Here is a 255610-nt window from a genome sequence, read left to right as displayed (position 1 = left end):
TGTGAAGAACAAAATGAACTACCGTAGAACCCAAGCAGACCACCTGATCTGTTAAACATGGTGGTGGGGGTGTTATGGCTTGGGCATGCATGGTTGCCACAGGTCCTGGCACACTTCTCTTCACTGATGATGGAACTGCTGTCTACAGTTGCACAATAAATTCTGAGGTGTATTGAAACATCTGATCTTTTCAGGTTCCAGTAAATGTCTCCAAAATCATTAAAAGGTGCTTCATCCTACAACAAAATAATGATCCAAGCATACTGATGAGGCAACACTGAAATCTGTGAAGTTAAAAAATTGAAAATTCTTAAATGGCCAAGCCAGTCACCCAATTTCAATCCAACTGAGCATGGCTTCTATATGCTGAAGAGGGAAACTTAAGGGGACAAGCCTCTGAAACAAGTAGGAGCTGAAGATGGCAGCATGAGAGTCTTGGAAGAACATCACTAGAGAAAATCCTCAGCACCTGCTGATGTCTGTGAATGGCAGACTTCAAGTCATTGCATTCAACAAAAGTCCTAAATATGACGGCTTTAATAGACCTGCCATTCCTGTGTCTCAAACATTATGGTGCCTTGAATTGGGGGCCCCATGTATAAAAAGTGTTATCATTTCTACATGCTGTCAATGAAATATATGCAAATTCCCTTAAATGAAAGTCTGTGATGAGCACTTTAATTAAGTTTGAATTGTTTGATTTATTTTAACTGTGGAGCAGAGGAATACATCAGGGAAAAATGAGACGTTCTCCCGAATATATGGTGGGCACTGTATATAGCGGGGGACATGTAGCTTTATTTTGCTTTCGTGAGGTCCGCCTCTGCCCAGCAGAAAAATGTTCGCCAAGTATCTTGATGATGCTTACAGTTTAATAAGATGGAGCATGAACTAAAAATGACTTGTGAGGAGGTCCAGTCTATATCTCCTACTGCAGACATTTGGCCTGCGCACAATAAAACATTTTTTGGGGGTCATTACTGCCCATTGGATGAATTCTAAACTACAGTGCAAAACAAAAGCTGCCATTGCTTGCATGCAAATTTGGGACCACCACACCTATTGCTCCTGAACTCAATGAGGTGCTTGCTTCATAACCTTGGATTCTTTGAGAACTGTAACCTCGGAAGACTGTTTAGTCATAGAAGTCTTGGGCTCACATCGTTTTTCAGATATTCATTTTGAGATGTAATAAAGACTTCATATTTCAAAGAATAAATACAGTATAAACTCACAGGTCCCAGGTATTTTGACAAACTTGAAGTAGGGTTTTGCTTCATTTTCGCTTTTCGTATCTAAGTTAAACTTCATTTCATCACAAAATGTAGAAAACCTGTCTTATAAATTTCAAATTAAAAGTAAATTTTTACAATAATGTGCAATTATAACAGGGTCAGTTTTGTTTAATACAAAAAAATGAGGACAACTTTCTGTGCCAGAGCTCAGCAGTGCATATTTAATGTAAGCCCAATAGCTTTTATTTATATACAGTCTTGTTGTGATGATATTGAATGTACCCATAACTGCTCTTGTGTGGCTCGTATTTGAGTGCACATTCAGTTCCAGACATGTTCACAAATGTACTGTAATATTTTAAAAGATACGTTTACAGAAAATGTTGGGGAAGTTTCATAACTTATTTGTGAAGAAACAAAGGTTTATATGTAATATAAATTCACGATTTAATAAAGTGATATTTATGAATACCTTGTATTATTGTTTTTTAAGTAATAATATTTAATGTATTGCTGTTTAAAATTGCCTTACCCAACACTGTAATCTGAGCTGCTAAAGTCCAATGGCCTGGGTGTGTGGCTGCCAGGGAGTCCCCTTAAGGATCGTGGCCTGAATCCCACTATATATCTCTGCAGCCCGGAGCCTCCACCCTGGTATGGAGGAGTTCACTCCAATGAGTGCCAACAGAGTCTAGCTGCAGACCTCTAGAGCTCCACCTGGTTACACTGTGGTTAAGATTGGGGGAGGGCTATCTGACTCAACCAATGATGACCTTCGACTAAATCAGTTCCACACACTTGGAGTTCTAGGATGGAGGCTTCGGGCTGCAGAGATACCTCCTCATGGAATTCAGGCTTGAATGAGTTCACAGAGTTGGGCAAAGTGAGTGTAGACAGCACCTCTGACCCCAAGTGATGGGTGTGAGGCATATGAGAGCATATGACATCTCATGGAAGGAAGACTGGAGGGATGCCAAGAAAGAGGATGGTGGTTTCAACAGCAGATTAACCAACTGCCCTTTTCATAATCACCTCTATCCTTGTGAACCAGACTCTGTAGCACCTGCAGGTATGTCTGGCTCTATCATATAGGTGAACAAGACAGTCTCCTAGGGAAGCAAAGTTTTCGGGGGTGAACATTTTGTCAGCTATAACAGATGTTAACTGTTGGTGTCAAAAGAGGGTGGCCTCGGGTCATCTTTGGTGTGCCCCCAACACTTCCCCCTACTTTTCGATCTGACCTCCATATACAATTCACATGAAACTCAAAAGTGACCCCAAACACCCCCCCCCCAACACTCATTGATCTGACATCCATTTATGACTCTTGTGGCTCTCCATGGCCACGCTTTCCCAATTTGACATGTATGGGCAGCTTGAAGAAAACCCCAAATCGGGACCCAAATTCCACTGCTCTTCATTATGCAATAACATGCAATGCAATTGCCTTCAAGACTTCTTGGATTTGGCACGACATTATCAATTTTGCTTAGGGCAACAATATACCTATAGCTGGATATGCCTGCAGAGAATGTGCCACCCTTTTTACCTGAGATAAGGAGGTGTTAGTTCTCCAGAGTGAACCATTCATGTGGCACTGCTGATCACAGACTGATGAGATCAAAACAACAGCATCATCTACAAAGTGTAGGACGGCGACTCTCTGGTCCTCAACCTCTATACCCTCCAAACCTTGGCAGTTCCTTGACATTCTGCCCATGGCAATTATAACTTCTATAACTTAATTTATATTCTTAAATGGCTAAATCTCGAGAGATTTGTTTCCCTGAATATAACATAAAGTGATGCAGAAGCAGAAATATATTTACTAATCAACAAAGGCATATTGGGTAGGACAGAACATCAATTACTGCACTCAGTTATTCAGGTCTTCACAATATTTTCAGCACATATTTTATAAAATATTAAGTGTATCAACTTATTTTTATATTGTACAGGAAATGATCCTCCAGTTGAATATTTATTTAATTTGTGTGTGTGTAAAATATGCTTGCACTTGTTGAAATCGCAGTTATAATCTCTGTATTATAATAAAAAAATCCTGGGATGAGATGAGACTTTTCCAGAGAGATTCTTTCAAGTCACATGAGACGAGACTTTTAACCAGGCCCAGGGCTGGAAATAAAAGACAAAGAGTAGATGACAAAGTAGAATGTCCTAAAGAATTCAAAAACGTTGGCGTGATACACATGCAGAGCAGGTTAGAGATAATGGAAGTACGAAAATTCGAAAGTCTCAAAAAAAAAGGATAGTAAAGATCACATTACTGCAAACAAACAGAAATTATTACTTGGTGAAATAATGCAACAGTGAAAAGAGATCGAATGTATTGTTCGGATTTAAACTTTAAGTCGGAGAGACTTGTAGATCGTTTAATTCATGTTGCCGTCAGGGAGAAGTAGTGTTTCTTCCCAATGAAGAGGCGTATTTGTGAGAATTAAAAGACTGGATGTGTGGTGACAGTGAAATCCACATATGCGAGCAGCAGAGAACTGAAGTTTGGGTTGATGTCGAGCGACGCCCCCTAGTTGAACATAAAAAACACTCTCATTAACGGCCACAGAACAGACTAGACAAAATAGTTCAATTTAGTTTAGATTTGTAATGTGCCTTGCTTTATAGTAAGCAATGAAAATAATTTGAAGATTGTGAGCCTCTGAATCAAGATGTCACTATCCATATTACTAACCGAGAATGCTAAACCGGATGGACGCAGGGACATCCGGCCATGGGCCATAGCCGCAAAAAGACGTACTGCGCAGGCGCAAAAAGAGTCAGCGAGAGGCGGATGAGGAGCCGCGAGAGGGGGACAAAAGAGGCCGCGAGAGGCGGATGAGGGGCTGCGAGAGGCGGACAAGACCACAGAAAAAAGGAGTGAGCACAGAAAAAAGAGAAAAAAGGAGAAATGAGGCGCAACGAGCACCGAAAAAAGGAAAAGGCACATAAAAAAGTAGTCAAACGCAGGCAAAGCACAAAACACATTGCACACGAAACTAGACCCAAAAAAAAAAAAAAAAAAAAAGAGGCTCGCGCACAACAGCAAGCTTCTAATTAACGATGTACCTAAAAGTAACAACTTTATGAACTGCATTAGATCCTACAATAGTTCATTTGCTTTTGCATCTACCGGAGTAAATATCAGGCCACCAAAAGGCAATGGCCCATACTGCTTTCGCATATGTGCACAAATACTGCATCGCATTGGAACAGTGCACCCTGAAACAAATCAACAACGCAAATATGCACAAATCTACATCCTAGATCCACATGACGCAATCTATCAATCAAAGTGTTGCATCGCAACAGGCACGGATTAAAAACGAAACACCTCCCATCTCAGACATACGTTAATGGCAGCGAAGGCTACAACGGGCTTCTCACACAGCACAGGCAAATCGATTACAGCTCCAAAACAACACGTCCCAAATACTACACATGCAACAACGCGCCTCTCAAACGGCACAAGGAAAACATACACCAGGAAAATTCATTCGGATTAATGAATGTCATTTGCAATCATTGTCATTCAGTTCACTTCCCTGAAGAAACAACTGGCAATACAAGTAATACATTTACACGTTGTTGTCAAAAGGGTCAAATTAGACTGCCTTCTTTACATTCATATACTGAATATCTACAGAAGCTTCTAACTGACGATGTACCTGAAAGTGAAATCTTTATCAACTGCATTAGATCCTACAAATCGGTATCCACTATGAACATTAACGGTGGCACTGCACGTGACATCCGTCTTGAAAAAATGTTAATTATTGATGAATGTACAATGGCATGAAGTCACTTACTCAACACCATTCATAAACTTCTACAAACGTTTATGAATAATAATATTTGATTTGGAGGAAAGGTACTTTTATGAGGAGGAGATTTTAGACAGTGATTAGCTATTCTTCCAGATGCCATGCACTCAGCTATTGTTCAGCGCACCTTAAAATACGCAGACAATTGGCATTGCTTTCAAAAGATACAGTTAGTAAAAAAGATACGATGTCCAGAACCAGATCATAGCAATTGCTTATTACAACTGAGAGATGGTACACTCACCAATACAGATGGACTTCAGCCACATATTATTACAATTCCTCAAGCCTTTATCTGCAACGACTTAGTTACAGAGAGATTTGGAACAGCAATCTCATTAGACCAAATGCCCCTTTTAACACAACGCACTATATTATGTCCAAAAAATATTAATGTGGAAAACATAAATACCCAAGTCATTCCATTACTTCCTGGAGAGACACAACTCTTTCTAAGCTCTGACAAACTTGACTCTGATCACGACAATAACCATCTTAAATGACCTTACAAGTTCTGAGCTGGAATTACCTTTTACACTTAAACGGCGTGTACAAAGAAATTTTCAAATAAACCTTTACACTGTGCCACACACTTTATTCTTTGCTTTCTATTTGCATCATCTACACCATCACACTATTCTATATCTCATTCATACATCACGCTCTTTGTCATTCCCAACACCAGGGGTTGGCGAGCGAAGCGAGCAGGGGGCGGAGCGCCCTAGTATTTAATAATCAGACTACCCAATGATACACATTTATATTTACTGGATTAAATATTTGGCTGGTGGCGCAGTGGGTAGCACTGCTGCCTCACAGTTAGGAGACCCGGGTTTGCTTCCCGGGTCATCCCTGCGTGGAGTTTGCATGTTCTCCCCATGTCTGCGTGGGTTTCCTCCAGGTGCTCCGGTTTCCTCCCACAGTCCAAAGACATGCAGGTTAGGTGCATTGGCAATTCTAAATTGTCCCTAGTGTATGCTCTGTGGTGGGCTGACGCCCTGCCCAGGGTTTGTTTCCTGCCTTGTGCCCTGTGTTGGCTGGGATTGGCTCCAGCAGACCCCCGTGACCCTGTAGTTAAGATATAGCGAGTTGAATAATAGATGAATGGATGGAATATTTGGCTAAACTGTATTTCAGATTTTGAGGACTTAGGGCAGTCATATTAAGTACTAACCCTTACAATGTCCTGTGGGACAGGGGTCATAAGATGCCCCGGTTGCCAAGGTTAATGAACCACCATTTAAGATTACAATTCCCCTACTTTAATAAATGAATCCCAGGAAAATAATATTCCTGGGCCATTGACTTTAAAGGAAGATTTTCAGGAATAACAGTAAGTGGATAAGGAATCTTTCAAATTTCTATGTTTCTCTCTAGTTCTCACTTCATTCAGGCTGGCCTTATCATTAATGGGACCACTTTTGGTTTTCACTCTCAAAGATTGTTCTAGAGGCCACGCGCCCCATGATGCTTTGCAAAGTCAGCGTGCCTTCCTGAGCTTTCGCTGCCATGTGGCTGAATTTTCTCTCAAACTTTCTGTTACTTATTTGCCGATTTGGCAATTTACTGGGTCACGAATTAAATGTGAAGGAATTACCTTTTGTTCTTTCCTGCATTAGTTTAAAAAATAAATAGTATTTTAATTCAAGGGGTAAAGCAGCTGACCATAATGAAAATATTACGAGCACTGCCTTCGTATATATTGCGCTGAACGTAGTGCGCTGTGCACGCCAATTAGCGACGTGCTCAGCTGCCATTTCCAAAACGAGTCTTAAATGAATCTTCCCGTTCTCCCCTTCCACTCATCAGAAAACACAGGACACGCTGAGATACAATAAAAACAAACATAGTGACTCTTTACAAGGTGTTTCCTTAAAGTGGGAAGCATCTGCACAGATACATGCGGAACAAAAAGACGCTGCTGCTGCGCATGGAGCAATGGAACGAGTCATTCCCAAACTGCCGCTTCGTGGCACGGCCAAGATGCGCTCCAGCACTGGAACACAAGTTCAGGTAAGCTCCATGATTTGTATTTGATTTACTTATTGCTAGTTTTAGTTTTGTTTTTAGTACTCGTTCTGTCTTTTGTTGTGTGGTGCAGTGGTTAGCACAGCACCCTCATGGCTCTGATCACATTTTTGGCAACCCTTATCGATCCTGCATAGTTGGCATACTTTTCCCTTACACTTAAAAGACCACCACACCATTACAATCCTTTCATAGCTAGTTTAGTTTAACTAGTTGCCCCTTCCTCTTTGAATTCAATCCATTTCGAGGAGTTTGGCGAAGTATACATTTCTGTGATTTCTCCGACCTCGGGACGAAGCGAACTCCGCGGGTTTAACAACAAGACAGTTTCAGTGAGATTATACCCAAACTTTATTTCAGTCTAAACTTATGCTGATTTGCATAAAAATGGCATATGCCACATGTTAGATAAAATGTATGAAGAACATTCACCCTGCGTGACTCAAATCAAAGTCCATACAGCAGATGGCTCTTTTAGAAGGCCACATAACTGATGATCATTACAGTTTGTGTCTTCCTCGGCAAACCATGATGCTTGTGAACGCTGGGGTGTTTGTGATGTTATCGGAGGGTCTATACTGATGTTTCTAATGTTTCTCTGTCTTTTCTTCTTGTGATGTCTCTGAAAATGCTTCCAAATCCTTTCCTTTAAAGAATGCCTTGTTGGATGAACATACAAGATTTAGCAATAGTTGCATTAGCGTTTGTCAGATGGGAAATGTTAACGGTCTTTTGATGCCACATGTAGCTAAATACAACAACATTGAAAGTCCCAAGCACATGCTTCATATCTTCTTACAACCATACACACACTGGTTAGTTTATCGGAACTGAAATTTTACACAATCTGCTAACTAGTACACTTAGTAAATTGCTTTTCATTTGCACGTCTCCCAATATTCTTCCGTTTATTTGCATACACCCCAAGTTGTTCTTACTGTCACTGAATGATTGCCGTGTGCTTGCTGACCAAACCTTCTGTCCCAGAAGGCAGATGTCTGTCAAACGCTTGTTTAAATACACACAATTAAAAATATTAATAACAATAATGCTAGGTTTTCCTTATGATCTTTACAAAACAGCGTTGTTTACAGTTTTATTCACTTAAAAGTTGCGTTTTATCTAAATAATCCTAAAATGGTCTCACAAATTATTAGTCTTATTTAACAAACTGCACCTAATGCATATCTTGTACAGGTTGATACAAGCAAGGAGGCTTTAAAATATTTGTTTTAATTATTGTTGATGTAAGTAATGTATCATTAATGTACCAGTTTGTACCATTCTGTTATTCTTTGTTTGTTTAAATAATTCCTTTTTATAAACTTTGGCCAGACCCCGTGACCCTGTAGTTAGGATATAGTGGGTTGGATAATGGATGGATGGATGGCTTGCTTGCTTGTTCATTGGGTGCTCAACAGCACCCACTACAGGCTAGAATATGTTTTACTGTTTGACTGAAAGGTTAATTTGATGTTTAATTTTTGGTATTAAATTTCATCCATCCATCTTCCAACCCGCTCAATCCGAACACAGGGTCACGGGGGTCTGCTGGAGCCAATCCCAGCCAACACAGGGCACAAGGCAGGAGTCAATCCTGGGCAGGGTGCAGGACACACACCAAGCACACACTAGGGCCATTTTAGAATCACCAATCCACCTAACCTGCATGTCTTTGGACTGTGGGAGGAAACCGGAGCAAACCCACGCAGACACGGGGAGAACATGTAAACTCCACGCAGGGATGACCCGGGAAGCGAAGCCGGGTCTCCTGACTGCGAGGCAGCTACCACTGCGCCACCGTGGCGCCCATATTAAATTTCATTTAATGCATATTAATTATGTGGTCATGTAGTCAGTTATCAAGTTTTTCAAATGGCAGGTGACCTGTCCAAAAATGTAAGCCATACCATGAAGTGTATGAAGGAGTTTTCAAACTGATTGACTTTGATGGGCGATTATTTATTTATTTATTTATTTATAAATTTGTGTGTTTCTTCTACACCCAGAGGGGTTTCTGAAAGTTCATCCCTGAATGTTTTTTCATGCGGTAAGTAGATGATTTTTGAATACTGCAGAACCCTGGCTGATTTATTTTAGGAATAAAGTTATTTTGTATTTTTGTGTTATGAAAAGAGCAATGATGTTATGTTCTGCAGGTTTAGGGGTATCGCTATTCAAAAGTAATGGGCAGATGCCCGGTGTCTGCCTGCTTGTCATGGCTTCCTCATTTCAGACCCCCACACTTTTCTCTGCATGACATGTAGCTCCAGCCTCACAGGCAGCACACAGCCTGTGTGCAAATTCACAGATTTTTTTTTAATCATTTCTAGCTGTATTCCGTTTAGGGTATATGTACATTTTCACAGTTTTCATAAAATCAGACAAAATTAAAAGTCATCAAGATGTCAGAAATGTCAAATCAGCGATGGAAGATACCAGTTAATAATGATATGCGGACGAAGCTCCATGAAGCTTCTGAAATTTATTTCTGATTTTGAAGGAAAAAAGATCCGCGAAGCTTCGGAAATGGTGACATCTGGTGAGCTGCAGAAATCATAGCAGCCATGAGCTTCAGCTATTCCTCGCCCCTGTTGATCGCATCATTCCGATCGGACAGGCGCACTAAAACACCAAAAATCTAATGGAACGATCTGGGGGAGCGGGAGACTGAAGAATGACATTAGCTTCTTACCGCCGATTACTGGACCGTTGGGATCACCAGCGCGGCCAGCTGTGTGTCCCTTTGTCCATTCATGCACGCCGCCCAGCTCCTTCTCACCTGGGGTCAGAGGCAACCCGTATCCCTCGACTCTCTACAAGCGGATTCAAGTCCAGGGTCCAATCCGAGGCTCTACAGAGGTTACACTTGACTAGTACATACATATTTGAGAACATTTTTGCTTTATGTAAACAAAATTTTGTGTATAACTATTACATTACACACATTACTAAAGTCTGTTGCAACTTTTGACCCACTTCCGCTTACTAAAAGTGGTAATTTACCTGAATTGCTCGCCAAAATGAAATTATCATGGCAAATGTTTTATTCGTGCTGCTGCAGAATACGATTTATTCAACTTTACTTTTATAATAATTGCTCAATATATTATTAATCTGATTTGTTGTGGATTGTTTTTTAATGTAAATAATATAAAAATATAAAATAATCAGTGTTGCAGTTTATTCCTCAAATATCCATCCCCATATCTGAGTACAGTGATCCCTCGCTATATCGCGCTTCGCCTTTCGCGGCTTCACTCCATCGCGGATTTTATATGTAAGCATATTTAAATATATATCGCAGATTTTTTGCTGGTTCGCTGATTTCTGCGGACAGTGGGTCTTTTAATTTCTGGTACATGCTTCCTCAGTTGGTTTGCCCAGTTGATTTCATACAAGGGATGCTATTGGCAGATGGCTGAGAAGCTACCCAACTTACTTTTCTTTCTCTCTCTCTTGCGCTGACTATCTGTGATCCTGACGTAGGGGGTGTGAGCAGGGGGGCTGTTCGCACACCTAGACGATACGGACGCTCGTCTAAAAATGCTGAAAGATTATCTTCACGTTGCTACCTTCTGTGTGCAGCTTTTAAGTATGCTGCACGGTGCTTTGCATACTTAAAAGCTCAAAGGGCACATATTGATTTTTGACTTTGTTTTTCTCTGTATCTCTCTCTCTCTCTGCTCCTGACGGAGGGGGTGTGAGCTGCCGCCTTCAACAGCTTTGTACCGCCGGTGCTTCGCATACTTAAGAGCCAAACAGCCCTATTGATTTGTTTGCTTTCCTCTCTGTTTCCTTTGAAGAGGAAGATATGTTTGCATTCTTTTAATTGTGAGACAGAACTGTCATCTCTGTCTTGTCATGGAGCACAGTTTAAACTTTTGAAAAAGAGACAAATGTTTGTTTGCAGTGTTTGAATAACGTTCCTGTCTCTCTACAACCTCCTGTGTTTCTGCGCAAATCTGTGACCCAAGCATGACAATATAAAAATAACCATATAAACATATGGTTTCTACTTCACGGATTTTCTTATTTCGTGGGTGGCTCTGGAACGCAACCCCCGCGATGGAGGAGGGATTACTGTATACGAGAAAGTCTAGGGGTAACCACTCCAGATTTTTTAGGTATCTCTTTATCCTCAGAAGGACTGCTTGCTGCTGCCGCACTAGTTTTAATTATTTTAAGGGTTAGAGAGAAGCACCTATCGGGACACACGTCTCACATTTCAGGGTGCAGCAAGCATGACAGCACATAGTATTATGTGATGTAAGTTGAGAGAAAGAGGTGCATATAGTATAGTAGGGAAGTATATAGTAATTTGTAACAATTGAGAGTCCATATTATCCTGAATCAATAAAAAATGTAAGTTTAAGGCCCAGAAGTAAGGTCATTTGTATTTAACTTGCATTTCCTGTTTGTTATACAGTTAAAATGTACCATTTGGGACTTTACGTATTAAGAATGTTTGCAGCAGTGTTATTTACATACAGTAATATTGATTTTAATAATATTTTCAGGTTATTGCATTACAGTAATACTTTAAGTTTTTGATACTGTTTGTTGCTTTAAATTTCATTCTGCCCACAAGTTAGTACGTAGACTAATTGGAGAGTAATACTGACATCTAGTGGACTTTTGTGTAATTTACTAATGAGTTTTCTGTATTCTTTCTTTATTGTAGGCCATACACACACCTATTCAAATGCATGTATGCTTTTATTTATATATCCTCAAATAAATCAGCCATAATTTCTGAGCTGCTGTGTGGAATACTCTGAATCCTCTATCAGTGTTCTGACCGACACTCTGGAGAGAAGACTACATGTCCTGAACTCCTTACAGATATACTGTCCTCCTTTGCTGTACTAAGACATTGGTAAGCTTACCATTTTTCTAGGCTCCCCTGCACTGCAGCTGGCTCTAAAGATGTTTATTTGTATGATGGAAGCTCAACTAATACTGCCAGCGACTCATGCCTAGGCTGATGGGACCCATCAGAGCCTTTACTGTAGTGATGTAAACAACAAACACCCATCGAAGCCGCCACTGATTAGTAATTATATGACAACTTTTGCACATCAGGGGTATTTTTGCTTTGAGGCAATATGAAAGATTCATATTTTTCCATCAGTGTTTGGTTTATAATTGTCCTAAGGGGCAAAGAGAATCATAAGAGGGTTTAAGGAATGTGCTTGTGGAACTGGGCAAACATTAGAGAGTTCAGAATGTGCCTGCAGTAGACTAGAGTAAAAATGACATGTTATAAGTTCCAGTCCAGAAGGACAGAAGAACATAGTATTTACTTTATTGTGGTTCCACACTTCTGGACTCCATTTTAAATTCAGTATCTTCTGCATATAAGATCCTAGCGATAGTATCCAAGCCTTTAATGACTTCATAGGCACAGCCGTCAGCAGTGTGTCTTTCTGTGGAGAGAGTGTCGACCTCATTGAGAGGTTTACTTATCTTGGCAGTGACATTCATGTCTCTGGTGACTCTTCCTATGAAATCAGTAGATGGATTAGCAGGGCGGGGGGGGGGGGTATTGAGGGGGGGTTGGGGGGTCATGAGGTCGCTGGAAAGGGGTGTGTGGCACTCCTGATATCTATGCAAAAGGATGCAGGTCCAAGGCTTTAAAGTCCTGGTGCTTCCTGTCGTGCTATATGGTGGTGAGACATGGACACTATTCAGTGACCTGAGACGAAGGCTGGACTCCTTCAGCACTGTCTCTCCTCAGAGAATCCTTGGTTTCCGCTGATTTGATCTTGTGTTGAATTAGTGGTTGCTCATCCCAAATGAGGCACATTATCTGCATTGTGAGGGAGCGTCAGTTACGGCACTATGGCCATGTGGTGCGATTCCCTGAGGGTGATCCAGCTCGTAAGATCCTCATTGTTGAGGGCCAAAGGGATGCCCACGTATCACCTGGCTGGGGCACATAGATGGTCATTTCTGGGGAGTGGGACTGGACTGTATGTCTGTTTGGGGGGTTGTCAACCGGGATCCTGAGCTGTTTCGTCATGTGGTGGGTGTGCTGTAGAAGTGCTTGCTCCCTAACATGACCTAAACTGACATGTTTGAATTTTTTGTATCCTCAGTTCTCACTTCAAGTCCTACTGTTACATGTCACTGTGAAGCAGACAGCAGCTCTTTATCTGTACCCTTCAGCTCCTCAGATAAATCAAAGAAATTAAACATAAAAGTAGCTGAACAGTAACATAACAGTAGCTGAAATCCAACCTGATACAAACCTAAAGTTTTTGAACAATTATGAGGACACACATTAAACACCCAAAGGAGTGCCTGGGAAAACCTGTTTGTCTCTCATGTGGGGATCAAGGGATTCCAAAACAAAAATGTGGTATTGCTAAAAATGATTTTATTGTGCCATGAAACAAGACAAAAATCAAAACTCAGTTCACAGGGCACTTCATATGAGGAGTGTTCTATAAATACTGTCCATTAAAAGAACAATAAATAATGAAAAATCAGTTTCTTCTTTCTTTCCTTGTGACATTAGTTCTCAAGTTTGAGTCTTGTGCCCTCCCCAAAAAAAACAGCGTAACATTGTCTGCCTGCACACACAGCAGATGCCAGTACTTTCTAAAAAATGCAGAAGCTCAATAAATAATTAGAATTCTGGTAAATGCAAGAAAGAGAGCATTTCTCTTCTTGAACCTACAGTATCTGTTGTTGGCCTGTGTGACGGATGGCCAAGGAGTCCATGCCTGGCTGGGATGCACCTTCACCACATCTGCCAGGGGTACAAGGGTGGGAACCCCAGTATCTCCCCCTGGACACTAGATGGCAGCCTCCCTGGGTTGCAGTGGTGCTTCGAGGGGGTTGGAGTTCTGTGCAGGTCTGTGGGGTTCGCAGGCGCCGCCAGGGGGTGCTGCAGCAGGAGCTGCTGGCCCCTTTTGGGCACTGGTTTTGCCTTACCAGGAAGTGCAGCCGGATGTTGCCAATCAATCACCTGGAGCACTTCTGGGTACCCAATAAAAGGGAGCTAGCGACCACCACTTAGCGGCTGGAGTCAGGTGGAGGTGGACAAAGCTTGCTGAGGAGGAGTGGTGGAGGAAAAGAAGAGTGCTTGGTGTACTGTACTGTGTTGGGGACTGTGTTGCGGCTGGAGGGATTACAGGTAAGACATGCCCTCCAGCTGAAGAAAAATAAATAGTTTGTTTTATTTTACCCATGCCTCCGTGTCAATCTGTGTTGGGTCAGGTGCTATATAGCATCTTGTTACACCTGCTAGTATACTTAAAGCTCAGAGGGAAAAACACTTTTTAAAAATGTATATGTAGTGAAATACTGCTTCACATTCAGGACTTTTTGCTTTGTTTTTGACTACGATTTTTGAATCTTTTTATTAATTTGACATTTACATATTTTCTGACTGGCTTCTGCCTGCCTACCTACTACTTTGCTGCCTGCTCCTTATTGATAGATAGATCATTATTTGTTTGAGGAATTATGGCTTTTTAGCCAAGATTTTTAAATAAATACATACATAGACCGTGAGTGTGAGGGATGGCCAAGAGCCTTACCCAGCTGGGATGCACACAACCTGGAAAAGACAGGGGGAGGCAGCTTGCGCAGGGTTTTGTTCACTCTGGGTCGCTACATAGGAGCCCCCTGGGGTATCGCATAGCCACAGATTCCCACAGGGCATCTTGGGAAATGGAATTCATAGTCTCAGCCCTGTTGGGCTCTGTGGGTCTTGCTAAAGGGTGCTGACGGGTTTAGTGAGCCCTACTTTATCGGGCTCCAACTTCTGCCAGAAGTGCTCCCAGGTGTTACAAAAAAGGAGCTGCCTGTCTGAACTCCAGGAGCCAGAGTCAGGAAGAGGAAGATGAAGCTTGTTGTTAGGAGCAGAGAAGGAAGAGAAAAAGAGATGACAAAAAGATGACAGTCATGCAGTGACTTATAACAGTGACTGTGACTGTTGTTGGGGTTGTGGTGTGGGAAACTCTTCCCATAAGCTTTTCACACAGATAAAAAGCGTTTGTATTTGGGAACTTTTGTCTGAGCCTTTTGTGTCAGGTGTTTGGGGAGATTCAGTGGCCCCTGGTGACCACAGTAGATAAGTATGTAAGTAAATCAATAAAAAATAAAAACACACACACACACTGGAATTACTATAAAACAGGAATATTAAAAAGAAAGAAAACCTCTGACTTGGTTGTCCCAGTTTTTTGTTTTGAATATTTATTTATTTACTTTGCATTTTTCCCTTCATTCCCCTGTTTGATCTTAGTTTATGCTTATTCTATTTTCTGTAATTTTACCTCTTTCTTTATAAATTTAGGGCTTTCAGAAGTTACATCTGTTAACTGGCTGTACAACCACCTAATCAATTTGCATTTCATTGCTTCAATTGCAAAGTCTCATCACCCATCAAATAATATAAAAAATGTAAATGTTGATTTCCTGTTTTAATGTTATATATAATAACATATTCAATCTGAATTTGACTGTCCTTGTGTGACTGCCATGCCTTTACATAAATCACACATAGCAAATCTGTCCCTGAGATATTTTGAGCAGTTATATAAAGTAATTTATAATGTAACTGAAGACATTAATAAATGTAATTTAAATTTCATTTGCTCTTCATTATGCAGTGTTTTGTGCATATTCTGTTATTCTATTTGAGTTCATTTCACAATTCTCTGATTATTCCTCATATGTACTGTGAAGAACAAGCACCTGTGTGGGCATCCAAGCTAGGATGGGGTAAGGTTACCTACCTGAATGGGAGGCTGGCCCATTGGAAGCTCAAGAAGAAAGACGGGGTGTTTCCTACCTTAGCCAGGGAGATTGTAGTAGATGCCAATTTGGAGCTGAGTATGCTGGGACCTTGGCAAGGTCAAATCAAGAAATAATACCCTTCTGGGACGCCAGTGTCATAGAAGGACCAGAAGAGACAACTGGTCAGGGCGACATGCTCCCCGATACATTAGGTGGCAGCATCCCTGGGCTGTGCTACCTGTATGGACACCAAAAGGGTATGTTAAGAGCTATAGTCCTATGGTACAGCCTCGTTGGGTTCTGGGGTGCTGCCAGAAGGTACCATGAGGGTTTGTGATCCCTACTTTCAGGGGCTTCCACTCGAGACCAGAATGCTTCCATCGGGCCATGCCCTAGCACTAGAAGTACTCCTCGATCTAAGATAAAAGAAACTGCACAACCTCATCCATGTAAGTTGGAGGAGCAGCTGGAAAACACTCACCTCGGAGGAGTGGAGAAATAAGAGAGAAAGAAAGACAAGGAGAAGAGAATATTTGTGTAGACCCAACATATAAGAACCTTGTTGCAAGGTACACTGGTTAATAAACCTGTTTTATTTGAACCTGGAACTTGTGTTTGGGACACAGAACTTGGTTCCAAATGTATATTTTGCACCTTTTTTTCTACTTTATAGGTGAATCAAGATAATTTCATAATTGTTATTCTCATTAGATAGATATTATTGCATCCTGCTTGTTTTCCTTACGTTAGTTAATAATAATCTTAATACATAATTCGCCGGCCTACTCACTCACTCACTCACTCACTCACTCACTCACTCACTCACTCACTCACTCACTCACGTCCGTCCGAAGCTGAATGCGCAGTTGCCTTCTGCGCCGCTGCCTGAAAAACCTTACGAGATCGAAATCCAACCCCAACATCGTGGCAGGCTGCGGATTTAGCCTATGCATTATACAACTGTCTTCAACAGGTACATTCATGACTTAAACATTTCAAAGTTCGTCTCACTTCCAACTTATACAAATGCCTCTAAAGAGAAAATATGCTTCATCGCGGCAGGCGGTGGATTTAGCCTACGCATTTCGGGATTATAATTCTGAAATCCCAAATCCTTCCGCCCAGGCGTAGGATATTATCTCCGATCACAGCCAATCCTCACACTCAAAATAATACGTAAGAACATATTATTAAGTACTTTCAGCGGGCGAGTGATGTGAAGGTGCAAGTTAAAGATGGGCCACATCAAGGGAAATTACTACCAAACAGTGAGAGTGTCTTCACAAAAAATGTAGTCTACAGAGAGATTTTACAACTTTAGTTGCATACTGACAGGCATCCAGTATACAAAGAAAAAATGTTGTCATAGATAGCATGTCTTTTTTAAGTGTACAGTATTTTTTGCAGTGATAAAGTCATACATATCCCAAACCTCTTAGTTAATTATCATTACTTACATCACTTTCTTATTTATTTCTTACTTATCATTTGTTCTTCATACACTACTGACACAAACTCGTGCCAGTTTCATCTTATGTTGTCGAAACAGGCTTTTTGTCTAGTAATAATAATAATAATGACTTCCTGAAACTTCCCTTGTATTCTGATTTAAAGCAAAAAAGTTGGTGAATGTTTTAGAGTTTTAAGAATACAAATTAAGTTACACAAAATATTTTAGATGTGCTTAATTCCTGCTACAGTCACATGAATGCCAGTGCCTATATAGAGAAGGAGCGTGATGTCAATCTATAATATCTGGCCCATTACAGGTGTACCTATAGATGACTTGGCTTTTGAGATATTCAGTTTAGCCAATTTTCGCCTGATTTCTCAATTGCCATTTCTGGCTAAAATATTAGAAAGAATGATTTATAATTAATTGGTTGATCACCTTAACTCCAATATTTTATTTGAGATCTACCAATCTGGCTTTAGGCGTTATCATGGTGTTGAGACGGCCCTCCTGAAAGTATTCAATTACATCTCTATTATTACTGACTCAGGTGGCGCTGCAGTCCTTGTCCTCCTTGACCTGTCCGCTGCCTTTGACACTATTGACCATGAAATATTGCTGTTGCAGCTTGAACACCTTTTTAGGCTTAAAGGGACTGCTCTTAACTGGTTCAGGTCATATCTAACTGGTAGACACTTTTCAGTGACTTTAGATTCCTCTTTTTCATCTACTGCTCCTCTTAAATGTGGTGTTCCTCAGGGATCCATTTTGGGTCCTATTTTATTCTCTATATACCTTCACCCTATTGGAGCGATTTTTAGGAAATGCAACATTTCTTTTCACTGCTTTGCTGATAATGTACAGGTTTATATTCCCATCTGCAACTCTGTAATGAATCAACTGCACAACAAGATCCTGGATGGCTAATAATTTTCTTGATCTGAATCAAAATAAAACGGAGGTGCTTATAGTGGGTCCATCAGCTAAAGCCCAAATTGGTCTTGGACTTCTCTGCTCTTTCTCTGTCTTTTGCAAGTCCGCAATCTTGGTGTTATCTTTGACAGTAACCTCTCTTTTGAGAAACTGATTAATTCTGTAGTCAAGAGTTGCTTTTTCCAGTTTCATCTTTTAGGTAAGATCAAGCCTTTTTTTATCTTCTAGGGATCTTGAGGAAGCTACTCATGCTTTTATTTTTTCTCGCCTTGATTACTGCAACTCGCTGTATTCTGGGATTAGCAAATCCCTGATACGCAGGTTACAGTTGGTCCAGAATGCTGCCGCTTGCTTTCTGGTTTAAAATCTTGTTGCTAGTTTTTAAATCTTTACACAGGCTTGCTCCTGCCTATTTATCTGAATTGTGCGTTTTACATCAGCCATCTAGGGTACTTAGATCTTCTGGTCAGTTGTCTCTTGTTGTCCCTCATACCAAGTGTAAAACTAAGGGGGACAGGGCCTTTACAGCTGCTGCTCCTTGCCTGTGGAACTCTTTACCTCATTACATAAAGGAGTCGTCTACCATTGAACTGTTCAAAACAAGACTAAAAACTCATTTCTATTCACTTGCTTTCCATGACCTTCAGTAATAGTGATGGTTTCCTCATTGTGATTATGTAATCTTACTTCTATTTATTATTTACTAGCAAAATACCCGCGCTTCGCAGCGGAGAGGTAGTGTGTTAAAGAGGTTATGTAAACATATATATATACATATACATATATACATATATATACATATCTACATATACACATATCTACATATACATATATACAGTACATCCACATATATATACATATATATATACACATATCAACATATATATACACATACATATACACACATACATACACACACACGTATACATATATACATATACACATATCTACATATACATACATATACACATCCACATATATATACATACACATATCAACATATATATACACATACATATACACACATACATACACATATATACATATACACATACATACATAGTACGTTGTAACACGGGCTGTGATTGTTACGTGGGAGGGAGACGACAAATCACAGCTTCCCGCTTTCTAATTGGGCCTGTGATTGGTGCTTTGACTGATGCCCAGATCCCACAGTATCTCCCCTTAGGAGAGGCGTTAGGTAAGTGTAATTGAATAGCAGTGCTGCAAGTTTAGCTTTACACCTGTTTTTAAGGCTTATTGACTGAAAGGGGCTTTCATGAAAAAAGTTAGGGCTTTGCTACAGGATACACCCTCCACAAGTTAAGGAAGTAAAAATAAAGGTATATATTTCTGTTTTATTTAAACCTTTTAAGTTTGTATGCGGGCGGTATGGTGGCGCAGTGAAAGGTGCCAGTTAGGAGACCTGGGTTCGCTTCCCTGGGTGGAGTTTGAATGTTCTCACCGTGTCTGTCTGGGTTTCCTCCGGGTACTCCGGTTTCCTCCCACAGTCCAAAGACATGCAGGTTAGGTGCATTGGTGATTCTAAATTGTCCCTGGTGTGTGGGTGTGTGCGCCATGCGGTGGGCTGGCACCTTGCCCGGGGTTTGTTTCCTGCCTTGTGCCCTGTGTTGGCAGGGATTGGCTCCTGTATTTAGGATATAGCAGGTTGGATAATGGATGGATGGACCTTTGTATGCATAGCCCCATTTGCCCGTTTTCGTTTTTTTTCTTTCTTCAGTAATATTTCAGCAAACCCGGAGCGTGTCAGTTCAAATCCTGGTACTGACACCACTGTGTGACCCTGAGGAAGTTACTTCACCTGCCTGTGCTGCAAAAAACAAAAGTAATGTAACAAATTGTACCTCAGATGTTGCAAGTTGCTGGAATAAAGGCATAAGTCAAATAGATAAATATGTATTATACACATAGGAACTATTCATTTATTTTCAGTTAAGTCATCTGCAGCAAACCTTTATAAATGAGGGTTTCTCCTTTTTAGATAGTGCAAACTGTTTCTTCTTCATTGAGGTTTTCTCTTGGAGAGCTTTTTTCATTTCATTGAAAATTAAAGCAGCAGCTGCCAAAATATGTAGCTTTCTTATTAATTTTTCAACATTCTGTAAAATAACTTTATAAAGTAACAAAAGGTTTAAATACTGGTTATCCTTTTACACTAAAATATTACTAAAGAGATACAAAAAAAGTAAAATGCATATGTTCTTTTTCTTTAAGGAGATTAAATATTACTGAAGAAAGAAAAAAAAAAACTAAAACAGCCAAATGGGGCTATGCATACAAACTTAAAAGGTTTAAATAAAACAGAAATATATATTTTATTTTTACTTCCTTAACTTGTGGAGGGTGTATCCTGTAGCAAAGCCCTAACTTTTTTTGTGAAAGCCCGTTTCAGTCAATAAGTCTTAAAAACAGGTGTAAAGATATTGACAATAAGCTACGCAAACCCACCAAGACATGGAATCGTTTAAATCAAGTATCATTACATCTTCCTTTCTTAAAGAGAAGTAAGGCAGTACTTATAAGCTTAGTAAAGTTATACATTTCAAATGCTACTTCGATAAACTTTATCACTTCAAATAACTGAACTATCCAGAACATTTCAGGCATACATCCAACATCCATGTATAAAAAGCACAACTGTTAAAGGAATTCAGCATTTCTTAATTGAAAATGTTCCTTTAATCCTCAACATGTCTCAATGAGTCGTTCTGGTGGTTTTACTTGACGTTTTGATCTTCTGGTTAATTGTGTTTGCAGCTGAGATGTTCTTTCCTGATTTATACTTGTTTTCTCGTTAATATTTGTTTCGCTGGTGTTAGTGTTCTGATTAGAGGTTATTGGTCCTTTGATGTCTCGACGGTTTCTTCTTAGAACAGCTCCTATTATGCAATTCCGTCACATACTGGTCTATTGTTTCTCCGCTTTTCTGGAAACATGTAAAAAACTTGTGCCGCTCAAACGTCACATTGCGCTTTGGGTTGCAATACGCTTCGAATTTTTTAACTATTTTGTTCAATTTCATATTGTCTCCATCTTCTTCAAACTGAAAATTGTTATACACCTCTAGCGCCTCTTCGCCAATTACATGTAGAAGCATAGACGCTTTCATTTTTTCACTTTTCCTATCTGCTTCAATCGCAGCAAGATACAACTCGAATCTCTGTTTAAATCTTTTCCAATTTTCAGCTGCATTTCCCTTTAACTGGAGATTTGGTGGGGGCTGTAATCCTTCCATATTTTTTTTTCTCTTTTGCTAGAATGTCTTAGCGCTTTCTGACCACGTTTTTGGGTTACTCACAGACACGAGACTCGTTCAAAAGCTGAACCTCTTCTTCACATTCCTCTTCCAATCCGCCACTTCTGACACCATATAGTGATCTTGTTAGGTTCGTAGTTTAATCAATACACAGGATTGAAAGATATAATAACTTTTTAATAGACAGACTTTAGAGACATTTACTGTACATGTTACTACTCATTCTTTAGTTCACGCCCATTCTCCTACTTGCATCCGCATTCACAGGCATTACTAATCATTCTGTAAGTATCCCTTAATAGACCTTACTAATCAACTATCATTACAAAATCCAACGTGGTTTGTGCCCTTCAGAATGAAAACAGTTTGCATTTACTTTTTTAATAAAAGGCGAGCTTTTAAGCCTGAGAAATCACCCCGTAAATGCACACGTTTAATTGCACATGTGTTAATATGTATGTTTACACAGTATTAAACCCACCAAAACATGGAATCATTTAAATCAAGGCGCTGCGCTACCTTCTTCCAGATCGGCCCCAAGGCATTCATATTTTTCCAAAGCAGTTGTGGTCTCCATCGGCATCTGTAGCTGAGTCGAAAAACACCATCCCATACTATTAGTTAACGATTAACACATTTCTATATGTATTGTAAGCATACAATACAACTGATATGTTGCGCTTATTTATCTGGTGTACCAACATTTTTGCGCGTTTAACGGCTGAAATCCAACGTGGTTTGTGCCCTTCAGAATGAAAACAGTTTGCATTTACCTTTTTAATAAAAGGCGAGCATTTAAGCCTGAGAAATCACGCCGTAAATGCACACGTTTATTTGCACATGTGTTAATATGTATGCTTACACAGTATTAAAAGACACTCAAGGCAGGGGGAGTGTGGGGGTTGACGGAGAATGTTTTCTTCAGCACTCTTTGGGGCTCTTCCTTGTTTTCAGTTCACGTGATTACGTAGGAGGCGTGATGACGCAATACGCGACTCCGTCTCCTCCATTACAGTATATGGACAAAAAAGAGATTCCAGTTATTACCATTGCGCTTTGAATTTCGAAATGAAACCTGCCTAACTTTTGTAAGTAAGCTGTAAGGAATGAGCCTGCCAAATTTCAGCCTTCCACCTACACGGGAAGTTGGAGAATTAGTGATGAGTGAGTGAGTGAGTGAGTGAGTGAGTGAGGGCTTTGCCTTTTATTAGTATAGATTTTATTTATGTTCATTCATTTTATTTCTATTTATGTTAATTGTATGTTTTTTTCTTCTTTTATTGTAAAGCACTTTAGCCACAGCATTCCTATTTTGTTTTAAATGTGCTATATAAATAAATTGACATTGACAGTTTAGAGAACCACCAATTTGTGACCCTTATACTTTGGAAGAACAAGAGGACACAATAAGAAGGGTTAGTGGTCCTGTGGACAAACCCCATATAATTGAATTTTCAAAAAATAAACAAAATATGATTTAAAAGTATAAATGGTAAAGTCTCTTCAGATGCAAGTCTGGTTCTGATTGATGGTTTCTGGCAGGCAAGGCGGACCCAGGCGGATGGACACTGGAAGTGACGCAGGTGGTGAAAAAAACGTCAATTTTCCGGTCTGCAGAGGGAGAAATTAAGAAGGTGTTATGACACAGCGCCAACCCTTGGAGCATAGGAGAAATATCATCACCGCCAGAGCCTTAAAATGTCTCCTAAGTGTACATGCCGCAGCCTGTATGAGAAACGGACAGGTTGAGAGTAATGCTATGTACAGCATCTTTAATCTTAAATGTCTCACTTCTGTTCCTATTAGAGTAGGGGTCTCTAGACTACAGCCCACCGTCTGATGCTGACACAATATTAGCATTGAAGGTATTTAAATGAGGAGACAGTCTATCTTAGTTGTTCCTAATGGTTAAGATGGGACATGGTTGAGTTACTGTTGCTGACACAGTGATGTCCATCGATCTTAAATGTTGGACTCCAGTTCCTATTAGATATATTCTGATCAGAATAATGCAGAAGAAGGAGCATGTTGGGATTAGTGTTGGTGATGCAGCAAAGTAAATCTTAACCATAGTTTTATGCTGCCACAATTTAAAATATTCAGATGTAAAAGTTCTATGCTTTAACTTCTGCCCATGAGGACAGCAGACATGTTGTTGTTAATGTTGTTGATACATTGATTTACATGTCTGACATGAATGTAGTTTAAAAGCTACGCTTATGCTGCTTCACTGCCTACTTTATGAGATATTCAAATTGGAAAAGTGATGTTTGCGCCTATGCTTGAGTACAAAACACCCAAAGTAAGGTCAGTGCTGCTGACTCCGTGATGCGCATTATTTATGCCTGACACCTTTGTCCATTAGACATTTTGTTGACTATAATTTATGACATTTGATATTATATTAAGAAAATGTAAATGTATATTATCTTATTATGAAAGAAAGAAAGAAAGAAAGAAAGAAAGAAAGAAAGAAAGAAAGAAAGAAAGAAAGAAAAAGAAAATCCGCGCTTTTAAAATATTTTTGTTAATTGATTGGGTGTGTACTGGCGACGTTAAAGGTACCTTTATTCTGAAACATTTCGTTGCGTTCTGGACCGGATGTTGTCCTTTTCAGGTGCCTGTGAGTTTCACGTCATACATCGCGTTTCTACTCAGCGACCACTCGAGGGGTGATGGTGCTGCGTCGGTCGATTCGTAGGGTGCATTTGGAGAAGCACGTCACAGAAAGAGAAAAGGTGTGTTTTTTTAATAAAACATTTGTATCAGAAAAAAAAAAACACAATGCGAAAAGAAATGACACAACAGCTCGATTGCAGTCACAGACAGGAATCGCAGTCACCATGGGACGCGTGAAGGCTCCTCCTGTCCTGTGGGGTCTGCTTACATATAGACTGAGTAGCGGTGTACATGTGTTGGTTGAAGCGCGCACACCGGCGAAGAGACAGAGTATGTCTTTCTCAGGGGTCTTGTTTTTATACCAGATCTGCCTGGCAGAGCATGCCAGACGATCCCCAGTTTTCTTTCTGTCCAGGGCTCACCTGACTTTTTACGCTTTATATCAAGTCCCGGTTTTATTTTTAATTCGTCCTGGTAGCAGCCGCAACTCTTCATTGGGGGGGGGCGTGTCCAATGCTGGTATTTTTCATAAACACAGTTATGAGACTTTTAAGTGTAATATGCATTATTGGGTTTTGCGGATTAAATTTGATTCACTGCTAGTTCAAACCATTAACATGATAGATCAGCCTTGAAATTAGATGTAATTGCTACTCTCTTTGGACCCCAAATATGCTGAGTGCAGTGAGTAAATATATTTAATGGCGATGTAAGTTAAACATATTTAAATAATAATAATAATAATGAGTAAATAGTATAGCTCTGTTCTTTATACAATATGAGACTTGCAGAGTGGAGGTTTGGGAAGTAAACTCGTGAGCCATTTTAATAGCATGAAGGACATTTGTCTGCAGAGCCCGTTCTAAGATTTTTTCCTGTCCAAGCGAAATTGTAAATGGTGCCAACGCACCCCCTTTGCTTTGAGAGAAATCATCACTGGCAGACCTGGAGACAAGACTGGGGGCAGCAAAGTATTTAGGACCTCGAGTTCACAATTTGAGAATCTAAGACATATACGCTCTTGAGGGGTGCCATTTCAGAAAATAAGTATGCATTAGTAGTCTTTATTGTTGCTTTTAACGTTTCTCAAAGTTAACTTTAAAAATACACACATTTTTGCTAAAACTACGGTTGAGTTTCTTATCTATTTTAACTACCAGCTAAACGTGTGCCTTTTGACGATGGCAACAAACTGACATTACAATAAAATGATTATCTTTAAATTAGAAACTTTACCCATAATTCCTATTTACTGTATGCTCGTGTATGCAAATAAATCAATTTACCTGTCCAAGAAAATGCACAGCCCCTTTGGCGTGCGCAAAGCGAATCTCACAATTGGTGGTGAGCAACAGAGGACGATATCGGCTGTGGTTTAACACAAGTTTTGATGTGTGTCTATTTGGGAGACGATCATAGTTTGGGTTAAATCAGCTTTTAGCAGTTCACTCAAGAGCTACTGTCCTGATGCCTTTTTGACCGTTTAATTTTATTTCGCTATGTCTGTCTCTTCTATTCCACAGTTTGAGGATTATTATTATTGGCATCATCATCATTGTTGTTGTTGGTCATCAGACGTTAAGACCGAACGTCTATGCGAAAATAATATAAAACAATATAATTGTACATTCGCTTTGAGTTCGAGTATTCGTAGGTCTGTATTGTTTAAAAAATGTTGCATCTCCCAAAGCCATTTCTGGGCAACAGATTATGATAATAATAATAATTCTTTGCATTTATATAGTGCTTTTCTCACTACTCAAAGCGCTCAGCAATTGCAGGATAAGTGCCTTGCTCAAGGGCCCAACAGAGCAGAGTCCCTATTGGAATTTACAGGATTCAAACCGGCAACCTTCCTATTGCCAGTGCAGATCCCTAGCCTCAGAGCCACCACTCCGCCAATGGTGTGCTGTACATAGTGCAGGTGTTGCTGAGGTGCAGACCATAAACATTTCGTTGTGCTCCACAAATGTTAAATATTTTTATAAATAATGAGAAAGAATCAAACAGAGTGTGCAGAAGCCATTAAAAAGCCGAGCAGGATACCGAGCTGTATAGAAGTCTCAATTGGTAAAGTAAAAGTCCAGATCAGTTGTGTGTAAACTTCACAGCACGTTGGCTTGTAGCACCATACCATGACTGGTTTATGCTGTTTTAGTCAATGCTGAGAATTTTTGAGAATTGTAGCTTGACAGTAAGCTCCAGAGGCAGATTAAAAGGGCTGACTTTAGTGTGTTCAGTGGTTTTTAGTCCCGAGTACATTCTATTCTGTTTTGTCGACAGAGAAAAAAAGTGAGTCTGCAATTCCTAGTACCAGATGTACAAAATGGAGGAGATGTGGCCGACTGTGCAGGAGGCACTTCAGAGAGGTTATCGATATGAAGAGGTGGTTTCAAAAACAATGGGTATTGACGGGAAAGGGGAAAATCCCTCACTACATAAGAGCCTCTTCTTCATGAATGTCATGGATGAAGAAAGTGTGGATATTAAGGAAAAAGACTGGGAATGGCGATCAGTTGACCATCAGCTGGTGAGTCTTGGCATTAAGAAGGAGGTTTGTGAATGGGAATCTGAGCACTCTGGTGTTAAAGAAGAAGATTTTAATTCAGGGGCAGTAAATGTTAAAGAAGACTCTGAGCCCATATTTCATACCTCTGATTTACACAAAAATGAAATTGTAAATGGAGTTAAGGAAGACGATGTTAAATCGGAGCCGGGCTCTCCATATCTGTGTCCATGTGAAGATGTGCCTGTGTCAGGCCTCACACTGAGTGGGCACCATTCCCTAGAGATTTATTCTGTCCGTGTGAAGTCTGAATCTTTGGAGTCTTGCCTGAAGAGGCCTGAGGTGGCATCCTGTTCAAGTCGGGCAGAAGAAGGTAGGTGTGAGAATCAAAAAATGTGGACGTGTGCATCAGTAGGCTTTGTGCCCTAGGAACCAAGTTACCCAAACTACTCTGTAACATTTCAGCAATTATTTACCACTCTGATGATGGTCTTTATGATCATAAAATAGGTCATTACGATAGCAATTGATGAGAAGAATTCATAATTAATTAGAGAATTACATTATTTGAAGGTTCCTCTAGAGCACAGGTGTCGGAACTCCAGTCCTGGAGGGCCGCAGTGGCTGCAGGTTTTCATTCTAATCATCCTCTTCATTAGTGACCAGTATTTTGCTGCTAATTAACTTCTTTTGCCTTAATTTTAATTAACGTGACTCAGCCCCTTTGTTGTTTCTTTTTCCTTAATTAGCAGCAAAACAATAATGAGACACAAAACGAGCTGCCCAAGACACTATCCACAATATCTGAAAATAAAGAAAGGTGAAGGTATCAGTAAGACTGATCTCTCAGATCACCAAAACATTTTGATGGCGTTCTTAGAAAAAACAGAAAATCAACAATTTTGGAAATGTCTGCTTTGGCAGAATGAGAGCAGCAACAAGCCATGGAATTAAAGAAAGAGTTTAATTAACAGCAAGAATTTGCTTCTCATTAAGAAACTGGTTGGAGTGAAATTGGTTGGAGTTTGAAGACCCAATTTAGCTGGTCATCTGTTGGGTCGTTTCACATCTCATTTCTGTTTGGCTGCCATTTAATGAAGAAATGAATCAAGTCAGAGTACTGAATCCTTAATAACCGAGCTATTAAAACAAAGGGCAAATGACGTAATTAGCAGTGAAAACTGGTCACTGATTAGGAAAAGGGTTAGAATGAAAACCTGCTGCCACTGCGGCCCTCCAGGCCCGGAGTTCGACACCTCTGCTCTAGAGTGCTGCCTCTTTCTCTTGCACAATTTGGCTCTAAAACTAATCAGCATATCATTATCTCATAACAGGCTTAAGTTTCGAGTTTGGTATTTTTCATATTCCAGCTGTTTTAGCTCTAGACCGCCCTCAAGAAACTGTGACACAGACACCCATCATCAAGATATCAATGTTTTCAGTATCAGGAGACCCTAAAACATCGAGATGCGTTGAAAGCTGGAGATCGAAATTTTTGACAAATCTAAGGTTATGGTGGGAGAGGGAGCAAAGCAAAAATGAAATAACATAAACCTAATAAAATCATCATCAGATGTTTAGAAATGAGCAGGTAGTTTATCTCTTCATAATCTACTAATTTAATATTCTTTCCTGAAAATGTGTAACACTGACTGCAATATGAGAATATTAAGAGGACCCAGAAGAGGTTGTTCCTTACTGCTGTGACCCATTGTCTCCTCATTCGGAGCTGAAAGACTGCAACCACAGACTTATTCTGTCAACACCTTAACATTTTTTATACAACTTGGACTTTCATTTCTAGCATTGGTGTAAATTGTAGCTTTCTCGAGTAAGACAGGGTTTGCCATGATTTATGCATTTCTTGGTTCCATTTGCACTGCTGATCTAAAACAAGAAATATTGGTCCCTGAATGGCTTTATTCATGACAAAACATTTAGATTCATGCATAAAAACTAACAAAATGTTTTCTATGTCAGAAATAAAACTAACAAGTCAAACAGATACTGTAAAAAAAATCAAACACTCACCCCTACAGTTTTCTGAAATGTGGGGTTCTCAAGTGTCAGAGTGTGGTAAAGCTTTTTATAACTTTTTTTTTTTAATCATTTTTTTCAAAATGTAGAGCATAACAATGGAATGCTACTCAATCCAACAAATAATATATAGAAACAACTGTTTTCCCTGTTTTGATTTTAAAGTAAACAAAGGAAAAGTAGAAAGACAAAGGAAAAATATTAAAACAGCTCTTCACTCTTATCAAAAATTCAGTCTATTCCTGAATAGTGCTATTTCTGTTCTTAAGTATAATTTTAGATGTACATTTATTTGCTTAGCTGTCACTTTTATCCAAAACGACGTACTCAACATACTCAATTAAACCTCATATCTGGAGGACTGTTTGTGAGCAAGTGTTACATGACAAAGGTACAAAATTGAACATCACAAGTGAAGAGCTCTGAACAAAAAAGGTTACAAAAGCTAAAAGCAAATATCAATTAGACTGAAATTCACCAAAAAAGAGTCTTCAAATGCTTTTTAAACCTGTTGAGAGGCTCAGAATTTCTAATGGAGGTGGGTAGCTCATTCCACCACTCAGGAGCTGCACATGAAAGGAGTATGGACTGAGATTTGATACCACGCAGAGGTGGCATCACCAGACACCATTAAACAGTAAACCTGAATGTTCAAGGAGCATAGGAGCTTTCAAATGTCTCCATGTACATAGGGGCTGACCAACGGACTATGTAAGCAAGCTTCAAGGATTTGAACTTAATATGTGCCACTACAGGAAGCCAGTATAGACATCTGGAGAGAGGAATTACGTGTGCCATCATTTGATTTGTTATGAAATCTGATTAATCCACTTCCAGTTTGGTGTTAGGTTCTGTCCCCTATCACAACAGCATCAGGTGCAAGACAGGAAGCAGGCCTGCATGTGTGAGTATGCCTTGAATGAATCTGTCACATTCACTCACATTACAAACCCACACTTCTGTGGCAGCAGTTAATATAAACTCCACATCTTTGAAATATCAGACGAAAACCCATGCATATGTGAGGAAAACTTCTCATACGTAGTGACTGGGCAAGGAATCCACCCAAGAGCTCTGTACAGGCGTACTAACCACTACACCACCCATTGTACAGCCATTTATTGAATATTTTTCAGTGACATGTTCATCTTTTGTCTTTTTCGGCCTCATTGAATCAGTGTTTCAATACTACTCAACTGAGTGTGTTCCTGGGTAAAAAGTAAATCTGTCACCAAAACAATGAATGTACCAGGTTGGTTTGTTAAGAGCTGGGTTTAGCTGAACCAGAGTAAAGCATTCTGTACTAGTGAATTGCTTCTTGTGAGATGTCTTTCTAAAATTCTTATATATACATAAAATTGGGCATGTTTGTATTTCTGCAGGTAACCAAGAGAGTGCCAATCTTTCCATGTCTTCATTTATTCAGTACCCACCTCAGCAGATACAACCAAATGAAAATATGAAGATACTGACATCTGGCTCAGAATATTTGACCCCGGCCACTTTACAGCACAATTATCAGACTGTTATGAAGCTAGCAAGAACAAACCCAATCAACACTCAACCACAGGAAAATACAACTTCAATAGGTTTGTATATCAGCTTAGATGGGGCGATGTCTTTTAAATGCACAGAGAAGTGGAGTGATATGAATCAGAAACCATATTTCTGTTCTGAATGTGGAAAACATTTCTCCAACAAAACCCATCTTCGTACCCATGAAAGAGTTCACACTGGAGAAAAGCCATATTGCTGTCCTGAATGTGGAAAACGTTTCTCTCAAATTAGCAATCTTCATACCCATAAAAGAGTTCACACTGGAGAGAAGCCATATTGCTGTTCCCAATGTGGCAAACACTTCTCACAAGTAAGCCACCTCTACACACACAGAAGAATTCACACTAATGAGAAGCCATATAGCTGTTCTGACTGTGGAAAACAGTTCTCCAAAAATAGCGACCTAAAAATCCACAGAAGGATTCACGCTGGAGAAAAGCCATATTGCTGTTCCCAGTGTGGCAAACGGTTCTCACAACGAAGTCATCTTCGTGCACACATAAGAATTCACACTAGAGAGAAGCCTTATCGCTGTTGTGACTGTGGCAAACAATTTTCACAAGTAGGCCATCTCCAGACGCATACAAGATTTCACACTCGAGAGAAGTTGTGTTGCTCTTCTGACTGTGGCAATCAATGTTCTTACAACAGACATCATACTAGAGAGAAGCCATTTTGTTGTTTCAATTGTAATAAGCGATTTTCAACCACTGACCTGCTTCGAATCCACTCAAGAATTCACACAGGGGAGAAGCCATATTGCTGTTCTGAATGTGGAAAACGTTTCTTTCAAAACAGCAACCTTCATGTCCACAAAAGAGTCCACACTCGGGAGAAACCATATTGCTGCATGGAATGCGGCAAACAGTTCTCACAAATAGGCAATCTTCAGAAACACATGAAAATTCACAAGGGGCAGAAGCAGTGAAAAATATCTGAGAAACTCTTACTGGCTACTCAATTCTTCTTTATTAAATTTGAATGGTGGGCTCCCTTTTTGATAAAATCGCTATCAAATATCATCCAGGCAAAAATGCTTTCACAGTTTGACATCAGTGCATAAAGGAGATTCACAGTGGCCTGCGTGTCTTCCAAAACAAAAAAGGTGCACACCTTTTAGGAGGGTAATGGTGGTGACACTAGTGAAACTTCACTGTGTGAAGAATCAATCTGCCAATGGAGTGCCCAGCCAGATCAAGTGAGTTGCTATTCCAACCACAATAGAAAATCAAAACTCCTTAAATATACAAAATATACATATAAAGATACAGTCTAGAAGTCTGATGAGGATAAAATCTTGAATTACCACTTCAGGACAACAACTCCTGAGTTTCCAGCTAAAGACTCTGTCAGGAAGGGTTGTACAAAATCCAAATGAGTAATCATCACATTAAAAACTAAATAAATAAAGAGTGCAAATAGAAGGCATTTGATTGGAGATTTTTTTTTTAAAAAGCAGAAATTAGAAAATTTAAAAATTAGGAAGGAAAAGACAAAGCTGTGAGACTTGAAAGAGAAAAGATCTGATGTGAGAAAATGAGGATGGGATGAAATATGATGTAGCTTTTATTTCAGTGCCAAAAAGATTAACAGACATAGGATTTTCAAATAATGATACACTTTAACTAATCAAAAATTATTTTTGTGATGCAATCCTTTTGCTTCTGTTGCCTCCATTTTAGGATACTTTTGTTGCGGGTTGGTGTGCCATTACTAGACAAAACAACCATCAACAAAATGGTAGGAGAAAAAGAGGATGCCACAAGAGAAAGTAATTTCCACATGGAAGCAAACAATGAAAGTAACCAGTAGATTCCTTGGCTTCCAAAACCATGTACCTTACTGAACTCATTTTTAGAGACGAAGGAACATGTGAACTGTAAAATCATAAGTCAGGAAATTACAATTTTCACCTCATAGTCTTTTACTCCTTATGTCTGTTGTACTTCCATTATTTGACAAAATAGAATCTTGGTCAGCAAAAATAGGTCCAGAGACATTCTTGTAAGGATATTAGGTATAGGTAAGGGGAAAGAAAAGAACTAAAGAATCCAATAAGGGAAATTATGTTCTTACTATGACAGATTGTTGGTGGGCTAAATGCAGTTTCTCAGTGATTAGATTGTGCCCGTCCAGCTATATTAATGCATGGGAACTGAAAACACTGCATGGTGACCCAAAGAGAAGTGGGGTTTTCGTTAACTGGTATAGTTTTCTATTTGTAGCCCAATACCTACCCATCTGACAGGGTGTGCATTGCTTTTCTGATTATCTCAACTTGACGATAAACCTCTTGACTTGGCATTCACAATGCATGGTGCAAATCATTCCTGCTGTTTTTGATAGATGCACTCAAAAGGTCATTCAGCAAGATATTTGATGTGCCTGTTTATTCCAAGGTGGCAGTGAGTTGCCTAGCTGAATTTAATAAAAGAACAAAGTCAATGGGAGAATACTTATTTACAAATTAACTAACTACTTAGTTAACTTCAAATGCTAGCTGCAGAGGTTGGGGTGAGGGGAAGCCACGTTGATTTCTTTATTTAAAAAAGGCTTAGCGCCCAAAATAAAGGATGAGCTGGCCAGTCATCATGGGGGTAACACTTCAGATGGTATTATAGCGCTGGTGCTAAAAAGTGTTTACTTGTCTAGCAGAATGGAAAATAGAGAAATTACAGAAATAACGATGTTTTATTCACACTCGCCTAGACAGGAAAAACAATGTAGAGCCCATGGAAGTGGGAAAAACACAGGGCTGTGGAGTCGGAGTCGAGGAGTCGGGGTAGGAGTCGGCAAAACTGGACAGACTCCGACTCCTAAAAATACAGCAAGTTCAGATGTCCCATTTCACAAACAATAGTCATAATTAAGTACTTCTCTGATGTAAGAATAAAGCCCAGTGCATAGTTGTGTTACTACTAGTGTGAAGTTCAGCTGAGCTATTATACAACCTGACATTCACATATTGTAATCTGGATTATGGTACACTACAAAAAGTGTTTTCATTTTATTTCAGATATAATGTGTCTAACAAGTTCATTTGAGTGTAAACAAGTGTAATGATGTAGGTGGAGGTGTGTGCTATGGCCTGATGTGTGTTCAGGGGTTCTTGTCTTTTGTTTAACTGGCCAATACGGTAGACAGTCAGCTTCCTAGCCAGTAGTTCTGTGGTTAAATGACGTGTACGTTGCCTTCCTTCAATCAACATGGAAAATACATTAGCATATTAAACACAGAGGAGTTGGAGTCAGAAATACCAGAAAGTAAGAAGTCGAAGTCGAAGGATTTATCTACCGACTCCACAGCCCTGGAAAAAATAGCTTCAGTTTAAAAGAACCACAACACCGTGTTAGTGAAAAATGATGCTTTTATTGAGGCATCTTGGACATTTGGCAGCAGAGTGCCCAAAGCAGCTGAGCAAAGTTGCGGAAAATACTAAATAAAAAAGAGTCTTGAGCCTTCATTATATTACTGAAAATCAAAAATGGCCATTGGTTATTGGCACCTATAGGTGAAGCTCCCATGTGCTTTCTTCAAAGCATCATGGCAGACTAAAGAAATCTAACAGACAGCTTCCTTTAATCAGTTTGGCTAATCTACATAACACATTTCAATATATTTTAATGTTCACCAACCAGCTTTAGATAAATGGTATACTCTAGAAACACACCTCTGAATTAAGCATTATATGAAGCCCCGATTTAGCTAAACATTTTAAAAGTCCTAAGTACAGCACATGAAATAAAGACTTCTCATATGTAAACTGTTATCACGGAACAAAGCACATAGTTACATAATAATAATAATAATAATACATTTTATTTATATAGCGCCTTTCCCATGCTCAAGGCACTTACAGAATAAATAAAGAACGGCAGAATATACAGTATATAGCATTGTACAAACCAGATAAATAAACAAAGAAGATTAAGACAGTAAATTCTGAAAAAAAAAAAAAACAGACAACATAATTGATGGTCTCGCACACACACACAGGTTACATGAGCATCTTGACAGAGAAGTAAACTGAGAGAAAGGTAATAAAGTCAAGTAGAGCTAAAAGCCTTCCTGAACAGATGAGTTTTGAGTTGTTTTTTAAAAGAATTCATGGAGTCAGCTGACCTGATTAATTTTGGTAGGTCATTCCAGAGTCTGGGCGCTATACAGCTGAAGGCCCTGTCACCCATGGAGTGTAGATTAGTGACGGGCACAACAAGATTACCAGAATCAGAGGACCTTAGTGGGCGGGCAGGCACATAGTGATGGAGAAGGTCACTGATGTAGTTTGGCGCGAGGTTATTTAAAGCTTTGTAGGTTATTAGTAGGATTTTATATTCGATTCTGTAGGACACAGGGAGCCAGTGAAGGCGGAGCAGGATGGGTGTGATGTGCTCGCTGCTGCTGGTTCGAGTAAGGACTCTTGCAGCTGAGTTTTGAATAAGCTGGAGCTGTGATATAAGATTAGAAGGGGCACCTGCCAGTAGGGAATTACAATAATCGATGCAGGATGTGATAAAAGCATGGACAAGTTTCTCAGCATTAGAGAAGGAGAGGAAGGAGCGAACACGGGATATGTTACGGAGGTGAAAGTAAGAAAGTTTCTTAATGTGATTTATGTGGGCGGAATAAGTGAGGGAGGAGTCAAAAATGACACCAAGATTTTTTACAGTAGAGGCAGGTCTGATGAGATCACTGCCAAGATGGACTGGGAAGGAGCTCATTTTATTAAGTTGCATGACATATATGATCTCATTTTCTAATCTACAATGTGCTTGTACAAATAAAGTCAGGACGTCCTCGTTTAACAGGCAGGCATTTTCAAGCAGTTCAGGGTTGGTAGGGTGGGCACATGTAGTCAAGCCCTCTTTGAAATCTCATTAATGGTACAGTTATCATTTATAATAAAGACTCATGAGAATGGTCAATTCAAGAGCTGCAGGGAATTTTACTGGTAACTCTCTGCTACAAAAACATCACATGTTCCCCTAAATTCTAGCAAAACGTTCTCTCAATTGATGGCAAACCAATTGGGTGAGGACATTTAGAATATTTAATTTCTGCTACTACTTTACACATCGGTATACTACATCAGGAAAGACTTAAATTCTCAAGGATACATTCACTGACAGTTTATTTTAGGTTTTCCATGGTTCCAGTGTCATAATGCAACAATTAATTAGGCAATGAATTGTCCTTTATTACAACACATTTCACATTCCTCCTGATCATTCAAAAACTACAAGGAAATGTTTAATAAAATATTTTTACGACTGCCACCTGTTTATGCATGTCATTGTCCCATCAAATTATTATTGGGTGCCCCACTTCCTTTAGAAAAGGTGTACATGCTCTCCAAACCAGAGAGTGAAGTCACGGCAAAGTATATCCAATTCTTCTTCTTCTCTGTCTTTCGGCTGCTCCCATTAGGGGTCGCCACAGCGGATCAAAATTTCCATATTTTCCTGTCCTCTGCATCTTGCTCTAAAACTTACAAAATACCTCAAGTAAACCATCAAGTAGTCATGTAGAGGCAGGGTTGTTTTTTTCAAAAAGATAGAGGGTTTGTCACTGCATCCAAAAATGTCAATAACATCCACAACATGCCCCAATGTGGTAATCTGAAACAGAATAAGGCATGGTGGAAATGGGTGCTGCGGTCTGTAAAGTCAACTTTTCAGATTTTTCATGGAAGCAATGGATATTGCGTTCTCTCTGCAAAGGAAGAAATAAACCATCCTATTTCTCATGCATAATACTAGCTGAACTTAGGCAGGGGTAAGTGGTGTTTGGTTTTCTAACATATTCCGGACCCTTGTGATTGTATCTATCACATGAGCATGTCTGTTTTTAACACAATGCATTGCAATCCAGAGGGTAGAAGAGCACAGACATTCACAATTGGTTTTTGTACGAACAGAGATATCTCTGGATTCCTGGTAGCTGTTATTCATTTTATACACTCTTGAGGGTGAAAGTCTTTACTTTCCAGCAACTGAGCTCAGAGAAATGCTGTTCCTGAACTGCAGGTTTATATGATCATGCACTTTTTCACAACATGGTGACATGGTGATTCCAGGGCTACAGGGGTTGAATTATGAGGAAAGATTAAAAGAGCTGAGCCTTTACAGTTTAAGCAAAAGAAGATTAAGAGGAGACCTGATTGAAGTAATTAAAATTATGAAGGGAATTAGTCCAGTGGATTGAGACTGTTATTTTAAAATGAGTTCATCAAGAACACAGGGACACAGTTGGAAACTTGTTAAGGGTAAATTTCGCACAAACATTAGGAAGTTTTTCTTTACACAAAGAATGATAGACACATGGAATAAAACTACCAAGTAGTGTGGTGGACAGTAGGACTTTAGGGACTTTCAAAACTACACTTGTTTTTGGAAGAAATAAGTGATAGGACTGGCGAGCTTTGTTGGGCTGAATGGCCTGTCCTCGTCTGGATTGTTCTAATGTTCTAAAGAAGATAATGATCCCAAATATATTAATGTTCTAATGCAACCTCTCCTTGATCACCAACAACAGCCTTTCATGGATGTTGCTTTAATACACAAGCATTTTTTGGAATGAGATGTGTGCACCAAATTTGGAAATAAGCGTGTATTTTAAAACATCTACTATATAATAAAATGCTACTGTCTGTATGTGTGTGTGTGTCCAGTTCATCTGAGCAATCTGATTGGCCCATTTTGCTTTGATTGCGCTGCTCAAGGGAGGAAGTGCTGGGTGATAGAGGATGAGGTACACTAGGGTACCAAGGAAAGGCATCAGAGGAACGCTGAAAGTCACCTTCAACGATGGGATGTGTTTGTAAGAAGATGAATGATATTTTCACACTGGGTAAGGCAAGCCCATCTACCATTGGCAGTAGTCAAAAATGGGGACAAGAGGTGAGCAACACGCTTTGAAATGACAGTCTGAGAAGCACCTAAACAGCCTGAGATGCAGGAGGTGCGCTGAAGGTACATGTAAGGCAAGAGATATCAAATATGAAATATCATTACATTTATTCTATTGCCTGTCAGGTAATGAAGCTGGTAAATAAATAACGTTGCAATGGGGAATACGTTAAATTCTTCTCATTTTACTGTTTTGATTTAATTCAGGTCAAAGCAGATTTAAAAATCACAGCTTTATGTTTTTATTGGTATTTTATAATCTGTCCTAACTTTGCTGAAATTGAGACTTATGCTTAGTTGCTCATCACAGTAGCTTTACATATTTTGACTTCTGCCTTCCCGAACCCTTCCTCTGTATTGCCCTTTAAATCTACTGGTTTCATTATTCACAGTAATCTCGGCACAAACTCATAACCAGGGCCGGATTTTCCTATAGGCTAACTAGGCTTCAGCCTAGGGCCTCAAGATCAAGAGGGCCCTACATTCAAATTGTTAGCAAAATTTTATTATATCTCATGTAATTTACAAACTTAAAAATGGAAGGTGAAAGGGCCTCATAAGTGGAATAGCCTAGGGCCTCTTTTCATATAAATCCGGCCCTGCTCATAACATTTAGAATACATTACTGACGTACTCATTTTTCGAATGAATTGGACACATTCACAATGAGAAATGTTGCAAAGACTCAGAGAGAGAGAGAGCGAGAGAGAGGTTGGGAACATGCACAAATAGCTTGTTACTGCTCCTACCACACTGCGAATCCCCTGGATTGGGACTCGAGTACAGCGGGTGACATCTCAGCAACACACTGCAACAGTGTGAGGTTTTTTTTACGGTAGCTGGAGTGCCAATCCTGCCACCAACCCCCAAGTTTTCCCTGTACGCTTGGAGGACCTGCTTGCAGGACTGGACGCATATTAACGTCATTCCCAGGATGAAGCAACTACAGGTTAAGGGCTTTGCTCAAGGGCCCAACAGAGTAGCGTCACTTCTGGTGTTTACAGGATTCAAACCGGCAACCTTCCAAATACCAACACAGATCCCTAGCCACAGAGCCACCACTCTGCCCTAATGGCTCAGAGAATATAATTTATTCATAAAACAGAATTGTGAATTCCATAAAGCTGAGGTTATGTTTCTAGGTTATGAAATCACAAGGGATTATCAGTGGATCAGGTAAAGACCGAGGATAACTAAAATAAAAATGAATAAAAAAGAAAATGTTGAAAAACTATAATAATATGAAAATGGGCTAAAAATGAAAATAGAGTTCGCAATTTTCATTTTCACAATATTTGCATACTGTGCATTAGAGGACGCATAGTTGCCAGTATTTTCATTAAAACTCTGCCGCCATAATTTTAGCTTAGACAAGAACATGCTATGTTTGAACTGCCTTCTATCTGAGTCCCCTATGTCAGTAAAACTGACATCAAATCACTGATCCCACCCTGGCATCACCATCTAGGAAAATACAGTAATAAAAATGTAAGCGTTAAAGCAAATTACAGACATATGAAAAAGTTTGGGAACCCCTCTTAATTCTTTAGATTTTTGTGTATCATTGGCTGAGCTTTCAAAGTAGCAACTTCCTTTTAATATATGACATGCCTTATGGAAACAGTAGTATTTTAGCAGTGACATTAAGTTTATTGGATTAACAGAAAATATGCAATATGCAGCATAACAAAATTAGACAGGTGCATAAATTGGGGCACCCCAACAGAGATATTACATCAATACTTAGTTGAGCCTCCTTTTGTAAATATAACAGCCTCTAGACGCCTCCTATAGCCTTTGGTGAGTGTCTGGATTCTGGATGGAGGTATTTCTGACCATTCTTCCATACAAAATCTCTCCAGTTCAGCTCAATTTGATGACTGCCAAGCATGGACAGCCTGCTTCAAATCATCCCATAGATTTTCAATGATATTCAAGTCAGGGTATTGTGACGGCCATTCCAGAACATTGTACTTCTCCCTCTGCATTAATGCCTTTGTAGACTTTGAACTATGTTTTGGGTCATTGTCTTGTTGGAATATCCAACCCCTGCGTAACTTCAACTTTGTGACTGATGCTTGAACATTATCCTGAAGAATTTGTTGATATTGGTTTGAATTCATTCGACCTTCGACTTTAGCAAGGGTCCCAGTCCCTGAACTAGCCACACAGCCCCACAGCATGATGGAACCCCCACCAAATTTGACAGTAGGTAGCAGGTGTTTTTCTTGGAATGCGGTATTCTTTATCCACCATGCAAAGTTCTTTTTGTTATGACCAAATAACTCAATTTTTGTCTCATCAGTCCAAAGCACTTTGTTCCAAAATGAATCTGGCTTGTCTAAATGAGCATTTGTATACAACAAGTGACTCTATTTGTGGTGTGAGTGCAGAAAGGGCTTCTTTCTCATCACATAAAGATGTTCTTTGTGCACACTGTGCTGAATTGTAGAATGATGTACAGATACATCATCTGCGGCAAGATGTTCTTGCAGGTCTTTGGAGGTGATCTGTGGGTTGTCTGTAACCATTCTCACAATCCTTCGCATATGCCGCTCCAGTATTTTTTTTGGCCTGCCAGACCTGCTGGGTTTAACAGCAACTGTGCCTGTGGCCTTCCATTTCCTGATTCCATTCCTTACAGTTGAAACTGACAGTTTAAACCTCTGACATAGCTTTTTGTAGCCTTCCCCTAAACCAGGAGACTGAACAATCTTTGTGTTCAGATCTTTTGAGAGTTGCTTTGAGGATCCCATGCTGTGACTCTTCAGAGGAGAGTCAAAGGGAAGCACAACTTGCAATTGACCACCTTAAATACCTTTTCTCATGATTGGACACACCTGTCTGTGAAGTTCAAGGCTTAATGAGCTAATCCAACCAATTTGGTGTTACAAGTAATCAGTATTGAGTAGTTACATGCATTCAAATCAGCAAAATTACAAGGGGACCCACACTTTTGCACAGCCAGTTTTTCACATTTGATTTAATTTCATACAACTAAATACTGCTTCACTAAACATCTTTGTTCGGAAAACACCCCAGTACTCAGATGTTCAGGAAATGAAAGCCACTTTACCACTGTTATCTTTTTTGTTGAAAGTAAATTATTATGCAGGCTCAGGGTTCCCAAACTTTTCCATATGACTGTATGTAGCTACCAATGCCCATGAAAATGTATTCACTATGAGCTGCCTAAATTGAAACAGAAACACATCCAGTTTTAAAATACAGGGTTTCCTGGTGACAAAAGACAAGACACACACAGAGGTTTACTCCATTACTTGTTCTTAAGGAAATTTCTGGAAAACTTATACTTTTCAGAGTAGTTTTTGGCAACGATGTTTTTCTTTTATATTTTAACTCAAGCACATTTGAACACTAGGGGCCTCATGTATAAACGGTGTGCACGCACACATCACCCCCGCGCCTCGTAGGAGCGACACCGATGATGACCTCGGTGTATTTCAGCTATGCAGGCGGGGGTTCAAGGCCAGAACACCTCCATCGGCACAGGCAAGCATCGTAACCCAGAACCGGTTTGACCCTCTAAGCGTCCCCAGTTCGCCTTCAGCTCCTGGTGATGTAATTGTGGTAGGTGATTCTATTGTTAGGAACCTCAATATCACTTGCCCTAATAGAAAATCTTTTGTTTCTTGTTTTCCCGGTGCTCGCGTCCGAGATGTGACGAGACGTGCACCGGCGATCTACAAGAACAGGGCAGTTGGAGCCATTGTTATACATGCTGGCGTAAACGACATAAGGCACCGACAGTCGGAGATCCTCAAGGCAGACTTCACTGCATTAATTAAAGACACAAAGGAGAGGACCCCATCGGCAAAGATATTCATCTCGGGTCCACTCCCTCTCGTCAGACGATCAAACGAGTATTACAGTCGTCTGCTTGGTTTAAACAACTGGCTGCAGGGCTTCTGCAAGAATCAAGACATCGGGTTCATTAACAACTGGGACCTCTTTTGGGAAAGACCGCGTTTCTTCAAGCGAGATGGCCTGCATCCGAACAGCTTCGGCGCCCGGGTCCTCTCCGAAAACATATCGAAGGTAATTCGTTTATCTTGACTATCTATCTCTGCTTTTAACCCCTTCCGAAATGCCACTCCTGTGTTTGGTCATGATAATTGTTTAAAAAAATCTTCCATAAAAGTGCGCAACATAAATACTGTAATAACCAATCTTAATGCACATAGAAAATCTAGGCAATACGGCATAAACGCCAATAATTTAATTAAAGTTACTACTTTAGATGAACAATGTATTAAAACTGTAAAAACAGATCATAGATTAAATAAAAAATACACACAGAGCGGCACTAATAAAAATAACTTAATTCCTGTTCCCTATATCAATAACGCACATAGTATTCATCTCTGCTCTTCCGAAACATTGAATATGGCACTATTAAATATTAGAGCTTTAACTAACAAGACGTTTTTTATCAACGACATTATTAGTGAAAAAAAAATAGATTTTATTGCACTAAGTGAAACGTGGCTTAGCTCAGATGGCGCAGCTGTTTTAATCGAATCTGCGCCTCCGGATTACAGTTTTACTCGTGCTGATCGCCAAGGAAAGAGAGGTGGAGGGCTAGCAAACATTTACTCTAGCAGGTTAAAATGTAAAAATATCAGTTTTGGTAAGTTCAAGTCTTTTGAGTATCTCGCCATTGTTATTCAGGGAGTTTCTCACGTTCTAGTATTATCCGTGTATAGACCTCCTAAATTCAACGCGTCTTTCTTTGAGGAATTCTCTGACTTGATGTCAATCTTAATTACGAACTATGACGCACTCTTAATAGTCGGCGACTTTAATTTTCATGTAGATAATCAATGTGACCAAAAAGTAAAAGAATTTATGAACCTCCTGGACTCTTTTGATTTGAGACAGCTCGTTAATCAGCCTACACATAAAGCAGGTCATACGTTAGACTTAGTGATTACTAAAGGACTAAAAGTTGATATAAAGCAGGTCATTGATACGGGTCTTTCAGACCATTTTCTTCTACTTTTTAATATAGAAATAATGATAGAAAACACTCATGAGAAGCATATTGTTAAAAAACGCTTCTTTGACTCATCAGCAACTTTAAAACTTACAAACATTCTAACCAATCAGTCCGTTTATAGTGCCAACTATAATAGCGAGGAGAATGTAAATAGTAAGGTGGAAAGATTTAATACTAAAGTGAGGGCTGCTGTTGACATAGTTGCACCTGAAAAGACAGTTAAAAAATCTTCTAGCATTGTTATACCTTGGAAGACCCAAAGAGTGTCTGATTTAAAGAGAACATGCCGTAGAGCTGAGCGTAAATGGAGGAAGACTAAACTAACTATTGACTATGAGATATTAAAAGTTAAAATAACAGAATACAATAACACAGTCCGTCTTGAGAGGCGCTGCTATTTCTCTAAGCTTATAAATAACAATGCTAGTAATCCCAGAGTCTTATTTTCGACAATTGATCATCTGTTAAACCCAGGTAACTCAAAGGAATGCCTCCTAAGTACTTCCAGTAAAACCTGTGAGGCTATCGCTGTATTTTTCAATCAAAAAATTAATGATATTAGAAATAACATAGTATATCTCCCCAACACTAAGGATCCCCCGAAACCCCAGTACTCCATAATAAATAAATTAAAGTCTTTCACTAGGATAGATTTACCTGATTTGCATAAAATAATTTCTCAAATGAAACCATCCACCTGTGCCCTTGACCCAATACCAACAGATTTTTTCAAAGAAGTATCGGGTGTGCTTATTGATAATGTTCTTGACATAGTAAATTCGTCATTAGATACGGGGGTCTTCCCAGACTGTCTTAAGACTGCAGTAGTTAAACCCCTACTTAAGAAAAATAATCTCGACCCCTCTTCTCTTGAAAATTATAGACCCATCTCTAACCTGCCTTTCTTAAGTAAAATTCTAGAGAAGGCAGTCATTATGCAGTTAAATGAGCACCTCAATAAACATGCTATTCTTGATAAATTTCAGTCAGGTTTTAGAACAAATCACAGCACAGAAACTGCACTCGTTAAAGTAGTAAATGACTTGCGGGTAAATGCAGACAGAGGCCATTTATCTGTTCTCATCCTCTTAGATTTGAGTGCCGCATTTGACACTATTGATCATAATATTCTTAAGAATCGCCTTAGTCAATGGGTGGGCCTCTCTGGCAGTGTCTTAAACTGGTTTGAATCCTACCTGGCAGGGAGAAAATTCTTTGTTAGTTGTGGTAATTATAACTCAAAGACACATGATATTCTATATGGTGTTCCACAAGGCTCTATCCTGGGTCCGCTGCTCTTCTCAATCTACATGCTTCCATTAGGTCAGATTATCTCGGGACATAACGTGAGCTACCACAGCTATGCTGATGACACACAGCTGTATGTATCAATAGCACCTGATGACCCTAAATCTCTTGATTCGCTAACACAATGTCTAACCTGTATCTCAGAATGGATGAATAGTAACTTTCTCAAATTAAATAAAGAAAAAACCGAAATCTTAGTGATTGGCAATAATGGATACAGTGAGGCTATTAGAAATAAACTGGATGCATTAGGATTAAAAGTCAAATCCGAAGTAAAAAGCTTAGGGGTAACCGTTGATTGTAATCTGAATTTTAAATCGCATATTAATAAAATCACTAGGACAGCATTTTTTCACCTAAGGAACATAGCAAAAGTTAGACCTCTTATATCATCGAAAGATGCAGAGAAATTAGTTCATGCGTTTGTCTTTAGTCGACTAGATTACTGTAATGCACTCCTCTCAGGACTACCCAAAAAAGACATCAATCGTTTGCAGTTAGTGCAGAATGCAGCTGCTAGAATCCTTACCAGGAAAAGAAAATCCGAACACATTTCTCCAGTTTTGATGTCACTACACTGGTTACCTGTGTCATTCAGAATTGACTTTAAAATTCTGCTTATGGTTTATAAAGCTTTAAATAATCTCGCCCCGTCTTATATATCGGAATGTCTGACACCTTATATTCCAAATCGCAACCTCAGATCCTCAACTGAGTGTCTCCTTAGAATTCCAAGAGCAAAACTTAAAAGAAGTGGTGAGGCGGCCTTCTGTTGTTATGCACCTAAAATCTGGAATAGCCTGCCAGTAGGAATTCGCCAGGCTAATACAGTGGAGCACTTTAAAAAACTACTGAAAACACATTACTTTAACATGGCCTTCTCATAACTTCACTGTAATTTAATCCTGACACTCTGTATATCCAATTCATTATAATAACTATTCATTCAAAATTTGTACTAACCCCTACTCTCTCTTCTGTTTCCTTTTCCGGTGTCCTATTGGTGGTGGCTTGTGCCACCACCATCTACCCAAAGCACCATGATGTTCCAACAATGATGGATGGATTAAAAGCCAGAAGTCTGTATAACCATCAGCATCAAGTGACTCCGTGAGAACCCTAACTACAAAGAGGACTATTTCATTTATGTTAGGTAGAATGCCCAAAGGGGACTGGGCGGTCTCGTGGCCTGGAACCCCTACAGATTTTATTTTTTTCTCCAGCCTTCTGGAGTTTTTTTTTGTTTTTTCTGTCCACCCTTGCCATCGGACCTTACTCCTTTTTATGTTAACTAAGGTTGTCTTATTTTAATTTCTTATTTGTCTTTTATTCTTCTTTTCTTCACTATGTAAGGCACTTTGAGCTACTTTTTGTATGAAAATGTGCTATATAAATAAATGTTGTTGTTGTTGTTGTATAAAAACTAAACTTGCTGTAAAGCCATGCACATTTTCACGCCAGCTCAGTCCCTGTGCGTACGCCAAGTTCTCTGCTTGGTTTTGCAAACCAGTGGCACCCAGCGTCAAAGCAGTGCTATTGTTCCTGTGTGGTTTCCCTTTATTTTTTAGATTCACATCCCTGACGCGGCTTTATCAAATACACTGCAATTAACTGCATATCATTTATAAATTTAAGGTATCTGATTGTAATCAACCTGTAACAATATAGTGGTCCACAAAATTGCCAAACTATTCTAAATACCATAGCTTCTTTAGTGTTGTTACTCTCAATGCACCACTCAGAGGATTTTAACCCACTGTATCTGAGTGTGGAATCACAGCTCTACAGCAGCTGATCAGAAAACTATACGGCATATTGTGTCGAGAGTGAAGAGGATTATCAGGATACAGCTTATAATACATGCTGCCTCTGCCATGTGCACAGTCTATTTGAACTTCTCCCATTTGGCAAACGCTTCAGAGCCCTTCCTGCATGAACCTCGTGGTGCAGAAACAGCTTCATCCCAGGAGCTATAAATGCACTCAATCAGTCCATCAAGTGCTCCCAGTAGAACCTCACTGTAAACTTGCATTGCAGTTGTAATATTGCACAACCTGAGCCACTTTATGAACTATTTGCACTATCTGCACAATAACACAGGTTCCTTCTTTGGGGCCATTCGCCCTCTATGTGAGCTGAGTACCCTGGTAAAGGAATTAGTGGGTGAGTTGTTACAGCAAACAGAGGATGAGGGCATGGAAAGAACACCAGAGCTGTGAAACCCATCTGGCTACTAGAGACTACAAAATTAAAAAAAAAAAAAGAATGTACTGGATCAGGCTGGTACTGTCAAGGGTGCAAGGCCACAAGCAGTCACAACAAGGAGCTCTTGTATGGATTCTCTTTAACAACAGCAGGACAACCTTGGATGTGAAAGGCAGCCTGCAATCAGGAGAAGAGTTTAAGGTGAAGGTTCATTGGCTGATGGAAGAGACACTGGTGATGAAAGAAAGAAAGAAAGAAAGAAAGAAAGAAAGAAAGAAAGAAAGAAAATGGAAGAAACATGAGATAGGACTTTGAGACATGTTTAAGGAGACTCAGGCAGACAGCCTCTCTTCCTCCAGCTCTTGGTTTGCCATTTACTTTATACTCCTTGGTTCTACTGCACTTTGATTTATACTTGAGTATTTATCTTAAAAAAGTGTCATTTTGTTTCCTTTTGACTTCCCTGGAGTTATTCTTGGTGTGGCAGTCTGCCACTAGGACTCCTCAAAATGTGTGCTTCTTAGGTTCTACGTTTTTTGTTTTTGCTAACCTAGGCATTAAATTTAAACTCCTGGTGGTTTACTGCTTATCTTTACAACATTTTAGGTCATTCATTTCATTTCAACTGATTAAATATGAAGTAAAACTGTCAAAACTGAGATGTTCTAAGACTTTTGACTGGTAGTGCATCCCCATAGTCTTATTGAAACCAGCTCTATTTTAGAACCCAATTTCTGCCACAGAAGCAAATTTAAGGATCCAAATATGAAATATTCTGTATCAGCCTCTACATACTTATGGAACATATTATTTCTCATATCATTACAAGACGTAGACCTTTCTAATATCCAAAAGAAAAATAGAAGTCCCATTAGAAGCGGAGCATTTAGCTATAGGACACCCAAACCTGAGAATAACTTCCATGTCAAAATCAGAGACGGTCTTGCTAGAGGTGCTGTGGAGGCTTTCTGTACCATCTTTGTGACTGGCAGCTTGTTAATTCGTCTTTCTCATTTTCTTTCCCTTCTTGGTGCATTTGATCAGCCTATGTCTTCTAGTGTAGAAACAGGACCATGCTCTAGACCTGTTATTAGCAATGCTGAATTCAGAATTGTGTAGATTTACATGTTCATTACCTGAAAGGATGACAGTGAGAAGTGGGGTAACCAGTGCAGCCAAGGAAAGATGGAATCTGGGGGAGGAGGAGCTTTATTTTCCTTTTCTTTGTCAGTTGGTCTTAGCCCAATCATACTCCCCTATTTACCTATTACATTTTTGACACTTTAATTAGCTAATTTAAAATGTTTTTGTGTATATTCCACTATAGTTTTAAATATTAGAAAATTAAAACAATTTTGATTAGAACAGATCATTCAGCTCCACAAGGCTTGAAAACAGTATTCAATTAATTTCTTCAAAATAACCTCAGCTCGAGTTTTGAAGGCCCATAAAGTTCTACTCTCTACTACTCTACCTGGTTATTTATTACATGTGTTTATAGGTCTCTTTCTATCAATTGTGTAAAGTCTGCCTTTAACACATTTACAAACTTTTATAATAACAGACAATATTCAACCAATGAATCCCTTTCATAATTTTAAACACTTCTATCATGTCTCCTCTTAATCTTCTTTTGCATAAACTGTAAAGGATCAGCTCTTTTAATCTTTCCTCATAATTCAACCCCTGTAGCCCTGGAATCAGCCTAGTTGCTCTTCTCTTAACGTTTTCTAGTGCTGCTATGTACTTTCTGTAGCCAGGAGAACAAAACTGCACACAGGACTCTAGCTGAGGCCTTGATGACCTTCAATATGTATTCAAACCTAACATTTTTATTTCCTATGTGTTAAACGTTACATTTACTTACATTAAAAGCCGTCTGCCAACAAATCAAAACAAATGTTTTGTTATTAGACTTCTGTGCTTGTCACGGATTGTCCATAACGAACACCATGTTCAAGCATAGGGGTGTTCATATGTGCACTTGGCACCAGGACACCCTAGGCCTCAGTTCGATGATCGACTTTGTGGTCGTGTCTTCGGACTTGCGGCCACATGTCTTGGACACTCGGGTGAAGAGAGGGGCGGAGCTGTCAACTGATCACCACCTGGTGGTGAGTTGGCTTCAATGGTGGGGGAGGATGCTGGTCAGGCCTGGTAGGCCCAAACGTGTGGTGGCAGGGCCCTAGGGGTGGATGAGATACGCCCGGAGTTCCTCAAGGCTCTGGATGTTGTAGGGCTGTCTTGGTTGACACGTCTCTGCAACATCGCATGGACATCAGGGACAGTGCCTCTGGATTGGCAGACCGGGGTGGTGGTCCCCCTCTTTAAGAAAGAGGGATCACACTCCTCAGCCTCCCTGGAAAATTCTATTCGGGGGTTCTGGAGAGGAGGGTCCGTCAGATAGTTGAACCTCGGATTCAGGAGGAACAGTGTGGTTTTCGTCCTGGTCGCGGAACAGTGGACCAGCTCTACACCCTTAGAAGAATCCTGGAGGGTGCATGGGAGTTCGCCCAACCAGTCTACATGTGTTTTGTGGACTTGGAAAAGGCGTTCGACCGTGTCCCTCAGGGAATCCTGTGGGGGGTGCTCCGGGAGTATGGGGTACCGGACCCCCTGATAAGGGCTGTTCAGTCCCTGTACGATCAGTGCCAGAGCTTGGTCTGCATTGCCGGCAGTATGTCAAACCCGTTTCCAGGTGAGAGTTGGACTCTGCCACGGCTGCCCTTTGTCACAGATTCTGTTCATAACTTTTATGGACAGAATTTCTAGGCACAGCCAGGGTGTTGAGGGTGTCCGGTTTGGTGGACTCAGGATTGGGTCACTGCTTTTTGCAGATGATGTTGTCCTGTTAGCTTCATCAGGCCGTGATCTTCAGCTCTCTCTGGATCGGTTCGCAGCTGAGTGTGAAGTGGCTGGGATGGGAATCAGCACCTCCAAATCCGAGACCATGGTCCTCAGCCGGAAAAGGGTGGAGTGCCCTCTCAGGGTTGGGAGCGAGATCCTGCCCCAAGTGGAGGAGTTCAAGTATCTCGGGGTGTTGTTCACGAGTGAGGGAAGAATGGAGCGTGAGATCGACAGGCGGATCGGTGCAGCGTCCGCAGTGATGTGGGCTCTGCATCGGTCTGTCGTGGTGAAAAAGGAGCTGAGCCGTAAGGCAAAGCTCTCAATTTACCAGTCGATCTATGTTCCTACCCTCACCTATGGTCATGAGCTATGGGTAGTGACCGAAAGAACGAGATCGCGAATACAAGCGGCTGAAATGAGTTTCCTCTGCAGGGTGTCTGGGCTCTTCCTTAAAGATAGGGTGAGAAGCTCAGTCATCCGGGAGGGGCTCAGAGTAGAGCCGCTGCTCCTCCGCATCGACAGGAGTCAGATGAGGTGGCTCGGGCATCTGATCAGGATGCCTCCTAGACGCCTCCCTGGTGAGGTGTTCCGGGCACGTCCAACTGGGAGGAGGCCCCGGGGAAGACCCAGGACAAGCTGGAGGGACTACGTCTCCCGGCTGGCCTTGGAATGCTTTGGGATTCTCCCGGAAGAGCTAGAAGAAGTGGCCGGGAAGAGGGAAGTCTGGGCATCTCTGCTCAAGCTGCTGCCCCCGCGACCCGACCTCGGATAAGCGGAAGAGGATGGATGGATGGATGGATGGATAAATGCCATCTGCCAACAAATCTGTCCAAGCCTGTATGCTGTCCAAGTCCTTCTGTAATGATTCAACTAGATTCGAAATTATCTGCTAATCCACCTATCGTGGTATCATCTGCAAACTTAACCAGCTTGTTACTTGTAATTCTATCCAAATCATTTATATATTGTTAGATTTTTAAGACTCTGGCAAAACGGGTGCTCAACAACCCCCGCTTCAACTGTGCTGTGTGCTGAAACAAGCAAGGTGGTTCAACTGCAAGTTCGCAGACTCGCCGCGTAACATGTCTGTCGCCCAACAGTTGACGTGGGGAACATTTAAAATCGTCCACTGACCTGGCCGTATTCTCATTTTCTGTCTTCTCTCCGAGGAAGGCTATCTATTCTTTTAATCAGAGGATGGGAAGAAATGCACGATGACTGACAACATCCCTGCTTACTTGCTGTATTTGTGTACTGATGTGACAACTCCCATTTGAATAAAATGCATGAGACTGTTCCCTTCTTCACAACAATAAAGCTGATTTTCTCAGGAACCTGGACTCACCTCCTTCTTTCTTGTGCAAACCTCAGACCCACACATCACAATATATTAAAAATAGCAGCGGCCCTAGCACTGACCCCTGTGGGACACCACTCTTAACGTCAACCAATTCTGATGAGGTTCCTCACACCATCACTCTCTGTTTCTTGTGTCTGAGCCAATTCTGCAACCATCTACACACATCACCCTGAACTCCCACTTCTTTTACTTTGATGCCCAACCTCTCATGTGGCACCTTATCAAATGTTTTCTGAAAGTTCAGATAAATAATATCATCTGCTCCACTTTGATCATATCCTTTTGTTGCTTCCTCCTAGAATTCCATATTAGTGAAGCACGACCTCCCTATTCTGAACCCATGCTGAATGCTCATTGATACATCTGTTCCTGACATATGCTGCTCAATCCTTTCCTTAATAATTACCGCAAAAACAAAATTAAACAGTGACGCAAGCCATGCTTAAAGAACTATGATTACTTGGATCTACCAAATCACCATTTTAATTTTTATGTAATAGCGCAATACATTCTATGGGCCAGTCCTTAGGAATTTCCTAAGTGTGCAGAGATTTTCTCAAAGTGTATGCAAAAGTCTCATATACTGCACTAGCCATCCTCCGCAGCTCCGCCGGCTTATTAGTGAAACAGGACAGTGAGGAGGACCCTGCCTGACATCACTCTTCCCCCTCCCCTCAGCCCACAGCCTCTGTTTTGGATTAGCATGAAAATATTGCTCCTGAAAGTGAACTATGATTCTCAGCACGATGAGAGAAGTCACAAAATCAATCGGAATGTTCAAGAAAATTACTGAAAAAAACCCGATCTAAATCCATTAAGTAATTCTCTCGTTCACTCACTAAGTGGAGGTAAGGTGCTCGCCTCGGCAGACGCGTGAGTGAGGAGGGCCCCGTCCCCTCCCCTCGGCCACCTGTGTGTGTCTCGGATTCATGCAAATAAATCAGTACTGCAAGCGAACTTTGATACATAGCGCGATGAGAGGAGTTGCAAAATCAACTGGAATGTTCAAGCAAAGTCTAGTAATTTCGTTAAGTAGTTCTCTTACATACAGACATTGGATTTTATATATATATAGAAAGATGTACTCCCAAACCTGTAACCTGGTCCTGGTGAAAAATTTGATTTCAGACTTCCTAATCCAAACTGCACAGCTCTCTCTATAATTTCCATATCACTAAGTATCTCTTTTTTATTCTCTGTAACAGCTGGGAGATTATCAACTTCTTCATACGTGTAAACCACAGAAAAAAAACAAGTTTAGTGCATTTGCTGTTTCACTTTCTGTATACTGTTGCTCAACTTTACCCTTTTTAATACTCTGCACCCTCTCCTTAACAGTTCTTATACGATTAAAACGCTGAAAGAATCTCCATGGGTTATCTTTCTTTTCCTCAACTGTTTCTGCATTTAAAAGCTTATTCCAGCTTATGCTTTTTAGACTTTGCTGCACCTATTCAAAGTATGCTCTATTAAGTTTAAACCTTATAATAGTTTTAGTATTTGCATAAGTTCTTTGCCCGAAACATTCTGAAATACATTTACAAATGGGCTGGCAGAGTGGTTTTTACTTATTCCTCACACATTTAGGAAACCAGGGTCAAATTCAAACCCATCTACCGTCTGTTATCTTCATATCCATGTGGCCTTTTTGGCGATTACATTCTTTTCCCCACATCCCAATATAAAGAGAATCAGGTCGACTGACAACTCTAAACTGGACAAAAATATCTTGAAAGTGCTTGACCATAATCTAAAAGAGACTGGCAGCACTTTGGAAAATTTAAGAAACATCAGAGATGCACAAGGATAAACCATTGAAAATGAGAAGGAAATAACAAAAGAACTAAATACATATTTAAGAGAAATATTCATAAAGAAAGAAAGATATGGAAGGCTTCAGGTAGAAGCAAAAAACAGCTCCGAGTTCCAAGATTTTAAAATAGTAAAGTCAGATATGCTTCAGGTCCTCAATACTTTGCAGATCAATAAAACCTCCAGACCTTATGGGGTTTTACCAGTTGTACTGAAAGTAAAGAAAGACTTCACTTATAAACCCTTAAGTAAATCTGAGTAGTCACTTCAGAAAGGAGACGTACCAGAGGACTGGAAAGTTACAAATGTGACGGAAGACAAAATGGATCCTAGTAATTACAGACCAATAAGTCTTACTTCTGTGCCATATAAAATTATAGAAACTATAATAAGAAATAAATTAGAAAAGTATCTATATGAAAATAACATACTAAATAACAGCCAGCTTAGGTTTATAAGAGCAAGATCTTGACAAACCAGTTTGAACAAGCAATAGTTGACAAAAGCAAAGTATACAACATAATTTCAAAAAGCATTCGATACAGTCATCCTACATCAAAGATTAATTTTGAAACTAGAAGTCCTGGACACCAGAGGTAATCCACAAAACTGGATCTCAAATCGATTAACCATCAGGAGACAAAGAGTACAGATAAAAGGACAACAGAGTGAGGTCATCAATTGTATCCTTCAGGAGTCTATCCTACTATTAATGACGTTGATTCTGGTGTAGTCAGTAAACTTGTCAGATCTACATGACACTACAATTGGTGGAATGGCAGACACTGAGATGATGGCAGAAAAAACATAAAAAAGACCTAGATAACCTTCAGAACTGGACGAACACCTGGAATATGAAGGTTCAAGTAGAAAAGTGCAAACTGCTACATGTATGCAAAAGGAACATCAGTTATAAATACAAGACCCTGAGCTTTGCAATTTCGTCTATCTGTATACTTGTATATGGTTGAGATGACAATAAAGTTCACTTTGACTTTAAAGATGGGAGACACTGACCTACAGGAAGCAACCTCTGAAAAGGATTTTTTGGTTTATATTGACTCAACATTTTCATCATCTTAGCAATGTGCAGAAATAATTAAAACGGAAAATAAAATATTAGGTTATATCATAAAAACTGTTGAATATAAACCAAGGAACGTGATGCTTAGGCTATGTAATGAACTAGTGACACTACATGTAGAGTATTGTGTGCAGTTCTAGTTACCACCCCACAAAAAAGACACTTGAAGCTGTGCAGTGGAAAGCAACCAAGTGTATCCCAGGATTTAAGGACATGTCGTACCATGATGGACTGAAAGAATTAAACTTGTTTAGTCTGGAGCAGAGGAGATTGTGTCGTGACCTTTTCCAGGTCATCAAGATTATCAAAGACATTGATAAAGTAGATAAGAGTAAAATTCTTTTGATTAAATGGCAAAGAGCATACTTAAGGAGAGCAGTGGAAATTAAAGGTAAGTGCATTTATGGCTAAAGCCAAGATGCACAAGATTATAGCAATTTGTAACATAGAATTGAGTCGTGTAGTTGAGGCAGAAACCTTGACAACCTTTTAAGAGTGTCTGGATGAGATATTGGGCCAGCTTAGTTATTAGCTAAACAAACAAGCCTGATGTTCGGAATGGTCTCCTCTTGTTCGCCAGATTTCTTTTAGAACAATTTTGATGACAACAGGCCATTCAGTCCAACAAGCTCGCTAATTCTATTCACTTGGATTCTTCAAGATAACATTGAGATGAGATCTGAGGACTACTAAAGTCCTACTCTCTACCACACTACTTATGTCCAGGGTTGGTTTCAGCTGGGGCAGCCCCCAGCTTACTGTGACAGTAAAAATAAATCAGATGAAGTGGTTCAATAAATTAATGGATTTTGAAATATGTGCAGTGCTTAGGACTTGCAAAAGGAAGTGTGCTGTACATGGAAAAAATGAACCTGAATGTAAAAATGTGCATGAAAAAACTTTACAAAAAATGAAAACCTTATGGGACAAAGTTTGTCATCTATCTAAAAGGTAATTCTACAAAAGAACTGGGGTACAGTACTCTTGTATGTTAGATATCAATTTATGAACTACTAGCTGTGAGATCCATCTGAGACGACTTGAAATCTAAGTAATCAACATAGACCTCAGCATTAACGTTTGCAGTGCACGTGTCTCTGTTATAGGCTACTTGGTAAGGAATTTGTAAAAGCATTCTTAATGTTTGAGATGTGCCATCTATTAGAATGACAAATGCAATGCCTTATATTACAATAAATATTTGTGGTGCGCCATTAGTTGGAATGACAGAGACATATCAATGTGACAGATGTACACTTTTATTAAGGTGGATTTGCCTCTCTTTTACTTGTGTTGCTGCTCTAAACTGACTTGAAAGCTTCATTTGACTGAAGATAATTAAAGCTAACAGTTTTCTTTAGTTTTTAAAACCTGAAATATAACTAAGAAGGCCCGAATATACATTACATGCAAGATTTTATTCACAAAGGCAGCAAAGAAAAAAAAACATACAAGAAACTTTAAAATAGTGTCTGGTCTAATGCATCACTTTAAACTGAAGAAGACGTCTCAATACTACTATCCAATGAGTCTCATGACAGAAGGCAGCACATTTATTGGTACTGCTTCTAAAACCTATCGGGTCTTGGGTTCACAACCTGGCCTGATCACTTTCAACTCTACTTGTTGTCCTCTTCCTTCTTCTAGCTTACTCCTTTTGGGTATTGCGTTGTAAGTGAATTCTGATATGTTTCTGAAGATGACTTCCCCCCGGAGAATTGTTTGGCTCCCTCAGAACAGTGATATGGATTTTCTCCAGCGTGAAATCTGGCGTGGATCTGAGACTTCTCATTATTGAGAATGTTTTTGTCATATTCAAGGTAGCAATATGGCCGGCTTGTCTAATGGGGTTAATTTCTCTAAACCAGTGTGAATTCTCCTGTGTATCTTAAGACTTTGTGGCTAGTGATTCTGTAGGAATCAATCTAAACAGAAATACAGTTCCTCTTGAATATTAACTTCTCCAAAATGGTTTGGCACAGTCAGTCTCAAAACGGGAGTGAATATCATTCAACAGTTATAACATGTTGTTGCTTTACCTTTACAGTTGTTCTCAAAAATTTTCGGCAAAGGCTCATTCAAATAGCTGTATTGTTTGCAGTAAACCCATATGAACAACTCTATAATAAAATAAACTGAATTGAGCTGAATTGATGCCCCCTTTTGTGGTCTGTAGTGGATGATCATAACTGGCATGATGTTAAGATGGTCCTTTCTTTACATTATTCTTGTGGATCCCAACACCGCTAACACAATTTTAAGGGTTTTGTTCCATTTGCTGCATACCTCTGACTGCACTTCACTCCACTCTCATAATGAAATAGCCACTTTGAACTGAAAAATCTATTATCCACACTTTGTCCAGCTATTTAATTTTTTTTTGTTTAATAACTCGGTTTTCTGTCCATTGTGTTTGGTGTGTTCCAAATGACTTACACCTCCTCATTTCCTATTATGAGGTCTGGCATGTGGCTCCAGTGTATCTCTTGAGCTTGTATTTTTGCATGTATTCCAGTGTGTGAATCTGGTAGCTTTCTTGTGTCCTTGGATATATAAACCTTCAGGCATCAAGACCTCATAAACATCAACCACATGCGTGACTGTTACTACATCTGCCTGGCAAAACAAAGACTTCTCTGTTTTTCCTTCGTCCTCCTAATGCCTTAAACCACATTGTGTGCAGACCTCTATCCTGTGCAGCCATAATTAGGTGTTCATCTCTTGGAATTAGTTCACCCCTTATAAGCCATCCATGAATAAGTTCTTGATCTATAAAGGATGGAGCAAGAGGGCTGCATATTTCCCACTGTCTGGACACGTTTCACACATGTAGGAATGTTTCTGTCATGCCTTCGCATTTAGCAAATAGCTGATTAAGCTTTATAATGAAGGTTGTTTTAGGCTTTTTGCTTAATGGTTGAATACTTCCTATACATGTTGGTATTTAGAGTACATGAGGTAATCGTGAAGTCCAATATTTTTGGCATCGATTTCAATCAGGCCGATGCCTCTTGCAGATCCCAGGATGTAAAGCCTTGCAATGCATTGACTCTTATGTATCAGTTGATGTGTGTGCTGTGTTTTACTGTTTAATGGTCCAATTATTGGAGATCATTTTGTGGCCAGTCTACGATTCCATGGAATTATTATTTGCTTTATTGCTTGGATTCTCAGTTCAAATTTCTGATGACACAATCATAATTGTGGTTGAGATTTTCTGTGGATGTTAATTATCAAAAATGAATATTGCATTTTCACACTAATCAAGCCTGGTTGTTACTTGGATATCATTTGACTAATTGTTTTATCAAGTGTAACTGCTCTTCAAGGCGTTGGTTTCTGGAGCTGTGTCATTTCAGGTCAACTACAAAGAAGAGGTGAGTGATTTTGAGCATGTTAAATTCATGACAGACGTTATCAAGGAGGGTGCTTTGTGGGTTTAATCCCAGCCAGAATAAGAGGGGTGACAGAGATTCCCCCCTGGAATATTCCTCTTATTATTTTTACATTTAGCTATCAGTCCTGTATGATTTATTAAAAGAGGGTGGATTTCTTTTCCTCATTGTGAATTCTTGCATGCCTTCGAAGATGGCTACTCGTGGAGAAGTGTTTGCCACAATCAAGACAGCAATATGGTTTTTCTCCAGTGTGAATTGCCGAATGCCTCTGCAGATGGCTAGTGGTGTAGAAACTTTTACCACATTCAAAGCAGCAATATGGTTTCTCTCCAGTATGAATTCTCGTGTGTCTCTGAAGATGGCTACTGGTGGAGAATCGTTTGCCACATTCAAGGCAACAATGTGGTTTCTCTCCAGTATGAGTTCTTGTATGCCTCTGAAGTTGGCTACTACAGAAGAATTGTTTTCCACATTCGAAGCAGCAATATGGCTTCTCTCCATCATGAATTCTTGTGTGCACCCGAAGCCTGCGTTTCTCAGAGAATTGTTTACCACATACAGCACAGCAATATGGCTTTTCGCCAGTGTGAATTCTTGTGTGTTTCTGTAGAGCACTACTGCAGAAGAATCGTTTATCACATTCGGAGCAGCAGTATGGCTTCTCTCCAGTGTGAATTCTTAAGTGATTCTGAAGATCGGTGCTAGTAGTGAATCGCTTAACACACTGGGTACAGCAATATGGCTTCTCTCCAGTGTGAATTCTTTTGTGTGTCTGAAAATTGCTACTGGTTGAGAATTCTTTTCCACATTCAGAACAACAATAAGGCTTTTCCCCAGCGTGAATCCTTTTGTGAGTCTGAAGATGGCCCCTTTGTGAAAATTGTTTCCCACATTCTGCACAGCAAAATGGTCTTTCTCCAGTGTGAATTCTTGTGTGTAACTGAAGACTGCGGCTGTGAGAGAATTCTTTTCCACAGTCAGAACAGCAATATGGTTTCTCTCCAGTGTGAATTCTTTTGTGTATTTTAAGACTGCTGTTGAAAGCGAATCGCTTGCCACAGTCAGAACAGCAATATGGTTTCTCTTCTTTGTGAGTTCTTAAGTGATTCTGAAGGTCTGTACTAGTGGTGAATCTTTTACCGCATTCAGAACAGCAATGTGTTTTCCATTTTAAACAACTGTTTGTTTCTTTGTATTCAGAATTGCATTGTAAAGCTTTCCTCGAATCTTCACAGACATCTAATGATTCTGAATGTGAGCTTTGCACCTCTTGATGAATATTTGTTGTGTTAGTCCTTGTTGGCTTTTCAACAGGTTGACAACTACCCTGTAAAGGATTTGGTATTAAAATCTCTGATGCTGAGTTTGGAATCTTCTTTTTCCCATCATGCAGTGCCTGCTGTGGTTTATGCTGAAGAGAAGGTTGAATAAATGATGGTGGAGAGACAAAGCCACTCAGGTGTAAATCTGCAGAAATACATAAATGCACAATTTTAGGTAAATATCAGATGTGCAGAAAACCTGACAAGAAACAATCGACTAGTGCAGAAATTCTTCTTCTTTTTTTTTTAATTTACAAATTTACAGATTCTCTTCTCTCTGCAACACACACTGGTTTGATTTTAATTCTGAGTGACTGACCCACACAAATGTAATTGTGCTGCACAACTCTCTCCAGTATTTTGTTTCAGTCAAAATGTATAATAGAGTGACTAGTAAGAATGCAAGTAAGAAATTCATTGCACTCTGTACTTGACAATGACAACCCTATAAATTTATAATAAATGCTTGTTCAAAGAACATGAGCTATCCATAAGAAGCAAAATCAAACGCTACAAAAACATGCTTGTGAAAAGTCAGTGAGATTGTCAAGTTGGCTTTCTATAACAAAAACTCACATTTTGATGAGAACCAATCATGTGCTTTTACAGAAGAAATATTAATAAGAGTTGGTAATGGATTATGAACAACACAATTTATATTGATCCCAGTTTGTTACATATCAAACAGTCTGACGTCGATCATGTCACTGAAGTTTACTTTCATTATAGCTCTCAAAAAGTATTAGTTGCAAAAGTCAAACCATGCTATGATGGTACAGTGCTTTGTCAAAAGAACAGACCACCCTGGCCCACCAGTGAAAGCTCAGGCTTAGATCCAGATCAGGTCAGAAATGGACTGGAGGAACTCATACACCAAAAGATTGAAACTGTCGTGACTGCTAGCCTGGGAAATTTGAAAACACAAGATTAAAGACATCAGTTAAAACCATAAAGACAAGTCCACTTTTAAGTGCTGCACAAAATAATTGAAATTTGTAACTTTTACTAAGTATGAAACTGACAAAAGGGAATTAAAATATAATTTGAAATAAGGAAGTATTACTTATGCTGAGAAATGCAAAGTTAATCCAAATGTTTTAATGATTATCAGACATAAAAGGAAACTATCTTAAGAAGGAGGAGTTTCTTTTTGACTCTTTTGAGCAGAAATTCTAAATAAAAATATAATGAGATTTGAAAGATATGTATATATTGTTGAAGATTGGGTGTGGGGGGGGGGGGGGGGGGGCTGAATCTGCTTTATCAGTGCTGAATATTATTTTCTTTACTACTTAGGCTCTAACTGTATTATACAGGCTACTAGTTAAAACAGGCAGCAAGCAAAAGTATTATTTCAGATATAATTTGCATTTAAAATTTAATCTTTGAGTTTTAATATACAAGATAAACTTTTTTACATTTATTTGGCCTAGATTATTACATTTTTCTCGTCTCAGAGGTTCAGGTAGAGTGTGGTCAGGGGTTTAACTGAAGGGTTAAACAGGGTTAGAAGTGTTAAATACAGGTCTGTGACACAATGGCCTTCAAGAGGTAAACTAAACTGGATAAAGCCCCATCAGAAGTACCAGAACTACAGTGTAAACCTTATAACTGTATATCTCTCATCCATTAGCCTGGGAAAGAGAGATGGATAACTTAGGTAACTATGAGAATAAAAGGAGAATATCAGGAATGCTTTTCCACAGCACTGTCTATTCAAATGGCTTCTTCGGTCACCAAAACAAACAAAAAGGTGAAGTGAGGTAGGGTTGTGTATCCAGCAGGGGGCGTTAGCTCCCTTGTTGGAATTAGTGCTTTTTTAATTGCGACGTGTTACATAACCCAAAACTATATAGATATAATATAAAAAGGTGATATCCCTCCCTTAGTGATACGGCGGTAAAAAATCACATAGGAGAAATAACTTCACTTTTTTTAATGACGGTTTACGCTGCATTAACAGACGAAGGAAGCCATGACAAGACCTTTAGGAGTGGGGGCCCGATGTGTAGAGTCTGCCATTTTTGCCGTTGCATTGGAAAGATTTTCCGGATCGGATGACATTATCTCCCATCCGTCCGTCAGCTTCAAAGGTGTGCTGGGCAATGTTCCAAAGCTTTATACTCTTTCTCCATGTGAAGGCCCCCACTTAAGTATATAATGCCCATTTCGCAGTTGCCCCTGTCTTGTCTTCTATTGCTTGACTAGCAGTTCTAAATGATGAGCCCTTGTGCTAAATCTGGCTTTGTGTTAGCTGTACATGTGGGTAGAAAGGAAAAGTAGATTTATAAAATATTTGTACAGAGCACAGTGACATATTAAACATATACACTTATTACAGGTTGAAAAAGAACAAAATGGTATACCAAAAAAAAATCAATACAGACAAAACCTTGTAGCCCACCAGCTTATATAGTGCAAGCCACTATTGGAGTTTCTTTGTTTAAAAATATGTCTTATCAATGTATATTTTTGGGGTAAATGAACGTATTCCACAAAAGTGAAAACATGCTGCTTTCAAAACTGTAATGCTTGTCTTATAATGTGTATGAAGGCAGAGAAAGGTTGCAACAGACTGTGATGTTCGGCCAGAGTGGCCCCCCATTCCATCAGATTAAGATCACTAACCTATCACTGTGAAGTAGATGCTGTTTTGGATCTTCATGTTAACACATTTCAAATGTATTGTCCTGTCCATTCTGTCAAGTCCTGCTGTGATGGGCTAACAGTGAACAGGAAAGAACTTTAAATCTGGAGATAAGGGGCATATACTAACTAGAAGGTTTGCTTCTGTTGTAAAGAGAAAAATGAAGGGTCTTAAAAGTGATGCATAAATATACACTGTTATCTCCTTGTATCCTGTCTGCTCCTCTGTGTTGTTGAAACTACAGAAAACAAACTGATGACACTTACTGCATGGGACATCTGGGTAATTGCACTTGTGACTATTTCAAATGAACCACTGTCATTACCCCTAGTTCTACTCAAATTTTGATGTGGTATAGACTGGCTTCTTCAAAGAAGTTCATCCTGTTGAATGATTTCAATGTGTGATGTAGCAACACTGGCAAGGAAGATATGGACAAGACCAATTCCAAAAGCATCCTCTCTTTTGAGAACTGCATGGAGCCACAACTGTCCTTAGAAAGATGACTCAGTTCTCTCATGCCACATGCACACACAGCAGAAAACACAATTTCAGTCCTGCATGGGGAATTGCACAACTCAAACAAACTGCAAAGCATCAACAAATTAGTACTAAACACAAATAAACATAACCAATCTCCAACTAACAAAACCAAATATAATCCTATCTAACCTCGAGTCCACTATTAAATAAACTGGATTCTCTGTAGCTGTCTTGCTGGATTCCCAGCCAACTGTGACTTCATTAAGCTTCAGTATCTGGCCAGTAAACATGGAATAATATGCGCAAGACCTGTGGCTGAAACTAACAGCAGAAACTTACAGCTTACAGGATCCTCATTGCTGAGGACTTGAATAGCTGGACAAGGCTAAGGGGACGCCAATGTAACACCAGGCTGCGGCATATAGATGGTCATTTCCGGACAATGTGACTGGACCGCATGTCTGCCTGAGGGTTTGCCAAACCAGGATCCCGAGTTGTTTCGATGTGTAGTGGGTGCGACAACACGCTGTACTAGTGCATGCTCCCCAACCTGACCAGACCTGATTGCTGGCTAACTAACAGAACATTGGTTTACCTATCAATGCTTCACTTCTGAATTTTACAAACAGGGCTGAATTAGAAATGGATCAATCCATGTCAAATTAACCAATGGCTCACGCACTTTGGATTCAAACAATTCTGCAAAAATTACCAGGTGTACCCATGTTAGTCAAGAGACACCCTGTAAAAATTTTTTGATGTAAGATCAATACTTTCCCATTTACAATTTACTGAATGTGTGTGTGGGGGTGGGGGGTTATCTAGCCTCATTTTATTATCAAATGCACAAGTCCATAGCTCAAGAACTAAACCACTGATCAGGCTCAGACTGCACGCTGGTACATTAATTGGTATAGTATGTGACGAAATTAAAACATTTAGTCCAGTTGACCCTGCATGGTCAAAGCAGCCCCTTCAAATTGACCAAAATTGTATTTGAGTTTTTTGCTTAGCTATGTTCAGGCAGCTCAGACATTTGATTTTTTTTTTTCTTATTCAGGTACCTATATGGACTTTCTGAAAATGCAATAAACAGAAAAATAACTGTATCAGGGTTTGAACAGCCAATCACTCAAATCCAAAAAAATCATTTTGGATTTCATTTTCAGAGCATCCTTATAGCATGTGCAGATCATTTTAAAAATATTTTTCATTCATTCTGCATCGTCCCATTGTTCTTTCATTTTCAAAACTCACATCTTACTTTTCTTTTCCAAATCTTTCATATTTACTGTCCATCCTAAACATAGGCTGAATGTGCGATGTGTCAATAATGGTTCTCATTGAGTTTTCAATCAGTAAACTGTCAAAAATGTCAAACTTTTTTTCTTTTCAAATGATAGTATCCTATCTCAAGTTGCTGAACCGAGAATGTGATTCTCCATGGCCAAAAGAGTACCTGGTACTGGAGAACACCACCTACAGAAAATGGCAAACTCAAAGTCAGCCGGGTGTCTGGTGAAAAAAGTCAATTGATTGTCTGAATATTCAGCACTGAAGCAGCAGCTAAGATCCTGTCCTCTCGCCATCACACTCCTGACGGATCAAATGCATCCCTCACATTAGACCAGTGTCCTACTGGAGGCTATGCTGGGTGCATCTATGATAAAAAATGTTGGGATTGATGTAATTCGTGATGTGAGGAGTGAAGTGGAATCAGACATCCTGATATGTTTCATGCATCCAAACTGTCCTGCACAGTCGTTCAATTGGCCACCTACAGACGATATTTGTTGGGTGCCAGTACAGTGTGTCATTGAACTGCTTAGTGCACCTACAACAGTTAGTGGGAAGCTACAGTACCATCAAAGACACTCTGCACTTCGACTGAAACAGAAATGAAATGATTCACATTCCTGCTGTTGCAATACCAAGATGTTAACATCTTTCGATATAATACGCTACCGTGGCTATTCGTTTGTCTGTCCAGGATTTCAAATCACACTGTAGCTCGCAAACCGTTTGAACTATTGACTTGAAATTTGGTTGACATATACTACTTGACGTCTATTATCTGCTTTTGGGGTAATGATTGATGATTCCTCTTTTTATTGTTTTTTTACAGTTGAATCAACTCTTGGAAGTGGCCAACAGGGCAGCTGTGTGGCGCGTGCGTATGGGCGCCGTTCTCATCTTTACCACCTTCGCCGTCACGTCCCCTACTTCTTGACGCAGATTGAAAACTTAAGTGCTAGCATAAGTGAAAAATGAAAGAAAACGTACTAAGTAACTGCAACACAAACATTGACTTAATCAGTTTTAACATGAAAAGATGCTGACGAAAGAAGAGAAGAAGCGGGCCACTAGGGTGGAGAAAAGAAGAGCTGCTAAGGAAAGAGGATGAGAATTATGAATGCTCAAATCAAGTGTGTTCACTGAACGTTATCATGCAGTGTGCCGTTACTGGTTTCATTATAACTTGTGTTGTATTTAATGAGAAATCAAGCACCTGTTGTTCATGTGTTTTGCTTAATGTGCCTTTGGTAATTTATTGTTTCCATTAATCCTATGCCCAAGTCAGTGATGGAGAACCTGATGATTATCATCACTGATAATTGGAGAATTTAAACCATGTTTAGAATGGAAAATAAAAAAAAAGATTCACATAAGAAAAGTAAGACTTGTTTTTTTGAGAAAGAAAGGAAGATGTAGGATACAGGAAAATAATTTTTAAAATTATGGAAAATTAGACCTAAAATGATTTTTCTCATTTGAGAGGTCTGCTAGTCAAACCCTGATACAGTTTCTTGTTTATTTAAAACCCCTTGAAAAGCCCTGTGTAGATTTTTAAATTGAAAAAAAAAACCCAAAGATATCACCAAGTTTTATCAGTTAGTTAGTTTATCATTTTTTACAAAAATAAGGTCGAAAACAGATCAAAGAGAGAAAGAGAGCTAAGCCAGTAGAGTAAAACTTAAAACTAGTAAAAATAAGTACATAGATGAATTAATAAGTGAATAAAGATAAATGGAGAAGAAAAAGGGTGAGAATCTGTTTCCTCAGTGCTTTAAAAGCTTATTCTAAAATGTTATTGATTAGATCCTGCCAGGTTTTGAAAAAGTTCTGAACAGATCCTCTGAGTGAGAATTAGATTTTTTCCACTTTCAAATAGTATATAACATCAGTGACCCACTGACTTAAAACAGGAGAGTTAGGATTCTTCCAGTTGAGCAACATAAGTCTGCGTGCCAGTAGTGTAGTAAAGGCAATCACAATTTGTTTGTCCTTCCCCACTTTAATCCCATCTGGAAGAACACCAAACACAGCTGTTAATGGGTATGGGGGGATTGTGACACCAAGGCCGTCTGATAGGAATTTAAAGATTTTGGTCCAGAATGATGTTAATTTGGTGCAGGCCCAAAACATGTGGCCCAGTGAGGCTGGAACTTGATTGCAGCGTTTGCAGGTTGGATCTTGCCCTTGAAACATTTTGGACAATTTTAAGTGAGACAAATGTGCTCGATATATCATTTTGAGTTGAATAATTGCATGCTTTGCGCATATGGAGCTCGAGTGAATTCTCTGCATTGCTACTTTCCACTCCTTTTCTGATATGTTGAGTAAGAGATCCTTTTCCCATTGTCCTCTTGGATCTTTGAAAGGGAGGGACTGTAAAATGGTTTTATATATTACGGAGATGCTCTCTGAGTCCTCAAGACTGATCAATATTTTTTCCAGCATCGAGGTAGGTGGGAGGTGAGGAAAATTGGGCAGGTTCTGTTTAACAAAGTTTCTGATTTGAAGGTAGTGCAAGAAATGTGTTGCTAGAAAGTTAAATTTGGAATGTATTTACTCATAGGATGCAAAGACGTTGTCTATTTACAGATCTCTAAGTGATTTAATCCCAAATGTTTTCCAGACATTAAAAACTGCATATGTTTGAGAGGGTGGAAAAAGGTGGTTCTTGTGCAGAGGTGCCACAGATAAAAGCTTCTTTATCTTAAAATACTTCCTACATTGGTTCCAAATTCTGAGTCAGTGAAGCACAATTGGGTTGTTAGTATATTGGCAATAACTTGTATTTATTGAGGTACAAAGCAAAGAATATAAAGAAGTACTGCAGGATTTTATTTCTATTGTGAACCAAGCCTGTGTATGTTCATCTATTTGTGTCCATGTACAGGTTTTTATAGCTTGTATATTTGGTGCCCAGTAATAAAACTGAAAGTTAGGTAGAGCCATGCCACCTTCCCCCTTAGGTCTTTGTAGGGTCGCTCTTTGGATACGTGGATGTTTTGAATTCCAAATAAATGAGGTTATGGTTGAATCTAATTTCTTAAAAAATGATTTAATGATGTATATTGGAATGTTTTGAAATAAAAAGAGAAGCTTAGGAAGGATATTCATCTTAACAACGTTAATTCTTCCTGCTAAAGTGAGGTGGAGGGTTGACCTTCTATGCAAGTCTTGCTTAATTTTTTCCATACAGACAGCAACATTTTGTTGATAAAGAGCTTTATGTATACTGGTGATGTTTACCCCTAGGCATGGGTGTGGAAATCCAACGCCGACTCGTCCGACATGGGTAAATTGACCGTCGGACAAGCGTGTTTTTCTGGTTTCAGTTGTCCGTGGACAAGTGCAATTTTCTGGAGAAAAAAGAATTATATGTGCTGTGCAGGGCACATTTTTGCCACTACTTTCAAATTTTAAACATTTGGGTACATACTTTGTGCGTAAACAGTCTACTTAGGCATATTCTTCATGTCTTCAATATTGTTTACAAAATGACGGCTGATTTTTCAAAGTGGAAGCACTCTTACGGTCTTACACAAGTATTTTACCCTACTATTTACACGCTTGGAGATGTGGTCATTTTTTTTCATGCCGACATTACGATGTAATCTGATGATTTTTCATTATAATCGATAACTTTTATATATGATTGATAAAATTCATTGTTTCTACATAAAAATGCGGTCATTTTACTTACAATGCAAATGTTTTCACCACATAACAAAGCTTGTTAGGCAGTTAATCTTTCCTGAAATTTGCGATTTCGCGTAGGTTGTGATATATTGAGGACTTAAGAAATTTATTGCGTGACAACATCAATTTTAATTAGCTGTCTATAGATCATTTTTGATTAGAGAATTTTTCATATAAACTAGTTGGTTTCGCGCTGTCAGTTTATTAAAAATAAAACATGTCAGCTTCTTTTCAGTCATGAGTGACTCAAGCACTGACTCATCAGTAATAGACCAAGAAGGTATACTACTGAGGTACGTTCATCCAGAAATGTTTGATACTTACACAGCCATGGCTAGCATTGAGAATTTAGAAAATGCCAGAGCAGATGGTGTTGTTGCTGCCATAACAAATGGTTTGTCAAAATGTGGCACTGATATTGAAAAAATTGGAGACAATGACCCAAAGCTTGTGTGCATTAATCTTGATGGTGCAACAGTTAATCTTGGAGCTAAAAATGGTGTTGCCAGAAAGTTCAGTGATTGTGTAAGTAACAAAGTTCTTGTTACACACTGTGTGGCACATAAACTGGAGTTAGGTGTACTTGATGCTGTAAAAGACGTAGGCTATCTGAAAAAGTTTGAAGACACCATTAAGCGCATCTGCAAGTTTTATTCTTTTTCACCAAAGAGACGAAGTGAGCTGCAAAATCTTGTGTCAGTTTTGAATGAAACCTTGCTTATGCATTCAGAAACAAAAGCCATCAGATGGGTATCATCAAAATCCAGAGCACTGAAAGCTGTTGGCCAGGATTTACATGTAACTGTTACCCACATGGAAGACATACTTTCCACATCAAACAAGGCAGATGAACTGGGGCAGGCTAAAGCCATCCTACATGACCTCAAGCAAGTAAAATTTATTAAGTACCTATATCTGATGATGGATGTATTTTATGCTATTACAGCCACCTCAACTCTTTTCCAGAGCAAAAACTTGCTGATATTTGAAGTTAAAGGGCTATTGACACCTTGTACACCAGATTGCATGCCATGACAAAGGAGCCAGGAGAAAGGTTTTATAACCTGTTTGACAAGGAGTCTAGTACATTTGATGGATACTTAAAGCTGTCTGGTGGTTTCAAAGATTTTTGTGAAGACAGAGATGTTCATGATCTCCTGGAAAGCATGGTTCAGTTCATACTTACCAGATTTTCTGACCTTGATAAGCCTTCTGTGTTAGATATGAGGGTGTTTGATTTCAGAATCTGGTCACACACTCTGTCTGAACTGAGCACTTATGGAAACTATGAAATCAAGAATTTGTGTCAGCAGTATAGTGATTTGTTGACTGAGGAGGAAGTTAAACATGCACCATCTGAATGGCAAGCACTTAAAGTGCAGATATCAATGCAAAGGCAGTACCATCCACTTGCTGTCTATACCTCAGTTCTGTAGAGGAAGGAAGAGTCTCTGAAGAATGTTAGTGTGCTGATCTCACTGTTTCTTACAGTTTCTCCTTCCACTGCTTCTTGTGAGAGATTATTCTCCAATATGAATTTAGTAAAGAGTTCTCAAAGAACCTGCCTGACTCAGAAAAACCTTCAAAACCAGATGCGCATTGTTGTTGATGGCAAACCTTTAGAAGAGTTTGACCCACTACCAGCTGTGGAATTCTGGCTGTCATCTGGCAACAGGTACATCACTCATAAAAAACCTGAAAAGTCTTCAGCATCCACTTCTGCAGGACCATCAGTCCAGGAACCATGCAGTTCAGCTCAAGCAGAAATGAACAGCATTCAGCCCATGCTGTCTGAGATGGTAAAGATTCTTGGGGGAGAAGATGTTGCAAGACAAAAGCTGAAGAACATGGCAGAAAATGAATCAGGACAGTGTCCTGTTATGTAACTGTAATATGTGAAACAGAACTAGTGTAGCTATAATGAAGGCATTGTTTATTAGTGAGTTAAAATGATAAGGGAAACTTTTATATAATGTTTTAGAGCAAGATGGCAAAATACTACTCAATGAAAAGAACTTTTTTCAGTTTTAAAATGGAAGGCAGTTTTGGTATCAATAAAAGAGATCAGAAAAAATAAACTATTTTTCACTTTTGTTATTTGTTTATGGGCAAGTGAATTTAACTGGCAGACAAGTGGATTTTCTAAGGTTACTTGTCCATGGACAAGTAGAAAAAAATTTGATTTCCACACCCCTGCCCCTAGGTATTCAAACTGATCTGCTATGATAAAAGGGAAGGTGTCCAATCTAATATTGTATGCTTGAGAATTCACTTGAAAGAGCACACTTTTATTTAAATTAATTCTGAGACCAGAAATCTTTCGAAATTCTATTAGTGCTGTTAGGACTGCAGGCACAGTATTTTGTGGGTCTGATATATACAGTACCATATCATCTGCGTATAGAGACATTTTCTGTTTAAGTCCTTCTCTAGATAATCCCCTTTATCTCATAAGCATTTAGACCAAACATTTTGATTTTGTTGCGTACTATAAAAGTACCAGTAAGCAAAATTTGAGCCTGCTAGGTGGTTTAGTTCTTGAGATATGGTCTTGTGAAACTGATGAAAAAATAAAACTGTGTTAAATTTGACACCCCTCTCCACTCACAAAATTGACTGTATCTTGGAAATTATTGATCTTACATCAAAATCATTTTTATAGGATTTCTACTGGATAACGTGTGCACACTTGCTATTTTTTCAGAAGTTTTTGAAACCAAAGTTCGTGGGATTTCTGGAAAATTGGTTGATTTAATATAGAATGACGCAAATTAATTTTTGTCGTGAATAGGATTACTTAAGGGACTAAGGAATCTGTGAGCAGGCATACTACTTATTATAACAGAAGAAAAAGCTGTGAGTTGCATTGTCACTAAAAATAATGTTGTCTAGGTTGTCAGGTAGGTTTGTATTTCTGACACTTTGGGCTTTAACTTGCAACCTTCCCCACTGCTCTTCTAAAAGTCCTTAAAGTGTCCATCATGGGTAACATCTGTAACAAACCTCATCTATACTTAATATCTGCACACTTCCATTTAAACAGCACTTAGGCTTGCAATTTTCTTTAATTTAATGTTGGTAAACTGTGACAATGCAGTTAAAGGTACCATTTTAGGAGACTAACAAGGAATACATTAGTCTGGGTTGAATTACTTTTCAATTCAAGTCTATGCCATTATGTTACTAAGTTTTAAAAAGAATCTTTTCAGAACAAAATGTAAAAAGTGAATTCCTCAACTTCTTTAAAAAGGAAGATAGAGAGGCCTCATTACATCAGTCTACTCCAGACATCACAATGAGCTTTTATTTTACACGTACCTTCCCCAGAAGAACTTGACCATGATGAGTTTTCAGTTTTATTTATGTCAGTATTAAAAGAGTCAGAGTCCCCGTCAACAGAATGATTCTGCATGGAGCGGAATCCACATGGCGAGATGCCTACTGCAGTAACCTCCTCATCTGGACACACATCCTGAGCGACTGACTCTGATTTAATGAATTCTTCCTTGATACTGTCTACATCTTCATTTTTTGCCAGGTCATTATTTTCAGGATTTGACACAGACTCTTCTTTAACACCTTCTGCCTCCCATCCACAATCCTCCTTTTTAATGACAGGGCTCTCTTCCTGAAGGTGCAGGTATTCCCATTCACAGTCCTCTTCCTTAATAGCCACACTTTTTTTATCCCATGTATTCATGACATGGAGACCCCTGTGTAGTTTGTGATTCCTCACTTCCTCATCATTGTTCGCCTCTTCTGAGTATGCAATTTCACATTTATATTCCATTTTCAGAGGCTGCTGGGCAAATGGACTTTTCTCCTCCATAATGTTGCCATTCATCTACTACTGAAATGGATTTTTTTCTTTTTTTTCTCTGTAAACAAATTAGAGAACAACATATTTAAAAACAGCCAAAAGGCACGGAACACATTTAACTCAGTTTCTTCAGTCTTAACTTGTAGCTCATTATCTGTTGTCTCTGACCATTAATTCTTTAATGGACTTTCTTTATCACTTTTATGTGCTTCTTACAATATGGCAATAAACCATATCTATATCAGACCTCAGAAATATGCTGATTAGTTTAAACATAACCTCTTCCATTACACACGGGGGTCGGGGCTATATAACACAACATGCTGTTAAACGTGTTCATTGCTTCTGAACACTATCTGGTTGTTGACACTGGTCAATTCATTAAGACTTCCTCAAATGATAAACTGTATGTCTTCATATCCTTCATTGTGTGATAATAAACAATATTTTTGCTTTGTATGTGTAATAATTTGAATTTCATTTCATGGACCACATATCAAATGTAACTCTTGACTGCAGTTTACCTGCCTAACCACCTGATTTAGTGCTGTCTGCAAATGTTATTAAGGTGCCAGAAACATACACGGGACAACACACTAGTCTACAAAATGGTGCACTTTTCATCTCTACCAATTCATTATACCATAAAGTGTTCAAGCTAATTTTGCACTGATCTGTCCACCGTGACCCTGATGTCTGCCACTTGTGATGTGCCACCTAAAATGCTTTTTGTCAATTAAGCTAAATTACTTGTATTCACCTCCATAATCTAATCATTTTCTTGCTATCCCAAAAAACTCCAACTAATTCGTGAACAACTACTTTTGGCCATTTAAATCCATGCTGGTGGTCTGCTAACAGCCTACAATGGTCAGATGGTCCTCTATCTTATCTTACTGTAATTCTGAATCGTGAAACAACTGAAGCTATGCTTATTGGATTCAAAGCCACTCTTTCAAGGCTTAATGACTTCTGTCTTAATTGAGATGGAATCAGTGTTCCCCCTCTAGTGCAGTCCATAACCTTGGTATTACTTTTGATCCTACGCTTTCTTTTTAATCACGCATCTCTTTCCTTGACTACAGTAGCATTTTGTCACTTACATAACATTTACTATTTTTGATCTTCTCTTAGCTTTCGTGATACAGAAATTTTTGTTCGTGCTCTCATCGCTTCTAGTGCAGATTACTGTAATTCACAGTTTTCAGGTCTGCCTGCAAATGTAGTTACAAAGTGAAATAAATGTAAAATTCTTCATTCTCCTCACACTAGGAAATCTGCACATATCGTGTCTATTCTATTTCAGTTGCACTGGTTTCCTATAGCGGCGCCTATAGAGTGTAACTCACTTGTCCTTACATTTAAAGCTCTAACTGGCTTCTCTCCTTTTTACATTTCTGAACCTACACACCAGTTCACTTACTCAGATCCTCAGGACCTGGTCCAATTTCTATTCTTGTTACATGCCTGTCTACTATGGGAGACAGATCTTCCAATGTAGCTGCTCCCATAATCTGAAACAATCTGCCACAGCATCTCTGTAACTGTACAAATTTTTCCTCATTTAAGTCCAATCTTAAAATAAATATTTCTGTTCAACATTATCATTCCTTTATTTAAATCTGACAGCGTTTACTCATCAGTTCATTTTTACAATAATAAAAAATATTATGCTATATATTCTAACATGTTCTATAATACTCTGTGTTTTGTTAAAATTTTAATGCTTGTATTGTACAATTCTGATTTTTCTTTTAAAGTGACCTTGAGTTTATGATAATGTGCTATACCAGGGGTGGGCAAATTCATTCCTGGAGGGCCGCAGCGGCTGCAGGTTTTTGTTCCAACCCAATTGCTTAATAAGAAGCTCTTATTGCTCTAGTAACACTTCTGCTTCATTTTAGTTATCTCTCTCATTAAGATTTTGAACCCTTATTGCTTATTTAAGTCTTAAACAGCTGCATTCTTGGTTTTTAATTGCTCCTTATTAGCAATAAGATACAAATGACAAAAGAAACCAGCAGTTATCCATTTTGCTTGCTACCCTTTACACCTGTGTGTATTTATCGTGCACTATTTGGTTTAATTAAATACTTGGAAGGAAAGAGAAGAGAAAAAAGTGAAGGACTGAGAATTACCCATCCGTTTACACTTCAAAGTATTTGGATGATATCCTTAGAATGGAAAAAAAAAATCTAGGATATGAGAATGACCTGAAATAGCAGAGTTAAAGCACTAACAAGCTATGAAATGTAATTATTGGCAAGGATTGTTTTCTAATTAAGCAACTGGGTTGGAACAAAAACCCGCAGCCACTGCGGCCCTCCAGGAATGACTTTGCCCACCCCTGTGCTATACAAATAAAACTCCTTTTATTATTATTATATAATTCTTTTCATTTATTTACACCTGCAGCACATTAACAGCACCAGTCTAGAGTTATCGGCATCAGCGTGATGATGTTTTTTTACATAACTGGGTGATGTTTTCTCTCTTCAGTTATTAGAAATTTTCCTGATTTAGGAAAATTAGTTTACACAATATAGTGCTTTTCGAACATATTCAGACCCTTTGAGAACTTTCAGATATTGCTAGATTGCAAAGGGGATGTACACAACTATCTTGCTTTGTATTTTTACTATAAACTTACAAGCTCAGCATTAATAAAGAGTTGTTCACAAATAAAAACTTCAGAAAAACACTAATTGAGATCATGTGTTATTCCCTCTTCTGTGTATTTAATTTTCATTTTATTATTCATAATAAACATCACCATCTCCTTTATATTTTCTTACATTAAAAGTATATTGATGATTATTATTAGCATTAAGAAGTTCTGCAGAATCAATGTCAGTTATTTCTTCTTAAGACGTTATAATGCAATCTTGTTTTAAACAATTTCTGTCGCTTTACTCATCCACTGACAAAGGTTAATTATTTTCTACAACACTGTGGCATCCTCTTTAATAAAATCCCTGTGTATGGCCATGTGTCCGTGTCCGTGTGTCGTCTGGTGAAGTGCGCATGCGCGGAGCACTCTTTAATAAAGGACATCATTGCTGGGGAGAGTGCTGATTGGGTACTTGTGGCCGTGCACATAAAATCCGTTGCTGGGGAGACGCCACACATACTGTACAATAATCAGCTGCACGCCAGCACAAATTAAAATACTTGCTGGGGAACTGCACAGTATTTGCTGGAGTGATGCCACAGCAAGCTAAAATAAAGAGTGGCAGGATAGGAGATCTTCAAACAGACACAACACATCAATCAACAGCCACAGAGGAGAGGATAAATGTAATATTAATTATACTTACTGTATTGTCATATACGTTTCTATTTTATTTTTATTACAGAAACAGAATGAGGTCAAGGTCCCTTGCCATTTAATATAGACTGTTCCTACTAATGTTTATGCACTACTGTTCTAGCACCCGTTATTGTAACGGGCTTAATGTCTAGTTTGAATATAAACTTATCTGGAACTGTATAAAGTGCACATTTGAATAAAACTTTTTTTTAAATTAAATTGATATGCAACAAAGTTTACATCACTCACCCACTAGACCCTGAACCGAAACTATGCCTGTTTGAAAATGGACAGATGAAATGAAATGTAATAGTTTTAGATTTTTTTTTAAACAAGTATGTTAAAGCATCAGTCACTGATTGCCACTTTGAACTCATGCACCTGTGCTACTGTAGCTGGTGGGTTTTCCCACTTTAGTCTATATCTCTGTACTACAACTATACTATATCCCAGTCAATACTATAACATTCTAACATTCCCAAAAGTAAAACCAGTTAATGTAATTCATGGTCAAGCCGATCAAGGTAGAAAACAGCCACTGACAGGATGTCATTCCATCAATGAACACATACAGTGCATCCAGAAAGTATTCACAGCGCATCACTTTTTCCACATTTTGTTATGTTACAGCCTCATTCCAAAATGGATTAAATTCATTTTTTTCCTCAGGATTCTACACACAACACCCCATAATGACAACGTGAAAAAAGTTTACTTGAGGTTTTTGCAAATTTATTAAAAATAAAAAAAACGGAGAAATCCCATGTACATAAATATTCACAGCCTTTGCTCAATACTTTGTCAATGCACCTTTGGCAGCAATTACAGACTCAAGTCTTTTTGAATATGATGCCACAAGCTTGGCACCCCTATCCTTGGCCAGTTTCGCCCATTCATCTTTGCAGCACCTCTCAAGCTCCATCAGGTTGGATGGGAAGCATCGGTGCACAGTCATTTTAAGATCTCTCCAGAGATGTTCAATTGGATTCAAGTCTGGGCACTGGCTGGGCCACTCAAGGATACTCACAGAGTTGTCCTGAAGCCACTCCTTTGATATCTTGGCTGTGTGCTTAGGGTCGTTGACCTGCTGAAAGATGAACCGTAGTCCCAGTCTGAGGTCAAGAGCGCTCTGGAACAGGTTTTCATCCAAGATGTCTCTGTACATTGCTGCAGTCATCTTTCCCTTTATCCTGACTAGTCTCCCAGTCCCTGCCGCTGAAAAACATCCCCACAGCATGATGCTGCCACCACCATGCTTCACTGTAGGGATAGTATTGGCCTGGTGATGAGCAGTGCCTGGTTTCCTTCAAACGTGACGCCTAGCATTCACCCCAAAGAGTTCAATCTTTGTCTCATCAGACCAGAGAATTTTCTTTCTCATGGTCTGAGAGTCCTTCAGGTGCCTTTTGGCAAACTCCAGGCGGGGTGCCATGTGCCTTTTACTAAGGAGTTTCTTCTGTCTGGCCACTCTACCATACAGGCCTGATTGGTGGATTGCTGCAGAGATGGTTGTCCTTCTGGATGGTTCTCCTCTCTCCACAGAGGACCTCTGGAGCTCTGACAGAGTGACCATTGGGTTCTTGGTCACCTCCCTGACTAAGGCCCTTCTCCCCCGATCGCTCAGTTTAGATGGCCGGCCAGCTCTAGGAAGAGTCCTGGTGGTTTTGAACTTCTTCCATTTACAGATGATGGAGGCCACTGTGCTCATTGGGACCTTCAAAGCAGCAGAAATTTTTCTGTAACCTTCCCCAGATTTGTGCCTCGAGACAATCCTGTCTCAGAGGTCTACAGACAATTCCTTTGACTTCATGCTTGGTTTGTGCTCTGACGTGAACTGCCAACTGTGGGACCTTATATAGACAGGTGTGTGCCTTTCCAAATCATGTCCAGTAAACTGAATTTACCACAGGTGGACTCCAATTAAGCTGCAGAAACATCTCAAGGATGATCAGGGGAAACAGGATGCACCTGAGCTCAATTTTGAGCTTCATGGCAAAGGCTGTGAATACTTATGTACATGTGCTTTTTCAATTTTTTTTATTTCTAATACATTTGCAAAAATCTCAAGTAAACTTTTTTCATGTTGTCATTATGGGGTGTTGTGTGTAGAATTCTGAGGAAAAAAATGAATTTAATCCATTTTGGAATAAGGCTGTAACATAACAAAATGTGGAAAAAGTGATGCGCTGTGAATACTTTCCGGATGCACTGTATGTGTACACACATACAAGAACAGTTTCCAGTCGCCAATTAGCCTAACGTGTCTTTGTGCAAGTCAACACTAAAATATATGTATAAAATGCAAATCATGAGAAAACTGATAACAACAGAGCATGACATTCACCGCTAGTATGCTGAATCCCTGAAGCAGCAGTGATAGCCATTGAACAAACTGGCTTGTTCTAAAGATACTTTTTAACATTTTAACAAATTGTTTACTGCCACTACGTGAGACAGACAGATAGATAGATAGATAGATAGATAGATAGATAGATAGATAGATAGATAGATAGATAGATAGATAGATAGATAGATAGATAGATAGATAGATAGATAGATATTTTTACAGAAGCTCAAGAAATATTATAACAAACAACAGGGGTCTATAAAGTTTTCCCTGTGTCACTGGCTCATCCTTGTAGCTTTTCAAATCATATATTATTCAGGAGTCTTTCATTAAAAATGTGGATCTCACAGTTCAAGAGCAGAACACTAAGCAGGCTCATGACTAAAAACTGTGTCTCAATTCTCAGAACACATATAATTAGAGAATTCAGTGGTGGAGAACAGCTTACCAATTCAAACTTCATCAGCCAGTTAAGGCAGACATATGGCACTACTGGATATGTGAAGAAAAGCTTACTTGACTCAGTTAAACATTTCCATTGAGGATGGTGCACACTTTCAGAAATGTACCAACCAAACCAGCCATCTATTTTCCAAACCAAACTACATAAACTCCTAGTTCATCACTCTAGTTCCTCTGATTTTGTTAAAAATACCTGAACTTGGTTCTTTCTTTAAAGAAGCAGGAGAAACTGCTAGGACTGCAATTAAATTCAGATTTTGGGGACTACCTAGCTGTCCAATTAGACTGGTGAAAAGTTGTGCCTTTAACGGAAATCTGCATTTACCATTACATTTATCATGGCTGAGTTAACTCAGTGTTTAAAAAGAGAGCAGTCACCTTGTCAAAAACAAATCACAGACCTTAACAAATAAAATACATTATATAGATTTCAAAAATGTAGGTGTTGATACTAACACCTGCAGCAGGAGTGGGCAGGAGGAGGAGTATAGGAACCTAAGCAAGGACTTTGTTAAATGGTGCAACTCAAACCACCTACACCTGAACACCAGCAAAACCAAGGAGCTGGTGGTGGATTTTAGGAGGCCCGGGCCCCTCCTGGACAATGTGATCATCAGAGGTGACTGTGTGCAGATGGTGCAGACCTATAAATACCTGGGAGTGAAGCTGGATGATAAATTGGACTGGACTGCCAATACTGATGCTCTGTGCAAGAGAGGACAGAGCCGGCTGTACTTCCTTAGAAGGCTGGCGTCCTTCAACAAATGCAATAAGATGCTGCAGATGTTCTATCAGACAGTTGTGGCGAGTACCCTCTTCTACGCAATGGTGTGCTGGGGAAGCAGCACAAAGAAGAAGGACGCCTCATGACTGGACAAACTGGTGAGGAAGGCAGGCTCTATTGTAGGCATGGAGGTGGACAGTTTGACATCTGTGGCAGAGCGACGGGCACTCAGCAGGCTCCCATCAATCATGGAGAATCCACTGCATCCACTAAACAGTATCATCTCCAGACAGAGGAGCAGCTTCAGCGACAGACTGCTGTCAATATCCTGCTCCACTGACAGACTGAGGAAATCGTTCCTCCCCCACACTATGCGACTCTTCAATTCCACTCGGGGGGTAAACATTAACATTATACAAAGTTACTGTCTGTTATACCTGCATTTTTATTACTCTTTAATTTAATATTGTTTTTTATCAGTATGCTGCTGCTGGAGTATGTGAATTTCCCCTTGGGATTAATAAAGCATCTATTTATCTATCTCTATCTATCTAACACTGAATTCTCATTACATAGAACATATGAATGCCCCACTAACAAACTTCACATAAATACAGTTCCAAGTGATGAGTACAAGTGAGATTTCTAAGATCTTTGTTGCCTGCTTTTGTCAAGTTGTGACAAAAACACACCATGCACATCATTGTATGAAGTGAAATGTACAACAAACAAATGATTGAGATAGATAGATAGATAGATAGATAGATAGATAGATAGAAAGACTTAGCTGAAAATGCATTTTGTAGTCACACTGTATTTATGTAGCGGAGTGGTGGCTCTGAGGCTAGGGATCTGCACTGGAAATCGGAAAGGTTGCCGGTTCGAATCCCATAAATGCCAAAAGAAACTCTGCTCTGTTGGATCCTTGAGCAAGGCCCTTAACCTGCAATTGCTGAGCGCTTTGAGTAGTGAGAAAAGCACTATATAAATGCAAAGAATTATTATTATTATTTAAAGAAATGCAATATGTAGCAAGTATGTTGCTTCTGATAATTTCCTTGAAAAAACTGAGAACATCTTTAATTGATGTTTTGGATAAACTCAGCAGTAAATCATCAAAGACTTTCACGTTCCTCCTTAAACTGTAAAAAGAAATGCATGTGCATAGAACAGAGTGAGAAGCTTTGATGGCAAAGATGAAAATTTCTATTACAAGTTGTTTCCAAACAATTTAGTGATTCCAGAAATTAATAAATGCAACTGTCAAGTCATCTGCCCTTTAAAAATCATAAAATGAAGACTTGCTTCATTTTACATGCAAGTCTATGAACTGCACACCTTATCAAGTGGCCCCCCAGCAGGTGATCAGCATGAAAACCTTACCATTCCTACTGCTGCATTCATAAACTGAACAGTTTACCGAATTTACCAAGTCTACAATGACAGTATAAAATTAAAGCTCAATGCTTTATCAAATTCTGGGCCGATTTAGCAGAACCATAGACTGTTAAGTAGTGTGCTGGGGCCCCTGTTTTGATTGCATAACAGAAACATACATATACATCAGAAACATTGTGGGCCCCTATGCTCCTGGGGCCCCCAGCCAGTGCCCATTATGCCCATACATCAAGACGGCCCTGTATGTCATTATTTCCGAAAAACCACATTTATTATATTCTGGAAAACAATCCTGCCTATATATGAGCTTTTATTAATTCTCCTTTACTTGTATCACTATGATGAGCCCCGTACATTGCGCATTTGATTTTACAGTGTTGTAACATCCAGCCCCTAATCCAATTTTCATTTGCTTGGTTGGGATTGAACATTAATCAGAATACAATTTCCAAAACTGTCATAGATAAGACACCAAGTATTAAGCTGAGAAGCACCATAAATCAATGCAGTGTTTTTATGAAGAATATCCATCCATTCACCCAACCTCGGAGAGCTCAATGCGTGCAGCATCCCGTAATTGCGCTAAGTGAAAGCGGCTGTGAGCCACGGCGATTTAAAAAGAAATTCAGAAGATTAAAATAAATTAATGACTGCAATACGAGATTGAAACCGCTACACGCAACTACGCAGACATGTGTCCACAACCCTTTATGACAAGAGAGAAAGACGGTTTGATTTCTTTCTTTTGCCCCACTTTCATACATCTTATAAATAACGCACCTTTTCCCGACCTCGCCTGATGATGATGTCAATCAAGCGACGGAAACGGAAGCGGAATGACACCGGGGACGCCATAGCGCGAGTTTCGACTCGTAAATCGCAAGGGCTGTGTAGCAGAAGCAGAAAGACAACATGTGTGCGGGAATGAGAAAAAATAGCAACGGCACCGTAATTCATTGCCAAAGGCGTTAGTCACATTGCGGTAAGTTTAGAGTGTTTTGGACTTTGGTCGCGTTCCTATTAGGGCGACGTGGGTATCGCCAAGTGGTTCGAACACACATAATAAAGATACAATTGTATACGTTTCGAGTTGGAGCACAGGCAGGTGTAAGTAATTTGCTCATGGGCACACAGTGTCAGTACCTCATGGTTTGAAGTGCAAAGCCTTAATTAATCACTGCACCTCACTTTCCCATTCTCTGTGCGCGTATCGCCTCCGTTGGTCCATTGGCGTCCTTCTTGGATCACAGAACATTCTGAGTATGAGAAGTGACGACCTTTCTGGATATCTGTTTTTCTCATTTTTTTCCGGCGGCTTCTTGTGTAGAGCGACTGAGGCACTCGGAAGGGTCGGGTATGCACTCGCCTGTGCTTGCTTTTCTTTGCTTAACTGCCCGGGTGTGTTTCTCTGGAGTCTCGTCCCCGGCCCACTCCTTAATCAATATGACTACAACTCATTTCCTCCTCAAAGTTCAATCCGAGTTCCATTTAAAAGCGTCAGGACACAGCCGTCTTTCCTCTTTAATGCTCATTCTCACACGTAGTCCGTGTCGGTTTGTGATCGTGCACCATGAGCTTGTCGTGCACGAATATTTTTAAAAACCGTGCATTAGTTTCTGGACTCTCATTTAATACACGGACGTTTTATTACGTCTGTTTAGCTTTTGGTCCAAACCATTTAGGTATTGGAGTTAGTGCTGTTCTAACTCATCTCTGCTCTCTGTGTTCATTTGATGTATTTCTTGATGATACATAAGTTAAATATATTTTAAACAGTACTGTTTTCAGATATATAGACTGGTGGGGGAACTCGGGTGTCCATGCATATTTTAATGACACAAATCCGTTTTCTTTTAATTTATAAAACGTTGTCCGGTAGTCGGAGCACAACACTTCAATCTTACACATGTAAAATGAGGTGAAGTTCTATTTCATTCTGTTTTTTTAAATATACATTATTAACATGTGCGCATATGTTAATCGTCTTGAGCCTGAGTGTGAAAACCATATCTCCTGCCTTATTCTGATTTACACATTTCAGCTTCCCCAAACAGAGTAGATGACATTTGTTGGATTTTAACTCCAAACAATAATATTTTTGTATTTAAATTTTGCAATTTAGTTGCGATTTGTTTAGTTTGTATGGTACTGCTGAATGTGAGCCTGAGCTCTGCTTCTGAATCTTAAGTGATAATAACATCCTAGTAAATGCTAAAGAATTGCTGAGTAAAGTGCATTTTATTTATTAACGTACGTCATTAATGTTGTGCTGCTGATACTTTATTCGTCCCCTGGGAGAAACTAAAATTTAATGCTAATATGTATTCTATTGTGTATTATAAGATTTTGATTAGCATATGTGTGTGCTTGCTTTACTGACAACAAGTACAAGTGAGAGATGTGTTCTCCTTACCACATGATAAACAAAACAATAACCTGAACTAATGTGGTAAGGGCAATGAATTGGGACTGTTCCAAAATGTCCGATGTTTATGCAACCTTCTCATCAAACCAATGAAACTTGGAATGTCTGAAAGTTCATTTCCAGTGGAGCATTTCTGCGTAAACTGTAAATTGCTGTGCAGTCATTTTTTTCTCTTAGAAATGGAAAACAAGTGGGGTGAACTTTTCACATTTGTTTTTCAATTCATCTACTCGGACACAATAATCCATAAAAGTGAAACTTAAGACACTACACAGCAGAACAATTATAAATTAGACATTCCAGATGCTGTCAACAACCTCCTACTTTCTGTATTTCTTTATTACTAATATAGTTTAACATTGTATAGCAAACTAATTTATTGGGCACCGTTATTTGTTTTAGTTATATTGCATCAGATTTTCAGATTAGACATACAGTAATCCCTCCTCCATCGCGGGGGTTGCGTTCCAGAGCCACCCGCGAAATAGGAAAATCCGCGAAGTAGAAACCATATGTTTATATGGTTATTTTTAGAATGTCATGCTTGGGTCACAGATTTGCGCAGAAACACAGGAGGTTGTAGAGAGACAGGAACGTTATTCAAACACTGCAAACAAACATTTGTCTCTTTTTCAAAAGTTTAAACTGTGCTCCATGACAAGACAGAGATGACAGTTCTGTCTCACAATTAAAAGAATGCAAACCTATCTTCCTTTTCAAAGGAGTGCAAAGCAAGCAGTCAAAAAAAAAAAATCAGTAGGGCTTTTTGGCTTTTAAGTATGCGAAGCACCGTCGGTACAAAGCTGTTGAAGGCGGCAGCTCACACCCCCTCTGTCAGGAGCAGGAAGAGAGATAGAGAGAGAGACAGATAAAAAAAATCAATACGTGCCCTTTGAGCTTTTAAGTATGCGAAGCTCCGTGCAGCATGTCCTTCAGGAAGCAGCTGCACACAGCCCCCCTGCTCACACCCCCCTACGTCAGCGCAAGAGAGTGAAAGAGAGAGAGAGAGAGAGAGAGAGAAAGTAAGCTGGATAGCTTCTCAGCCATCTGCCAATAGCGTCCCTTGTATGAAATCAACTGGGCAAACCAACTGAGGAAGCATGTACCAGAAATTAAAAGACTTATTGTCCGCAGAAACCCGCGAAGCAGCGAAAAATCCGCGATATATATTTAAATATGCTTACATATAAAATCCGCGATGGAGTGAAGCTGCGAAAGGCGAAGCGCGATATAGCGAGGGATCACTGTATATAAATGAAAGGCCTTTTGGTGTGGGTGTGTGTAGCAGTCCACAGCTTTGGGAGTTGGTGTGAATTCCACTGAAGATGTAGAAGCTTATAGAAGTGTGACATACATTTATGCATGCAAGCACAGTTAAATTTTTTCGGCGCTTGCATGCAGTTCACTTCTCATTCAACTCAAGCAGACAAACTCAGCTTTGCACACTGTACGCTCACACAATGAGCTACCATACGTTTTCCTGAGACAGGTTCCAGCCTGTCCCGCACAATTTGTGCCACATCTGCACTCGACTACACGTCCGTCTCTGAAAAGATACATCCTTTCCCAACCCACTTAGTTGATGCCTCTGCAAGTTCACCAATATAGTAAAACTGCTAGTGAGTCTTCAGCTGTTTTTGTCCCAAAGATCACAGGCAGCTAGTAATTTCATAATTATGTAATTCATGCCAAGCATTTTCCGTGTATTTTTGACAAATGCTTTGAAATGGAAGTGCATCTTTTGTATCATTGCAGTTGCCACTGTGAACAGTTTTGTGTTGTACTGTGTTTTATTATAACTATATATTGCATGGTGTCTGTGTGTGTGTGTGTGTGTGTGTGTATACATATATAGAGAGATACATAGAGATTATATATAACTCTTGTGGTTGGTCTGCAAGTCGGCAAACATCCGCCACGGTGCCCTTCAGTTGTGAGAAGCAGATCATAGAATGTTGTATTAGTTTACTGTCAAATAAAGCAAGGAGTATGCGACACATGTTTCACCCTAATTCTGGGCTCATCTGGCGTACACACTCACTGCACCCTGTCTCGGGGATCGAACCTTGGACGTCAGCGTCAGAGGTGAAACCTCTTTATGTTGCATCACAACGTGTGGTTAGTTTGACAGCATGTAGATCGGGGTAATTACATTCATGACATTCGTAGTCTGAATCACAATCTGATTGTATGGGTGGTTACCTACCAGGTAATGCTTGTGGTTGGTCTGCAAGTTGGCAAACATCCGCCACGGTGCCCTCTCCGTTGCGAGAAGCAGATCATAGAATGTTGCATTATTTTACTGTCAAATAATGCAAAGAGTACGCGACACGTGTTTCGCCCTAATTCTGGTAGGTAACCACCCATACAATCGGATTGTGATTCAGACTAATATATAATGTGTGTGTGTATGTATGTATGTATATGTATAGTGATGGGCAGACACAACCATTAACCAACTGGGACACGGTTGGGTTTCCATGGGGGTCACTAGAGGGAGCTGCAGAGATGGCAGAACCCTGCTATATTGGGTTTCCATCACACCTGGGAGTAATTCCAATTAACCCTGATGAGCCATCTGGAGTAAACACAGGTGTAACATTAAAGGAGCCACCCCATGCCATTCGGGGAGCCAGAGTTGGGAGGAAGAGGAACGAAGGTTGCCAGTTGAGGCAGAAAGAAGAGAAAGAAAAGGAACTGTGTATTGGTATGCTAAGTGCTTTGTACAGTGCTGCTGTAGGGTGCAAGGTAAAAGTGCTTCCCCGCATGTAAATGAAATGTGTGCTGTAACTGATTTATCGGGATGGTGATAGATATAGAAAGTGACACTTGCTTAGTTTGACTGCAGTTAAGCTGTGCTTGAGGCTGTTGTCCTGTGTGGTGCCCATCACAAGATGTTGACGCTCAGAAACTTGTCTTCTGATTCTATTATGGGTTTGGGTATGCCGGACGTGTTTCTGTCAGAGTCTCCTCCAGTTTCCAAGTTCCTCACAGACAACTTGGCTTTCTTTGCAGTTTCTCTAACAGAAAGACCTCAACATTTAAAGGTTATAATGGTCTGTCTGACTTCATTCATCAGTTGTCTCTTTCTTTCCATTATGACAGCAATATACAGTGCAGTGTTGTCCTAATAATGCTCCAGAAGGTGCAGCACACATGTCACACAGTCTGTTCCAACGCTATTCTATAGACAAGACACAGGGTTTGTAAGTAGTCAACACAAGTTGGGACACGTGTTTGAATTGTTTGCATGAACATTCAAAGCTTAATTAACTTCCATTGCTGCAGAAAAGTTGTAAGTTGTTAACCATTTACTTGCTACTATGAAAATTACATTTTTCAGTTTTTAGTAACAAACTCCCCAATGGCAGTTTACTACTTACCTTTGTACCATTTCAGTTCATACACTTACTTGAACTTCTTAAATTTCTGTGCACATATCTTGCCATTTTATATGCTGTATTATTTTCACATCTCTATTTAAAAAACAATGATGTATGTCCAGTTATAAGAGAGCAGAATAAAAATGTGTAATTCTAATGTGTATAATGCTTCCTTTATGCAAATATGGTGAAAATGTTTGAATACAGTACTTCCAAAATGGATTTTTTTTTTTAAAGTACAATACATAGACTGTATCATGTATAGCATGTTGCTTTGTGCAATGGTACATATTTGATGTAAAAAATTACTTCTTATAGCTAGTATTTTAAAATACTCTTTCTGCCTTACAGTGTTAGTTTTAAAAATGCAACATTATAATTTATTTCTTTAAAAATAAAAAGGCTTTGCCTAAATATCTAAGGTAACTTAGTTCATATACCCAAAGTATTATTTTTTTAATAAACAATAGACTTAGTATTTTAAACTTGCTAACAAGCTTACATGGATTAAGATGATTTAAACCCAGGTAAAAAATATGATCCAACTGACACTTTGTCTTTAATACTTAAATATATATTTAGCAAAAATGTAAATTTGTCAGTTGTATACACTATGTACTTAAATGACTTTATTTTACATGAAAGCTATAGTAGGAAAATGTCATGGGTAATATGAAACTATCAAAATCTACCACCTCATCTAACTGCACTAACCACCCATTGTTTATTTCAGATGATTATGAGTTTCATATGTTTATATACATTGAACAGACTTGAAACTCTAAGTAGAAAAATGTGACAAATTTGACACATTTAATCTGTCACTGTTGCCATAATTACTTAAATCATAGTTCACAGATATTATTTTGAAATGGCTCTTAACAGTATTAATTCCAAACATGCATTTCCAAATGTTCAAAATTATCTATTCCTTATTTTTCAATTCTTAATTCTGGTCCAGTGCTTTTTTACATTTCTGTCGGCAAACACCACATCTGATAGGAAGCATGACCTGCCAACTATGTCTATCACATTTTACTTACCTTGCTTTTGACATCCACAGCAGAAAAATGTAATAAGCACTGTGTCAGAGCAAAAAGCAGAGCTAGCTGCTGCACTTACACATTGCTGTCAGGCAGGAAAGAGTTTGGTTGGTATGGTGCAGGTTTGAAATCAAAACTGTGAGCAAAAAGAGAACATGAACAAGCATGACTTAATATGCCTTCACTAAATCAAGAGGGTTACTGACTTCCACTGGATACTGGTACTGGAGCTGAAGAACCACGTCCTTAGTGCTTCTGTGTTGTTGCAGCTCAAGCTTGGTCTTTTGTTGCTTTACACAGCACATATCTCTGCAGGTGAAAAATGAAGCAGCTGGTTGCATAGAACTAGTGAGTTCTGAATTTCAGTCAGAGGACCTGTTTTAGTTTGGGAAAATGGTTCAAAGGTTTTAACAGAAAATAAGCAGGCAAGAATCAGAGAGGAAAGGTCCAATACTTCAATTGTTTACTTGTTCAAATATAATATCAGTTACATACAATATAATAGCAATATACATGCAGATATAGGAATTATACTATTGACTTACAGTAATATATATATAAAGATATGATTTATACTATTGACTTACAGTAATATCAAAAGACCCAGAGCCATCATCCTAGACCAGTAGACTGAGGGAGCCCGCGTGTCAGTCTCGTCAGAGGATCAACTCGTGAGCCTGGTCCAATACCGGGCGGTGTGCACGTTCCCCACGGTTGAGCTTCCGAAGAAACTGAGGGCGGAACCTTCCCTTATATACTAATTGAGTGTCCTTACCCAAAATGGCTTACGTGTAAGCAGTGTATACAGAAGTGATCAGTTTCAGCACACACCCTTCCACGGGACGCAGTATTGTTTTTCTTCTACTTGGCCCTCACTGAGATGGTGCCTAGTATCAGAAGACACACAATAACAAGCGTTGTTTGCAATGAAGCCCCTCGAAGTGAAAAACAAGTACATAGCGTTGACTGTATTCCCATAACATTCTGAAACTCTTTATGAGAAGCAAGTTTTTGCACATTCTTTCGCTATCATCCCAAACATTCCAATCTTTGTAGCTGGTTTTGCACTGAAGCGACCAACCCCCCCTCTTCTTACTCCTTTATTTCATCCCTTCTCCTGTTACAGAGAAAACTTTTTTTATTACAGGACCACACCCCACGTGATGAAAACATAAAGAGAAATGACGCAGATGAAGCACCAGAAAGGCAAGTGAAGACTCCTCTTACTAACCCTCAACTGAGTAGCACTGTGGGCCGAGTTATTCAAATATCATTTCTATGGCTCATTGAACATAGCTGAGTCCCATTGTAATTTGCATTATCATCATTTATAGAGATTCACTCCTCTGTTCATATTCCCTTAGAGCTTGTGAAAGGCACATCAAGGCTGGTTGTTCCTTTATTGTGAGTGTCTCTATAGGTCTACAAGTCCGCCATTCTCTCTCATCTGTGTCTACAGTTTCCTTTCTTTTGTTGTGTAGTTCCAGTTCTTTTTTTTAAAGCTCCCAGATGCACAGACACCATCTCTTACTAATGGTTAGTTTTCTTGTCAGTCTGAGATTGTGTGCACAGTGAGCTTGCCACAGGAATGTTTTTCATATTAACAGTACAGTAAGTTCAGGGCTTTTCTGTTTATAATTTGCCATTTTGTCCTTGGCGGATTTAGAGAATATCATAGGTTATATAAATTGCTTTATCATTCTCATGCTCGCTGTGTGTTTGCACCTATGCCACCAATATCGCATTCTATCTTAGTGCACTTGTTGATGAAATTCTCTCCACTGGATATTTGGTCTTTGCAGCCACATTGCTTTTTAAACATCAGTAACTTAGAAATGTGTGTCACAAAGTGGATGTATGATGCAGTGAATAATACGCACAAGCCAGGTAAAAATGTCTTGCTACTTCTTTCAAGATATTGCTTAACATAACTGACATGCATGTGAGGCATGCAATATGTAATATTAATAATTAAGGAATTTGGTTAAAAAAAATTTTTTCTGTTAATTTTTTATTGTAACCATTCCATACAAATAGATCAATTTATAACCAAACAAAATTGAAGACAAAGCAAACCCCACCCCTGAGAAGGAGAGCTAAGCCATAGGAGAATTGCTTAGGGCTTTTTAATAAGGCAACAATAAATAAAACAAAGGGAGATGTAAATATATAGGTAAATAAGAGATGGAGAAGGGAATTAAATGCGGTAATAGTTATTTCTCTTATTCTAAAATAATATTGATTAGATCCTGCCAGGTTTTGAAAAAAATTTGTACAGATCCTCTAACTGAGAATTTGATTTTTTCCAATTTCAAATAATATAAAACATTGGTTTCCCCTGACTTCAGAGAATTAGGATTCTTCCAATTTAACAGAATAAGTCTGTGTGCCAAAAGTGTAGTGAATGCAATCACCATTTGCTTGTCCTTCTTCACTTCAAGTCCGTCTGGAAGAACACCGAACACAGCTGTTAATGGGTTAGGAGAAATTGTGATACCAAGGCTGTCTGAAAGGCACTTAAAAATTTTGGTCCAAAATTGTTAGTTTGGTGCAGGCCCAGAACATGTGACCCAGTGAGGCAGGAGCTTGGTTGCAGTGTTCGCAGGTTGGATCTTGCCCTGGAAACATTTTGGACAGTTTTAAGTGTGAGAGATGGGCCGATTTGGTTAAAATTTGCCAGTAGATATAATGAACAATGCTCGAGGTAAGTACATTTTTGTCTTTATGCAAAGAGTTCTAGGGAATCTGGAACAAACTAACTAAACCGATGAGCCTGATGGAATGATTGATCTCTTCTCGTTTGTGTAAAAATTCTTACAGTATGTTCTTATCTGAGTCCTTTGTAGGTATACAGTGTATAAAGTCCTACTTGATGTAGGACAATGTAGTAGATAAAAAGTGGCCAAATTTGAAATTTGAAACTCTGGGAATCATAAGTGTTAACTGTACAAAATGTTATGGTTTTACAAATTTCAAATTATGTTCAGAATCAATGCTGTTTTGAGATCAGCGCCTGCATAGCATTTCTCGGATGCAGTCTGAGGGCGTTTTGGTTTCAGTTAAGCACCGTTGGATTCACTTGTTAAATGACAGGAATCTTCCACCTTTCCATAATGTAGTAAATCCTGTCTAGAAGACTTCCCTGTCAAGTGTTTGTTAAAAAAAAAAAAAGTTTTTTTTTCTACATTTTACAGTCATTTTAAGTAACTCCCATGTTTCAAATATAATCAGTAAAGAATATGGATTTATATGTATTGATTATGCAGTACATTCTTTAGTTCTTTAAGATGTTTCAACTCAATTTCTAATATTTAAATGGGCTGAATTTAGTCAAGAGAGCAGGAATGGTGAGAATCATTTGTCCAGTTTTAATACATTTGTTGATAGGTGGGACAGTCAAACATGCTGAAGAAGAAGAACAGAGACTTCTGAGGATGTGTGGAAATGGAACACAGAATGCACCAAGGGATAGAGCCATGTAAGGAGCTGTAGGTCAAGACACAAGGTATTTCTTATACATTTCTTTTGGGTCAAATTGACCCAGTTTTGTTTTCCATCCATCCATTATCCAACCTGCTATATCCTAATTACAGGGTCACAGGGGTCTGCTGTAGCCAATCCCAGCCAACACAGGGCGCAAAGCAGGAAACAAACTCTGGGCAGGGCGCACACACACACACACACCCACCCACTCACTCACCAAGCACACACTAGGGACAATTTAGAATCGCCAATGTACCTAACCTGCATGTCTCTGAACTGTGGGAGGAAACTGGCGCACCCAGAGGAAACCCACGCAGACACGGGGAGAACATGCAAACTCCACACAGGGAGGACCCGGGAAACAAACCTGGGTCTCCTAACTGCAAGGCAGCAGCGCTACCCACTGCGCCACCATGCCACCCAGTTTTGTTTTTGAAATTAGTATAAGCACCCTAAATTTGATCTGTTTAGGATGAAACCTTATGGGTTTATTTCTAGCATTTTCTCCAATCGGTTAACCAAAAAAGTTAAACATCCTTTAATTTGTGGAGCTTTTAAGAAAGTTTTACATTGCCATGTCTTTCAGGTCAATTTTGACCCAACGTTTATTTTAGTGGAATTGTACTTTCCATTTAAGGTAGTTTGTTCATAACCCATTTGATATAGAGAGAGTCACCCTTTCATCTCAGAAATATGCAGGCTTTTAATAAAGTGCCCTGACTTAACTTGAAAGTGTTTTGCTTTTTGTAATCACATTTCTGTACAGACGTCGCACATTTTGAACACTGCTATATCCTTGAGGTCAGTTTTGACCAACAATGTACTTATAGTTTGTGTATACTTTTATGGTAGTTTGTTAGCCCATAAAAAAATCCTAAATATCATCTGTTATTAAATTTAAGATCATTGGTATTATAAGTTAGGGTGATCAATTTAAAATTGGTTTCGGGTGAAAGATTTAATGTCCAGAACACCTAAAATGGGTTGTCGGGATCGGGTCAAGAAAGACCCCAAATACATAACATTGGGTCAGGATCTGAAGACGCTGTAAGTGTTCAAATGGATTTTTGTTATAAGTGGAGGCCAGTAGAAAGAGAGAAGGAGATGAATAGTATGGGTGAAGTAGCTGCAATTTGGAGGATCATCAGAGGTCTCATTGTGGTTGTTGAGATATCCCCTCAGAGAGATGCAATATTTCAGGCAAGAAAGAGCTAGAATCTTTATAAAGGGTGATATACTATGTAATTAAGGGTGGAATCTTGTGAATGTTATGAAGAAAAAACATGACAGAACTGGGTGATAAATGAGACGTATGAGGTGAGGCACAGACTGGGCTGGGGGCTTTCCTGGAAAATCGGCCGGACGTGAATCCTAGAACTACTGTATATCCCCTCCTACACGTCCTCTCGAACCGCCATCTGGCTAGGTATATTCTGTGAAGAACCCATTCGGTGTTTGCACAACAATCGCTACACCAGTTGTTGTGATAATGTCAGGTGAAATAATTGAACAGTGAATCAACATCATAATTTCTTGCGAATTTTCTTTTTCCATAAAGCAGTTTTTGACTGACAAAAACATTCCTGTCCTCGATCATCCTCCCTATTCACCTGATTTTAGCTCCTTGTGATTTTTACTTGTTCCTGAAAATCAAAAATGACCTGAAGGGAACACATTTTTCTTCAATGGATAAAGTGAAGACACAAACGGCAAGCCTGTTGAAGAGCCTCAAGCAAGAAGACTTCCAGCACTGTTTCAATCAATAGAAGATATGTATGGAGCGGTGGAGAGATCAGGAGGGAAAGTATATAGAAGGTGACAATGTTTAGAATGCTGTAAGTCATTAATAAATATATATATTTTTTTACCAATCCGGTTATTTTTGTCTTACCTCGTATTTGAATAATGAGCATCTGGTGTGTCAAAAGGATTTTTTGACAGTGTCCGATAGTGAAAAGGGTGACTTATTCAGGACGATGCTTAGTTAATGATCTGTAGATGGGGGAACCAGGTAGAAAGTACAAGATAACCCATTTGGTGACACTGTGTTTAAGATTATGTTCAATCATTGGTGAGGAGATTTGGGCTAATACCTCTGAGGTTAAAAGATAGAAATTTAACAAAGGTCTTACAGATTTAACATACAGAGAGAAAAGACTCCAGCACTGATTGTGAAACAGTTGTGGAATGTTTAGGGCAAGAAAGGGTTTAAAGAAACAGTTTTACATTTTCCAAACCTGTAAAACAAATAACCAGGCAAAGAGGCCTAAAAATGTACTGTGTCCAGTTATTTCAGCAAAGCTTGCAAAGAAAAAAGAGAGAGTCTAAAACACTAGGATAGGATGTGACTGTCGTGTCATCACGTCTCCAATGACTTGTAGGATTAAAGGCAACAGCACAGTGAAGCCTGTTGAGTGCTGGGTTTAAAACCTCGCCTGAGCACTGGGGTGCGTGCACATCTTTTTCTCCTTTTTGGAATTTCAGTGTATGTCTGTAGGCTGGGATCACCTTCACAACAGCCGCAGAGCTTGTCTCCAAGTGTGCCTTCTTGAGGGGATCTGGGGTGAGTTTCCCAAAAACAATGAATCTTGCAAGATTAATAAGCAACATTATGATCTATGCCTGACATAGACGTGCTACATTTTTATGGGTTACCTAACATTTCTTCTATATTAACCTCACTCTGTTTATAATGAAAGTATTGTTAGTCAATTTCTAAAGTGTAATTGGTTTCTTTAGTGGGATAAAATTTGACAATGGATCTACTATATAATTGCAGTCAACTCCACTTAAGTGCGCGTTGGTTAAGCGCACGCTCCGCTTAGCTGCACATGACTTGCACAGTTCCTATTCGTATAAAGTCAGGTAAACGGGCAATAACTTCAGATAAGCACACAATCCACTTAAGCGCACATACATTACTTATCCCATTGCTATCCTCTCCAGCCAAATTCACTCCGGTTAACTGCACGCTCTCTTCATATCCACTAGTGAAACTACGCTATTGAGTGACATGCTCAAATGACGTAATCAGCGTGCGACGATGTAAGTAACCCGGCTCTTGTGACCGGCTGAAGGCAGATCATTCAGGTGCTGATGTCCAATCCCAGACGAGGATACTGCTGCTGCCAGCGCGATAAATGAACAACCTGCAGAAACGGTTTCTTTCATGGACATGCTGAAGTCCCTGCGCACGCTGCGTTGTTCTCTGGAGATACAGTAAATGACTGTCAGGACTATGGACAGTTTTACAGCCTCAGTAATCAGATACACAGCTTGAATTGTGCAAACAGCGTGCAGAAAACAATGACTGATATTTTTGTAAAATATAGGCCCGATTGACACTTGGACATGTGCAACTACATGTATTATGAATTGCCTGTACAGTACAGTTATATCTGAACAGTTAATGTGTGTATGTATTATACATTTCTTCACTATATTCTTCACTGTAGTCTATTTTAATTATTTCATTTTTATGTTTTATTGCATTTGACTAGGCTAGTAGGTGGGGTAACTGGATAGTCAACTTTCAGGACTGACATGTTGCACTCCAATTAAGCGCACGTGGCGATCTCGTCCGGAGGCCGTGCACTTAAACGGAGTTGACTGTACATGCTAAAGTCTGTTTGGGGGGTCCAGTCCTTCAGATCAATCTGATCAAGCAGTGTGGCTTTGTTGACACGATCAAAAGAAAAAGTGTTAGTGTGAGACCCCTGAGGAGGAGAAAAGGTAGAGCAGGCACACCGAGAGAGGCGCCTTCAAGGACACAAAGTATAAAACCAGACAGGAGGTGAGGAAGGCGCATCAGCAATAATAAGAGTCTGAGAAGCAGGCTTTAAGGGAACACACCTAGGAATAGAGGAAAAGAGCTGAAAGTACATGTAGGGCAAGAGCTGAGAACTTCTAAATTACTTCATGATCTGTCTTTCACGGGTTGTGAGTCTAAGGTATTTACTAAGCCACATGACTGCAATCTAACAGCAAGAATTAAAAAAAAAAAAAAGAAAAAAAAAAGTGGAATGAAACAAGAAAGAGAACAGTATGGATCAGTTGCTGATGTTTAGCCATTACAGTTTAAAGATAGAAACCCCCACTACAACCCAGTGATTTAGCTTCAATAATATATTACTGTAAGATGGCAAGTTGAGTAGTGAAGACTCCCAAACTTTGCCACCCAACTTGATGCCATTTTTGAAAAAAATTAGATGAAAAGGATTGACTAACTTTGTCTGGATGAATGGTCTGATCTTATAAAACTTACTCTAATGGTTTGCTGGACACAATGCCATCTAGTTAAGTAAACATCTTCGCATTCTACACTTCCAGAGAATGATGTGAATTTAATGTACTCCGTCTGGTGCCTGCTCTTGGCCCAAAAGGTAGCCTGTGTAAGTAGCACTTTGCAATTAACAAAGTGGGTCAGGAAGCACGTAGATGGCAACGGATTTTATGTGCTACCTGAGTTAGGATGGACTTTGGAAAACGCTCATAAATTGAGAGGGAGATTGCAGTGTTCTTAGCACTATAATCCCTTTGGGAAATTCATTCCTGAAGAGTAGTGCTCCTAGAGAATCACTTGCCATGTGCATAACAGCAATATGGCTTCTTAGTGTTTTAATTTCTGTAGAAGGGTTAGTTTTGGACACAGGGAAACTCAATTGCTAGTGTTACTGTACTGCCATACTCTTAAATTTGTGGCAAGGGCTTGTTCTTTGCTTTACTAGTAACGTCTCCTATTATAGGTCAGATGACAGTGACTGTAAATGGTAGGGTACCTAGATGGGCATGGAAACGTCTGTCTTAGTGCAGGCACCACTGGCACAATTTCACTGGCTCGATCCCACAACTGGCATATGTCCATTTCATTTTTATTGCCTCTATTCTCAGAAAAGAGTACTCACTTAGGACTGAAGCGTCTGTTATCCAGGTTTTTCCCATCTGTTTTATTTAGCAAGTATGCCCGCTATTCTGGATCACTATTCTGTCATATATTCAGACTGGTCTTTTGACATAGAAGTCTTCACCCAACAGAACCATGGAATTAAATAATTTAATTTCTCTAGATCTGTCTGGAAAAATTGGCACTTATCTGGTTTTCAATTTTTTTCTATTGGAAACCATTATTTCTGTTGAGTACTTTTTAACCTCTTCCAAAATTATACATGATTATAATTTATTACTAATATACATTATCATATTCAATTGTATTATTATATTACTACATTAATACTATTATTGTTTTGTTTGTTTTGCAGCTGATCCAGTTTTTCTGTAACCTCCTGCTGCTGCCTACCAAGCTGTACCGCCTCTATCTGTGCATAAGGTAAGAGATTTTGTATAAAACAGTTGTCCAAACTTCATAATGGGGGTTGATTTTTTTCCCCTTTTTAGCATGAATTTTTCTGTGTATTTGATAGCCACTCCTTCCAGAGAATCGTTTGCCACATTCAGAACAGCCATATGGCTTTTCTCCAGTGTGAACTCTGTTGTGGGCCTGAAGATTGGCATTGTAAGTGAATTGTTTACCACATTTAGAACCACCATATGGCTTCTCTTCTGCATGAATTTTTTTGTGGATCCGAAGACGGCTACAGCTGAAGAATCGTTTGCCACAATCAGAACTGTAGTATGGCTTCTCTCCAGAGTGAATTCTTTTGTGCACATAAAGATTGCTGCTAGTGGAGAATAGTTTGCTACATTCAGAACAACTATAAGGTTTCTCTCCAGTGTGAGTTCTTGTATGGACTTTAAGATGTCTATTCTTAAAAAATCGTTTACCACATTCAGAACAGAAAAAAAGGGCTTCTCTCCAGTGTGAATTCTTCTGTGACTCTGAAGACTGCTATTTATGGTGAATAGTTTGCCACATTCAGAACAGCAATACAGTTTCTCTCCTGTGTGAATTCTTGTGTGGATCTTAAGATTGCTTTGCTTAGAGAATCGTTTGCCACATTCAGAACAGCAAAATGGCTTCTCTTTAGTGTGAATTCTTGTGTGGGACTGTAGACTATTAGTGGTAAATTGTTTCCCACATTCACAACAGCAATATGGTTTCTCCCCAGTGTGAATTCTTTTATGGTTCTGAAGATTGCGTTTGTCAGAGAATCGCTTTCCACATTCAGGGCAGCAATATGGTTTTTCTTCAGTGTGCACACTTATGTGGGCCTGAAGACTATTATTGGAAATAAATCGTTTCCCATATGTAGAACAGCAATATGGTTTCTCTCCAGAATGAATTCTTTTTGTTGTGCATCTTAAGATTGCTACTGCTGGAGAATTGTTTACCACATTCAGAACAGCAATATGGCTTCTCCCCAGTGTGAATTCTTTTGTGCATCTGAACCTTGCCATTACTTGAGAATCGCTTGCCACATTCAGAACAGCAATATGGGTTTTCACCTTTGTGAATTCTTGTGTACCTGAAGAGTACTGTTCTTGGGGAACCGTTTGCCACATTCAGAACAGCAATATGGCTTTTCACCATTGTGAACTCTTATGTGGGTCTGAAGACTGCTTTTCTTGGAGAATTGATTGCCACATACCGAACAGCAGTATGGGTACACACCATTGTGAATTCTTTTGTGTATCTGAAGAATGTTATTCCTGGAGAAGTGTTTGCCACATTCAGAGCAGCAATACGGCTTTTCTCCAGTGTGGATTCTTTTGTGGGTCTGAAGATGGCTATTCACAGAGAATTGTTTTCCACATTCAGAACAGCAATATGACTTCTCTCCCGTGTGAATTCTTTTGTGGACCTGAAGACTGCCATTGGATACAAGTGTGTATCAAGCAAATAAATGTAAATGATATTCAGAATGAAAAAAAAGGGAAACCCCACTTGCCATTCCTTGCCCTCTTTTAACTTACATAGTGGATAGGCAGAAATACAAAGAAAAAATGTGTCAGCCTTTGATGTCTGCACAGAAAATGAAGTTTTGTTTGTCCTGATCTGGTGTTTGTTTGTAAATTGTTTGAAGCAAATCCTTGGATACAAAAAAATTTTTACTTTAGCACTGGGGGTTTTGGGGACCAGGGAATTGATTGGTGACACCATTTGCATAGCTTTTTAACATTGTTATAAATAACTAACTTTATTGCGTGAGGCCATCTTGTTTTTATTGTGGAACTCACAAATGAGTCCTCATCATCATGGATGTGTTGTTCGGTTGCTGGGGGACATGTTTTCAGGCGTGACCCTTTAAAAGTCAGTGGTTCAATAGCGTCCTTGTCCAAGTTTATGGAAACTACTTAAGACTTAGCATTTAATGAAGTTAGCATACAAACTCTCTTCCACTTCTGATCACATTTTACATCTTTTGTTCTGGCTTAGTTATGTGAATGATTTGTGCTTCCAGTCTTCTGCTCCATTCACCGACTACTATTTGTGTCTCACATCCGTGGCTTTACCAGTTATGGCTTACCTTACTTTTCACTAACTTTTCTCAATCTCCAGACTCCAATTTGAAATTTAACTGCTGCTATTTTTCAAGGTCACTATGCTGTCGATCAAGCTTTATAATGGCATAAGGAGACATGAACAGCTGCTGGCAGAAAAGGAATCTGTGTGTGTCTGCATGTTTACTTTTACATTTATTTATTCAGCTGACACTTTTATCAAAATTGACTTACAACATTTGAGACACAATTGGTTCCATTTCTTTTGTTGGAGCACAGGCAGGTCATGTGACTTCCTCACAGTCACACAGTGTCAGCGGTGGGATTTGAACCCATAGCCTCAGGGTTTGAAGTTCAAAGCTTTAACCACTGCGTCACTGCCTGCCAATTTGATTTGCCACAACGTGTCAGTCTGATTTTTATGCATGAAAAAACATTTCTTTTAGCTAAAACACATTAAGCAAGTGACCCATTTTCATTGCCAACAGAAATACAAGTAAAACTAAGAAATCTGCAAATGAATGCACCACTACCGTTACCTGACAGAGCAATACCATTCCTAGAAATGGTGGACTCCACGACTCCAGCCTGTTCAAGAGAGATAATACATCTCAGGTTGGGGTTTCTGACTGCTCAGCCGTAACTGTACCCACCAGCTTCTCCCATTGCTACTTCAAGCCACCAGATACTCCAATACTTCACCTAAAGGATTATGGGTAAAGATATGTCCTTGCAAATCATTAAGGAGATTGTGGATGCAAGTGTTCTTAAATATCCGCTTCCAAACACTCCACACTCATGTCTGGCTTAATACTGGTAAAGAGGTGAGCTGCAAGAACTGTTAGCATTTCAGGGGAATAAAAATCTAATCAAACTTAATTTAAAACCTGGCATTGTCTTATTATCTGATTTTCAAAGATTAGACTTTTCACAATAGAATTCATAGACCAAAACGCCCGAATTTACAAGACACCTCTGCATGAGAACCACCTTTTTCCACCCTCTCAAATGTATGCAGTTTTTAATGTCTGAAAAACATTTGGGATTAAATCACTTAGAGATCTGTGCATAGACAACGTCTTTGCATCCTATGAATAATTACACTCTAAATTTAACTTCCCAGCAACACATTTCTTTCACTATCTTCAAATTAGAAACTTTGTTAAACAGAACCTGCCCAATTTTCCTCAACTCCCACCTCCCTCTATGCTGGAAAAAATATTAAGCACTCTTGAGGACTCGGAGAACATTTCTATAATATATAAAACTGTTTAACAGTCCCTTCCTTTCAAAGATCCCAGAGTACAGTGGGAAAAGGATCTCTCACTCCACATCTCAGAAAAGGAGTGGAAGGTAGCAATGCAGAGAATTCACTTGAGCTCTATATGTGCAAAGCATAGAATTATTCAACTTAAAATTTTATATCGAGCACATCTGTCTCACTTAAAATTGTCCAAAATGTTTCCAGGGCAAGATCCAACCTGCGAATGCTGCAATCAGGTTCCAGCCTCACTGGGTCACATGTTTTGGGCCTGCACCAAATTAACATCATTCTGGACCAAAATCTTTAAATGCCTATCAGACAGCCTTGGTGTTACAATCCCTCCGTAATCCACTAAGAGCTGTGTCTGGTGGGCTCACAGAGGGGCTTACAGTGGAGAAGGACAAACAAACTGTGATTGCCTTTACTTCACTATTGGCACGCAGACTTATTTTGCTAAACTGTAAGAATCCTAACTCTCCTAAGTCAGTGAGTAACTGATGTTATACGGTATACTGTTTGAAACTGGAAAAAATCAAATTCGCACTTAGAGGATCTGTACAAATCTTTAAAACCAGGCAGGATCTAATCAATAACATTTTAGAATAAGCATTTAAATGGAGAATGCAGATTCTCTACCCTTTTTTTATTCTATTTATATTTATTCCTGCTATTAAAGTTGTACTCAGTTGGCCTAGCTCTCTTTCTCGTGGGTGGGGGCAGATTTGATATAAACTTAGTTTTGTAAAACTTGACTTGCTTGTAAGGAATGTTTTTTTTTTATTTTAAATAAATTCAATAAGATGTAATTTTTTTTTATATACAAGTTCACTGAAAAGGCAACGGAGCCATCTTCTTGTGCACCTCATCCACCTGAAGCTGAAGCTTCCTAGCACTGAGTTTGCATGTTGCACTTACCTTCTCCAGAAAGAGCTGAACAGGATTCTGTCGTAGTCCTCTTCACATCAGACTCCAACCACTCAGATTTCACATGGGCAGGGTGCTGCCTTAGAGAGCAGTGACTGCTGGGAGTGAAGCCTAATCCAGTCGGCTCTGGACACACATACTGGGAGACACCCTCCAGTTTAAGGTCTTCTTCTTTCACAATGTTTACAATCTCATTTTTATGCAGGTCTGTGCTGTCAAATGTTGCCACAGAGGTATAATCCTCCTCCTCAATGTTACAACTCTCATGAGGAAGGTACACAGAATTCCATTCACAGTCCTCTTCCTTAATGTCCACATTTCTTTTCCCCAAGGTATTCACAAAATGAATATCCATCGGTAGTGGGTGACATTCCCTTTCCTCCACCTTCCTCTCCTCTTCTGTGCCTGCCTCTTCCCACTTGTATCTCATTCTAAGAGGCTCCTGTGGAAGTGGAATCATCTCTGCCATATTGGATGTCAGCTAAGGGGAAAGGATGCCTCCTTTTTCATCCTCTGTAAATGGAGCAGAGCAGACTACATTCAGCTCTAAATGAAGAAACAATGAAGACATCTGAACCAGCTCCTGCACTCATTTCTCATACCTCCTCATCCTCTGCCATTACATCAGCTTTTCCTAGTTGTTCAGTGTGCTCCTTGTAATGTGGGGGCTCTATGTAGTTTAAGCTGACGGCCCATAGACCACGACACAGCACACGTTTTTCATTGTCCCTCTATGGACAGCAGTGACTCCTCCAATAATGTTTCATAATATGAACTTTAAAGCAGAAAATATTTTTTGGTGTGTAATTAAATATATTTAATAAAGTGCTCCATTATGCAAGCTTTTTAAATTAATCTTTATTTGCCACATATCATCTCAGATCCAAATCCTGTCCAGAATGCATCTGTGGGAAATTTAATGACTGTAGGGTGTCTTCTACTCATCCTAACATAGTGTTAACTAGAAATGTAACTTTATTCAAATCATACAAGAAAATCAGGACACACATCCTCATGGTATCACTCTTCTTATCTCAAGCAATCACAAAATTAAGTCCCTGGACTAGAAAATGTTCTTTTCTGTGCTACGACCCATTCTGTCTTACTGTGCTCTGAATCTGTCCATCTAATTCAGCAACTTGCCTCTTCACGACATTCCGGGTGAGAAGCATCTTAAACTTTGAGCTAAACAACACTCTGTGATCCTCTATGACCAAATACTTTAAAGACTCTGAACACCCCCAGCTAATTCAACACCATTCAACCTCTGCTCCTTAGGGACAAGCTGACAGAGATGGGAGTAGATTCATACCTGGTGGCATAGATCGTGGACTATCTTACAAACAGACCTCAGTATGTGCGTCTCGGGAATTGCAGATCTGACATTGTGGTCAGCAACACAGGAGCGCCGCAGGGGACTGTACTTTCTCCGGTCCTGTTCAGCCTATATACATCAGACTTCCAATATAACTCGGAGTCCTGCCACGTGCAAAAGTTTGCTGACGACACTGCTATCGTGGGCTGCATCAGGAATGGGCAGGAGGAGGAGTATAGGGACCTCATCAAGGACTTTGTTAAATGGTGCGACTTAAACCACCTACAACTGAACACCAGCAAAACCAAGGAACTGGTGGTGGATTTTAGGAGACCCAGGCCCCTCATGGGCAGGCTCTATTGTTGGCATAGAGCTGGACGGTTTGACATCCGTAGCAGAGCAACGGGCACTCAGCAGGCTCCTATCAATTATGGAGAATCCACTACATCCATTAAACAGTGTCATCTCCAGACAGAGGAGCAGTTTCAGTGACAGACTGCTGTCACTGTCCTGCTCCACTGACAGACTGAGAAGATCATTCCTCCCCCAAACTATGCGACTCTTCAATTCCACCAGAGGGGGTAAACGTTGAACATTATTCAAGTTATTGTCTGGTTTTTTTTTACCTGCATTTTTTATTACTCTCTAATATTTTTTGCTGCTGGAATATGTGAATTTCCCCCTGGGATTAATAAAGTATCTATCTATCTATCTATCTATCTATCTATCTATCTATCTATCTATCTATCTATCTATCTATCTATCTATCTAATTAGTAAAGCACAATCTCGTCTTGCTAAATGCAAGAGCATTATTTGTTAAAACACCTGTAATGAACAGATGCCTCTCTGTCGCATCTTTATAACTACAAGACAAATTAACCTACCTGACCCCTACCTAGACAGTTTGGCTTGATCAATGGATTATGGTTGTTGTCCATTATTCATTACAAAATTTTCCCACTCTCACATATTGCTTTGCGCTCTGCAACACCATAACCTATCATCTATGGAGGAGGAGCGAGAGCTTTGGACTCATCATAAAGTTTGATCTCCAGTTTTTGACAGATCTTGGTGTTTTAGGGTCCCCTGATACCAAAAACATCAATATCTCGATGATGGGTGTGTGTCTGTGTGTGTGTATCACCGTTTTTTGAGGATGGTCTAGAGCAGGGGTGTCGAACTCTAAGCCTGGGGGGCTGCAGTGGCTGCAGGTTTTCATTCTGACCCTTTTCCTAATCAGTGCCCAGTTTTCATTGCTAAATTAAATTCCTTTTCCCTTCATTTTAATAGCCCTGTTTTTAAGGATTCAGTCCTCTGAATGGATTCTTTTCTCCATTAAATGGCAGCCAAACAGAAATGAGACATGAAATGAGCTGACAGATGACCAGCTAAACTGAGGTGTCAAACTCCAACCAATTTCACTCCAACCAGTTTCTTAATTAGAAGCCAATTCTTGCTGTTAATTAAGCCCGTTATTTAATTCAATGGCTTGTTGCTGTTCTCATTCTGCCATAGCAGACATTTCCAAAACGTTTTTCTAAGAAAACCGTTAAAATGTTTTGATGACCTGAGGGATCAACCTCACCGAGACCTTCACCTTTCTTTATTTTCTGATACTGTGGTTAGCTGGTCACACGGTGGCTTGTTCTGCGTCTCATTATCGTTTAGACTGCTAATTAAGAGAAAAGAAACAACTAGGAGGTCCAAGTCAAGTTATTTAAAATTAAGGCAAAAGAAGTTAATTAGCAGCAAAAACAGGGCACTCATTAAGAAAAGGGTCAGAATGAAAACCTGCAGCCACTGGGGCCCTCCAGGACTGGAGTTGGTGACCCCTGGTTTAGAGGAACCCCCAGATACAGTCATTCTGCAATTCATTATGAATTCTTCTCATCAACTGCTATTGTAATGACATATTTTATGGTCAAAGATCAGAGTGGTAAATAATTACCGAAATGTTAGAGAATAGCTCAGGTAACTTGGTTCGTAGGGTGCAAAACCTACTGACACATCCAAAAATTATTTTCTTTTTTGAACATGCACATTAAGTGCCTTGCAAATTCAGTCCCTATGGCCTTTTTCAGTGTTACCACATTAGAACAATTTTAACATGAACAGGTCATTCAGCTCAATAAAGCTCTCCAAATCTACTGCCACATTTCTCCAACATAACATCAAGTGGAGTTTTGAGGGTCTTACAGTCTACCACACTACTTATGTGTCTAGGATCCTCAGTCTGTGATGACATTTTTATCTGCATTTTTAATGCAAATCAAATGCCCAATAATAGCATGTTAGGAGTCTCTACACTGGTGAAAACTTCACATTGCTTTTTGTGTATTTTACTTCTCCTTCATTTTTTTAATGGACAGCTTTTTTGCCTGGACAGCTCCGGAACTGTGGTCCACAGCACGTCTGCCACACCCAGAAGTGCTGCCAGAAGAGGAGCTCAACTCGCTTGCAGCACTCCTGCCGGGTGCTGTATAAAAAAGGCCGCCTCACTCCATTTGACAGCCGGAGTTGGGTTGAAGTGGACAGAGCTTGGAAGACAGGAGTTGGAGGCGGCTGAAGAGAGAGAAGGAGGTCTAAAGGACTGTTTTAGTGGTGATTACTGCACTGTTTGTGGTGTTGGGAAAAGGGGTGGTAAATAAACGTGTGTGATTTGAGACATTCTGTGTCTGCCTGTCTGTGTCTGGGTCCAAGATCTCCACAATATATATATATATATATATATATATATATATATATATACATACACACACATACCCATACACACTAGGGGGGGTCAAGCCCCCCAGCACCTTTGGCGCCCACCCCCAGTTGTGGCCAGAATATTAGTAAAATCTGTAAATGTACAAAAGAAAAATTATTTTGGAGTCACAATCACGAAATTTTATAAATGTGTAAAAAAGAAAAATTAATTTAACGGAGTAAAAATCATGAAATTAAAATAAAATATTTAGTCTTAACAATTGGAGTGTTCTCATTAAACTGAGGTCCACTACGCTCGATGAGTATTTATAAGAGACTAAATAAACGATCCATTCATTTTAACTGACAAAAACCATAATTTTCTTGATATTTTATTTATTTATTTTTTTTTATATTTTTATTTTATTAATTTTCATTGTAATCATTCCATACAAACAGATCAATTTATAACCCAACAAATTTGAAGACAAATCAAACCCCACCCCTGAGAAGGAGAGCTTAGCTAAAGGAAAATTGCTTTAAGCTTTTTAATAAGGCAACAATAAACAAAAGAAAGGGAGAAGTAAATATCTATATAAATAAGAGATGGAGAAGGGAGTTAAATGCAATAATAGTTAATTCTCTTATTCTAAAATAATATTGATTAAATCCTGCCAAGTTTTGAAAAAATTTTGTACAGATCCTCTAACTGAAAATTTGATTTTTTCCAATTTCAAATAATATAAAACATCGGTTTCCCACTGACTTATAAGAGGAGAATTAGGATTCTTCCAATTTAACAAAATAAGTCTGCGTGCCAAGAGTGTAGTGAATGCAATCACCGTTTGTTTGTCCTTCTCCAATTCAAGTCCATCTGGAAGGACACCAAACACAGCTGTTAGTGGGTTAGGAGGGATTGTGATACTAAGGCTGTCTGAGAGGCACTTAAAAATTTTTGTCCAAAATGATGTTAGTTTGGTGCAGGCCCAGAACATGTGACCCAGTGAGGCAGGAGCTTGGTTGCAGCGTTCGCAGGTTGGATCCTGGCCTGGAAACATTTTGGACAGTTTTAAGCGAGACAGATGAGCTCGATATATAATTTTTAGTTGAATAATTCTATGCTTTGCGCATATAGAACTTGAGTGAATTCTCTGCTTTGCTACCTTCCACTCCTTTTCTGATATATTGATTAAGAGATCTTCTTCCCAATGTCCTCTTGGATCTTTGAAAGGTAGGGACTCTAATAAGATTTTATATATTGCGGAAATAGTGTTTGTTTCCTCGGAATTGAGCAGTATTTTTTCCAGCATTGTGGAGGGTGCAAGGTGGGGGAAATCGGGCAATTTCTGTTTAACAAAATTTCTAATTTGAAGATAGTAAAAGAAATGTGTAGCTGGGAGGTTAAATTTTGAATGTAATTGTTCAAAAGATGTAAATATGTTGTCTATATAAAGATCTCTGAGCATTTTAATCCCAAAACTTTTCCAGGTATTAAAAACTGGATATACTTGCGAAGGTTGAAAGAGGTGGTTCCCTTGCAGAGGTGCCACTGATAAAAGATTTTCCATCTTAAAATGCTTCCTAATTTGGTTCCATATTCTGAGTGAGTAAAGCACAATTGGGTTATTAGTATATTTGCGATAACTTTCATTTATTGGAGAGCAGAGCAGGGAATATAAAGAAGTACTACAGGATTTTACTTCTATTGCGGACCAAGCCTGTGTATGTTCATTTATTTGTGTCCAGGTTTTTATGGCTTGTATGTTTGCTGCCCAGTAATAAAACTGAAAATTAGGTAAAGCCATGCCACCTTCTGCCTGAGGTCTTTGTAGGGTCGCTCTTCGGATACGTGGGTGTTTTGAGTTCCAAATGAATGAGGTTATTATTGAATCTAACTGTTTAAAAAACGATTTATTGATATATATTGAAATGTTTTGAAATAAAAAGAGAAGTTTAGGAAGGATATTCATCTTAACGATGTTAATTCTTCCGGCTAGAGTGAGATGAAGGGTTGACCATCTATGCAAGTCTTGCTTAATTTTTTCCATACAGACGGCAAAATTTTGTTGATAAAGAGCTTTATGTTTACTTGTGATATTTACCCCTAGGTATTTAAACTGATCTGCTATGGTAAAAGGTAGGGTGTCTAATTTATTATTATATGCTTGTGAGTTCACTGGAAAGAGTATACTTTTATTCAGATTAATTCTAAGACCAGATATCTTTTGAAATTCTGTTAGTGCTGTTAAAACAGCAGGGACAGTGTTTTCTGGGTCCGATATATATAAGACCATATCATCTGCATATAAAGAAATTTTCTGTTCCAGTCCTTCTCTGACAATCCCCTTTATCTGATGAGAATTTCGGCAGTGAACCGCCAGTGGTTCAATAGCGATTGCAAACAACAGTGGCGACAAGGGACATCCTTGTCTGGTACCACGTTCTAGTTTAAAGTAGTCTGAGCAAATTTTATTAATACAAACTGAAGCTTCTGGACTGGTATACAGTAGTTTAATCCAAGCACAAATATTCGGGCCAAACCCAAATTTCTCCAATGCAGTGAAAAGGTAATTCCATTCGATCATGTCAAATGCCTTTTCTGCGTCTAATGATAGTAATATCTCTGGGGTGTTTGATTTTGCTGGTGAATATATAACATTAAACAAGCGTCGGAGATTTGAAGATAGATGTCGGCCTTTAATAAATCCAGTTTGATCTTGTGATATTACCGAGGGCAGCACTTTCTCCATCCTTCTAGCTAGGATTTTTGAGAGTATCTTTAACATCATTATTCAGGAGTGAAATTGGTCTATATGATGCACATTGTAACAAGTCCTTATTTTGTTTAGGAAAGACGGTGATTAATGCTTGTCGAAATGTTTGAGGTAGTATTTGGTGGTCTTTAGCTTCTGTAAATGTTACCAATAAGAGTGGAGCTAGCTGAGTGGAGAATTTCTTATAAAACTCTACGGGGTAACCATCAGGGCCTGATGATTTCCCGCTTTGTAGTGACTTTATAGCGTCTAGTAATTCTGTTAGCGTTAGAGGTTTATCTAGTTCCTCAGCACTTAAAGCATCTATTTGTGGTATTTGTGAATTATCCAGAAATGCATTAGATTGCGTGTTGTCTTCTTTGGGCACAGTGGAATATAAAGACTTATAGTAATCTCTAAATGTGTGCATTATTTTATTATGGTCGATGATTTCTTCTCCATTCTTGTTGGTGATTACTGGTATTGCATTGTGAACTTCTTGTTTATGAATTTGTTGAGCTAAAAGCTTATTAGCTTTTTCTCCGTGTTCATAGTAATGCTGTCTAGACTTATAAATAAGTTGTTCAGTTTCTTTAGTTGTTAAGATGTTAAGTTCTGTATGCAGGGCCTGCCTTTTCCTGTGAAGAGCTTCACTTGGACGCCTGGCTTGTTCTTCATCTATTCTAGTAATTTCATTTCTTAGCTCTGACACTTTCTTGGTTTCTAATTTATTTCTATGGGAAAGATATGAAATAATCTGGCCTCTTAGGAAGGCCTTTAGAGTTTCCCAGAGTGTTCCTGCAGAAACCTCTGTAGACGTGTTTGTCTCTAGGAAGAAGCTGATTTGTTTGGATATAAATTCTGTGCAGTTCTCGTCTGCCAATAAAAGAGGGTTAAGACGCCATCTGCGAGGTGAGTACGAGGGGCTTATTGATTTTAGCTCCAAGACTAGAGGGGCATGGTCAGAGATAACAATTGTGTCATATTTGCATGATTTAATTGTAGGCAGGAAATTATCTATAAAAAAATAATCAATTCTTGAGTAGCTATAATGCACTGGTGAGTAGAACGAATATGTTCTTGAGTTTGGGTTAAGAAACCTCCAGGGGTCTGATAAGTTGTGATCATTTAAAAACTGTGTAATTATCTTTGCAGTATTAGATGTCGTCCCCCCTGTCACGGGAGTCCTATCTAAGAGTGGATTTAAAACACAATTAAAGTCCCCAACCATTATAATTTTATGAGTGTTCACATTGGGAATGGATGCAAATAGATTTTGCATGAATTCCTTATCATCAACATTGGGTGCATAAACATTTATCAAAATCATTTTACTGTTATATAAGTTGCCCATGACCATCACATATCTCCCTTCAGGGTCCGACACTACCTCTGATGCTACAAATGGAACTGTTCTATGTATGAGAATTCCCACCCCTCTAGTTTTCTTTATAAAGCTAGAATGGAACATTTGGCCAGTCCAGTCTTTTTGTAATCTGAACTGATCCTTGGTTAGTAAGTGGGTCTCCTGTAAAAATACTATTTTAGCGTTTAAGCCTGTTAGGTGAGAGCATACTTTCTTTCTCTTTAATTCGTGATTCAGGCCTTTAACATTCCAGCTCACAAAGTTAACTGTCCCATCATGGAGACATTGATTCTGAGTTTTTAATGTCATTTTATAGTTTTAATTGGTAATATGGCAGTTTTAATCTTAGTTTCAAGATTCCCCAGGAGTTGTTGCATGTTAGCCTGTTGCTGCATTGATATTTATAATTATAAGGATTATAAGAATAGATTAAATATAACCTGCTCTCCTTCTCTCCCCCCTTTATCCCCCCACCCCCCCATTTTGCCTCCCCACATGAGGCTAGACCCCACTTCGCGATGTTCCAGTCCTCTGACATACGAAGAGACAGAGCACGTCCAAAACAAAACAAACCCCACCCTGCAGCGGCGTTACAGAATTAAAACAGAGATATCTTTTACAGTTAAATCCTTAATACTATCTGCCGAAAATGTTCTCATTAACAATATTTAAGCTTGAAATAATCTTCAGCGCTTTTAAGTTAAGATATTAAGATTAAAAAAAACAAAAAAAAAACCCTGGGAGTGATTTTAAAAACTAGTCTAGGATAAACCTGGTAATTCATACTGTAATAGTATAATGGTAATTGTATAAATAGTAGAACAAGCATTAAACCAAGGGTATGAAGTTAAAAAGTCTACTTTAAGGTATAGTAAAATAAAAAAAAAAAAATAAAAAAAAAAAAAAAAAAGGAATAAAAAAATAAATAAATAAAACGAATCCTACTTTAATCACTTCCACATTTTCACACTCACGTCTATAACTCTATAACTCTGATTAAAACATAAACATATAACATATAAAGTCCAGCTAAAAACAAAAAAAAAAAAAAAAAAAAAGAAAATAAGATGTATAATTATAATACCAGTCTCTTTAAACATGGATCCAGTGATCAGATCATAGGTCTTTCCCGTGCCTTGATAGAATACGGCTCTTTAATTTTAATTAACTTTCAAAAAAGTGTCGGAAACAGCTTCTTTAATTCTTTTTCAGCTTCTTCTTTGCTGAAGAAGATATAATGTCCATCTTGAACTTCCACTTTCAGTTTGGCAGGATACAAGAGGCTGTATTTGATATCGGCTTCCCGTAGCATCCTTTTAATGTCGTTGTAGGATCTGCGTTTTGCAGCTGTTGATGGTGAGAAGTCGGGAAAAATACGAATAAGATTATTTTCGAATATAATCTCTTGCTTATGTCTGAGAAGTGCCATCACATCAAGCTTACATCTTAGTCGTTCGAAGCGGACAATAAAAGACCTAGATTTAAAGGCGCTTGGTATCTTTGTGCGATAAGCCGTGGCTATCTCATTGTTGAGTTTAAAGTCATCTCCAATTATTTTAGACAGTAATTCTACTGCAAATTTCACTGGGCTTGAGCTTTCTCGTTTCTCAGGTATACCCTCAATTCTTATATTATTTCTTCTGCACCCATCCTCCAGGGCTGCAAGTCTGTCTCCAAGTTTTTTGTATTCCGAGTTCGCAGCTGTGGCTTTTTCATCGGCGTTAGATGCCATTTGTTCCGCTGTTTCCACTCGAGCCGTAAGTCCCTGCTTAACGTCTTCCAGCTGATCTGAAACGTCATTAATATGATCATCAAGCCTTTTCAGTTTGGAGTTAGTTTCTTCAATGTGTTCCACTAATTTCTCCAACATGCCTTTAAAGTTCACGTCGAAACGTTCAAATAGACGCGTTTCCTTATCTTTGTTATCCTTCTTGAGCTCAGTGGCCACCTTCTTAAGATCATTTGTGTTATCTTTCTTAAGCTCCTTCATGGCCGTAACTATGGCAGTGGACTGTGTAGCGATCATCTCTTTCTGTGTAGCGATCATCTCTTTCAGTTCGGACAGTTCGCTTCTGCTTTCGTGCTCCGCAAGTGAAAATGCAGCTCCTGTTACAGGCTCGCGATGAGTAGATAAGAGCACATCCTGCAGAGCCCTTTCTAGTCTCGAATGATCCTCAGAAATCGGCGATCCCTCACGACCTGTATCACTTGCGCCTTCGCTCCCATTCTCACTCTCGACTGGAGACGATACAATGGAGCGGGGTCCCAGGAATTCTGCTCACTCTTCTGCCTGTTCTAGGTCAGTCTCCGTGATGCCATACCTTACACTTGCACTCAGGCCGGAAGTCTGTCCGGACTTCGATGCAGCTTTAAGTTTCTTTTCCGGTTCTTTCTGACTTTTCTTCTTGTTACTCATGCTTGTATATTGTAGTGGAAGTTCCTTGGTCGGGTTAAATACAGGATACCTCTAAATAATATGAAATACGTGGGAAAATAAAGCCGCTGCTAGCGGAGCTCTGCTTCAGACGTCCATCTCCTATAAACGGACGAAACCAACTTGATATTTTAGATTAGAATTTAAAAACGGCATAAGAATCTGAAAATCTAACAACATCACATTAAAGTTCGACAAATTCTGAAAAAAATTATACCAAACATATATACAGTGCATCCAGAAAGTATTCACAGCGCATCACTTTTTCCACATTTTGTTATGTCACAGCCTTATTCCAAAATGGATTAAATTCATTTTTTTCCTCAGAATTCTACACACAACACCCCATAATGACAACATGAAAAACGTTTACTTGGGATTTTTGCAAATTTATTAAAAATAAAAAAATTGAGAAAGCACTTGTACATAAGTATTCACAGCCTTTGCCATGAAGCTCAAAATTGAGCTCAGGGGCATCCTGTTTCCCCTGATCATCCTTGAGATGTTTCTGCAGCTTCATTGGAGTCCACCTGTGGTAAATTCAGTTGATTGGACATGATTTGGAAAGGCACACACCTGTCTATATAAGGTCCCACAGTTGACAGTTCATGTCAGAGCACAAACCAAACATGAAGTCAAAGGAATTGTCTGTAGACCTCCGGGACAGGATTGTCTCGAGGCACAAATCTGGGGAAGGTTACAGAAACTTTTTTGCTGCTTTGAAGGTCCCAGTGAGCACAGTGGCCTCCATCATCCGTAAGTGGAAGAAGTTCGAAACCACCAGGACTCTTCCTAGAGCTGGCCGGCCATCTAAACTGAGCGATCGGGGGAGAAGGGCCTTAGTCAGGGAGGTGACCAAGAACCCGATGGTCACTCTGTCAGAGCTCCAGAGGTCCTCTGTGGAGAGTGGAGAACTTTCCAGAAGGACAACCATCTCTGCAGCAATCCACCAATCAGGCCTGTATGGTAGAGTGGCCAGACGGAAGCCACTCCTTAGTAAAAGGCACATGGCACCCCGCCTGGAGTTTGCCAAAAGGCACCTGAGGGACTCTCAGACCATGAGAAAGAAAATTCTCTGGTCTGATGAGACAAAGATTGAACTCTTTGTTGTGAATGCCAGGTGTCATGTTTGGAGGAAACCAGGCACCGCTCATCACCAGGCCAATACCATCCCTACAATGAAGCATGGTGGTGGCAGCATCATGCTGTGGGGATGTTTTTCAGCGACAGGGACTGGGAGACTAATCAGGATAAAGGGAAAGATGACTGCAGCAATGTACAGAGACATCCTGGATGAAAACCTGCTCCAGAGCGCTCTTGACCTCAGACTGGGGCGACGGTTCATCTATCAGCAGGCCAACGACCCTAAGCACACAGCCAAGATATCAAAGGAGTGGCTTCAGGACAACTTTGTGAATGTCCTTGAGTGGCCCAGCCAGAGCCCAGACTTGAATCCGATTGAACATCTCTGGAGAGATCTTAAAATGACTGTGCACCGACGCTTCCCATCCAACCTGATGGAGCTTGAGAGGTGCTGCAGAGAGGAATGGGTGAAACTGGCCAAGGATAGGTGTGCCAAGCTTGTGGCATCATATTCAAAAAGACTTGAGGCTGTAATTGCTGCCAAAGGTGCATCGACAAAGTATTGAGCAAAGGCTGTGAATACTTATGTACATGTGATTTCTCAGTTTTTTTTATTTTTAATAAATTTTCAAAAATCTCAAGTAAACTTTTTTCACGTTGCCATTATGGGGTGTTGTGTGTAAAATTCTGAGGAAAAAAATATGAATTTAATCCATTTTGGAATAAGGCTGTAACATAACAAAATGTGGAAAAAGTGATGCGCTGTGAATACTTTCCGGATGCACTGTATGTAGGTTTTGAAATAAGCCCGATTTTAAAGCGTGACAAAAAATATGACACAAAATCGTTGCACTTTTAGGCTTAGGATTTTATATATATAAGAGAGATATATATGAATAGTGTATATATATATATATATATATATAATATATATATATACACACACATCCATTATCCAACCCACTATATCCTAACACATATATATATGTGTGTATATATATATAAATATATATATATATATATATAAAATATATGCACAGTATATATTTTATACATACAGGCAGTCCCTGCGTTACGTACAAGATAGGGACTGTAGGTTTGTACTTAAGATGAATTTGTATGTAAGTCGGTACAGGTACATTATTTTAATAAATGCTATTGTTGACTGACTGTAACCAAGTGCTTTGCCAATGAATGATGGAGTTTCACCTCTCTCTGACCTTTTTATTATTTCTACCTTATTTTCAATGGTGATGGTTTTTCTCTTCTTTACTTTACTGTATCACCAGCACTTGCATCAGATTTGTGTTTCAGAGACATTCTTGAAGGGTGAAGACAAAAGGTTAAGATGAGCTCTTCTGCACAGCGCTGTACGGCTGTCACAGCAGGCAGGCATCCCTCGTCAGCACGTCTGGCGTACTGACAAGAGACAACTTCCTGCTATGTACGTAACAGTACAAGCAAGCAGGCAGTCGCCTCCACTACAGTATACTCCCTGCAGCGTCCGCCCACCGAGAACGAACACGGTGCGGCCAAAGGCGTGTAGTGAATCGCCCACCACCACCCCATTCAACAGGCAGCCACCCGAAGCACACTACAATGCTACTCCCCACCGCCCCATTCACCCTCAATGGCCTCCGTTCAGCCACAACTGGGTCACCGCTTGCAGCATTACCAGCCGCCCACCGAGAGCGAACGGGGCAGCCGTGTGTAGTGGGCGGGCAGTGAAACGCCCACCCCCCCCCCCCCCCCCTCCACTCCATCCAGCTTGCATCCAGTCAGGAGCAGTAGCTGCTGCGGCGGCAAAGTGGGCGACAGCGAACCGCCCCATCAAGCCTCCGTCCTGCACACGAGCGATAGCTGAGGCCCCGGTGACTATGGATCACGGGTCACCACTTGCCGGTGGGAGCCGCCTGAGGGACACTACACTGCGCGAGCAGCGAAATCGCCCCCTCCAGCCACTGCTTGCAGGGTCCCCAGGCCAAAGATGGCAGAGTGGCAGTTAATGAGGCGCCTGTGTCACAGCGGTGGCCACGTTCGTAAGTTGTAGGTCGGATGTCCGTAACCTGGGGACTACCTGTGTGTGTGTGTAATATATAATACAGTATTTATATATATTAAGGCTGCAACTAATGATTATGTTGGTAGTTGACTAATTGTTCAGTTTTTTTTCTCGATTAGTCACGATTCTTTCATGCCTGACTATTTTGAAGCCTGCGACCTGTGGTTGCACATCCTGTTCTGGGCTCCAGTGCATGTCTTACCTCAGCTGCTCATGTCTGTCCACCTGTGAATGTCACCCTGATGTCTCTGCATTAAGACGATTAAAATTAATAATAATCAAATTAAAATAACAACCAGTGAAACATATGAATTTGAAAATAACCAGATGTTTTTATATTAGTGTGACCATCACAATAAAAAAGAAATACATTAAACAATACAAACTAAAGTGCACGTAGTCTTTAAACAAAAAAGTGCATTTAACTTAACCAAAAAATACATTGTTAAAACAGAAACATTTTTCATATTTTATTAATAAATGACAAAATGTAGACATAAACTATATAATGTGTAAAGCCTGAAGTGCAAAGATCAAATAAACACTTTCACAAAAGGTTCAAGGATGATACAATAGCTTCCATGGCGCAGCGGTAGGAATTGCTGACTTATAATCAAGAGTCTCCTGGTTCGATCCTGACTGCTTCGTATATTTACCGTAGTGAGTTGCTCTTATTGTTAATACTATACAATAAACACATACATTTGGTTTGCGTCTGTAACAGCCACTGTAAATGTATAGGACTTGTAAAAGTTACCTTTTTTTCACTTTTATTCTCTCTGTCACGATCATGATACATGCTTACCGTCTCTGTCTCAATTTTTTTCCATCTCCTTCCCCCTTCTCTATCCGACTCGCCATTGCAACCACGTTTATTTTCCTCTACATTCTTCTTCTCCTCTGACGTTCGTTCGTTCTTCGTTGGTAGGACTGTGTGCAGTCTTGACAGACAGTAACAAATTACACTGCCCCCAGACGTTCATGTAGTGCATTGCAGTTACAAAAACCAACGTGGTTCTGTGTGACTGGAGCCTCTACTGTATTGAAGGTTCTGTTTATGACGCGTCGACAATAAAAAAAAATCCGCGTCAACGATTTTTTTGTAGTCGCCGTCGTCAATTACGTTGACTAACCATTGCAGCCTTAATATATATGCACAGTATATTTTACTTTTATGGTATTTTCTGCAATGCTTCATTTTGTGTTGGGTATACAGTATATTTTTTTTACTGTATGATTATGAATGAATATTCTGTACTTACAGTAGACCACAGATGGGAATAAAGTCCATTGACATATACTGCTGCATGGTTTGTTCATTCCTGAACATTTTATAGAATAAAAACTTGTTCTGCTTTGTAATACAATGTTTGCGACAAATAATGTCACTTACTTTACAGACAATACTTTCATGACTATCCATGACCATTTACATTTTAGGTAATGCCGTCTGTTGTAGGCCTTTTGTTTTGTGTATGATGCAGTGTTCTTCCAGAAGGACAGAAAGTGCTACTGTTTTGGTGGCCGTAGTGCATTTTGGCGGAGGGCTTAACTGTTTGGTCAGGGTGTGTGTTGGCACTGCAGACTGTATGAAGAGTTTTGAGAAAGCGACTTCAGCATTGCAGAATCTGTCTTAGCAACTGAAAAAAACTGCAAAGGAAATGTTTGGTGTTTTTCAAGTTGAAATTATTTCTTCATAAATTACATATTAGTTTGCCACATGACATTACATTCTAAAGTGAAGTGTATTTCATTCATTTTTAAAAATAGCGAGCTTGCTCTTGAGTTTTATAATGGAGTTTTTGGATACTGGGGCTTCCATTATTAAAAGAAAGCCTTAAAAACTTACCAAATACAGTAATCCCTCCTCCATCGCGGGGGTTGCGTTCCAGAGCCACCCACGAAATAAGAAAATCCGCGAAGTAGAAACCATATGTTTATATGGTTATTTTTAGATTGTCATGCTTGGGTCACAGATTTGCGCAGAAACACAGGAGGTTGTAGAGAGACAGGAACTTTATTCAAACACTGCAAACAAACATTTGTCTCTTTTTCAAAAGTTTAAACTGTGCTCCATGACAAGACAGAGGTGACAGTTCTGTCTCACAATTAAAAGAATGCAAACATATCTTCCTCTTCAAAGGAGTGTGCGTCAGGAGCAGAGCATGTCACAGAGATAGAGAAAACAATCTCTAGCAAACAAATCAATAGGGCTGTTTGCTTTTAAGTATGCGAAGCACCGCGGCACAAAGCTGTTGAAGGCGGCAGCTCACACCCCCTCCGTCAGGAGCAGGGAGAGAGAGAGAGAGAGAGACAGAGTTTGTTTTTCAGTCAAAAATCAATACGTGCCCTTCGAGCTTTTAAGTATGCGAAGCACCGTGCAGCTGCACAAAAGATACCAACGAGAAGATAATCCGTCCGTATCGTCTAGGTGTGCGAACAGCCCCCCTGCTCAATCCCCCTACGTCAGGATCACAGATAGTCAGCGCAAGAGAGAGATAGAGAAAAGTAAGCAATCTAGCTTCTCAGCCATCTGCCAATAGCGTCCCTTGTATGAAATCAACTGGGCAAACCAACTGAGGAAGCATGTACCAGAAATTAAAAGACCTATTGTCCGCAGAAATCCGCGAACCAGCAAAAAATCCGTGATATATATTTAAATATGCTTACATATAAAATCCGCGATGGAGTGAAGCCGCGAAAGGCAAAGCGCGATATAGCGAGGGATCACTGTACATCAATTTCTCAAGCCAAAAATGTTCTTGATCTGCATCTTAAAATTACACACAAATTGCAAAATAGTGTATTCATGTTGTTTTAAGAAAATAAAAAAGCCAACCTTTGTTGTGAGGTTCAGTCATTTTAAAAGGAGGCTGGCTGTATGCTTCACTTCACAACGTTCATCTTGCTCTGCAGCATCCTTTCAGTCCTGGGGTGTGGATTCACGTAAAAAAAGTCATTGTAAAATGCCATTACTGACATTGAAGGTGGACGTGCACAAGTGAATTGTTATCTTTGTTCTGTAGGCTACCAGACAATAATAACTCAAAAAAAGGCTTACGATAGCTTACAATAATGTATAAGCACATGCACATAACATGCAATCAAGTGAGAAAGCCTGAATGGACGTTACAGGCATCCATCCACCTGTCTTCCTAACCTGCTTATCCAGGGCAGAGTCATAAGGCAATAGACGTCTATCCCAGCAGGCACCATCAGTCCATCACAGGGTGAACGCGCACACACAGGCCACTTTAGCCATGCCAGTTCACCTAACTTGGACTAAGAGGAAACCGGAGCAACCAAGGAGAGCAGTTCCACACCGAAGCAAACCCTGTCCTCCTTCAATGCAAGACAGCAGTGCTACCACAGCGCCACCTTGCTGCTCAATATTAGAATATTAATAACTAGTCATTTAGCCCATTACAATAACGGGCGCTAGAACAGTAGTGCATAAACATTAGTAAGAACAGTCTATATTAAATGGCAAGGGACCTTGGTCTCATTCTGTTTGTTGGTCGGATTTTTCTTTCTTTCAGCCTTTCTTTTGTTGATGTTTACTTGCTGAGCTGACCGTTCTTCGTGGGCTGCCGCCGTGTATTGTGTGTCTTTAATTTTCTGTGACAGTAATACTGTCTTGTACGTCCGTAATATACCTTTAATTTTCTCTGGCGGTAATACAGGTGTGCGCGTTGGTAATATGCCTTTAATTTTCTCAGTCAGTAATACTGGCTTGTATGTGGCTGTAATATGCGTCACTGTATTGTGTACCTTTAATTTCCTCTCGCAGTAATACTGGTTTGTATTTCCGTAAAACGCCTCTAACTTTCTCTGACAGTAATATCGCGAGTCGCACCGTGCCCCGCGCATGCGCACACACGGACACCTGGACACACACAGGGATTTTATTAAAGAGGGTAGCAATTATCCATCTTCCTAATCTTCTTATCCAGGGCACAGTTGTCGGGCAGCTGGAGCTCAGACCACCAAGCATCAGGCAAGGCAAGGCAGGACCACCACCTGGAGAGGGTGCCACTTCATCACCGGGCGATCACACACTAGGGTCACGTCACAATTCTCAGTACACTTACGGTTAATCAGGTTGAAGTTTAGTAAATTCAGCACAGGTATTTTAACATTGGCAGTCGAATAGTGCAGGGCAGTCATTCCTGCCTCACAGTGCCAGGTTCTAATAAGGAGCCTGCATGTGCTCTCCGTGTATTTTGGTGTCACTGAAGTTCGGCATTGGGTTGTCATAACATATCCTGAGCTCAAGAAGCTAGCACCAAGAATCAGGGATAAAATAACTTTTTAAATTTCCTTTCGTTATCACAAAAATGCCTTATGAACAAGGAAGGCGTTCGGTTTTTCTTAAACCAAAACCTTTGCTGCTTAAAAGTGGAAGTGTTAGGTATGTTTTGAGGCTTTTTCTTCCACCTTTGAAACCCGGGCCCCTACAGCCCCATTGTAAACTGCAGGAACAGACAAACGATTTTTAAAATGTATTTAAAAAAAAAAAAAAAGTTTCACTTTAGAATACAATTTCAATTGACAAAGTAATACAGTATATTCAATGATTGTGAAGAAAACGTAGGGTAAAAAACCTTACAATCACCACAATGGTATTCAGTAAATATGTGGGTGTCCATCTGAACAGTAGACTGGACTGTGGGAAACACCGGCATGCCGAACAAAAAAGAACAGGGCCTGCCTTTCTTTTTGAGGAGCCTCTGGACTTTTACTACCAGAGTTATTAATTTATTAAAGACCATCAGACTGTGCAATGCCCCATCCCTTCCCGTGTGCAGTCTTGTAATTGATAGCAGGCACAGAAGCGCATGGTTGATGGACAATACACATCTTTGTTTCAAATGACATAAAAACCAAAGAAAGATCCAGTGTTAGTTTTTCCACCAAAAGGAAATCTTGGAATGACACTATACAGGTACATCTGAACATTTTTAAATACGACATGTGTGAAATACACTGTACTTCAAAGATCTGTTCTGTTACCTAAGAAAGGCATCGTTATTTGTATGCCTCTTAGCCATTTGTTTTCAACTATCTGTAGCATGTAGAATCATTGAAAACATATTTGCTATCTCTTGCCCAATGTATACCTTCAGCGCCTTTCCTTGGTATCCAAGTGTACCTGAACCTCTCAAGTCGAGCACAGTCCTGTAAAGCCTGCTTCTCAGTGTCGGTCATTATTTTCATTATTGCCTTGCTTGCTTTCTGTCCATTTGTATACAGCCCGTCTTTGAAGGCGATAGATAGAAAGGTTGGAAAGTCACTATAAGATGGATAGATGTTGCTGTGAAAGCAGGAGAATTTCCCCTTCTGCATCAATTTACAGCAGTATTAACCCCCAGTTCCAGTCCCCAAAAATGACCTTTGTGGTTTACACTTCTAATTTTTCAAAACTGTTCTGTGCACAATGTACATATAAATTATGGAGAGGGTGGTCGCGGTTCAAAAACAGGCACACGCGTCTGAAACTGAGGAGACCATGTGGTGTTATGGGTCCACAGCTCTTGCAGCAAAGGCCGTTTTATTTAAATAAATAATCGCCGCGCTCACGGCTTAGCGAGGGGGCGTGGTGGCTGTAGCAAGCCGCAGGGCGATCTGCGGTGTGGGCGGTTTTCACCTAAGTGCACAGGTGGGAAACTGCCCACATCCATGATTGTTCCTGTGGCTAATGGGCTGCAGCTGCTATGTCCTCTCCGCATTTATAGAGAAGCGCGAGCGGGTTAAAAAAAAAAAAAGGATAGAGAGAGAGAGAGAGAGAGAGAGAAAAAAGAAGTAAGAAAGAGAAACGGAGGTTGCAGGCAGCAGGAGCAGGAGGAGGAGAAAGTCGGTGCGGGAGAACGAGTGAGGGCAGGTTCACGGGCAGCTGTACTGGTAGCTTGGGTGTATTGCCGACACCCGAAGTGTAGCAGCAGTGGTCGCTCCCGCAGAGTTGTTTCTGCAGGGCGGGAGTGACCAGAAGATGGATGACTCTCCGCGGAAGGCAGCGGGAGTTGGACTTGGGGCGAGTATTCCACAGCATGAGCGCCCTGGTTGCTGTGGAACACAAGTCGCTGGCTGGAAGAGCCTACCGGAGCCAGGGATCGGTGAGGCAATCCAAATAGCGGAAGCAGGCAGAGAGAAAGTCCGCTGCAAGGCGGGCGATTCTCCTGTAGAGCGCCCATACGGGTATCGCAGGGGAGTTGCCAGAGAACAGAAGACACTGGGCTTTTTGATTTTAACATTATTTCCTGTACTGTTTTTACCTCGTGGTTTTTAGAAGAGTTTATTGATTTTAAACTCCACTTTTCATTTAATGGATTATTTATTTATTGAAGGAACTGCACAGCACTTTGGATTTGTTTTAATAAAAGCACTACTGCACTTTTTATACACCATTCCTTTGCTCAATTGTTTATTGCCCCACTGTGTAGCTCATCGGTGACATTACCGACGGTGTTGGGTTCAAGGGCTCCCTAACAGCTGATGGGAGCGTGGAGCCGAACCCGCATCGTCACAGACCAAAACTGAGGTACTCATTTGAAATTGATGAGCTATTATTAACGAAAGACGGCGGCCTTTTGTCTGGGCGGCGTACATCAGAATTAGGTCTGAAAAATGACCGTTTGGTGAGGCGCAGATGCGGACCCGGGCCAGCAGTGGTCACGGGGCGCTTACAGAGGCCCTTGGCGGCCACTCGTACAGCGCTCGTGCGACAGGAGAGAACTACACGAGCGGCTGGACGGCTCGTGTATTCACAGGCAGATGTCTAAAAACTTCAAACCCCGTGTCTGCTCACTTGTACCCTTTAACGAGCGTCCGGGCACCGCGTGCCTGACCAATCCCGTCCTGAACAAATCTGAATAGCGGACTGAAAGACAGAAGGTAACGCCGCCGAGGCTCGAGCAGGGCCAGTACGACAGAGCTCGAGACGCGTGGGAGTCTCCACCACCGTCTTGTACCAGCCATCCATATTTCTGTCTGCAGTAGATTCAGTGCTGTGGCAGGGTCTTTTTCACTCTTTTCTCGTACTATTAGATATTTAAGTACGTACCTTTACACCAACAAACGGCTATGAGACCTGCCAGCTTAACGAAGCTCTTCCGTCGCTGTGGTGACGTCATCGTCATTTTTCTTTTTACCAAAAATCAAAACCAATTCGACGAAGCAGTGGAGATCGTTAATAAAGTAGATTGTGTTGTCACATTCGTTATGGTATTGCAACGACCCCAGAGAAGGGTTCATACCCCGGGACCTCCCTGCATGGAATTTGCATGTTCTCCCACTGTCCAAACAGGTTTCCTCCTGCATCTCCAGTCCAGAGCCATGCAAGTTAGGTGATATGACGATGCTAAAATAACCCGTGTGTGTGTGTGTCTACACCCTACGACGGACCGACGTCTGTAGGCATTGCTCCCACCTTAATACTTGTTAGGGACAGCTGATCCACAACCCTGCTCAAGATAAAGCGAGTTTAGAAACACGAATGGATAAACTACAAAATTACTTAGTACATCAGTGCTAGCCTACGGTTTGAAGAAAGCAGTGGTCCTTCAAGAGCCAGCTGGCACAAGCTCTGCGCAGAGTGACAAGTCCATTCCTTAGCGAGGCAACAGCGCCGCTACTTCTTTTTAAATTAACTAGTTGACCAAAAGCAAAGATGTGTACTGTCCACTACAAAAAAGCAAATTACAGTAATATCTTGTACACACACATATCTAGAAATTGACAAATATGCTTAAAAGATGTGGCTACAAAAGCAGTACTGTATTCATTTATGAAAGCTGGACAGCTTGACAATATGTTTTAACACATTAGCTAAACATTAACAAAAGTAAGCTTCCCTGCGATCCCCCTCTGTATGAGTGGGTTTAGAAAATGGATGGATATTTTGGAAAAGGTATGATTGGGCATATAATTCCACTAAAGTGTAGGATTATACAGAAATTCTGGATTCCAAAGCATTTTGAATATACGGTGTAATATAGCAAGTATGATTAACCATTAAACAAAATACGCTCGTGCAGAGTGCATCAAAGGGGGGTTCTTGGGGGGACTACAGAAATTTTCTATCATCGGATTTACCAGGGACCAACCCACAGGGTTGCCACAGGGGATACACAAACCAGTGTGTTTTTTCACGCCGGTCCCAAGCCTGGATAAATGGGGAAGGTTACGTCAGGAAGGGATCCCGTGTAAAATTTTACCAGATCAATATGCGGACAATGATACAGATTTCCATACTGGATCAGTCCAGTCTCTAGTTAACAACAACCCCACTAGTACTGTTAGCCAACAGGGTGCTGCCGGAAATTGGGCAACTGTTGGCCATAGAAGGAGAAGAGGGGGGGAGACATGGCCGGAGGACAGGAGGAAGGTAAAGAGAGTGGAACTGAGGGTAGGAATTTGAATTTTGGCAGTGTGACTGGTAAGGGGAGATAGATAGCTGATTTGATAGAGAGAAGGAAGGTTAATATATTGTATGTGCAAGAGACTAAATGGAAGAGGAGTAAGGCCAGGTGGATAATTCAAATTGTTCTATCATGCGGTGGATGGGAGGAGAAATAGAGTAGGGGTTATTATGAAGAAACAGCATGTCAAGAGTGTTCTGGAGGTGAAAAGAGTGTCAGACTGAGTAAGGATTATGAATCTGGAAACTGAAGGTGTGATGATGAATATTGCTAGTGCATATGCCCCTCAAGTTGGGTGTGCAATGGGCGAGAAAGAAGATTTCTGGAGTGAGTTGTATGAAACACTGTATGAACAGTGTTCCCAAGGGAGAGAAAGTGGTGATTGGAGCGGATTTCAATGGACATGCTGATGAAGGGAACAAGTGGAGACGAGGAGGTGATGGGTAGGTATGGTGTCAAGGAGAGGAATGAAGAAGGTCAGAGAATAGTGGATTTTGCCAAAAGGATGAACATGGCTGTCGTGAATACGTATTTTAAGAAAGTGGGGAATATACGGTTACGTACAAGAGTGAAGGAAGATGCACACAGGTAGATTACATCCTATGCAGAAGAGTCAATCTGAAGGAGATTGAAGACTGCAAAGTGGTGGCAGGGGAAAGTGTAGTTAGGCAGCATAGGATGGTGGTCTGTAAGATGATGTTGGAGATCAAGAAGAGGAAGAGAGTGAGGGCAGAGCCAAGGATCAAATGGTGGAAATTGAAAAAGGAAGACTGCAAGGTTGAGTTTAGGGAGGAAGTGAGACAGGCACTGGGTGGTAGTGAAGAACTACCAGACAGTTGGGAAACTACAGCAGATGTAGTAAGGGTGACAGCAAAAAGGGTGCTTGGCATGATATCTGGACAGAGGAAAAGGAAACCTGGTGGTGGAATGAGGAAATACAGGAAAGTATACAGAGGAAGAGGATGGTAAATAAGAAGTGGGATAGTCAGAGAGATGCAGAAAGTAGACAAGAGTACAAAGAGATAAGGCAGAGGTGAAGAGAGAGGTGGCGAAGGCTAAGGAAAAAGGCATATGATGAGTTATATGAGAGGTTGGACACTAAGGAGGGAGAAAAGGACCGGTGGGCTAGATAGAGGGACTGAGCTGGGAAAGATGTGCAGCAGGTTAGGATAATAAAGATGGAAATTGAGTGAGTAGGGTCCGTTCAGAAGATGGAAAGAGTACTTTGAGAAGCTGAAGAATGAAGAGAACGAGAGAGAGAGAGAGAGAAGAGGTTGGATGATGTGGAGATAGTGAATCAGGAAGTGCAATGGATTAGCAAGGAGGAAGTAAGGACAGTTATGAAGAGGATGAAGAATGGAAAAGCTGTTGGTCGAGATGACATACCTGTGGAAGCATGGAGGTGTTTAGGAGAAATGGCAGTGGAGTTTTTAACCAGCTTGTTTAATGGAATCTTGGGAAGTGACAGGATTCCTATGAATGCATGAAGTTATGGGAAAGAGCAGTGGAAGCTAGGTTAAGAAGGGAGGTGATTAGTGAGCAGCAGTATGGTTTCATGCCAAGAAAGAGCACCATAGATGCAATGTTTACTCTGAGGATATTGATGGAGAAGTTTAGAGAAGGCCAGAAAGAGTAGCAGAGAAGTACATAGGAGTTGTACAAAATATGTACGAGGGAAGTGGGACCGTGGTGAGGTCTGCGTTAGGAGTGATGGATGCAAACAAGTTGGAGGCGGGATTACATCAGGAATCAGCTCTAAGCCTTTTGTTATTTGCAATGGTGATGGACAGTTTGACAGACGAGATTAGACAGGAGTCCCCGTGGGCTATGATGTTTGCTGATGACATTGTGATCTGTAGCGATAGTAGGGAGCAGGTTGAGGAGACCCTGGAGAGGTGGAGATATGCTCTAGAGAGGAGAGGAATGAAGGTCAGTAGGAACAAGACAGAATACATGTGTGTAAATGAGAGGGAGGGCAAAAGAATAGTGAGGATGCAGGGAGTAGAGTTGGTGAAGGTGGAGGAGTTTAAATACGTGGGATCAACAGTACAGAGTAATGGGGATTGTGGAAGAGAGGTGAAAAAGAGAGTGCAGGCAGAGTGGAATGGGTATCGGCAAGAGTGAATGGGAAGGTCTAAAGGATGGTAGTGAGACCAGCTATGTTATATGGGTTGGAGATGATGGCACCGACCAGAAAGCAGGAGACCGAGCTGGAGGTGCTAAAGTTAAAGATGCTAAGATTTGCATTGGGTGTGACGAGGATGGACAGGATTAGAAAGTACATTAGAGGGTCAGCTCAAGTTGGGAGACAAAGTCAAAGAGGTGAGATTGCGTTGGTTTGGACATGTGCAGAGGAGAGATGCCGAATATATTGGGAGAAGGATGTTAAGGACAGAGCTGCCAGGCAAGAGAAAAAGAGGGATGCCTAAGAGGAGGTTTATGGATGTGGTAAGAGAGGACATGCAGGTGATGGGTGTAACAGAACAAGATGCAAAGGACAGAAAGATATGGAAGAAGATGATCTGGTGTGGTGACCCCTAATGCGAGCAGCTGAAAGAATAATTTACCAGGGACCCATATGGTGCAAAACTGCAAATGGTGCGGAACTCCCACATTAAATGAAAAAATACATATATACAGTATATATAATATAAATAATAATAGAGGTTGATAATATATATTAATCTTAGGAATACAATAAAATTAGAATCTGGTAACCACCAGACAGTCCAGCGGGGCTCACATGATCATTCTTGTCTCGTTCATGTCAGTTGTACTGTTCAGTCGCCCACTGCAAGTAAGTGCCACTCTATATTATATTTAATACACATATGGGCACCAAAATCATTTAAGTGGTATAGGTTCTTATTCAGGCCCCGAGAATTACACACTTGAATTCATTAAGACGTATTTTTTGAACCTAATAAATTCCACTGTTATTTACAGAATTATGACTTAATCAATGCTTCCACTTTGTAAGGCGTTTCGTTTTTCTTGTGGAGGTACAGAACACAGTTATTAGATAGTACATAAAGTTATATTTATAGAATGCTAATTACATTGCCAAACACAGCATTTGATAGGAACAACCTGATACAAAAGGTAAAGCATTGGGGTGGAACTGCTATATCCCAAATATTATGGAGCGCAAATCCACCGTTTCCTAAACAAAAACTACATAAGGCATTACTTTTAACCGGCAGCTTCAAAAGGTAGGTCTGACATATCTCTTCCTGCATCAGCGAGAAAGTGCTGACCACATACTGTATGTCACAGACCCACCCACCAAAAAAGATATAACAAAAGTGATGCTGTGGTTTCTAAATTGGTTTGCGCCTGGCAATTTCTTTATATTGTCCAGCTTGGGTCGCCCATGTGACTGGAAGGCGAGACAACGTTTCCAAGAGAAAATAAATTTATTGTTGAACAGTTCCAGAGCTTTCTTCAAAACAGCAGCTTTTACTTCAGCCCACAAGTTACAAGCAGCAGCGAAGGCATTCGTCCTGCTTTAGCTCCCTTCTTCATATTTAAAACAAACAAACAAAAAAAATCTTCCTCCAGTGGCTGGGAAAAGACGCAGTCTAGAGAAGAAAGTAAAGGAAGGAGCAAAGGGGAAGGTGAAAGATTGGCTTTTAAGGAAAGGAAGGAGCAGATGGGCAAGTGACAGCACAGCTTTAAATGTTCTAAGCACGTTATTCGGTAAGCATGCAGCGGATCCTGCTTCTTTTCACATTTTGCAAGTTAGAACCTTGTAATTCCAATGATGGTAATTAAATAAAAAAAAGTTCTCGTTTGGAATATTTCAAGCGCTCTTGGGGGCCCTCTGGTGGCCCTAAGCAGTCTTATACTTCACTTATGCCTCGGGCCGGCTCTGGCAGAAGCGTTGCCTGAGTCAGGCTCTTTGTCCATTGTTATCCCAATTACCCAAGGATAAATTCCAAAACGTATTTGTAACAATCTATTTAAGATTCTAAAAGAAAGACCTAAAAAGGTTAGTCAGTAAAGATACAGAATTTAAAACCTATAGCAGTCAGTTAAAAATAGAGAAAAGACAGAAAATAGTGTCATCCCAACAACAATTGGATATAAAAATACACTTCAACACTAAATTGGTGTATATCAACACCCAAACAGACAGAACAGGAACACTAATCAGACGGAGACACTGGTGTTCAGGTATCTGCACGTATCAAATTCACAATGACCCATTTTAATAATGAAATACCAGCACATTTGTGACTTTATTACAACCTTAAACTGACTGACATCTCCTATGTCTGCTACATCCATGGCAGATCACTGCTGTGACTTTTCATAGCAGATCTGAATGACCACTTGCCAGCTGTCCCATCCACGTCACCTAAATGCCAAAAGGTTGAAATTGCTTAGTGGCAGAAAATTTACTGCAAATATTAAAGTAATTCCTACACAAAAATTGAAGTGGCAATATCATTTATGACACTTTAAAGTGCTTGTAAACGTGACACCTGACAAAATGCAACAATCACCAGCAATAAAGCGGCTGCCACAGTCAGTCGACAGGATTTTTGGGCATTTTCAGCTTCAATTAAAACCTTACTGAGGCACCTCAGATGTGCCAGGACTCTGGAGTTAAACTGAATATTGGTGGAATTCCTGTCAGGACCGCATCATCACATGTCACAAATACATTTCTGTGAACATCTGCAAAATGTTTCTCAAGTGCACAAGATGGATGATTCTTACAATTAGATAGTGTATTTGAGTTTTTACAAGGTTTGTATCCAGAATAGCAGTTCAGATGGTGAACTAACGAATATACTGTTCCATGGAGCCTTCTACACATGTAACACCTATACAGTAAATCCTTCAAGAACTTAGATTTTCCTTCCAAGTGAAGATGCAAACAGAAGTAGAAACAGATGTAGTAGCCATGTTACAATACTAGTAGGGGCCAACAGAAATTCAGACTTGCCAACTCCACCTTATCCTTGAGGATGGTCAAGCTGGTCCATGGCTTTACATCCATTAATTTTTGTTTTCTTATATCCAGCAGGATGTGGTGACGAGATGTGTAGTAGGAGAAGAACTGAGGACAGATCATAATCATTATTGTCGAGTCAGATGGTAATTAGTCAAAAATATTCAAGATTCAATAACTGGTTGATTTTTATTGACCCGGGAACTCATGCATTAATGGTGCATATTCACAAAAACGTTTCCATACGGCCTTTGAGATGTATACAAACTAAATTTGGCCTAAAACCACACACATTTTTACAGCAGGGTTCCCCTTTGCATCTTTTTGCCCGGTCTGGCAAACTGGCGGCCCCCAGCGTCAAAGCAGTGCTACTGTTTCCGTGGCCAGCTTTTCTTTTTTAGATTCGCATCTATGATGCGGAGTTTATCAAATTACCAAAAATTGCATATCATTTACAAAAGTAATTCACTTGGTTGTACTCATTCTGCAATATAATGGTGCACTGAATGGCCAAACCATTTCAACTGCCTTGACAGCATTAGCGTTGTTAAAAGACATCTCAAAAGAATTAGAAGAGCACGTATTTATAGATGATGATGATGACTGGCTTCTAAGTTGATTTCGATTTCCAAAAGCTCTAGTTTTTGTAATATTGTTTTAATCAGAATAAAACGGATGGCGGGCTGCGACTCGCCTTTTTCCGTCCATTGTGATATGACTACTTATTTTATTTTGGGTACTCTGCAATTTTCTGAACTTGAACTTTCAAACGTCTCCTCCACCCTTTTGTTGCTTGTACCACTGCGTAAGCCAACAAATAGTATGTTTTTCCTTACCGCCGCTTTGCATTCGCTGTTTCAGGTGCCTTCCCCGTTGTCTTGTAACCATACATTAAATGGAAAGACATATTTAAAATTGATTTGCATATTAAAATATGCAAAATTCTGGGAGGATTTGGGATGCTGCACGTGCGTTAAATTTCACGCTCATTAGGAAGTGCGTGGAAAATTGCATATGCACAGATATTTATGCATGTAGACTTTTTAGTATGCATGCACATTTTTCACTTTTGTCCATACATCATGTTTTAGGGTGAATTCTACACACGGGCGTCCCAGGCCTTCCCCGTACATCAATCATTACCTACTGTCCCCTGGAACAGTTCAAGGTGCTTGACTTTAAGTTGGAGTTGTCCACATCTGATTCCTTGATGACCTTTGGGTTTTAAATGTGGGCCACTTCTCCAATAGCTTAGTAGCCATTTCAGGAATAAACAATTCAGAGAAACCCTGCAATATTGGAAGCAAAGATTTTAAGAAAAATGCTTTAAGGTTGCAGGCGATAGTCAATCTGTTTCATTCATTTTGTGTGGCTTTTGGAGGTGGCTGTCCAGATTGTAAATATACATTATACTGTATATTTCCAGTTTGAGGAGCAATCTTAACCTCTCAAAGAGAGAAGCCTTAGCAGACTGCTTGCCCCACACATCAGCATCTACTTGGACTAATATCCCTTTCCTGAGATGATTTTGATTGGCAACTATTTTTAGAATGCACTCCTCTAACTGCATACTAGTTAGTTAAAGAACAACACCATTTAGGCTCCAATTCTTCTACAATTAAAATAAAATGAAGTGATGTTGAACTGCATATAGCTAAAGAAACGAGATTTAAAGTTCTAGCACTAAATCACAGTTTGCAGAATTAAAAGGCCACCTAAAAATGAACACTGTGACCCCTCCACATTCATGATTGCAGACATCTGCGAGTTGGGAGTCAAATGGGAACATTTTTGGGCACTTGCCAGATTGCAGACGACAAGTGAGCCAAAACTATAAATACTGAAAGCCCTTTGAGTCACTCAAAATTAGTGTGGTTAGTGTAAGTGCATCTCTTTGTTAGTAGACATAATTGAAGCAGTGCAGCATAGATTTTAAAACACGAGCTTGTAATCTGCCAATTACAAGTGAGCAAGTAAACGTCCTCCTGTGGCATAGTACACACTGGTTTCTCAGCAGTTTTTCATTCACCAAAAAGATATCAAAACACCAATCCACGTCTGGATCTCCGCTTAGCCTCTCCCTTCATGGCTGTCCTAACACACCTCTAATCTACCTTGTCCTTTGGCTGCACAGTTTTACCATCAGCCCTGCTTCACTCAGCTTATCTGGTGTCAGTGGCAATTTTGCCACACTTTCCCAGCTCCAGGAATCAAAACGCTGCCAGCATCTGCTAATCTCAGATGGAGAAATGGAGCTGCAGACTTAAGGCTCTCAGCTGCCTTCTGCACCCCATAAACTGCAAGTGCAACTAAAGATCCAAGATCTCTGCCCCACCACGCCCCAGAACCAAAAAAAAGATGCTTTATTATAGGACTCCCTGGCACTCTACACTTTGCCATGTGGAAGGGTCTTCTCTTCCTCCTGCTCTTGATACCAAGGTATTGCCTGTATCAGAATGGATTCTGCTGTTTGCATGGCTTAAGAATACACAGACTCCTTTAATTTAAAAAAAACACCCACCTTTATATAAATTAAAAACACTCATACAACGGGTGACAGAATACCAGCTCATGGAGGGACGATATTAACATCTGTGCAATAAAATTTAAACAGTGTTAAAGCTGGACTTGTTTAAAATGGGTCCACGTAACTAAACTGTTTTAGGGGAGCTAAAGTCTTGCAACTTTTCTCATCTGTGAAGGTCTTAAACCTGCACATCTGAAGGGTTACTATACAGAAGTGGAAAAGGCACATGTATTTCCTTTTAGTAGACCTTCCAGTGCCACAGATAATTGGTCACCCAAGCCTAAAAATGTAAGTTCATCCAAAGGCTGGAATAATAAAAAAAAAAAAGTCTGTCCAAATGAGTGCCACAACACAGAACACTTTCTGCCTTGACAGATGTTACAAGAAATTAACAAAACAAAAATGGTTGTAAAACAGTGACATCACAACCTAGTGTATTAAACTTGTATATTCTATATTAGAAGTTTGCAGAGTTTCCTCAGGAAACATCGTAAAATTTTAGTATTACTAGGAAGCCAAACCCATTTCTGAAGGAATTAATAAGGTGCCACATGAAGTTGGGCATCAAACTAAAAGTGGGAGTGCAGGGTGTTTGTTGAATAGTGCAAACATGGCTCAGAAACAGGATGCAGAGGGTTATGGGGCACATGACCCTATCACAACTGGCCAATGTAAACAGCGGTCTTCCACAGGTGTCCGTGCTAGGGCTGTTGCTATTCAATACAAATATTCCTTTTCACATTTGTGAATGTGATGGTACCAAGCAAGGCAGACTAAGGTTTCGGTGTATTTGAGATTCTGTCAAAAAGGGAGTTGGACAGCACACAAGGCTTGAGCAGAGTTGCGGCATATGAAGTTTAATGTCTGTAAAAGCATTACACAGTGGAAGTAAAAATGGTAGGTTTAAATACACAATGGGAGGTCTGAAAATCAAAGATGCAGCTATTGAGAATTTAGGAGTTGTACTGGAGCCAACACTAACTTCCAGACAGTGTTCAGAAGCCATTAAGAAGGGTAAAAAATCTTAGGTCATACAACACCTTGATTGTTGGAGTACAAGTCCAAGGAGGTTCTGCTCAAGCTTTACAACACACTGTAAAGGCCTCATTTGAAGTACTGTGTGCAGTTCTGTTCACCAGGCTGCCAAAAAAAGACCTAGCAGCACGAGAGGCATAAGAGCAGCAACTAGGCAGAGATCAGGGGATAAGATTAAAAGAGCACAGCCTTTTTAGTTTAGGCAAAAGGAGATGAAGAGAAGACCTGACTGAAGTGTTTAAAATTGTAAATGGAATTACAGGGGATTGAGGCTTACTTTAAAATCAGTTCATCAAGAACACAGAGTTTGAAACTTGGATAAATTTTACTCATAATGGCCCTCTCTGTAAAGAAACAACAAAATAAAACCTCCCAGAGTAATGTGGTATCCAGTGTACCTTTAGAAATCCCTGAAGTCTTACATTAATTTTAGAATTATTGCTAAAAAGGATAGGACTAGCAAGCTTTGATTGGCTAAAGGCTGGCTCCGATTTAATGTTCATACCAAGGAAAATATGTTAACTAGACCCTCCAAACTATACACTGGATTTTTTCAGTATTAAACTATTCTGCATTTCACCTTGAAACTCAAGGTTAGTCTGTACTGTAGATTTCTTCCAGTAGGAATGCAGCAATTAAACTAATTCCAAAATTGAAGTCCATGGTCAAAATCAGTGGTTAAGGTTGTTACTCTAGGCAACTGTTGTAGACTTCACGGTTTATATTTTATCCTTCTAGGGCACTGTAAAATGCCTTATATATATATATATATATATATATATATATATATATATATATATATATATATATATATATATATATATATATATATATATGAGTATGGGGGTGAACTGGAAAGACCAGTACTGGAGTAGGAAGGGCCAAAGTCTAAAAATGGGAGTACTTAAAATGAAAGTTTGCCCAGTCTTCAAAAAAGAATGCTGTATGCCTTTTATAATTTTGAGTGACTTATTTGCACACTTTGTTACACATGCTTTGGAAGTGCATTAACATTAAAATCACCTACTGTAGATGCCATGTTGATCTATTTATTGAAATACAGCACACAGGCAAAAAAAAAAAAACAAAAGTTCAACTAGATACTGGCTTAGCATAAGCAAACAGCTGTCCCAGTAAGCAAAATTGCTAAGCATATGCAGAGTTACTACAGTTGTCCATAGACTTAGCCCCTGGGAAGGAGTGCAAAAAACACCTGTCAGAACAGAAACACCTCTTACACTACGGGTGTGGGAGAGAGGAGAAGAACCACATGCTTGCGTTTCAAGAATAAAACCTACAAAACTTGTAAACAAAAACGGCAACCTCACTGTAACTTGGTGGCAATGGTATGCACAGAGTGAACACTCAGTTTTATAGTAAAAGTAACCTCATCTGCAGATCATGCTTCAATACTTCTGAAAACAGGATTTTTCAGCAAAGAACCACAGTCATCTACTATATTAAGGCCAGACAAAGCCAACATCTAGCCTATAAGTTTCACATTTGACCATTTAGAGCAATAGATTGAAAAACCAACCAAGTGTAGTTTAATGTCATTTGACCAGACATTCCACAAACTGATCAACTGATGCAAAATCTCATCACTCCAGGTAGTTAAATAGGATTCAACCAATTAAGCTACCACAAGCAAATTTGGAAATTAACTAAGTGACTTTGTAAAATAAACCCATTTTTATGCCCTCTAATACATGTAATTGATAGAGAATTGGTCTATTAAACATCCACCAACAATGATAAATGCTCTACAGTCGGGGCAGGTGTTCCTTGGTGAAATGAGTACATCTGTAAAAGCAAGATCCCCTTGGGATCAAATAAAGTAACAGACCGCAAACTCACTTAGGACCCACTACAGTAGCCAACTAAGGCAACTCACAAAACTAACCACCCACAACCCAAAAGTGGATCAAGAAAACACTGGAGGTAGTCTACTCCAGGAAACCCTCACATTATACCAGGTAATCTTGCAGGTCTTTAGGATTGAGGAAGACAAGCACAGACATTTAGGGAGGGAGAAAGAGGGGATAGAAAAACAAAAACATTATGGAAGCACAGGAAACGGATTGCACACAACTTACTTGTTCCAAGGTTTCTAGGTTGCCAAGATTTAAGAGTGGCGAGGAGGAGGAAGGGGGGAAAAAAAAAAAGCACCTAGATATATATTTTTTTTATTTCTGCCAAATAAAGCCGTGGTACATTAAAATGAATACAAAAATTGTGAAATTTCATGTAAATAGTGGCATAATCGTTGTGATGGACATGGGGAAAGTTGCTATATATTGTGGTCTGTTAAAGTGAAAGGAACATGTAAAAAAACCACCCACATTAGTTGCCAGTCCTTCTGCCTGCTGTGAAACAGACAGTCAAACATCTAGTTCATGGTAGAAAACTCAAATCAAGAGCAGAGAGCTGGTTTGGTTGTTCTGCAAAGAATGGGAATTCTACAGTACACGAGCCATATTTCCTGTTCTGAATGTGGCAAACAATTCTCTACCAGTCACTGCATTCTTAATTTTTTGTGGTCACCCTGCCCCCCCACCCCCCAAAAACAATTCATATAAGCCATATCCTTAGAGTATAGCAAGAAATTGAAGAGTCACTCAGGTACAAGAGAATTCACACTGGAGAGAAGGCTTACTGCAGGCCAAGCATGGAAGTGCATTCTGGAGACAAGTTCTAAACCTGAAAAGAAAAGAGATCCCATATTAAAAAAAAAAAAAAAAAAAAAACCCACTACATGCAAAGTGCTTACAGTCTAACTAAAAAGGTCAGAATGATCACAAGCCAAACTGGCATTTCCAACACATTGACCTGTAAGAACACCTCAGGGTCCTTGAAGCAAGGAATGTCTGCACATTAGTGATGGTGGGGGGCTGGGGGAAGAAAAGTTAACTTTACACAAGGATGGCCAAACTCCAGGCCTGGAAGGCCACAGTGGCAGCTGGTTTTCATTCAAATCCTTTTCCTAATCAATGACCAGTTCTCACTACTGATTAACTTTCCCCTTCATTTTAAAATGCCCTGTTTAAGGATTCTGTCCACTGAATAGATTATTTTCTTCATGAAAAGGCAGCCAAACAAATGACATGTGAAATGAGCCGACAGATTACCAGCTATATTGGGGCTTCAAATTCCAACCAGTTTTAGATCTTGCCTGAAGGCGCACACCCCACCCCGAGTTGCCTCGAAAGCTTGCATATTGTAATCCTTTTCAGTTAGCCAATAAGGTGTCATTTTGCTTGGCTTTTCTTTACATTTATAATGGCTAATACGGTACAACACCCTAGTACTACAACCAGTTTCTTAGAAGTGGATTCTCTGTTAATTTCATGGCGTGTTGGTGCACTCATTCTGCCATAGCAGACATTTCCAAAACAGATTTTTTCTAAGAACAGCATCAAAATGTTTGACCTAAGATCGACCTTTGAGACTGTCACTTTTTATATTCAGATAGTGTGATGGGCACAAGTAAGCTGGTCATGTGGAGGCTCATTGCTTTGCAGAGTCAAGTTAAAGCTAAGGCAAAAATTAAGCAGGAAAAACTGGTCACTAATGAAAACCTGCAGCCACTGTGGCCCTCTAGGACTAGAGTTAGACACCCCTGCTCTATACCAAACTGTCCCAGTACTGGGGCGTTTTTAAAGTGTTTATATAGTTCAGCGGAACACATCGGTAGTCTGATATTATAGCCTAGTAGCTGGAATGGACAGCAAATTTACAGGGTGGGCAATCCATTCCATGCACTAGAAGCACAGGTCATGACAATGCACAGCACTAGCTACAGACTGTCCACATGTTTGAAAATACTGCCACGGCATGACCGATAATTGATGTGATTTTTCCAGGATTAGCAAGCATGTATTTCTCAAAGGCTAAAGCCAAGCAAAATGACACCTTTTATTGGCTAACTAGAAAGATTACAATATGCAAGCTTTCGAGGCAACTCAGGCCCCTTCTTCATGATTACATCTTGCCTGAAGGGGCCTGAGTTGCCTCGAAAGCTTGCATATTGTAATCTTTCTAGTTAGCCAATAAAAGGTGTCATTTTGCTTGGCTTTTCTCTACATTCATAATGGCTAACACGGTACAACACCCTAGTACTTCAAAGGCTAAATGAATTGAGCAACAACAACAAAAAAAAAAAAAAAAAAAAAAAAAAAAAAAAAAAGTACCTCAAGTGTATAAATGCCCTTACACCCCCATTTTAGGTATTAACCAACTGAGGAATATTAACCTTTGTTAAAATCCTTGTCACATCATGTTCATAACTTACTGAAACAACCCACTTAAGACTGGGAAATGATAAAAACTCAATTAGAAGGCTTAAATTCTAACCCCAGTCCTTTAAACAAACCATACTTCTACTCAAAAAGCAGAGACTGCTGCCTCCAGAATCACTCCACCACATCAGTTCAAACCCAGCACATCTGCATTTATGGGCTTGCATTCATATCCATGAAATTCATACAGATTAACACTGAAGGTTAATTTCATACCATAACCAAGATGAACTCCATATTCTGGATCAGAAGTGGTTTGTACTCATGGTGCTTCCAAAGGTCAACAGCTGGCTCCAAATCTGAGAGACTGCCAATGTAAAAAAATTACACACACAAGTCAGTTTCCTTACAATGCAGTTCTGCCATAACTCTGGACTGGTTACATCAATTTACAACTTTAAAAACTGTGGTAGTATCTGCCATTGGATACTTAAGCAGCAACAAAATTTGAAGTACAGGTTTCCAGTCATTTCACTTGACAAAACTGGCAAAAGACATTTCTAAGGAAGTATACAAGGTCAATCTTGGATCATGCCACTGGCTGGAAAATTTGGCAAAACAATTTTAAAGGCTCACAACAGGTAAGCTGGGGCACTCAGACTATTTTAATAAAGAATCTTGGTTTCAGTTAGCTAGGCCAGTGTCAAAACAAGACACCGATTGGGAAAGGGATGAAGTGCAGATATACAGATAGCAAGGTATCCTAGGCAAGAACACCCCTATAGAAACTGCCATCTCATCGAGGTGTTCCTTAGGAAGGATAGTGTGCAGAGTCAAAGTACGATACTCCAGAGCAGAGTTTTTTTTTTTTTTTTAAATTCAGACAGACACCAGTACATGGCCAAAGGTGCATCCTGTCAGAGGACATTGACATTTTCACCTATTCAATGACCCCTCAGAGCTGGACTGGGGTTCCGATAACCAAGGAGATTGGTAGAGAGGATGATACAACAGGTTGTCTCAAATTATTCCCCAGAAAAATGTAGTGGACCCTGGAGGACTGAGATGCAGGTTTGTTCCAAAGACAGACTTGCATGGTGGGCTGCCATCTGGCTACTCCGGTAGAAGACCTTCCTGGAAGGGTGGAACCCATTTATTTGCAGGTTAGGGCAAAACCGGATAAAAAGGACAGGTTCTCAGCAATCCAAATTTAGTTTTTGGTGCCAAGAGGGGATGCAGAACAAATAAGGTGGGATTCTTCTAAGGTTATGCCTCTACAATTTCATGCAAGGCTGAGATAAGAGTTAGTACAACTGAAATTTTGGTGTAGGATATAGGGTTATTGGTATATGGTGTATGGGGATCTGTTCTACAACAGGTTAAACTTGAAACAAAGGGGTACCAGTGTATTATGGAGGTATGAAGTGCAGACTGGGAGAATGTTGGTAAAAAAGCTATACTGGACAGGCTTAGATCTTTCACATATTGTACAGTTAGTGAAAATACAAGTACTTTAGGTTTCTAGCCTAATGTTAGGCCACAGAATACATTAAAGACTGTATACCTCAGTTCTAGGAGCATTCATATATTCCTATTCAAAATAGTTACAAACCTGTTTAACACCCATCCCGTCCCAAGTACCTTGTTACCAATGCCTAAAGGTAATCCAGCAAAGGGCCCCCAAGTTTCTTCTATCATCAAATGTACATAAACTAAAAAATTGATCCACTCCCATTTATACATTTTCCTAGTAATAACTACACCAACTTTCATATTTACTTACATTTGTTCCCATTTGAAACCGAACATGCACAATTCTGGGATGCCAAGACAATACAAATGAACATACAATGAATAAAAACTTGACAAGTTTGTGGTTATCCTTACTCGTACTAAATCTTAAGCTTTTTTTTTTTTTTTTTAAATATCCATTATCAGATGCCACCATTACACTTCAATTAACCCACAAATGCATTCTGCAAGTCCTAAAACGTGGGGTGTAGAGGATATGGGCCTAAACACCCATGAGCACCAACAACTCCACACATTGCAGGGCCATCGAGGATGCTTGGGATTATTGTGGGCATTTTAAAAAACCTTCACTCAACTGAGCACAAAGAAACATTGCCTCTGTCAGGGCAAAATGAAATCATCCCTGCACACGGCTGTTGGAAATAATGCAGAGGCTGAGCAGGTTTGCCAATTGCAACTCCCATCTGGGATGGTGTGCACACCTCACTGGTGAGGTACCAGACACCTGTATTCAGGGAACAGGATAACGGTCCCAGAACACTGGCATTTTAGATACACACGATACTTCAATAAGTTAAACTGCCGCTAACTAACACACTGCTTTGACACTTTATTCACTTCAAGTTCAGTTTTAAGTTCAGTTATTTGTTAAATCACTTCAATACTGCTAAATGATATTGCCAAAGTCTACTATCTCCTTTGCTTTTTAGGAGTGTGAGCTATACTCTTTCCAGGAACCTACATTCCCAAGCCCCCACCCTTCATAGCAAGCATTTGGATGCAGCTGCTCCACTGACCAATACATTTGTATTTTAGATGGCATAAATCTGCACTCTTGCTAGCTTCAAGTCAACTATAGGGCACATGTCTGTTGAAAGGAGACCAATTGCATCAACCCTAATGTTAATGGGCTGCATCATAATATTTAGATATTTGAATTAGACTTGCATTCCTTAGAAAGAGGAACAGCTGAATGGGTAGAGTTGTCACCATGTACATGAAACAGTTTAAACCACATGCCTTCAACTCACTGTAAACAGTTGTGAGGATATTCAGACTAGACAGCATTAGGGATTGAGGCCTTATTGGAAGCATTAGACCCTCTAATGCAAACAATAGTCTGAAATTGTATTTCAATATTACAAGGATTAAAAATTTAAATGGGATATTCATTGGTTATAAGTACCCAATTAACTGATAACCTTTCAAAACAGAGCACAATGCATGCAATTCATGACTTAATAGCAGGTTAAAGCAAAAACAAGGGTAGAGGATGTCTATACTTTATATTCTGTAATCAGGAAACAGTTGGAGATAAGCAGTCCAATCCAAGAAAATGGAGCAAGACACCTGCATTGCAAGCAAGTTAATGAAAGCAGCTCTACACATTTAGAATCCTTAGATTTATACTTTATCACTTTCATGATAAAATGAAAAAGCAAACTGAATTGTAACATGCTCTATTTAAATAAACGGTTACACATGCGGGGCATCACAGAAGTGGAGCTGTGGCACGAATACCTCACAGGGAATCCCATCCCTTGTGTTCCCGCACTGAAATTTGTGGAAACCCACCAGCAAAACCTGCAGTGTCCTCTGGCTTCCTTCCAAGGACATGCAAGTTTTGGGATGCTAAAAAGGAGACTAGTGTGCACTTTTATTCATTGTGCAATGAGTAGATGCTCCTTCCAGGGATTTTCTGCCTCACATGAGATGCTTGCTGGAATGGGCATGCTCCTGTATTGACAGATTAGATATCCATCCTTTCCAGAGATAGTGGCAAGGAGCCCTGGGAATTTAATCAATGTTCCTGGCAATTCACAACACAGCAAAGCCAAATGTTTTCACCCTGATATCTAGCACTGCCATGCTGTGGAATCCTCCAGATTTACATAAGCTACAAGTATAAACCACACACTGTCTGCGTAGCATTCACAGGCACACATCACGTGAAACAAAATCAGCCCAAGAGGAGGTTTGGTCATGCAAGATCCACATGGTGGTATAAGACTAGATGGATTCCAGGGCTGAGGTATGAGCTGTGAGGAGATTGAGTTGAGCCATTTCAATTTAGGCCAGGGGTGGGCAAAGTCATTCCTGGAGGGCTGCAGGTTTTTGTTCTAACCCAATTGCTTAATAAGCACTTATTGCTCTAGAAACACTTCTGCTTCATTTTAGTTCTCATTAAGATTTTGAACCCTTATTGCTTATTTAAGTCTTAAACAGCTGCATTCTCAGTTTTTAATTGCTCCTTATTAGCAATAAGATGCAAATGACAAAAGAAACCAGCAGTTATCCATTTTGCTTGTTACCCTTTACACCTGTGTGTATTTATTGTGCACTATTTGGTTTAAATACTTGGGAGAGAAAAAAGTGAAGGACTGAGAATTACCCATCCGTTTACACTTCAAAGTATTTGGATGATATACTTAGAATGGAAAAAAAAAAATCTAGGATATGAGTGACTTGACATAGCAGAGTTAAAAGGACCAATAAGCCATGAAATGTAATTATTGGCAAGGATTGTTTTCTAATTAAGCAACTGGGTTGGAACAAAAACCCGCAGCCACTGCGGTCCTCCAGGAATTACTTTGCCCACCCCCGATTTAGACAAATGGATTAAGAGGGGGACATAGCTGAAATGTTTAAAAATGAAACAAGTTACAGTATATCCAAGTTGGAAGTTCTGGACACAGTTGACCTTTCAGATATCTGTTCTAGCACAAGGGTCCTCTTTATGAAATACTTCACACTGGAAAGAAGCTGGATTTTTGTAATATTTGAAATAGTACCCTACAGAAATTAAAAGGCAAACCATACCTTTATGGAAGTTTAGTTAAGTGCTCCTCGTGAACAAAAGAATTCACACTGGAGAGAAGTCATATTGCTGGCCAGGCAAAGATGTAGTTACTGGAGACAAGTTAAAAAAAAATCTGGAAGATACAAAAACCACACATTTATGCCAAAACGTTTTCCCATGGGCTGCCCTGCTAAATCAAAAGCATGTTAGTATAATCTTTGCATGCTACTACATTATGTTCAGACAAGGGAACCTCCTTAATGATAGAAGGCAAAAACAGGAATTGTGTAGGATACTGTGAGCAAGAGAATCCAGTCAGTACACCAGATCCTTGAGGCAAGTAAGGCCAGAAATTTGTACACAATGAACAAATTACAACATTACTAAACAATAACAAGAACTTACCAGTACTGGAAAAACAACTCAACACCCCCAAAGTTAACACAAGCACATATGCATATATGGGGGTGGGGTTGGGTTTGACAGTAAAGGCACATCGTTGAGGGGTCTGGTGCAACACCATGAACCATTGATAGTTTTGACTGCTAGCACTTACAAAGGACAGGGGGCAGCACATCTACAACTTTTGCTTAGCTTTTATCCAGAAAAGTACTGAAACAATGCACAGCACTAGGTAGAGAGTCCTACCATGGCATAGCGTAGGAACCCGAATACTGACAAACATTATCCAAGTCTCAACTTCCCCTCCCCAGATGTACAACTAGCAGGAGATCCTATCCGAGTTGTAAAGTAGTCCCACAAACCAAGTCAGGTTACCATTCTTACTTCGGTAATGTACAGGACTACAGGAACCTGAACCTTGTATCAGATTTCTAGTGTGACCGCCGGCAACATCCAACTATGTTAACATTTACTTTAGTGCAATTAACAAAGGCCCAAATGTGAGAAGCATCTCAAAAGAGATGGCTCGTTTCAGGAGTTTACGTCGCCCGATACTTTAGTTTAAACCAAGGCAGGCCACTCCCCGTACAAAACTGTGCCAGCACACATCACAAAAGCGGTATGTTGGACGCCGTACTAAAATCATGAAAAATAAACCACCTCCCATTTCAATAAACGCCACCAAAAGCACACATTGCATTATATACATTTATTTTATATATAAAAATGCAAGTTACTCAATTTGTTACCTATGTCAGCTAAAGCGCCTGAATACATTTATAAAAAAAAAAAAATTCTAAAGGATTTGAACATCTACCGACATCTAAAACAGTCCCTGTCGCAAAAATGGCGGATGCATTGCTAGCTGCGAAGGTCAGTAAGCTTTTCTACTATACAGTATTAGCATTTTTTTTTTTCAAAAGCATATTCTAACCTACTACTTCGCGTTCACGTCGGCCTGCTTTACACGCGAATGGCAATACAGAACTTGCACAAAAGCAACACGATTGTAAACGAAGGTAAATATTCGCGTAATGGCGTCCGAAGTATACTTGGCGTTCTTTTTTGCCGGAGAACAGACGCCAAAGGAAAGAACTCTAACCTCGCTCTATTTTGTATGAAACACGGAGGCTACACAATTTGTTATTCTCCAAGTTAATTATATCGGATGAATTTATTAAAAAAACAAAACAACAAGTACTTGGACGCCCTTCTAGCAGCCGTCACAACTTTCTAAAGAAACAAAAGTTTAAAAAAAATTAAAAAATGTTCTAAAGAGTCTCAGCACGCACGCACCGTCCAACGTAAAACATTTACGTTTAAATATGTATGCAACTATTCAATTAATATGCTACACTACAATAGGCCAAAAATAAACCCCCTCACCTTTCAGTGGCCATCACAGAACTGAGAGCGCGCCCATCTCATCAGCTTTTACATTCGTTTGGAAAGCCCCACCCACACGACAGGGGTGTTAACGCGAACCGCCTCTTAGCTCTGTTATGGCACCGTTTCCCCCGCCAAAATAATAAAGGGCAAGTTAAAGAAATATCCCTGGGTTATTACACTCTAATAATCATGCATTAAAATCTTTTCCTATTGAACGAACATAAATCAAATAGTATTTAACCTCCGTTACAACAAGCAAAAGAGAAAAAAACGCCATTACCACGCCTGTGAGTAGCATCCAATTGCAGAGCCACAACACCATACCTCACCGTAGTTGTAGACCCGGAAGTGGCGTCACCTTCGTTTCAGGACTGACTTCGTAAAATTACTTGTGGTGCGTTGTTGTTTGTTTGGTTTTTTTTTTGTTACTTTTTTGTTAATATAAATAGGATTTCCTGAAAAAGACTGTCCACGCGCTCCAACAATGACACACAGTTTCGTAAACCTCTTACAGCCTTCTTTTAATGATGAACAGCGTTAACCCCGTTCAGGTGCGTTTGCGTGAGCAATTTTCGTAAGGTGGAGACACTAACACCAATCAGTGAATCCTAAAACGATCAATTGGCACTATTCAGACGAAGTTATAATTGGCAAGATAGTGAAAAGGTACATCGTTCTTCTGAATATCGACAGCACACTTCAAGCCTGATTAATCCAATTCAGGGAGTGAGGCAGGAATCGATACTTGTGTACTAAACGGGCGGCAGTTCCTACCCATTTTAGTGTTGGGCTCCGTGGGGGAGGCGCCCCGGTTGCTTAATTTTTGGAGTTTAAATTATTAGACTGACCTACCCCAACCACACCTTCTAACCTTAAAGTTAGTGGGAAATTTAAGACACTTGTATGAGGAGTTTGACACTTTACTTGCTCATAAGGTTATCCAGGCTAGAAGGTTGCTCCTTAAGAAAAAGAGAGCTACAGTAAAAGCAGGGCATATTGTTTGGTTGTTTAGTGGCATAATCAAGAGAGCTATGCTTTAAATTGTGTCACGATGACGCCTGCATGTTCATCAGTGCTGGTGATAGGAAGTTCTTAAGTAGAGATTCCTGTACAATACTGTGTGATGCACTTAAGCATTACCACTGTCTGTTTAAGGATATCTATGTATGGATGTGAACGGGTTCTAAGTAGAATATTGTGGGGTGACTGACAATTAGGTTTTCACCTGATACTTTGTCTATAGGATTCATTATGTGTATTTGTATGTGTGTTAATCTTAAGGTGCAAGAGTAAACCAACCTAGTAACGAACTTGATAAGTAGTATTGAACTTATTAAGTCTCACAGAAACCTGCAATTATACATCAAAGCCAAGATCAGATGAAGGTTAGTTCAGATAAACTTTAATAATCCCATGGGGAAATTCAGATGCAAATAGCAGAAGAAACATGAAAAATAAGGATAAAGACTCACAGGGCAGATAATACAGCCAATCAATCAATAAATAAGTAAATACTGTAAAATTAATTAATGAGGTATGGGCCTACTTGCAATTAACTATGCTTACTTAGTGCTTGAAGTGTAAACAAATAAATGGCACTGCTTTCTGTTTTTGTCTGCTTCTTAGTCTTCCCAGTGATGCCGTTCACATTCAACACAAGTTTGTAATGAAGCTTTCCCTATCTCAGGTTTAACCACATCATTATTTGTTTATGAAATTGTTGGGGGGGGGGGGGGGGGGGGCTGTTCTGTTTGGAGTTTTGTAAAGATGTTCTAAATATATTGTATATATTTGCAGGACTAGTGCACAAAATAATTTCAAAACTCAACAAAACAAGAATTCAACCCCCACTTGAGAGAAAAAGAGGAAAGCCAAGAGCACAGGGAATTAAATCAATAAATACTAAGAACAAAAAAGGGAAAACATCCTTTACCCCATAAAAGAATGCTTATTTTAATTTTTTTGTTAAATCGTGCCATGTTTTAAAAAAAACTTTTGGACAGATACTCTAAGCAAGAATTAGATTTTTTTCCACATGTAATGTGGGGGCACTAGAATTACTCACAGTTTCAACATAAAAGGAACTGCTTTACATCTCCCGGGGAGTTTGAGTCGGGAGACTTGCCTGGGAAGTGATGTAAGAGAAGGGAAGGGATTATCTTCTATTGTAGCGTTTCTCAACCTTTAAGTATTTGCAACCCGAGTTTTCATAACAGTTTTAATCGTGCCCCCCCTAAGGTTTTTTTGAAAGGAGCCCACTAATACCAATTTGTTCTTTTTTAATTAATGATATATCATAGATGCATATTTTATTATACCTGCTTAACTTTTATCGACATTTATCTATCTCTATATTTATTTTTCTAGTATCAGAATGTAGTTTAAGTTAATTTGTTTTGATTTCAATAGATGTATTTTTCATATTTTCGATTCTTGTTTTCTTTTTTCACATCTTCGCGCCCCCCCCTTTTGTTACTTCGTGCCCCCCTAGGGGGGCCCTCACCACAGTTTGAGACCCACTGTTCTATTGTATGGTGCTTTGTGGTGCTCTGTGAAGTAAAAATAAGCCAGTTGAGGTACTCTTACAAATAAAAGTAACCTTTATTTGAATCTATTATTGGGGGTGCTGTAATTCTGTCTGGGGTTGGGGATTGAGTGACACCCCCTGCAGGCCTCAAAACCCACAAAAGAATTCATACTAGAGAGAACACGTATTGCTGCCCTGGATGTGGCAAACAATTCTGTAGCAGCAGCAACATTCAAACACATAAGAATTCATGCCAGATGTCCCCACCTGCACAGACAGAAGCAGAGTAGTTACTGTATGTAGAAATCAAAAACAGGAATTTAAAGTAATTGCAGGACATGCTGTCATCCAGCCAGAACATCCATCTGTCCTCTGTGCCATTCACAGCAAAAATAAGGGAAAAAAAAGATACAGATTATCACAGGGCTGGGTTGTCATGATTATCATGATAACTATTCATGTGGATAATATTTGTACTCTTAGAAAATGCTTTATGCTATTATAAACATCAAGTTAGGGGTACAGCCCCAGTGCCGGCTCATGCCTTTATTTCTGAAAGTGTGCCAATACCAGAATATATTTAACACTACAATTTCCTTTTTCCAGAAAAGAAAATCTGAGCACATCTCACCAGCTTTATCGTCATTACATTGGTTACCTGTGTCCTTTAGATTTATGTTTATAATACCATTAATGGTATGTAAACCTTAGATAATCTTGCTCCTTCCTATGTTTTGGAGTTCCTGTCCCCCTACATTCCAAGTTGTAACCTTTCATCTTCTAATAGCGGCCTGCTTATTATTCCAAGAGCCAAGCGTAAAAAAAGAGGTGAGGCAGCCTTTTGCTGTTATACATTAAAAATCTGGAATACACTACCAATAAAGATACTCCAGACTAACATTGTGGATCATTAAAAAAAAAAAAACTCCTATAAACCCACTTCTTTAATTTGGCTTTGTCATAGATTTTATCTTAGTTCTATCCTTAATAAATTAGACATGCATAGAATTATCATACCCTTCAAGGAATCTGCAATCATTATTAATCTTTACTTTTCTCTGTTTTCTTTTCTCATTCTTCCATGATGGCATTCTGTGCCATCACCACCACCACCTTATCAAAGTCCTGTGCAAGCCAGCCTGTGATGTGTAAATGAAAGTGGATACTTCAAGTTGCCACATAACATGCTGCGTCAAATCCTCTAAGACGAAGCAAAAAAAAAACCAAAACAAAACACACACATACACACATACACACACTGTATATAAAGCGCTATATAAATGTAATGAATTATTATTATTATATATTATACTCTCTATATATAAAATCCTAAGCCTAAAAGTGCAACAATTTTGTGCAATGATTTTATGTGATGTTTTAATATCATGTTTTTTGTCATGCTTTAAATCAGGCTTATTTTAAAACCTACATATATATGTTTGGTATCATTCTTTTCAGAATTTATCAGACTTTAATGTGATGTTGTTAGATTTTCAGATTTGTATTCCATTTTTAAATTATAAACTAAAATATCAAAAACTCACGTCCCGCGAGACGAGACTTTGTGCCAAGAGATTTAATCACTCCCGGGGCCGGAAATAAAAGACAAAGAGTAGGACAGCTGCTATACAGGCTTTTAAATGTTTGAAGTGCAATGCGAGATGCAGATCATGTGGCACAGCAGCAGCTGCAACAAGCCAACAGCTGATCGAGCAAGAGGAGGTAAAAAAAAAACTGTATTTGTTTCCCATTGTATCACCATTTCAGAGGGGGTTTCAGAGGAGCAACCAAGTCTCCTTGGGGTGCGTTCAGCCCCCCTCCTCAAAATGTGAGCAGCAGAGACGTGAAATGGCTGGCGCGTAGTGCAGGCCGGAGGGGTTGGCGAGTGAAACGAGCAGGAGGCAAACCCCCAGTATATATAGCTTGCTACGCTTGCCAGCAACATATAACTGCCAGTGAGTGAATTTCGTTTCTTTCTCTGACTTTTAAACTGACTTTTCCTAATGTTTGGGTCTGAGATTTGTTAATTTTCTTTGCAAAAGCTATTCTAACAGGGAACTGTTAACGTTTTAATACGAATGGCATATCAAGATCTCCTTTGTTGTCTAATGTGATCCGTGGCAGATGAACTACATTACCTTTCTTGGATACATTCTTCTTTCAACAGTAATTCGGGCAGTGGCAGACCGGATGGTGTTAACGGTTGTAGATATTCTTTGGAATATTGTAAGTTGATGTTTGCATCTTCCACACAATCACCACCATCTGTTTCAGCATAGTCTATTGATACGCATTTAACCAATTTGCCGTATAACCAATCAACAATTTTCATGTTAACTCGTTTGACTTCATCATTTCTCGGTGCTAGGATTGCCCGTGTAGTTATTTCTTCAGTTGATAACCCTTCAGGATGAAATTCTTCAATAAGATTTGGACATAATGAGTCTTCTTTATTTGGGATCTTAAATTGAGGAAAGCATAAAAAATTTCTAAGAGCAGAGAGAGCAGGAACTGTGTCTGTCAAAAGCATTCACATGAATGAGAGGGGAGAGGACTGTGGGTGTGGTTGAATATGGTTGAGAGGAGGGCGGGACTTGAAAAAAACTCATGCCAAAGTCTTGTCTCTCAGGACTTGAAAAAATCTCTTGGAAATAGTGTTGTCTCATCTTGTCTCAGGATTTTCTTTTATAATATATATTTATTATTTTTATATATATATATACTCAAAAAAATTAAAGGAAAACTTTTTAATCAGAGTATTGCATCTGGTCAGTTAAGTAGCAGAGGGGGTTGTTAATCAGTTTCAGCTGCTTTGGTGTTAATGAAATTAACAACAGGTGCACTGGAGGCCATTGACATTTTTCCCCTCCTCGTCTGTTTTTTCACTAGTTTTGCATTGGGCTACAGTCAGTGTCACTACTGGTAGCATGAGGCGATACCTGGACCCTACAGTTGTACAGGTAATCCAACTTCTCCAGGATGGCAGGCACATCAATATGTGCCATTGCCAGAAGGTTTGCTGGAGATTCCAGGAGAATGTTTCTCAGCATTTCCTTTGCGATGATACACTTTCATGGTGTGAATGATGCACATATTCAGTGGCTGAAGCACTGCCATGCAATTGGGTGGGAGGAACTCAACTCGAATATTACCTAAATGTAGAAGCATGCGGTGAGCAGCAGAGTTATCAATCAGAAGCAGAATCTTCCTTTTCTTCTTCTTCATATTTTGAGGTTTCTGAACTCTTTTGAAACCCGGGATCCCCACTTGCCAACGGGATGACTCGCCGAAGTGCGCCCCGAAGCATGATTGCTGCATCTGTGGAAGATTGCTTGTCACAGTGCTGCAGCGAAGCGCCGCAGAAGCAAATCTGAGCCGATCACAGTCATGCTTTAAGTGCCTGTTGTTGATGGGTGATGAAAGGAACATTATAAATTCAGGGAACAGTATTACTTGGCCAATAATCTGGCCATGACCCTGCCTGACTGCTGTGTCTGAGTATAGGAGAGTGGCAGATCATGCTACAATTAAATAACTGGGCTGTTCCTGTTTAAAGCTGAATAAAGCTGGTTTTGCTAAAGTACTGAGACTCAGCCTTGTGTTTTGGGGTGCAAGACAGGGACTCATGCGTCAAAATATCCCTGTCAAATTGTTGCAGCTAGTTTCCCAAAATGTCTTGAGTCATCCAAGCTTGCTGGTTTGCTTTATACTCACAGGGAAGGAGTTTAATGCATTTAAAACACCAAGGACTGGTCGACTTGTCAATGGTGAGAGGAATAACTGCTTTTTTGATGTCTTCAAATGCAGCAGTTTGCATACATTTGCGCTGATGCCCAAGGTTTGCAACCCGAGACTTTTCTGCTATTTTTGCTCGGTCTTTCAAGAAAGTTGATAATGTTGGTGGAGAAATTCCAAATTCACTGGCAATGCCTTTTGTGTTTTTGCCAGAATTGAGAGCTGCAAAAATATCTTTTTTTTTTCTAACTAGGGAGCTTTGCGCCCTGCTCATTTCGCTCATCAATGGTCTGCGCTATGCGCCAGCCGTATTACACCTCTGCCACTTGCGTTGTGAAGAGGAGAGCTGAACGATCTCCAAGGAAACGTGGATGCTCATCCGAAACCCCCTCCTAAACAATGATACAATGGGAAACAAATAGTTTTTTTTACTTCTCTTTTGTGAGACCAGGGTTTGCTTCCCGGGTCCTCTCTGCGTGGAGTTTGCATGTTCTCCCCGTGTCTGTGTGGGTTTTCCTCTGGGTGCTCCGGTTTCCTCCCACGGTCTAACATGCAGGTTAGGTGCATTGGCAAACATAAATTGTCCCTAGTGTGTGGGTGTGTGTGTGTGTGTGTGTGCGTTTGATCTGCAGTGGGCTGGCGTCCTGCCCGGGATTTGTTCCTGCCTTGCACCCTGTGCTGGCTGGGATTGGCTCCAGCAGACCCCCGTGACCCTTTGTTAGGATATAGAGGGTTGGATACTAACTGACTGACTGACTTCTCCTTTGCTTGATCAGCTGCTGCTGCCGTGCCGCATGATCTGCATCTTGTGCAGCGCTTCGAACATTTAAAAGCCTGTACAGCAACTGTCCATTTGTCTCACTGCCTTGTCTCTCTTCTCCCCTAGATATCCTCTGCTCCTGTTGGGGGTCTCACTCCCAAGGTGTGCCCCTATGAAGAGGAAGATTTTCTATTCTTTTAATTGAGAGACGGAACTGTCCCCTCCGACTACACATGGAGCTCAATTCACTCCTGAAAGAGAGTTATGTTTGTCTCTAAAATCTCCTGTGTATCTGTGCAACTCTGTGACCCAAGCGTGGCAGCATATGTGGATTTCACTTTCACCAAACAACAAATCTTTTAATTCTCGCAGATACGCCTCTTCATTGGAAAGAAACACTACTTTTCCCTGATGGGAAGTTTAAATCCGAACAATATATTTGATCTCTTTTCACTGTTCTATTATTTCACAGAGTAATAATTTTCATTTGTTTGCGCTAATACGATCTTTACTATCATTTTTTGAGACTTTCAAATTTTACTACTTTCATTATCTCTAACCTGCTCTGCATGTGAATCGCGCCAACGTTTTTGAATTCTTTACGATGTTCTACTTTGTCATCTACTCTTTGTTTTTTATTTCTGGCCACGAGCGTTGGCACAAAGTCTCATCTCGTGGGACGTGAAAGTATTTCTCTGAAAAAGTCACGCCTCGTCCCAGGATTTTTTTTATTATAAAAGTGAGACTAGGGGGCTTCACTCGCCAACCTCCCTGCCTGCACTATGCGCCAGCAACTTCATGTGTCTGCCGCTCTGCCAGACCTGGGCGTGGTTAACTCTCTTGGCACAAAGTCTTGTCTCGTGGGATGTGAAAGTGTCTCTCTGAGAAAGTCACGTCTTGTCTCTCTTCCCAAGATTTTTTTATTATAATAGAGAGATGTGAACTGTTGTCATTTTTTCGCGTCTGTCATTTCTATAGGAGGGTGACAACGAGTTAAATTCCAATAGATGTTTTTCAAATGTTGACAAGCAATAAGCAAAAGGTATCACTAAAAATCTCAGAAAACAAAAACAGCAAAAAAACAGTATGAGGAAATTTCGAAGAAAGAGAAAAAATTACAGTGTTTCTGTTCAGGAATCGTTGTGCACAACTCAGCTGCAACCACAGAACTAACTGTTCAGTGGATAATTAATTCCCTTAACTGCTCTGCAGATTCATTCAGGCATTTCAAAGTCTTTTGGGCACTTCATTATAAAAAAAGTATCTGTTGAATGTATTACGTAGTAACGAGATTTCCCCATAGACTCTGTCGGGACTGAAAAATACTTCGTTGTAATGAAAATTTCGTTGTAAAGATATTCGTTGTAACGGAATTTGACCTGCATTTTATACAGGCATATGTGAGTGCTGCGCTGTAGACATACTGTACATACTTTGCTAAAACTGGAGAATTAAATATGAATATACAGCCATGTCTTGCAATTATAACAAAAAAAATCTTGTGAAAATCGACTAAGTAATACAAGTTTCAGTTTATTTTAAAATGAAGACATAAGTCAATATATATGTATGTGTTTCCAAGCAGATCTTGTCCACTCCAGTATATAGATTCGTAGACACGCTGTCAATACGAATAGTGACTTACCAGTCCATTAGTGTCAAGCTCGTTTTGGGATTGCGTAACATCGACGTATGACATCATCAGCGCGACGGAAACCGCGGTGTCAGTACGACACGTGTCTATACTGCGCGAACATTCAATTGGCAAATGGAAAGTTCGTGAGACGTTGTTGCCATAGAGCAGCTCTGTGGATAGAAAAGGTGCGTGTTTACATAAAGAACATATGACCGGAATTAGAACCATTAGAAATGCCAGAGTTCACTGCAGGCAGAGATACAGATTGTAGATAGCGAGAGGCATGGGAAAGCTTCTCCTCGTGTCTATTGCTTCGTACGAGCAAAGTTGGAATTTCGGTGGAGTTAATTTTTTGGTTAACTGGTCTACACCAGTTATTTCTACGTACTCACTTAAAATAGCGTAGTCCCGTATTTGCTTTAAAGAACACAGAGACGTTGTCGATGCCCCTAGTATTAATTCAGCTGTTCGGATTGCTGCGGAATCTTCCTCAGATTTTTGATATTATATAGCTAGCGACTGCCTTATAAACTGCTATTGATTTCTGTGCACCGATGTGCCAAACTATCTTGCTGACCGGCACATAGTAGACGTTTACTCCGCCCCTAGATCTGCCAATGAGGGTTCCAGTCTGCAGCTTGCTTTCTCGGGGAAACAGACGGTAAAGCAGGCACGTCGAGTGACCAATTTGTGTTGTGGTTGTAAGTCAGTGAACGGTACGTACTTAAAATATATGTAAGTGAGAAAAGACTCTGAAAAAACAGTACCAGAGCAGGAGCCTACTGTAGAGTGTCGTCACCGAGTGGCACGCGGAGGCTCCACCTCGACTCGTATCTTCTCGGCTTCAGTCCGCTGTGATTTGTTCGGGGCGAGTATAATGCGTTGTCCGCATTCTGGGCACAAATGATTGGACACCGGTATGACTTTTTAGTCTTCTCTATTTGTACGTGAGCCTTCCTGTCTCGCCCCTTTTGCTTTTATCCTACGAAAGCTGCAGGAGTAGCAACCGAGTGTCGACGTAGGCACCATGTGTCTGCTGTTACTACTGTGTCAACGCCGAACTGCACGTTCATTTATCCTCCCAATTTCATGAAATTCAACTATATAATCTTTAGGAGTAATTATGAAAGTATATTAATTCGTTCTTAAGTTCAGTATATGGGACCAAATGTCTGTCATCGGTAGAAAATTAACAAACTAATAATATACCTTTGTCAAATCAACTTATTAAAAACAATGCTATACAAGTTCCCCACCAATGCGATTGATCTACGGGGCTCCAAGGCATGCTGGAAGTCGTTCACCACCATCATCACCATCATAATGTTAATTTACATGTAGTTGGCACCATGCATCATGCTAGAATGTTGTCAGCCACATTTCTGCACCAGGCAATTATAAGATTGAATAAAATGAAATGCGTTATTAGATTTAATACTCTTTGCTAATCAAGAGACCATGTTGTGATCTAACACCCATCAAATATTGTATTAATGTAGGGTGAATGTGGAAAATGTGGCCAGTGCTCTGATGACCAGTAGTCCAATTCAGGGTTGTGATAATGGAGCCAGTAATGTCAGCCCTGAATACCCGACAGGAAACATCCTTATGAAAATGAAACTGATAAATTTTTAATTCCATACATCCATCCCTTTTTCAGTTTGGCATAGTCTAGTTCAGGATCGCACGGGGTCAAAAACCTATGAAACTAATTTCAAGAACTGAAGATGGCAAAAGATTTTTGTAAATCCTTAATACCAAAAACTTAGATTAATTTTTTTGTTGAAATGGTTGAAGAGCAATGACATAGATTTAAAAGTATTCTGTGCTGCTTGAATTGTAGGATTTTTCCAAATTTTAGACAACAGTGATAAAATAGAATAGAATGCCTTTTATTGTCACTATACACATGTACAATGAGATTAAAAGCAGCTACTTCAGTGCAGACATATATGTAAAACACAACAAGTAAATAAACAAATGGTGCAAAAAGTTGCAAAGAAGTTGTAAAAAAGTTCTGCAACGCTATATACATATGGAAAGAATAATAACTGTTGCAATATTGGGTTATTGCACATTATTTAAATACTGGAAAGAATAAATAATTATTGCACTATTGTTTTATTGCACATAATTTAAATATTGCACAATAATGATGATCATGTGCAGTGAGTAGCAGATGTTGGACCCTGAGAGTAATGATATTGTACAATATACAGATATTGCACAGTTATCAGTACCATTTAGATATTGGATATTGCACAGTTGATGGATAGAAGGAAGTCCAGGGGTTGGGGGGTTAGACTGTGTAGTCAGTGCATGTGTGAGTTTAGAATGGTTATGGCTTTGGGAAAAAACTGTTCTTGAGTCTGTTTGTCCTTGTTGTGATGCACCTGTAGCGCCTCCCTGAAGGCAACAGGTCAAACAGATCAGAGCTAGGGTGAGAGCTGTCCTTGATGATGTTTTTTGCTCAGCTGAGGCAGTGGGAGATGTAAATGTCCATCAGGGAGGGGAGAGGTCAGCTGATGATCTTCTGTGCTGACTTTACTACTCTCTGAAGCCTCTCCCTGTCTGCCATGGTGCAGCTGCCGTACCATACTGTGATACAGTACGTCAGCAGGCTCTCAATGGACGAGCGGTAGAAAGTCAGTAGCAGGTTGGAGTCCAGGTTGTGCTTTCTGAGGGCCCTCAGGAAGTGTAACTGCTGCTGAGCCTTCTTGATGACTGCTGTGATGTTGTTAGTCCAGGAGATGTAAGTGGAGATAAGGACGCAGAGAAACCGGAAGGTATGGACCCTCTCCACACACTCGCCGTTGATGTAAAGGGGGGCTAATTCGGTGTTGTACCTCCTGAAGTCGACAATGATCTCCTTGGTTTTCCTGGTGTTCAGAGCCAGATTGTTCTTTGAACACCAGGCTGCCAACTTCAGGAATTCCTCTCTGTAAGCTGCCTCGTCTCCCTTTGAGATGAGTCCGACCACTGTGGTGTTGTCAGCAGACTTGACGATGAGGTTGTTGTTGTGGGCCAGACTGCAGTCATGGGTGTAGAGACAGTACAGAAGGGGGCTCAGCACACAGCCTTGTGGGGTGCTGGTGTTCAGTGTGCAAATGGAGGAGTGGTGGGGGCCGAGTCTCACAGTCTGGAGCCGGTTGGTAAGAAAGTCTTTTATCCAGACACATGTGAGAGGGGGGAGGCCAAGAGTGACCAGTTTGGTGATGAGAATGTCAGGAATGATTGCATTAAAAGCTAAGCTGTAATCCACAAAGAGCATCCGGACATAGCTCTGCTGCTGCTCTAGATGGCTCAGCACAGAGTGGAGAGCTATGGCGATGATGTCTTCTATGGATCTGTTCGTGCGATATGTGAATTGGTAGGGATCAAAGTCATGGGGGAGATAGTCCTTGATGTGCTGGAGAACCAGTCTCTCGAAGCACTTCATGATTACTGGAGTGAGGCCTCAGGGCGATAATCATTTAGGCTGGTGATGGGAGACTTCTTCGGCACTGGAATGACTGTGGCTGATTTTAGGCAGGACGGAATGACTGCCTGGGCTAGGGAGAGGTTGATGATTTTGGTGAAGATAAGGATGAGCTGGTGGGCACACGCTCTGAGCACCCTACCAGGCACTCCATCTCGGCCGGCAGCCTTCTTGGGGTTTACTGCCAGGAGCACCCGTCTGACATTGTGCCCCTTTACAGTGAGTGGAGTGGTGCAGGAACCCGGTGAGGGTGGGAGCAGGTGAGTGCTGCTGTTATGATGATTCAAAGCGAGCAAAGAAGCAGTTTAGCTCCTCTGCTAGCGGCACAATCAGATCTCCTGTTGTTGCATCACAGCCTCTGTAGTTTGTGATGTTCCCTGCCACACCTCCCGTGTATTGTGGCTGGACAGGTGGGACTCTATGCTCCTCTTATGGTCCGTCTTGGCTTTTTTAATTCCACTTTTCAGAGCGGCTTGGGCAGCCCTGTACAGAGCTCTGTCACTTGACCTGAAGGCAGCGTCATGGGCTCTGAGAAGTGTACGGACCTGGCTGGTCATCCAGGGTTTCTGGTTTGGGAAAACCCAAATGTTTTTGTCCACAACCACATTTCCGATGCAGAACCTGATATAGTCCAGTACCGTTCCTGTGAATGTTTCCAGCTCTTGGTGTTCAAATATGACCAAGTCCGTCTGTTTGAAGGAGTCTTGTAGTTTGGAGAGTGCATTTTCAGGCCAGGTTGTAACAGTCTTTATGGTGGGCCTGGCACTGCGTCTGAGGGGGGAGTAGGCTGGGGAGTGCAGGAGAGAAAGATGGTCTGACTGTCCCAGTTTGGGGCGGGTTATAGCTCTGTACGCATGCTAGTAGAACACTTAACATGTTGATAAAATTTCGGGAGTACAGTCTTCAAGTTGGCCTTGTTAAAGTATCCTGCAATTATATGAGCACCGTCAGGGTGGGCTCGCTACTGTTCGTTAATGGTATTCAGCAGGAGAGAGAGCACAATGTTTACATTGGCGTTGGGTGGAATGCACACAGCCATGACAATCACTACTGTTAGCTCTCTCGGTAGAAAAAAAAGGCAGACATCTTACAGACATGTACCCGAGGTCAGGGGAACAGTGTTTGTCTATAATTGTCCCATTGTTGCACCAGTTCTCATGCACGTAAATGCAGAGCCCCCCTCCCCTGCTCTTACCGGATTCCTTTGTCCTGTCCCAGTGGAGCAGAGTGCGACCTGCTAGCTGCATGCTAGCATCGGGTATCCCCGGGTGAAGCAAGGTTTCAGTGATAATCAAAACACAGACGTCACGAACATAGTGATTTCCAGCGAGTTGTAATTCCAAGTCATCCGTTTTATGCACCAGGGATCTGGCATTGGCGAGATACAGGCTCAGTAGAGGTGGCTTGTGTGGTTGTTTCTTTAGCCTTAGCATAACGCCAGACCTGCGGCCCCGCTTCTGCTTCCTTTCCCTCCTCCATCTGCGCCGTCTCCTAGACCCGACAACAATCCACGGAGAGCCCACTGGTTTCGCTATGTTGTCTGGGATGTTGTGTGTGTGATGAAAAACACTCGAAACAGATGTCTGGCACTGGACATCGATGTCTATAAGGTTCTGACGGGTGTAGCAGATGTTCGCCGAACCGATCGTGCACAAACAAGCAAGAAAAAAGCACAAAAACAACAAAAAAGAGCACTGAAAAGGACAGCTGTGAGCCGTGATACATCACAGGCCTACTCATTGAATGCATGGCAAGATAAAATGGAAGGAAACTAGAGTACCCGGAGGAGATACATGTAATCTCCCGTGGTTTTCTTATTGCAAGGCAGCAGCACGTCCACTGCGCCGCCATGCCACCCTTTGACAGAAAGTATAATTTTTAATCAAACAACACTGAACAGATTATCTGTTCATTGCAGGTGTTTTAAGGACAGATGAACATGGATTTAAATGCGGGAGAGTGTGCTTCATTGTTCTGGTTGAGGTGTCATGAGTCTGAAAAGTATTATTATCATAGAGGATCACCAATTGTTCTTTAGCTCAACTTTTTGAGTTCTTTTCATGTTGCAATTTATGAGAGCCTAGCTGGTGGGGAGTTGAGGGCTGTAGCACAGAAAGCAACACTTTATTGTAGAAGGATTTTTTTTAATTGAAAGGAAGAGTGGTAATTTGAATAAATCTATAACTAACAAATCAGATAATATTACATTTATTTGGTTAGCATTTATGCTATAGTCAGTAAGGTCCCTAAAGATGCATTCTGGAGAGAGATCAGATTCGAGCTGATATGTGACTACATAGAGTACTGTGTTCAATTTTGGGCTTGTAATTGAGCCATGATGGGAAAAAACTGAAGAAGTTGTCTGAAATGTGCTTAATGAATTTTGGTGTACTTCTGAATATATTCTACTTTGCTCTCTCTACAGAGGAAGAAAAAGAACCCTCTATTTGTAGTAGCTAATGCATGAAATGGAGGAGATAGGACAAGCTACCCTGAAGCCTCTTAGGCTGAACTGTATACAAGAAGAGGGGAGTAATGAGGAGGAAAGGGAGAGTCACACACTACTCATGGGCCTTGCTTTCACAAATGCCTTTGAAAAAAGAAGTGTGGACATTAAGGAAGAGGATTGTGAAAGGGAATCTGCACAGCTTCCTCAGGAGAGCCTTAACATTAAGGAGGAGGACTGTGAATCCGAGCTTACTGGCATTACAGAAGTCTCTGAGCTGGCACCTCATAGCCTTGGCATGCAGAAAAATACATTTGTGAGCGCTGTGAAAGAGGAAGACCTCAAACTGGAAAGTGTCTCCCAGTATATGTGGCCAGAGGCAAATGGATTAGGCTTCACTCCAAGCAGTCCTTGCTCCCTACAGCACCATTCTGTCTGTGTGAAGTCTGAATGTTTGGAGTCTGACATGAAGTTCACTGAGAAAGAATTAGCTTCATGTCCTTCTGGAGAAGGTAGGTGTCAGACATGAACTCTGTTAGGCTTCGGGCTGATATTAAACAGAGCAACATGGCACTGCTGTCTTTTCCCAGAACTTGGAATTTCAGGGTTTTTGGTCTATGAATTCTGTAGTAAAAAGGTAAATATATTTTTTAATCAGTTTATAACATAAAGGCAAGTTTTAAATTCAGCAAATCATTTATACCAGCTTAATTTATTACTTTTATTTTTTTTTATTGTTCCCCTTTAATCCCTAATGATTGCTGCGACAGCATTTACCAACATTAAGCCAAGTAAAATGCTATCAGGAATGTGGCATAATTGGGAGTGTACAGATAAAAAAGGCACACAAGTGATTTGATTGTGTGATATTTATGGAATATCTGTACCCATTATCTTCCAAGCATAGTATTGGACACTAGGGTTGAGTAGTAAACCGGTGTTATCGTGATATTCCCTCTACTTACCCTTTACCTAGGGGTAAGTGTACTCACCAGGTTCATAATCGGGTCGGTATACTGTTGCAACTTAAGATTAACACACACATACATAGATATACGCATACACACAGAAACTCAACAGTGCCCTATGAATGACACATACACAGCTGGTTAATGTCTAGCACTTTAAACCACACAAGTGCCTTATGCATAACACAACTTGTCACTCTCTTAGCACTTCATGAGACTTTCTTATTATTGGTATAAACAACATGCAATATGTAAAATATATCACAGACCTAAATATTACTTTTGGCCTCCAAGAAAATATTCAAACATACAAAGGCTCAACATCCTTGGCTATAAGCCATTTATCAACCCAGCCTGGATTCCCTTATTTCTAGCGACTGTATAATTTTGTCAGATAATAATGGTGATGCGTTCATTCACATATTGCCTAGTTTCATTTGGATTCCTGTTAACAAAAGAGAAATCAGTAGTTGATTGTGTTTAGTCATGGACAAAGGAAATGTTTTAATGCACTCATAAAAGCAATAAATGAAGAACAAGAAACTAAAACAATCAAACAGATGAGCATTTAAATTTTGCTTAAAGATTCTTTTTCCAGAAACAGTTGTAAATTTTCAGTTTTGGCAAAGGTAAAAATGATCAACAGTACTTATCTTTCTGCTCAAGCATCAAAGGCTATTGTATTTGTAATTTGTGTTTCTGCCTATTTACACTAGTATGAAAGTGGTTGTAGTTAAGTGAAGGCAAGGAATTTTTGGAAATTAAAAGGGATGATAGTGGAAGTTTTAATTTTATTTGAGCCCATTGACTGTCACACAATGGGAAGAGGATGATGGTCTGACCATGGGGGTCTCAGACTCGGGTCGTGGGAGTCCAGCATGTTCTCATCATACAGTAGCTGTTAATGGAATTTGTTACTTATTTACACAGTGTTGAATGAAATGAATCTACCCTCCTCTTCCTCCGCTTTTTCTTCTGTAGCTATTCTCATTTTTGTATGGGAGTAGCTTATTTTTTGACTAGACTTCTCCAACAGAGGTTTTCTGTCATTCATTATTTCCTATTTTTGTTTCATATATATTTTTCTTTTTTTAAGTTGTAGTATCAGGTTGTCTGTTGCCTCAAGTAACATATGGTATATGATTATCAACAGCAGTGCAAGTACTTGTAATGTGCTATCTGTAATGAATAATATAGTACATCTTATTACCACATGCATTACAAAATACTTTAGAACACTTGATGATTCACACACCAAATACTGTGTAACTGCTGAAGGACAGAAATAGGCCTTATATAGTAATTATACTGTTGTGATACTCATGCTTAAAAATGGTGAAATGGGCCTCATGTATAAATGGTGCATAAGTACAAAAATGTTGCACATGCCTTTTTCCATGCTCGCTTTGAGATGTATAAAAACTAAACTTTGCGTAAAGCCACGCACATTTTCACGGCAGTCTCACACCGTGCGTACGCACGTTTCTGCTTGGTTTTGCAAGCGGGCGGCACCCAGTGTCGAAGCAGTGCTACTATTTCTGTGTGGTTTTCTTTTCTTTTTTAGATTCGCATCCACTGGCTTTATGAAATACACTGAAATTACTTGCATATTGTTCACAAATTTAATTCACTTGATTGTAGTACTAGGGTGTTGTTAGCCATTATGAATGTAGTGAGAAGTCAAGCAAAATGACACTTTTTATTGGCTAACTAAAAAGATTACAATACGCAAGCTTTCAAGGCAACTCAGGCCCCTTCTTCAGGCAAGATGTAATTCAGTTGATTGTAATACTTCTGTAACAATATAATGGTGCACAGAATGGCCAAACTATTCCAATTTTTCTTGCATTGTACGTATTTATTGCTGGTGGCCTGTCTGTCGTAATGGCTGTAACATGTGATATCGGAGACGTTCGATCTCTTTAAAATAATATTTAGGTTTTACTGTATATAAACAGTGTGTTTACATACATAATTTCAATGAATCTTACATAATATCTAAGAGAATACAAAGGGTTTATGCTGTATAATTGTGTGGGAAATGTTTATAATAGTGTGGGAGAGTTAATAAGGGCTTAAAATATATAAAAATAACCAAATGAACATATGGTTTTTACTTTGTGGATTTTCACCTTTCGCGGGGGGTTCTGGAATGCAACCCCTGCGATCGAGGAGGGATTACTGTGTATCAAAAATGCTTTGACTGAACTATTGATGTTATAGAAAAAAGAAAATTCGCTGACACTTTTTTTTGATAACTTATTTTTATTTGCCAATATTTATTAATAATATTTTAGCTTACAAAAGAATGCACTTTTCTGTAAAATATTGCTTTGCAATGACCATCAACAAAAGCCATATCACTAGGAAAAGCAAGAATTGATCTAATACAGGAATGTTTTACTCGTGTATAATTGTGTACAGCATGTTCAAGAGTGAGCAGCTCCAATGACCTAATAACATTATTATTACTTAATAATTGACTGACATCATTATCCAATGTGACTTACAACATTTATGATACAATTGGTTACATTTCTTTTGCTTTTCCAATTGGAGCACAGGCAGGTGAAGGGACTTGCTCACGATCAAACAGTGTCAGTAACAGGGTTTGAGTCCACAACCTCAGGGTTTGAAGTCCACAGACATAACCATAACACCACACTGGCTGTCAATCATATTAGCCTTTGATAAAAACCGTACACATTTTTTATACAGAAAGGTGCTTAGTTATTTACATACTTCTTCTGAAATACCTGATTAATGAACGGCGCTCTAACTGAAGCCCATTGTCTTATGAAATTTCCCGGGAAAAGCAGGGTAACACAGGTAATGTATATGGATCTCGATGAATCTCGCTGAGAACAGGCCATTCAGCCCAACAAAGCTCGCCAGTCCTATCCACTTAATTCTTCTCAAAAAGCATCAAGTCGAGTTTTGAAAGTCCCTAAAGTCTTACTGTCTACCACACTACTTGGTAGCTTATTCCAAATGTCTGTGGTTCTCTGTGTAAAGAATAACTTCCTAATGTTTGTGCCAAATGTACCCTTAACAAGTTTCCAACTGTGTCCCGTGTTCTTGATAAACTCATTTTAAAATAACAGTCTTGATCCACTGGACTAATTCTCTTCATAATTTTAAACACTTCAGTCGTGTCACCTCTTAATTTTCTTTTGCTTAAACTGTAAAGGCTCAGCTCTTTTAATCTTTCCTCATAATTCATCCGGCCCAATTGGGTCCTTCCCTGGCTCGAGATGGACATTCCTTGGTCCCGCCTTCATCCAATCATCGGCGGGCACGCAAGACACACCGTCCAATCTCTTGTCTGTCTCGGGGTGGGACTTCCGGTCCGCGGCCATCTTGTCTCCCCTCTTCCTGGTGCGGTGACAAGCCTCTGGGCAGCTCTGCAGCTGCCACGGCCTTTCAAGCTGCAGCGTGTCCTCCTCGGCAGCTGTCCCTGCTGCTGCTGCGTCAACGAAGCGCTATGGATCGGCACGCGTCTGCCACCGACGCGGATCCGGGCAGCCCCTGCTTGCAACACACAAAACACGTCCGGCTGCTGGTGGGCAGGGTACTTTCCTCCCGGGTCCCTTCTATCCAAGGAAATGTCCTCGGCGTGGCCTCGCTAGATGCAATGCTGTCCCAGGCGCCTTTAGTGGCGGCGCACCCGTAGGAGCCCATTGCACTCTGGTTGTGCCCATCGTTCTGTGGACTGGTGGCGGTTCCTTGGGTGAATCACTCCCACTGGTTTGTGTGTGTGCTGCTACCGCAGCGCTTTGTGGGCTTACCTGCTGTACTGGACTGTCTATACCGGTGTGGCGGAAGTACCAGCTGTGCACCCGGAAGCACACTGGGTGTCCCTGGTCTTCTTCCCCCCCACCACTTCCGGGTGTGGCGGAAGTGCTGAGGGCCAGGGCTCCGTAGGAATTGGGACACCCCCTGGCGGTGACCACGGACCCCTATAAGGTTGAGCTTCCAAGCACAGTTCCCGTGGTCCCCAAAGCAACCAGGGCGGTTGCCCCCTCGTGATGTGGAGGAGGCATGAGCCCTCCTCTGGTCCTCTTGGGCGTCCCAGCTGGGTACCACCCCTAGCCGCATGCCACAATATATATAGATATATATATATAAATCGGTAGTCTCAAACTCCAGTCCTTGAGGGTCGCATTGGCTGCAGGTTTTCATCCTAACCCTTTTCTTAATTAGTGACCTGTTTTTGTTGCCAATTAACTCCTTTTCCTTTCATTTTATTTGACTTGTTTTTTTAAGATTTCTTCTTCTGAATTTCTTCACTGTTCCATTGAATTGCTTCATTTCTTTCCTTAATTGGCACCCAAACAGAAATGAAATGTGAAGTGAGTGAGCCAACAGAAGGCCAACTCAGAGCCCCAAACTCCAACCAATTTCACTCCAACCAGTGGCTTAATCAGGCGCCAAGTCTTGTCGGTAATTAAACACGTTCTTTAATTCCATGGCTTGTTCCTGCTCTGATTGTGCGATAGCAGACATTTCCGAAATTGTTCATTTTTCTTTTCTAAGAGCTCTGTTAAATTGTTTTGGGGACCTGAGCAGAGCAACATTCCTGAGACCTTCATCAATTCTTTATTTTCAGATATTGTATGATGGATGCAGTTTTCTGGTCATATTTTGGCTCATTTTGAATTGTGTTATTGTTTGTCTACTAATTAAAGAAAAAGAAACGTTTAAGGGGGCTGAGTCTTCAAGAGCAAATCAACTAAAATTAATTCAAAAGAGGTTAAGTAGCAGAAAAAACAGGACAGTAACTAAGGAAAAGGTCAGAATGAAAACCTCCAGAAACTGTGGGCCTCCAGAACTGGAGTTTGAGATCACTGAGATATAGATAGTATCTTTATAAATTTAATATATACCAATTAGCCACAACATTAAAACCACTTGCCTAATGTTGTTTAGGTCCCCCTCATGTCACCAGAACAGCCCTGACCCATTGAAGCATGGAGTTCACAAGACCTCTGAAGGTGTCCTGTGGTATCTGGCACCAAGATGTCAGCAGCAGATGCTTTAACTCCTGTAAGTTGTGAGGTGGGTCCTCTATGGATTGGACTTGTTTTTCTACCACACCCCACAGATGCGTGATCAGATTGAGATCTGGGGAATTTGTAGGCCAAGTCAACACCTTAAAGTCACTATCATGATCCTCAAACCACTCCCAAACAATTTTTGCAATGTGGCAGGGTGCATTATCCTGCTTAAAGAGGCCACTGCCATCAGGGAATACCGTATACCATGTGTATATGGTGTGCAACAATCTTTAGGTAGCTGGTATTTGTCAAAGTGACATCCACATAAATTCCAGAACCCAAGGTTCCCCAGCAGAACATTTCCCAGAGCATCATACTGCCTGCATCGACTTGCTTTCTTCCCGTAGTGCATCCTGCTGCCATCTCTTTCCCCAGGTAAATGATGCACTCAACTGTCCAATAGATCTAAAAGAAAATTAGATTTATCAGACCTGGCCACCTTCTTCCATTGCTCCATGGCCCAGTTTTGATGCTCGTCTGCCCATTGTAGGTGTTTTCAGCAGTGGACAGGGGTCAGCATGAACACTCTGACTGGTCTACAGCAATGCAGCACCACATGTATTGTTCTGACACATTTCTCTCATGGGCTACATTACATTTTTCAGCACTTTGTACTACAGTGGCTTTTTTGTGGGATTAGACCGGACGGGCTAGCCTTCGTTTCCCATGTGCATCAGTGAGCCATGAGCACCCTTGACTCTGTCACTGGTTAACTTGGTGTCCTTCCTTTGACCACTTTTGGTAGGTACTAACCACTGCATACCAGAAACACCCCACAAGACCTGCCGTTTTAGATATGTGGTGACCCAGTTATCTAGCCATCCCAATCTGGCCCTTGTCAAAGTTGCTCAGATCCTTACGCTTGCCCATTTTTGTTGCTTCCAACACAACACCTTCAAGAACTGTTTACTTGATGCCTAATATACCCTCCCTTGACAGGTGCCATTGTAATGAAATAATCATTGTTATTCACTTCACCTGTCAGTGGTTATAATGTTGTGACTGATTGATATATATATTTATTAAGGAATTAAAAAAGATGCATACAACACAAGGCAGGAACAAAAGTAGCAGAAAATAGGTTTTGAGTCAAATATAGAATATTTATGTAAATACAAAGACAAAATCAAAAGCAGAGTTATTAACAGAATATAATCCATAATATAGCCTTCCACTTATACATTTTTACTTTACAGTCTTTAGTGATTCAGTATGTTTTCAATACATTTTCTCTATGTTTTGGGTGAACTTAGGATATCAATTAAATCAGTGATGTCTAATAGAGAAAAATAAAATTTGTCACCAATAAAAAAAAAGTATTAGGGTGGGAGGTTTGTTTTGGGTTGACTTTATGTCAATAGAACTAAACTATTGTACACTGAATGGTTGCCTCCAATCTGATCACCTTCTAAACTTGTTGCATTTAGCTAAAACTGTGCTTTGATGTATCTTTGTAGATGTACAAGAGAGTGCCTGTGTCTCTCTACCATCATTTATTGAGACCTCCCTTCAGTGCAGACCACAGCAGACAACACATGATGGAAATAAGAAGATGCTGAAGTCTGGATCAGAGATTTTAATACCAGCCACTTTACAGAGTAGTTCTCAACCCCATGTGAAAGTATCAAAAAGTGACACAAAAAAACATTCAGCAACAGGTACAAAGTTCAAATTCAGCAGCTTTGAATATCTGTGACAATTTGAGGAAAACTGTTGGGTGCAAATATGATAACATAGACAATCAAAGGATCTACATAAGTCATGAGCTGTATTGCTGTTCTGAATGTGGAAAACGATTGAGAACCAAAAGCAGTCTTCAGATTCACTCAAGAATTCACACTGGAGAGAAGCCATATTGCTGTTCTGATTGCAGAAAACAATTTACCACCAGCAGTAATCTTCAGATCCACAAAAGAATTCACACAAGGGAGAAGCCTTATTCCTGTTCTGAATGTGGCAAACAATTCTCCAAGAAAGGAAATCTTCAGACCCACAAAAGAATCCATACTGGAGAGAAGCCATATGACTGTCCTGAATGTGGAAAACAATTTTCCTCCAGTAATGAGCTTCATAAACACTTGAATATTCACACAGGAGAGAAGGCGTATTGTTGTTCTGAATGTGGCAAACGATTTTCCACTAGTAGCAGTGTTCAGATGCACAAAAGAATTCACACTGGAGAGAAGCCATATTGCTGCCCTGATTGTGGCAAACAATTCTCCAGATATAGCAGCCTTCAAATACACAAAAAAGTTCATAGTGCAGAGAACCCGTATTGCTGTTCTCAATGTGGTAAGAAATTCTGCAGCAGTAGCAGTCTTAAGAGCCACATAATTATTCACACAGGAGATAAACCATATAGCTGTTCTGAATGTGGAAAAAGATTCTTTACAAGCAGCCATCTTCAGATCCATAGAAGAATTCATACAGGAGAGAAGCCATATTCTTGTTCTGATTGTGGCAAACAATTCTCCCACAGTAGCAATTTTAAGATCCACAAAAGTATACATACTGGAGAAAAGCCATATAGCTGTTCTGAATGTGGCAAAAGGTTCTTTACAAGTAGCCATCTCCAGGTCCATACAAGAATCCATACAGGAGAGAAGCCATATTCGTGTTCTAATTGTAGCAAACAGTTCTCCAGTAGTAGCAATCTTAAGATCCACACAAGGATTCACACTGGAGAGAAGCCATATCGTTGTTCTGAATGTGGCAAACAATTCCCCAGAAAGCGCAGTCTTCAGATACATGCAAACGTTCACACTGATAAAGGTCCTTCTTCCTGTTCTGAGTGTGGCAAACAGTTCTCCAATAGTAGCAGTCTTAAGAGGCACAGAAGAAGTCACACTGGAGGAAATTTTCTGGAACCCAGAAAAAAACCTGTTAATATCTAGATGTAAACCTTGGTGTGGACATAAACCACAAGTAATTACAGTAGAAAATGAGCAAAGAGTACATCCACCGAACAAAGATGATCCTCGGGTGTTTAAAGTACGGAATTAAATTCAGGCTGTAAACTGGTTAGCCATTCCTCTCTGATCATAAACCTTCGGTGTCATTGCCAGGCTACAGAACAACTTACATAAACTGAACACAAAAATATCAAAACTGCTTTATGCACACCAATTAATTGTAAAAGAATTGGTGTATCCCAAGACTGTCCATGCCAAGATCTGAAGGAGGAATGGGTCTGATCTAAATTGACTATACTGTATATACAGATTGATGATCATTGGACTACAGACAAAACTAATGTATTCAACAGTGCACCATGTACAGAAAGTATTTCAATATTAAGCTGAAAAAAAAACATGGTCAGTTATAAAGTTCAACCAAACATTCCAAAGAAACAATTGTATGACAAGGTTGACCTCACCTTGTGCACAGACAAGAGCAGTATACAATCAACTTGACAGACAGAACAGGAGTTTAAAAAGATGAAATAAGACAAAAGAAAGAAGTAGAAAGTTCACAAATGCATTGGAAAATATTTGGAACACCAGTTCCAGTCTCATGTAAAAGTGCATCTTGCTAGTGCAGGAGAGTCCAACTCAAATAATGTAAAAATGGCCTGTGTGTTAGTAGTGGAGTTCTGTGACTAATTGTTCAGTTTTCTTAAACCAGTATCCAGTAATTACCAAATAGAAAATAACTATTAATACAAAATGAACAATACCAGCATAATATAAATATCAATATTACCCAATAATAGTACAAAAGCACCTGAAATAAATTCCCTGTCTAGCTTTTAATATCAGTTAAAGCACAGTTATTAATTAAAACTTTATAAATAACTAAGAAATTGGAAAGGAATTGATTTGTACAGTAATCCCTCCTCGATCGCGGGGGTTGCGTTCCAGAAAATCCGCGAAGTAGAAACCATATGTTTATATGGTTATTTTTATATTGTCATGCTTGGGTCACAGATCCATATTACTAACCGAGAATGCTAAACCGGATGATGGACGCAGGCACATCCGGCAATGGGCCGTAGCTGCAAAAAGACGTACTGCGCAGGCGCAAAAAGAGTCCGCGAGAGTCGGCTGAGGAGCCGAGAAAGGCGGACAAAAGAGGGCGAGAGAGGCGGATGAGGGGCCGCGAGAGGCGGACAAGACCACAGAAAAAAGGAGTGAGCACAGGAAAAATGGAGAAATGAGGCGCAACGAAAAAAGGAAAAAGCACATAAAAAAGTATTCAAACGCAAGCAAAGCACGAAACACATTGCACACGAAACTAGACCCAAAAAAAAAAAAAAAAAAAAAAGAGGCTCGCGCACAACAGCAAGGCACCCCCCCCCCCCCGACAAAAAAAGGCACCGGACGGAACACACACCAAGAGGGGGATTCAACAAGCCCATGGAACACAAAAAAAAAGAACACAAAACCACCCCACAGACCCTACAAGCAACGGACGGGACACACACAAAGAGGGGGATTCAAACAAGACACAGGAACACAAAAAGAAAGAAGACGCTCGCGCAACAACAATCCTCACCCCCCCCCCCCCCCCCACACACACACATCCATAAGAAGTGACACCCAAAGCCACATATTCTAAAGTGAACGTCAACACCTTCACACTAGACAGCATAGGTGTCAGCATAGGTGGATCTCCTTACAATAAAGCACTATTAACCGTTCAACTGCAGAAAAGGAAACATATTAACAGTGACTGCGATCCTTCTTATTACTTATCCATATTTCGCATGCTGAGAAAGAAACAAGTCATGAATACACGGTCACAGGTACAAAACGAAAAGGAAAGGATAACAGGAACAAACACACGAACACGAAAGAAACAACAAAATAGATGGCTATGCAGCATAGGTGGATCTCATTACAATAAGGCACTATTAACCGTTCAACCGCAGAAAAGGCTCCATATTAACAGTGAGTGCAATACTCCTTATTACTTATCCATATTTCGAAAAGAAAAAATGTCTCGACTCCAAAAACGCAAAGCTCAACTAAAGCTTCTAACTAACGATGTACCTAAAAGTAAAAACTTTATGAACTGCATTAGATCCTACAATAGTTCATTTGCTTTTGCATCTACCGGAGTAAATATCAGGCCACCAAAAGGCAATGGACCATACTGCTTTCGCATATGTACACAAATACTGCATCGCATTGGAACAGTGCACCCTGAAACAAATCAACAACGCAAATATGCACAAATCTACATCCTAGATCCACATGACGCAAACTATCAATCAAAGTGCTGCATCGCAACAGGCACGGATTCAAAACGAAACACCTCCCGTCTCAGACATACGTTAACGGCAGCGAAGGCTACAACGGGCTTCTCACACAGCACAGGCAAATTGATTACAGCTCCAAAACAACACGTCCCAAATACTACACATGCAACAACGCGCCTCTCAAACGGCACAAGCAAAACATACACCAGGAAAATTCATTCGGATTAATGAATGTCATTTGCAATCATTGTCATTCAGTTCACTTCCCTGAAGAAACAACTGGCAATACAAGTTATACATTTACACGTTGTTGTCAAAAGGGTCAAATTAGACTGCCTTCTTTACATTCATATACTGAATATCTACAGAAGCTTATAACTGACGATGTACCTGAAAGTTAAATCTTTATCAACTGCATTAGATCCTACAAATCGGTATCCACTATGAACATTAACGGTGGCACTGCACGTGACATCCGTCTTGAAAAAATGTTGTTTATTGATGAATGTACAATGGCATGAAGTCACTTACTCAACACCATTCATAAACTTCTACAAACGTTTATGAATAATAATATTCGATTTGGAGGAAAGGTACTTTTATGAGGAGGAGATTTTAGACAGTGATTAGCTATTCTTCCAGATGCCATGCACTCAGCTATTGTTCAGTGCACCTTAAAATACGCAGACGCATTGCTTTCAAAAGATACAGTTAGTAAAAAAGATACGATGTCCAGAACCAGATCATAACGATTGCTTATTACAACTGAGAGATGGTACACTCACCAATACAGATGGACTTCAGCCACATATTATTACAATTCCTCAAGCCTTTATCTGCGACGACTTAGTTACAGAGACATTTGGAACAGCAATCTCATTAGACCAAACGCCCCTTTTAACACAACGCACTATATTATGTTCAAAAAATATTAATGTGGAAAACATAAATACCCAAGTCATTCCATTACTTCCTGGAGAGACACAACTCTTTCTAAGCTCTGACAAACTTGACTCTGATCACAACAATAACCATCTTAAATGACCTTACAAGTTCTGACTTGGAATTACCTTTTACACTTAAACGGCGTGTACAAAGACATTTTCAAATAAACCTTTACACTTTGCCACACACTTTATTGTTTGATTTCTATTTGCATCATCTACACCGTCACACTATTCTATATCTCATTCATACATCACGCTCTTTGTCATTCCCAACACCAGGGGTTGGCGAGCGAAGCGAGCAGGGGGAGGAGCCCCCTAGTTTGCACAGAAACAGAGGAGGTTGTAGAGAGACAGGAACTTTATTCAAACACTGCAAACAAACATTTGTCTCTTTTTCAAAAGTTTAAACGTGCTCCATGACAAGACAGAGATGAAAGTTCCGTCTCACAATTAAAAGAATGCAAACATATCTTCCTCTTCAAAGAAGTGCGCGTCAGGAGCAGAGAATGTCAGAGAGAGAGAGAGACAGAGAGAGAAAAGCAAACAATTAAAAATCAATAGGCGCCGTTCGAGCTTTTAAGTATGCGAAGCACCGTGCGGGAAGCATGTCGCTTGACAAAGCAGCTGCAAGGAAGCCCAGCAAGGAAAGGAGCAATGTGAAGGTAGTCTTTCAGCATTTTTTAGACAAGCGTCCGTATCCTCTAGGGTATGAAACAGCCCTCCTGCTCATTCCCCTCCGTCAGGAGCAGAGAATGTCAGAGCGAGAGAGAGAGAAAAGCAAACAATCAAAAATCAATAGGTGCTGTTTGATCTTTTAAGTATGCGAAGCACCGTGCGGGAAGCATATCACTTGACAAAGCAGCCACAAGTAAGCCCTGCAAGGATGGGAGCAATGTGAAGGCAATCTTTCAGCGTTTTTTGAGGAGCGGCCGTATCCTCTAGAGGTGTGAACAGCCCCCGTGCTCACAATATATTTGAGGAGTTTTATTTAATACGTAATACGTGCTCTGATTAGGCAGCTTCTCAGCCATCTGCCAATAGCGTCTCTTGTATGAAATCAACTGGGCAAACCAACTGAGGAAGCATATACCAGAAATTAAAAGACCCATTGTCCACTGAAACCCACGAACCAGCGAAAAATCCGCAATATATATTTAAATATGCTTACATATAAAATCCGTGATGGAGTGAAGCTGCGAAAGTCGAAGCGCAATATAGCGAGGGATTACTGTATATAGAGGAATACCAAAGGCAACAATTATCTTAAAAATTTAAATTTCAGTCTGAAGATACATGGGATGAAAAGTCTTTGGACACAAATAAACCATAACCCCAACTCAGTCTGTTGTATGTTTTACCACTAAGTGACTCTTTCAACGTGGTGCAGGCTGTAGTTCTGCTCCGTCCTTGCTATTTGCATCACAGTCAGCCACTTTGTGCACCCTAGAAACTGTACACCACAGTGTGGTTCTTTTTGCATGCCCAGCGGCTGTGATCTGCTGTCTGCAAAACAACTGCAGTTCCCTTTCTAAACCCCATCCTGTGTTTATATTAACTAGTGGAGCTTCACCGTTCCTGTGTAATTATTTCTTTCCACGGAAGTAACATTTTATTTAATACTTTTTTGGTTAACTTATCCAAATCATCAGGCTGCTTGCACTTTCCCTGGCATTGCACTGGGCATGTGATTGGCTGTCAGTCAAGTAAAAGCTGCAAATATGCAAAATATACAAGTTGGTGTAACTGCTGTCAAGAAAAAAATAAAACAGTAAGCTAATTCAAAGATAAAGTTGCATAGAACATTTCTTTATTTTAAAATAGACAAGTTTTTACAGATTCGCTAGTGCTTTTCAAATGGAGATTTTCTAATAAAGATTGTTGGAAACCACATACACACGGCAACGGTATTCCCTGATGGTAGTAGCTTCTTTGAGCAGAATACTGCACCCTGCCACACTTCAAGATATGTTTGACAAATTTCTGTGAAGAAAATAAAGTGCCAAATTTCAACAGAATTGGTCCATTTGGGAGGCATAGAGTGACTCGTGGTGACAGACAGCCAGACATGGCTTTCACACCTAAAAATGGAACAACTGACAGGTGCCGGATCTGCCAGAGTGAGCTGGACACAGTAGCACATCTGGTTGCCAGTTTAGAGTTTCTGATAACTGAACAGTTACATATACACACAGAGCCACAATAAAGTAGCCAGATTACTTCATTGGAAAATAGAAAATGGGAAAAAGATGCAACTTTCCAGCACCACAGATGCATTGGGACCAACACTCCAGACAGAATCACAGAAAATGAGATGTTAGTCACTTATGACGCTGTGATTTCAACAGGCAGAAAAATAGATTCAAGGAAACAGGACATTGTTACAAATGAAAAACACCTTACTGAGTTATCATTCTCAAATGACTACTGTTGTGTTACAGCCAGTTTTTTTTCCCTGATTTGTATTTAATTTATGTTATTTCTTTGATTTTTGTTAATTGTGTAATGTTTCTTTAAAGTGGCACTCATTGCATGTATTCTATGAATTGTACCACAAGAGGAATGGCCACCCTGACATAAGTTTTGCTGGGTCCTTCCTGTGGCTATTTACATCTGCCAAAAAAAAAGAATCCAGCAGTGGGTGACTGAATGTTCTAGGAGTCTGCTTCTGTGAGCATTGATTTCTTTTTGTTTTTTAAATTTTTGTCTTGCTTCATTTCCTGGATTTTGCCTTTGCTTAAGTTTATTGGTACTTGTTTATCTCAGCCTTTAAGGCAAATAATTTTTTGCTCTATTGTGCATTGAGTTCTGTTTCCCAACTTTGTTCAACAATTCTTCAATTTATAATGTTTCTTCATGGCCTTGTCTCTACAAGCTGAGTTTAATGGTTATATTATTAGTTATTTAATAGTTATTAATTATATTATGGGACATACTTTATATTTTTGTTATGCCAGAAATACTACCAAGAGGTTTATTTTAGTAACCAGGAGAAGAGATGTAGTCAAAGACAAAAAATGGTCATAAACCATGAAGACTGGTGTTTAGAAACCAAAGCTAGAACAAGACACAAATGTCATAGTGGAAAAATACAGGCAAATCAGAAATAATACATTTATTCTTATAGCACATTTTCCTTGTAAAGAGTATAGCTCAAAGTGCTTTACAACAGGGGTCCCCTACTCTAGTCCAGGAGGACTACAGTGGCTGTAGGTTTTCTTTTTATCCTTTTATTAATTGGTGTCCAGTTTTTGCTGCTGATTAACTCCTTTTCCTTTCATTTTAATTGACTTGTTTTTTAAGATTTCTTCTTCTGAATTTCTTCATCGTTTCTCTGAATTGCTTCAGTTCTTTCCTTAATTGGCACCCAAACAGAAATGAAATGTGAGGTGAGTGAGCCAACAGAAGACCAAATAAGTCAGGGCCTCAAACTCCAACCAATTGCTTAATCAGTAGTGGAGTCTAGCCGTTAATTAAACTCATTATTTACCGTATATACTCGCGTTTAAGTTCTCCTGCAGATAAGTCGGGACTTGGTTTTACCATATAATTTCCGGTATTTTATAATGTCAGTCGTATAAGTTGAATGCGGAAAACTCCCGCTATTGGTCCAAGAGATTATGATATGCTAACGCACACCTGAGAGACGGAGCACACTGACTTTTTTTTTTTCTATGTATTGTGCCTACGTGACCACACGGTAATACCCAAATTATTTTGAAGTGGCGTTTGCACTGTTTTGTGTTTTTTGTATCTCACACTCTCATACACCTTTATCGTAAGAGCATCCCTTATCTACAATGGAGCGTTCAATCAGAAGAAAATATGAAGCTGGTTTTAAATTAAAAGTCATTGAAGTGGCAAAAGAAATTGGTAACTGCGCTGCTGCAGCAAAATTCGATGCATGTGAGAAACTGATATGAGACTGAAGGAGGCAAGAAAATGTAAAAAAGAAGTGTCTCCTTTTTTTCTCTCTTTTGGATTTTATTGATTTTATTAAAATCAAATAGCATTCCATACAAATAAGTCAAGTTTTACAAAAATAGGTTTGAGAAAGAGAGCTAGGTTAACAGAGTAAAACTTTAAGCTAGTAAAATAAGTAAATAGATAAATTAATAAATGAATAAAAATAAATAGAATAAAAAAAAGAGGAGCGAGAACCTGCTTCCTCAATTTAAATGATTATTCTAAAATGTTATTGATTAGATCCTGCCCGGTTTTGAAAAAGTTCTGCACAGATCTTCTAAGTGAGAATTTGATGTTTTCCAGTTTCAAATAATATATAACATCAGATACCCACTGACTTAAAAAAAGGAGAGTTAGGATTCTTCCAGTTGAGCAAGATAAGTCAACGTGCCAATAGTGAAGTAAAGGCAATTCCAGTTTGTTTGTCCTTCTCCACTTTAAGCCCATCCGGGAGCCCACCAAACACAGCTGTTAATAGGTTATGAGGGATTGTGACACCAAGGGTGTCTGAGAGGCTTTTAAGGATTTTGATCCAGAATGATGTTAATTTGGTGCAGGCCCAAAATATGTGGCCCAGTGAGGATGGAACTTGATTGCAGCGTTCACAGGTTGGATCTTGCCCTGGAAACATTTTGGAAAATTTTAAACGAAAGATGCACTCAATATATAATTTTAAGTTAAATAATTGTATGCTTTGCGCATATGGCGCTCGAGTGAATTCTCTGCATTGCTACCTTCCACTCCTTTTCTGAGACGTTGAGTGAGAGATCCTTTTCCCACTGTACTCTGGGATTTTTGAAAGTGAGGTACTGTAAAATTGTTTTACATATTTTGGAAATGCTGCCCGAGTCCTCAAGACTGATCAGTATTTTTTCCGGCATAGGGGTGGGTGGGAGTTGAGGAAAATTGGGTAGGTTCTGTTTAACAAAGTTTCTAATTTGAAGGTAGTGAAAGAAATGTGTTGCTGGAAAATTAAATTTGGAATGTAATTGTTCGTAGGATGTGAAGACATTGTCTATATACATATCTCTAAGTGACTTAATCCCAAATGTTTTCCAGACATTAAACACTACGTATGTTTGAGAGGGTGGAAAAAGGTGGTTCTCGTGCAGAGATGCCACCGATAACAGCTTCTTTATCTTAAAATCCTTCGTACATTGGTTCCATATTCTGAGTGAATGAAACACAATTGGGTTGTTAGTATATTGGCAATAACTTGTATTTACTGAGGTACAAAGCAAGGAATATAAAAAGATACTGCAGCATTTTATTTCTATTGTGGACCAAGCCTGTGTATGTTCATCTATTTGTGTCCATGTCCAGGTTTTGTTAGCTTGTATATTTGTCGCCCAGTAATAAAATTGAAACAGCTTGATATCACAGCTACAGTTCAGAAAAATTATAAAAAAATCAAAAACAAGACATACATACATTAATAAAGGATCACCCCCCAATGTCAATATTTTGTTGAACCACCTTTTGCTTTAATGACAGCCTTGAGTCTGTTGGGATTCTTCTCTATCAGCTTTGCATTCATAGATTGAGCTATTAATATTTGCCCACTCTTCTTTAACTGTTCAAGTTTGGTCAGATTGGATGGTGAGCGTTGGTGGACTGCTATCTTGAAATCTTTCCACAGATTTTCAATGGAATTTAGGTCTGGACTCTGACTGGGCCATACGAGGACATTCACTTTTTTCTCCTTCAGCCACTGTGTGGTCAATTTTGCTGTGTGCTTCAGGTTGTTGTCGTGTTGAAAGGTGAACATTCTGCCCATCTTCAACTTTCTGGCAGAGGCTAGCAGGTTTTCCTCAAGAATTTGATGGTATTTTGCCCCCTCCATTTTTCCATCCACCCTAATGCAAGCCCCATGCCCTGCGGCAGAGAAACGCCCCCACAACAGGATGCTGCCACCTCCATGCTTTACTGTAGGTATGGTGTGTTGTGCATGGTGAGCTGCATTGGATTTCCGCCAGGTGTACCGTTTGGTATTGATGCCAATTAGTTTGATTTTGTTCTCATCTGACCATAAGACCTTGGCATTAGAATCTTTAAGGTGCATTCTGGCAAAGCTCAAATGAGCCTTAATGTGGCCTTTCTTGAGAAGTGGCTTTTTCCTTGCGACCCTCCCGAACAACCTACAATTGTTGAGCGCTTGTGAAATTGTTGTCACATGCACACAATGACTACTCTCTGCCATAACATCCTGTAACTCCTTCAAAGTGGCCATTGGCCTCTTGGTAGCCTCTCTTACCAGTTTCCTCCTTGCTCTTCCATCCAGTTTGGAGGGATGGCCAGATCCAGGGAGGGTCCTAGTAGTACCAAACACTTGCCACTTCTTTATTATGGATTTTACTGAGCTCCTTGGGATTGATAAAGCTTTTGAGATTTTTTAACCATCTCCTGCCTTATGTCTGTCCACAACTCTATCCCTGAGATCTTTTCAAAGTGCCTTGTCACCCAAAGTCAGTTGTTTGCCGTCAGTTGCACTACCAAGCAAGGGGATGCTCCAGGAACAGCTGTTTTTATGCTTCACTAATCACACTGATTACAATTAATTATGGGTGGAAGGACGCCAGTAACTACGGTCTGCAATGGAAATGGGGCTCACTGACACCTGACTGAGTTTAGAAGGGGGTTGATCCTTTATTTATTTATTTTTTAAATTCTTCTGAACTGTAGCTGTGATATCTTTCAATTGGATGTTATAGATTGCATTGAGTAAGTAAAGCTGTAAAAATATTGGTTTGTGTTTTCATTTAAGGCTGTAAAGCAAAGAAAATGGGAATAATTTGAAGGGGGTGATTCTTTTGGGTAGGTAGAGCCATGCCGCCTTATGCCTTAGGTATCTGTAGGGTCGCCCTTTGGAAATTTGGATGTTTTGAATTCCAAATAAACGAGGTTAAGGTTGAAGTTAATTTCTTAAAAAATGATTTATTGATGTATATTGGAATGTTTTGAAATAAAAAGAGAAGCTTAGAAGGGATATTCATCTTATCAATGTTAATTCTTCCAGCTAAAGTGAGATGAAGGATTGACCATCTATGCTTAATTTTTTCCATACAGACGGAAAAATTTTGTTGATATAGAGCTTTATGTTTACTTGTGATGTTTACCCCTAATTATTTAAACTGATCTGTGATAATAAAGGGAAGGTGTTCAGTCTAATATTGTGTGCTTGAGAATTCACAGGAAAGAGCACACTTTTATTCAAATTGATTCTGAGACCAGAGATCTTTTGAAATTCTGTTAGTTCTGTTTGGACAGCAGGCACAGTATTTTGTGGGTCTGATATATACAGTACTATATCGTCTGCATATAGAGACATTTTCTGTTCAAGTCCTTCGCTGATTATCCCCATTATCTCATAAGCATTTAGACAGTGAACTGCCAGTGGCTTAATGGTGGTTGCAAAAAGTAGTGGTGACAAGGGGCATCCTTGTCTGGTACCACATTCTAGTTTAAAGTAGTCTGAATTAATGATGTTTTGAATGGGCATATAAGTCAGGGTCTGATTTTATGATCATTTTTTGGGTTTCAAGACCCAACTTATACGTGAGTATATACGGTAATTCCATGGCATGTTGCTGCTCTTATTGTGCAATAACAGACATTTCTGAAGCAGTTGATTTCCTCTTCTCTAAGAACACTGGTAAAATGTTATGAGGACCTAAGCAGATCAACATTCCTTAGATCTTCATCTTTCTTTAATTTCAGATACTGTATGATGGACACAGTTTGCTGCTTATATTTTGGCTCCTTTTGTATCTCATTATTGTTTGGTAGCTAATTAAGGAAAAGGAAACAATTAAGGGGTCTGAGTTTTGAAGAGCAAGTCAAATAAAATTAATGCAAAAGAAGTTAATTAGTAGCAAACAGGTCACTAATTAGGAAAAGGGTTAGAATGAAAACCTGCAGCCACTGGGGCCCTCCAGGACCGGAGTTGAGGACCCCTGCTTTACAAGATGATAAACAAAATAACCAATAAAAAAGAAAAACAAATTAGAAATAGATAAAAAGAATGATACAAAATGACTTATTAAAATTATTATATTGTATATGTAAATAAGTACTAATTTACTCTTAACATAAAATATACAGGTAATAAAAAACAACAGTCCTTAATACTGGTTTTAAGTGTCCAAATAGTAGTTTTTAAGTCTCTAAAGATAAGTCCAATGGTATAGTCGGGTGGTTGGAGAGCAAATAAAAAACAAACTCTGGGGGCGAGATGCTGGAGAAAGAAAAAAACAAAATGTGCAGTGGTCTGAAGGCCAAAAGACCACCCAGCTCCCACTAGACGTTATGCACTCCATAAATGTGTCACATTAATAGGGCACTCTCATGGAGCTCTGTTCATCTTCTCAGCATCTCAGGTGGCTGCAGTGTACTTAAATCAGGGCGCAGTTGTGCATAGCACCAAAAGATGTGATTTACAGCACAGACATAGTGATTAGTGTTAATAAAACAGCAAATAGAATTACATTTAATGAAAAGAACCAATTTCTTCTTCCCCTCTGTATGAAGGTAAAGCTAGTGATACAGATAATTTAAGCAATACAGAGAAGAAAAGATGTAAGAATGACAATAAAAGCACAAAGGTTTGTTTTGGAATTTTTGACCATTAAGCCTCAACCAGAGGATACCTTACGCTGATAGAGATACAAGAGCTATAAGTAAAGGTGTTAATATGTTTATATTTTCTAGAAATGTTTATATTTGCTGCAAAGTGATTTGTAAAACTATAATTTATTCTGAAACAGCTCAGACCTCATTATAAACAGAGCTGTGTTTAGTTATTGTAGGCATCATGAGAGTATTCTTATCTTGTTAGATTCGATTAGATAAACTTTATTAATCCCATGGGGAAATACAGGTGCATACAGCTGCAGAAACATAAAAGGATATCAGTTCACAGGACAAATAATACAGCCAATCTATCGTTCACTTAACCAGTAAGTAAATAAAAATATATACATAAATAAATGTATATTGTACAGATGTTTCAAAATTAAGTTAACAAGTTTCTGGGAGGAAGCATTGAATTGCCTGATGGCAGTGGGCAGGACAGACCCCCTGAGGGGCTTCTTGGTACAACGTGGTGCAATGAGCCTGTAGCTAAAAGTGTCGTATTAGAGCACATCCTGGAGGGGATTTTTCATGATGGCATCCAATTTTGCCACCATCATGGCAATTTCTGTATAGTATGACTAATGCTTGCTTTGTTAATGTTTATACCAGGTTATTTCATGGTGGGGTATGGTATAGTTTATAGCACTAATAACTTAGATATTTACTTCATTTCAGTTTTATTTGATATGCTGAAGAGGTGCTGCAATAAGTCATCATTCATTTCTACATATGTTTGAAAAGAGTTGTCTGTCTGTCTGTCCAGTTGAAGAAAAGGGGTAGTTTTCTACGAAGACAGATTACAGCATGAATAGAAACTTTTTGAAATAAATAATTTGTTATTTTGAAATGTGCCATCAAGAAAAGTCCTGCAATGAAACATAAACAGCATTTAAAAAGTACAATATTAAAACTGAATAAAATAAGTAGTACTATCAAAATTTGTGTCCTATTTTAGTTATTTTAAAGGTTGGTTTATTCAATTTAGTTATTAAAAATAACATTGGCTACATTTTACGTGGATATTAACACTAATTTGATACTGTTAGAATGAAAGTCAAAGCTGCATGTACAGGATGATGAATTTCACAAAGACATGCAGGTTAGGCGGATTGGCGATTCTAAATTGGCCCTAGTGTGTGCTTGGTGTGTGGGTATGTTTGTGTATGTCCTGCGGTGGGTTGACACCCTGCCCGGGATTGGTTCCTGCCTTGTGCCCTGTGTTGGCTGGGATTGGCTCCAGCAGACCCCCATGACCCTGTGTTCGGATTCAGCGGGTTGAAAAATGGAAGGATGTCTTGAATCCCTGTTTATTTCAACCTTTTCACAAGAAACCCGTTGGTCAGATAAATATATATACCATACACTAAAAATGCACAAAATGGTAAGCCAATTTAAGAAAAGTCCATTACAGGCTGTCTATGGCCCTGTGCTGTTTTCCAAATTATTTTAAAATTCTTCTGCATTCCTTCACTTTAATTAAAGGACAAGTGTCTGTGTCTCCAGGGTGTCCGTCCAGTTATGTCTCTGGCATTCCAAAAGGTGGCGCATCACAAACATTAACCCTGCTTTTATGAATCTCATACAGCAAATGTTAACTCTGATGTCTACGTTTATTATTTCAACATAGCTTGTCAATAGACTGGCCGTGGATCGCCAGAGCTCCGCACTGTTTAGGAGGTTATCATTTTATATTATTCATCAGTGATAACACCTAGTTACACTATGATCATGATTGGGGTTGGGTGAGGATTATCTGACTCAGGTCAAGTAAACCAAGTGACAAAAACCTGCAATCCAGCTGGCTAGCCTGCGGAGCTACTGAATCGCTGCAGCTCGACCCTTTTCAAGGTATTATCTAAATGTTTCCTATTTGAAAGTCGCAAACACCGGCTTAATCCTCGTCGCTGCGTTAAATGCGTAGTTGTTTTGGGTGAATGCTTATTGGCTGTAAGCTCTCACACGCATGCAACATATGCCCGCCTCCATTTTCAGGCGCAGGCTGGTTCAAGTAAAGACGACAAGAAATGCGATGACGTCGTCACGAGTGCGACGGAAAATGACAGTAAAGTTAGTAGATTGAGTGAGCTGTGATGTTGTACTGACGAGCCCGTAATAAGGTATGTACTTACAATATAAATCGGCGGTAGAAGAGTATAAAAAAGATATACCTGCAACAGTGTATTAAGTCAGCTGTAAATAAAAATCACAGACGGTAGTCAACAAGCTGTACGCAGAAGTTCCTCGTGTGTGTCATACAGGGAGCCCTTGATCTTTATGTCTTCACCCCGTTGTGTTTTTTTCAAGGTGAATTGTACGTTCAATATTCACGGATTCGACGTCCACACGCTCGGTAAAAGATGCAGACAGTGAGTGGACGAGGGGATTTGTTTGACACATTTTTGACCTTTCAGCAGTTCCGTTTTGTCGTACGGGCGTCCACAAAGTATATTCAGTATATTCAAGTGTCCGTTCCGCCACTAGGTCTGGGTGTGTACAGCTTACTACACTTTAATTTTTAGCCACGTTTCAAATTGATGTCGTCCAGACACATAGCGGTCGTCACTCGTTAATAATCATTATCCTTCTCCATCGTATTTTTACAGTTCCGTGCATCAGCTTTGGAGTGCTCAATTTAATACTCGGTGTATGAGCACGCGCGCATTCCCAGCGATCGAGTTGTGCCCGGTTATATGGCTGTATGCACACGAATTCCGTTCCTTGGTTTTGCTGATGTTAAGGTGCAGACAGTTCTCTTTGCACCAAGAAACAAACTTCTCCACCTGACTGTCTTACCCCTTTATCAATGCACCCCACAAGTGCTAGTGACATGACTTGGTGCAAGCATATGCTTGTAGCTGATGGTGCTCCAGGGCAACACACCATGGAGTGGATATGTTACATTAGTCACAATGAACCCTGATTATACCGTCATTCTCTATTCTGACACTTCCTGGAGTGAGTCCAGATTCAGTCTTGCACTGCGGCTGGTCTTCCTGATTCAGTTTATTTAAGATGCGGGTGTTACTCCACAAGCAGGCCACAATAGATTGATGGCCTATCCCAGATATCAAAGGACCAGAGTGTCCTCAAAAAGAGCCAAGTCTGGCCCTTTTTGTACAGCAGGTCTTTGCTGTTCAGCCAATCTAATACTGTTCAGGTGAGCACCCAGGTATTTGTAGCAGTCTCCAATGATAGTGATTTATCTAAGAGGCACTCTGGAAGTCCACCACCATTGTCGTCTTCATCTTGGTAATGTTAAATTACACGTGATTGACCCCTGCATCCCCCAATAAAGTTGTCAGATCACATTTTTGTACTCCTCGGAAATGATTATTGTAATATTGAATAAACTGAGAGGAGGTATCTGATAAGACTTAATTCTCTGTAAGACTCAAGTGAATTTGTACTGGAGATGTTGTGGAAGTATTGAGATCTAAAGCCCCTTGTATTTACTTAGCCTTCTGAAGTCAACTATTACTCTGTGCCTCTGAACTCGGTGTAGAGCACTATACAAACCATACTGAGTTAACTTAGTCAAATTCAGGGTCACAGTGGTGGGATCTGTCCTGTTGGCACTGAGTGCAGGACAAGAACCATCCTGATAAAAATTATTTGTTTTTTTTGAGCATAATCCAGTTCAGTGTGACATGGGGTCAAGGCCACTCAACTTAAAATTTTTAAGACATAAAATTGCAAAAATATTTAACAGAAAAAGCTTAGATAACCTTTATAATTTTTTTCTGAGATGGTCAAGAGCAATGTAACAGATTAGTTATCATGTGCTGATTGAAGTATACATTTATATCAAATAATAAACAAAAAAATTGAAAAAATGTAAACCCTCCGTTAATGCAAGAAGAGATAACAGATTCAGTATTTAATAGGTTCATTTGTCACACACTACATTACACAGGTGCAACGGGCAGTGAAATGAAAAAGCTAACCAACTCCAAGGTTGTGCAAAGCAATAGCAAACTCACAATAGAATAAATAATAAAATTAAGAAAAAGATAAAAAAAAAAAGAATGAAATTAAATTAATTTAAATGAAATAAAGTTAATCTAGATTAAAATTAAGTCATAATATGAAATAGTAGTAGCAGTAAAAATGGTAATGTGTCTGTGCTGTAGGTTTAACAGAGTTTTAGGTTTGAATGGTTGTTGGAATGTCAGAGTTCAGGATCCTGATGGCCTGAGAGTTAAAGCTCCTGTTGAGTCTCTCAGTCTTTGCCATTTGGCTGCACAGCCACTTACCTGGGTTGAGCAGGCTGAACAGTCTGTTATTGGAGTGAGTAGAGTCCATAATTACTTTAATTGCTCTGGTCCTGCATTGCTTGGTGTAGCTATCCTGCAGAGAGAGCAGTGCTGACCTTAAGATACTCTCTGCAGGGCTTTGTGATCTTGGACTGAGCAGTTCCCAAACCGTAATGTGCAGCTCTGTGTTAGGATGCTCTCTATGGTGCCGGTGTAAAAAGTTTTCAAAATGATTGGCAAGACCTTGAATTTCCTCAGCCTCCTCAGGTGATGAAGGCACTGGCTTGCCTTCCTGACCTGAGTTTGTGTGTGCTGGGTCTGTGTTAGGTCTTCAGTGATGTACACACCCAGGCGCTTGAAGCCACTCACCATCTCAACAGGAACTCCATTTATGCTGTAGGGGCCATCGATCTGCTGCTGCTTCCACCACTACCTCCTTGGTCTTGCTGACATTCAGTGAGAGGTTATGAGCTTGGCACCATACAGCTAGGCTCTCTAGATAGATAGATAGATACTTTATTACTCTACCTCGTCCTCATCATTGTTGGAAATGAGTCCTAAGACTATTGTATCATCAGCAAACTTAACAATGGTGTTGGAGTTGTGTTTGGCCACACAATCGTGTGTGTAAAGGGGTACAGCAGAGGATTCAGTGCATAGCCTTGTGGAACTCCTGTGTTAACCATGATTGTGTTGGAGAAGCAGTTTGTCTCTGTCATTACCAGACCCTCTCTGATGATGCGTTGTTTATACTCGGGGAGGAGGAAAAAGGCGGCGTGGTCCAACCTGCCTAACGCTGGTTGTGAAAACACGCTGTAGCCTGGCTTGAACTGAGTATAACAATGGTCCAGTGTGTTTCCCCTCCTCTGGCTGGGCATGTGATGTGCTGGTGAAAGTTTGGCAGGACCCATCTGAGGTTAGCTTTATTAAAGTCCCCTGCGTCCATGTACTTGATTAGATGGTCACTAAACATATTGTAGAGTTTAGACAAAGCCTTACTTACGTTAGCTTGAGGGTTAATGTAGACAGAGGTGATAACAGCAGAAAACTCACGCAGCAGGTAATGAGGGAGGCAGGTGAGCATCAGATGTTCCAGATCAGTAGAGCAGGAGTGCAAAAGAGTCGAGATATTCCTGGGATCGCACCATTTATTGTTTATCATAAAACAGATACGTCCACCTTTTACTTTACCACATTCAGCCATTCTGTGCAACCGAAAGACTGTGAAATACTCGGATGGGGTTACAGCTCGGTCCGGTATTGCAGGTGAAAGCCATGTGATGCCCCATTGGAATTTAATCCTGGCTTGGAGAAAATCCATCTTGTTTTTGAATGATTGAACACTTTTGAGCAGGAAACTGGGCAGAAGAGGATGATGTGATCTATTCCTCAGTCTGTTCCACATGCAGGCTTTTTTGCCGTGGGGTCTGTTTCTCCATCGTTGTGGTTTGGCTCCAGTAGCACCTTTGTTATAACATCATATAGGATCTCATTGAGAATCTTCCCTGGGCATGAGGGGTCAATAGGTAGATTGTCACGAAATAGGTGAGTAAACTGGTTCCCAACGTTTTAAAAGTGTTGCCCTGTCATAAATGATCAAAGCGGTGGTAGTTTGCACAAGCGATGTGATGAAAAGTAACCAAAAAGTTCAGTAAACGTACAGTCTTAATGGAGAGATCAGGACATCACCTGAACTCTAAGCATCTCTAATTTGCTAATAAGTTAAAATGAAAAAGTGGCTTTAAAACATTTTCAAGAGAAGAAATTGTGACATTAACTATTATAGTGATACAACAATCAACCCTAATTAGTTTTTTTAATTTTTTTTTTACCTAGAAGGGAACTGCCACATAGACAATCAAGAGTAATAAAAAATAAAGTAATAAAATGCATGAAAAGGGAATAATGCTCTAGATTAATATTTTTCTGAAATATTCATTTGTGCAGACCCGCTTAACATGTTAACATTGTATTACAGTAAAAATACAGAGTGAAATATAGTGACAAAAAGTATGATTTGTAATCTATTTTGTACAAAATCTCATGTACTGTATATTCAGTTGTGATCAAGTTGAGCCTTGTAGGTATTGACGTGTCTCATAGGTCAGTTACTTTATGCAGTTATGAAGGCAATATACCTACAAGGTATTACATGTATTTTAAGGATAAATAAACATGGATTTAAATGGAGAATTCACTAGAAATGTATTCAGGATAGGGCCCAGATTCAGATTTGGACTGATGTAACCATACATGGGGTTCTGAGTTCAATTTTGGACTCCATATTGTAAGGAGCGGCATACTAGTGAAAGTACAGACACAAGGTACTAAAGGATAATGAGTCACAAGGAATGATTGGAAAAATTGATTCAAATGTGTTCAATGCTTTTTGGTGTAGTTTTCAATATATTCTGCTGTATTTCGTTCACAGATAAAGAAAAGGAAGTTTTCCTTTCCAATAACTGAACAACAACATTTATTTCTATAATACGTTTTCATACAAATGATGTAGCTGGAAGTGCTTTACATGACGAAGAAAGAGGAAAAAAAAGACAAAATAAATAAATATGGGAACACATTAACATAGAATAAAAATAAGGTCCGATGCCAGGGATGAGAGAAAAAACAAAAAAAAAAATTCCAGACGCTGGAAAAAAAAAATAAAATCTGCAGGGGTTCCTAGGCTATGAGACCACCCAGCCCCCTCTAGGCATTCTACCTAACATAAATGACCTTAATCAGTCCTCATTGTATTCAGGGTTAACATGGAAGAACTTGATGATGACAGTCATGTGGACTTCTGGCCTTTAATCCATCAATGTAGGAACATCATGGTGCTTTGATTAGGTGGTGGTGGCGCAGATTGCCACCACAGAAAAATGGAAAAAGAACAGAAGAGAATGTAGGGGTTAGTACGGTTTACGGAGCCACCATGAATAATAATGATGATTAATTGAATATACAGAGCATCAGGATTAAACTAAAATGAAGCTATGAGAAAGCCATGTTAAAGTAATGTGTTTTTAGCAGTTTTTTTTAAAGTGCTCCACTGTATTAGTCTGGTGAATTCCTATTGGCAAGCTATTTCAGGTTTTAGGTGCATAACAGCAGAAGGCCGCCTCACCACTTCTTTTAAGTTTAGCTCTTGGAATTCTAAGCAGACCCTCATTTGAAGATCTATGGTTACAATTTGGAGTGTAAGACATTCTGAAATATAAGATGGAGTGAGATTGTTTAAGGCTTTGTAAACCATAAGCAGTATTTTAAAGTCAATTCTGAATGACACAGATAACCAGTGTAGTGACATCACAACTGGAGAGATGTGCTCGGATTTTCTTTTTCTAGTTAAGATTCTAGCAGCTGCATTCTGTACTCGTTGCAGTCAATTGATGTCTTTCTTTGTTAGTCCTGACAAGAGTGTGTTACAGTAATCTAGTCGACTGAAAACAAAAGCGTGAACTAATTTCTCAGCATCTTGCAGTGTTATAAGAGGTCTAACTTTTGCTATATTTCTTAAGTGAAAAAAATGCTGTCCTTGTAATCTGATTGATTAATATGTGATTTAAAATTCAGGTCAGATACCTTAGTTACCCCTAAATTCTTTACCTCTGTCTTGACTTTTAATCCTAATGTATCAAGTTTATTTCTATTAACCTCAATATATTAATTTTTGACAGTCACTAAAATTTCTGTTTTCTCCTTATTTAGTTTGAGAAAATTGCTATTCATCCATTCAGAAACACAAGTAAGACATTGTGTCAGTGAATCAAGAGAGTCAGGGTCATCAGGCGCTATTGATAAATACAGCTGTATGTCAGTAGCATAGCTCTGAAGTACAACATGGAGGAGAGAAGTGCAGTTAACCAAGAGTCTCTTAGATTGGGCTATACATCTGATAAGGCATGCACAGAAAAAGAGAATAAGGAGAAAGAAATGGAGAATAAAGGATTACACACGGGCCTCCATTTTAGGGAAAACTTGGAGAAGAGAAGTGCGGACATTAAAGAAGAAGACTGTGAATGGGAATATGTGCAACTTTCTCAGGACATTAAGGTGGAGGATTGTGAATTTTGGGCAAATGGCATTAAAGAAGAGTCTGAGTCAAAACACGGCAGCCTCGACATTCAGAAAAATGAAACTGTAATCGATGTGAAAGAAGAAGACATTAAACTGGAGTCTGTCTCCCAGTATGTGTGTCCAGAGAGAACTGGATTAGGCTTCATTCCAAGCAGTCATCAGTCCATCCATATGAAGTCTGAGGGTTTCGAATCTGATATGAACAGGACTGGAAAAGAATTTTGTTCAAGTCTTTCTGGAGAAGGTAGGTGCTACATATAAACTCATTATTAGGCTTAGGGGTAATGTGATACACAAGAACATGACTTTGTTGCCTTTACACTGAACTAAGAAATTAATGCGTTTTGAAATGTCAGATCTGCTGTAGTTTTTTTTTTTTTATTCCGTTAATAACATAATGACAAACTTTAAGTTCACCAAATCATTTATAGTGTACTAGCTTTGTTTATTACTTTTGTACTTCCCTTCAATGTCTAACATTCATTTCAGAGCTTCCATTTTCAATCCTTTCCATGTAATTGGGAGTGTGCAGATATTAAAGCCCACTAAGCAGATTGTTGCAGAAAGTATGTGATAAACAAGGAATTGTATTTACCTATAATCCTTCAAGTGGAGTATTGGATGCTTCAGTGACTTAACGCAGCAATAGAGAGAGCCTAAGGATGTTAATACAGAGCTGACAGAAACAGCAGCCAAAGACTGTCTATACATAATTTTTAACCTTTTAAATTTTCAGAACATTTCTGGTGACATTGCAACTTTGTCAGGTAAAAGTAGTGGTGCATTCATTCTGGCATTGCTTAGTTTTATTTGAATTTTTGATAACTAAAAAATTGGTCATTTAGTCAAAATAAATTTTATTTCACAGAAGATGTAGCATTACATGTATATATTTGTCCATTTTTGGGTTTTAATATACGCGGATTCCACAATTGGAATTTAATTAAGAAAGTCGCATTTTGTTACAATCTTTCTTTCTTTGTAAAATGCTATGAAAGAGGTCACAAGACAATCTCAAGAGTCTTTGAAGGTCCTGAAGGACCACCGTGGCTGCAGGTTTTCATTCTAACCCTTTTTTTAATGAATGCCCTGATTGTGCTGCTAATTAACTTTCAATTTTAATTGAATTGGTTTTTTTTAAGATTTGTTCCCCTGAATTTCTTCATCATTCTCCTGAATTGCTTCATTTGTTTCCTTAAATCGCACCCAAACAGAAATCAAATGTGAAGTGAGTGAGCCGACAGAAGACCAACTAAGTCAGGGCCTCAAACTCCAACCAATTTCACTCCTACCAGTTGCTTAATCAGGTGCAGAATCTTCTTGTTAATTAAACCCGTTCTTTAATTTCATGGCTTTGTTGCTGCTCTCGTAGTGCTTTATCAGACATTTCTGAAATTGTTGATTTTCTCTTTCTAAGAGCTCAGTTAAAATGTTTTTGGGACCTGAGCAGATCAACATGCTTGAGACCTTCATCTTTTTTTATTATCAGATATTGTACGATGGCCACCAGTTGTTTTGGCTCATTTTGTATCTCATTATTGTTTGGCTGCTAATTAAGGAAAAATAAACAATTAAGGGATCTGAGTCTTCAGGAGCAAGTCAATTAAAATGAATTCAAACGAAGGTATTTAGGAGCAAAAACAGGTTACAGATTAAGAAAAGGGTTAGAATGAAAACCTGTAGCCACGGTAGTCCTCCAGGACTGGAATTGGCGACCCCCTGCTTTAGTGTGTGTGAAATGGAAAAAAATCTTATCACGAGAAATTTTTTTCATATTAGTCGATATCAATGTATATCACGACATAAATCAAATCACTATTTCTGTTAAGGTTAAAGGTTGCTTTCTATTCCTAAGTGAGATGTGAAGATATTAAGTTAACTTTGTTTTAAATATTATTTATTTTCTATCAGAAGTTGAACATGACAAATTGGTATATATAATAAATTAAAAACTTAATTCTGACCTGTCCGGGCACAGCCCAAAGAGGCAACGTGGGTCCCCCTTCCCATGGGCTCACCACCTATGGGAGGGGCCAAGGAGGTCGGGTGCAGTGTGAGTTGGGTGGTGGCCGAAGGCAGGGACCTTGGCGGTCCGATCCTCGGCTACAGAAGCTGGCTCTTGGGACGTGGAATGTCACCTCTCTGAAGGGGAAGGAGCCTGAGCTAGTGCGCGAAGTTGAGAGGTTCCGGCTAGATATAGTCGGACTCACCTCGACGCACAGCTTGGACTCTGGAAACCAATCTCCTTGAGAGGGGCTGGACTCTGTACCACTCTGGAGTTGCCCCCGGTGAGAGGCGCCGAGCGGGTGTGGGTATACTTATTGCCCCCCGACTTGGAGCCTGTACATTGGGGTTTACCCCGGTGGACGAGAGGGTAGCCTCCCTTCACCTTCGGGTGGGGGGACGGGTCCTAACTGTTGTTTGTGCATATGCACCGAACAGCAGTTTGGAGTACCCACCCTTTTTGGAGTCCCTGGAGGGGGTGCTAGAGGGCATACCTTCTGGGGACTCCCTCGTTCTGCTGGGAGACTTCAATGCTCACGTGGGCAATGACAGTGAGACCTGGAAGGGCGTGATTGGGAGGAATGGCCCCCCCGATCTGAACCCGAGCGGTGTTTTGTTATTGGACTTTTGTGCTCATCACGGATTGTCCATAACGAACACCATGTTCAAGCATAGGGGTGTTCATATGTGCACTTGGCACCAGGACACCCTAGGCCTCAGTTCGATGATCGACTTTGTGGTCGTGTCGTCGGACTTGCGGCCACATGTCTTGGACACTCGGGTGAAGAGAAGGGCGGAGCTGTCAACTGATCACCACCTGGTGGTGAGTTGGCTTCGATGGTGGGGGAGGATGCCGGTCAGGCGTGGTAGGCCCAAACGTGTTGTGAGGGTCTGCTGGGAACGTCTGGCAGAGCCCCCTGTCAGAAGTAGCTTCAACTCCCACCTCCGGCAGAACTTCGACCACATCCCGAGGGAGGTGGGGGACATTGAGTCCGAATGGGCCATGTTCCGTGCCTCCATTGTTGAGGCAGCTGACCGGAGCTATGGCCGTAAGGTTGTCGGTGCCTGTCGTGGCGGCAATCCCCGAACCCGTTGGTGGACACCGGCGGTGAAGGATGCCGTCAAGCTGAAGAAGGAGTCCTACAGGACCCTTTTGTCCTGTGGGACCCTGGAAGCAGCTGATAGGTACCAGCAGGCCAAGCGGAATGCGGCTTTGGTGGTTGCTGAGGCAAAAACTCGGGCGTGGGAGGAGTTTGGGGAGGCCATGGAGAACGACTTTCGGACGGCTTCGAGGAGATTCTGGTCCACCATCCGGTGTCTCAGGAAGGGGAAGCAGTGCAGTGTCAACACTGTATATGGTGGGGATGGTGCGCTGCTGACCTCGACTCGGGACGTTGTGGGTCGGTGGGGGGAGTACTTCGAAGACCTCCTCAATCCCATTAACATGCCTTCCAATGAGGAAGCAGAGCCTGGGGACTCAGGGGTGGGCTCCCCCATCTCTGGGACTGAGGTCACCGAGGTGGTCAAAAAACTCCTTGGTGGCAGGGCCCCGGGGGTGGATGAGATACGCCTGGAGTTCCTCAAGGCTCTGGATGTTGTAGGACTGTCTTGGTTGACACGCCTCTGCAACATCGCATAGACATCAGGGACAGTGCCTCTGGATTGGCAGACCGGGGTGGTGGTCCCCCTCTTTAAGAAGGGGGATCGGAGGGTGTGTTCCAACTACAGAGGGATCACACTCCTCAGCCTCCCTGGAAAAGTCTATTCAGGTGTCCTGGAGAGGAGGGTCCGTCGGATAGTCGAGCCTCGGATTCAGGAGGAACAGTGTGGTTTTCGTCCTGGTCGCGGAACAGTGGACCAGCTCTGTACCCTTAGCAGGGTCCTGGAGGGTGCATGGGAGTTTGCCCAACCAGTCTACATGTGTTTTGTGGACTTGGAAAAGGCATTCGACCGTGTCCCTCGGGGAATCCTGTGGGGGGTACTCCGAGAGTATGGGGTACCGGCCCCCCTGATAAGGGCTGTTCGGTCCCTGTACGATCGGTGCCAGAGCTTGGTCCGCATTGCCGGCAGTAAGTCGAACCCGTTTCCAGTGAGAGTTGGACTCCGCCAGGGCTGCCCTTTGTCACAATTCTGTTCATAACTTTTATGGACAGAATTTCTAGGCGCAGCCAGGGCGTTGAGGGGGTCCGGTTTGGTGGGCTCAGGATTGGGTCACTGCTTTTTGCAGATGATGTTGTCCTGTTTGCTTCATCAGGCCGTGATCTTCAGCTCTCTCTGGATCGGTTCGCAGCTGAGTGTGAAGCGGCTGGGATGAGAATCAGCACCTCCAAATCCGAGACCATGGTCCTCAGCCGGAAAAGGGTGGAGTGCCCTCTCAGGGTTGGTAGCGAGATCCTGCCCCAAGTGGAGGAGTTCAAGTATCTCGGGGTCTTGTTCACGAGTGAAGGAAGAATGGAGCGTGAGATCGACAGGCGGATCAGTGCGGCATCCGCAGTAATGCGGGCGCTGCATCGGTCTGTCATGGTGAAAAAGGAGCTGAGCCGCAAGGCGAAGCTCTCAATTTACCAGTCGATCTATGTTCCTACCCTCACCTATGGTCATGAACTATGGGTAGTGACCGAAAGAACGAGATCGCGAATACAAGCGGCTGAAATGATAAAGATAGGGTGAGAAGCTCAGTCATCCGGGAGGGGCTCAGAGTAGAGCCGCTGCTCCTCCGCATCGAGAGGAGTCAGATGAGGTGGCTCGGGCATCTGATCAGGATGCCCTCCTGGACGCCTCCCTGGTGAGGTGTTCCGGGCACGTCTAACCGGGAGGAGGCCCCGGGGAAGACCCAGGACACGCTGGAGGGACTATGTCTCTCGACTGGCCTGGGAACGCCTTGGGATTCTCCCGGAAGAGCTAGAAGAAGTGGCCGGGGAGAGGGAAGTCTGGGCATCTCTGCTCAAGCTGCTGCCCCCGCGACCCGACCTCGGATAAGCGGGAGACAATGGATGGATGGATGGATTCTGACCTGTCAAATGCTTCAAGTGTTACAGGAGAACACAAAACAAGATGCACACCTAAATTCTTTGGTCAATTCCAAGTAAATAAAATAAGTAAAACCAAAATAAAGTCTCAATTCTGACCTCTCAAAAGCTTTCAAGTTTTACAGGAGAAGACAATAAATTTGTTGGTCAACTTCAAATACTGTAAATAAAATAAAATCTTAATTTTAAAATTCTAAAAAATCTAAAGCTAAAATCTTAAAGCTTTCATGTTTTACAAAAGAACACAAAGTAAATTCTTTGGTCATTTCCAAATGAAGTAGGTATTAATATAAAATCAAATCTCTGTATGGTATCCTTTCCTTTGTATAGATTCCAACTGTTTTAAATGGTTGGGACATAATCCCACAAATAAATAGACAAAATACATGTGTTCCAGCCACATGATTGGTTTGACGTGGCGATGTTCTCGTTATCATTGGCTTTCCATGTTGTCTATCAGAACATGGAAGGAATGAGTTCTATCTACATTTACCAATCATGTTCTTATAGTTCTATTGAGAAAAAGTTATTTTGTAGTAATTATCTTTATCGTTTTTAACTCCATAGCCTAGCGGATGTGGGCGTGGCTCTTAGGCTAGGGATCTGCACTGGCAATCGGAAGTTTGCCGGTTCGAATCCCATAAATGCCAAAAGGGACTCTGCTCTGTTGGGCCTTTGAGCAAGGCCCTTAACCTGCAATTGCTCCGTCCTGGGTATGACGTTAATCTGCATCGAGCCCTGCATGTAGGCCCTCCAACCTGCAGGGAAAACTTGGCGGTTGGCAGAATTGGCACTCCAGCCACCATAAAAAACCTCACACTGTTCCATTCCATCTGAACTAGTGTGGTGCTGAGTTGTCACCCGTTGCATGGCTGCACTCGGGTCCAAATCTGGGATCCTGAGGTGGTTTGACGTGTGGTGGGTGCGGCAATGCACTGTATCAGGATGTGCTCCTAACCTCTCTCTCTCTAGCGTTAGGATTGTATTCTGATATTTGACTTTCATTTTGCCTTAGACTTCTGATTATTGTCTGGTGGCTTGGCTATTTGTCTTCTCTTTGTTTTGACCCTTAGATTTACTTGTTCATGTCTCTCATGATTCATCTTCTGATTTTTCAATGCTCACAGTCATAGAGACATTTTGTACCTCATGACATAAAACTAACAAATCAAGAAGAAGCTAAGAATCAAACGGACAGCGTTTACAGTTTTCTTAAAAATGATTTTTTCCACAAAGAGTTGTAAGGCTAAGGATCTGCGCTGGTATCCCGAAGGTTGTCGGTTCGAATCCCTGTCACTGCCAAAAGAGATCCTACTCTGCTGGGCCCTTGAGCAAGACCCTTAACCTTCAATTGCTCCAGGGGCGCTGTACAATGGCTGACCCTGCGCTCTGACCCCAAGAGGTATGCGAAAACTAACAAATTCCTAATACAAAAAATTGTATAAGGTGAAATAAAGAACAAATAAAAAAAATTCCTTTTTTCCCCCAAGATGAACTAGACCAACAGTAGCTACCATTCTGCTAATGCATTAAAGGTTGTTGTATTTTTAATTTCTATTTTAGTCATATTAGTATCAGAGTGCTTTTAAGTAAATGAGAACAAGAAATACCAAAACCTTTTAAATTTTTCTATAGAAAATTAAAATAATTCTTTTTATTCTTGTTAAGCACACTTTAGCTTTTGAGTCCTGGGGGCTATTCATTGATTATAGTAGCTGTGGAGTCGGTAGGTAAATCATTCGACTCCGACTCTTTAGTTTCCAGTACTTCTGACTCCAATTCCTCTGTATTTAATATGCTAATGCATTTTCCATGTTGATCGAAGGAAGGCAACATTCACATCATTTTACCACAGAACTACTGGCTAGGAAGCTGATTCTATACCGTATTGGCTAGCTCAAACAAAAGACAAAAACTCCTGAACACACATCAGGCCATAGCACACACCTCCTCCTACATCATTACACTTGTTTACACTCAAATGAACTTGTTAGACACATTATATCTGAAATAAAATGAAAACACTTTTTGTAGTGTACCATAATCCAGATTACAATATGTGAATGTCAGGTTGTATAATAGCTCAGCTGAACTTCACACTAGTTGTAACAAAACTATGCACTGGGCTTTATTCTTACATCGGAGAAGTAATTAATTATGACTATTGTTTGTGAAATGGGACATTTGAACTTGCTGGGTCTTTTTTTCATTATAAGTTAAATTTATTAGGAGTCGGAGTCAGCACATTTTTGCCGACTCCAGGTACCCAAAATTGTCTCCAACTCCGACTCCTCAGCCCTGTATAGTATAAAGAAAATGAAGTGTAACAATTACAGTAATACATAATATTGAAACACAAACGGATAAACATCATGCAATATATAAAACACACACATATATACACACACACAGTGCCTTCAGAAAGTGTTTAGACTTCCTCACTTTTTCACATTTTGTTATGTTGCAGCCTTAGGTACTTTTCTATTATTGTGACGCACAGTTCAAAATCAGACAATCTACCCCTACCCAAATCCTAAACTTCACAAACCGGGCAGCAACAGTAACCTGGGTCTTTAATCTTAATAAAATAACTCTCTGGAACCTAACCCTAATATGAAAATTAGTCTCCAAAATTCTAAGGCTGCAGGCACATGGCGCCTTAATTTGCATCACGGTAATAGAAAAGTACCCAGCCTTAAAATAAAATCTTTTAAATTCTTTTTTCTGCATCAATGATACTCAGTAACGCAGAGTGACAAAGTGAAAATAATTTAGAAAATGTTGCTATTTTTATCTCACACACAAGTATTCTGAACCTTTAGTTAGTACTTCATCAAAGCACCTTTGGTAGTGATTCCAGCCTATAGTCTTCTTGTATTTGATACAGCATGATTCAGTCACTTGGCTTGTGGAAATTTCTGACATTCTTCTCTGCAGATCCTTCCAAGATTTGTCAGGCTGAATGGAAACCATTGGTGGACTGCAGTTCTCAGGTCTTAGAGATGTGCAACTTGGCTTAAGTCTTAGCTTTGCATGGAGCTCTTAATATTCACAGAGTTGACCCTAAGCAACTCCTGTGTTGTCTTTGTGCTTTGTGTCATTATCCTGATGGAAGGAGAATCTTTGTCCCAGTTTGAGATCCAGTGCAGTCTATCGCAGGTTTTCATTAAGGATACTGTATCTCTGCAGTAGGATTGCATGGTATGCCAGTACTGGCAAAGTACAACAAAATCCAAAACGTACAATAGTTTGGTACCTGCATTTTGGGATTTTTGGTACTGGAAGAGAATATCAACTTGTCATTCAAACCCTTTCCCCCAATATTTGGTTGTGTGGCAGGAGATAAACGTGCTTAGACATGCTGGAAGACTTCATGAAAACACGTGGTTTGACAAAATCGAGACTTCACAGGGACACCCCCACCCCCACCCCTGCCCCTGTTACTTCAGCATGATCGCCCTATTGCTTTGACATGCATATTACAATATCAAGAGGGAAGCAGTGACTGAAATGTTATTGCACAGATGATGAATGGTGCCTGGTTTAACACTTACATTTGAGGCCAAACAGTTCAGCTTTGATTTCATCAGACCAGAGAATCTTGTTTCTCGTACAGTATTTTTGAGTCCTTTGGGTGCTTTATGTAACTCCCAGTAGACTTTCATGTATTGTCCAGCCCCTCTGCCATAAAGCCTAGATTAGTTTTGCAGTGATGGTTGTCTTTCTGGGAATTTCTCTTATTTCCACACAGGGTCCGTGAAGCTCAGCCAGAGTGGCCATCAGGTTCATGATCACCTTTCTTACCATGACCCCTCTCCCCTAGTTGCTCAGTCTGGTAGGCTAGCCAGCCAGATCTAGGAAGGATCTTTGTTGTTCCATACTTATTCCATTTAAGAATTAGTAAGCCCACTGTGCTGTTGGAACCCTGAAATTCTAAAGTAATTTGTTTTTATAGATTCCCTCAGGTCTGTGTGTCAGCACAAACCACTCTGCAGGCAATTCCTTCAACCTCATGGCATTGTGTTTTGTCAACTATGGGACCTTCTATAAAGAGATATGTGCATTTCTTATTCATGTCCAATCAGTTTAATGTAGATATGTGTACTGAATTCAACAGAGAGTAATTGCAGCCCTCCATGCTTACGACATCACTTACCACATACTGTTATTGCTTGTAATAAAAAAAACTACAGCGCATTTGTGATTCCAACAGATGGCATATATAACCAACACTATGACCTAATAATTGGAAATTTTAAAATTGGAAAATTTAAAAAACTTTTTTCCATTCCTTATTCATTAAGATGGGCATTTACTTTGTTTTATTATCTGGAAGTATAAACAATTTTTAAATTTCCTTTGACTTGTCTATTGTCACTTTCTGTATTCTAATTACAGAAAAGCACATTTAGGGGTAGATGTAACAATAATGGAGGACTGACATTACCTCAAATGATAAGTGCTCCAGAAATACAAGACTGCAGAAGCAGCTATTCACAGGTTAAATCAATTATTATTTTTAATACAGCACAGTAAAACATCAATGAGAAAAAGAGCCTGTCTAGATTTAATATTCTGTATTAATCAGGATAGAATTAATATGCTTCATGGTACGTTTCACTCTATTTCGGCATAGCACATTCAGAACAACTATAACACTTAAACTTAATAAGGAAAATTGTATGCATATGCTGCATAGTCTCCAATAGCTGGGACAATACAAACTTAATTATGGAGTTGAAACACTTGCCTTGGGAAACATTTTTAAAATATATTACATACAGTTTAGTACACATTATTCCCAAAATTTAGAAGGATAAGCTTGTGTAGCTTATACAGTGCATCCGGAAAGTATTCACAGCGCATCACTTTTTCCACATTTTGTTATGTTACAGCCTTATTCCAAAATGGATTAAATTCATTTTTTTCCTCAGAATTCTACACACAACACCCCATAATGACAACGTGAAAAAAGTTTACTTGAGATTTTTGCAAATTTATTAAAAATAAAAAAACTGAGAAATCCCATGTACATAAGTATTCACAGCCTTTGTTCAATACTTTGTCGATGTACCTTTGGCAGCAATTACAGCCTCAAGTCTTCTTGAATATGATGCCACAAGCTTGGCACACCTATCCTTGGCCAGTTTTGCCCATTCCTCTTTGCAGCACCTCTCAAGCTCCATCAGGTTGGATGGGAAGCGTCGGTGCACAGCCATTTTAAGATCTCTCCAGAGATGTTCAATCGGATTCAAGTCTGGGCTCTGGCTGGGCCACTCAAGGACATTCACAGAGTTGTCCTGAAGCCACTCCTTTGATATCTTGGCTGTGTGCTTAGGGTCGTTGTCCTGCTGAAAGATGAACTTTCGCCCCAGTCTGAGGTCAAGAGCGCTCTGGAGCAAGTTTTCATCCAGGATGTCTCTGTACATTGCTGCAGTCATCTTTCCCTTTATCCTGACTAGCCTCCCAGTTCCTGCCGCTGAAAAACATCCCCACAGCATGATGCTGCCACCACCATGCTCCACTGTAGGGATGGTTTTGGCCTGGTGATGAGCTGTGCCTGGTTTCCTCCAAACGTGATGCCTGGCATTCACACCAAAGAGTTCAATCTTTATCTCATCAGACCAGAGAATTTTCTTTCTCATGGTCCGAGAGTCCTTCAGGTGCCTTTTGGCAAACTCCAGGCGGGCTGCCATGTGCCTTTTACTAAGGAGTGGGTTCTGTCTGGCCACTCTACCATACAGGCCTGATTGTCGGATTGCTGCAGAAATGGTTGTTCTTCTGGAAGGTTCTCCTCTCTCCACAGAGGACCTCTGGAGCTCTGACAGAGTGACAATCGGGTTCTTGGTCACCTCCCTGACTAAGGCCCTTCTCCCCCGATCGCTCAGTTTAGATGGCCGGCCAGCTCTAGGAAGAGTCCTGGTGGTTTCGAACTTCTTCCACTTACGGATGATGGAGGGCCACTGTGCTCATTGGGACCTTCAAAGCGGCATAAATTTTTCTGTAACCTTCCCCAGATTTGTGCCTCGAGACAATCCTGTCTCGGAGGTCTACAGACAATTCCTTTGACTTCATGCTTGGTTTGTGCTCTGACATGAACTGTCAACTGTGGGACCTTATATAGACAGGTGTGTGCCTTTCCAAATCATGTCCAGTCAACTGAATTTACCACAGGTGGACTCCAATTAAGCTGCAGGAACATCTCAAGGATTATCAGGGGGAAACAGGATGTACCTGAGCTCAATTTTGAGCTTCATGGCAAAGGCTGTGAATACTTATGTGCATGTGCTTTCTCAATTTTTTTATTTTTAATAAATTTGCAAAAATCTCAAGTAAACTTTTTTCACGTTGTCATTATGGGGTGTTGTGTGTAGAATTCTGAGGAAAAAAAATTAATTTAATCCGTTTTGGAATAAGGCTGTAACATAACAAAATGTGGAAAAAGTGATGCGCTGTGAATACTTTCCGGATGCACTGTAGGTGCCTGAGAGCAATGGTTTTAAATGATATAAGAGATGAGTGATAAGCTGCCTATATAGTGTCCCCCATGTCTTGTATCCACTACACAGCAAGACCCCAATCTGGAAATCTTGTTAGCCAACCTAGCAAGCAGTCAGTGCTTCTGTTGACCCTATATCATGTTAGGCACATCATTATGTCATTATCTCAAAATAATATTTCTAAAGTGATTGTTTCAAAGCTGAGCCCATTTTCAGAAATGCTTCAAGCCTATTCAAAGCCAATGGAATACCACAAAAAGTAGTCTCAGAAGTGGAGTAACTCTTGATTTGGTTGGTGCCCATGCAGAGGTGTGTTGGAAAAAGAATAAGAAAGTATTGATCACAATGATGGTTTGGAAGTAAAGAGAGGAGAAAAAAAAATGTATGTATTGACGGTAGGGCCGGGGGATATAGTATATGCTTAAATTAATAATGCAATAAATTTGTTTTGGAAAGCAAAATTCAGCATTTCTTGATATGTTCTCAAAACATCTTAAGAGACTGAAGATCAGTTTCATAGAGACCTGCAACCAAAACCTGGTATACTTTCTCATATTAGTATTTTGAATTATTAGAGAAAGGTGCATGTTTTTAAAATGTAACAATTTCACGAATGGCTGTGTCTCAAAGAAACAGTCAGTTCAAAAATTTTGTTTGTTTTTTATTCCCAACCATTTTTGTTTATTATTTCCTCTACTTATTTTTGAGTTTTCATTTGATGTACTACATTCAACACTTTGCCTGTTTTGCCGTTATACATGTCTGCCAGCTACTATCATTTCAGTAAATGTTGCTGTCAATCTCAGTTTGAATATTAAAATAAGACAAAGCTACCACAAGGTGGGTTTAGGCAGGTGATTTCCATTTTCACTAGAGCCTTATCACACAATTGAAGACATCGTACCAGAAGTTTTTGGTATACCAGCCACAGTACTTTTGCAAATTACTTATTATTTTTTTATAAATGTAATGATCCATGGATTGTCCACGTTTTTCTACTGCCCACAGACACAAAGGAATATTCTGTTTTATCATATCCTAGAGTGACACTTTCTCCACCAAAGTCATCACATTCCTGGCTTTTTTTCTTTTTTTTTTTAATGTATTAACTTCAGATTCAATCATAGTAGAGCTAGGAACAGATTTGGGCCCCCAATTTTCCAAACATTCCATGCAATTTAAATTGCAAAACACACTATAACATGCAGAGAGATGCTGAAGACAAAAATGCACGCTGGCAGAGTGCAAATAAGAAGCTGAAAAAAATTTGGAATGTGGTAATTTGTTATTCGTGTTATCTGTATTAAGTAAATAAGTAAAACCACAAAGAGCAAAACGTGAATGCAGTTTTGTATTCAAAACAAAGTGCAATCAAGTTAAAAGATAAGGCTGTATTCAAACCACAATGCAGCTAGCTTGCAGTCCAACATCCTGTCATCTTTGTTATCCACCTTATGCGTAACCTTTGACTGTGTCGGGGAGCACCTTCATGATAACAAGTTACAATTTCAATAGTAAAATGTGGCTCACACTAGTAAGCAGCAGCAGAAAATGGATGTACCCACTTACTCCCAGCTAAAATTCAAAAGGGTATAAAAAGTCCCAGATTTTCACTTTTTTAATTTTTTTTTTTTTATTGATGAGTCTTGTTAGCTATTCCAGATGTGTTCTGTGCATGTATTATGTATATGAGAAATAAACTTAAAGGAAATTAATAAAATCCATCCACTCATTTCCTAACCTGAGTATTCAGCGTAGTGGCCAGTGATAAAAACACATTACACCTTTTTTTTTTTTTTATACGGTGGTGCCTTGCACTTCAAACTTAGGAGGCAGTTTGAACTCTGATTTGTTTAAAGTCTGAATAATTTTCCCCAGGAGAAATCATGGAAAGTGAATTAATCCATTCCCAGATCTTAAACAATACCCATTTCGATAAACTTAAACAGCAAACGCACATAATTTAAAGTAAAAATAACACAATTAAATGCACTAAATAATAAATGAAAACATCAAAACAATAAATAAAATCAGTAAATACTGTATAATAAAATAAAATTTATGATGGCGCCCATAGACATAGCAGCTTGGTGCTCTTCCTTTCGGTGCTTTGTTTGTTCTTTTGTGTATGTGTTGCTGTTCATCACAGTGACATTCTGCTGGGCGAATAACGTCTACGGCCGGCACGGTCTCCTAAAAATAGAACTATGCAGCAAGTGGACTGTTGCAGCTGAGTTTTTCCACTTCCATAAGAATAATAATACATTTTATTTATATAGCACCTTTCCCATGCTCAAGGCACTCCATGACATTCCAGCAGACAGCCAGGTGTCCAGGCTCCCCTTGGAGGCACAGAATCAGAAACAAGTTGCTTGAGGTCCATTGTGAAGTTTCTACAGTCAGTGATGATTTCGGTGGCCATGTCATCTGCTAGTGTTGGTCCACTGTGTTTTATCAAGTCCAAAGTCAGCGCAGCCGTCTACCAGGAAATTTTAGAGCACTTCATGATTCCCTCTGCTGACAAGCTTTATGGAGATGCGGATTTCATTTTCCAGCAGGACTTGGCACCTGCCCACACTGCCAAAAGTACCAATACCTGGTTTAATGACCATGGTATCACTTTGCTTGAATGGCGAGCAAACTCGCCTCACCTAAACCCCATAGAGAGTCTATCAAGAGGAAGATGAGAGACACCAGACCTAACAATGCAGACGAGCTGAAGGCCCCGATCAAAGCATCCTGGGCTTCCATTACACCTCAGCAGTGCCACAGGCCAATTGCCACCATGCCACGCTGCATTGATGTAGTAATTTGTGCAAAAGGAGCCCTGACCAAGTATTAAGTGCATACATGGACATACTTTTCAGTAAGCCAACATTTCTGTATTAAGTATAATTTTTTTATTGATCTTCTGTAATATTGTAATTTTCTGAGATACTGGTTTGAGTTACCTGTAGGCCATAATCAGCAAAATTAAAAGAAATAAACGCTTGAAAAATATCACTTTGTGTGTAATGAATCTATATAATATGAGTTTCATTTTTTGAATTGAATTACTGAATTTAACTTTTCGATGATATTCTAACTTATTGAGATGCACCTGTATGTACACCCTTTTACCTAACTAGAGAATGAGCATGTTTGGATTACTGTTGCTGACATAAGAATGTAAATGGTAGATGACTTACACCAATTTCTGTTCTAGGAGGGCCTATTGATACACAGTTCACCCGGGTTTTTCTCTATCACTGTCCTTGTTTTTTGAGATACTTATGCCTTTGTACAGAATGGCAATGTTTAGGCTATTCTCAAAAGTCAACTTCTTGCATATTTTAGTCTTGTACAATAACATATTCCATCCCTGCATGCTATTGCATAAGAGTTTTGTTAAAAAAAGAAAGAAAAAATTTAGTTGTTGAGATATTCATTCATTTCAAATCAAATAAGTATTGTATGCTGAAAGAGACATTCATTTTGATTTTATTTTGTTGTTGCTTTCACAACTAATATTTCTTTTTTGGTTGCTAATTGTTACTAACCTCACACCACAAAGCTCAGTGGTAAAAGTGCAGTCAGTATGGGAGCACAAGGCCACTCGGGATTGAATGAAGTAAAGGCCTAAGTCCACACCAGCTGACAAACTAGAACGACAGACTGTGCATGTGGCACCCATAACATACAGAGATGTTTTTAATTACAGGTATTGTGGTGTATCCCTCGACATGGACATTGAGATGATGAGAAATTAAAAAGTCCTGGGTAAGCACGTTAAGAAAATGGAAGTGTGGATGTAAACAATACCAGCACCTCAGTAGTGGTAAAGTGGGTACAATTTTTTTATTTTTGTTGCAGTAGAGGATTTTGCATCCGTTGTCAATGTAATTTGCGATTGAGCATGAGTAGTTACTGAAATATTAAGTACAGAATCAAGTGGGCATTTTTCTTCAACACTGATCTGGCAAGAGATGCATCTGTGACACCATATTGAACTTCTCTGCAATAGGTTAGCCTTCTAGTGGGCACTGAACCGGAGTAGGCATGCTCTGAAAACCCATACTCGATTATTTTCTTAATAAGGACTTTATACATTTACATGTACTTATATGGCTGACAATTTTATCCAAGGTGGTTAAACAACGTTTATGATACAGTTGGTTACCTTTATTTTGGTTTTCCAATTGGAGTACAGGCAGGTCAAGTGACTTGCTCATGATTACACAGTGTCAGTAATGGGATTTGAACCCACAACCTCAGGGTTTGAAGTCCAGAGCCTTAACCACTACAACACACTGCCTGCCTGCTTCAATTTACCTGAGATGCAAGTTAAGCGTACAAGCCTATAGTAACTTGGATCAGCCCACTAACCCTTTGTATATAACAAGTTATTTGCTAGCTTCCAGTCTTTAGGGATTTCCCCAGTGTGCAGAGATTTTTGAAAAATGAGCATCAAGGGTTTATATATGTACTGTATACACCTACCTCTTTAAGCAATTGAGGAGTCAAGCAAAATGACCCCTTTTATTGGCTAACTAAAAAGATTACAATATGCAAGCTTTCGAGGCAACTCAGACCCCTTCTTCAGGCAAGATGTAATCATTGTATCATTGTACATTTTGCCTGAAGAAGGGGTCTGAGTTGCCTCGAAAGCTTGCATATTGTAATCTTTTTAGTTAGCCAATACAAGGTGTCATTTGGCTTGACTTCTCACTACATTCATAATGGCTAACACGGTACAACACCCTAGCCCTACAGCAACTAAGGACAAATGTTATCTGGTCTTAATAATATGTTTGATTTTGAATGACTGACTTTTTGAATTTGTTCCTTCAATTAATGTTAATGTATGCCAAAACAAGCAGATATTAGAACAGTTTCTCCCCATAGGCCATCAAGCTCACAAATAGTTAACTCACCTTAATCAGGCTGTGCACCCAGGGGTCTTGCCATACTGTTTACATATTGTTAATACTTGTGTTTCAGCATTTCCTGCACTCTGCATTTTGTATGTTTGTATAAATTCTCTCTTTTTTGTAATCTCAGGTGTGTGATTAACAGTTGTGTGTATGTTGATTACATAACTTAGAGGATCCTCAAAACTGGAATCAAATTCCTTGTATGCGTGCATACTTGGCCAAGAAATGTGATTCTGATTCAGCCTATTTCATCCAGGCAATACTTTTTCCTCTGCGATTTCCAAGTCACTAAGTACCTCCTACATAATCCCTGAGGTGATCAACTTCTTGACACATACAAACTTCAAATGCAAGATCAAAGTTCATTTGCTATTTTGCATATTCTAGCTCATCTTTTCTGTTTCTGATCATCTCCACCTCCACCTTGACTGTTCTTTGACTTCTAAATTGTTGAAGCAATCTATTTTGACTTCTTTCACCTTTTCTGCAACATTTTATCTCCAATTGTCTTTTGCTTTCCTAATCCCCTTTTTCACCATTGTTCTCATGCTCTCGTATGCTTCATGATGGATTTACTAGTCTTATGTCTTTATGTAGTTTTGTTTTTTTTTCCTTTGTAACTTCTTTTTTTTACCTCCTAATTTATCCACTGTAGGAGTACTCTCTGGTTTGTTACTGTTTTAAAATTTTAGTATAAGCTTGTCCTGCGTTACACGTAAAACATTTTTAAACTTGCCCCACATCTCCTCAGCTGTTTCCATACTTGGCATATCCCATTTTATGAAAGTTAGACTTTGCTGTATCTGCTCAGATTATGCCCTACTAAAATGAAACTGTAACTATTTTAATTTTTGAATATGCACTCTGCAAAACACTGTGTAATCTATTATATTATGGTCACCAGATCCTAATGGTTTCATCACATCCACCTCCTGAATCCTCTCCTGATTATTACAGAAATCTTCATAGACCCAACCTCCCTTCATTGATATTGTTAAAGAACTGATTACATTTAAAACTGTTCCTGTGCTCCACTATTTGTAAGGCTAGCCCCATTAATGTTGGGATAACTAAAATCCCCCTTGACTATAATATAATAATAATAATTCATTAAATTTATATAGCGCTTTTCTCAGTACTCAAAGCGCTATCCATCTTTCTCTAAACTTTTTTTAATATTATTTAAAAGGGGTAAATTTAAACTTTTGTCTGCATTAGGGGATCTGAAACACACTCCTAATATAATGGCCTCAAATCTGATACCTAATTCTTGTCTAGTGGGATCCAAACATCCTCAGTAAGCTAATTGAAGAAGCCTTGCATTTAAATTCTGCTTCACAAAAATGGCGACTCCTCCACCTTTTCAGTGTAATGTATACCTGTCCATGTTATACTCCTGTCCATCTCTACTTTTTCACCACATTTCTGTTATTCCGATTATACCCAAGTTATGTGCAGCTGCATTTAATACAAACTCATGTATTTTATTGTTAATACCACTGGAATTAAGGCAAGCAATTTTTAACGTATTACTTTGTTTTTTTGGTTTGTTTTTTTAATTTTGGACTAGGACTTACCTATTTGTCATATTTAGGGATAAGCAGAATAAATATCTTGTAAACCTGGCCTGTCCCAAACCCCCATCACCAGATCTCTCTCCCACAATTTTCCAAGTATTGTATTCTCCTTGTATTCATACCTCTGGTCCCGTGACGTCATGTTTACAGCTCTCACGAGTTCATATGATACAGTGTGGATAGTGTTGCCAAGCAATGATTCATACTTTTCATCCACAAAAATTTACTACCCAAAAATATGTGAAAATAATTTAAAATTATTTTTGTGATCACTTATTTGTCTAAAGGATGCATGTTTTGTTTAAACAAGTGCATTTCAGTTACTGCCTTTGTAAACAGTGCTCAAACAAAGCATGCTTATTTCTTTGTATCTATATATGTTCATTACAGCTGCGTTTCTATCTTGTTGCTTATTATTTAGGTATTTATGAGTGTACAGAGTTAACAGAAGAGAAAAGAAAAGAAATGCTGCGATGTTTACCAGCACAGCAAGCCATTAAAAGAGCCCTAATGCTAATCTCCGATGACGAGTCCGAGAGTGACGCAGAAGCATGCAATGGGGAGGCAGACGATGAACAGAATGAGGCAGTGCTGAGTGATACGTCTGATTCATCGGATCCCGAGTATTACAAGAAGGACCTTGTAGACGGGCAGAACTCGGATAAAGACGAGGATGAAGGTGAAGAGTGGCGAGCAGCTGCACAGAGTGAAACGGCACAAGCCACATCACCTGAAACATTATCTTATAAGAGCAAAAGTGGACTGGTCTGGTCATCGTCAGAGCCCCCTCCCATGAAGTACATGGCCTGCAACCGTCACCACACAAAAGAAGGACCTTGTGGAAATGCAGCTCAGGTGGAGAGTGCAATGGAGGCACTCTTGTGCTTTATTGACAATGATATGCTCCGAATGATGATAGAAAACACCAACAAGTATGCACAATATTACCTGCAGTCCAAAGGCAAAGATTCAAACTCATGGACGCCAATTGATGACACTGAAATGAGGGCAGTGATTGGGGTCCTTTATTTGCTTGCAGTTTACCGTGCCAAAAATGAGTCTGTGAGGTCGCTCTGGTCTAGCGGTGTCAGTGGCAGACCGGTCTTCAGAGCTGCATTCAGTATCAATAGATTTGAACAAATAATGGCTTTCCTAAGGTTTGATGATTGGGAAACGTGCTTGACCACGAAAGCCACCGACAAATTTGCGCCTTTTCAGTCCTTTTGGAGTGCTTTCATAGAAAACTGCAAGAAAAACTATGTGGTTGGTGACTGTGTCACCATTGGTGAGCAGTTAATACCATTTAGAGGGCGCTGTAGCTTTCGACAGTTCATGCCCAGTAAACCAGATAAGTATGGTTTGAAGTTGTTCCTTATGTGTGACGTGGCAACATCGTATACCTTCAATGGAATGCCATATGTTGGTCATGAAGGCACGCGGCGCTGCACTGGGCTGGCTGAATATGTGGTGAATAAACTGGTAGAACCAATACACAACTCTGGCATAAACGTGACCATCGATAAGTGGTTCACAAGTGCCCGACTTGCAGGGGATTTGTTATCCAAGCACATCACACTACTGGGCACAGTGCGCAGAAACAAAACGGAAGTGCCTCGGGAGTTTCTGCCAAGCAAAACCAGAGTGCCAGGGTCAAGTCTGTTTGGCTTTTGCCGCAAGATGACCATGGTATCTTACGTACCCAAAAAAAACAAAGCAGATATTCTGCTTTCCTCATTGCATCTCAAGAAGGAGATTGATCAGGGGTCCAGAAAGCCCATCATAATTCTTGACTATAATAAAACAAAATATGCAGTGGACCGTGTGAACCAGCTCTGTCAATGCTACAGTGTTCAAAAAAGAACAAAGCGCTGGCCTTTGGTTTATTTTTTCAATTGCCTCAATCTTGCAGGAATCAATGCTCTGGTTGTTTTCCTGTCAAGATTCCCAGATTGGGAAGCCAGACACACAATCAAGAGGAGAATCTTCCTTGAGAAACTTGGCCTACAGCTATTGAGGCCCTGGCTGGAGAGAAGAATACAGCTTTCAAGGCTGCCAAGGGCAACACAGACCGCTTTGAAGATCTGTGGTGTGGAGAAAGTTAAACCGGTGATAGTGGAAGAAATGCCTAAAAAGCGCAGAAGGTGCCACATATGCCCAGCATCACTGGGCCGCAAAACAGTTGACTGCTGCAGTGTGTGCCTGGAGCCATGCTGCAATGATCATAAAACCATAACTGTGGTCTGTGACTGTTGTGCCGAGTAGCACAATATGACTGTGTTAATTTATTATTTTGGTTTTGCATAAAATTATTAAAAATCAGTTGAAAAAGATGTAAAGTTCAGTTTTTTTTGGAAACTCTATGTAATGTTCAGGGAACAATACATGTTTGAAAAGTTATGGTTATTTGATATATAAAAGTATATGCTGGAATACTAAAGACCTGAGGTACAGTGCATCCAGAAAGTATTCACAGCGTGTCACTTTTTCCACATTTTGTTATGTTACAGCCTCATTCCAAAATGGATTAAATTCATTTTTTTCCTCAGAATTCTACACACAACACCCCATAATGACAACGTGAAAAAAATTTACTTGAGGTTTTTGCAAATTTATTAAAAATAAAAAACCTGAGAAATCACATGTACATAAGTATTCACAGCCTTTGCTCAATACTTTGTTGATGCACCTTTGGCAGCAATTATAGCCTCAAGTCTTTTTGAATATGATGCCACAAGCTTGGCACACCTATCCTTGGCCAGTTTCGCCCATTCCTCTTTGCAGCACCTCTCAAGCTCCATCAGGTTGGATAGGAAGCATCGGTGCACAGCCATTTTAAGATCTCTCCAGAGATGTTCAATCGGATTCAAGTCTGGGCTCTGGCTGAGCCACTCAAGGACATTCACAGAGTTGTCCTGAAGCCACTCCTTTGATATCTTGGCTGTGTGCTTAGGGTCGTTGTCCTGCTGAAAGATGAACCGTCACCCCAGTCTGAGGTCAAGAGTGCTCTGGAGCAGGTTTTCATCCAGGATGTCTCTGTACATTGCTGCAGTCATCTTTCCCTTTATCCTGACTAGTCTCCCAGTTCCTGCCGCTGAAAAACATCCCTACAGCATGATGCTGCCACCACCATGCTTCACTGTAGGGATGGTGCCAGGTTTCCTCCAAACATGACGCCTGGCATTCACACCAAAGAGTTCAATCTTTGTCTCATCAGACCAGAGAATTTTCTTTCTCATGGTCTGAGAGTCCTTCAGGTGCCTTTTGGCAAACTCCAGACAGGCTGCCATGTGCCTTTTACTAAGGAGTGGCTTTCGTCTGGCCACTCTACCATACAGGCCTGATTGGTGGATTGCTGCAGAGATTTGTGCCTCGAGACAATCCTGTCCCGGAGGTCTACAGACAATTCCTTTGACTTCATGCTTGGTTTGTGCTCTGACATGAACTGTCAACTGTGGGACCTTATATAGACAGGTGTGTGCCTTTCCAAATCATGTCCAATCAACTGAATTTACCACAGGTGGACTCCAATTAAGCTGCAGAAACATCTCAAGGATGATCAGAGGAAACAGGATGCACCTGAGCTCAATTTTGAGCTTCATGGCAAAGGCTGTGAATACTTATGTACATGTGCTTTCTCAATTTTTTTATTTTTAATAAATTTGCAAAAACCTCAAGTAAACTTTTTTCACATTGTCATTATGGGGTGTTGTGTGTAGAATTCTGAGGAAAAAATGAATTTAATCCATTTTGGAATAAGGCTGTAACATAACAAAATGTGGAAAAAGTGATGCGCTGTGAATACTTTCCAGATGCACTGTATGTAACAGCGATTCCTAAACGTTCCGTGTGTAGCAGGATTTAAACCATCATCAACTAACCTTCTCATATGCCTCCCCAAAAAATACATGGACACCCCTTCTCTTTAAATATAACATGTCATGGCAGAACAGGTTCCATCTGTTCCACTAGGAATCACAATGCCCCATAAACCTATAGCAAGAGAGTAACATTTTTCACTTAATTGCAAAGAAAGTACTCTCTAATATTTACAGTGCTGTCCATAATTATTGGGACATTTTTCCTTGATCTCCCCCTCTTCTCCACAGTTTAAAATTACAAATCAAACAATTCAAACGTAATTAAAGTGCACATTGAAGACCTTAATTTAAGGGGATTTGCATAAATGACAACACTTTTTATAGATGGTCTCCCCCATTTCAGTACACCATAATGTTTGGGACAGGCGTTTGCAATTCCTCAGGTGTATTTCATTTCTTCATAAGATTCCTCGGCTTTCTACTACCCTTTGGAGTCTGTACTGTAGTTGCCAAAATGATGACAAGACCTGTGCCAATGAAAGTCAAAGAAGCCATTTTGAGGCTGAAAAGCAAGAATAAAACCATCTGAGACATTGGTGAAACCTTAGGATGACCTAAATCAACTGTCTAGAATATCATTAAGAATGCACTGGTGAGCTCAGTAATCACAAAGGGACTGGTAGGCCAAGGAAGACCTCCACTGCTGACGACAGAAGAATCCTCACTATGGTAATGAAAAAGCCCCGAACACCTATCTGACAGACCAGAAACAGTCTTCAGGGGGGCAATGTGTGTCAAAGACGACTATCAGCAGAACACTTCGTGAACAGAAATACAGAGGACACAGTGCATGATGAACACCACAAAAACAGGATGGCCTGATTATAGTTTGTGATAAAGGACTTAAAAGAACCTGCAGAATTCTGGAGAAAGGTCTTATGAACAAAAGAGACAAAGATGAACCTGCATCAGAGTGATGGCAAGAGCAAAGTGTGGAGACTAAAAGGAACTGCCCAAGATCCAAAGCAGACCACCTTCTCTGTTAAACGTGCGCTTAGGCATGTATGGCTGCCACAGGTACTGGCACACTTCCCTTCACTGCTGGTAGTGGCACAATGAACTCTGAGGTGTATGGAAACATCCGAACTTCTCAAGGTTCAGTAAATGCCTCCAAACTCATTGGATGGCAGTACATCTTACAAGAAGATAATGATCTCAAACATACTGCTAAGGCAACACAGGAGTTCATCTAAGGTAAAAAATGGAAAGTTCTTGAATGGCCAAGCCAGTGACCTGATTTAAATCCAACTGAGCAGGGCTTCAGTATGTTGAGGAGAAAACCTAAGGGGACAAGCCCCCCAAAATAACTAGGAGCTGAAGATGGCTGCATGAGAGTCTTGGCAGAGCATCAGCAGAGAAGATCCTCAGCTCCTGCTGATATCTGTGAGTCTCTCAGACTTCAAGCCGTCATTGCATGCAAGGGTTATGCAACAAAGTCCTAAATATGATAAGGGCTTTAATAGACCTGCCATTGCTGTGTCCAAAACATTATGGTGCCCTGAAATGGGGGGGGGGGGGGGTCTTTGTATTTAAATGTGTTGTCATTTCTACATGCTGTGACTAAAATGTATGCAAATCCCCTTAAATGAAAGTCAGCAATGCGCACTTAAATCAAACACTTTAGACGTGTTTAGTAATTTTAAACTGTGGAGCTGAGGGGTAAATCAAGGAAAATTGTCTCTGTCTGAAACATTATGGAGGGCACTCTATATACATATATATCTATTAGAGCTCTGGAAAGTAGATGTAATTTATATGCCAAGTTTCATTTTAGTTAAAATTTGCAAAAACCTTTTTGAAAATGTGTTGCAATTAAAACTGAATGATGCCATCAGTTCCTTTCCTTACCAACTAGACTTCTTACTTCAATTACATTTTTAGGATCTCCTTGACTGCCCTTTCATGTTTTGTTTCACCGAGCCTAACGGTTCAAAGACTTGTTGCTCAGCTGCACATTTAAATCTTCCCTTTCTGATGTGAGGATGACCATATTCTCCTACACTGAATGGTAAGCAAAGTGAAAACCTGGGAGGAAGACCTATGGGAAGAGGGGAAGTGTTGATCAATTCAGTAGCTTGGGTGAGCAACTTGTAACGATTAATATGTGTAATAAGTATCTCTCTATTGTAAAAGAAAATCTTGAGACAAGACTATTCCCAAGAGATTTTTTCAAGTCTTGCAAGACGAGACTATTGCCAAGAGATTTTTTCAAGTCCCGCACTCTTCTCAACCATTTCAGGTTAACAGCCCACTCCCACGGTCCTCTCACCTCTCATTTGTGTGAATGCTTTTGTCAGACACAGTTCCTGCGCAACTCAGTTCATATACATTTTTACATTTTCCTCACTTTAAGTTCCCAATAAAAGAACTTATTATGTCTAAATCTTATTGAAGACTTTCATCCCGTAGGGTTATCAACAGAAGAAAGGAGTGCACAGGCAATCCTAGCACTGAGAAATGAGTCAAGAAAGTCAAACGAATGAACGCAAAAATTGTCAATCGGTTACACTGCAAATTGGTTAAATGCATATCAATAGACTAGACTGAAACAGTTGGTGGTGATCGTGTGGAAGATGAAATTATCAACTTACAATATATTGTAGAATATCTCCAACCAGTAACACCGTCCAGTCTGCATCGGCCAAATTACTGTTGAAAGAAGGATGCATCATAATGTTATTACCTAATTTATGTCTGAGTGATGGGCTATGCAATAGGACAAGATTAGTTGTATTCAAAATTGGTTGAACAATTCTGACATGTAAAATTTTAACAGGCGACAAGAAAGGTAATGTAGTACATCTTCAGGGGATAACATTAGACACCAAAGGAGATCTTGATATGCCACTCGTATTAAAACATTTACAGTTTCCTGTTAGAATAGCTTTTGCTATGACAATTAACAAATCACATGGACAAACATTTGAAAAAGTCGGTTTATTTATTAGAGAGAAAGAAACGATATTCACTCACGGGCAGTTATATGTTGCATTGTCATGATGTAAGTCCAAGTACGGAATCAAAATTCAATGCGATATTGATGAAAAGTTAATTCCAAATATTGTTTTTACTTAAGTTTTACAGTAAAAGTATAAGCTTAAAAAAGTATTTGTGTTAATTTCAAAGCCAAACAGAACAAAACGTATAACTCGATGAATACCTCTAACGCAACATGAAACATAATTTACTTTCAATTTATTACGTTTATCTATTTTTTACTATGTTTAATTACTTGCTGTAATCTAAAATAGTTCTATTATGGATATGTAACAATTCCCATGAAAATTACAATCTGTTTAAATTGTACATCCGCATCCCAATACGTGAACAGCAGAGCCGCAAAGTGGCTAACTCATAGTGCCCGCCCGGGGGTTAGCAAGCAAAGCAAGCAGGGGGCCGAGCCCCCTAGTTTTTAAAATGTTTTTGAGCTGTCCATTACAATGCAGGAATTAGCATGCACACCCGTATATCTCACACTGACCCACTTAATCACTCCTTGCACAGTCGTGCACGACTGCTCATGTCGTACAGGCTATGAAATTAATGTACTATAGACAAACCAACAGTTGCAACACTATGAGGTAAGCAGTCATAGACCACCATACATTTAATACAAACTCTGAAATTGCACATCAAAGCCAGTTGGCAGACTTACTGGCAGTGTCACTCAGGGATGTGCTATAATTTATAAAAACAATGTAAAAATGCTCATTTTTAGCTGGAGTGAATGGATGACTCATTTTCTGGCTGATACCTATGTATTTCAGTAGTGATCTTTCAGAAGGTGCGAGCGTCACAAACGCATGATGTCTGATTGCTCAGATCTTTGTCAGTTTTGAGCAGCGCTGATACGATTGGTGTGGAAACGGATGTACAACTAGCAATGAGCTGTGTGCAGTAATGACAGGCAGCAACATGTATCTGTGTAGAAAGTATAAGCAAATGTTATTCCATCCCTGAAAGCAAAGAAGATAAAAGAAACATGAAACAAACAGTCCTAATCAACACATCTGAAAATGCGCCTTTTATTTTTTATCATTATGATGACATAGTCATCTTTATTACAAAAAAACTTAATCTGACAAGTGAGTAGCTTCCTTGCCATCAAACTGCCCAGAATCAGGCACAAGTGTATACGCCTTGTCACATACGTGTGAGTAGGAGCCAGCTAAAGGGCTTACATAATAGTAATAAAACATCCGACCAGGGGGGTGGCAGGGTGCACTAACTGTCTTTCTCAGTTCTCTGCAGACATTTCCCGGGAAATCCTGCAAGGTTATGGTGCCTACGAAAACGTCACTTCTGTTTCCAGCCCCTTTGATGACGTCACTTCCTATACAGGCCTTTTCACAGCCTGAATGAATGACCAATATACAAATTAAAAAGCATTTCATAGGGATGAGGATGAGCAACCCAGCACTGCCAAGCAGGAATCTTAAAATTCCAAGTGGAGTTAACCATATTGTTTTTCCTCATGTAAAACCCTGAGAGTAGCTCTGTATGGAATATGATGTGATATTTTAGTGCTTTACCTGTATTCACGCACAGTGCTTTCTATGGCAGGGTCTGGTCACCAATCAAGATAAAGTCTGGTGTTCAAGCAGCTGAAACAGGCACCCTGTCACTCCTCTTTTCAGATCTCTACACTTGGCTTCTTGTAGTGGCTCTTATTCGGTTGAAATCATTGATGCTTGCCTACAGAGTAGTCAGTGGGTAGGTCCAGCAATATTTGGACAGTGACAGAATTGTCCTAATTTTGGCTCTGTGCATCACCACAATGGATTTGAAATTAATCAATCATTATGTAATTGAAGTGTAGACTTTCAGCTTTAATTCAAAGGGTTTAACAAAAATATGAACAGTCTATAAAAGAAAGCGATTTTTAAACCGTGTCCCCCCATTTTCAGGTGCTCAAAAGTATTTGGACAAACTAATACAGTCATAAATATAATTAACATTTTCAATATTTGGTTTTAAATTCCTTTATAGTCAATGACTGCCTGAAATTTTGAACCCCTGGCCTTCTCCAAGTGGTGAGTTTCAACCCTAGTGATGCTATGCCAGGCCTTTACTGCTGCTGTCTTCAGGTGCTGCTTGTTCATCGGACTTTCTGCTTTCAGTTTTGTCTTCAGCAAGTGACATGCATGACCAGTTGGGTTCAGGTCAGTTGATTGATTTGGTCATTGAAGAATATTCTAGTACTTTGCTTTGAAAAGCCCTTGGTTTGCTGTCACATTATGCTTTGTCTCATTGTCCATCCATACAGCGTTGTCCTATCAGGTTTGCAGCATTTGCCTGAATCTGAGCAGACAGTATAACCCTGGACACTTCAGAGCACATCCTGCAACTTCTGCCAGCAGTTACATCATCAATGAGCACCAGTGACTGACTTCCATTCACAGCCATGCCTGATCATGTTATAACACTGCCTCCACCATGTTTCACAGATGATATGGTATGCTACAAATCCTAAGCCATTACTTCTTTTTTCCATACTCTTCTCTTTCCAACATTGTGGTACATATTGATCTTAATTTCATTTGTCCAAAGAAAATTGTTCCAGAACTGGACAGGCTTTTTAAAAATGTTTTTTGTCAAAGTCTAATCTGTCCTTCCTCTGCTTGAGGCTCACCAGTGGTTTGCACCATGTGGTAAACCCTCTGTCTTTACTTTCATGAAGACTTCTCTTGATTGTAGACTTTGACCGTGATAGTCCTACCTCCCAAACCAAGAGAGTGTTCTTGGTTTGGCTAAATGTTGTGAAGGGGTTCTTCGTCACCAAGGACAGAATTCTGTGATTGTCCAGCACAGTAGTCTTCTGTGGTTTTCCAGACCTTCTGGTGTTGCTGAGTTCACCAGTGTGTTCCTTCTATTTAAGAATGTGCCAAACGGTTCATTTGACCTCTCCTGGGGCCTCATTCATAATGCTGTGCGTAGAATTCACACTAAAACATGGCGTAAGGACAAAAGTGGAAATGTTTGTACACACAAAAAAATCCAGATGCATAAATCTGTGCGTTTACCAACTTCCACGTTCTTCTGCTCCATAAATCCCGGTCAGCGTAACGCATGTGCATGCACCTGCTGCCACTCCCAAAAATCCTCCCATAATTACGCCTCTTTGAATATCCAAATCAGTATAAATAGCACTTAAGCTCAGCGTTCTGTGAGAAGACAATGGCAAAAGCACGGGCCTAATAGAATTTCAGCGAATACTAAGTGGAGGCAAGGAAAAATGTACTATTTGTTGGTTTAAACAGTGATATAAACAACAAAAGGAAGTCAATCGAGTGACATAGTGTTGGAGAAACTCGAAATCTCAAGTTCACAAAGTTGCACAGAAGTTGCTAGATATGAAAGTCGCTGTGAAAAGGCGAGTCTTAGCCCACCGTCTGATTGTCATATTAAAGCTTATTAGGGTACAGAGAAAAAAAAAAATAGGCTCACAGTGGGGAAAAAAGCACAAAATATCAACTTTAATCTCAAAATTTCCACTTTAATCACGTAGTTTATTTTGTCATTAAAGTAGAACATCATAAACTTCATCTTTAAATTGTTTAATTTACTAGTTTCTCAAATCCCATCGTAACTAAAGTAGCACGTTAAATGCTTTGTTTTGTGTTTGATCTTCTATGTGCTCTATGTGTGTGAATCACTATGTGCTTCTTAAACGGGCTTTCTCTTCCTCCGACAGGACACAGAATCCATTACATTCATGATATCACAGCTCGCTGAGCAATTAAAATACTGAGATGTATACTTGATATCATTTTCATGATGATAGGAGTTAAAGCATGTTATTAAACATGGGAGCACAGTGGTGAAGTGATTGTTCATGTCTCATGCAAGATGCTTGCTGCGCCATGCGCGACCGTCAATGAAATAATTTATTGCAGCAGTGCTGTCTATGTCAAATGTACTAACCCCCAATTCCTGTCCTTACTTTTCTTTCTCCAAATACCCAATCGCCACACAATCAGCTCTGTAATAGACGTTAAGTCATCTGTAAGCTTAGACCGTCGATTCTTCAAAACTTTTAAGGAACATTGAAATATCTTCATAGTACATGTTTAATTATTCTATCCATCTATCTTTCCAGTGTCGCTGCAGCCCCAGCAAGAATACAGCGCGAGGCAGGAACAATCCGTGAACGGAGAGTCAGCTCCTCGCTAGTGCCGTGGCACCATGTCCTCACATGTTTAATTATTAACAATATAGATTATTTAAATGAAGTTCAAGTTTTATCTGTATAATATAATAAACATATTTTGCTGCATTTCATCTTAAAAATGATATCGTCATCATATGTAAATACGCGCTTTATAAAGCGGCGCAGGTTGTGCAATATTATAACTACTGCAAGTTTAAAGTGAGGTAATTGTACTTATAAGTACAAACCGTTCTACAAGGAGCGCATGATGGACTGATTGAGTGCGTTTCTAGTTCTTGGGATGAAACTATTTCTGAACCGCGAGGAAAGGCTCTGAAGTGTTTGCCGTATGAGAGCAGCTCAATAGACAGCATGGCTGAGGCAGCGTGTGCTTGATGCTGTATACTGATAATTCTCTTTCCAATCAGCTGCTGTAGAGCTGTGATTCCACACCCAGATACAGTGATATAAATACTCAGAGTGGTGCAGTGAGAGTAATATGGAAAAAGATGATCTGATGTGGCAACACCTAACAGGAGCAGTTGAAAGAAGAAGAAGAAGGTACAGTGAGAGTAACAAAGCTAAAGCAGCTATGGTATTTAGAATAGTTTGACCATTCTGTGGACCATTATATTGTTACAGGTTAATTACAATCAGTGTTTTTATAAAGCCACGTCAGGGATGTGGATCTAAAAAAGAAAGGAAAAACCACACTGGAACAGTAGCACTGCTTTGACGCTGGGTGCCGCCAGTTTGCAAAACTGAGCAGAGAACTTGTGTATGCCAGGGTTTGAGCTAGCATGAAAATGTGTGTGGCTTTACACCAAGTTTAGTTTTTATACATCGCGATATGAGCATGGAAACGGGAGTATGCAACATTTTTATGCGTATGCACTGTTTATACATGAGGCCCCTGGTGTTTCTGCTGTCTCTCTAATGGGTTTGTTTTGTTTTCTCAGCCTAATGATGGCCTGTTTTTACTTGCATGGATAGCTCTTTGGATCTTATATTGAGTGTTCACAGTCACAGCTTCCAAATGCAAACTCCACACTTAATGAAATAATGAGGGACCTGCTGATAGCTGGCTATGGAACAGCATGGCAGGCAAATGTCCAAGTACTTTTGAACTCCTGAAAATGGGGGAGGGGACCAGGTATACAAATGGCTGTCATTCCTAAATGGCTCATACGATATTTCTGTTAAACCCTTTGAAATAATACTGAAAGTCTGTACTTCAATCATGTAATTATTTCTTCATTTCAAATCCATTGTGGTGGTGGTACAGTGCTAACATTATTAAAATGGAGTCACTGTCCATATACTTATGGACCCAAGTGTTTATAGGTTCCTTTTTGAGGTCCTCTGTTCCTTTTCAACTACTAAGGCCTGCTGTTGAGCAACATCTGGTGATGCCACCCACCTCTGTGTGGTGTCAAATCTCAGTCCAGACTTTTTTTCATGTGTGGCTCCTGGCTGGTAGCACAAGCTGCTCCACTTCATTAGGAATTCCACCTTCTTCAGTGTGTTTAAGAAGAGAATGAAGACTCTCTTGTTTGGTGAATTTCTGTGTGATATCAGCTGTTAGGTTTCAAAACCTAGGACTTGTAACTCGCTTGTATTTTGTTCTGACCTCTTCACTTGCAGTATTCAGTTTTGTACCTTTGTCCTGTAACTCTCACCCCCAGACTGATGTTTAATTGATTGTCATCTACTCTCTATCTCAGGGGTGGGGTTTGATTTGTCTTCAATTTTTGTTGGGTTATAAATTGATCTGTTTGTATGGAATGATTACAATGAAAATTAATAAAATAAAAATATAAATAATTGATTGTCATCTTCTTTTGTAAGACACTTTTATCCAAAGCAACTGTTAAGCAAACAAATGCAAATGTAAGACATAGCGTCCATTTTCCTTTAGAGAACCCCAAATACTTGATTGATTGTAGTACTCATTTTGTGCTAACTACCCTTAGTACACAAAAAAAAAACCCTTGGTGTAAATGATATCTGTATTAATCAATTTAGGAAATGGAGATAGGGAGATGGAACTCTCAGTTTTTAGAAAAGCTCCTCTCCCCCTTCTAGGTGAACATTCATCAACCATCAAGCGACTCGTTCCAAGGTCAGCTCTAGAGTTACGTACAGGAGCTTTTAAATGGTGACCAATAAATACTTCTGCAGTCATTTTTGGGGTGAGGATTAGCTCTAGAACTGATGGGACTGTCCCTTTGATACACCTCACCAGTGGATCCAGGGGTCTCTTATGGGGCAAGACAAGCCTCACCCACATAGTATACTAAGAGTTTCTCCTTCCTTTTTACCTTGTCTTGTCCTGCTGCAAACAAATTTCCCTCTGGATAATAAAGTCTACCTAAACCTAAAATTACAAATCAAACACTTCAGACATGCTTAAAGTGCACATTGTAGACTTTTAAGGGTATTTGCATACGTTTCGGTCACACCATGTAGAAATCAGGTCATGTTGGGAAGCATGCCCTGCTACAGCATGCTGCTGGACCCATCACATGATGAAACGGCTCAGGATCCCAGTTGGCAACCCCCAGAGGCAGATACACGGTCCAGTCCCACCTTCCGGAAATGACCGCCTATCTGCTGCAGCCAGGTGATGCGTAAGCATCCCCTTGGCCTGGTCCTGCCACTCGAGTCCTCAACAATAAAGATCCTGTGACCCCATTTTATAATAGCAGAAGTACAAATTGAAGGCATCTTATAACCCAACTCTTGTGCTATACCTTCCTTCATTGCATGAAATCCTTGGCCGGCCCACCCCATCCTCCATATGAGCTTTGGTCCCTTCCTGACTCTCTCGTTACTTTTGTGGATCTCCCCTTTTGGTATCAAACTGCCTTGAAAACGTGTTGGCTCTTACCTTAGCCTGCTTCAATAATTTTTCCCTTTAGTAATTACTTTTAATTCCTTGAAATGTATTGATTACAATGCCCACTTTGAAATTTTAATTATGGTATGTTTGGTGTCTGTGTTACGTACTAAATCTTACTTAATCTTACTTAATTAACTGATGCACTTTAAATTAAAAGTAATATTAGAACATTAGAACACTCTAGATGAGAACAGGCCATTCAGCCCAACAAAGCTCGCCAGTCCTATCCACTCATTTCTTCCAAAAAAACATCAAGTCGAGTTTTGAAAGTCCCCAACGTCTTACTGTCCACCACACTACTTGGAAGCTTATTCCAAGTGTCTATCGTTCTTTGTGTAAAGAAAAACTTCCTAATGTTTGTGTGAAATTTACCCTTAGCAAGTTTCCTACTGTGTCCCCGTGTTCTTGATGAACTCATTTTAAAATAACAGTCTCGATCCACTGGACTAATTCCCTTCATAATTTTAAACACTTCAATCAGGTCTTCTCTTAATCTTCTTTTGTTTAAACTGTAAAGGCTCAGCTCTTTTAATCTTTCCTCATAATTCATCCCCTGTAGCCCTGGAATCAGCCTAGTCGCTCTTCTCTGGACCTTTTCTAGTGCTGCTATGTCCTTTTTGTAGCTAGAAGATCAAAACTGCACACAGTACTCAAGATGAGGCCTCACCAGTGTGTTATAAAGGTTGAGCAGAACCTCCTGTGACTTGTACTCCACACATTAAGGCGCTATATAACCTGACATTCTGTTAGTCTTCTTAATGGCTTCTGAACACTGTCTAGAAGTCGATAGCTTAGAGTCCACTATGACTCCTAAATCCTTCACATAAGGTGTACTCTTGATTTTCTGACCGCCCATTGTGTATTCAAACCTCACATTTGTACTTCCTATGTGTAATACTTTACATTTACTGACATTAAATTTCATCTGGCACAAATCTGCCCAAGCCTGTATGCTACCCAAGTCCTTCTGTAATGATATAACGGATTCCAAATTATCTGCTAATCCACCTATCTTGGTATCATCTGCAAACTTAACCAGCTTGTTACTTATATTCCTATCTAAATCATTTATATATATTAAAAATAGCAGCGGCCCCAGCACTGACCCCTGTGAACACCACTCTTAACATCGGCCAGTTCTGATGAGGTTCCTCACACCATCACCCTCTACTTCCTGTGTCTGAGCCAATTCTGCACCCATCTAAAAACATCACCCTGAACTCCCACTTCTTTTAATTTGATGCCCAACCTCTCATGTGGCACCTTATCAAATGCTTTCTGAAAGTCCAGATAAATAATATCATCTGCACCACTTTGATCATATCCTTTTGTTGCCTCCTCATAGAATTCCAGCATATTAGTAAAACATGACCTCCCTCTTCTGAACCCATGTTGACTGTTCAGAATAACTCCTGTCCTTGCTAGGTGTTGCTCAATCTTATCCTTAATAATTTCTTCCATTAATTTTCCTGTAATGCATGTTAAGGTTACTGGCTTATAGTTGCTTGGATCTGCCCTGTCACCCTTTTTATATAATGGGATGATATTTGCCATTTTCCAGTCCTTCGGAATCTCTCCAGTGCACGGTGACTTCCTAAAAATATGTGTCAAGTGTTTATATCTGTACTCGCTAACCTCCTTAAGAACGCGAGGATAAATATTATCTGGTCCTGGTGATTTGTTTGATTTCAGCCTATTTAATCTGAGCAGCACTTCTCCCTCTACGATTTCCAAATCCCTCAGTACCTCCTTCGTAGTCCCGTTTACCTCTGGGAGGTTATCCACCTGCTCACTTGTAAACACCTCAGAAAAATGTAAGTTTAGGGCATCCGCTATTTCACTGTCTGTAACTTTTAATTCCCCTTTACTATTCCTGATGCACTTGACCTCCTCCTTGACTTTTCTTTTACTACTAAAATATTGAAAGAATCTCTTAGGGTCGTCTTTCGCCTTATCTGCTATATTCCTCTCCAACTGTCTTTTAGCCTCCCTGATATCCTTCTTAATGGTTGCCCTCATGTTCTCATACGCTCTACGATTCACTTTGCAGTCATTAGTCTTATACTGTATGCCTTATAAAGCAGTTTTCTCCTTTGCAACTTCTTTTTTAAAATCTTTATTAATCCAATAATAATAGTAATAATAGTTTGTGACTTAAGGCTAAGCATTTTATTTCCCCATACAGTAATACCTCAGTTAATGAAGTAGATAGATAGATACTTTATTAATCCCAAGGGGAAATTCACAGATGTGTTTGAGGATTTTACTTTGTTATCAGATGTAGATTTAACCCTTATATACACACACCTTGGGTCATTATTGACCCATGATGCCAATTTTACAGCTCTCATGTGTGTCATATGATACAGTGTGGACGCACTTCCCAAAGTACCCCTCATTCATGTCAACCACAACAGTTTACTGCAAAAAAGTATGGCAAAATCATTTCAAATTATTTTTATCTGTAAGCAGCTCTCAAACAAAACATGCTTTTTTCCAGGATTTTTTATATCAATGTACAGTCCCCTCCAAAAAGTACTGGAACAGCAAGGCCAATTAATTTGTTTTTGCTATACACTGAACACATTTGTGTGTGAGATCAAAAGATTAATATGAAAAGAGAGACTGGAATTCCAACTTTTATTCCCTGATATTTACGTCTTGAGATGTTAAACAACATAGAACGGAGCACCTTTGGTATCAAACCACCCAATTTTTCAAGTGAGCATAAGTATTGGAACATGAGAGGCAGATAGACATTTCTTGTTATCCATGTGTGTCATATATTATTGATTGTTTAATCATGAAGTAGACCTGTATATCTACTGTCAGTTTAAGCTTTAGCTTTCACCTCTGAAGACTGCTTTTATAGTTAATAAGGGTAGTCCAACATGAAGACCAGAGAGCAGTCTATGGGAGAAAAGCATGGCAACTGAGAAAAGGGGGGAAATCCATCAGAGGCATTTCAAAAACATTGGGCATATGAGGATACTGTGACCCCATTTTATAACAGGACTAGCAAAATACCCGCGCTTCGCAGCGGAGAAGTAATGTGTTAAAGAGGTTATGAAAAAAAAAGGAAACATTTTAAAAATAACGTAACATGATTGTCAATGTAATTGTGTTGTCATTGTTATGAGTGCTGCTGTCTTTTATATATATAATATGCACACACACACACATAAACATATATATACATAAACATATATATATACATATCTACATATACACATATCTACATATACATACGTATATACACATCCACATAAACATATATATACATATACAAATGTACATATCTACATATATATATATATATAGACATAGATATATACATACATACATTCACATATATATATATATATATATATTACTGAAGAAAGAAAAAAAAAAATTAAACAGCCAAATGGGGCTATGCATATGAACTTAAAAGGTTTAAATAAAACAGAAATATGTATTTTATTTTTACTTGGTTAACTTGTGGAGGGTGTATCCTGTAGCAAAGCCCTAACTGTTTTCGTGAAAGCCCGTTTCAGTCAATAAGTCTTATGTGTGTGTTTATGTATGTGTGTATATATATGTAGATATGTATATATATGTATATAAATGTTTATGTGTGTGTATATTATATATATAATATATATATATATATATATATATATATATAAAAGACAGCAACACTTATAACAATGACAACACAATTACATTGACAATCATGTTACGTTATTTTTAAAATGTTTCCTTTTTTTTTCATAACCTCTTTAACACACTACTTCTCTGCTGCGAAGCGCGGGGATTTTGCTAGTATATATATATATATATATATATATATATATATATATATATATATACATACATATACACACATACATGCAGTTTCAATAACATAGAAATCAATATAAATATTAACATCATTATCATATGAGAATATGAAGTAATATATAAGAAGCACATTTTATATAATATAAATTATTAAACAGTAAAATCTTCTTCTGTAATTTGCTACCGTGGCAATTTGTGTGTCTGTCCAGGATTTTAAATCACCTGTAGCTCGCAAACCGTTTCACCTATTGACTTGAAATCTGGTACACATATAGTACGTCACGTCTACTATCCGCTTTATGGGTGATGATTGTATTACTCTTTTTATGTTTATTTTATTTTATTGTAGAATCAACTCGTATCTGCGCACACCAGGGCGGCCGTGGGCGGATGCGTATGGTGTATTCACGCCATGTTATCGTGCATTGCGCTGTCACTGGTATTTTGATAAAAGAATTTGAACAACATATAAGAAGCGTATAAATTATTAAACAGTAAAACATTAACATTTAAGAAGTAAAGTTAGATTAAGTACTACTGCAGTGCCCTCGGGTATACCTCATTTTTTGTTTGTCCATTACATGCTTAAATGTATACATTTTTTTGGTGTACCTACCCGAGAACACGCGACATATAACCGAGCGTGGGAGAAGCATGGATTTTAAACACACGTTGAGTTCATCTGCTGGTCTCCCTCGTGGAATAAATGGTAATGTTTGAATAAAATCTACAGCGAGTAAAACGACATTACCTCCTTTTTTTTTTTTTACGATCTCTGAGATGTTGCTTTTTTCGGTTCAAGGCTTCATAAGCTCTTTTATGTTGTATGGTGTACTTATCCCAAACCATCATCTTTGAATGTTGCAAGACTTTCGCCTTGTATGTAGATCGGGGTAATTACATTCATTGCATTCCTAGTCTGAATCACAATCTGATTGTATGGGTGGTTACCTGGCACTGTAGGGTTGCCACCCGTCCTTTAAAATACGGAATCGTGCCGCATTTGAGAATGAAATTGCGCGTCCCGTTTTGAATCAATACTGGACGGGATTTGTCCCGTATTTTTTTTATCATTTTTTTTAAAGCAGCGTCTCATGCAAATCATCCCACACCCATTTTATGAAGATGCCTCCTTTCCTACTTTTGATTGGGTAATACTTGATGTCATCGTTAGTTTGATTGGTCTTTTTAACTGTCCAGTGAGGAGGGCGTGTCTTTTAAGTAGAGTGTGGAAAGTGTTGGCACTGAGATGTGGCGTCAGCGCCAGAGTTGAAGCCCCTATTGTTGTGGTCAGCAAGTCGGCTAACATCCGCCATGTGCCGTCTTTCAGTTGCGAGAAGCAGATCATAGAATGGTTGAAACTGTTGCCCCTAACGTTGCGCCACGGCGTGTGGTTCGTTTATACCTCGTGTCTTCTCATTAAACTTTTATCTCACGAATATGTTATTGCAATCCGCAGGGGGAGCGTTTCTATAAACTTAATTTAAACTTACGTTTTACACCGTGCTTTGTTTCCCTTATGAACATGCTTGAATGCTTCACTCGCTCCCTTCTCAATTGTTTAATTAATTTTTTGCTCTTCGCTGTTTGCGGCTCTTACGTCATTTCCCCCTACTTCGTTGTTTTATCTCGCGAATATGTTACTGCAATCCTTAACGGGAGCGTTTCATTAAACTGATTGAAAATAGTTTAGCATTTACCTTTTTAGTAAAAGGCGAGCTTTTAAGCCTGAGAAATCACCCCGTAAATGCACACGTTTAATTGCACATGTGTTAATATGTATGGTTACACAGTATTAAAAGACAGTGAACAACGTCAGTTACCTTTGTTCCCGCGTTTGATAAAAGGCGAGCTTTTAAGCCTGAGAAATCACCCCGTAATGCACACGTTTAATTGCACATGTGTTAATATGTATGCTTACACAGTATTAAAAGACAGTCAAAAATTAACGTTATTTACCTTTGTTCCCGCGTGTGACTCGTGCTGTAAATCTCTTCCTTGTTTTTAGTTCACGTCATTACGTAGGAGGCGTGATGACGCGATACGTGACTCCGCCTCCTCCATTACAGTGTATGGACAAAAAATATGTTCCAGTTATGACCATTACGCGTATAATTTCGAAATGAAACCTGCCTAACTTTTGTAAGTAAGCTGTAAGGAATGAGCCTGCCAAATTTCAGCCTTCCACCTACACGGGAAGTTGGAGAATTAGTGATGAGTGAGTCAGTCAGTCAGTGAGTGAGTCAGTCAGTCAGTCAGTCAGTCAGTGAGGGCTTTGCCTTTTATTATTATAGATTTCATGATAAGAGAAGCTCTAAAGTCACTTAATTCTTTGGGGTGTGCAGTTTTTGCCAATGGAATAACAGTTGCCTGTTTCCCTAGGCTGGGCGCTTGCTGTAAATCCAAGGACATATGTAATACGGAGTGGAATACTGGAGAGAGCTCCTCTGCACAGTAATGAAGTAGATGGCCACTTATTCCATTTGGACCCAAGCTTTTTTTGATTTTGTTTTGTTTAAGGACCTCTCTTACATCATTCTGGTCAAAGAAAGGCCAACTCCTGGCTCCAGTTCTCAGTCTGTTCTTTTACTGACTTACTTCTGAAGCAAAATCCCATGTTTCAAATCATCAGTAGAACTCGTTGACATTTTGCACCAATTGATAGTCAGTTTTGACCCCTGCGAGTTCCAAGTCGATTATTGCTTTGTGTATGAATGCCAGCCATCATCTTCATTCCATTCCATAATGAACCCAGGTTATCAGCCAGCAGTTCATTTTCTATCATGTCCTTATACTTCAGCTTTGCCTACTTTTTTCATGTTTTACCTCCTTCTGTAATTCCTTCTGTTCCATGTTGAAATGGCCTATTTTTTTGGGTTAACAATTGTTTTAGCTCTGTGGTAACCCATGGCTTGTTGTTAGGGTATTTTTTGGCCGATTTTGTGGTTATTATGGTGTCCTCACAGAATTGTATGTAACACCTCACATGTCTTGTCAGTTTAGTAATGTCAACACAGGATTTTTCAAACACTTGGGCAGTCAGTGCATTCAAATCAGCCACGCCGGCACTCGACATTGAGTCCTCCTCCCACACTTTAATTTGTTTGCTTTCTGGCTTTTCTCTCTTAAAGATGGGTTTAAAGACTGGAATAAGCTGGACACAGTAATGATCTGATGGACCCAGTGGCGGTTTTTCTTTCGATTCATAAGCGCCTTTGATGTTCCCGTAGCGATGATTAAGCACTCGGTTGTGATGAGTTGGGCAAGTGACATATTGGTAAAAATTGAAGTGTTTTGTTCAGTGCACACCGGTTAAAGTCTCCTCAAATACAGTTTGAAGAATCAGGAGACAGCGCTTCAAGACAGTTGTGTTAGCAGCCTCAGTCGCCACTGGCCTTGGGTGAATATACACGAGCAGGATGAAAATCTGTGGAGATGCTCTGGGCAGATAAACGGGGCACAGCAACACAGACAGAAGGTCCACATCTTTTGTGCACAGTTTTTTCTCTAACCACCAGTGTTTTATACCATTGTTTATTTTAAACTGTGGAGCAAAGGTGTACATCAAGGAATTATATCTCTTTGCCCCAAACATTACGGAGGGCACCTTTTACGCATGGCATGATACACTTAATTCATATAGAGTATGTATTACTGCACAGGGTTTGCTAAACAGTGAATTCTCTAAATATCTGGGGAAAAAAAATAATGTACTATTTTTGGAAAATATAAAAATATAATATATAAAATATAAAAAAGATTCACTTTAAGGCAATAAAACACACACAATGGGTATTAAAAACATTAAATTGAATAATATATAACATTAAATACAAAACGAACCTCAGCTGTGTCCTTCACCTGCAGGCTCCTCTTGGGTATTTCACTCGTATCTTGCAAGCCACAAGATGCCGGCCCTCTTTAACTAAACAAGCATGGTGCAAACGTAGGTGACTTTTAACAAATGATGTGACTGACACCTTAAACAGATTGCAGAAATTCACGCAATTTTACAAAATTACATAATTAGTATATATACAGTGTCAAAAATATCATTAATTATCATTATGTACAAACAAGATAAAAGCTGAGCAGGAAGGATTACTAAGTCCTACTGAATAGTTACACTGACTGGACTAGGTACACCTTGCTACCACCGGGTTGGACCCCCTTTTGCCTTCAGAACTGCCATATTTCTACATGGCATAGCTTCAACGATGTGCTGGAAACATTCCTCAGGGTTTTGGTCCATATTGACATGATAGCATTACGCAGTTGCTGTAGATTTGTCAGCTGTACATCCATGATGCGATTCTCCAGTTCCACCACATCCCAAAGGTGCTCTATTGGATTGAGATCTGGTGACTGTGGAGGCCATTTGAGTCCAGTGAACTCCTTGTCATGTTCAAGAAACCAGTTTAAGATGATTAGAGTTTTGTGACATGGCGTGTTATCCTGCTGGAAGGATCCATCAGAAGATGAGTACACTGCGGTCATAAAGGGATGGACTTTGTCAGCAACAATACTCAGGTAGGCTGTGGCATTTAAACGATGCTCAATTAGTACTAAGGGGCACAAAGTGTGCCAAGAAAATATCCTCTACACCATTACACTACCACCACCAGCCAGAACTGTTCATACAAGGCAGGATGGATCCATGCTTTCATGTTTTAGACCCTACCATCCAAATGTTGCAGCAGAAATCAAGACTCACCAGACCAGGCGATGTTTTTCCAATCTCCTGTTGTCCAATTTTGGTGAGCCCATGTGAATTGTAGGCTCAGTTGTCTGTTCTGAGCTGACAGAAGTGGTACCTAGTGTGGTCTGCTGCTGTAGCCCATCTGCTTCAAGGTTCAATGTGTTGTGCAGTCAGAGCTGCTCTTTTGTTTACCTCGGCTGTAACGAGTGGTTATTTGAGTTACTATTGCCTTTCTATCAGCTCAAACCAGTCTGGCCATTCTCCTCTGATGTCTGGCATCGACAAGGCATTTTCACCCAGAGAACTCCCGTTCACTGGATATTCCCCCTTTTTTTGGACCATTCTCTGTACACCCTAGAGATGGTTGTGTGAGTAAATCCCAGTAGGTCAGCAGTTTCTCAAATACTCAGACGAGCCCATCTGGCACCAACCACCAGGCCATGTTCAAAGTCACTTCAGTCACCTTCCCCATTCTTGCGCTCGGTTTGAACTTTAGCAGGTTGTCTTGACAACGTTTACAGGCCTACATGCTTTGAGTTGCTTCCATGTCATTGACTATTTACATATTTATGTTAACAAGCAGTTGAACAGAGGCACCTAATAAAGTGGCCTGTGAGTGTATATCTGCAAATACTGTATACTAAGTATATATATATACTAGCAAAATACCCACGCTTCGCAGCGGAGAAGTAGTGTGTAAAAGAGGGAATGAAAAAAAAAGGAAACATTTTAAAAATAACGTAACATGATTGTCAATGTAATTGTGTTGTCATTGTTATGAGTGTTGCTGTGTGCTGTGTTTTATATATATAAAATACACACACACACATATAAACATATATATACATATACCACATATATATACATATCTACATATATATATATATATATATATATATATATATATATATATATATATATATATATATATATATACATATACACATCCACATATCAACATCTATATATACACATATATACACACACACACGCTTTATGGGTGATGATTGTTTTACTCTTTTTATCTTTATTTTATTTTATTGTAGAATCAACTCCTATCTGCGCATAGCAGGGCAGCCGTGGGCGGATGCGTATGGTGTATTCACTCCATGTTATCGTGCATTGCGCTGTCAGTGTTATTTTGATAAAAGAATTTGAACAACATATAAGAAGCGTATAAATTATTAAACAGTAAAACATTAACATTTAAGAAGTAAAGTTACATGAAGTACTACTACAGTGCCTTCGGGTATACCTCATTTTTTGTTTGCCCATTACATGCTTAATGTATAAATTTTTTGGTGCACCTACCCGAGAACACGCGACATATAACCGAGTGTGGGAGAAGCATGGATTTTAAACACGCGTTGAGTTCATCTGCTGGTCTCCCTCGTGGAATAACTGGTAATGTTTGAGTAAAATCTACAGCGAGTAAAACGACATTACCTCCTATTTTTTTTTTACGATCTCTGAGATCTTGCTTTTTTCGGTTCAAGGCTTCATAAGCTCTTTTATGTTGTATGGTGTACTTATCCCAAACCATCATCTTTGATGTTGCAAGACTTTCGCCTTGTATGTAGATCGGGGTAATTACATTCATGGCATTCCTAGTCTGAATCACAATCTGATTGTATGGGTGGTTACCTGGCACTGTAGGGTTGCCACCCGTCTTTAAAATACGGAATCGTGCCGCGTTTGAGAATGAAATTGCGCGTCCCGTTTTGAATCAATACTGGACGGGATTTATCCCGTATTTTTTTTATCATTTTTTTTTTTAAAGCAGCGTGTCATGCAAATCATCCCACACGCATTTTATGAAGATGCCTCCTTTCCTACTTTGGATTGGGTAATACTTGATGTCATCGTTAGTTTGATTGGTGATTTTAACTGTCCAGTGAGGAGGGCGTGTCTTTTAAGTACAGTCTGCAAAGTGTTGGCACTGAGATGTGGCGTCAGCGCCATAGTTGAAGCCCCTAACGTTGTGGTCAGCAAGTCGGCTAACATCCACCATGTGCCGTCTTTCAGTTGCGAGAAGCAGATCATAGAATGGTTGAAACTGTTGCCCCTAACATTGCGCCACGGTGTGTGGTTAGTTTATACCTCGTGTCTTCTCATTAAACTTTTATCTCGCGAATATGTTATTGCAATCCGCAGCGGGAGCGTTTCTATAAACTTAATTGAAACTTACGTTTTACACCGTGCTTTGTTTCCCTTATGAACATGCTTGTATGCTTAACTCGCTCCGTTCTCAATTGTTTAATTAATTTTTTGCTCTTCGCTGTTTGCGGCTGTTCCTCCATTTCCCCCTACTTCGTTCTTTTATCTGGCGAATATGTTATTGCAATCCTTAACGGGAGCGTTTCAATAAACTGATTGGTTGAAACTGTTGCCCCTAACGTTGCGCCACGGCGTGTGGTTAGTTTATACCTCGTGTCTTCTCATTAAACTTTTATCTCGCGAATATGTTATTGCAATCCGCAGCAGGAGCGTTTCTATAAACTTAATTGAAACTTACGTTTTACACCGTGCTTTGTTTCCCTTATGAACATGCTTGTATGCTTAACTCGCTCCGTTCTCAATTGTTTAATTAATTTTTTGCTCTTCGCTGTTTGCGGCTGTTCCTCCATTTCCCCCTACTTCGTTCTTTTATCTCACGAATATGTTACTGCAATCCTTAACGGGAGCGTTTCAATAAACTGATTGAAAATAGTTTTGCATTTACCTTTTTAGTAAAAGGCGAGCTTTTAAGCCTGAGAAATCACCCCGTAAATGCACACGTTTAATTGGACATGTGTTAATATGTATGGTTACACAGTATTAAAAGACAGTGAACAACGTCAGTTACCTTTCTTCCCGCGTTTGATAAAAGGTGAGCTTTTAAGCCTGAGAAATCACCCCGTAAATGCACACGTTTAATTGCACATGTGTTAATATGTATGCTTACACAGTATTAAAAGACAGTGAAAAATTAACGTCATTTACCTTCGTTCCCGCGTGTGACTCGTGCTGTAAATGTCTTCCTTGTTTTTAGTTCACGTGATTACGTAGGAGGCGTGATGACGCGATACGTGACTCCGCCTCCTCCATTACAGTGTATGGACAAAAAATATGTTCCAGTTATGACCATTACGCTTTGAATTTCGAAATGAAACCTGCCTAACTTTTGTAAGTAAGCTGTAAGGAATGAGCCTGCCAAATTTCAGCCTTCCACCTACACGGGAAGTTGGAGAATTAGTGATGAGTGAGTCAGTGAGTGAGTGAGTCAGTCAGTGAGGGCTTTGCCTTTTATTATTATAGATATATATATATATATATATATATATATATATATATATATGTATATATATATATATGTATATATATAAAATCAGTATTCTGAAGTTTGTTAGTACAACAGCGGCCTTGTAGATAAAAAGTTTAGGTTACAACATGGATAAAAATGCAGCAACAACAAGACTACTACTACTAATAATAATAATAATACACAGACATGACAAAGTCAAATAAAACAATCAACACAGCAACAAGAGCACAATAGTAGAGTTTGAATTCTTGGCTAAAGATTTAGTTCCAAATATAAGCCTTTCTCAAATGGGCTTACATTAAAACTTGTGTTGAAACTCCACAAATCGCCATCAATGACGGAAACCCCAAAAACACATTAGAATGAAAAAAGGCATTAGTTGTAAACCACCATCAATGACCATTACCACCATTATAATTGCATTTTTACCATTGTGACTTTTCTTTAGCACCACTCCAGTATTCTTACAGTTTTTTAAAAGGTGGAATGTAAGTACTTCACTGTATGTATATAATTGTAAGTGTTAAGATTTCACTTTTTTCTTATGTTATTCCATAATGTTGAGAAAAAAAAATTGTGTGACAGTGCCTACCTGTGTGGGGGGGTTTCTGTCAATCAGGCATTTAGCCTCACCCATCTCAAGTGCAGTCAGCTAAATGTTACAACGTTATAATATTTCTGTGAAACAGTGTCACGATTTTATATCTGAAAACACTTAATGTTAAATATACTGGGATTAATTCTGTAAGATGATGCCAGGGTCCTATGGCTTGAGCAGTTACAGTAGGTGTGCAGCTAGAGACTCACAAATTTCATAGTGTATGCCGTGAAAATATTAACTCATCAAACTTAACAAGGTGACTTTCAAATTGTAACATCATGTGATAGAAATATTATAGTATATGTGTTAAATTGTGGCATGAACTCGCATACATAATCACAGAATATTTAACATGACTTTTTGTAAATATTGAAGTATTACACCATCTCAAATATAAGAGTACTTGTAAATATTATTGTAATTAGTTTTAAGGAGATTTCAACTTCATTACAAATGTACAAACAGTAAATTAGCTTTCTTTTTTGTAAGTTGTCCACTTATTAATTGATGTGTTTAGTAAAGTGCAGCTACACTCTATCTATCTGTCACTCAGCATCCATATCTGCATTTACAGTACATGGACACATACGTTTATCCACTAAAGCAATATATTAGTCTTGGGGACCCACTTAATGACACGTTTTCAAGACTTTCCACTTCACACCTCCGGCCGCTTGTACCTTGAATGACATCACAAGGCCCTCTCGCTGAAGCCGTCATGGAGGGGTCTACCACTGCAGGTCTGCAGCTAGACTCTATTGTCTATGATGCCTTACAAGCCATTTTACTGTTACACTGCAGCATGGTCCTGACTGGTTTGACTTCTGCAAATATTTATTTACTTTAGAGAACTACATTGAATACATAACTTTGAATTACTTAAAGTAAAAAAATTGATGGTAAATGCAATACATAACAAATTGCGATCAATAATATTGTAAATCCTGTTATTATCCTGTTATCTGTTGCTTTTGTCTTCTAGAGACAGCTGTAGTTTACAACTAATGTTTTTTTCATTCTATTGTCTTTTTGGGGTATTTTCCAAATACAGTTGTTCTATTTTTTTGGGTGGACTTAAGATATTAATTAAACCAGTGATGTTTGATGCAGAGGAAAAGAGAGAATCAGTCACCAATAAAAGCAAAGTACTAGGGTGGGTTATTTTGTGTTAAATTTATTTCAGTAGGATTAAACTATATTGTACACTGAATTGTTGCCCATATAGTCACCTACTAAACATGTACGTACTTAAAATTTTGCATTTGTGTGTTTCTGCAGATTTACAGGAGAGTGTCATTCCACCATCATTAATTCAACCCATTCCTAAATGCAAACCACAACAGACACTGTATGATGGAAATATGAAGATACTGAAGTCAGGATCAAAGATTTTAATACCAGACATTTTACAGGGAAGTTCCCAAGTCACTGAGAAACCAGAAAGGACCAACATGATAAATATTAAAAGTTCAAATTCAGCAGCAATGACTGCCTGTAAAAATTTGAAGAAAGCTATTGAATGCAAACATGAATGTAAAGGTGATCAGACTAGTTGCTTAAAACAAGAGATACATTGCTGTTCTGAATGTGGAAAACTATTCTCCAGAAAAGGCAATCTTCAGGCCCATGCAAGAATTCACACTGGAGAGAAGCCATACTGTTGTTCTGAATGTGATAGAAGATTCTCCAGCAGTACTGGCCTTCAGATCCACCTAAGAATTCACACTGGAGAGAAGCCATTTTGTTGTTCTCACTGTGGAAAACGATTCACAACCAAAAGCACACTTCATACCCACACAAGAATTCACACTGGAGAGAAGCCATATTCCTGTTCTGACTGTGGGCAGCAATTCACCACTAAAAGCAATCTTCAGATACACACAAGAATTCACACTGGAGAAAAGCCATATTGTTGTTCTGAATGTGGCAAACGATTCTCCATGAATAGTAGCCTTCATATACACATACGAATTCACACTAGAGACAACCCATATTGCTGTGCTGAGTGTGGCAAACAATTCACCAACAGTAGCAATCTTCAGATGCACAAACGAAGTCACACAGGAGAGAAACCATATTGCTGTTGTGAATGTGGCAAACAATTCTCCAGGAATAACAGTCTTCAGATGCACAAAAGAGTTCACAATGGAGAAAACCCTTATTGCTGTTCCGACTGTGGCAAACGATTCTCCAAAAACAGCAATCTTAAGACCCACAGAAGAATTCACACTGGTGAGAAGCCATATTGCTGTACTGAATGTGGGAAATGGTTCTCCAAGAATGGCAATCTTCAGACACACATAAGAACTCACACTGGGGAGAAGCCATTTTCGTGTTCTGACTGTGGAAAACAATTCACAACCAAAAGCACACTTCATTCCCACAGAAGAATACACATGGGAGAAAAGCTATTTTACTGTTCTGACTGTGGACAACAATTCACCACCAAAAGCAATTTTCAGAATGACAAAAGAATTATACACGCAAAGACACAATAAAGTTACCAGACTGCTGCACTGGAAAATATGCAAAAAGTACAACTTGCCAGTACTACAGATGCACTGAGACCACACTCCAGAATGACTAACCAAAAATTAGTAGACTTAGTTAGTCACTTGGAACAGACCAATATCAACAGACAGAAAGACGGATGCCAGGAAACCAGACATAGTTGTCAGGGAAAAACAGTCTGATAAAGAAAAGTTTCAGTCCCAATTGATTACTCCGTACTCAGAATGGAGAGACAAAAAAAAAAAAAAAGTAAATAACCAAGTATCAAGAAATGCAATCTGAGATGAGCCTGATGTTGAATTAAACCACTGAGATTTTACCAGTGGTGCTGGGATCAACAGGCTTTATCAAAAAAAAAAAATCTAGGCCCATCTGGATGCTTTTCCAATTACCATCACTCCATACGAATTACAGAAAGAAGCACAATTAGGAACAATGCAAAAACTATGCCAAGCCCTGGCAACAAACCTATGATAATATAAACAGTGGCAGTGCAAAAATCACTCCAGAAAACCAACACACTTCAGGACTCAAGAGTAAAGTTTGCTTATTTTTCAGGACAGGAGTAAACTAAGCTATTGTTGAGAAATTAATCCCTGAGAGAAAGAAGCCCTGAGGAGTATGTCAGAGAGGGGAAGAAGTAGAAGAAAGATAGGTGGGAGAAAGGAATCAAAAAATCAACTTTCTAATTACTCAAGTCTTAATGAGTACCTTCACTTGGTGAGCTTCATTGTACAAGATCTATACCAAACCTCATCAAGGCAAAACAACTATTGTAGTATGAAAAGGAACCATACTGGCCACAAGTCTCCCAGGATAAACAGGTGCTCAACACCTGCCTCTGCACTAGGGTAGGTAATGGTGCTAGTGATAGTGCAAAAAGGAGAAGACAAAAAGAACTTCAATTGTGGTGTCAGTCCAGATGGACAGTGTTGCCGGGACCCCCACAGTGGAACAGAACAGACCACAAAAAAGTAGCTTGAGCAAGAAATGAAGAGTCCAATGGACTTGAAGGTAAAGAAGAGATCATGTACTGCTACTTTTATGCAACAAATCCAGAATTTCCAACTAAAGGATATGCCAGGAGGTCTTGTACAAAGCTGGAATCCTGGAAAGTACTATCGATTACCAAACTAGATAAGGTAACTGATGAGAGAAAATAAGCCAAGAGAAATTAGAATACTTACAAAGCGCAGCAAAAGAAAAATTAATACAGGAAGAAAGGCAAAACCCATGGGGCATGAGAATAGAATGGGAAAAGACCTGGGTAGAAAAAAAGAGGAGGGACCTCATATGATGTGGCATTTCTTAACTTATTTACTACTTACTACTTGCCTACCTATTTATGTATTTATTTTTTGAAAGAGCTGCTGTAAAAAGCCAAATACACCCCTGGGCACAAATAAAGTTCTGTCTCCCCCGGGATGTGGGAAGAGCTCTTTTGGAGGTAGGAGTTGAAAGTCTTCTGGACAGGGGCCTCCCCCAGACATTCCCAGTCAACCCTCACTACTTACTTGGGCTTTCCAGGTCTGTCCAGGTGCCTCTCCTACCATCTAACCCAACTCACCACCAGGTGGTGATCAGTTGACATCACTGCCCCTCTATTCACCCAAGTGTCCAGAACATACGGCCACAAATCTGGTGATAAGATTATAAAATAGATCATAGATCCTTGGCCTAAGGTGCTCTGGTACCAAGTATACTTATAAGCCACCTTATGTTTGAACATGGTGTTCGTTAAGGACAAACCACGCCTAGCACACAAGTCCAATAACAAAACACCACACAGTTTTAGATTAGGGAGAGCTGTTCCTCCCAATCACACCTCTCCAGGTGTCTCCATCGCTATCCACATGGGTGTTAAGCCCGTGTAAAAATATGGATTTTCCAGTTAATTGTTATTTTTCATTTGAATGATTAGATAGCAGTTCTTAAAGTCTCAAGATCGATCTTATGAATCTCTATCCTGCTCAGTTGCTATATGCAGTTTTTTGTTTATCTTCATTTTTGGCATCTGACCCAGAAGATGTCGTCAATGCGCCTGTTAAGCACTTTAATACTTCACATAGAATGAAAAGGTTCCGGCTGCAGGTAAGACAGCATAAAATGGTGTGACCTCCTCCACTGAAATCAGCGCATTGGTAAGGAACAACTGGATAAAAGCAAAGCCATATGTAAGCTGTGCAGCTGAGAAGTTAAGTATTGTTGTTAAATTTATCCCAAAGTCACCGATAAACGTAATTTCAGTTGACATCCAAATGAGTAGAGCCTAAGCAAATCTACACTGGAGACAGCGGGTGGCTCCAAGCTTCCATTCCATTCACCTGGTACCCAAAAATATCAATCTATAGCAGTTTTTATCTGTAAAGATACAATACCCTACACCATTTGTTGAAAATGAGGGCTTTGAACAAATGATACACGTTTTTGAACTGCTGTATGCTGTACCAACCATTAAGCAAATGAGTGACGTTATTGCACCTGGGCTTTATGAATTCTTAAAGCATCACCACATCTTTCACGTCAGCAGAGACAGTAGCACTAACTTGGGACAACTGAACATCCAGGGCAGCAGACAAATCACATACAGTGCATCCGGAGAGTATTCACAGCGCATCACTTTTTCCACATTTTGTTATATTACAGCCTTAGCCTTAGCACATTTACATAAGTATTCACAGCCTTTTCCTTGAAGCTCAAAATTGAGCTCAGGTGCATCCTGTTTCCCCTGATCATCCTTGAGATGTTTCTGCAGCTTCATTGGAGTCCACCTGTGGTAAATACAGTTGACTGGACATGATTTGGAAAGGCACACACCTGTCTATATAAGGTCCCACAGTTGACAGTTCACGTCAGAGCACAAACCAAGCATGAAGTCAAAGGAATTGTCTGTAGACCTCCAAGACAGGATTGTCTCGAGGCACAAATCTGGGGAAGGTTACAGAAAAATTTCTGCTGCTTTGAAGGTCCCAATGAGCATAGTGGCCTCCATCATCTGTAAGTGGAAGAAGTTCAAAACCACCAGGACTCTTCCTAGAGTTGGCTGGCCATCTAAACTGAGCAATCGGGGGAGAAGGGCCTTAGTCAGGGAGGTGACCAAGAACCCAATGGTCACTCTGTCAGAGCTCCAGAGGTCCTCTGTGGAGAGAGGAGAACCTTCCAGAAAGACAACCATCTCTGCAGCAATCCACCAATCAGGCCTGTATGGTAGAGTGGCCAGACGGAAGCCACTCCTTAGTAAAAGGCACATGGCAGCCCGCCTGGAGTTTGCCAAAAGGCACTTGAAGGACTCTCAGACCATGAGAAAGAAAATTCTCTGGTCCGATGAGACAAAGATTGAACTCTTTGGTGTGAATGCCAGGCGTCACGTTTGGTGGAAACCTGGCACCATCCCTACAGTGAAGCATGGTGGTGGCAGCATCATGCTGTGGGGATGTTTTTCAGCTGCAGGAACTGGGAGACTAGTCAGGATAAAGGGAAAGATGACTGCAGCAATGTACAGAGACATCATGGATGAAAACCTGCTCCAGAGCGCTCTTGACCTCAGACTGGGGCGACGGTTCATCTTTCAGCAGGACAACGACCCTAAGCACACAGCCAAGATATCAAAGGAGTGGCTTGAGGACAACTCTGTGAATGTACTTGAGTGGCCCAGCCAGAGCCCAGACTTGAATCCGATTGAACACCTCTGGAGAGATCTTAAAATGACTGTGCACCGACGCTTCCCATCCAACCTGATGGAGCTTGAGAGGTGCTGCAAAGAGGAATGGGCAAAACTGGCCAAGGATAGGTGTGCCAAGCTTGTGGCATCATATTCAAGAAGACTTGAGGCTGTAATTGCTGCCAAAGGTGCATCGACAAAGTATTGAGCAAAGGCTGTGAATACTTATGTACATGGGATTTCTCAGTTTTTTTATTTTTAATAAATTTGCAAAAACCTCAAGTAAACTTTTTTCACGTTGTCATTATGGGGTGTTGTGTGTAGAATTCTGAGGAAAAAAATGAATTTAATCCATTTTGGAATAAGGCTGTAACATAACAAAATGTGGAAAAAGTGATGCGCTGTGAATACTTTCTGGATGCACTGTATCACAACATTAGAAAGGACAGGGTAACTGTGGAGCAGATAAGTGTGCTGCATGCCAGTCACACCATAAGCAACCGTGCTGCCTGTACAGTATGCAGAGCTGCTCAGATGACTGGCAGTTGTTGCAAAAAACCTTTCTAGCATTTCCAATTAATGTTTCATCATGTGACTGCATCAATCACAAGTTTGTGTGTTGTCAAGTCCAATAAATGTTGCTTCACTATGTACTGCTATGGTGGAAAAAGTTTGCAAGGTGCCTCACCCGGCTGAGCAAGTGGACTGTTGTTGAAGTTTTCAGAGCAGCCTTCAATACCAAAGTGAACTTGTACACAAAGCAGCTCACCCTCATTTTAAAATGGTTCCTCTTTGAGGAGGAAGTGTAAAGACACATTTTCAAAAACTGATTACCGTGACTTTTATATGTGAGCAACTGAAGTTACTGTATGTGTAACTTATAGAATTATAGAAAGACAGGAGTCTTCCCACTGTATCTCTTAATTTTGAGTAGTTCAAGATTTTAAATGTCTAATAGGGGAATAAATTTGGCTTACAGTTTAGCTCAAGGGTGTCTACATGGAGATTCATAACACACAAGTAGGTTATTGGATATCATTTACTACTTATGAAGCAATATTTGATTATTTTTAAATAATATTATTTGCAAGATGATTGTCAGAAAGTCCTTTGTGAGGTTGAATTGCGACCTCTAATAGCAGAATATTAAAAATCACTTGTGGAACTTTTCCTACATATTTCCGGGTGAAAGTTCAGGCTTCGCACGTCTTTCGTTCCGTTGTTTGCTTGCTGCACGTTGTGGGAATAGTTTGTCCTTTTCTCTTATCACTTGAGCCATTAATGCTGTGCGTCCTTGCGGAAAAGTAAGTTTATCATAGATAATTTGATATAAAGAGGTTCAAATGTTTGTTAAACTTACACATTCAGAGTGTTAAGATGTGTATTTGTACGTAACGTTGTAACTTAGTGTATGTATTTAATTGGTTTACAGACCACAGCAACAAGAATTAAAGTACTTTCAGAGTTCAGATTGTGCTTGAAATTAATCTTTACCTCGATATTGGAAAGGGGAGTTTACAAACAAAGTTGTACCACCGTGGAGTTAATAGCGGCACCTCCCGTGACCAGACATCTGATCGTGTCTACGGTCGTTTGGACTTTATCTCACCCGCATCTATTACACCAGCCTGTCGTACGGAGACCAGCTCTCATTTTTATGGTCCTTCGAGCCGGATTTTCTTTACAAGGATAAAGCTCAAAGGCAAATGGATAAGGAGCAAAACGCTGATGAGTTGAGCCCACCTCTTCAAAGTAACACTTCAGATAAAGCGGACCTGATCAATACGGCAGGAAATGTTAACCCTTCAGTAGCTGGTCAGGTCAGGTCAGTCCTTCTGTTTTATGTACTGAGACGAGTTACCCTCCTGAATGCACAGTGAGCACAACTTGCCAAACAAGTTCTGCCGCAGATGCACGCAGTCAGCAGTCAGTTCGCCTCCGCATCCACCGGGAGACTCGCGCTCCACCCCAGCTAGGAGCCTATGAGGTGGGATATTACCCATCAAGACAAAAGGCACGCTCTGTTACAAGCTGCTCAATATCCCAACAGAATATTCCTCAGACGGCTTTGGGTTCCCATGTAGGTCACAGCGAGCGGTCACATCGCACTGTAAGTTCACAGCATAGTAATGTTACGCATTTGTCATTGAGCGATTCACAGTCTGCCTTTCTTAGAGAAAAAAGGAAATATGTGGAACTGCAAGAACTCAGAAAACAAATAGAGGAAGACCTTAAACTAGATGAGCGATGTAGACTACTAGACACTCAGGCTAGAGAAGCATTGAAGGAAAGAGAGGCTATAGCCCAGCAGTTGTCCCAGCAGCGACGTCTCCGAAGGGCTGAACAGGACTTAGAAGAAGCACAAATGATTTCTTCATTTGTTATGGAAAATGAACGCAAAGGGATTGTGACCCCTACTGTTTCCCAGATCCCAAAGCACTTCTCAAATCTGTCAGCACCAACTAAAGATTTGCTTAATGTGAATGAAGAGCCCTTCACCGTGTCCTATCCATTAGACCTGAGTGGCAGAAATAAGGATGACAGTGCCAGGGTCTCTACTGCAACAATAATGTCCCAAGACCACCAGGATTTTAGTTTTCCTATAATTAATACACCAATCCAACATGTAACAAACAATATGCAGAGTGGAAACACCAGGCACCAACTGCTTGGGGGTCCACGACTTGTACATCAGCCTTTCCAGCTGGTGGATGTCCCTCCTACGATTTCTGACATGCCTACAGAATCACCCTTCCTGTCAAAGCCATCTGCCTATGCACCTTCAGTACAAGTCGCACCCGATATGATGGACTTGCTTATTGCTTCATCATGTGGGATTCCTAAGCCGAAACTGCCATGCTTTGAGAGTGGCAAAGAGAGTGAATTTGCTCTCTTCAAAATGGGACTAGACAGTCTTTTAAATGGCCATCCCCATCTAACTGAACAGTACAAATACCAAGTGCTGCTTGGATGTTTGACATTTCCTGGTGCACACAAATTGGCCAAAGCATATATGCATTGCCCAAATCCATATTCGATTTCCCTGCAAGCGCTGAAAGAGAAATATGGTCAACCAAGGCAGCTAGTACAGAGTGAAATAGGAACAATAATTAATGCTTCACCTATAAAATTTGGGGATGCTGAAGCATTTGAGGACTTTGCCCTTTCAGTACATTCATTGGTTGGTATGCTTCAGGCTTTGGAAGGAGAAGGTGGTTACGAATTGAGGTGTGGATCACATGTGGATCGGCTTTTGAGCAAGTTGCCCCCTAGTTATCGTGATGGATTTGTGGAAAATTGCTTTGCTCAAGGAATATTACAGTCCAATACAGACTGTACCTACACACTGCAGGACCTTTCAGTCTGGCTACAAACCAAGTCCCGTGCTAAACGCATTTCGGAGCAAGCTGCTGCCCTGTATCGGGGGGAGACATTGAAGTATGGCAGAAAGGAGAATACACTCTCAGTCCGGAGAACAGAGCCAACCAACACAATTTACTATAATGCTGAGCCAGTTGCATTTCAGCCGAATCCACACTCCTCTCCTTCACTTAAAATGTCCAATGAAAAGCTCAAACCTTATTGCCCATTCTGCAATAACAAGGAGCACTATCTGAATGCCTGCACAGACTTTAAGAAATTAAGTGCTGAACAGGTTGCCAACTGGATAAGAGATAACGAGCGTTGTTGGAAATGTGGCCGTACGCACACCCCTGACTCGTGTACGTTGAAGAAGCCATGCAACACATGCAAGGAGCTCCACCTTACAATTCTGCATGATACTGTTATGCAGAGAAGAGGGCAGAGTGTACTCATGACTGTAGTCAAGTCTGATGCCATATACATTGACCAGAACAGACATCCACATCAAGTGCTACTTAAAGTCGTGAAGATTCTAGTACACTATGCTGGGCGTTCAGTTGAGACCTTTGCTGTCCTAGATGATGGATCGGAAAGGACCATTATCATGACTGCGGCAGTCAGCACCACTAAAGCTACCCCAAACCCCAGAGGTAATGACTCTTAGAACAGTCCGACAGGATTTTGTCCGGATTCCTGGTAATGCAGTGAACTTTGAAGTCTCTTCGGTGAATGAACCCAACAAGAAATATACCATTCAACGGGCCTTCTCTGCAAACAGTCTGTGCTTGTCAGAATACTCATACCCTATTAACGAGTTAAAGAAGCGTTACCTGCATCTCCGCAATGTACCATTACCTCAGATAGACCGGGCCTGTCCTTTGCTTCTGATAGGCTCAGATTTTCCCCAACTGGTGATGCCGATTTAACCAGTAAATTTTGGTCCACCGAATGCACCTGTTGCAGTCCGCACTGCTTTGGGATGGACACTGCAATGGCCTGCAGGTCTAATCCAAGGACAGAGACAAGATGAAAGATGTATACTGATGAATGTCTCATCCCCCTCAACTGAACTAATAAGAAATGTAGAGCGGCTTTGGCAGACCGACACTTTACCCTATCTGAACCTGCAGCAGGTGACCCAGTCCAAGCAAGACCAACAAGCCCTGGACTTGCTTGAAACAAGGACTGTGAGAGTTGAGGTCCATGGGGTCAAAAGATATGCCACTCCATTATTGAGACGTTCCAGAAGTCCATGCTTCCTTGCTTCTCCAGGAGCTATGCTTCCCCACCTTAGACGTGTAGAAAGGTGTCTTATGAAAGATCAATATTTGGCTGACTTACATACACTGCACATCCAGAAGCTTGTGGATGCAGGCCATGTCAGAATTCTGACTGAAAGGGAAATAAAATCACATGAAGAGGCTTGGTATATACCACATCATATGGTGCAGCATAATGGTATGTATTGTATTCAACTTGTATTCAACTGCTCCTATCAGAGGGACGGACTTGCCTTAAATCATCATCTGTTTGCAGGTCCAACTTTGGGACCCTCATTACTGGGTGTTCTTCTTCGATTTCGCCAGCATATAGTTGCCATATCTGGTGACATCAAGGCTATGTTTCATCAAATACGTTTGCTACCTTCTGACAGGTCATTACTGAGGTTTATATGGAGGAATATGGACCGTGATAAGTTACCAAGTGTTTATGAATGGCAAGTCTTACCTTTCGGCACAACCTGTAGCCCTTGTTGTGCAACCTATGCATTGAGAAAACATGCTCAGGACAATCAGGAAGGCTTTGAAGAGGTGTGGAATTGTGTTAATAAAGCTTTTTATGTGGATAACTGTCTGTACAGCTTACCGTGTATAGAAAGTGCCAAGCAGCTAGTAGATAAATTGTGTCAACATCTTTCTGAAGGTGGCTTTGAAATTAGGCAGTGGGCCAGCAATTTCACATCAGTCATTCAACATCTCCCAGATGAGGCCAGATCAGAGAATTCTGTACTGTGGCTTTCACAGCATGGCGAAGAGCCACTAGAGCCAACACTAGGTCTCCGCTGGAACTGTGCCATGGACAGTCTTGGTTACAGATGTTGCCCAATTGAATGCATTGAGCCAACTAAGCGGAACATTTATAAGGTACTTGTCAGCCAGTATGACCCACTGGGGTTTCTCACTCCCTTTACAGCACGAGCCAAGGTTCTGGTACAAGACCTTTGGAAGACTGAAAGTGGTTGGGATGATCACATTACCCCTGACACCCTTGTGCAACGATGGCTTACCTGGGTAGAGGAGCTAGGCAGTATAAAGCATGTAATCTTGCCTCGCTGCTACATCCCACCATGTGCTGATACTCCCGGGGCTAAGAGAGACTTGCATGTATTCTGTGATGCCTCCGAGCGATTATATGGGTCTGCTGCTTATCTACGTACTGAAGATGAAAAGGGGGGAATACATGTTAGCTTTGTGATGGCTAGGTCCAGGGTAGCCCCCAAACGGCAAATCTCAATGCCTCGTCTAGAGCTTTGTGCTGCTTTAACTGGTGCTCAGTTAGCACATCTACTTACCACAGAGCTGAGCTTGCCTATAGGGCAGGTACACTTGTGGAGTGATTTCACTACGTCTTGACCTGGCTGAAATCCGAATCCTGTCGGTATGAAGTGTTTGTAGGCACCAGAGTAGCGGAAATACAGAACTTAACCAATTTAGACAACTGGAATTACATAGCAACCAAAGATAATCCAGCTGATGACATTACCCGGGGAAAGACCCTAAAGGAGCTTAGTGAGTTAAACAGATGGAGGAATGGACCTTCCTTTCTCAAACAGCCTATTAACAAATGGCCATGTTCCTTGATTACTGGCCCACCTGAGGACTCCACTGAAATGAAGAATGCTACCTTTTGTGGGAGTCTTGTAATGGAGCAGCACACTAGATATCCAGATCCCAGTCTTTTCCAGTCTTGGAATGATTTAGTTAAGGCTACCATTCAGGATCTTCATGTGGTGGCTGATGGGAATTCAAGTGCTTATTCCTCAGCAGAAACCTGGAGGGAGACGGAAGTTGAACTCCTAAGAAGAGCTCAACAGAGCAGTTTCCCTGTAGAAGTCAAGAATCTTCAATCAGGAGTGGAAATACCTCTAAGCAGTCGCTTGAGGACATTATCACCAGAATTTGACCATACTGTGGGTCTCATTCGAGTCGGTGGCCGACTAAGAAGAATAGAGGGTTTTAATGAGGAAGGCATCCATCCTATTGTACTGGACCCATGTCACCCAATAACTAAACTGCTCATTCAGAACTATGATGAAAAACTTCTGCACCCAGGCCCAGAGCGTGTGTTTGCAGAGGTAAGAAGAAAATATTGGATATTAAGGGGTCGCGAGGCTATCAAACGACATCAGCACCAATGTAGGGAATGCCAGCGTTGGCGTGCCACCACTCGGGCTCCAAAGATGGCGGAACTACCTCCAGCATGACTACGGCTATTTAAGCCACCCTTTTGGTCCACAGGGGTTGATTGCTTTGGTCCCTTTATGGTAAAAATTGGCTGGAGGACGGAAAAACGCTGGGGAATTATATTCAAATGTATGACTACTCGTTGTGTTCATTTAGATTTAATTGAAAATTTAGATACTGATGCATTTCTCATGGCTTTCCGTCGGTTTGTGTCAAGAAGAGGCCAGCCTGCTGAACTTCTGTCTGACAGAGGTACAAATTTCCGAGGAGGAGAAGCTGAGTTAAAGGAAGCTATTACTGCCATGACACCTTCCTTGCAGGAACAACTCGCTAAGCAGCAAGTGAAATTTCAGTTCAACCCACCAAGTAGTCCACATTTTGGAGGGACCTGGGAACGGGAAATCAGGTCAGTGAAGAGTGCCTTACGAGTAGTTCTTGGAACCAATGTTGTGACTGAGGCCGTATTAGCTACCGTTCTTATAGAAGTTGAAGGTATTTTGAACTCCAAACCCCTGGGATATGTATCCTCAGATGTGGCAGATCCTGACCCGATAACTCCAAATCTGTTGCTCATGGGGCGGCGAGATGCTTCACTACCACAGGTAGTTTACCCTCCAGCTGATTTGCTGGGACAACGGCGATGGCGTCACAGTCAGATTTTAGCTGATCACTTCTGGAGTAATTTTGTCAAGAATTACTTACCTGGTCTCCAGCTCCGTCAGAAATGGCAGACTGACTGTGATGAGTTAAAGGTTGGAGAGGTAGTCATGATTATTGATGCGCAACTCCCAAGAGCATCATGGCCAAGCGGTAAAATCATTGAAACCTACCCAGGACCTGATGGTCGCATACATACGGTGAAGATTCAGGTAAAGGATCGAGTGTATGTCTGACCCACAGTCAAATTAGTCAGGCTTCCAGCTGTTGAAGACTGTGATGGATATAGACCAGATGGGTGATGAGGACTTTCTTCTTGAAGTACAAATTTGTGCTAACAAATTTGGGGGCGGCTATGTCAGAAAGTCCTTTGATAGGTTGAATTGCGACCTCTAATGGCAGAATATTAAAAATCACTTGTGGAACTTCCATCCATCCATCCATTGTCTCCCGCTTATCCGAGGTCGGGTCGCGGGGGCAGCAGCTTGAGCAGAGATACCCAGACTTCCCTCTCCCCGGCCACTTCTTCTAGCTCTTCCAGGAGAATCCCAAAGCATTCCAAGGCCAGCCGGGAGACATAGTCCCTCCAGCGTGTCCTGGGTCTTCCCCGGGGCCTCCTCCCAGTTGGACGTGCCCGGAACACCTCACCAGGGAGGCGTCTAGGAGGCATCCTAATCAGATGCCTGAGCCACCTCATCTGACTCCTCTCGATGCGGAGGAGCAGCGGCTCTACTCTGAGCCCCTCCCGGATGACTGAGCTTCTCACCCTATCTTTAAGGAAGAGCCCAGACACCCTGCAGAGGAAACTCATTTCAGCCGCTTGTATTCGCGATCTCGTTCTTTCGGTCACTACCCATAGCTCATGACCATAGGTGAGGGTAGGAACATAGATCGACTGGTAAATTGAGAGCTTTGCCTTACGGCTCAGCTCCTTTTTCACCACGACAGACCGATGCAGAGCCCACATCACTGCGGACGCTGCACCGATCTGCCTGTCGATCTCACGCTCCATTCTTCTCTCACTCGTGAACAAGACCCCGAGATACTTGAACTCCTCCACTTGGGGCAGGATCTCGCTACCAACCCTGAGAGGGCACTCCACCCTTTTCCGGCTGAGGACCATGGTCTCGGATTTGGAGGTGCTGATTCTCATCCCAGCCGCTTCACACTCGGCTGCGAACCGATCCAGAGAGAGCTGAAGATCACGGCCTGATGAAGCAAACAGGACAACATCATCTGCAAAAAGCAGTGACCCAATCCTGAGCCCACCAAACCGGACCCTCTCAACGCCCTGGCTGCGCCTAGAAATTCTGTCCATAAAAGTTATGAACAGAATCGGTGACAAAGGGCAGCCCTGGCGGAGTCCAACTCTCACTGGAAATGGGTTCGACTTACTGCCGGCAATGCGGACCAAGCTCTGGCACCGATCGTACAGGGACTGAACAGCCCTTATCAGGGGGGCCGGTACCCCATACTCTCGGAGTACCCCCCCACAGGATTCCCCGAGGGACACGGTCGAATGCCTTTTCTAAGTCCACAAAACACATGTAGACTGGTTGGGCAAACTCCCATGCACCCTCCAGGACCCTGCTAAGGGTATAGAGCTGGTCCACTGTTCCGCGACCAGGACGAAAACCACACTGTTCCTCCTGAATCCGAGGCTCGACTATCCGACGGACCCTCCTCTCCAGGACCCCTGAATAGACTTTTCCAGGGAGGCTGAGGAGTGTGATCCCTCTGTAGTTGGAACACACCCTCCGATCCCCCTTCTTAAAGAGGGGGACCACCACCCCGGTCTGCCAATCCAGAGGCACTGTCCCTGATGTCCATGCGATGTTGCAGAGGCGTGTCAGCCAAGACAGTCCTACAACATCCAGAGCCTTGAGGAACTCCGGGCGTATCTCATCCACCCCTGGGGCCCTGCCACCAAGGAGTTTTTTGACCACCTCGGTGACCTCAGTCCCAGAGATGGGGGGAGCCCACCTCTGAGTCCCCAGGCTCTGCTTCCTCATTGGAAGGCATGTTAATGGGATTGAGGAGGTCTTCGAAGTATTCCCCCCACCGACCCACAACGTCCCGAGTCGAGGTCAGCAGCGCACCATCCCCACCATATACAGTGTTGACACTGCACTGCTTCCCCTTCCTGAGACGCCGGATGGTGGACCAGAATCTCCTCGAAGCCGTCCGAAAGTCGTTCTCCATGGCCTCCCCCAAACTCCTCCCACGCCCGAGTTTTTGCCTCAGCAACCACCAAAGCCGCATTCCGCTTGGCCTGCCGGTACCTATCAGCTGCCTCCGGGGTCCCACAGGACAAAAGGGTCCTGTAGGACTCCTTCTTCAGCTTGACGGCATCCTTCACCGCCGGTGTCCACCAACGGGTTCGGGGATTGCCGCCACGACAGGCACTGACCACCTTACGGCCACAGCTCCGGTCAGCTGCCTCAACAATAGAGGCACGGAACATGGCCCATTCGGACTCAATGTCCCCCCACCTCCCTCGGGATGTGGTCGAAGTTCTGCCGGAGGTGGGAGTTGAGCTACTTCTGACAGGGGGCTCTGCCAGACGTTCCCAGCAGACCCTCACAACACGTTTTGGGCCTACCACGCCTGACCGGCATCCTCCCCCACCATCGAAGCCAACTCACCACCAGGTGGTGATCAGTTGACAGCTCCACCCCTCTCTTCACCCGAGTGTCCAAGACATGTGGCCGCAAGTCCGACGACACGAGCACAAAGTCGATCATCGAACTGAGGCCTAGGGTGTCCTGGTGCCAAGTGCACATATGAACACCCCTATGCTTGAACATGGTGTTCGTTATGGACAATCCGTGACGAGCACAGAAGTCCAATAACAAAACACCGCTCGGGTTCAGATTGGGGGGGCCATTCCTCCCAATCACGCCCTTCCAGGTCTCACTGTCATTGCCCACGTGAGCATTGAAGTCTCCCAGCAGAACGAAGGAGTCCCCAGAAGGTATGCCCTCTAGCACCCCCTCCAGGGACTCCAAAAAGGGTGGGTACTCTGAACTGCTGTTCGGTGCATACGCACAAACAACAGTTAGGACCCGTCCCCCCACCCGAAGGCGAAGGGAGGCTACCCTCTCGTCCACCGGGGTAAACCCCAATGTACAGGCTCCAAGTTGGGGGGCAATAAGTATACCCACACCTGCTCGGCGCCTCTCACCGGGGGCAACTCCAGAGTGGTACAGAGTCCAGCCCCTCTCAAGGAGATTGGTTCCAGAGTCCAAGCTGTGCGTCGAGGTGAGTTCGACTATATCTAGCCGGAACCTCTCAACTTCGCGCACTAGCTCAGGCTCCTTCCCCTTCAGAGCGGTGACATTCCACGTCCCAAGAGCCAGTTTCTGTAGCCGAGGATCGGACCGCCAAGATCCCCGCCTTCGGCCACCACCCAACTCACACTGCACCCGACCTCCTTGGCCCCTCCCATAGGTGGTGAGCCCATGGGAAGGGGGACCCACGTTGCCTCTTCGGGCTGTGCCCAGCCGAGCCCCATGGGTGCAGGCCCGGCCACCAGGCGCTCGCCATCGAGCCCCACCTCCAGGCCTGGCTCCAGAGTGGGGCCCCGGTGACCCGCGTCCGGGCAAGGGAAAACGCCATCCAAAATTGTTTTTCTTCATAGGAGGTTTGTTTAACCGCTCTTTGTCTCATCCCTCACCTAGGACCAGTTTGCCTTGGGTGGCCGTACCAGGGGCATAAAGCCCGGACAACAGAGCTCCTAGGATCATTGGGACACGCAAACCCCTCCACGCAAACCCCTCCACCACGATAAGGTGACGGTTAAAGGAGGGGTACTTGTGGAACTTTTCCTACATATTTCCGGGTGAAAGTTCAGGCTTCGCACATCTTTCGTTCCTTTGTTTGCTTGCTGCACGTTGTGGGAATAGTTTGTCCTTTTCTCTTATCACTTGAGCCATTAATGCTGTGCGTCCTTGCGGAAAAGTAAGTTTATCATAGATAATTTGATATAAAGAGGTTCAAATGTTTGTTAAACTTACACGTTCAGAGTGTTAAAATGTGTATTTGTACGTAACGTTGTAACTTAGTGTATGTATTTAATTTGTTTACAGACCACAGCAACAAGAATTAAAGTACTTTCAGAGTTCAGATTGTGCTTGAAATTAATCTTTACCTTGATATTGGAAAGGGGAGTTTACAAACAAAGTTGTACCACCGTGGAGTTAATAGTGGCACCTCCCGTGACCAGACATCTGATCGTGTCTACGGTCGTTTGGACTTTATCTCACCCGCATCTATTACACCAGCCTGTCGTACCGAGACCAGCTCTCATTTTTAATGATATAGATGTTTTATAGCATTGACTTAAAATGATGAGCCCCACATAATATGTATGGAATCTGATGTGGTGATACATATGTTAGATAAATTATGGTGAATTTTGAATGAGTGCAGTGCTTTGTTCCACATCTTGCAAATACCAATGTTAACTGTTCATGACTAATCATTTATTGCTTCTTAAATGTCATTCCATGCTTACAGGTATGTATATGTTGTGAAGTCACTTTGTAGACCCCCCTTCAAATAAAGTGTTACTGAAATTTTTCACTTTATATTAATGTTCTCTATGCATGGTTCAGTAATGTCTAAAAAGCCAGCACTTCAAATATATCAGTGCATGCTAATTCAGTCAAAACAAAATTGTTATCAAATTGAATCGGGACATCAGTGCCAATACCCAGCCCTAGAGGGAGGTAAAGTCACCCAGCAGAATTATTGAGTCCCAGGCTGGGACATGTTCTGATGTTTAATATTATAATATTATACATACACACAGTCATTTTACTTCCTTTAACTCAACTTGTCTACTACAGAATGTCTATTACTGTTATGTCTGTTAGTCACTTTTCCCACAGCACAGACTAATACAGAATACAGTTGTCTTGGAGCCAAGTTAGTTATTTTGAATGACAATGGAAACAATTCAAAGACATCGATCTGTCAAATGTACATTACAGCCATGGCCATTACCCGGCTGCAACTAATTGGAAGGACCAGGGGAGAGGGCATCTGCAAGGCACTACCTCCCCCAGGATGTTAGAGGGCAGCCCTTCTGGGTGGTTGTGGCACCCGCAGGGCATGCCGGGAGCTGGAGTTTGGCCTAGCCCTGATGGGTTCCATGGGGGCCACTAGGGGGAGCTACAGAGCCCTACTTTGGGCTTTCACAACACCTGGGAGTGAGTCCAGGTCTGATTAATGGAGCAGCTAAAAAGGAGCCGCCTCACTCCATTCAGGGAGCCAGAGTTGGGTGGAAGAAGACAAAGCTTGCTGTAGGAGTGGAGTGGAGTGGAATGGAGTGGAGAGAAAGGAAAAGAAAGAAGAAAAGGGTTTTGTGCTGGACTGTGCAGTGGGTGCTTCCTGTACTGTGGGGAGAAATAGAAAAGGGCTTCCCCACATGAATAAACGTGGTGCTGTGTGGGAAACTTGTGTCTCTGCCTGTCTGTATCAGGTTAAGGTGGCTGTACGCGCCCCGGTGGTCCACACTATGCACTAAAAGGCATGCCTTTTGTTTCAACATGGTATGTTAGCTTCTCTGTTTTTATCTCTTTTAGTTACTAATAGTCTGAGATTTACCCCAAGGATAGTGTAACTTGTCTGGTCGTCCCAAAGGTGCTGTGCCCCTCCCCGCACTCCCTCCCCCATGCTTAATTAAGAGCATTAGATACACAACTGTGTCCACAAGTCAGCTCTTGGGCCTGCAGTGTTTTTAAATGCTTCTCTAATGCTGCTTGAAAGTTTATGCAAAGCCAATAAGGCCAGATAGTTTTGCTTGTGTCCATCCTGCCTTTTGTTCTTAGCTTTTGAGATTTTGGCCCTTGTGCCTTATTGGAGAACATGCTTGTCTTGTTTCATCACTGATGGTATTCAGTATAATTAGGAAAGCAAGAAAAGGGAACAGCAAAAATTCTGGAGATCACAAATGATCTACATATTATTTTGAAAGATTTATTTTTTACAGCATCTTTAAAATGGGTCTAAACTTCTAAACACCTAAGTCCAAGTAGTGCTGTTTCGTTCTAGTGTGTTTTTTATTTTAATTTCACCTCTTCTAATTGTAGTAATCCTAAAGGTGTTTTCATCACAGAATTCATAGGTGTAAATCCACATTGAGGTACTGTCTTAATAAAATTGCAATCAAATGGGCAGTATAGACTTGCTTTAAATGAGGCATTTTTTTTCATTTCTGTAGCAGGAAGAGATGAAGAACATCCTTTAGGCTAAGTTTTAACTTCATGGAGCTCTAAACCAGTGCTTCCCAAACTCGGTCCTGGAGACCCCCTGAGGCTGCGGCATTTTTCTCCAACCAGCTTTTGTTTTAATTTGACTCTTGGGCTAATTAAGTGAACTGTTATTTCCCAAGTTCTGTGTTTTGGGGACAATATTGAAATTAGAAAACTAAGTTTGGTTAAAAAAAATATTAAAATGTACCAAGCAGTTATATGGGAATAATGTATTTTTTTCTTTTTAACAGTATTTTCATCTTGATTTTCATTCTGCTTTCCTGGTGTTCTAATTGTTGAATTAATCCATTATTTACTAATTACTGGGTCTGACACTAAAGTAGTTGCATCCTTTGGTTATAATCAATTATTCAGTGTTGTTAGCCTGGGTATCAGCTCTGCTTGTTTTTAATTGTCATTAATGAGATACAACGAAGGGGGAAAACTGCACAGAGAAAGGGCAAAATATAAAGAACTCAACAAAAGAGATTTCACCATTTAAATCTGGAAATATTTCTAAATGTCTTATAAATGTAAAAATCATGCTGCTGTGCTTTTCTGAATGTAGAATAAGAGAAAAATAAGCTCAGTGTTATCAGGTGTTGTCATTGATTAGGAATCTGGTTGGAACAAAAACCTGCAGCCACAGTGGATCCCCAGGACTGAGTTTGGGAAACACTGCTCTAGACATTGGCAATATGGCGTCTTATTAGTGCACTACACAAAACAAACTCAAAATCCCTTTCCCAAAAGAGAATATTTATAACCCAGTGAGACAGCCTCTTTGAATTGATGTTGTAGATGTCTAGGCGAATGGACTGGCATCCCAACTGGGACAGAGAGTGAACCCTTACCTGGCTAGGAGGCCATAGCAGAAGGAAAGAATAGAAGGAGCTGCAACCCGGCTGAGATGGTTGGAGATAAGTACCCCAGTTGAGGTAAAATACTAATGGATGAACTGGGCAAACATGGATGCCAAAGAAAGTTCATTCCCCCACATGACAGGTGGCAATGCCCTGCCAGGTTGGTCCCAGTTAGGACTCCCACAAGGTTGCAAGGGAAGTGGAGTCTAGAAGAGAAGCCCTATCGAGCTCCTTGGATGCCTTAAGAGGGCGCCCTGCCCTCGTTTCTGTATGACCCAGAAATGCTCCGGATAACCACTGCTGCAACACTGGAAGATTTTCCGGGTCCGGTTTAAAAGACTCCCCTCAGGTAGTTGTAGCCGGGAGGCAGCAGGCGGCACTCAACAGAACGGCAGAAAGAGAGTATCTGTGATTATATTTGTGTATTTTGGCTGGTGCTCAATTGGAAAAGTGTTGGTTTAAAATTAAAAAAAAAACAACTTTTGTTTGAATCCGGAATTGTGTTGCGTGACATTGTGTCTGTGGTTTGGGGCTCAGTGGTGGCCCTTGTGGTTACAATATACACAATGGATTAAGAAAGTATGCAGTCCCTTCACTTTTTTCATATTTTGTTATGTTGCAGCCTTATGCTAAAATCATTTAAAGTAATTTATCCCTCATCAAACAACAAAGCAAAAACAGACTTTTAGCGTTTGTTTTTTTTTCAAATTTATTACCAATGATAATCTGAAATATCACATTGACACAAGTATTCAGACCTCTTACTCAGCACTTCATTGAAGCACCAATTCCAGCCTGGAGTCTTCTTGGGTTTGACGTGACAAGCTTCACACACCTGGATTTGGGGATTTTCTACCATATTGCCGAGCTCTGTCAGGTTAGATGGACAGCAATTTCAGGGTCTCTCCAGAGATGTTTAATTGGGTTCAAGTCCAAATTCAGGGTGGGCAACTCAAGGACATTCTAAAAACTGTCCCCAAGCCACTCCTGTATTTCTTTAATTTGTGTTTTGGGTTATTGTCCTGTTGGAAGGTGAACCGTTGGCCCAGTCTGAGGTCCAGAGCACTCTAGAGCAGGGTTTCGTGAAGGATATCTTTGTACTTTGCTCCATTCAGCTTTCCATTAATCTTGACTAGTTTCTCAGTTCCTGCCACTAAAAAAACAAACCTACACCATGATGCATCCACCAGCATGCTTTACCATTGGAATGATGAGTGGTGCCTGGTATCCTCCAGAGATGATGCTCAGACCTGTGAAACTTGTTTCACACAGTCTGGAGGTCCTTTAGGTCCCTTTTTTGCAATCTGAAAGAGGATCTTACACATGTCTTTTGCTGGGGAGAGGATTTTGTCTGGCCACTCTTTCAAAAGGCTAAGTTCAGTGGAGTGTTGCAGTGATGGTTATCCTGTTAGAAGGTTCTCCCATCCTTGGTCACTGAGGTCCTTCTCTCATGATTACTCAGTTTAGCCAGGGGGCCAGCTTGAGGAAGAGTGGTTGTTCTAAGCTTTTTCCATTGAAGAATTACGGAGGCAACTGTGCTGCAGGTATTTTTGTACCCTTCTCCAGATCTGTGCCTTGATACAACCCTGACTCTACAGACACTTCCTTGAACCTCATGGCCTGGTTTTTGCTCTGAGGCACATTGTCAGCTGTGGGACCTCATATAGACAGGTGTGTGCCATTCCTTATCATGTCCGAGCAATTGAACTGACCACAGGTGGACACCAAACATGGTGCAATAAAAAATGAGCCGGATACCAAGTGTCATAGCAGAGGGTTTGAATATTTGTGTCAATGGGATTTTTTTTAATTTTTAATAAATTTATAAAAATATATAAAAACCTGTTTGTCATTCTGGGGTATTGAGTGCTGCTATTTGATGAGGGAAAAGTATATTTAAGTGATTCTGGCACAAAGCTGTAACATAGCAAAATGTGATAAAAGTGAAAGGGTCTGAATAACACCGCCTCCACTGTAGGTTGTTAAACAATGGCACATTCTAACAGAAAATATACAATCCTATTTGGTACAAAGGTTGAAGACCAAAAAACTTCATCCTAAAGTTGTAAACTATCAATGTATAAGCCTACGGTCAGTGTCACCGTCTCCAACCCATATAACATAGCTGGTCTCACTACCGTCCTGTAGACCTTCCCTTTCACTCTTGCTGGTATCCGTCTGTCACAAATCACTCCTGACACTCTTCTCCACCCATTCCATCCTGCCTGCACTCTCTTTTTCACCTCTTTTCCACAATCCCCGTTACACTGTACTATTGATCCTAAATATTCAACTCCTCCACCTTCGCCAACTCTACTTCCTGCATCCTCACCATTCCACTGACCTCCCTCTAATTTACACACATGTATTCTGTCTTGTTCCTACTGACCTTCATTCCTCTCCTCTCCAGAGCATATCTCCACCTCTCCAGGGTCTCTTCAACCTGCTCCCTACTATCGCTACAGACCACAATGTCATCAGCAAACATCATAGTCCACGGGGACTCCTGTCTAATCTCCTGTGTCAGCCTGTCCATCACAATTGCAAATAAGAAAGGACTTAGAGACGATCCCTGATGTGATCCCACCTAAACATTGAATGTATCCATCACTCCTACCACAGACCTCACCACTGTCACACTTCCCTCGTACATATCCTGTACAACTCTTACGTACTTCTCTGCCACTCCCGACTTCCTCATACAATACCACAGCTCCTCTCGAGGCACTCTGTCATATGCTTTCTCCAAGTCCACAAAGACGCAATGCAACTCCTTCTGGCCTTCTCTATACTTCTCCATCAACACCCTCAGAGCAAACATCACATCTGTGGTGCTCTTTCTTGGCATGAAACTATACTGCTGCTCACTAATCATCACCTCGCTTCTTAACCTAGCTTCCACTACTCTTTTCCATAACTTCATGCTGTGGCTCATCAATTTTATTCCCCTTTAGTTACTGCAGTCCTGCACATCCCCCTTATTCTTAAATATCAACACCAGTACACCTCTTCTCCACTCCTCAGGCATCCTCTCACTTTCCAAGATTCCATTAAACAATCTGGTTAAAAACTCCACTGCCATCTCTCCTAAACACCTCCATGCTTCCACAGGTATGTCATCTGGACCAACGGCCTTTCCATTCTTCATCCTCTCCATAGTTGTCCTTACTTCCTCCTTGCTAATCTGTTGTACTTCCGGATTCACTATCTCCACATCATCCAACCTTCTCACTCTCTCATTATCTTCATTCATCATCCTCTCAAAGTACTCTTTCCATCTGCTTAACACACTCTCCTCGCTTGTGAGTATGTTTCCATCTTTATCCTTTATCACCCTAACCTGCTGCACATCTTTCCCCGCTCAGTCCCTCTGTCTAGCCAATCGGTCTTTTTCTCCCTCCTTAGTGTCCAACCTGTCATACAACTCATCATACGCCTTTTCTTTAGCCTTCACCACCTCTCTCTTCACCTTGCGCCTTATCTCCTTGTACTCTTGTCTACTTTCTGCATCTCTCTGACAATCCCACTTCTTCACTATCCTCTTCTTCTGTTTACTCTCCTGTACTTCCCTATCCACCACCAGGTTTCCTTTTAATCCTTCCTCTGTCCAGATGTCACGCCAAGCACCCTTCTTGATGTCACCCTTACTATATCTGCTGTAGCTGCCCAGCTGTCTGGTAACTCTTCACTACCACCCAGTTGCCTGCCTTACCTCCTCCCTGAACTCAGCCTTGCAGTCTTCATTGTCTTTGGTTGAAAAAGGACCATTCATTTCCATAAACCTGGTAGGCTACATTAGGTTTTGTAAACATGATGTCTTTAGAAAAATGCCAATTTTATAAAAAAAATAACATCTAAAGATATTTTTTAAATAAAACACAATTTTTATAAACACAATATATATATTCTATTTTTCTCATCTTTTCTAATGTGCAAACTTGCTTTGTTGTGTCATGAAAATTAGAAATATAGCATGCCTAATCCAGACACAACCTACAATGAATCTCTGCAGAACAACAACGTATTTCCATAATATTCTCATCATAGTCAAATAATGTGAGACTGAAATGAATATACAGTATAGTATCACAAATGAGGATTTAGATTTGTTCAGGGTCCTGGAGACCTTGGCCATCAACATGCCTCCCCCTATTGGCGATTCCACAGCTGAGTCAGCGCTGGGGCAGCCAATCTGATGACGGGACCCCTCTACCCCATGATTCCTGCGATCCTCCATCAGGGATGACTTTACCTTTGGCAGGCAAAACAACTTGGCAGGTGGGCCGTGGCACCAAGTGCCACATTTGAGTCCTGAGGATGGAAACAGAATAGGTGAGGGTTAGTAACAAATTATATCTATCATGTTACTTATGTTTTAGTGCTAATGACTAACAACAGAGATGCAGTATGTACAGTTAATCAGCAGCTCTAGTCAGGATATGCTAAACTGAAGTAGTGAGTCTTCAGCCGGGATTTCAAAGCTGAGACTGAAGGGGCATCTCTTATAGTAGCAGGCAGAACATTCCACAGTTTAGGGGCTTGTAACTCAAAGCTCGACCTCCCAACTGTTATTTTATTAATCCTTGGAATCCTAAGCAGACCGGCATCTTGAGATCTTAATGTATGTTCTGGTTTGTAAGTAATAAGTTCAGATAAGTAGGCCAGACTTTGGCCATTTATGGCTTTGTATGTTAAAAGGAGAATTTTGAAATCTGCCCTAAACTTAACTGGGAGCCAGTGTAAGGATTTAAGAACTGGAGTTATGCGTTCGTATTTTCTTTTTCTTATAATAATTCTTGCAGCAGCATTTTGGATTAACTGGAAACTGTATAAAGAACAGTTTGAGCATCCAGGCAAACAATTTACTGTGGTTATTAACTGACTGGTAGATCATCAGATGTGGTCACCCTATAATTTAATGCATTAATAAGAAATAAGAAATCATTTCATGAATATTTTAAACCATCCATCTGTCTCATAATATAAAATCTATACACTTTCATTTTAATTCTATTTGGCCTGAAAATTGGGGGTGACACACAATTGATGGTTAGATCATGAGATTTGGACCCTCTCATAATTTAATGTAACAACAAGGAGTGTAACAAAGGCACTTTGTAGGCGCTGACCCAACACAGACTGACACAGGAGGCACGAATAAAACTTAAGAAACTTTTATTTTTCTTCACCCACCGGCACAACACAGTCCCAAGCACACCAAACAAAACCCACACAGTACTTCGTTGCACCACCACTCCTCCCGGCAAGCGTAGTCCTCCTCCTTCCGACTCAGGCTCCTGGAGTGGTGGCTGCTGGTCCCTTTTATAGTCCACCCAGAAGTGCTCCAGGTGCTTGATTGCCGAGTTCCGGCTGCACTTCCGGGTGTGGCGAAAACACTGCCCATAAGGGCTCAGGAGTCCCAACAGGGCTGCACCAAACTCCAATTCCCATGGAGCCCTGCGGGAAACCGAGGCACTGCTCCAACCCAGAGGTTGTGTTTTAAATTATTTATCATTATTTTAAATATATTTAGAATACAACATCCTTGATTTGAACATTTTTTTGTTTTAATAACCTTTAAATTTTGTTAAAACTATTATTATTAACATAGTGTGGATAGCGCTTTGAGTACTGAGAAAAGCGCTATATAAATGTAATGAATTATTATTATTATTATAGTGTCATTTGATACAAAATATTTTTTAAAACCTTTTCATATACAGTAGACATTCACATTTTTTAAGCAATGTGGACTAAAGTCAATTCCTGGGCCCCTCTGGGATTAGGGGGCCTTGAAGCTTAAGCTTCATTGGTTTTATAATAGATCTCTGCACCCGGTCAAACAACACTGAATGGTGAAAAGCTGGAATTATTTTAGCATCAGAGCCTAAACTGGAACATCTGAAAAAGCAGGATGAGGATATTGTTAAAAAGCAAAAAAAAAAAAAAAATCCCCATAAAACTGCTTAGCATATTTTAATAAAAAATGACCAAAGCGCAAGAAGTAGGAAGTAACGGCTCACTTAGTTAAACTTCGACTCCAACTATAAACAGAGGTTGGTTGGAACACAAACCAGCACCCACAGCGAGTCCCGAAGATCAAGTTTGGGAAGCAGTGGTGTAGATTAAGAGAGAATCAGATGTCCCGTTTTAAATTTGAGCGAAGACCAGCACAGGAGCATCAGATGGGAAATGGCTCATCTTTTTTCTTTTCTTTAAGTGTTTACCACTCTCTTCTAAACAAGGCCATTCGCACAATTATTGCAAATTACTAACCGGAACACTGGATTGACGGCCCACTACAAGTACTGGTGGTATGTAACGGACCGCCCTGTCCAAACTACAATGCACACCCACCTATTGGGATTTTCACGCTCTCTCTACCACTGCCGTACCTGATGATGCGGTTAAAATATGAAGAACGTGCAGTCCGAGAGCGTGTAGGACATTGGGATTCATTTATGTCTTACTGTGTGTTGGGCGACTTAAAAATAGAATTTGAACTCAAATACAAGCATGTCGTGAGCCGTGGCACTGACATGACCGCCAATCGGGTCGTTCACCACACAACGCGCAGCACCAGTGCGACAAGAGGACCTATGCATGCCGCTGGACAACCCACAGGTAAAGTGAAAGTCGTATCACACCCGCGTGTCCACAGGCAAAGTCCATTACCTTTAAGCAGGATGGTGGTCACCAGGGGCCTCATGTATAACGCCGTGCGTAGAACTCACACTATAACATGGCGTAAGCACAAAAGCGGGATTGTGCGTACGCACAGAAAAATCCAGATGCAGGAATCTGTGCGCACGCAAAATTTCACGTTCTTCCACTACATAAATCCCGATTTGCGTGAAAAGTAACGCACGTGCACGCGTCTTCTGTCCCGCCCCAACTCCTCCCAGAATTACGCCTCTTTGAATATGCAAATCAATATAAATAGCCTTCTGTGAAAAGACAATGGGAAAAGCACGGGAGAAAATATAAGAATTTCAGCGAATACCAAGTGGAGGCAAAGGAAAAACGTACTACTTGTTGGTTTAAACAGTGGTATAATCAACAAAAGGAAGCTGATCGAGTGACAGAGTGTCGGAGAAACTCGAAGGCTCAACTTCACAAAGTCGCACAGTGTCCGAAATAAAAAAGAAATCACATATCAAAGTCGCCGTGAAAAAGCGAGTCGTAGCCCACCGTCTGAGTGTCATATGAAAGCTTATTAGGGTACAGACAAAAAAAAGGCACACAGTGGGGAAAAAAGCACGAAATGTCAACTTTAATCTCGAAATTTCCACTTTAATCACGTAGTTTATTTTGCCATTAAAGTAGAACATCATAACCTTCATCTTAAAATCGTTTAATTTACTAGTTTCTCAAATCCCATTGTAACTAAAGTGGCATGTTAAATGCTTTGTTCTGTATTTGATCTTCTATGTGCTCTATGTGTATGAATCACTACCTGCTTTTTAAACGGGCTTTCTCTTTCTCCGACAGGACACATAATCCATTACATTCTTGATATTACAGCTCTCTGAATAATTAAAATACTGAGATGTATACGTGATATCTTTTTCATGATGATAGGAATGAAAGCATGTTATTAAACATGGGAACACGGTGGCGCAGTGCTTGTTCATGTCTCACGCAAGAGGCTTGCTGCGCCATGCGCGACCTTCAATTAAATAATTTATCACAGCAGTACTGTCTCTTTCAAACGTACTAACCTCCAATTCCTGTCCTTACTTTTCTTTCTCCAAAAAGTCAATCGCCACACAATAAGCTATGTAATAGACGTGAAGCCATCTGTAAGCTTAGAACTTCGATTCTTCAAAACTTTTAAGGAACATTGAAATATCTTAGTAGTACATGTTTAATTATTATATCCGTCTATCTTTCCAGTGTCGCGTCAGCACCAGCAAGAATACAGCGCAAGGCAGGAACAATTACTGAACTA

General features: G+C 40.3%; 3 protein-coding genes and 1 long non-coding RNA gene across 5 annotated transcripts; 3 read left to right on the top strand and 1 right to left on the bottom strand.

Annotated features, from left to right (window-relative positions):
- Positions 1-24154: 24154 nt before the first annotated feature.
- On the top strand, positions 24155-231437 carry LOC114666753 (zinc finger protein 721-like). The gene is made up of 6 exons (XM_051924990.1): positions 24155-24257; positions 26422-27017; positions 30064-30844; positions 30890-31153; positions 161192-162165; positions 228495-231437. Exons 2-6 carry the CDS (start codon positions 26456-26458, stop codon positions 229379-229381), a joined length of 3468 nt encoding a protein of 1155 aa, XP_051780950.1. The 5' UTR covers positions 24155-24257; positions 26422-26455; the 3' UTR covers positions 229382-231437.
- LOC114666188 (zinc finger protein 501-like) lies at positions 53875-69520 on the bottom strand. 2 transcript variants are annotated; one of them, XM_028820960.2, is made up of 2 exons: positions 68940-69520; positions 53875-57647 (listed from the first exon to the last, which is right to left on the bottom strand). In XM_028820960.2, the coding sequence occupies exons 1-2, from the start codon at positions 69463-69465 to the stop codon at positions 56317-56319; spliced, it is 1857 nt and encodes a 618-aa protein (XP_028676793.1). In that variant the 5' UTR covers positions 69466-69520; the 3' UTR covers positions 53875-56316. The 2 variants fall into 2 exon arrangements, with proteins under 2 accessions (XP_028676793.1, XP_051781548.1); XM_051925588.1 differs by lacking the exon at positions 68940-69520 and adding an exon at positions 60131-60206.
- On the top strand, positions 176225-202844 carry LOC114666011 (piggyBac transposable element-derived protein 4-like). The gene is made up of 3 exons (XM_028820715.2): positions 176225-176291; positions 182136-182748; positions 200949-202844. The coding sequence occupies exons 2-3, from the start codon at positions 182268-182270 to the stop codon at positions 202787-202789; spliced, it is 2322 nt and encodes a 773-aa protein (XP_028676548.2). The 5' UTR covers positions 176225-176291; positions 182136-182267; the 3' UTR covers positions 202790-202844.
- A 2055-nt stretch (positions 231438-233492) lies between the features above and the next one.
- Positions 233493-234658, top strand: LOC127527896 (uncharacterized). Its single transcript, XR_007935070.1, has 2 exons — positions 233493-234359; positions 234488-234658. It is a non-coding gene; the product is annotated as an uncharacterized LOC127527896 (long non-coding RNA).
- The last annotated feature ends 20952 nt before the right edge of the window (positions 234659-255610 follow it).

Source organism: Erpetoichthys calabaricus, chromosome 1 (assembly GCF_900747795.2).
Source record: "Erpetoichthys calabaricus chromosome 1, fErpCal1.3, whole genome shotgun sequence".
Taxonomy (NCBI): Eukaryota; Metazoa; Chordata; class Cladistia; order Polypteriformes; family Polypteridae; genus Erpetoichthys; species Erpetoichthys calabaricus.
Note: the sequence above shows the minus strand (reverse complement) of the source record. Positions and strands in the feature narration are given on the sequence as shown.

Bases quoted from the DNA above. Each gene is read 5' to 3' on its own strand.
- LOC114666753 (XM_051924990.1), top strand. From the start codon at position 26,456: ATGTACAAAATGGAGGAGATGTGGCCGACTGTGCAGGAGGCACTTCAG. The intron at 30,845-30,889 runs GTTGTGTTGCTC...TTCTTACAACAG, and splicing joins AGATTTCACACTCGAGAGAA to ACATCATACTAGAGAGAAGC. The intron at 31,154-161,191 runs GCAGAAGCAGTG...GATCTACATAAG, and splicing joins CACATGAAAATTCACAAGGG to TCATGAGCTGTATTGCTGTT.
- LOC114666188 (XM_028820960.2), bottom strand. From the start codon at position 69,465: ATGAATGGCAACATTATGGAGGAGAAAAGTCCATTTGCCCAGCAGCCT. The intron at 57,648-68,939 runs GTACGTGTAAAA...GTATTTCTGCAG, and splicing joins GTCAAGTTCTTCTGGGGAAG to ATTTACACCTGAGTGGCTTT.
- LOC114666011 (XM_028820715.2), top strand. From the start codon at position 182,268: ATGGAGGAGAGAAGTGCAGTTAACCAAGAGTCTCTTAGATTGGGCTAT. The intron at 182,749-200,948 runs GTAGGTGCTACA...CTTATTATTTAG, and splicing joins TTCAAGTCTTTCTGGAGAAG to GTATTTATGAGTGTACAGAG.